Raw genomic sequence first — 288,358 nt, forward strand, 5'->3', positions numbered from 1 at the left:
GTTGGCCACCTCTAAAGACACTTGTTGTGTCACTGTTGGCCACCTCTAAAGACAATTGTTGTGTCACTGTTGGCCACATCTAAAGACACTTGTTGTGTCACTGTTGGTCACATCTAAAGACACTTGTTGTGTCACTGTTGGCCACCTCTAAAGACACTTGTTGTGTCAATGTTGGCCACCTCTAAAGACACTTGTTGTGTCACTGTTGGCCACCTCTAAAGACACTTGTTGTGTCACTGTTGGCCACCTATAAAGACACTTGTTGTGTCACTGTTGGCCACATCTAAAGACACTTGTTGTGTCACTGTTAGCCACATCTAAAGACACTTGTTGTGTCACTGTTAGCCACATCTAAAGACACTTGTTGTGTCACTGTTGGCCACATCTAAAGACACTTGTTGTGTCACTGTTAGCCACATCTAAAGACACTTGTTGTGTCACTGTTGGCCACCTCTAAAGACACTTGTTGTGTAACTGTTAGCCACATCTAAAGACACTTGTTGTGTCACTGTTGGCCACATCTAAAGACACTTGTTGTGTCACTGTTAGCCACATCTAAAGACACTTGTTGTGTCACTGTTAGCCACATCTAAAGACACTTGTTGTGTCACTGTTAGCCACATCTAAAGACACTTGTTGTGTCACTGTTAGCCACATCTAAAGACACTTGTTGTGTCACTGTTGGCCACCTCTAAAGACAATTGTTGTGTCACTGTTGGCCACATCTAAAGACACTTGTTGTGTCACTGTTGGTCACATCTAAAGACACTTGTTTGTCACTGTTGGCCACCTCTAAAGACACTTGTTGTGTCAATGTTGGCCACCTCTAAAGACACTTGTTGTGTCACTGTTGGCCACCTCTAAAGACACTTGTTGTGTCACTGTTGGCCACCTATAAAGACACTTGTTGTGTCACTGTTGGCCACATCTAAAGACACTTGTTGTGTCACTGTTAGCCACATCTAAAGACACTTGTTGTGTCACTGTTAGCCACATCTAAAGACACTTGTTGTGTCACTGTTGGCCACATCTAAAGACACTTGTTGTGTCACTGTTAGCCACATCTAAAGACACTTGTTGTGTCACTGTTAGCCACATCTAAAGACACTTGTTGTGTCACTGTTAGCCACATCTAAAGACACTTGTTGTGTCACTGTTGGCCACATCTAAAGACACTTGTTGTGTCACTGTTAGCCACATCTAAAGACACTTGTTGTGTCACTGTTAGCCACATCTAAAGACACTCCTCACTGGTCGGGCTCTCCACCATTTTGATTGTTGTCAGCATGACAATTTTAAATTTAGACTGTTACATCAGGAGACACGTGGTATCGATGTAGGCATTTCCACGTGGTATCGATGTAGACATTTCCACGAGGTATCGATGAAGCTGGTTTAAAACAAACAAATTTGCTGCTCGATTCTGCTTGTCACGATTCCCACCCGACACGTCATTGTTTTTTGCGTAATTTCAGTCACGTGCTGGTACTGTGATCACGTGGGGTAGGTCACGTGCTATTTTTGTGTAGTACGTCACGAGCCCTGTCGACATTTCAGCAATTTAAAAGTTTTTTCGCTAGACATTGAAAAGTGACAGCGCAATTAAAATCAATTTTTAAATTTAAAATGACAACATTTCTAAATTATTTCAGCGTTAACAATTAATTTAATACAGGAATAAAGTAACAGAGTTGTACCACGCGGATAAGAAATAAATGTTCATGCTAAGAACTAAGGCCTTGATAGGAGCTTTTGGTAAAGTGTAGGGTGAATTTGAGGCGAGATGGGGGGGGGGGGGGACGACGGGACATATGTATATAATTGTATTCAACCCAATTCTGCGGCCCAACTCAACACGAACATGGATATGAGCACCCCCCCCCCACACACACACCACACACCCCACATCACACTCACACACCATGCCCCCACATGATCTAACAAGCATGACGTCACACAACTTAGCCCTGGTCGTCTGCTAAAAACTTAATTACTAATTCAGTGGGACCCATGCGATTGTCCCCCCCCCCCCCCGGCCCAGCTTCAGGCCTGCCCCACTCACGCCCCTGGCTCACCTGTCTATGCAGACCCCGGGAGGGGCAGGTATGAAAATTTGATACCTGCGAGCCCGAGTCGTCTGACACTCAGGTGTGGGAGCTCACGATGGAGATTAGCCGTACCGTGACGTCGTCTGGTCAATGATCCGAGCCCGGGAAGCGACGAGACAACTTTTGGCTGATCAATTTAAAAAAAGCCCTCAGCACGGTTCAGGGACTGCTCACTCATGCACGCCATCGACTCGATCACGTGATGCAGTATTGAACGCTTAGACTAGCTGCTCACTTTAGCGCTTAGACTAGCTGCTCACTTTAGCGGTTGGAAAACGGCAGATTTCTTGAGACTCAAATACTAACGAGCTCACTAAATGAGTCACCGGCCTACTGTGTCACCACAGACTGAATGTTCCAACAATACCAATAATACATTGCTAGAGTCATACTGTATCACCACTAGCTAAAAATACTGGTCACCATCTGTACTGCCACATGTTCAAACATAAATAAGCATCAGCCCATTTGCATGTCACCCTCGCGCCCCGCCCCACCCACCGATTAAAAAAAAAACAAGTGACTCAACCCCTCCCCACCCCCTCCCCCAACTTCTATCATCTCAGATTGTTTTATTGATTTGAAATTTCAAGTTTACATTCAACTTCCGGTTTATCTAATAGCACGTGACTGCACGAGAAGTTCTTGTTATTGGACAAGTCCTCGCCACGGGTCAACATTTTCTTTTCATGCCCGGACCGTCTACACGGCTCTAGTCTGTGGGTGAGGTGGGGGCGGGGGGGGGGTCAGCCCCTAATCATGCCAACCAAATTAAAACCTGAAGGCTTCGGATTGATATAACACAGAACTACCAACAATTGTTGGTGTTGCGTCCGTGACAACAAATGTTGGATGTTGAATCCGATTAGCGTAGTTGTATAGCCGCCCCGAAAGTTGTGAATAATTGGAATAAAATTCAATCTTGTATGTCAGCGCACATTCCGGAAATGACGCTGAAATAATACGCAAACAAGGGGAGAGAAACAGACAGGAAGCCACGGAGTAGCGTCCTCCTTCCGTTAGTCAAAACATAATCTGGAAACTATGATTCCTCTCATGGCCGCTGTCTGTCTGCGTTATGTGATACTTAGTCATCACCCCAGTTACCGACTGACGCTAACTTCTACTCAAACAGTCCGTAGTTCAGGTTTCAATTAGAATGGGGAAATCCAATTTAGCTGCAGTCATAGTGTTATAGTAGCTGAGGTTTCTGACGTCATAGTTCAGAGGTCGTGACACCTCTGCCACGTAGTGTGATGGGTGTGGGTATAGAGTGGGTGTTGTACGGATTCAATCGGGTTGAGTTCAGATCCAGTCCATGATGGTCGGGCGTGTTATCGATTCCACCAGCAGGTCGACTGCTAGAGGCCTACAAACACAATTTGAAGGGAGGCACCAAGAGCCGGCACCAAGAGCCGGCACCAAGAGCCGGCAGCGCTGATGGCTCGTCTTGGGGGCCGGCAGAAGTGAGGTCACATTCTATTAGATTCCAGTCTAATGGAGGACGACCCCGTCCCCGGGCTGGTCAAACACGACTTCTCATGGCCGGGCCGTTATTCAATTTGTTTCCTCATTTCTGCTTCTAGAACCGTCTCTAACTGGCCGGTTTGTAGTCGTCATGTTATCCTGGGCCTAGGCATATCCAGTAGTGCTGATTCAAGGTTTCACATTTGCTGGCTAATTATTGGTGGACTCGCAGGGGAGATAATCTGTTTAACACCACTAAAGCGTTATTTACCCTTGTTTATTTTCTGTCGGTCAATTGCATGATGTGGGCTTGTGTCCAGATGTATGATGTAGGCTTGTGTGTAGATGTGGGCTTGTGTGTAGATGTGGGCTTGTGTGCAGATGTGGGCTTGTGTGCAGATGTGGGCTTGTGTGCAGATGTGGGCTCGTGTGCAGATGTGGGCTCGTGTGCAGATGTGGGCTTGTGTGCAGATGTGGGCTCGTGTGCAGATGTGGGCTTGTGTGCAGATGTGGGCTTGTGTGCAGATGTGGGCTTGTGTGCAGATGTGGGCTTGTGTGCAGATGTGGGCTTGTGTGCAGATGTGGGCTTGTGTCTAGATGTAGGCGTGTGGCCAGATGTATGTTTATGTCCACGTGGTTTAAGTTGCTACCTTGAGGTTCTTTTCAGTATTGAAGCGTACGTCTTGCACCTGACGTCAACAAGAACTGAGAACGCCAGCCTCTACCTTGACGGACATTTTAAACCCAGAATGGTGTTAGAAAAAAATCACGAGCCCCTACACTGAAGTTCGATTCAATGAAATTAACAAATGCTATAAATAGTTTAACTTGCACTAAATGACCTTGTATCAGCGATGCCCGTGACATAATCCAATTGCATAACGATCTCGTACTGTGGCGAGGCACTAATGAGGAAAATATGCTAACAAATATAATGAAACGGTCGCATCAATCATCGGGGGACATAACTGGACGTTTGTAATCAATGGGGTCCGTGCTGAGGTATCAGTCGAGATGGTGATGGTAGGCAGCTCCAGCATAGCGATGGTAGGCAGCCCCAGTATAGTGATTGTAGGCAGCTCCAGTATAGTGATGGTAAGCAGCTCCAATATAGCGATGGTAGGCAGCCCCAGCATAGCGATGGTAGACAGGCTGTCCCAATACAACAATAGTAGGCAGACTGTCCCAATACAGAAATGGTGGACAGGCTGTCCCAATACAGAATAGTAGGCAGACTAGCACCATCTAGCGGCCTAACATACACACAGTGCCATCTAGCGGCTGGCCTAAAATACATATAGTGCCATCTAGCGGCTTAATATACATATAGTGCCATCTAGCGGCTTAATGTACATGTAGTGCCACCTAGCGGCTGGCCTAACATACACGAAGCGCCATCTAGCGAGGGCCCACTCTCCATTAATATCACATTCTATGCTGGCTGCCCGTCGGACAGGCAATAAAACCCATCACCACTGACACAATACAAAATGGAAGCCGCCCCATCACAGGCCCCGGGGACAGCAATATACGAATGCATGATTGAAATCCTATGGTTGGGGGGTGGGGCGGTCTAGGACAATACCCCCGGGGTACGTTTGCTCAGGCTTTTTGACTTTTGGATAATATCTTCCGTTTCCGGGTCGGTCGTACTGTTTCTATGGAAACCATGTTAACAGCATGTGTCTACACTTGCCAACAAATATGGCGGTTTAATAAAGCCAGCTGGCCGTGAAATATCTCGGCATCATTTCCATATTTATCCCGACTGACCGGGTCCGGACTCCACGGTTCTCACTGGAATCTAATTTAGCCCCATACACGCGCTGACCTTTACAGCTGACCATCTGAAGGACGGACAAAGATCCCGAGGATAAGACCAAGCACCGGATCACATCTCATCCGCCTTTGATCCTGGAGCCGGCGCGCCGAGCACGGTACCAACATGTTTGCGCACCAACCCTGAGACTATTGACAGAAGCCTTACCCTGACCTGCGCGCCAGACTCCTGCGCACCACTCCTTCAATATTTAACGCGCCCAAACGCACACATGGACTTAGAATATTTACTCCCCTATATAGACCTATGTCGTCCATTACTGCAGCAAATTGTTGTTGAGCCCTTTTCCGTTTGAAGCTTCATCCTTGGGCATCAATATTTGAGCGAGTGCGCCCTCTACTGGACATATCTAAGGCCCAACCTGACACAGTACCAAGGGCGCCCTCTAGATCTCCCTCCCCATCGATACCCCACACAAAGACCGCCTTTGAATATTTCACAAAGCGCGATGAAAGAGTTAAGAAAAGCTTTCCCGGCCGTTTATCGCCGAGTCCTTGCGGCGAGAAATGAATGGAAAGCAACATAGAACAGTTTGAAAACTTTTTACAATATTAATTAATGTTTTTAAAAACGTTTAGTAAAAATAGATCGATCGATGAGAAACAAATTATTACAATCGTAAACAATTTTTTTTTTTCGCTTAGCAACAGCGGTAAATAGACGAGCCTGAAGTGGTGTACGGAGTGTACACAGTCTGAAGTAGTGTACAGAATTTATACAGGCTGAAGTAGTGTACAGAAAATACATCTAAAATGGCCGGAACATGATGGTATCTTAAATAGACACGGAAACAAAATGGCTGAAATTGTACACAAAAGCTACATTTAAAGGGAATGGTCAAATTAAAATGTACACACTCTAAAAATGTGTACAAAGTCGTGGAAATGAAAAAAAAATTGTCTGAACTACCGTCTGCTAAATCTCATTTGGCGCGGTGTGTTGAACTCACTGTTTAACATTTCAATTCATCAATGGATCAGGTTTAACTTTCTGTTTGTTTGGGTGATCGCATGCATTGTTTTCTAGATTCTCTCTTTTCGTGGGCCAATAAACTCTGCTGTGAGTTACAACATGAATGTCACTCGATATAATGTCCACCCCCCTCCCCCTTCATTCGTGTACTACGTCATCACTAAACGTCACACATCTCCAAACCCCTGATCTTACATACACATACGCCTGCAACATATGCCCCTACACCTGCCACCTTACACACACATACGCCTGCACCATATGCCCCTAAACCTGCCATCTTACACACACACATATGCCTGCACCATATGCCCCTAAACCTGCCACCTTACACACACATACGCCTGCACCATATGCCCCTAAACCTGCCATCTTACATACACATACGCCTGCACCATATGCCCCTACACCTGCCACCTTACCCACACATACACCTGCACCATATGCCCCTAAACCAGCCATCTTACACACACATATGCCTGCACCATATGCCCCTACACCTGCCACCTTACACACACATATGCCTGCACCATATGCCCCTAAACCTGCCATCTTACATACACATACGCCTGCACCATATGCCCCTAAACCTGCCATCTTACACACACATACGCCTGCACCATATGCCCCTAAACCTGCCATCTTACACACACATATGCCTGCACCATATGCCCCTAAACCTGCCATCTTACACACACATATGCCTGCACCATATGCCCCTAAACCTGCCATCTTACACACACATACACCTGCACCATATGCCCCTAAACCTGCCATCTTACACACACATACGCCTGCACCATATGCCCCTAAACCTGCCATCTTACACACACATATGCCTGCACCATATGCCCCTAAACCTGCCATCTTACACACACATACGCCTTCACCATATGCCCCTACACCTGCAATCTTACACACACATACGCCTGCACCATATGCCCCTACACCTGCCATCTTACACACACATACGCCTGCACCATATGCCCCTAAACCTGCCATCTTACACACACATACGCCTTCACCATATGCCCCTACACCTGCAATCTTACACACACATACGCCTGCACCATATGCCCCTAAACCTGCCATCTTACATACACATACGCCTGCACCATATGCCCCTAAACCTGCCATCTTACACACACATACGCCTGCACCATATGCCCCTAAACCTGCCACCTTATAACGTGTTGTCGTGCAGGTTTCGGCTGCTCAGTGGATGAATCCACTTATCCACAACAGCATTAATGGATCCATTATCGCTACAGCTATGTCTATTTTTACATTTTAGTGAAGCGCCATTAAGCAGAAAACTTCCGGCGAACGCGGGCTCCGAAACCCGAACCCGGCCACTGGATACAACCCCCCCCCCCCCCCCACCACTGGATACCTCAGCGCTGTATAAAAAAACTACCCCCCAAAGAAAACAGCCCGGTGACGCGCATGGTTTCCGGATTTTCCCGCACGTTCGCGGCACGGCACCGGTGACGTCACGGATGTAGTTTGTTCTTTACCAACCTTCTAGAGGGGAAGTAATCGGGGCAATTAACGCTTGCACCGGAAATGATTCCAGAACGGAAAGGGCAAGACGGAAACTTCTTCAGCGGCACGGAGTTTGGTTCTTGGCATGTCCTATTCTCGCCTCTTCTCTCGGCCCCTTCAGCTTTTATGCCCCGTCCTGCCTTTTATGCCCTGTCCTGCCTTTTATGCCCCGTCCTGCCTTTTGTTCACACCCATCCTGGCACCGTTTCCCTGGCCACACGCCAGTTGCCAGTGTGTACACGGTCAGATTCAGCCCAAAACAAAACACCAGAGGACCCCACTATCAAGTCAGGCAGTTTCAACAAACAGCAATTTTCACGTCACGTTTCAAATACATTACTTTTCCGTTATAAGGAACACTACGTGCCCTGGTCGTCCTAAGGTCCACCGGTTTATATCCCTGACCAAATACTGACATTAAAATGACGCAGCTATTAGCGACTATTCCATACAATGCTAGCAGTAGCCGCGTGGTACCTTATAACGGAATTGTACCCAGCGTGCTGTGTCATGGTGAACTGTTTGATAAATGGCCTCAACGAGAACCAAACTGTTTCAGACTTGTTTGAAAGAAATAGACACGCAGATAGAAGGGTAGATAATATAATCGATAGATACAGATCTAGCTAGAGTTTAAGAAAGATGTAAGGCCTATTTCACGCATTCCATCCCCCCCCCCCCCCCCCTCGGAATTTCTCATTCTCTGGCCTGTTGTCATCCCGATCCTTCCTGTGGCCAGGGAAGCGAACGCGTCTGATTGAAGAGAGAAAAATGGCCTGTCAATCTCAGAACGAGACTTCTATCAGGCCCGGGGTGACGGGCGCCCAATGAGAAAGGTACGGTCAGCCCGGCCATGTCCAGTGGAAATGAAACGAGATGTCAAGTAGGTACACGAGCAATTGTCGTGTCCATCTCGCCCCGCTCGCCCCGTGATGAAATCACTCGCTTTTGTCTCGGCTCGCCATGTTTTCCGCTGGACAAAGCCGGCCTGACACGAGAGCGTGTAATCTCGCGTCACGTGCTTGTCGGCCCTTCGTCTTCGCGCCAAAAGTTGGCCGCGTGGTGTCGCCACTTGTGTTGTTGTGCAGCCGTTGTCTGTGAGTTATTTATGGTGTTTGGGCGCGAGTGACGAGTTTTGGCTGCATAACCTGATTAACATACAGCACGAGCGATGTTTTTTCTGACCTGCCCGACTCGGTGATGCCTCTCGTCCGTGGGGCGGGCTGCGTCGATGTTCCCTCGGTCCTGTTTAATTTCGTACATGTTCCCTCGTTCCTGTTTAATTTCTTACATGTTCCCTCGGTCCTGTTTAATTTCGTACATGTTCCCTCGTTCCTGTTTAATTTCTTACATGTTCCCTCGTTCCTGTTTAATTTCTTACATGTTCCCTCGGTCCTGTTTAATTTCTTACATGTTCCCTCGGTCCTGTTTAATTTCTTACATGTTCCCTCGTTCCTGTTTAATTTCTTACATGTTCCCTCAGATCTTGAAAACAATTTACAAGTTCCCTTAGAGCTTTTTTACTTATTACATGTTTTCTCGGAACAAAGAATCGTTAATTTTTTCTAAGACCTTCCCTTAAAACGTTTCATCTTTTTTTACATTAAATGTCAGTGTGCTGGTTGATTAATGGGTTGTCAGTTGGGTTGTCGGCAGGATGGTTGGTTTACGGGGTTGTCGTTGGAATAGTTGGTTAATAGGACTGTTAGTGGGCTGGTAGTTTGATGGGGTTATAAGTTGGGTTATCGGCTGGTAGGTTGATTGGGTTGTAGGTGGGCTGGTTGGTGGATTGGGTTTTAGGTGGGCTGGTTAGCTGGACCTAGACAATCCAGCGAGTCACACAAACTATATTATGTAATCCCCCATCTCCTCTGACCCTGCAGTTATTTACGGAAATCTTCTCTAGCTGTTGGCCGTTGGACGACTCAAGGTATCGTTTACTGAAGTTGGTTGTGTACTCACCCCGGTCACACGGCGCGAGATTTGCATTTAAATAGTAAGTCGTGTGTCCTGTCACAGTCGGCATCTGCTGCGGGCCTGTCACAGTCACTTCTGTCAACGTGGTTGTCACGTGACTAAACCCCCTCCACCCCCCCCCCCCCAGATAACGATGGTATCTCTTGGCCTGTTGGCTCACTCTACCCCCCCCCCCCACTCCCACCCCTGGTGACGTTCCAACGAGAGCTCAAATTTAGCGCTTATCAAACCAGAAACTAAACTCATTAAGCTCCCCCTGATAGCCTCCCCCCCCCCCTTACGACACCAATCGGCTGCTTGAAGTCAGTCAGAAGTCACTGGGCATTCGGCTACTAATGCCCTATCTGATGCCCTGCTGATTCACGCCTTTGCTTGAATGACCTTAGAAACAGTGCTAATGTTTCTAGTGAGGGGGTGGGGGATTTCTATCAAATTTACCCCCGGGGTAAGATGACCATGCAAGTGTAAATAACACGAGACACAGATGACTAAAAAGGCGTCCGGTCATTTAAAAAGAACAAGTTCCTGTAACGAACAAAAGACGAACAAACCAACGATTCTGATTGGCTGGTGATTTGTTTATTTTCGTATCCAATGGTGATTGGAGAAGGCTAATGAACCCAGATCTCGCACAATGTTTCTCCTTTAAATCATCTTAAGTTAGAAGCTACAAACAAATAAATTGTGTACGTCTATTCTCTAGGTTAAAAAAATATTATTGATATTATATATTTAAAATATACTTCAAGGCTACTTTATATGTACGTCACAAACAAAGATTCCGTGATTTCCATTATCAGACAAAAAGACATTCGCTATTCAATTGGTCCGCAGGGAATGTGCAGATAACTCGATATATTAGAAAGTGCTTTACATGGAGTTGTGTGACCATACACACATTAATTATTAATTTATACTTTTGCTTGTTAGCAAGTTGAAAACGAGGGCACAGCAACGAAAGAGTACAATTAAAATTCTATTTTTATGACACGTCGGAGTTGGCTTATCAGGGGAGACTACTTAAGTAAGAAACTACCTCACACCATATAATCAGGGGAGACGACTTTGACATGAAACTAACCCTGAACTAGATGTTCGCTGTTTGATGCCTTGAGGGTTATTGTTGATGATTAGTCGAACACAAGATGCCGATATAACAGTGTTATAAAAATACTAGATCACCTAATACCTGCCAGTGCAAGTGTTTAGAAACAGATGACGTACAACTTGGTCAACTCATCGTCTGAAGTTGTTGTCCTCACATTGTGTGGGTGGTCACACAAGATCAAGTTTACTCCACATATGACTCGCCGTACATGATACTGGTTTCATGTAAGGACGGGTAATTACAGTGTGGTAATTACAGAAAGAGGACGTGTGTGTGTGTGTGTTTGAAAATATGCAAAAGAAAAATATTTTAAATTATTTGGATCCGAAGTTTTTTTTCCATTAAGGAAAGACAACTCTTACCCCAACGGCCGGAGTTGCCGTCCGCGTCACCCGTTGATCAATCACGTGACCACTGGCGTAGAACCAGGTCACCCGGACGTGAGCACGCTCTAGATGTCACGTGCCGCGGCCTCTGGGGTCGTTACACAAGCCGGAAGTTGGCCATCTGATCAGCCGGAAGTGTCAGTCTACAGTTGGCCATCTGGTCAGCCGGAAGTGTCAGTCTACAGTTGGCCATCTGGTCAGACGACGGAAGTGTCAGTCTACAGTTGGCCATCTGGTCAGACGACGGAAGTGTCAGTCTACAGTTGGCCATCTGGTCAGCCGGAAGTGTCAGTCTACAGTTGGCCATCTGGTCAGTCGGAAGTGTCAGTCTACAGTTGGCCATCTGGTCAGCCGGGCTATTATTCAAATGACATCAGCGATTATAGATACTATGACACCAAATAGTTTGATCTTTACAAATTGCCACAAAACTTGATTAAAAACGAATGTCAAATTCTTTAAAAAAATCAATAGCTGTTTCAAATGTTAAGGTATTTTTTGCTTATGGCTAGGATTGGTGTTAAGAGTGTTTTAAAGGTTACCGTATTTGTTGGTTATGGCTAGGATTAGGGTTGTTTAACGATCTTACAAAAATTTAGTTATGACTAGGATTAATGTTGTTGAACGATCTTACAAAATGTTAGTTTTGACTAGGATTAGGGTTGTAGAACTAACTTACAAAATAAATACCCATTAATTATAGTCATCCACCTAGTTCACGCAACATTTCTCGTGAGTATAGCAGAAAGCTTCCACACAAGAGAATCACACTTTGACCAACAGACACGCTGAGGGTTTGAGGGAATCTGTGAGTGAACACACCTCACACCACGTGACCCAAAGTCCTTGGTGCCCAGCCTACAGCCGGCCATGCTGGTTCCCATCACGTGACGTCCTGCTTGTGGAGCTGCAGAAAACAAAGACAACATTCTTGTACACAATTCACGGTGACAGCTGTCAGGTTTAGTCAACTCCAACTCAAGTCTCGCTGTTGCCGTGATGAGACGAGATTTGATACTAACAGAGCTACAGTAGCTTCCGTTTTATACACTGACCATTCAACGAAAAGTTGCATGGCAAGTTGACGTCACGTGTCACGATTGACCCAACCTGCGGACATCATGCGATTGTCATGTGACCCGCGCCTTAGAACACCAGCTATTTCTTATTGTTGACAGTGTGATTTTAAACTTATCAAGCTTTTAAGGAAACAACTTTGTTCATTTATATTTAGACTGTGACTTAGTGCAATCTTACCGGGAGATAAGAACATCTTGTGACTATTTAGTATGTTGAAATGTGTGTTGTGTGTAATATTGATTGGTATTTTTAGAACTAAGTTCTCTCACCCCGCCTCCCTTCCCCCACCCCAACCCTTACCAATCTCCTCAATGAGTCTCAAGTAATCGCAGTGAGCGCAGACACGAGCAACACTGATTACTCTCGAGTAATTAAATTTAGCTTTATCTCCCCTGCCCGCCGTAACGAGGCCCCGGGTTTATGCCCCCCCCCACCCTACGCTCCTCCAGAGGCGCGTAAATTCTCCCAAATCAGCCCCCCATCGGGGGGTGCCCCGTCTATAATCCCGTCCTGCAATCTGGTTAAAGCACGCGCCACTTGTGATGCAATCAAGGCTGGACCCTCCTGACGTCATCGCGCGACACGAGTTCCGACAAATTGATTGGTTGATTTAAACAAAGGCAAAAGCCACTTAAGATAATGGCAAAGAAATTAAAAATGTATTTCTTTTTTTTTTTTCGCAAGAGGTTCAAAAACGTTTTAGCATCAAAGTAAAATATTGAATAGACGCGAAGACCTTGTAAAACAAGATTTTATTAACTCAAATGAAGCTAAAACGTGAAATTTTTCTTCACATTCGGTTTGAACTTGTTTGATATCAAGAAAACGTGCTTCAACAAATATTCCACGTGATATGACGTCATCGATTTAAAAATTACCACGGAAGCATGTTAAACTAAAACATATTGGGAGGTGGGGGGTGGGGGTGGGGATGGAAGATGTGAGAGGGTGGGTATGGATATTGTATCCAATGGCGGGCGAATAGGTGGCCGAGTCATGTCTTGCAAGCAGTGATTTAATCCTTGAAACCCGTGCGGAGCAAATGGCTGTGGCTACACCCATCCAACGGACAGTTCTCTTCAGTTGGGTCTATGTAGGTGGTAGTTAGCTGGGTTGTACCTGGTCGACATCTTCAGTTGGGTCAGGTGGTGTGGTAGTTAGCTGGGTTGTACCTGGTCGACATCTTCAGTTGGGTAAGGTGGTGTGGTAGTTAGCTGGGTTGTACCTGGTCGACATCTTCAGTTGGGTAAGGTGGTGTGGTAGTTAGCCGAGTGTACCAGGTGGTGTGGTAGTTAGCCGGGTTGTACCTGGTCGACATCTTCAGTTGGGTAAGGTGGTGTGGTAGTTAGCCTGGTGTACCTGGTCGACATCTTCAGTTGGGTCAGGTGGTATGGTAGTTAGCTGGGTTGTACCTGGTCGACTTCTTCAGTTGGGTAAGGTGGTGTGGTAGTTAGCTGGGTTGTACCTGGTCGACATCTTCAGTTGGGTCAGGTGGTGTGGTAGTTAGCCTGGTGTACCTGGTCGACATCTTCAGTTGGGTAAGGTGGTGTGGTAGTTAGCCGGGTGTACAAGGTCGTGGTTTATTCTTAGTTCCGTGAACTGAACATATAATAAAAAACTGTTCATTCACATGGCAGGTCCGTATATTAAAACGCAGACATTGTGTAATAAATAGAACCGTAGAATCGTAGATCCGGTTAAATGTCTAAAACCGTAGTGCCGGTTAAATGTCTAAAACCGTAGTGCTGGTTAAATGTATAAAACCGTAGTGCCGGTTAAATGTTTAAAACCGTAGTGCCGGTTAAATGTATAAAACTGTAGTGCTGGTTAAATGTCTAAAACCGTAGTGCCGGTTAAATGTCTAAAACCGTAGTGCCGGTTAAATGTATAAAACCGTTGATCCGGTTAAGCCGAAACTCCCGCTTCAAAGTTCCGGAATTAATGGGGAAATAAATCATATTAGTCGAATTTAGTATTTCAAATTATTTCCCTTTCCCAGCGATGATCACTTTTAAAATTGATGTATTATTTTAACGGCTGGCAATATTTTGATGTTCGCCGGCATAAAGAGTTGAACAAGTCTGGAATTAAAGTCCTGATCCCCCGGATACGTCGTGGGAGGGGGAGGGGGAGGGGGAGGGGGAGGGGGAGACTACAATAAAGGGAAGACAACTGAGGCTGGCTTAGAAAACATGACTTTTTGATTGAATCCTTAGCGAAATGGGAATAGTGGATTATGGGAGTTGGGAGAGGAACGACTCAGAGTGATACGTGATTGGAGTGATGATTGGAGCGATGATTGTAGTCATGATTGGGGCGATGACTGAAGATATTTCAATACCACGCTTGTCCGTCATGTAATTGAAAACGGAGTTTTGTAAAACTTTATGAGACTTCTCCCTCATTACCTCAGTACTGATCGTTGCCAGGAATTATTCAAAAAGCCGACTGCGCTGAGTTAAAAAAAAAAAACATTTATGAAAGTACGTTCTGTTTTCAAATACATTGCTAGCTTTTCGTTTTGATAGAAATCCAGACGGCAATTTTCTCCAGGTAAATGATACAATGTTGCCAGTCACAACGTTGGGAAAAAAAAATTATTTCGTAAATTTGAAAATATCTCGTATAAATAGAAGCATATTTTTTTTACTTGATTTAAAAAAAAAATCGTATTGCAGATTAGAAAGTTGATTGGCATTTTATTTTTTGTGTGTGGAGAAATGTCGAGTAGGTTTTAATCTGCTCTTTGGGTGAACTTTTTGTACTGGCTAGGGGGAAATAAAGTTCATGTTTTGTTAATGCTGTACTCGTGACGTCACTACTGACGCTGTTTTAGTCATGGGTACAATGGACACACTGGTCAATACCAAACCTACGTCACTAGACGTCCTGTCCAAGATAGGACCAAGGTCAAGGAGTGTGTGAATTTTTTATATTTTTTTATTTTACGAACAGTCAAATAAATACTGAAGTAAAATTTTTTTAACTTCCAGATGGTATTGAACGTTAAGTGTTGGGGCTACCTCCTCAGAAAAGAGAAAAATAAAATTTTGCTTAAAAAAAGTTGATTGCATAAAACTCCGCCCCCCCCCCCCCCCCCCCCCCAAACCTACCCCGCTCTGCAGAAACATCCTAACCTTACCAAAACAGCAAAACTTGACCAGCCAATTTAACAGGTGAGAAATACAGAAACGTTGGGCAAAAGGTGTGTGTTTGTGAGTGTGTGTGCGTGTATGTGTGTGTGAGTGGTAAAGATAGGGAATGTATATTTCTTTCATGGCTTCCATTATTTAATTGGTAGCTGCTAATGTAATTAAAATCATTTATTTATTTCCTTCTTTCTCTACAAAAGACGACAGCGTATAGCCCCCGCCCCCCTCGCCCCACCCCCGGGCGAGTGAATACCAGTCGTGACAAAAGTTATTTTGAAGCTGTGCACACTTAGGTCATCAAATTATCTTTTAGAAACAGCGGGTCTATAATACACCACTTTCAGAACTCAATTAACGGGTACTTCTTGATTGGGGAGATACATCTTCTAATCGTTATTTAATTACCTAATAAGCAAAAAAGTCAAAATCTATGGGACTTTTCTTTAACATACAAGATGAAAAGTTGAAAAATCAGGGGAGAGAATGTGAACATTCGATAACATAACTCGGGGCCACAACAGAACAAGGGCCATAACTGACAGACGACGACTTTACTAGAGGGCAGTCACAGCGCTTACCAGGGGGAAACTTTTGTCCTACTGCTGATTCCATTTGTCCTAATTAATGTGGCAGAGATTCGTTAAGACCTGGTATGATGACTGTAAACAATGTCCCGAGAATATGGCCACCAGACAACAGGTTGGATGTGGAGCTTCAGGCAGATGTCCCAACGTCTCTCTTGTAGCTTACCTGGTCTAAATCGTCTGGTCACCACAGGTTGGATGGGGAGCTTCAGGCAGACGTCCCAACGTCTCTCTTGTAGTTTACCTGGTCTAAATCGTCTGGCCACCAGACAACAGGTTGGATGGGGAGCTTCAGGCAGATGTCCCAACGTCTCTCTTGTAGCTTACCTGGTCTAAATCGTCTGGCCACCACAGGTTGGATGGGCAGCTTCAGGCAGATGTCCCAACGTCTCTCTTGTAGCTTACCTGGTCTAAATCGTCTGGTCACCAGACAACAGGTGGGATGGGGAGCTTCAGGCAGATGTCCCAACGTGTCTCTTGTAGCTTACCTGGTCTAAATCGTCTGGTCACCAGACAACAGGTTGGATGGGGAGCTTCAGGCAGACGTCCCAACGTCTCTCTTGTAGTTTACCTGGTCTAAATCGTCTGGCCACCAGACAACAGGTTGGATGGGGAGCTTCAGGCAGATGTCCCAACGTCTCTCTTGTAGCTTACCTGGTCTAAATCGTCTGGCCACCAGACAACAGGTAGGATGGGCAGCTTCAGGCAGATGTCCCAACGTCTCTCTTGTAGGTTACCTGGTCTAAATCGTCTGGTCACCACAGGTTGGATGGGGAGCTTCAGGCAGATGTCCCAACGTCTCTCTTGTAGCTTACCTGGTCTAAATCGTCTGGCCACCAGACAACAGGTTGGATGGGGAGCTTCAGGCAGATGTCCCAACGTCTCTCTTGTAGCTTACCTGGTCTAAATCGTCTGGTCACCACAGGTGGGATGGGGAGCTTCAGGCAGATGTCCCCCCCCCCCCAACGTCTCTCTTGTAGCTGACCTGGTCTAAATCGTCTGGCCACCAGACAACAGGTTGGATGGGGAGCTTCAGGCAGATGTCCCAACGTGTCTCTTGTAGCTTACCTGGTCTAAATCGTCTGGCCACAAGACAACAGGTTGGGTGGGGAGCTGTCCCAACGTCTCTCTTGTAGCTTACCTGGTCTAAATCGTCTGGCCACCAGACAACAGGTAGGATGGGCAGCTTCAGGCAGATGTCCCAACGTCTCTCTTGTAGCTTACCTGGTCTAAATCGTTACACTCGTCATGTATTGGTCTGGATAGACAGAACGAGCGACAGTTGTTATGACCGTATGTTATGGTGAGGACATAGACTGATTATACTTGGACTATTAAACGGTATTTTTTTAACATTGCTAAAAACCGTGTTGAGATTGAATGAAATAAAGTCACGTATACACAATATTTTAACCCAGGTTAAATAACATGACAAATACAATATATTTATAATCAGGTTAAATAAAATCACGTAAATACAATATATTTTAACGCAGCTAGAAATAAATTTAAAAAAAAATCAAATTCTAAATGTGGAAGTCACGTCCGAACGTAGGAGTCTGAAGTTTTTGCCAAGACAAAAAACAAATCTCATTTAGAAGTGACGATGAAAGGAGCTAGATACAGGAACGGCCGTCGAGTTTTGTCGGAACCTCTCCTTCACGTCAAACCTTGGCCCGCCTTTGCTTTCAGACGTCAGAACGATCTTTCAGACGTCAGAACGATCTTGCAGACGACAGAAGGATCCGTCAGACCATACCTGGCTTCTTCAGCTTGTCCTTAACTTCCTCACATGAAAGGCCGACCGCGGAAGTCATCTTTTGCCCAGGTTTTTCAACCTACGTTTGCGATTAGAGATCAATACTGGCCGGAAATACAATCAGGTTTATTTCTCTCGTCAGGTCCTCGTGGAATCAGGGACTCTGTACAAACACCGGGCCATCCGCTGAGCGAGTTTGTATCATTGCGCGCGGCCACTTCAGGCTTGGATTCAATTAGAGAAAAACTTAACCGTTTCTCCTGCCGGCAAATACTCAACAAATAACATTGCAATCAATATTTACTTGATTATATTGCAATCAATATTTACTTGATTCTATTGCAATCAAACATTACGTTATAAACGTGAGGAGAAAAAAAATCCCGAACGGGATGTTGCGCAGTTGTCTCCGCCTGTCAGATCTGACGTGGTGTTTAGCCGCGAGTAAAAACCCCACGGTCGCCATTGACTTTGCGTTGATTGGCTGCTATATTTACCATCACGCGCTTAGGGCCAACTCGGCCAAAACTGAATACTAAGCTACTGTTTACGGTCTGATCTTGATTATATTGACCTTTGAACTTAGACATCAATCTTTCTCTCCGTGACACGTTACGACACGAGGTCAGAAATTTTTTTGCATCCAAAAATATTTTGCGGGAAATTATTTTTATGATTCACCAAAAAATAGCAATTTCCATTTCCTTAATTGGCGAAACAAAATATGTAATGTATTTTTAGATTAAAATTTCCATCTAAAACCAGAGGTGTATTGCTCCTGGATTTTTCCATCTAGTTTCACAAAAACTTTACCGGCTCAAACATAACCACGGAACAAAAAATAATTTGAATTAGTTTTTACCAACTACCCAAGTAGGAGGATGGCGTGATGATTTTCTAACAGATGAAAAGATATCATTTTTTTTTCTAGCAGATTTGAGTTGAGGGTGAATCAGCTACAGCAGTGGTGAAATAATCTCCAACACAAAAAGCGGTAATTCACGCGAAGTTTAATGCGCATGCCCCACGATCATACGTCATGATATGGCTGGAAACTTGTGACTCGGTCTCACGTCATGATATGGCTGGAAACTTGTGACTCGGTCTCACGTCATGATTGATATGGCTGGAGACTTGTGACTCGGTCTCGTTATTCCAGCCTGTTTTTCTGCGAGCCTTTTTGACCATTTATTTTCTAATTTGTAGCATTATAGGATGACGCGGTCCGCAGGGCCGGATGACATCACTCGGCCACGCCCCTGAAGAATAAGACCCTCGCGCTGGCTTCAAATATTGAGATTAATTTCTTATTTCGCACCATTGAGCATCAGAAACGGTGCCACTTTTGAGGCCGGGTCTTGTAGAAGACGTTAAAACTGCCTGACGTCCATATCGACGCCTGTCCACATGGGCTTGTGGGATGGATTACAATTTGTGGCTTTTTGTCTCGGCAAACAAAATGACAGGTCGTACTCACTGTGGCGCAGGGTTAGGGTTGGTTCAGTGAGGGTTAGGGTTAGGGTTAGTTCAGTGAGGGTTAGGGTTAGTTCAGTGAGGGTTAGGGTTAGGGTTAGTTCAGTGAGGGTTAGGGTTAGTTCAGTGAGGGTTAGGGTTAGTTCAGTGAGGGTTAGGGTTGGTTCAGTGAGGGTTAGGGTTAGGGTTAGTTCAGTGAGGGTTAGGGTTAGTTCAGTGAGGGTTACGGTTAGGGTTAGTTCATTGAGGTTTAGGGTTAGTTCAGTGAGGGTTAGGGTTAGGGTTAGTTCAGTGAGGGTTAGAGTTAGGGTTAGTTCAGTGAGGGTGGCCATTGCAGGCCTAATGCCGGATGTGGCATTGGTGGGATTGGGGGTAATCTTTTAGACCAAGAAAATAGTTCGTGCTTGGACTACATACGATACGTTATTAGAACAGATGTCAATGTAGATGTTAGGATAGATGACAGGACAAAACAAATGCTATGTAAATCTTAGGTTAGATGTCAGGATAAGCTTCAGGATAGTTCTTAGGATAAGCTTTAGGATAAATGAGAGGATAAGCTTCAGGATAGGTGTGAGATTTTAAGTAAATAGACACACTAATGTGTGGACTTTAGGTGAAACTGCGGGGGTGCAAGGTTTTAAATATGGAACAAAAGAAGACTTAAGTAACTAGAGGCATGTAATTAGGATTAAGTAATTAGACTATGCTTGTTATCATTATTCAGGTTGTGCAAGGTTTTATAACTCTTCAATATTATACGATTAGCTAAGTCACGATGAGATTATACCATCTTCCGCATTGTCCACCACGACTGGCCTGCAGTGAAAAATGTCCTGTCAATAGGTTTAGAACACGCACCCATTTAACAGAGTTATCGTATACTTACCCCACCCTCTCCCTTATATAATGCCCTCGCCACCACGCTCACAACATGTCACACAGCAATTGATGTATCTGAGCCCGACCTCCGTGGAGATGTTCTATAAAAAATTTCACAATTCCATCTTTCTTTTATTTATTTTGTCAAACTCTCAAACGAAGACGGCATATTGGAAGATTTGTATTTTGTTTTTAACTTCCCTGCACGATCCCACATCACGACCCCCTCCCTCTACACCCCACCCCACCGTTCTGCGCATGCCCAAATATCAACGCCACAAACACCTAACTGGTGTGTTTTTGTGTGGACGATCTATAACACCCATTGGCCGAGGCGCATTAGGATCGGGCCGGTTGTCACCCCTTGGTAATAGATAATTAGGAGTTACCTCCCGGTTTTTGGGGGCTGGCGCCATACAAGGAAATGCATTTATGTGCAGTGTATGCCGAGGGCTGGGAGACGCCAATGAGTAATATGGACGGGGGTTTTTGGGTAAGCTGCTTTCTCGGACGTTCGTCACACGTTGAGGCAGTAAATATTTGTTGAATTCTGGGAGAATTCAGCCATCGGTCACGTGATGAAGGATTGATGTTGAAAAGGTGTTGATATGTTTTGATGTTGAAAGGGTGTTGATATGTTGCTATGTTGTTATGTTGCCATGGTCTGGTGTTGATATGTTCTGGCGTAGATTTGTGCTAATGTTAACTGAACACGGCCAAAGTTCATTAAATTGTAATTGCGACTAGCCAAAGCATATATCATTTAAAAACATTCAATGTTTTTTTTTTTACATAATTTTTTAAAGTTTAAAAACAAAACACTTAACATAAAAACAAATACAAAACATGTGATGTGATGTAACAGCTTCAGATATAATCTCTCCCCCCCCCCCCCCCATCCCCACTTTTTTTCTCTCTTACATTTTTTGACATTGAACAAAAACTGTTTAGCCACATAGCCCCTGGGGTGGGGCGTTGGGTCGCCCACCCACACGTTCCCTCACTTTTGATCATCAGCCAGTAAAAAATGTGTGGAGACTTAATGAGCCGGTGAGTAATGCATGATAATTAAATTTTTGCTCCAGACCTTTGATTAAGGAACTGCATAATCACAGTGACACACCAACATCGACGGTGGAAATAATTAACTTCCATTGTAAATTGTTAGTTAAATCAATTGTACTTTAATTGCGAACATTTTAATATAACTGGACCCAGTGGATTCAAAAGGCGGGGAGAAACTGGACATCGTCTGCTGGTCTTTGGTTGATGCTGGTCTAAGAACTAGCTAAACAACAACTACCTACTGCAAGTAAGTGACCACTACCTGACCACTACCCAGGCGGTAGGGCTGGGTTTTTTTATCTAAAAAATAAATAATGTAAAGCACGTTTTAGAACCTGATGGTACATGGAGCAGGTGAAGTAGAGCTCAAGTGTTTTGGTGACCTCGACATATGATTCTATAAATGTATAATGTAGTCAGCACTACGCGATGCCGCTTTAACTTTCCGTATCGAGAGTCAGGTACCCATCAAAGCTGGGTAGACTCAGGGTCGTTATAAGAACCGGGGTTCGAACTCGAGATGGTTGTATTTATTTTTTTTTAAATCTTGAATGGACAAAATAATTCTCTCATAGAACCGCCGTGTTTTTAAAAGTAAAAATAACTGAGATCGTGGAATCAATTCAAATAATGGCAGTCAAAAAGTAAAATCTCTGTTTTTTATGTAAAGCACTCAACTCTACTTCCAGTCTATCTTCGTATGTATAGAACTGATGAACAATTGTGTCTGGTCGACTCGAGCTCTAGAGTTTGAAAACATACTGAGTTGTGTTGAACTATAACAGACCAGACTTCGACTGAAGTTAGGTTCAACTATAACAGTTCAGACTGAGACAAGTGTTATCACAATAACATTCCAAACTAAGACAGAGGTTTGATTGTAACGGCCCAGACGTTAACTTTACAATCAACGTTCGATTAGACTATAACAGTAATAACAGTCTGTACTCAACGTCTAGTTCTCGTCCTTTGTCGGCTGTTACAAAGTCGGTGTGACCTTTGACCCAAGTGGATAGCTTTGTTAGGTCGCTAGAGGTTCGTGTTTTCAATGGGAGAAATTTTAAACAGTATTTTCTGTGAACTTACTTTAGGAGACTACACACAATAACATTTAAAACTTGATCACTCTAATGTGTATTATATGACAGTAGGTCACTGCCATTGACCACTCTACTGTGTATTATATGACAGTAGGTCACTGCCATTGACCACTCTACTGTGTATTATATGACAGTAGGTCACTGCCATTGACCACTCTACTGTGTATTATATGACAGTAGGTCACTGCCATTGACCACTCTACTGTGTATTATATGACAGTAGGTCACTGCCATTGACCACTCTACTGTGTATTATATGACAGTAGGTCACTGCCATTGACCACTCTACTGTGTATTATATGACAGTAGGTCACTGCCATTGACCACTCTACTGTGTATTATATGACAGTAGGTCACTGCCATTGACCACTCTACTGTGTATTATATGACAATAGGTCACTGCCATTGACCACTCTACTGTGTATTATATGACAGTAGGTCACTGCCATTGACCACTCTACTGTGTATTATATGACAGTAGGTCACTGCCATTGACCACTCTACTGTGTATTATATGACAGTAGGTCACTGCGATTGACCACTCTACTGTGTATTATATGACAGTAGGTCACTGCGATTGACCACTCTATTGTGTATTATATGACAGTAGGTCACTGTGATTGACCACTCCACTGTGTATTATTTGACAGTAGGTCACTGCGATTGACCACTCTACTGTGTATTATATGACAGTAGGTCACTGCCATTGACCTGTGTCATTACTCCATGTCAATGTTTATGGATGACGGGGGGAGCGGGGTGGAGTTGTTTAAAAATAGATCAAAAGATACGTCAGCCACAGACAACCGCGAGTGATCTATTGAGGGGAGATAACTGTTTAAAGGCGGCAATGTTTGGCTATGTATTCATGTATTCCACGAGACTTGACTAGACAAACGGCGAGTATTGTAGAAGGCTGAATCTTTGTATACTTTCATCTGTTGTTATTTTTATTTATTTTTTTTAAATCTTAACACTGACCTATTATTTTCAATATTATAAACAAATATGTATTTAAATGAAATATTCTATTCTATTATGAAGTTCACCAACATGACCCATGTTACAAGAACATATAGCTAGCTGACGAGTGATGTCGCGTGATTTATACCATAAGGACCTAGTAGGGCCGGATGTTTGGGGGGGGGGGGGGGTGTCATCACTAGTAGTATGTTCTTGTCGGATTGTAGATCGCGCTACTGCTAACCTGAGTGCCCAAAGCTCGGATCCAGGTCTCGTCCATGCAACGTCCCTGAGTCCACTCTGCTCTATTGGGAACCGACTCACTTGATGTTCATACAGCATCATGCAGAGGTCACACACACTGATGAACTCTACTTCATCTGCCCTATTGACCGTCAGGTCCCAAGCTATCGCTAGCACTGGATATCGGAAATTACATGTATGATTAGGTTGGGTTGGTCAGGTGATGTGTTCCGCCATTACACTAGCGGGCGCTAATTTCTTGTCACATAGTTTTCTTTATTCACCAAAACAGTCAGCTTTTGACATGAGGACAGTAGATTTCTTTAGACCTGTTGGTTTGAGAGGACAGTAGATTTCATTAGACTTGTTGGTTTGAGAGGACAGTAGATTTCCTGAGATCTACCAGCATTGACGGCTTCATCGGTCAATTTCTTCGACCGTGGTCCTGTCTACGAGGGGAGGGAATCTAACAAGCAATTTGCTGCCCGAAATTGGGAGTATAGGTCAAATATAATGGAGTTCCTGCATTCTCCGCGCCGTTCCACTACGACCATCCGGGGCGAAAGGTCCAAACGTTCCCTCGGTGAGGCGGGTACACACACCCCGACACCGCGAGCCCCCATCTTTCACGGCCCGCTAGCGTGACGCGCCGTCACCGACCGCGGGAGGAGGCGAGGGGCGAATCATTGTCCGGGTGTTGGTGTTGTTATCGTCAGCTGATTTACCTTTGGATAATTCGTTTGAAACTGGCGTGGAACTATATCAGAGTGGAAGCTTCGGTAAGTTCAGCTTTCATTGTTCACTTTGTCAAGTGTCAACTCCAATTGTTAACATTCAGAACTTGATGTCTAGATCTCACGTTTCTAACCTGCCTGCTGAACTATATTTTCAAGAAAGCGACTTTAAACGCAAACATTTTATTTTTATCCCTCTACAAGAAATTAAAGGTTAAATTAGTAAAATAAACTACTAAAAATTAATTAGTAGATTCTACATTATGTTTAATATATGGGCCTACTTATTTTAACCTTTCAGTTAATTATTAGGCCTAATTATAATACTTAATTAGAATGGTAAGATACGTTTGAATGATATAGATCCTCTACTTTTGCTTTCAATACCTTAATAAACTGTATTGTATCGGATTTCATCCTTTTATTAATTTGACTTAAACATTGTTTAAAAATTCGGCTTTATCTATTGCTAAGGTTTCTTTCAGAATGTTTATTACATGCTTCAAATTGGGCTATTTGTGTTGTCTGATTTGACGGATTTGTGTTCGGCTCTGCATAGGATAGACGCCATAATATCAAATATAAGATAGACTATGGAGGCTTTTACGATCTAATGTAACAGACTTTAGTCTCAGGTTCTAGGTGATTGTCGTCTAGTGTCTTAAAACAGTTGTATTGCTTGATTTATCCACGAGCCACCTAAGTTTGAAGTGTACCAGACCAATCACACAGAAAACCTCCCCTGGCCACTTACTTCCTGTCAGATCATCCATCTTAGATAGCGAGAGGGTGTCTTGTCTTCAGTAGAGTTAGTGTAGTTAGACCCTAGGGGTGTCTTGTCTTCAGTAGAGCTAGTGTAGTCAGACCCTAGGGGTGTCTTGTCTTCAGTACAGCTAGTGTAGTCAGACCCTAGGGGTGTCTTGTCTTCAGTAGAGCTAGTGTAGTTAGACCCTAGGGTGTCTTAGTCTCAAGTAGAGCTAGTCTAGTTAGAAACTAGAGGTGTCTTGTCTTAATAGAGTTAGTCTCGTTAGAAACTAGAGGTTAAGTAGAGTTAGTGTAGTTAAAAACTAGAGGTGCCTTGTGTAGTATCAAATAGAGCTAATCTAGCTAGACCTGAAATATCTAAACTTCAGGATCACTGTGTAAGGGAGCTGTTGTTACTTATTTCTGCTCTGAACTTGTAATTTATTATGTTTTTTTTCTTCATAAGTTTAAAATGTTACGTTTTAGAGACGTAGACCTTTACTAATATATGCAAATTGCTAAATCAAGAATATACATTGTCAGACATGTTATACTATAATGTCATTGCGTAACTGGGTTTGTCGTCTGTACATTTCTGTATCAAACGTTTGTAAAGGTGTAAACTCTACGACCTACGTTACTGACTACTGCCCGTAGTACTTACTACAGATTAGTGCTGACTACTGCCCTTAGTGCTGACTACGGCATATAGTACTGACTACAGCCTACTATACCGACTACGGCCTTCACTAAAGACTACGGCCTACCGTCCATTAGCTGGCAGGGATGTTCCTGCTCTAAAACCTGGCATTGTCTCAACGGTCACGTGGTTCCCATTAGTCAAGGTCGTCTGTAATGATTGTTGTTCTGTCTCCCGGTCTGGTCAGCCCCATCAAATGAACGTTAGCTGGCCAATCGCTGCGCTCAGCTCTTTGTTTACACCGTCGTGGGCCAATGGAGCGTGCTGGCCCGTGGGTGGAGGTCTGGGCCACATCAACACGGATCATTGCACACCGTTGGCATCCCCGCCCACCCCTTCCAAGCTGATTGTTTTGTTTTAGCGGCTAGAGTAGAATACCTCACGTCATGAGCTGTGGTCATTCAGTTGAAGGGTGACCCACAGTGAGGAGGTTTAATTACAACGAGCCGACCCGCAGCGTATCATACGCCGCTATTTTTTAGTTGTTTTATTTTCTACTTTTCAGTAATTCATAATTTGTGAATTCGACAGTACCAATGCTGCCACTGACAATATTTGCTTTAAAACACTAATCCCCCCCCCTTTCCCCTAACCCCGACCTTACACCACCCCCCCCCCCGTGAAAGCAGCCTCCTCTTAGTTATTTCTTAGTTACCTCCTGTAACTACGGCTCTACGATTCGTAAACATTTAGCTTTGTATACATTTAGCGTGACAACAACTCACCAGACAATGTGGGGGTGGGGTGGGGGTGGTAGTGATAGTGATAGAGAGAAAGAGAGGGGACTGCAAGGAGGCGCTTGCAGCTTGTTTTCAAACGGCTCCCAGAAGAGAATTATATATATAGATTAGCAGTTAACCCAGTCTAGAGTTAACGGTTGACCCATAGTGAACATTTACCAGCTAACCCAGTGTAGAGTTAAGGGTTAAGCCACAGTCTAGAGTTACGGGTTAAGCCACAGTGTAGACTTACCGGTTAACCCAGTGTAGAGTTAAACCAAAGTGTAGAGTTAACGGCTAACCTACAGTGAAGAGTTAACGGTTAACCCAGTGTAGAGTTAACCCACAGTGTAGAGTTAACGGTTAACCCAGTGTAGAGTTAACCCCAGTGTAGAGTTAACGGTTAACCCAGTGTAGAGTTAACCCCAGTGTAGAGTTAACGGTTAACCCAGTGTAGAGTTAACCCCAGTGTAGAGTTAACGGTTAACCCAGTGTAGAGTTAACCCCAGTGTAGAGTTAACGGTTAACCCAGTGTAGAGTTAACGGTAAAACCAGCCACAGATGACGCGTTACACCGTCCAGACGTGACCGAACAAAGACAGACAGACGCCACATCTGGTCGTCTGGTGCTAGCCTTGTGTGGCCGCGCTCATTAGGGGTCTGGTGGGTGTGGTCGGTGTCTACTGGGTCGGTGTCTACTGGGTCGGTGTCTACTGGGTCGGGGTCTGGTGGGTGTGGTCGGTGTCTACTGGGTCGGGGTCTGGTGGGTCGGAGTCTGGGTCTGGTGGGTCGGGGTCTGGTGGGTCGGTGTCTGGTGGGTCGGTGTCTGGTGGGTCTGGGTCTGGTGGGTGTGGTCGGTGTCTACTGGGTCTGGGTCTGGTGGGTCGGGTCTAGACACTCGTCTGGGTCTCTTCATTCGCTTGGGCCTGGGTCTCTACACTTACCTGGGTCTGGGTCTTTACATCTGCCTTATCCCCTTCACCTAACCTCACACAATAATACACCTCACCTAACCACACACAACACACCTCACCTAACCACACACAATATACCTCACATAACCTCCCACAATATACCTCACATAACCTCCCACAATATACCTCACCTAACCTCACACAATATACCTCACCTAACCACACACAATAATACACCTCACCTAACCTCACACAATATACCTCACCTAACCTCACACAATATACCTCACCTAACCTCACACAATAATACACCTCATCTAACCTCACACAACCTCCCACAATATACCTCATCTAACCTCACACAATATACCTCACCTAACCTCACACATACACCTCACCTAACCACACACAATATACCTCATCTAACCTCACACAATATACCTCACCTAACCTCACACATACACCTCACCTTGCCTCACACAATATACCTCACCTAACCTCACACATACCCCTCACATAACCTCACACATACACCTCACCTAGCCTCACACAATACACCTCACCTAACCACACACATACCCCTCACATAACCTCACACATACACATACACCTCACATGACCTCACTCATACACCTCACCTAGCCTCACACAATACACCTCACCTAACCTCACACAATATACCTCACCTAACCTCACACATACACCTCACCTAGCCTCACACATACACCTCACCTAGCCTCACACATACACCTCACCTAACCTCACACAATATACCTCACCTAACCTCACACATACACCTCACCTAACCTCACACATACACCTCACCTAACCTCACACAATATACCTCACCTAACCTCACACATACACCTCACCTAACCTCACACATACACCTCACCTAACCTCACACAATATACCTCACCTAGCCTCACACAATACACCTCACCTAACCTCACACAATATACCTCACATAACCTCACACATACCCCTCACATAACCTCCCACATACACCTCACCTAACCTCACACATACCCCTCACATAACCTCACACATACACCTCACCTTGCCTCACCTTTCCGTTACTTCATCTCGGCCTCATCACCGTCCCAAGAGTCACATGACACAAATTGAGCCAATCAGACGATCCCGATTTTTCTCAGTATCTTGTTAGCGGTTCAAACTACCCACACAGTTTATTATTCTTCATTGTGGGGGGGGGGGGGGGGGGGGGTCGGTCACGTGTTATTATGGCTTAGATTTCTACACAAAATAATTCATTTTGTTACTGCCAAAACTTGTTTTTAGATTTGTATTTGGATTCAAGTTTTAAGTTTTTTATAGGATTCGAGTTTTTAGATTTGCAAAGGGTTCAAGTTTTTTGATTTGTATAGGATTCAAGTTTTTAGATTTGTATACGATTTAAGTTTTTAGTTTTATATAGGATTCAAGTTTTTAGATCGCTAAACAAATGTTATTTCCCTACGAATAGGACGCTGTTTTTGTTATTTATTTTTTTATTTTGTAAAACAAGTTTGTTATTAGAAAGCATGGATAAAAAACGCGTCGCTTGTTTTGGAAAACTCGCTTGTTTTTTTTTTTTTTAAAACGTCTCCGAAATTCCTAAATTTTAATTTTAGGAATCGAAAGCAAAAAAGAAATCTTCAGTGTGTTTGTTTAAAGAAACGTTAACTTCCTCACGAGTTTCGTAACTCTGTACAAAAATTGGCTTAATTACTCGACACAGAAATAATGCAAATACCCCCCGTAACTCGACATAAAAATATCTGCTACAATAGAATACTTTTTTTAAAGGCATGGACATTTCTTTCCTCCAGGAATTAAATTAAAACATCGCCAAAAGAAATGTTGAAATATTTATCATCTCCCCTGTGCGGTTTAAATTTTATTGTTCTGCTACAACGGTAGTTCTGTTGTTTAGACAATAGTTGTGTTTTTAGACCGAATTGTGTGGCCAGACAGACGCTATTGTCACGAGGATGAAACATCATATTGTGCTAATTACTATGTTGCTTATGGCCTGGCGCTTGGTCAATATTGTCATCGACCGGATAGACCAAGGATGGCGTCGTTAGCCGCGGATGGCGTCGATAGTCAGTCGCCGCGGATGGCGTCGGTAGAGTCAGGAGCCGTGGTCGGCGTCGTTAGAGTCAGGAGCCGTGGTCGGCGTCGTTAGAGTCAGGAGCGGTGGACGGCGTCGGTAGAGTCAGGAGTCGTGGACGGCGTCGGCAGAGTCAGGAGCGGTGGACGGCGTCGTTAGAGTCAGGAGCGGTGGACGGCGTCGGTAGAGTCAGGAGCGGTGGACGGCGTCGGTAGAGTCAGGAGCGGTGGACGGCGTCGGTAGAGTCAGGAGTCGCGGGTGGCGTCGGTAGATTCAGGAGCCGTAGACGGCGTCGTTAGCCGCGGATGGCGTCGGTAGAGTCAGGAGCCCCAGTCGTTAGAGTCAGGAGCCGGACGGGCGTTGAAAGAGCCATGAGCCGCTAAAAACACTCGGCTCAAGCTCGTTACTGATGCCAGAATATTTTCCTAGCACTTAACGTAGTCTGGACCCAGGTCAACGCTTGGTTCATTATTGATGAAGTCTTTGGTCAGCTGGTCAGTGCCACTCTATTTCGTCCCCTGGTTTATGTAAGGGCTGGGGTCAGGGAGGAGGGGGCTGTACGTCACTGACTAAGAAATTAGTTCAGCTCTTGTTTTTTTTTTCCTGGGCCGTGGATGAGGTTCGTGATGTGGGCGGGGATAAAGTGGCATCACGGGGTAGGCATTTACAGCAGCAATAACCGTTACTGGTGGCTGGGGTAGGGTGTAAGGGGGGAGGGGATAATCTAGGTAAGTATTTAGGTTGAAGAGTGGCTGAGAAGGCCACAAACCACACACCACAAGTGGTATTATTAAATTTCCACTTCATACATTTTTTGACTAGAGTACTGTATAATAAATTGGCTGCTTATACATACGCCGAATTTTATTTCTCTATTTTATATCAACCTTACAACCCCACTCTCCCCAATATAAAGAGACTGAAATCAAAATCCGATGCCATACCACTCCAAGGTTAAAAAGTATAAAATGTCATATTTTTTTGCTCACTTTGAGGCTAATTCCCGCACGTGCAGTGTGTGTATCGGCAGTAGGTGAGTGTTTTTCTAATGAGACAGTTTGGATGTATGTAAATAAAGCAACGCTGGAGGCTTGTCTCCCTTGGCGCGCGCACCTAGTCTTTAACCCGTCAACATCGCTAGTGGTGTTAGCCCGCGCCGCTGGGGAGGTTTTCAGATCTCGGCACACTGCTCGTCAGGTGAAGCCGTGGTACGTCTAACCCATTTGACTGTCAGCGGCGTTTAAACTGTTATAACTCTAACCCTTGCCGGTTAAGTCTCGCTTTAAAAGTGATAATTATGCGAGCAATTGATTGAAGAATATACTGACAGAAAGAATTTTATAACGTGGACTGGATCATTAGCTGACGTGTTGGTAAAGAAAAACGACGTGTGTTAAACAGCTGTTAAAGTTTTGAACAAATGGCCTTAACATATGTGACGGTTTAAAGCTAAATAATTCAAGCAACGTTTACATAAAAAATGTTTTATCTCTTCGAAAAGTGATTTAGATGATTTTAAACACTTGAGGTCTTCCATAAACAAACTGCAGTTAACTGCGCAAGAGATGTTTTCTATCAACAAAGTCTACAAGTGATTTAGATGATTTTAAACACTTGAGGTCTTCCATAAACAAACTGCAGTTAACTGCGCAAGAGATGTTTTCTATCAACAAAGTCTACTGAACCATTCAAGAATTACGTAACAAAAGACAATCTATCAACAGAGTCTACTGAACCATTCAAGAATTACGTAACAAAAGACAATCTATCAACAGAGTCTACTGAACCATTCAAGAATTACGTAACAAAAGACAAAAGTTCCAATAACTCACTAAAAAAAGTTTCCAGAGTTCCCTCCCCTAGTAGCTGATCTATCCCTTTAGCTAACCTACCTGTGGCCCAACCTACCTGTATCCCAACCTACCTGTATCCCAACCTACCTTTACCTAAGTTTCACTTAAGTCTGTCATTGATACCCCCTCCTCCATACAACCAGACCCTGCCTCCTGCCAACATCACAGCTATCAATGAACTCGCTTACGTGTGATGGAAGGTCTGATGAGGGTGGAGGGGGGAGGGTGCAGGGATGGGGTGGGGGTGCTAAAAACGTAGGTATGGTTTTTATGATGTAATTTGTTGTGAGAGACGTGTTCTCATGTAAAGGACCCGTCAGTTTTTATGTTTTCTTATAACATATTTTAAATGGCAGAAATTATATGGAGCGCCAATTCCCCACCTTTTATGACATATTTTCATGGTGCTCATCTGTTTTTAGTGTTGGGTGACGTCAGTATTGTTCACAGTTGTTGAGTGTCCCACTCCCTGTGTGTCCACCACAATCTTCACCAACCGACGCTGATTTCCTACCCGGTACATCGTGTTCTGTGACCCCCTCCCTCACCACCCCTCCCTCACCACCCCCCCCCTCACCACCCCAGCACGTAACCTTCTTACAATTTTAAATGAGATTGTCCCACCGTTAGCCCAGGCACCAGGCGGGTCGCGCTGCGTGCACCCAACGACCCCGCGATTTGTGGCCACATTGGCCACCGGCGCCATCTTGTTCCGGCCACTGACGAGGGCAGCGCCTGGCCCTAGACGAGTGGCCTGGCCTGTCTCACGAGACGGCGTCGTGGCATCAATCAGACATGCCTTAACTGCAGGAAGCGAAGCCTTGGTCTAGCATCCGACTGCTACACCCTGACACTACCCGCCCCTCCCCACATCTCTAGCACCCACAGCTACACCAGCTCCCTGACTCGACCCCCCCCTCCCTAAACCAACGCTAGTATTTCATTCAATGTTTCCAGTTTTTAAAAAATCTCCGACCAGACAGTGACACGGTCTTCCCCGAGGGTGTTTTAGCGAGCTGTGTTTAATCGCACGAGTGTCTGATGCATTTGACCTTGACTTTAGTGGCATCTTGACACTCTGACACACCGGAAGTTCTCATTGTCGCTCGTCATTGACAGTTGACACATTGACAGGAAACAGGAAATTGTGTTCTGGTCAAGACAAGACGCACCAGTACTGGGATCTGGAGTGTCGCCACCTCTGTATGAAGTGTCGCCCACCTCTACCTGTAGTTCTGGAGTGTCGCCCTGTATCCTAGGAGTGTCGCCCCCTCTATCTGGAGTGTCCACAAACCATCCCCCCCCCCCCGAAGAGATGCCTGGAAGAAACTCTGCCACCAACTCTATTTGTAGCTCTGGAATTACACCGCCGACTCTAACTGGTAACATTGTAACGACATACCAACCTAGATCGTTAATTTATGCACGTATTAAGGATAAAAATGTGCATCTAATGGGCCGGAACAAAATTTATTTTTCATTTTTTTTTATGCCGATGTAAGCTGATTGATGGCGGAAAATTAAATCAGTCCCGCCATTTTAAACATTAATACTTTCACATGATGATCCTGAAGGTTATTTCCTCTGTATGTTGAAAAATATGTCAACATGACATGTACAACTGTGGGTTAACCGTTGTTGTATTGGCCTGTTGTATGTGGGCCAGTTATCGTGTCACAGCTGTCACTTCATTGGACTGTTACAATACAACACAGGACCGGCCTTATAATACCAGGTCCTCTCAAGGCTGAGCCATGTCCTCCTCGGGTCCTCTAGTACCCGTGTCATGTCCCCCTCCCCCAGCCCGTCCCCCAGCCCCTCCCCACAGGACATGTACACTAAAGAATTCCTCACATTCCCGACCCGTCGACCACACAAACATCTCCCCCAGTCGATCAACCCCCCCTCTCCATCCCCACCCTTACACACCCCTGGTACCGGTCAAGACAAATTTCGGCAACGAAGCGTGACGCGTGTTAATCAATTCCCCTCTCGCCTGGATGGCCGTCTTTGTTCGTGGGTTATTCGCGCCCGGCCCAATATCTTATGCTAACATCTGGCAATAGGGGCAGTCGAGCGAAGTGGGGGGGGGGGGGGGGGGGGGGGGGGGCGGGGGGTAGGGAAAGTGTGGACCGTTGAGGGATGGGGTGCCAATGGTGGGTGGTTGGGAGGGTAGCAGTGGTATACCTGACAAGTCTATTATTGGTTTTGAAAGAATCTAATCACATTCTGCCCTCGGCGCTCCTCGGTGCCCGGCACCGCTGGCATCCTGGGTCGTCATCACTCGTGCCCGCCACACACCCGCCCGTGTGGGTCAACTCTTGCTCTCAGGAAAAGATAATCACAATTTCCTTGAGATCAAAGGGAGGCAACCCGTCATTAGATTAACTAGTAGAGAAATGAGACGAGGCATCTTTAATAGACTGTAATAACAATACCGCTTGTGTGTGAGGGTGAGGGTATGTGTGGGAGAAGGGGGAGGGGGGGGAGGGGGGGATACACCACATTTGATGCTGGAATATGTAACCTCCCCACACCATCAGTACTAGAAACAAAATGTCTGCGTGACACAGGAAACTTGGGTAGCACCACAGGACCACACACACACACACACAAACACACAATCTGATGGTAGCCCCACACACACAATCTGATGGTAGCCCCACACACACAATCTGATGGTAGCCCCACACACACAATCTGATGGTAGCCCCACACACACAATCTGATGGTAGCCCCACACACACAATCTGATGGTAGCCCCACACACACAATCTGATGGTAGCCCCACTCACACAATCTGATGGTAGCCCCACACACACAATCTGATGGTAGCCCCACACACACAATCTGATGGTAGCCCCACACACACAATCTGATGGTAGCCCCACACACACAATCTGATGGTAGCCCCACACACACAATCTGATGGTAGCCCCACACACACAATCTGATGGTAGCCCCACACACACAATCTGATGGTAGCCCCACACACACAATCTGATGGTAGCCCCACACACACAATCTGATGGTAGCCCCACACACACAATCTGATGGTAGCCCCACACACACAATCTGATGGTAGCCCCACACACACAATCTGATGGTAGCCCCACACACACAATCTGATGGTAGCCCCACACACACAATCTGATGGTAGCACCACAGGACCACACACACACACACACAATCTGATGGTAGCCCCACACACACAATCTGATGGTAGCCACACAGGACCACACACAAAGGCTGATGGTAGCACCACATGACCACACACAAATGCTGATGGTAGCACCACAGGACCACACAATCTGATGGTAGCACCACAGGACCACACAATCTGATGGTAGCACCACAGGACCACACACAAATGCTGCTAAAACATTTGGTTCACGGCGAGATGAAATATTGTTTGGCATGTTTCTAGTTTCGTCCTCGCGAGAAAATCAAACAAAAGTTTCGGACAGTCCTGCAACTGTTTGTTTAAAAAAGAAATATATAATTGTTACCATAGGGTAGTTGGTGCTCGAGAGGTTGTACACAACTAAGTTGCGGAAATCTTAGAAGCTTATGTTATGGAATATGATATGAACGGATCTGCATGTACAATAACGAGTTAGTTGAGACGGCATATTAAAACAGCAACAGTTCAGGTAAAGCCAACAGCTAAATGAATGTGTTTACGTATTGTTGGATGTTGTTCCAACGCTAGTCGAATATTGGACAACCAACTTGCTGTATTTGTTGTACAACATTCATGTTGTAATGACAACAATTAGCGCATCGTTTGGTCGAGGACGCTGCGATAACTAGGGCTATAATTAGATCACACTGTGTGTGTGATGGGGGAGGGGGGGGTAGGAGGGGTAACTTAAGCTTGAGGATGGGGATGGGTTTAACCTAGTTTAAATCCCCAACAAATTAACCGTCTCACATTCCCTGCCTAATTATTACCATGGTTTCCAGGTGTAGTTGAATTTGTTTTCAATCCGGTTTTTTTCTGTTTACACATTTGTTGCCTTGGCAACGGAAACCTAGAAGAAATACAGATACGTTTTCTGACGTTTGGTGTTCACGTGAAGATTACACTGAAACCCATTAGCGTTCATCTGCAGTACGGAGCTCGCACGCGGGAACATCATCCAACATTAACGATATTCTTGTATGATTGGTTTTAGACACCAACAGAAGCTGACCATTGGTCGAATTGTTAGTTTCAACACTTTTAATGACCCCCCCCCCCCCACCCACACACAAACACGCCCCCCCCCCCCCCAACTATGTTGTAGCCAGGCCCTCGTTAGAGGGACAAAAACAAATACATCGATACACGTAATCCAACGGACAGCCGCCTCTGTTGTTGTCGAGCATGTCACGTGATCGTTAACCTAAGCTTCTCACACCTCTGGGAGCCGTTAGCCGGCCCACTGCTCTGGGAGCCGTGAGCCGCCCCACAGCTGTCTCCTACCTGCTCGCGGGGCGCTTATTGTGCTTTGTCACGGCCGAGAGGGGCGAAGTGGCGCAGAAAACATTAGCGCCATTTCTTCTGCATTAAGGCGGGACAGGAGCAGACGATTTGCTCAGGTAATGGCTGCAGCAGACGCGAGCATACCTGTGTGAGTAGGCAACATTTTAATGGCGACCGGATTTGACGGGGTTTGGCTTCTAGTATTTAATGGCTATTTGGTTGTGGTCGTCTGCTAGTATTTGATGGATTTTTGTTGTGGTCATCTGCTAGTATTTGATGGATTTTTGTAATGGTCGTCTGCCAGTATTTGATGGATTTTTGTTGTGGTCGTCTGCTAATATTAATTAAAGACCTCTACTCCGGGAAGCTGCTAGCGTCTGGTTTTCTCGAGATAAGGTCGTCTGCTAGCATTTGTTGGGTAGCCTGCTAGCATCTGTTGGGTAGCCTGCTAGCATTTGTTGGGTAGCCTGCTGTCAACAAGCTGACGACATTGATATTGTTACGTCACAGAAGCCAAACAAGACTGGGAAGAAAAAAACGTCACGGATTTGATCATATTGAGGCCACGAGTTTTCTCTGGACATTAAAACCGTTGGTCGTCTGCCCACTCTCACGTGCACTGTTTTACTCGCAGTTTTGTTTGACGTGAGATGGCTCTCTAGCTGACAGCCCTGCTACCTCATCTACAGTAAACCACCGCCACCTACCTCATGTCCAGTGCTACTACAGACCACCTACGTCATGTCCAGTGCTACTACAGACCACCTACGTCATGTCCAGTGCTACTACACACTACAGTCCATCTACGTCATGTCCAGTGCTACTACACACTACAGACCATCTACGTCATGTCCAGTGCTACTACACACTACAGACCATCTACGACATGTCCAGTGCTACTACACACTACAGTCCAACTAAGTCATGTCCAGTGCTACTACAGACCACCTACGTCGTGTCCAGTGCTACTACAGACAACCTACGTCGTGTCCAGTGCTACTACAGACCACGGTCCACCTACGTCCAGCGACAAACATAAAACAAAAGTGCGACGTCAAATATAAGACACCTAAATTGGATATAACGTCAATACCAGCTTATCACGTAATCCTAATCCCCTAATCATGCGTGATGGCTAATCCAGCGAGGGAGATGATGGCCGGTGCTGGACAGAATGCATTCAATCACTCACCAGCTGACCGGCAAACGGCCATATTTGGGAGCCTACAAACGAGAGGATCTAATTCCTGTGACAGGTATCATTGCGCGAGGACGTCCCGAGGGGTTTCTCGTCATATCGGGTTCTCCAAGATGGAAACCTTGAGAATGTTGACGTGAAAAGACCGGTTGATCGCGAGTTTTCACTTCCTGTCACGTGGGAGGCAGCACACCGACTCATTGATTTCTTGGGTTCAGTCGAAGGTAAAGTTATAGCGAGAACAGTACTCACATCACGGGAGCAAAGTTATAACGAGAAAAGTACTCACCCACATCATGGGGGCAAAGTTATAGCGAGAACAGTACTCACCCACATCACAGGGGCAAAGTTATAGCGAGAACAGTACTCACCCACATCACAGGGGCAAAGTTATAAAGTAGCCTTGTATGTTTTTGATGAATGTTTGCCACGATATAAAGTAAACTTGTATGTTTTTGACGAATGTTTGCCACGATATAAAGTAACCTTGTATGTTTTTGACGAATGTTTGCCACGATATAAAGTAACCTTGTATGTTTTTGACGAATGTTTGCCACGATATAAAGTAAACTTGTATGTTTTTGACGAATGTTTGCCACGATATAAAGTAGCCTTGTATGTTTTTGACGAATGTTTGCCACGATATAAAGTAAACTTGTATGTTTTTGACGAATGTTTGCCACGATATAAAGTAAACTTGTATGTTTTTGACGAATGTTCGCCACGATATAAAGTAGCCTTGTATGTTTGTAGCCTATTAAAGCCATAATTTTACCCCCGGTAAAAACCACAATAAATACAAAATAATATGATGAAAGGACGCCATTGATTATTTAAATGCAGGACGCAAAAAAATGTGTTTACATGATTAATGCGATAGAAAACCAATTCGCTTCTGCAGCAAATTCTTGCGGGGCCAGAACCGACCCAGGTTTAGCGATTTTTTTCGCCTGCAATTTTTTCATCATGCCTTACATCATTTTTTCATCATGCCTTACATCATTTTTTTTCTCCCGGCAGATCTGCCCATCCACTCGTTACCTCACCCACTCTGGGGCGATTCTTCCTCCCCTCCCCCCTCTTTCCCTCATTGCCTCTGTAGTGCTAGTCTATTCACCCCTTGCTATAATTACTATTGATCAACCCAAGCTCCCCTAGCCTACAGTATTTTTTCCGGAGATTCCCGATGCGAGAGAGAGGGGGAGTATCATTTATTCATAGTCAGCGCCGTGCGGAATCTGTTTCTCATCTCCACACGAATCACGTGATTACCGTAGCCGTAACCCCACCTTATATTTGCCGAATTAACCGTCCGATGCACAATAGCCCCACAACTTAAACTACTTCCGTCAACACCCTCGGCTTCCCCTCGGTGTTGTGGGAGACTCGTGTGGGACTAGTGTTTGAAGGAGCCGAGCCGGCAAATATTGACTCACACCATACACGTTTTGGTGGCCTTCATAGGCCGATACCACATTGACTGACTCAAACCATACACGTTTTGGTGGCCTTCATAGGCCGATACCACATTGACTGACTCAAACCATACACGTTTTGGTGGCCTTCATAGCCCGATACTAGCATGACTGACTCAAACCATACACGTTTTGGTAGATACTAGCATAACTGACTCAAACCATACACGTTTTGGTGACATTCAGAGTCCGATACTAGCATGACTGACTCAAACCATACACGTTTTGGGGGCCTTCAGAGGCCGATACCGCATTGACTGACTCAAACCATACACGTTTTGGTGGCCTTCTTAGGCCGATACGGCCACAATTAAATCAAATCGTTTGCTAGATGTTTGTTGGTCTTCAGATAAAGGCCTATACGGGCATAATTGGACTTCAGATGAAAGCCGGTATGAAGATGTAGAATCGCTGAATACTAATTTAGATGCACGGTATGACGCGGAATTATGTAGGCTTGTTTGCCCTGTTCCTTATTAGTCTCTGGTGGATGGACCTAGTGGTAGCCAGTAAGTAGCTGGACCAAGTGGTAGCCAGTAAGTAGCTGGATCTAGTGGTAGCCAGTAAGTAGCTGGACCAAGTGGTAGCCAGTAAGTAGCTGGATCTAGTGGTAGCCAGTAAGTAGCTGGACCTAGTGCCAGCCAGTAAATAGTTGTCGAACCACACAGCAAACTTCGTCACTCTTGGATTTTCTTCAGTAGAATTCTCCAATATTTCAAGACACTGGGTACATCATTGAAGTCGTTAAAATTTTCACGTTTGCTGGACAGTATTGCCAAGTCGTTTAACTTGTCCACTAAACACAGACTTGTCCCGTCTAAACACAGACTTGTCCCGTCTAAACACAGACTTGTCCAACTTAAACACATCAATGCCTAATCCCACAGCAAAAAACTGAGCAATATTGCAAAAAACTGGGTCGATATTGAATTTGCAACCCGTGCAAATGGATTTTTGTTCAATCAGGATATGTATGGGCCGGTGCCGTGGTAAAAAACACCCCCGACAGATTTATAGTGGTAAGAGCCTGTATTTAAATGTTTGACTGATGTGTGAGGCCAATAAACCGTGTTTATGGGGCGGGCACCGTGAGCAGCACAAGATCTATTCCCGGGGTGGGGGTGGAGGGGGGGGGGGAGAATGTCTCCCTCCCCCTCCTTAACCCAACCAATATCTTGAGCAATCGATGTCAGGGTTTGTGGGAGGGGTAATGTTCTAATTCGTCTATATCTAGGTTAGAACGTATATATACACAAACACATACACACACACCCACACACACACACACACACACACACACACACATATATATATATATATATATATATATATATATATATATATATATATATATATATATATATATATATATATATATATATGATTAGCCAGGCAATGTGAATATCGTCTGATGTTGTTAAGATCGTAAAAGTGGGTCAACTCCCCCCCCCCCACCCCCCTCTATCTCTTAAAATCGGGCCATCGATCTCAGGTCAGAACCTCGGACGGTGTCAATCTTGGTCAATCTTGGCGTCAAATTTTCTTGGACAGCTCTTGACTCTTGGTCAACCTCCGCCCCCACCCCATCGCTCCCCGCCCCCACCCCATCGCTCCCCACCCCATCCCTCCCCGCCACGGAGCCAACAACTGGAGCTGATGTGGGAAGAGCCGGTCATCACGTGGTACGTGAACTCACGAGATGACCGTGCGGCGTCTTACGTGTAGTGGACATGACTGGACATATCGGTCAGGTGAATTGATGATTTCTGGTATAAGGATGTAACGTTAAAACCTTCTAAGTCATATGACTGCTCATGTTTTAGTATATAAAATGGAATGTCTTCAGTCAACTTGTTTAAACAGTTACGCGTAATGTGTTGCAAGTACAATCTCATCAAAACAATCGGACAGTGACTCCAGGTCAGTGACCCCGTGGGTATTGATGATAACAGGCAGGTGACTAGTGTAGATGCGGATATCAAACTTCATTTGTCTAGCCTTCTAACGGTAGTTCGCTGTATACACTGGTGCTGACATCATGCATGATTTTACTCACAACACACTTGACTTTACTGACACCACACTTGACTTTACTGACACCACACTTGACTTTACTGACACCGCACTTGACTTTACTGACACCGCACTTGACTTTACTGACACCACACTTGACTTTACTGACACCGCACTTGACTTTACTGACACCGCACTTGACTTTACTGACAGCACACTTGACTTCTTCTAAAAATACTTGTTGACTGACACTAGACATGAGTTCTACCGACACAAGCCAAAAACCACAGCCTCTCATTAATCAAAGTCCCCCCCCCCCCCGTCAGCACTTTGTTGTTCGTATCGATCTCAGTGATTTGAGTTGACAAATCAATATATCAATTTATTCCTTCTTGCTGTAAACTACACCTTTTTGCTGTAAACTACACCTTGGTGCTGTAAACTACACCTTGGTGCTGTAAACTACACATTTTTGCTGTAAACTACACCTTGTTGCTGTAAACTACACCTTGGTGCTGTAAACTACACCTTGTTGCTGTAAACTACACATTGTAGCTGTAAATTACACCTTGGTGCTGTAAACTACACCTTGGTGCTGTAAACTACACCTCGTTGCTGTAAACTACACCTTGTAGCTGTAAATTACACCTTGGTGCTGTAAACTACACCTTGGTGCAGTAAACTACACCTTGGTACTGTAAACTACACCTTGTTGCTGTAAACTACACCTTGGTGCTGTAAACTACACCTTGTTGCTGTAAACTACACCTCGTTGCTGTAAATTACACCTTGGTGCTGTAAACTACACCTTGTTGCTGTAAACTACACCTTGGTGCTGTAAACTACACCTTTTTGCTGTAAACTACACCTTGTTGCTGTAAACTACACCTTGGTGCTGTAAACTACACCTTATTGCTGTAAACTACACCTTGTTGCTGTAAATTACACCTTGGTGCTGTAAACTACACCTTGGTGCTGTAAACTACACCTTGGTGCTGTAAACTACACCTTGTTGAGCTATGGGAGGTCCGTGGTACCTGGACAACACGGCCACTGGACAACACGGCCACTGGACAACACGGCCACTGGACAACACGGCCACTGGACAACACGGCCACTGGACAACACGGCCACTGGACAACACGGCCACTGGACAACACGGCCACTGGACAACACGGCCACTGGACAACACGGCCACTGGACAACACGGCCACTGACAACACGGCCACTGGACAACACGGCCACTGGACAACACGGCCACTGGACAACACGGCCACTGGACAACACGGCCACTGGACAACACGGCCACTGACAACACGGCCACTGGACAACACGGCCACTGGACAACACGGCCACTGGACAACACGGCCACTGACAACACGGCCACTGGACAACACGGCCATTACTGGACATTCGTTCTGCTTCTCCATGGTACCTACTGTTTTAATTATAGAACTAGGTCTAGTGGGTAGTCTATTCCCTAATAGGATCCCTAGCACCAGGTCTATTGGCCAGCCTGTCTATGATAGCACCAGGTCTAGTGGCCAGCCTGTCCCTGATAGCACCATGTCTGGCATCAAGCACCGGTAGCTCAGACGAGACATTGATCACAGAGATAAGACACGATTTGCCTCCCTTCGGCCCTGATGTTATCGCTCACCCTTTCAAAGCTTACGTCCCTTTGTTCTCCGGGGATACGAGATCATGACGTAACTCTATCCTTAGGATGTAACTCTATCCTTGGGATGTAACGCTATCCCTCTCTCGACGTCTCAACAGCTTTGTCAACCATCCGGCCCGCCCTCCCCACCTCAACTCACAAACCGTTCGATCACATGACTTGATGCCTTAATTGAACGGCTTGGATGTTTCACGTTAAACCTGGTGGCGTTACCTGAATCTTGCTGACGTCGAAACCCGAGCCCAACCCAACCCCTGGGGCTTGTAAGCAGCACCACTGCACATGCTGGCCAGTGATATTTCGCATCCCCCTCCCTCCCCGGCCTCCATATTTAATGTGCTAGAATCATTTCCTGTTTTACAAGCAGTCACGTGATATAGGTCTGGGGTGTGCTCTCTTTTGGGTCGTAAAAATATTTTTTATTTAATGGTGCCCGGGGGGAGGGATTTGATACACTTATATTGTTGTCATTACAAACTAGTCCGTCAGATCAAAGAGTGCTCCTAACCAGCCTTGATAGTTTACATGCACTGAAATATTTCCTTTCTCCGTGAAGTCACTTAACACAGTACCACAATCATCCCTCCATGAATCATTCATGTCTACGCGCGAAGATTGTGTCAACAGTCTTGATAGCCCGCGGCTATAGCCACAAGAAAAATTGTGCAAATAGCATCTGCACGTCGCATCCCGCGGGCGGGCCTCCCCCCCCCCCCCCCCTTAAACTTCTTGATGTGGGAAACATTTAACGTGGTAATCCCAGGTGAACCACTGAATTAATGTCCCCAATTTTTGTTTAACCACACCCCAGGCATCTTTTTGTCGAGAGGTGGGGGGTGAGGGAGTTGAGCAGGAAATTGAGCTTTGTTGTTCCAACGTTGCCAGGATTCTCCCCAACTTCTTCCAAACCGCCGGAATGTTTTCCTGTCGTATTGACTTTTCCGCCTTTTGCCTGTGTAGCGCACCTCTCACAAACCCAAACACCATGCGCACCAAACCGCATCTATGCCTACATCTCTCGCAAACAAAAAATATGGTGCGCATCAAACTGTTCCAATGCCTACACTTCCTCTCAAAAACAACAAGGTGCGCACCAAACCGCACTCATGCCTACCGGTGCTTTCGACCAAGCCTTATGTTAGTGTTCTGAAAGCGCGATAAATATGAGCTTGCCCATGTGAATAGTTCCTGGACACCGTTTTCCCCCTGGCCATGTCATTAAGTAGATTCAGTTACAAGCCCGACTCCTTCCCTTAATGCTAGCTGTCAGGCCGCCATTTTTTTCTTGACCTCCAGGAGTCGTGGCCTGACGGAGAAACCAATTGTCGTCTTCTCAAGTCTCACCATTTAATGATAGTCCGTCGGCCGCTAGAACATCGGCCATGCGCCAACCGGATGAACGGCGACCTACCTACTTAACACGCCCATACAATTTTCTCTTGTATTTAAATCTAACAATGGAGAAGGGGGCGGCGGCGGAGACGAAAAAAGAAAATTTGATACTTATGTCTTGTTAGCTATTACATGTATGTCAGACACATGTATGAGTGTCAGACACTTAGCAAGATGTGTCTGACAGTTGTGTCAAACAGACGACATCCATAACTTAAAGAAAAAAACTTAAAGAAATCGCCACCCATTTTGTCGATCAGCTTGTGAAAAGGAAAAGTGTTCTAAAAATAGCCGAGCATGTGTATCGGGCTTACAGTATCAGCTAGGTCACGCATCACTGGTGGCTTTCACGCCTCGCCGGTAACACTCACGTTTCAACGATCTAGCCGTGTAGCCTACTTGGTAGCACTCACGTTTCAACGACCTAGCTATGTAGCAGCACTCACGTTTCGACGATCTAGCTATGTAGCAGCACTCACGTTTCAACGATCTAGCTGTGTAGCCTACTTGGTAGCACTCACGTTTCAACGACCTAGCTATGTAGCAGCACTCACGTTTCGACGATCTAGCTATGTAGCAGCACTCACGTTTCGACGATCTAGCTATGTAGCAGCACTCACGTTTCAACGATCTAGCTGTGTAGCCTACTTGGTAGCACTCACGTTTCAACGATGTAGCTGTGTAGCCTACCTTGTAGCGTCAAGTACACACTATGCTACGGCTCTTTACCACGCTACTGCTACTCCTGTTCATTCTTAGTTGTAATGTTCGACGGGATTTCCGCCAACATAACTAGGTACTACGTGTCAACTTGTGATATGCCATATGGACCGTTGGCTCCAATTTGGGTTTGGTTGAATAACAGGTAAACGGAAAAAAAGTCACAGGAAAAAAAAACACAGAAAAAAAGTCACAGTTTTTGCTAGGAAAAAAAGTCACGGAAAAAAAGTCACAGTGGAAAAAATTTTTTGGAAAAAAAGTCACAGAAATAAAGTCACAGAAAAAAAGTCACAAAAATATTTTTAGAAATATTTTTTTTATTTGTTTAGAATTGTAAAATTGTGTATGTTTATTGTTTTGGGTTGTATTTTTTTATAGCATAAATTATTTATAGACGTTAAAAGCATTATGGTTTATAACAATTGTAAGTAAAAATACTCTAATATAATTTACACAACAATCTCAACTTTTGTTACGTATTTAGTTAAATACGCGGTAGAAAAGTTAATTATAAAAGAAATTTAGGCACATTTTGCCGTAGGCTATTCTCTGGTCGGCCTCTCCTCAGTAGGCATTGTCCGAACATATTTTGTGTCGTTGACGTCATGCGTCAATGACAGCATTTGAACCTTGTCGGCTTTCTTTTTTTATCCTAAGTGTTGTTATGTAATGAGCGTGATAAATGTGGGCAGTAAAGGTGGTTGAACTAAACATCTAAACATAACTATTGTGGCCATGAGTTGAGGGCAGCAAGTCAGGCGAACTTACCATTTCACGGTAATTTAATGTTGGACTTTAAAAAACAAAAACAGGATTAAAACCGTGGACTTTGGAGCATTCTATTAAACGCTACTAATCTTAAGTTTAAAATAATTACAATCTACATACTTCATACTTCATACTAAATATTTTTAGATGAATTATAAAAATTCCTATGCGTATACAGCCTAATCCTAAGTTAATTTGCACTCTCTGAATATTTAATACATAAAAGTATTAACAAGTATCATGCAAATATATATTTGTGACTTTTTTTCCTGTGACTTTTTTTCCTGTGACTTTTTTTCCTGTGACTTTTTTTCTGTGTTTTTTTTTTCCTGTGTTTTTTTTTCCTGTGACTTTTTTTCCTACAATCGAATAACACATGCCCACCCAAGAACCAACTACAAGGCAGTAATTGTGTAATTTGGAATTTTCTTTCCCAGATGGGTTGCTGTCCCCAGCTGTCATACCTTACCTAGCCGAACTCCAAAGTTTTCGGCTTCGCAGTCATGAGCTTTACCGACCCGACCATGCCGACTTATCAGCACATCCCAGCTTATCTAATGCTAGAGCACATCCCAGCTTATCTAGTGCTAGAGCACATGAAAGCTTAATTAGATAATTCCTTATAGTACAACAACTGTAGTGTGCTACATGGTACCAATGGCTACCTTAGAACAAGAAGCTGCACATTTGACTAGCAACCCATGACAACCCTACTACGTGGCTACCCGTAACTACACTGTGACTAGCTTCAGCTACTTAAGTATACACTCTTTCCTGGCTACAATCCTATCAGGCTACCATTGGCTACCCTACCCCGTTAGCTAGCCCTACTATCAGGCTACCATTGGCTACCCTACCCCGTTAGCTAGCCCTACTATAAAGAAAGCACAGAGCGAGGCTATGAGTGAATTATTCACGCGTGTTCACTCATGCGAGAAATAACCGTTGTCCCACGAATGAGGGCGACCAACGCTTGACGTCCCATGCCTGATGTATGGTATTTCAATTAACAAAAACTGCAAGACCGCAGCCAATCAATATTTGCGTTACATCCACACTGGGTTTCTCTGTCTACTGCTCTCCCTTTAAAAACGTGAGGATGTATAAATGATTAGGACTTCTTGTCCAGAACCATTTCATATTTTATGTCGGTTTTTTTTCTCTACTGGAAAGTTTTTTTTTCTTTAGATTTCGTTTTTTGTTGTTGTTGAGTTTAAGCTGACGAGATGGTTTTTAAAAAAAAATCAATCTTGATTTTTATAAATTTATTTTATTTCATCGATGTGAGAAAATTATCTCCCCTTATTTCTTTGCCCAACCGTCAAATTAACAGCACGTATCCCCTACAGACCTAATGGTGTGGAGAGTTACATCCCCTACTTTAGTCTACACAAATGGCCGCCCGTCAAACTCTAGCCGGAAATTTCCGACTCATTTCTCCTACCTAGAGCTTACACGCGCCCCTGGCGTCTGGCCCAGCTCACGTCATCACCGCACTTCTGTTCATTGCAGACGACGACAGATCCAGATTTACTGGGTCTACTTGCATTCTGGGAGGAGAAATTCCTGACCCCCTCCCCTCCCTGTTTCCATGGGCCATTACTCTGCTCTGAAGGCTGCCACCAAAGCGACACATTTCCCCAGTAAATTGTCTGGAAACTCGCGAGTTCCCTGAGCGGCATCTTAGACAATTCAATCGGCGCAGTTTGGACGCACTTCGTCGTGCTCGGCTCACAGTCGCATTCAGACGTGACTCAGACGACTGTTGGAGTCACACAACTGTGTCGTGAGAGTCAGTCACACAACGGCGAGAGTCAGTCACACACCAGCTAGAGTCACACAACTGTGTCGTTAGGGTCAGTCACCCAATAACACGGGCAACTGTCTTGGAGAACAAACACACCGCCCATAACATCTAGAGGGTAACTAACACAACACCTCTACCATTTTGACATAACTAACACAACACCTACCATTTTGACATAACTAACACAACACCTACCATTTTGACATAACTAACACAACACCTACCATTTTGACATAACAAACACAACACCTACCATTTTGACATAACTAACACAACACCTACCATTTTGACATAACAAACACAACACCTACCATTTTGACATAACTAACACAACACCTACCATTTTGACATAACTAACACAACACCTCTACCATTTTCACATAACTAACACAACATCTCTACCATTTTGACATAACTAACACAACACCTCTACCATTTTGACATAACAACAACAGCTACCATTTTGACATAACTAACACAACACCTACCATTTTGACATAACTAACACAACACCTACCATTTTGACATAACTAACACAACACCTCTACCATTTTGACATAACGAACACAACACCTCTACCATTTTGACATAACAAACACAACACCTCTACCATTTTGACATAACTAACTCAACACCTCTACCTTTTTGACATAATAAACACAACACCTCTACCTTTTTGACAGTAATTAACACCCCATCAATTTATTTATCTGAACTAGTTGTTAATTAATCACCGAGTAGGCCTTACACAAAAAGCTAAGAAAATAAAATACACTTTGTGTACAATTATAGACCATAAACATTAATTATTCAAGATATAAGCATATAGAAAACATTTAAATAATTACAATGCGTGTTATAAACGATTAAACATAAAAAGAGTAATAAAAAATGTTAAAGTCGCGAGAAATTAGCTGGCAGTTATCTCCGCTTGCTTGTGACAATTGGCTCCATGTTGAATCAGCATCCAATACAAGCAGAGAGGAGCTAATTTACAGGAGCTAATTTACAGGAGCTAATTTACAGGAGCTAAGTTACAGGAGCTAAGTTACAGGAGCTAATTTACAGGAGCTAAGTTACAGGAGCTAAGTTACAGGAGCTAAGTTACAGGAGCTAAGTTACGGGAGCTAAAGGTTGTACCAACTTGGGTGTATCACTTGGTACAACAGTATTGTATGGCCTACAACCACTGTTATCCTAACACAACAGCAGTCAACAGCCAACAGTTCTATCAGAGAGCAGCCACATAGTACATGATTAAATCAGAATCTTTCTTTCAAATCGACCGAGTCGATGGTTTTTAGTTGTTTTAATGACGTTGCTCATGTGTTGATGACTTGTACCACTCGCCCCTAGTCTGTATCCTTTGGTTACCTGTATCTTTTGGTTACCTGTATCTTTTGGTTACCTGTATCTTTTGGTTACCTGTATCCTTTGGTTACCTGTATCCTTTGGTTACCTGTATCCTTTGGTTACCTGTATCTTTTGGTTACCTGTATCTTTTGGTTACCTGTATCTTTTGGTTACCTGTATCTTTTGGTTACCTGTATCTTTTGGTTACCTGTATCTTTTGGTTACCTGTATCTTTTGGTTACCTGTATCTTTTGGTTACCTGTATCTTTTGGTTACCTGTATCTTTTGGTTACCTGTATCTTTTGGTTACCTGTATCTTTTGGTTACCTGTATCTTTTGGTTACCTGTATCTTTTGGTTACCTGTATCTTTTGGTTACCTGTATCTTTTGGTTACCTGTATCTTTTGGTTACCTGTATCTTTTGGTTACCTGTATCTTTTGGTTACCTGTATCTTTTGGTTACCTGTATCTTTTGGTTACCTGTATCTTTTGGTTACCTGTATCTTTTGGTTACCTGTATCTTTTGGTTACCTGTATCTTTTGGTTACCTGTATCTTTTGGTTACCTGTATCTTTTGGTTACCTGTATCTTTTGGTTACCTGTATCTTTTAGTTACCTGTATCTTTTGGTTACCTGTATCCTTTGGTTACCTGTACCTGTGTTTAAGGTCTCACGTCATGACCTAATGACCTAATCAGCACGTACTCAGCTACATTTCACTTAACACGTCAGATTCTAGTCCACGTCCTCTGCTTGCCACTGCCAGCTCATATTTCTTCTTCTGTTACACCAGTGTCGAGTGGCGTAACGAGGATCCGATGCTCACGATAAGGCGCGGCTAGAGGAATGTCGAGCATCCACAGCTCGCCAGGTAATCGACGGGCTGCTCGCATCTGCTGCCTCCCCCCTCCACGTGTGTGAATGGGGGCTCCCCCCGCCCGACAACAGCCCGTCCCTGACGTACTCACTCCGTGCCCAGACAATGCAGAGATTGCGAGTTATCGTTCCTGTCTTCTCATTTGTTTACCATAGTGATGTTTCCTTTGATTGGAAGAGACGGGCAACAGAGACAGAAGGCGGCAATATTTGTGGCCACACAATTCGCACACTTCTAGGGCGTTGGCTTGCGTTTGATTTTCCTTGAATAGACTCGTCTCTTTCAGCTCTAGATTTTTATTGCGGCTACTTAGGTATTTTGTATTATGTGTTTTTTGTTTCCATTGAACAATAATGACCAAACTTATCCCTTCCCCCAAACCACCGTGGGAGAGGAAGCCTCGCTGAAAAACCACAAGTCTGGCAACATTGGGGGGAGGGGGGGCGGCTGGGAGATATCTCGATTCTTCACTCTGTTTCCTTACGTCGCTTCTCACCTTGTGGGTAGAAATGTAGAGGTGTTGGAATTAACACTGCGTCTTCATCTGTCCCCTTGGCTGGTGTAAAGTCTATTTCACCTAGACCAGCTGGAGACACCCTATGTGGTTCGGCTGTTAGTGACCACTTCCTGCCCTGCGGCTGTCTCAAGGTGTGACCCTGATGGACATTTGACTGGTCGGACGAGGAAATGACCCCTGGCGTCCATTCCCTGTGGTCACTCTGGTCACTTCTAATGGTTTCCTGAACTTGTCTCCATCAGGCTGTCAAACGGCCTTCGGTGTTAAGCTGTTGTCACGTGATCGGCGTCTATGAGTACCCCCCCCTCCCCCCTCCTCCCACATTTTAGATTCTACTTATTTACAGGAACTTCTGATCTTCTAATATAGCACACATGCAACTTATGGTTACATTAATATGTCTGTCTTGTTTAACTGAAGATTTTGCTAGGCTATGGATATTGTTAAAATGTCTGTCTCGTTATACTATGTCAAATCTAGTTTAACTAAAGATATTTTCAGACTATGTCAAGTGCAATAAGTCTGGTTTAACTAAAGATATTGTCAGACTATGTCAAGTCAATTTGTCTGGTTTAACTAAAGACAGACGCACTTTTAGATGTTAAAATCAACGTAAGGTCGTCTCGTCTAACGAGACTGCACTGAAGCCCCCCGTCCCCCTCCCCGAGGCGATATTGTGGGCCGATAATTTGTCATCAAACTTTGAGTACGGATCAATATCTGCATATTAGGGCACACAGGAGGGCAGGAAATTAAAAAAGCCGAGGGTCTTGTTTCAAAGGGCATTAAGCCATCCGGCCACTAGAGACATGAACTCGCGGAGAACCGTTTCAAGCGATGACGTTCATATTTTCTCATGTCCACGAGGTTCATATTTTCTCATGTTCACCAGGTTCATATTTTCTCATGTTTCGAATGATGAGTTTTACATTTGCTCATATACCAGGCACTGCACATGTTTTAAATGTCCAGGTAATCAACAAAAACAACCCAACCGTAAGCTCCTTACCTGCATCAACACATGGGAAACTAAATATTCGGGCAAATATTTTCTAAGCCACAAATTAGTTTCTCTGTAGTTTAAGTGTGAAATATTTAATTAACCCAAACGGCAACTGGTCCCGTTCTCTGAAGTCGTTGACCTCCCGGGTTCAAGTGTACGACGACCTAACCAACTAGTTCACCATGAAAACGGTACGTGTAGTTTAAGTCGATGTTTTCAGCTCATGTGAATTACAACTGGTTTAGTTTTTTTTCAGTTTACGCTTAATTTTTTTCTTCACTTTTTAGTCTTTAACAACGTCGACGCTTCTTTGACGACATTATAAGATTTGTCGGTAACAACAAATTAAATAAGTCAATTTTTAAAATAACTATCTGGTGTTGTGTAAGTACGGGAGATTAGGATATTTTTATGGGTTTTCGTACGCCGCGATTTATGATGTACTATATACATTGTTTAAAACTAGTTGTACTTAAGGGTGTGGTTTTAGATCACCAATCATGTGTTTTGCAAGTCACTAAACATCTGGTTTTAGAATCACCAAATGTGGTTTTTAGAGTCACCAAATGTGGTTTTTAGAGTCACCACATGTGGTTTTTAGAGTCACCACTTGTGGTTTTTAGAGTCACCACGTGTGGTGTGCGAGTAGTGTGAGCTACAAGTGCTGCTGGTTGCCTACAGTTGTTCCAGCCACACGTGCACACATTTACCGAGCTTGTAGACGAGGGCTGTAGAGAAATTGGACTCACGAGGGTGAGGCTAGAACAATATTTAACAGCCTATTCCAATATCCGTCTGCTCACCAAATGTGTTCGTCTGCCGGAGGTTCTTGAACGGCCGACTGTGTTTAAAGGCCGCAAGCTCGGGACTGTTTTCACTTGCACATTTTCCAATGAACTGGTTGAAACAGGCTTGTTAAAACGGCCTGGTATTAAGGCTGTATTGGGCCTGGTGTTAAGGCTTGCTCCCTCCAATGTCTGCATTGATCCCCCTGCGCGTGTTTGTTCAAGTGTTAAACTGTCAGCCGGTTAACCCTTTTTCACCTGACAACCCTTAATTAACCCTCTCTGGCCCGAAAACGAGCATCTCGAGATTTGTGAGGATGTTTTCTGGCCAATTAATGCAGCTCATCCGTTGGCCATCGTGTGTCACGTGGTATCGATACATATATAATAAGTGACAGTTTGGCCATCTCCGCTAACTGACCATTCCTCTACTGACCATTCCTCTACTGACCACCACGTCCAAGAAGATTGACCATTCCTCTACTGACCACCACGTCCAAAAAGATTGACCGTTCCTCTACTGACCATCACGTCCAAGAAGATTGACCGTTCCTCTACTGACCATCACGTCCAAGAAGATTGACCATTCCTCTACTGACCACCACGTCCAAAAAGATTGACCGTTCCTCTACTGACCATCACGTCCAAGAAGATTGACCATTCCTCTACTGACCACCACGTCCAAGAAGATTGACCGTTCCTCTACTGACCATCACGTCCAAGAAGATTGACCGTTCCTCTACTGACCATCACGTCCAAGAAGATTGACCGTTCCTCTACTGACCATCACGTCCAAGAAGATTGACCGCTTCCTGCACTGGTCATCATGTCCGAGGAGATGTCTACCATAATTACAGCAGGACGGACGGGCGCCTCTGGACAAAGCCCTGGCCACTATTCATCATTAAACCATTAGCCCTTCCCCCTCTTTAAGTGCGACTCTTTGGCCAGCACGCGCCCCCCATGATGGCCGCTTTAGAGTCCAAGATGTGCGCTCTTTGTCAGCGTCCCGCGCCCAGAGCGTGCCGGCCACGGCCTTGTAATTAGCAAATGGCACCGGGTTGACGCGGAGGGCGCGAGTCCTTTCTCCCAGACCACAACTGTGTCAGAGCGTGTGTTTTATCGAGGGCCGCTGGCCACTCGGGCACACAGCATCTCCTGACAAAGACGCGGCCCAGCAACGAGGGGTGAGAGCACAAATATTGAACAATCTTTAGGACAATGGGGCGCTCAAGCCTCCCCCTCAGCCGGGGCGTGCCCTTGTCTTTACCCACCCCATCTGTCCCGACAGCTCACTAACGAGTCTGTCCAATCAACCAGCTGCTAATTAAACTGTAACAGACCAGTCGGTTCACATGGTGTGTGGACTTAAGTTGGCCTCTTTTAACTTCTGCTTCCAGACGACTCCTGGAGAATTTTATTTGAACGCTGTCTGTGGTTACACTATACACGACAAACCAGGCACGTTTCTAATCACATTTTAAAAATTGAAAGTTTTTTTTTCTCCGCTGAAATTAGTTGTATTGTCTCCCTTGCCGGGTTCTCCTAGCGCTGTCCTAAAGAATTGTCGTGTATCGGGGAGTCGGGTGACCTCCCCTGCTTGATGTCCGCATTCTCTCCCTTCTTCCCACAGTTCCTGTCTTCTAGCGTTACGTCATCCCTCGTCTCTCTCTCTCTACCCCATCCTCCGCTGTCCTTTGGGATTCTCACATCCACACGATTCTAATTTCACCTATACTTATCCTTAACCCCACCCTCTTTGCATATAACCCTACCTCACCCTCCATGCCTAAATCCGGACCCCCCCCCACACACAAATGTGTACAGACCCCTTGTACACCCCAACCCTCCCCCACCACACGCAGTCATACCTCAACAAATGTGTACAGACCCCTTGTAACCCCCCCCCCCCCCCACAGCTATACCTCAACAAATGTTTACAGACCCCTTGTAACCCCCCCCCCCCCCACAGCTATACCTCAACAAATGTTTACAGACCCCTTGTAACCCCCCCCCCCCCCACAGCTATACCTCAACAAATGTGTACAGACCCCTTGTACACCCCAACCCTCCCCCACCACACGCAGTCATACCTCAACAAATGTGTACAGACCCCTTGTAACCCCCCCCCCCCCCCCACAGCTATACCTCAACAAATGTTTACAGACCCCTTGTACCCCCCCCCCCTCCCCCAGCCCCGCCCGCCCCACATCTTGTCTGAACCAGCCAATCTCCACTTACCGCCCAGGTTTGAAAATTTGGTCAGAATTGTAATTTCCGGTACGTTTGAATCTATCTTTCATCTCCCCGGGATGTCTAGGGTTGTCATAGGGTTGTCCTATGGCTACACAACCCGCGTATTGTGAGCTGAGCTAGCCAGGGATTTCCTCAGATCAAATTTTGTTTTTTATTACAATTTTATTTTATATAATTTAAATTCATGCTTTTTCTCCATTTCAATATCGAACTTTTTTTTTTGGCTTACAACTTATTTCCACTCTCTCTCTCTCTTCTCTCATCTCTCTTTCTCTCTCTCTTTCTCCACTCTTTCCTTCTCTCTCCCTCTCTGTTGCTGTCTGGCGTTAGGTTTTATCCTCATGTATCCTCATGTTTGACAGTTTTTATAGGATAATGGATCCAAAAGACAATTTACAAGGGTGTTTTTGTTTCCGTGTGTCTTTGAATATAAAGGTCACCTCAACTAAATCTGCTTTATATGTGTATCTTTGTGTAGTACTTTTGTTTACTTTTCTGTGACTATCCTGTACTTGTCTATGCCCATCTTTAATTTAGAATCTGTAAGTCTACAGTCTATGCCCATCTTAACGTTGATGCCTGTAAGTCTACTGTCTATGCCCATTTTAACGTTGATGCCTGTAAGTCTACAGTCTATGCCCATCTTAACGTTGATGCCTGTAAGTCTACAGTCTATGCCCATCTTAACGTTGATGTCCTTAAGTCCACTCTCCAGACCCAGAGTCCCAAAGGTTATCAACCGTTGACCAATCAGCGCCTTGGCCCCTGACAAAGTGTGACGTATCGCTCTCGCCAGGCGGGCGAAAGTCGCCCTGTAAAGTGCTCTCATATTTATTGTGGTCACAGTTTTCCGCGGACGGCCATTAATAATTCACGCTGTTTGATGGCGTGAGTTGGGGACCCGCCCCTTCACAACTTCCTGTTTATGTTTCATATATAAAACAGGGCCGTCGTCCTCCCGGGACGCGAGACATAAAACACAGGGCCGTTGTCAGGGGGTAGTAGGTTTGTGTGTGCTGGGCTATCACAGACATAAAACACAGGGCCGTTGTCAGTGGTTTGTGTGTGCTGGGCTATCACAGACATAAAACACAGGGCCGTTGTCAGTGGTTTGTGTGTGCTGGGCTATCACAGACATAAAACACAGGGCCGTTGTCAGTGGTTTGTGTGTGCTGGGCTATCACAGACATAAAACACAGGGCCGTTGTCTGGTGGGTAGTAGGTTTGTGTGTGCTGGGCTATCACAGACATAAAACACAGGGCCGTTGTCAGTGGTTTGTGTGTGCTGGGCTATCACAGACATAAAACACAGGGCCGTTGTCAGTGGTTTGTGTGTGCTGGGCTATCACAGACATAAAACACAGGGCCGTTGTCAGTGGTTTGTGTGTGCTGGGCTATCACAGACATAAAACACAGGGCCGTTGTCAGTGGTTTGTGTGTGCTGGGCTATCACACGGTCACGTGACAACCGTGTCATCAAACGGACAAAAGACACGCCAGATGTAACACAGCTAAACAATGGGGTGACCGTCAACTACTGAGTCGCGTCTCGTCACATATGACGTGTGACCAATACCTTGTTGTGTGGAATCAGACATTACAAGAATTTTTTTCTTTTTTGTGTCAGACTCTTAAAATATTTCAGCATAGTATTTTATTAAGTATAATTGGTCCATCCCGCTATTGCCACCCCCCCCTATCCACACCGATTCCCCCCCCCCCCATAGTTTTAATGCAGAACTTGTTTTCCTCGCACTCTAAGCTAGCAACCAGTGTGATACCGGCATGCATTAGTTCCAGCGTGAAAGGTACTGTAGCAGATACGTTGGTATATCATTGAGACCCAAACCCTTTAGGAAGGATCTATAATTATCTTTTAATTATCTTTTAATTAAACACAAGGGAAAACAAAGTACACATCGGCCTAATTAAAGAGCATGTTTAGGCCGAGATAATTTCGCGACTGGTCAGACCACTGACCTCTAGCGAAATTTGCTCATCTCTAATTAGTTTACTTAGTTTTTTATACCTCTAATTAGAAGCGTAATTACGTTCCGTTTTTCATTTCTGCAACTTTAGGGGGTAGATAATCGATGGCGGATTACTGAAACTGGACATTTGTAACAGGTGTGATGTGTGTGTGAGGGGGGGGGGGGGGGGGGGGGCGAGGGGTGTGGTGGCATCACTTACTTTCTGGAGGTGTGTGTAAGCTGGGGGGGGGGGGGGCATCACAGACTTCCGGAAAGAGAATGGGCATCGTGTGATCAAGGGGAAACGAGAGAAAAAAAGGGAAGGAAGGAAGGAAGGAATATATAGCTCTAATATTTAGCCAGATAAATGAGAGCCTGTTTTTCCCGAGGGTAGAGGAAAAGGTCATGGCCGTGACCTTTAGGATGATTGCCTGGTGTACTGAGATGTGTTTACCGTACGACTACCATCTCACCATCCCATGTACCATCACGGCCCAACCATCATGGCACAACCATCACGGCCCCACCATCACGACCCAACCATCACGGCCCCACCATCACGGCTCAACCATCACGACCCAACCATCACGACCCAACCATCACGACCCAACCATCACGGCCCAACCATCATGGCTCAACCATCACGGCCCAACCATCATGGCTCAACCATCACGGCCCCACCATCACGACCCAACCATCACGGCCCAACCATCATGGCCCCACCATCACCACCGCTCCATCACCACTGTACCGACGTGACAGACTTGCACTCAACGACCAAGATTTCTTCACATCCTTAATGACCTCTTGAAGAATATTCCAGAAGATTCTGGACACCACGCTGGGGTCAATCTAAGGTCAATCACTCCAGGTCTCTTGAACAGCCTCTAGAAGATTCCGCCGTGTGTGTTTGGACTTTGAGAGTCGAGAACTTAGCCCGGGGGGCGGGACGGTGTTTGTTTGATAGACATGAACAGGTACATGGAACAATCCGGAGACTTCACACGGGGCGGGGGTGTAGCTGCGGCCGTCTGACGGTACCTCACAGGTGAGCCGTGTGATCATGGAACTCTTCGACAACCGTTTGTTACCTGTGTCTAGTCGGTTACCTGAGTCGTGTGTGATACTTAGGGCCAGTCAAGTCTTGTTTACGTCTTTGTAACATGGGGCTATCAACAATAAACAATGGGTAGCGTTGAGATAGAGAACCAATGAATGAAGTAGCGAATGTAGTGGAGACATTCACACAACGATGCTGGTCTTAGGAATGTCATGGGTGCTGGTATGGTGGATGTCGTGGGTGCTGGTATGGCGGATGTCGTGGGTGCTGGTATGGTGAATGTCGTGGGGGCTGGTATGGTGGATGTCGTGTGTGCTGGTATGATGATTGTCGTGGGTGCTGGTATGGCGGATGTCGTGGGTGCTGGTATGGTGGATGTCGTGGGTGCTGGTATGGTGGATGTCGTGGGTGCTGGTATGGTGAATGTCGTGGGGGCTGGTATGGTGGATGTCGTGGGTGCTGGTATGGTGAATGTCGTGGGGGCTGGTATGGTGGATGTCGTGGGTGCTGGTCTTGTGGATGTTGTGGGTGCTGGTATGGTGGATGTCGTGGATGCAGGTATGGTGGATGTCGTGGGTGCTGGTCTTAGGAATGTCGTGGATGCTGGTATGGTGGATGTCGTGGGTGCTGGTATGGTGGATGTCGTGGGTGCTGGTATGGTGGATGTCGTGGATGCTGGTATGGTGGATGTCGTGGGTGCTGGTATGGCGGATGTCGTGGGTGCTGGTATGGTGAATGTCGTGGGGGCTGGTATGGTGGATGTCGTGTGTGCTGGTATGATGATTGTCGTGGGTGCTGGTATGGCGGATGTCGTGGGTGCTGGTATGGTGGATGTCGTGGGGGCTGGTATGGTGGATGTCGTGGGTGCTGGTATGGTGAATGTCGTGGGGGCTGGTATGGTGGATGTCGTGGGTGCTGGTCTTGTGGATGTTGTGGGTGCTGGTATGGTGGATGTCGTGGATGCAGGTATGGTGGATGTCGTGGGTGCTGGTCTTAGGAATGTCGTGGATGCTGGTATGGTGGATGTCGTGGGTGCTGGTATGGTGGATGTCGTGGGTGCTGGTATGGTGGATGTCGTGGATGCTGGTATGGTGGATGTCGTGGGTGCTGGTATGGTGGATGTCGTGGATGCTGGTATGGTGGATGTCGTGGGTGCTGGTATGGTGGATGTCGTGGGTGCTGGTATGGTGAATGTCGTGGGTGCTGGTCTTGTGGATGTTGTGGGTGCGGGTATGGTGGATGTAGTGGGTGCGGGTATGGTGGATGTCGTGGATGCTGGTATGGCGGATGTCGTGGGTGCGGGTATGGTGGATGTCGTGGGTGCTGGTATGGTGGATGTCGTGGGGGCTGGTATGGTGGATGTCGTGGGTGCTGGTATGGTGGATGTCGTGGGTGCTGGTATGGCGGATGTCGTGGGTGCTGGTCTTAGGAATGTCGTGGGTGCTGGTATGGCGGATGTCGTGGGTGCTGGTATGGTGGATGTCGTGGGTGCTGGTATGGTGGATGTCGTGGATGCTGGTATGGTGGATGTCGTGGGTGCGGGTATGGTGGATGTAGTGGGTGCGGGTATGGTGGATGTCGTGGATGCTGGTATGGCGGATGTCGTGGGTGCGGGTATGGTGGATGTCGTGGGTGCTGGTATGGTGGATGTAGTGGGTGCGGGTATGGTGGATGTCGTGGATGCTGGTATGGCGGATGTCGTGGGTGCGGGTATGGTGGATGTCGTGGGTGCTGGTCTGGTGGATGTCGTGGGTGCTGGTATGGTGGATGTAGTGGGTGCGGGTATGGTGGATGTCGTGGGTGCTGGTATGGTGGATGTAGTGGGTGCGGGTATGGTGGATGTCGTGGATGCTGGTATGGCGGATGTCGTGGGTGCGGGTATGGTGGATGTCGTGGGTGCTGGTATGGTGGATGTCGTGGATGCTGGTATGGTGGATGTCGTGGGTGCTGGTATGGTGAATGTCGTGGGTGCTGGTCTTGTGGATGTTGTGGGTGCGGGTATGGTGGATGTAGTGGGTGCGGGTATGGTGGATGTAGTGGGTGCGGGTATGGTGGATGTCGTGGATGCTGGTATGGCGGATGTCGTGGGTGCGGGTATGGTGGATGTCGTGGGTGCTGGTATGGTGGATGTAGTGGGTGCGGGTATGGTGGATGTCGTGGATGCTGGTATGGCGGATGTCGTGGGTGCGGGTATGGTGGATGTCGTGGGTGCTGGTCTGGTGGATGTCGTGGGTGCTGGTATGGTGGATGTAGTGGGTGCGGGTATGGTGGATGTCGTGGGTGCTGGTATGGTGGATGTAGTGGGTGCGGGTATGGTGGATGTCGTGGATGCTGGTATGGCGGATGTCGTGGGTGCGGGTATGGTGGATGTCGTGGGTGCTGGTATGGTGGATGTAGTGGGTGCGGGTATGGTGGATGTCGTGGATGCTGGTATGGCGGATGTCGTGGGTGCGGGTATGGTGGATGTCGTGGATGCTGGTATGGCGGATGTCGTGGGTGCTGGTATGGTGGATGTCGTGGGTGCTGGTATGGCGGATGTCGTGGGTGCTGGTATGGCGGATGTCGTGGGTGCGGGTATGGTGGGTGTCGTGGATGCTGGTATGGCGGATGTCGTGGGTGCTGGTATGGTGGATGTCGTGGGTGCTGGTATGGCGGATGTCGTGGGTGCTGGTATGGTGGATGTCGTGGATGCTGGTATGGCGGATGTCGTGGGTGCTGGTATGGTGGATGTCGTGGGTGCTGGTATGGCGGATGTCGTTGGTGCTGGTATGGTGGATGTCGTGGGTGCTGGTATGGCGGATGTCGTGGGTGCTGGTATGGTGGATGTCGTGGATGCTGGTATGGCGGATGTCGTGGGTGCGGGTATGGTGGATGTAGTGGGTGCGGGTATGGTGGATGTCGTGGATGCTGGTATGGCGGATGTCGTGGGTGCGGGTATGGTGGATGTCGTGGATGCTGGTATGGCGGATGTCGTGGGTGCTGGTATGGCGGATGTCGTGGATGCTGGTATGGTGGATGTCGTGGATGCTGGTATGGCGGATGTCGTTGGTGCTGGTATGGTGGATGTAGTGGGTGCTGGTATGGTGGATGTAGTGGGTGCTGGTATGGTGGATGTCGTGGATGCTGGTATGGCGGATGTCGTTGGTGCTGGTATGGTGGATGTAGTGGGTGCTGGTATGGTGGATGTCGTGGATGCTGGTATGGTGGATGTCGTGGATGCTGGTCTTAGGAATGTCGTGGGTGCTGGTATGGTGGATGTCGTGGATGCTGGTCTGGTGGATGCCGTGGGTGCTGGATTTATTCAGTGTACGTATAGTGAGATGTACGTGTCTACTGGCAAGTGAACCCCAAGAGTGAGGTATATGCTGCCGTTTTAAAACATGTACTACAGTGTATCTTTGATATGTCAGCATTGTTTGTTCTGTCAGCATTATTTGTTCTGATAGTATTATTTGTTCTGTCAGCATTATTTGTTCTGTCAGTACTATTTGTTGTCAGTATTATTTGTTCTGTCAGCATTATTTGTTCTGTTAGTATTATTTGTTCTGCCGCATTATTTGTTCTGTCAGTATTATTTGTTCTGCCGCATTATTTGTTCTGTCAGTATTATTTGTTCTGTCAGTATTATTTGTTCTGTCAGTATTAGTTGTTCTATACGCTGACCATGACCTCACGCGACCTGCATTCAACACCTGATATACTTCAGTGCTCCTGTGAATCGTTCAACTGCGGGTAGGTAGTCGCCCTTTTCAGCACGTCCGTGTTTAACACAGACCTGTATCTGTTGACGTTCCCCGTACGTCTGATACTAACTAGACCCCCGGAGGCGTCAAATGTTGACACTAACCTATGCCACTACCGTTCTTTTGTTATGCCACTAATCATATGTGAGAAAATGTCTTCACGTACGGCAGCTAATTCGCGTGTTACACAGGTGTTAGTTCACAAAGGCCAGGGCCAAATTTCCACTTAGACTGTACACATATGGGATATTTCACGTCCATGATTTTGTTTGTGTCACATAATGGGACAAAAGCCTTGATGAAAACGCCGTGATTTTACTGGTTAGATCCATTAGAAGCCTTGCCATTGACAGGTTAGGTCCATTAGAAGACCTTGACATACAGTGACTGGTTAGGTCCATTAGAAGCCCTTGACATACAGTGACTGGTTAGGTCCATTAGAAGCCCTCGCCATCGACTGGTTAGGTCCATTAGAAGCCCTTGACATACAGTGACTGGTTAGGTCCATTAGAAGACCTTGACATACAGTGACTGGTTAGGTCCATTAGAAGCCCTTGACATACAGTGACTGGTTAGGTCCATTAAAAGCCATCGACTGGTTAGGTCCATTAGAAGCCCTCGCCACCGACTGGTAAGGTCCATTAGAAGCCATCGACTGGTTAGGTCCATTAAAAGCCATCGACTGGTTAGGTCCATTAGAAGCCCTCGCCACCGACTGGTAAGGTCCATTAGAAGCCATCGACTGGTTAGGTCCATTAGAAGACCTCGCCATCGACTGGTTAGGTCCATTAGAAGACCTCGCCATCGACTGGTTAGGTCCATTAGAAGCCCTCGCCATCGACTGGTTAGGTCCATTAGAAGCCCTCGCCATCGAGTGATGAATGCCACACATCAAGGCCTGGCCAGCCTAGAAAAGAACAATATTTGTAGCAACTCGCGTCATTAACAACCAAAACGACACATCTGCTATCAATTTTTCCGACCAGCCCCGCCGCTAGATGGCACAAAATCGGTTCCATCATCTTAATAGCCCTGGTCTTACAGCCGTCCGGCCGTGCCAGATTTGATTACCGGCTTCTGCCAGTGGTAAATCTTCTGCTACCAGATAGCACGTGCTACCATAGGGGCTACAGATTTTAGGGGGGGGGGAGAGACTTATGGAAAACACAGGAATTTATTTGATAAAGCTTGGCTTAAAGATGTGGCATTTTCCATAATTTGGGTGAAGTTTTTAGGGGCTCAAATTTTGACCTAATGTACAACAGCAACAAGATTGTTGTTATATCTGACGAATTGACATTTTGTATCTGACGTAGTGACACTTTTAAATCGACAAAATAACATTTTTGTATCTGACAAAATGACATTTGACTTAGTGACACTAATTTTGTATCTGACGGAGTGACACTTAGTATCTGAGAAATAGACTATTTTGTTTCTGACGTAGTGAAACTTTTGAATCGACAAAATGACATTTTGTATCTGACGAAGTGACATTTTGTATCTGACGAAGTGACATTTAGTTTTTGCATCCGATGAAACAGTTGCACGAACGAATGTAACTACGCCTAAAGCCAACTTGGCTGACTCAATCAATATTGTTTATTGATCTCATCTCTGTCCCGCTTGTATACGTCTTTTATAATTAATCGGCCCACGCGATTTATCTTCTGCTCTAATAGTTTGCTTGTTGTACGTCTACTCTACTGCCTCTCCCTCCTGTCGGTCTGATAGTTTGCTTGTTGTACGTCTACTCTACTCCCTCTCTCTCATGCCGGTCTGATAGTTTGCTTGTTGCCTCTATGCCATTACCTCTCACTGTCAAAATGGAAAAAAAATTAATTAAAGTTTGGTTCGTAGAGTCAATTTTTGATCTGCTTTAGCATTCTACTAACACACACCATCCAGAGTCAACAAATACCACCCACCACTCCCCATATCTATACCAAAACTTTAAAAACCGACGGTAAGGTGATTTGAATCTAATTTTCTAGTTCAACTAACTTTTAGCGTCTTAACCCTGGCTATTACTATAATCCAGATATTAGCTCAAATCCTAATAGTAATCATAGCCAAAAGAATAAAAAAATTAATGACAAAATACCGTATTTCCCTCACATTAGAAAAAACCACGATACGATTCATGATGCCCTTACAAAAGTATCCAATATACGTTATTGCCGTTCCGGTGTTTACCAAACCAAAGTACCAGAGTGTCTACATGGATCCATACTCTCTAGACACCAATCACCTCCATACACCACCAAACACCACCATACACCGCCATACTTAAAACACCTAATGTAGATCATGCTTTCATACAACGTTTTACTGTCATAAGTTTCTCATTTGTCTTGGTACCGCGACCGTTACGAGATTACCAACCTTTCTGCGATGGCTTTCATCCACCTCTTTGTTGGACGCCTCCCTCGGGGGGAGCTGGACGCCTCCCAGGGGGGAGCTCAGTTTAGCCGACTTGACTTTATGTGCGGCTTCAGACACCCGGCTTAAATAAATATCTGCCGATGTATCTCTAACGACCCACCCATCTATAACAGTCCAATTTTTACCCTCTGTGAATGTTTTATTGCGCTGTTTGAAACCTTATCGAAACGTATTCAATTCACCCAGCCTCGGTTTGACTAGAGGAGGGGGGGGGGGATATTGCGTCGTGCCTGGCAACAGTAGCAAGTAATCAAATAAAGCGACGTGATCGCCCCCTGGTGACTATGATCGACATCTTGAACCTTCGGTCTGTTCTGTATCGCAATTTGTTGCTGATTTTCACGAGAAGGATTTTCTTGTCACAGTTGTGATATGTCTGAGGACCGAGGCTTAGAGCGGTTCTAGGGTATCTACGAGCTGTGATTACACCTCGTCGTGGGGGCGTGTTGCTTCCTAGAGGGATTGGGATAGCTCGGGGCGATTTTTGGAGATTCCATTTTCTGCAAGTTAATTTGTTTAAAGAAGATCTGTCGTTTGCAGGCATTCTGAGGTTGAAAGAAACAGCATGGATATTTGCCTTGATATAGATGGGGGGAGGGGGTCCTAGTGTACGGGGGGGGGAGCGTCTGTGTGGGTCCTAGTATAAGGGAGGGGGGCGTCTGTGTAGGTCCTAGTATAAGGGAGGGGGGGGAGCGTCTGTGTAGGTCCTAGTATAAGGGAGGGGGGGGCGTCTGTGTGGGTCCTAGTATAAGGGAGGGGGGGGGGGGGGCGTCTGTGTGGGTCCTAGTATAAGGGAGGGGGGGGGGGGCGTCTGTGTGGGTCCTAGTATAAGGGAGGGGGCGTCTGTGTAGGTCCTAGTATAAGGGAGGGGGGGCGTCTGTGTGGGTCCTAGTATAAGGGAGGGGGGAGGCGTCTGTGTAGGTCATCGTGTAAGGGAGGGAGTGATTTGTGTAGGTCCCGGTGTACACGGATAGGGGCTGGGTTGGTGGCCTGCTTCTTGTGAATCTCTGCTAAAACGTACATCATATGTTGGCTTGAAGTCTTGTCTTGTAAATAACACGGGTGTGTTTCGATCGTGTCTGTCACGTGACATAAAGCACGCCATTGATTGGTTGGTGCCATCAAGACAAGAACAAAGAAAGACAGCATCGCCGCCCAAAAGTATTCTCCTGTTTGGTCCATTTTAAACTGAGAAACGCTAGCTTACCAAACCTGTCTGAATTAAGCTGTCACACATACTTGTGTAAACTTTAAACCTGCCTGATTTGAGCCCAAACCTGTCTAGTTAAAGCTTCAAACTTGCCTGATTTAAACCCAAACCTGTCTAGTTAAAACCTCGAGCCTGGCAGACTTCAACCTGTGTTTTCAACTCCCAACTCGCCTGCTACAAGCCCTCCACTGAGCTCGAGCTTTGCCCAAACGAAATCAGTTTTTCCCTCACACATGAGGAGATTTGACGAGTGCTCACTCGGGCCGCAGGTCAGCGGGGAGAATCAAATGTCAGCCAGATGTCAGGCAGATGTCAACTTGTTAGTGTCAAGATTTCAGACCGTCGCGTCATTAGCGCCGAAAACGTTATTTTGTAAGTGGACTCGATGGTGTGGGAACGGAACACTCCTGGACGGCGGCGACACTGACAGTTTGAACTCTTTCTTGTCACAACAGCTTCAACTTTTTGGACAAACAATGGCAGACTTTGTGCCGTGAAACGAGACCGATTTGTGTCCATTAAAGTTTAGTGGTCAATTTATTGTAATTCTAGACAGATGAGGATAATTATTAGTTTTTTCCTAATGTTAAAAAAAAAAATTATATTGACAAAGTTCAATGTTTTTTCTACTAATAATAAGGTGTGTATGTCGAGTCACGTGATGTTTTTACAGGCGGCTTCACGACGTATATCAGTCTACAAGTCTTGTACTTGACAGCCATGTTGTAGCCCCAGGTTTCAATAATTATCTCCCTTGTCCTTATCTGTTCAATTCTCTCCCCTGATAAAGTGTATAGAGACGCGAGTATCGTATGTCCCACCCATTGAGGCGCGCTCTCCATCAGACCCGACCCAGGGGTCCTGACGTTTAGATAAGGAAACGACGGCCCCGGGGGGTGGGCATTCAACGGTCTGGGCTGCTGAAACTAGCCGTGTGATGTCTGGTGTGGGTTATCTTCCCCTGTTTCAAATGGCTTGGCTAGTTTATCTCCCCTGGGTCGGTGAGCTCATCATTGAGGTTAATCCCTGATTATGATGATACGTCTAAGACACCCGTCCTCCCCAACCACCCCCTCCCCCCACACACCACATGCACCAGTGGCATGGAGTGACCAGTCTGAGATCTGATAGACGTGGTCAAGTCTAGCACTGCCAGGGGATTTGGGGGATTTCCCTGGTTTCTCCGGCTTGTCCGGTGCGTGGGTGGGGGAAGGGGGTGGGGAGGTAGGTCTGGAATCTGGTTTACATTGATACATCTCAGCTATAACCTTGACCTTCTCGTGTGTACTTGAAGATATAAAACATATACAACATAATATTGAAGATATACAACATATACAACACAATATTGAAGATATAGAACATATACAACATAATATTGAAGATATACAACATAATATTGAAGATATACAACTCAATATTGAAGATATACAACACAATATTGAAGATATAAAACATATACAACATAATATTGAACATATACAACATACAGGCTAATATTGAGGACCTAACTGGTATAAGGAACAAGCACCGTGCAAGGATCTACACAATGAATTCAAACACCTCACAACACATTAACACACACACACACACACTTCTTACAGCACATTAACACACACACATCTTACAACACAATAAACACACACGTACCTTATAACACAATGAACATACGCACACCTTACAAAACTTATAAAACTAATTATGAAAGTTATAGAAAAAGAAATTAAAATATTTGATTAAAAACATAATCAAGATTTTAAAAATGTCATAATTAAATCCGCGCTTAATAATCATTAATTGTGGCTAATGCCCCTTATTTTTGTCTACTCTGTTTGTCTATGCATTACCGTATTTTTATATTTTCTTTTTTACCAGACAGCTGTAACTCTAGACATGCAATCAAATGGTATTGTAGAACAAACGAGCTTTTTGGCCGTCCAAATGTTTTAACTCAATGTTGCATGGCCGTCTAAAGTTGCCAGACCGTCTATAGTTTCCTATACATTTTTTTGCCTTCTGGATTGGCGAATTTTTTATTTTAAATTTTTAAAAAATAAAATATATTTTTTTTACATTTTTTTTAACAATCTTCTCTGGTACTAACGAACCGAGGCAACTTTTTGTCTGTGCCGAGGCCAGATCGAGTTTCTGTAGAGCGTGAGGGTGGGATCTGGCACCACAGACACCCGAACATCATTTGCTGAGGAAACTTTGGGTCCCAGGGTTTTATTGATCAGCCGGCGTAAAATTGTTGAGATGAATATTTAAATTTGATGTGCTGTTTTCTCGACATTCCAGACGGCACAAGGGCGGCCGTTGGTGCGACTTAATGGGACGTGTAGCTGCACCAGTAACTACTTCTAACAGGGGAGAGCAGTCTGAGAAAAAAAGGGGAGAAAATCGAAACTCAACGCATTCAATCCCTGTATTGAGCAGGGAACGCTTGCAAAAATTTAAATTTTTTTTTAGCTTTTAATTTTAGCCGTCTAAACTTTTTAGCCGTCTAAAATTTTCATGACGTATAAAATTCAGCCGATTTTTAAAATGTAAATTTTTCTCCTTAAATCTTGGCCACGCACGTGCTTGGCGCGTCCATCGACCGCGCGCACTTATCCAGTTCCACGCCACTAGAATGGAGGATGCGCAATTAGCGGGCAGCTCGCTAATCCGCTCCAAGAAATTTCAGACCACTTTAATACCCACTATCTTATTTTAACTCGGCTCAGATGGGCACATCATGTTTTATTCCCGGCTGCTCAAGCCAAATTCCCGGCACCAGTGCCGCGCGATTATCTGTATCGTGTTGCTCTCGCTCCAAGAGGACACTCGATGCGTCCCCGTGACTTGGGCAACCAAATGCTTGCTATAATTACGGAACCTAATTCAGTTGACAATTGCTAAATTATTATAATTTAACGATATAAAATTACTTGAAAAATTTCTCGAAGCGCGAGGGTTCTCAAAACAAAAAGAAAAAGTCCCGTGGACATCCAAAACGTTACTCACAGTTGGCCAGAAGTTTTCACCAGTTTCGACCAAAACAAAATCTCAGTAAACAACAAAGAGTATACACTTGTTCAATGTTCGAACTACCAATTTGTGCCAGTTCTATCTTCAGCATTCTCCTAAGCTGTGAGGGTCTGGGTGTACAAACACCATCGCTACCCCTACCCCGTCTTACAATTATCAACAAGTAAAAAAACATTTGCTTAAAAATGTGCTTTTTTAATTTCCGTGACATAATTTCTGTGACTTTTTTCTGTTTTTTTTTTTTTTTTTGTCTCTCTGATTTTTTTTTACTTGCAAAAACGGTGACGTTTTTCCTGCGACTTTTTCCTGTGACTTTTTTCCAGTGACTTTTTCCCTGTGACTTTTTTTCCTGTGACTTTTTTTCCTGTGACTTTTTTCCTGTGACTTTTTTCCTGTGACTTTTTTTCCTGTGACTTTTTCCCTGTGACTTTTTTCCTGTGACTTTTTTCCTGTGACTTTTTTCCTGTGACTTTTTTCCTGTGACTTTTTTCCTGTGACTTTTCCCGCTCACTGTTTGAGAAACGGCCGTGAAAGCCCACCACCAACCAAACAAGTGAAATTGCCCGTCATTTCGTTCAACAATTTCTTGCCGTATACATAAGCTTGTTAGCGAAACGTCTTAGTCGCGAAATATCGAGTAGGACGAAGTGTCTTGAAACAATTTAAAGATAATGGACGCGAAGTGGCGTTAAATAATGAGAAATAATAGCTGAATTCTGGAGATTTTCAACATTTGAGTATCGCTGAATACGTTAAGTCGCCATGATGTGACGTCACACCGGATGCTGCGAGGCGAGAATTGATTTGCAACGGGTTGCCATGGTGATATTATTTAATGTTGTCATAGGGCTTATTAAATTTTTGATGTTTATATGATTGTGAGGTGCTGCATTGTTTGTTTTGTTTGTTCGTTTGTTTGTGTGATGCAGAACTGTGCTTTTGTGTGATACAACACTAGATGTGAACCATTGTAGTTTTGGTGGGTGTGCCCCAGTTGGCAAGTGTATGATGGTGGTTGTCAGATGTTTGACAGATGTGTGTTGGTGTTGGCGCGATGTTTGAGTTATTTAGATGACGGTTGTGCGATGTTTGTCAGATGTAGAATGGTGGTCAGGTTTTTGACAGATGTAGAATGGTGGTGATGTTTGACAGATGTTTGACGTGGCACCACAACAGTTGACGTGACGCCACCACGGTGGGTGTACATCAGTACTTGCCGTTGCCTGCTCTCGATAAAGCCTCAGTTGTTGTACCGGCACACAAGGCTGGGGGAGGGTGAACAATTTCAATTAGGCTCTAATGGTCATCAGTGTCGTCACTATGTAACAGGCCAGCGCGACACGGGTTCCTGTGTGATTCATGTGTTTATCGGTTGATGTGTAATTCACGTGTCAATCAATTGACACATCTTCATCGTTAAAAGATGTGTTGTGTCACCCCCCCCCTACCCTACTCAGCAACTTCGGACTGTATATATACCGATGATGTTTGTATGACGTCTTCAACTAGCCCCAGGCTAACCCTTTCAAAACGTCAAAAACTATTGGCAAGAATAAACATTAATTATACCAACGTTGATGGAAGCTGGATTACGATTTCCTAATTGCTCGTTAATGATGTATTACGACTTAGACAACACGTCATTTCAAACATTACCTCAGATACTGTTAGTACGTGTACACATGTAACTTAAGGCTGTATTTCTGTACACATCTCCTCTACACTACTGTACACATCTGTACACTGCACACGTCTCCCGTACACCAACGTCTCCTGTACGCTGATGTACACCTCATCTACTTAACTAAGCACACGTCATCAGCGTTGGTTTTAAATTAAATTGTTTGCTCTTGTAGCGATTAGACTAGCAATCAATATTTGAAAACGTCTCATTACATTTTTAATGAAAACTTATTTCATCGCTTACTCTAACATGATACGTCAAATCTTAAGGGAGGAGTGTAGTTGTACGTGGGTATGGTAGCTAGACAAGTGAGCTCATCGGCTGCAGCTATTCGGATTGTCGTCTGCTGGGTTGAGCTCCATGTGTGGAGGAGTCATGTGACAGTAGGAGTTGCCTATCCTTGAGTTGCGTCTTTATCGAGAGTTATCTGCTCCTGTATGTATTTGTCTAGAGTTATCTGCTCCTGTATGTATTTGTCTAGTTATCTGTTCATGTAAGTATTTGTCTAGAGTTATCTGTTTCTGTTAGTATTTGTCTAGAGTTATCTGTTTCTGTATGTCTTTGTCTGGATTTGTCCGACAAGAAATCGTCTTAAAAGTTCCAAGATCAGACGGGAAAAAACCGGAAACAAATAGATGTTAGAAATAGGTCACCAAAACAGACCCAGCATTTCTTGAGGATCCAAGACAGGTCAAGCTCTCTGACGAGATTCTGGCCACTAAGCACATGGGCCATTCAGCGTTACGTTATTTGGATGGCCCGGGGTCAGGCAAGAAAGGTCTCCGGCAGCAGGGCAGTGATCTCTGGGCTAATTTGGACAAAAAGCTCACAAAGTTTGGTCCCCACTTCTGGCGCTTTATTCAATTTCTGCCTGGCCGCCCGTCCCCGGGTCTAAAGACCGTTCTCTAATGTCAATACACGGGGGATCGATTCCACATCTAACCCAGGGCCACCCATCCCCCACCCTCCCTATCCTTATCAGCGGCATCGATGGGTTTTCATATTGGCCAACCCGGAAAGGGAGATAAGCAAAAAAGCGAGGAAATCTTTGAAAGCGGCTGAAAGCTGGGGAAAAAATCGTGTAAACACGGGGACGTAGGCGACTTTTATTTGGGGAGCAAAACACGTTAGTTTCATTAGGAATTAGAAAGGTCGAGAAAATGTCGTTTTACGACTCGTGTTTATCGTTTGATTCAGTTTGCTGTGCCAAAACCTTCCATGCTTGTTTCCCTTTAGGAAGCTTTATATTTCATCAACATCCGGTTTCGTTTTTACTTTTTTTTTTAAACTTTTATTTTCCTCAGGGCTATCGAGCATAATAAATTCTATTTTTAGTTAAAACACAATTAAACCCGAGCGGAGCAATACAGCGCGGACTGCTGGTAGGCACCGAACTCCGTCTAGCAGAATAAGCTAATTAGAGCATGGGAGCGCGTCAGATTAGCACCAACCTGCTAGGCGCCCACTAACGTAATTACCTGTCCACATTTGTTCTGCTCTATCTATCGGTTACCTTGCTAATGCAATTGTTGCATTCATTCTCGGCCCAGCGGGGATTTGAACCCACGTAACTCCGATTCCGTGGTCAGACTTTATGGAGACATGCACCGTAAACAAGTTGCTACTAATTAAATCTTAGTCAATAAAACATGACGTCATCACATTTAACTGCCGTAACCAATTTAGCTTAAATCGCCCATAAATCGACGTCATTTAATTGTTTGATTTTAGTTCACTAAACCAGATATTTATAAGTTGTACATCACTCACCTAATGGATCAAATCGTGTTTAAATGGTCAATATTCATGTTTAGACAGCCAATTAGCAGGTCAACAATAAGATTCCAATTAGCCGCCATGTTTAAACAACCCCCTCCAGGGAGGGGGAGGGAGGGGGTCTCTCTAGACGGTAATTCTCGCAAAAAATTATAATTTCGATTTCTTCAAATTGCCTTGCTGTGGTTATTACCCAATTATTTTGAGAAGATTTCCTTTAATTAACCGTGGTTTCATTGTTAGTTCCGTTACCGCTAGCATTTCGTGGCTCAAACTTCGATCTCCAGGATAACCTCCCTTCGTTTAGATCGATTGGATTTCAGGATCACCGTCTTGCAGGGTTCTCATGTTTGTTTTCAGTGTTGTAGTTGTGTTGTCCTGTTTGTAGTGGTACTGTCCTGTTTATAGTGGTACTGTCTTGTTTGTTAGTGTTGTAGTGGTACTGTTCTGTTTGTAATGTAGTAGTGTTTTCCTGTTTGTGTTGTAGTGGTGCTGTCTTGTTTGTAGTGGTACTATTCTGTTTGTGTTGTAGTGGTACTATTTTGATTGTGTTGTAGTGGTACTGTCCTGTTTGTGTTGTAGTGGTACTGTCCTGTTTGTGTTGTAGTGGTACTGTCCTGTTTGTGTTGTAGTGGTACTGTCCTGTTTGTGGTGTAGTGGTACTGTTCTGTTTGTGTTGTAGTGGTACTGTCCTGTTTATAGTGTGTAGTAGTAGTGCTGTCCTGTATGTGTTGTAGTGGTACTGTCCTGTTGGTGTTGTAGTGGTACTGTCCTGTTTGTAGTGATACTATCCTGTTTGTGTTGTAGTGGCACTGTTCTGTTTGTTAGTTTTGTAGTGGTGTTGTCCTGTATGTGTTGTAGTGCTTTTGTCCTGTTTGTTTGTGCTATAGTGTCAACGCCCTATGTGTTTTTGTGTAGCAAGACAGAATTTTCTAGGATTTTGTTTTTTACCATTTCAGTGACGGAATTTTGTGAAATGGTGTTTGCTATCCTACATTATCTCCCCCTACGTTTTTTGGTTAAAGATCGTCTGCTAGGCAGAATTAGCAAAAGTTAATAAAAATCAATTGAAACATGTGGGTATGTCATGACAACCGTTTGTCACGCTGACCTTTTGTTTGTTAACATTTTTTTTTCTCCAAGAGAGAAGACTCGCAGACGCTAAATGCAGTTAAAAAATGTTTCCTTTTTGAATCTCGACGTGAATGAAGTAAATGTTAAGTGACTGGGGTTGTTGACTCGTGCAACTGTCGCTAAAATCTGGCACAACCGGAAGTAGCTGCTCATTCGTTGTTTTTTTTTCACCTAGGCGGAAGTTACGTCACGCAGTGTTTGCTGGGCGGTGGCTCTCGTCACGAGTTCTTCCTGCTAATCTGCGCGAGCTGTAATCATTTGATCGTCACGTCCATCCTAATCCTCACGTTAATCCAAAGGTTAAACATTTGAAATATGAGAACATCTAAGACCCCGTTCTTGTGTGGGGTGGTGTGTTGGGGTGGGGCGGGGTGTTGGGGTGGGGGTGGGGAGCGATATGATATCAGAGTCCGTAGTGATATACAACTTCGATTACACTAGCTACACAACTAGCTGGACCAGCCATACAGTTAGATGGACCAGCCATACAGCTAGATGGACCAGCCATACGGCTAGCTGGACCAGCCATACGGCTAGCTGGACCAGCCATACGGCTAGCTGGACCAGCCATACGGCTAGCTGGACCAGCCATACGGCTAGCTGGACCAGCCATACGGCTAGCTGGACCAGCCATACGGCTAGCTGGACCAGCTATACAGCTAGCCAACTCAGACGCGGACGTGCTAAACACTCATTGAACCCACAACCCTCGTTTAGCGCTCGACACAGTCGACAAATATTGACCGTCACCAAACTACGAATATTTTGTCGTCTTCAACATTCTGGGAGATTGTGGGGGAGGGGGTTGTGTGTTTGGTAAAACTCGGGGGCGGGAGGCACCTGGGGATGGGGGGGGAGGTCTCACGGGACCTGGGAGAAAATTGTTAACTAAATGAATAGTTAATAGGGTGAAAACAACAGTGTAATCTGGTAGAAGCCTTGAGCGCTAGGGGACTGGGCCCAACTGTCGCTCTACGTCATACTGGCTAAAATGTGATTTAAAGTATTGATTTCAAATTATGCTTGTGGTACTAAAGTGTACTCAAGTACTGTACTAATGTATGGGGCTAGCTACAGGGGTACATCATGTTGTAAGCTTGAGGCTAACTTCGATTGGGTACAGCTCTGTTGGAGGAACAGCACTGGCGGTAGAAGAGCCCAGTACAGCTGAGTTCAAGTATAACAACACTGGCATTTTGGTCAGTGATGTGGGTAGTCATGTGGGCAGTCCGGTCGTCAGTCCTATAGTCCGTTTTGTGGCCACTTCTGTGGGCAGTCCTGTGGTCAGTGTTGTGGTCACTTCTGTGGTCAGTATTGACATTCCTACACTAAAGCCCCTCTTGACCCCAATACACCGACATTGCGTCCATCATTGACCTAGATACGACAGCTGACTTGTTAGCTGCGTCCATTTAATTATTGTGAAAGTCTTCGTCCAGATTGCAACGTAAAATATTTATTTCCTACATTACGCTCATGATGGTTAACATTTGTTGCGGTCTTCTTTATCTCTTAGTGCCTTCCATCTCGAAATATCTAGACTCGAAGTACTTATGACGTAATTGTGACGTGCCCTGTGAATTATTCATGTTCATTGCGTCATGCAGAGAGAATAGTTTTGCTCGTTGATGTAGCTCAAGACGTCATCGTAATGCTGTCCGGCCCTGCATCTTGTGAAGTCCGTAGTGCTACCATTTCGTGTAAAAAATCTTATAAGATCTAACGTTGCTGCCATCGAGATGTGCTGTTGGTGGAGTGATGCGGCCTAGAGAGGGCTGTAGTGCTATGCTTCAAGTGGCGGTGATCACCACCAGTACAGATATAAGCCAGTGGTGCTGCTGTCGTACACGTCACACCTCTCGTCATGGAGTCAATTCTTTTCTCAACTTTATCATTCATCTCCCAGAACTAATCTGAATGCGTTAATCCAGTTGACAGTTACATATGACTAAAATCACCCATAATTTTATAATGACATACATTTAAAAATCAATGGCTCAAAATGAATCATGACTTTCTAAATTTCCGACGACTTTAACATTACCTATGACATTTACGTATGACTAGAGTAAAATATCCAACAATGTTAAGCTGTAATCATGTGACTTCTCCACTCGCCTGGTGTTGACCGAACACGCTGTGTCATCATACTAGAACGTCCCTGTTACCTGCCTGTACACGTCACTGTTACCTGCCTGTACACGTCCCTGTTACCTGCCTGTACACGACCCTGTTACCTGCCTGTACACGTCCCTGTTACCCGCCTGTACACGTCACTGTTACCTGCCTGTACACGTCACTGTTACCTGCCTGTACACGTCACTGTTACCTGCCTGTACACGTCACTGTTACCCTGCTGAAGACGTCTTGGCACACTGCCGTAGACGTCCGACCACCCCTTACCAATTACATCATATCCCCTTAAAAAAAGACGTTCTTTCCCCCTACAACAGACTCCCCAAACACCCTGCCGTAGACTTCCTGCCACCCTGCAGGAGCCCCTGTGGTTGTGGCGCTAGAACCGCCTGAATTAGCCCCACCTGAATTAGCCCCACCTGAATTAGCCCCACCTGAATTAGCCCCACCTGACTGTAGCCCTGTACTTACCATCTTATCATCCCTGTAATTTGCTGCCGGCGTAACTTGTAAGCACAGGAAGACTGGAGACAATTACATGGCCAATTACAAGATTTCACGTTTTTTATTCTAATAGTCGGGGGGGGGGCAGAGGGACGGTGGAGGGGAGATTATAGATTTAAAACTAGAATTACAACATAAATGTGCTGCATTTATGTTTTCGAGAATTTCTGTATAAAGAATTCCTGTATTTATATTTTCTAGTTTGTCAAGATCTAGCTACATTTAGAGAGTACTAGTTTAGATTGCGTCTAAACGTTGCCAGTATAAAGGATCTAAATTAATCTATTGTAAATCGCGCCTAAATTTCACACGTGTATATAGTGTAAATTTGTTGTGTAAATGGTGCCTCACTCTAAGTTGTTATAAAGCGCATGTAAATCCAGTCAAGAAAAAAAAAGACTTCTGACGTTACGAAGTTTGTTGTATTCCTCCCACGCTATTTTCTTTTCTGACTTCCTTTCCGCTCGTATTTTTACACGTCATACTTTTTTTTTTTATCCAATGAACGGGCTGGTTTAAATTCTCCTCAGCCTAGTGACTCGCACAAATCGCTGTGTAATGATGTTGTTTATTTAATGCAGAAATCTTCTTCGCCCGCTCACTGTGGTGCTTATTTCCTTGCAGATTGCACGTGAGGACCTGTTGGACGATCGACGCTCACGGCGCGCGTGCTGGCGGTAAGTGGACTCACGTTTATCTCTACGGGCGACTCAAGATAGATGTCCTCCCCTGGGGGTGGGGAAATAATTGAGGTCAGGGGTCGGTGGTCATCATTTTTCTGCCATGACAGGCGGGAGACCCCTGGATGTTAATGGGACTTTAAGAAAAAATCTCAGCGCAATAATTACTGTAATACCGGTCTTTTTTAAGGCGGTAAGAATTGGTGTGTACATTCATCAAGGCCGCGGTATTGACCACTTCTGATCTGCGGCCCTATGGGTAGCAAAGGGGGATAACTAGAGAAATGGGAGATAACCATGCATAGGGGAAATAACCAAGTAAAGAGGAAGATACATGACAATATACCATGTACAGGGGAAAACTAGTTGAGGGAGGGAAAATAACAAGAAAAATATCCATACTAAGGGGAAATAACCTGACAAAAGAGTCAAGTAAATTTAAGTTTTGAAAAGTAGTTGACTGAAATAATGCCATAAAATGTATCTGCTATGAAAGTGTGTGATTTACAAATATTGTTATCCTATGCCATGAGACACGAGGCTACCAAAAACGAATCTCACCGACTGGTTAAATAGCAGGGCAAGGCTCCACCCAATAGCAAGGCTCCACCCACAGCTCGTATTTCTACACAAAATTCCCCGGTGTTATATGTAACGTGCTGTAATTAACTGGCCTGTCTGTAATTAAATTTTACCTCAGCTTTAATTAGAGTGTAGAGTTCACGAATACACGCCATAGCTGCGTGTGTTAAAGTGGAAAAATCACTCCCTAGCTGCGTGTATAGAGTGGAGAGATCACTCACTAGCTGCGTGTATAGAGTGGAAAGATCACGCCCGGCTGCGTGTATATAGAATGGAAAGATCACTCCCTGCGTGTATAGAGTGTAGAGATCACGAGTACACGCTATGGCTGCGTGTATAGAGTGGATGGATCGCTCCCTAGCTGCGTGTATAGAGGGGAGAGATCACGAGTACACGCCTTGGCTGCGTGTAGTTCTGTTTTCTGATATTTAAAACCTGCAGTTGGTGAGAAACCTGGCCAATGGCGGGGTCAATATCCGGTAATATTTCACACACGTGGAAACAGATATGTAATGTGATTTTTGTTGGGGAGGGGGGGGGGTTCAAAGCAGGAAGGGGAGGGGCTGACAGTTCATCGACTTTTTTTTTGTTAAGTGTTAGACGTGTTGAAACAGGAAATCACGTGACTTATTATTCAGGTCATGTGACCATCAATCTAGCGTTTAAAAAGGTGACAAAAACAGGACAAAAGTAGGACAACATTAGGACAACAATAGGACAAAAATAGGACAAAAAAAGGACTATAATAGGACAACAACCGAACAACAATATGACCACACCACTTGAACAACTCTAGCTTTTGAGTTTTTCGCGAACCTTAACGTCTTTAAATTTACTATTTGATCTGTTAATTTTGGCGCCGCTTACTATTTGATCTTACTATTTTGGTGCTTCTACTGTTGTATCGGTGGTGGGTAAGTTAAATGTAGGCAAGTTGTAGTTCCTTCGTTGTCTGAATGTTGCCGCTCAGAAGGTTCCAGCTGTCCTAACTAGACTGGTGATAAAACATTTGCAGACCTACAGGAGCACCAAAAAGCTACAGTTTACTGCTGTGATTAAAGCTAAACTTGCGGTATAAACGTGTGACTGTCCGACTAACGAGCCAATATAAATATTTAAAAACAAACCAATTGTTAAGATATCAACAAAAAACAGTCTATGGTGAGATAATACCTTGAGTCACAGCCTATGGTGAGATAATACCTTGAGTCACAGCCTATGGTGAGATAATACCTTGAGTCACAGCCTATGGTGAGATAATACCTTGAGTCACAGCCTATGGTGAGATAATACCTTGAGTCACAGCCTATGGTGAGATAATACCTTGAGTCACAGCCTATGGTGAGATAATACCTTGAGTCACAGCCTATGGTGAGATAATACCTTGAGTCACAGCCTATGGTGAGATAATACCTTGAGTCACAACTTGTGGTGAGATAATAGATTGAGTCACAACTTGTGGTGAGATAATAGCTTGAGTCACAACTTGTGGTGAGATAATAGCTTGAGTCACAGCCTATGGTGAGATAATAGCTTGAGTCACAACTTGTGGTGAGATAATAGATTGAGTCACAACTTGTGGTGAGATAATAGCTTGAGTCACAACTTGTGGTGAGATAATAGCTTGAGTCACAGCCTATGGTGAGATAATACCTTGAGTCACAACTTGTGGTGAGATAATAGATTGAGTCACAACTTGTGGTGAGATAATAGCTTGAGTCACAACTTGTGGTGAGATAATAGCTTGAGTCACAACTTGTGGTGAGATAATAGCTTGAGTCACAACTTGTGGTGAGATAATAGCTTGAGTCACAACTTGTGGTGAGATAATAGCTTGAGTCACAACTTGTGGTGAGATAATAGCTTGAGTCACAACTTGTGGTGAGATAATACCTTGAGTCACAAATTATGGTGAGATAATAGCTTGAGTCACAACTTGTGGTGAGGTAATAGCTTGAGTCACAACTTGTGGTGAGATAATACTTTAAGTCACAACATGTGGTGAGATAATACCTTGAGTCACAGTGTATGACGAGATAATACCGTGAATTACGCCTTCTTGTTGTCTTGCCGTGTTTCTCCCATCCACCATCGCAGCCCATGAATTATTTACCGATATTTTCTATAAAACTCTTCGTTACATCTGTCTGTTCATTAGTTTAATGTCTGGTGTTACACACAATTACACAAACACACATAAACGCACACTCACACAAACATACACTCACACAAACAAACACACACAATCTCGCACACTCACACAGTCAAACACATTCACACATTAAATTATGTTGGCTAGTCCTCTAATTGCCTGATATTTTGTGTTTGTTTTGTCACTACATTAGTCGCTACTCCACCCACGTCTAGGCTAAACCGTGTCATACAGGTGTACCACACATCCAACAAATGACCAGCTCTGTCGTCACACATCCAACAAATGAACCAGCTCTGACGTCACACATCCAACAAATCAACCAACTTTGTCGTCACACATCCAACAAATCAACCAGCTCTGACGTCACATTTCCAATAAATGAACCAGCTCTGACGTCACACATCCAACAAATGAACCAGCTCTGTCGTCACACATCCAACAAATCAACCAGCTCTGACGTCACACATCCAACAAATGAACCAGCTCTGACGTCACACATCCAACAAATGAACCAGCTCTGTCGTCACACATCCAACAAATCAACTAGCTCTGACGTCACACATCTAACAAATCAACCAGCTCTGACGTCACTTTTCCAATAAATGAACCAGCTCTGACGTCACACATCCAACAAATCAACCAACTTTGTCGTCACACATCCAACAAATCAACCAGCTCTGACGTCACACATCCAACAAATGAACCAGCTCTGACGTCACACATCCAACAAATGAACCAGCTCTGTCGTCACACATCCAACAAATCAACTAGCTCTGACGTCACACATCTAACAAATCAACCAGCTCTGACGTCACTTTTCCAACAAATCAACCAGCTCTGACGTCACAATCCAACAAATCAGTTGCCTAACGACCACGTGTAATTAAGATGAAAGGAGCGCGCGCCAGGAGTGAGTCACGCTCTTTGTCTGCATGAGAAACTTGTCGTCTGCACAGTGTCGTCTGCACAGTGTCGTCTGCAGTGTCCTCTTACGCTCTCGGCGTAAATCTTAGATTACATCCGGGCTAGTTGCGTAAATCTGAACATACATCCGGGCTAGTAACGTAAATCTGGACATACATCCGATTAGTTGCGTAAATCTTGACATAGTACTAGATAACTACCACTAAATATTCACACCTGACACATATTTTGTTTGTTTTCCTAGTGAATATAGTGTATAACATTTCGATGCCACCTTCGCCGTTGGAAAAAAATTAAGTTAATTCAGCCCAACTATGACATAAGCTAGTGACATAATAAATGTGACATGCGTGAGAAGGGTTCTTGTGATACTGTCACAAAGTGATAGAACTAGCAGGTAAAATCTGCCAAGAATATGGGTCAGACACGACTTCCGGTTTGACTTTCTGTATTCACCTTCCGGTGCCTGCGTGCTATCGATTCCGCCACCCGCTTGCAGTTTAGTTACGATTCTCTGATTAGTTTCTAATCTCTGAACTGTGAACATAAATGTTCTGAAATTTAAACAATCAACATTTTCTGATTATTGAAATTGTATTTTCTGATCTCTGAACTATCAATATTTTCTTAACTGTAAGCTAAAGACATTTCCTGTAAATTATCAATATTTTCTGACATTTAAGTCACCCAACCATGTATTATTTCTATTGGTTGGTCACGTGTTCTGGTTTATAGAAACTTGGGCGCCCTCTGGTGGCGTATCTCTGTATGTTGGTATGTAACAATGTCTTCCCCGCGAGTGGCCTCCATTTCTACTTTTCCGTTTCTGCATGTGTATTCATATTTTAATTGCATTGCGCCATCCCCACCCCAGCTTACCCCCCCCCCCCCCAACACAACCCAGCATACACGTGTATCTTGTCACAAATTGCACCCCCAGCTAGAGAAGATCGAATGTACCAACTGTGTGAAGCTTGTCACAAATTGCACCCCCAGCTAGAGAAGATGGAATGTACCAACTGTGTGAAGCTTGTCACAAATTGCACCCCCAGCTAGAGAAGATCGAATGTACCAACTGTGTGAAGCTTGTCACAAATTGCACCCCCAGCTAGAGAAGATGGAATGTACCAACTGTGTGAAGCTTGTCACAAATTGCACCCTCAGCTAGAGAAGATCGAATGTACCAACTGTGTGAAGCTTGTCACAAATTGCACCCCCAGCTAGAGAAGATGGAATGTACCAACTGTGTGAAGCTTGTCACAAATTGCACCCCCAGCTAGAGAAGATGGAATGTACCAACTGTGTGAAGCTTGACACAAATTGCACCCCCAGCTAGAGAAGATCGAATGTACCAACTGTGTGAAGCTTGTCACAAATTGCACCCCCAGCTAGAGAAGATCGAATGTTTCAACTGTGTGAAGCTTGTCACAAATTGCACCCCCAACTAGAGAAGATCGAATGTACCAACTGTGTGAAGCTTGTCACGGTGCTACTAGATAAGGACACGTTCAGCCACCAGCTGTAAAGGATCCTGTCACATGACCAGGCGCATATCTCCCGCTCAGTGAACCGTGTCGGCATTGATACATGTCTACTCGTCGCTCACCACTCGCGTTTTAAGTCGGCCACGCTTGAGCGAACCCGGCTTACCCAACAATAACAGCCCGCCGGTCCCCGAGTCTAATCTTATTGGGTTTGTGGAGATCCAAACGTCGCTCATCAGTGACGAAATTCGCGCGTCGCTTTCAGCAATTGTTTAGCTGTGGCCTCAGGACAAAGAGTTCCACATTGGATGTCCAGGGGATTATTGGGTTCCGATATGGGAACATTTGAAGTGATCAAAGATGGTTTGTGTGGAGGGGAGTTAGACAATGGCACAGTAGTGATGTACTACACATATGGCTTCAATACACCCTGAAACTCACCAAGGTGGATTTTTATTTCTACAGATAAGGCAGACACAACAACCGTAATTGCCAAAACGTTTTAAATGCACTGAAATAAGAAAATAAACTTACTCTAGGTTAAAACAAGCGTTGGTTGCTCCTGAAAAGTCTTCAATACATATGCGCCTACGTATTTATTTTGCTATTAATATTAAGCCAAAACAAACGTAACTTTTTCTTATTTTCAGTTCATTTAAAAAGCTTGTTATTGGAAATGTTTTTATGCTGGGTCTATTTTATGCCTTTTTATTATTTGAATATTGTAAAATGTATGAGTAAGTCGATCCTCCAGTTTTAAAGTCAGATATTGTACTGTATTTATTTTAGCTAGTCACTTCGATACTTCACATTACGAGAAATATTTGCTTCAAGCTTGTCACGAAACGGGAGTAAGGTTGTAAGGTTTGTGATGGTTGTCTAGTTGTAAGGTTTGTGATGGTAGTCTAGTTGTAAGGTTTGTGATGGTAGTCTAGTTGTAAGGTTTGTGATGGTAGTCTAGTTGTAAGGTTTGTGATGGTAGTCTAGTTGTAAGGTTTGTGATGGTTGTCTAGTTGTAAGGTTTGTGATGGTAGTCTAGTTGTAAGGTTTGTGATGGTTGTCTAGTTGTAAGGTTTGTGATGGTAGTCTAGTTGTAAGGTTTGTGATGGTAGTCTAGTTGTAAGGTTTGTGATGGTAGTCTAGTTGTAAGGTTTGTGATGGTTGTCTAGTTGTAAGGTTTGTGATGGTAGTCTAGTTGTAAGGTTTGTGATGGTAGTCTAGTTGTAAGGTTTGTGATGGTAGTCTAGTTGTGAGGTTTGTGATGGTAGTCTAGTTGTAAGGTTTGTGATGGTTGTCTAGTTGTGAGGTTTGTGATGGTAGTCTAGTTGTAAGGTTTATGATGGTAGTCTACTTATAATTGTGTGATGGTAGTCTAGTTGTAAGGTTTATGATGGTAGTCTAGTTGTAAGGTTTATAATGGTAGTCTACTTATAATTGTGTGATGGTAGTCTAGTTGTAAGGTTTGTGATGGTAGTCTAGTTGTAAGGTTTGTGATGGTAGTCTAGTTGTAAGGTTTGTGATGGTAGTCTAGTTGTAAGGTTTGTGATGGTAGTCTAGTTGTAAGGTTTGTGATGGTAGTCTAGTTGTGAGGTTTGTGATGGTAGTCTAGTTGTAAGGTTTGTGATGGTTGTCTAGTTGTGAGGTTTGTGATGGTAGTCTAGTTGTAAGGTTTGTGATGGTAGTCTAGTTGTAAGGTTTATGATGGTAGTCTACTTATAATTGTGTGATGGTAGTCTAGTTGTAAGGTTTATGATGGTAGTCTAGTTGTAAGGTTTATAATGGTAGTCTACTTATAATTGTGTGATGGTAGTCTAGTTGTAAGGTTTGTGATGGTAGTCTAGTTGTAAGGTTTGTGATGGTAGTCTAGTTGTAAGGTTTGTGATGGTAGTCTAGTTGTAAGGTTTGTGAAGGTAGTCTAGTTGTAAGGTTTGTGATGGTAGTCTAGTTGTAAGGTTTGTGATGGTAGTCTAAGGTTTGTGATTGTAGTCTAATTGTAAGGTTTGTGATGGTAGTCTAGTTGTAAGGTTTGTGATGGTAGTCTAGTTGTAAGGTTTGTGATGGTAGTCTAGTTGTACTTGTGTGATGGTAGTCCAGCTGTTTAAGATGTGTAAATTGTTAGATGTTGTTCTAATGACCATCTACGTTTAAAATGTTTGTGTGTAAAAATTTTAATCAATTTTCTGCCAACTCTTGACCTAGTCATGTCTACTTGAGTTACCTGGCGATGGATTGGGGAAAAAGTTAATTACTGATGACAGTTACCCCCTCCCCCATCCCCTCCTCGGCTCTCACGTAACTGATAAGCTGTCAGCTGTATCTAAATAAGAGTTTCAAATATCCCAGCAGCCTTCAATTCTCCCTGCCTCCACTTCCGGCCGTCGTATCCCTCGATGGCTTTTTAAATAGTTCAGAAAGAACGTCAAGCACCAAGATGGCGGACAGAGAGAACAAGATGGCGGACAGAGAGAACAAGATGGCGGACAGACAGAACAAGATGGCGGACAGAACAAGATGGCGGACAGAACTAACAAAATGGCGGATAGAACCAACAAAATGGCGGACAGGACCATCAAAATGGCGGATGGAACCAACAAAATGGCGGACAGAAAAAATAAAATGGCGGATGGAACCAACAAAATGGCGGACCGAACAAAAAGATGACCAATTTACCCTATTAGAACCAGGAAAGAGCTCTAGCGTGTCTTATCTAGGATAACAAACATTGTTCTGTCTCAGTCTGGAACATTCGAGATGTACTTGAAGCCGACTCGAACAATACCAGCCCGCTCGATGACGAGTGTGCGCCATCTATGGAGCACTCACCACCATAATCGCTCAATCGATGCACGCCGAGAGGACTTAGTCCTTCAGGACAATTTGTCCTCAATCGTTTACTCTTATGGTAGAATTTAGCGTTCATGTTTGTAGTTCTTCAGCTTCACTTGATGTATGGATTAAATCATGAAGTGGTTCGTGTACGTGCACGTTCGTAGTAGGATTAACGATAATTTTTTAATCCTCGTAAACGTCTTTTATAGCTCATCAAACAGACGTGATGACGTATCAAGATAAAAAACGCCTTAAAACAATATTTCATTAAATTAGGGTTAAAATTTGTAATAATAAATCAATTAAAGAAGCGCATCAGTCATAATTGACGTCACACTACGTCAGCGGAAGTGACGCTGCACGTCAACATGATTAATGTGTGAGATCACATCCGGGTCAAATATTTATGGAACAAAATTATTTTATTTTAATGTGCTGTTTTTGTTCACGTTATCTCCGCCCATACGGCCGTGGGCTGATGGGGTTTTAATACTTACAGAACGATGAGCTACCAGCCCGTGGACCCTGCCCGTGGGTCGCGCGTGCCCCCCGGGGGTGGCTCGGTCTTTGATCTCAGCTGAGCCGCGGCGTTTAAAAGCTCGGGTAAATAATGTTAAACTAGGTCACGTGACCGGCCGGGGTTGAGTCACGTGACACGATGCGTCGTGACGTGACCGGATGCGGTTGTATAATGTGACAGGTCCCCCGGGGAGGGGCCTGTGACGGGGGCCGGAAGTCGACGGTACAAGACCACGTGGTTTAACATGGAGGTGTAAAATCAGCAAATTCGTTTCGACTCCGATCGCGTGATGTCATTGGCTCTCAAACAGACGTCAAACCAATTGTGGTCAGTTCAGCTGAGCTTACCCAGCTGTATTGGGTACCTGACTACGGTTCAGATATGGGCAATGCGCAGTTGACCATTGGGCCTATATCTTTATTAGTTGACAACTATCATATGACATACCCCGCTCTAATCGTTAAAGATTTCATTTGATCTTTAAAAAAAAATAATGTCTAATTATCAAACCACTCTACAAAAAATAAAATATCGACCCTGTTACGTTTTTGTATTGATATTTCGTGCGTGTCCATAGTATTGGTATTCGAATGTTCAACTAATCGAATACTAGAAATTAATACACATCGATTCCAATTAATTGTCCGTCACACTTTGGTAATTATTGGTGAGGCTTAGTGTAGTGGTGAGACATTGTGTAGTGAGTGGTGACATAGTAGTGACGCATTGATTAGTTTTGAAACGTGATATAGTGGTGACACACTGTGTAGTGGTGAGACACTGTGTAGTGGTGAGATGCTAATGGTGTGACGTGGCGTACGACTTAACCTGCTGCAGTCACGTCTGCATTGGTCACACACGTTAGTGGGTCTCATGTCCGTGGACGTGTCTTGTCAATATGTTGTCTGTCAATGTCATGTTTATCCGACACGACATTTTGATGCACCCCACCGGCCGCTTGAATCCCCCCCCCCCTGATTGTTGAGTGGTTGCAGGAAGCCGCGTGCATGACGGGAGGTTGTTCCTTGCAATCATCTCCCCCCCTCCCCCCCCCCCCCCCCAATGATGACGTCAAGAAAAACTCAGCGACGTGTCGATTAGAGAAAACCTCCCAGTGCGAGACTGCTCCTGCATACAAATACCCCAAAACATTTTTCCCCGTCAAAAGCTGACATTTAAACTCTATTACACGAACTGAAAGGTTCTCAAATCTCTGGAAACTTGGGGCACACATGAGCATTCGGCTCAGCGAATCTTAGTTTTCACGCCTCGAATGTCTTGGATTTTTTCTCAAAAAATAAAATAAAAGGGAGGGTAAAATAATTTGTTATTCTTAGGATCGTATGTTATGGTCAATACCACAGTGATGACGTAGTTTAACCTACGCATCACGTGACGTGCTGACCAATGTGCTGGTATGCACCCCGTGTCGCCCCCCCCCCCTCCCTCAAGTTGTATACTTAACGGTCGACCTTTAGAGAACATAAAGCACTCACTTCTGCTTGATTAGGCTTTAACTTGGTCTAAAATACTTTCTGAATGAGCAGGCATTGAGCGTGTTGGCTAGCCAATACATCGATCTGACAAGTGCCTGCAGGCGATGATTGTGAAATGTATCGAACGTTATAAACTCTCTCGCCCGTCTTTGTTCAGCTTTCTCAAGTGTTGTGTCAGGCCGGCTAAACGCGGGTTGGTTAGAGAGACCCCCACCCCACACACAGTCCCCCACCACACACACACAGCCCCACCCCCACCACACACACACATCCACCCAGCCAGTCGATTGGTAGCCCACCAATTGCTCTACCCGCCCTGAAAGTTGTGTGCACTCGGTGAACTTCAGTACTAGCTCAACCGTGTGGACCTTCACACAGGCCTGACAACCACACCATGACAACCACACTATGACAACCACACCATGACAACCACACTATGACAACCACACCATGACAACCACACCATTATAGCCACACCATGACAAACACACCATGACAGCCACTCATTGTCAACTACCTCACTACTAAACATCAGAAGACAACCACAAATTCGACATCACAGCTGCAGGTTGTTCTAACCAACCTGTATGTCAGACCACATGTGAGATGACTGAATGACAGAACATATGTCAGATGACTGAATGACAGAACATATGTCAGATGACTGAATGACAGACGACATGTCAGATGCCTGAATGACAGACCACATGTCAGATGACTGAATGACAGACCACATGTCAGATGCCTGAATGACAGACCACATGTCAGATGACTGAATGACAGACCACATGTCAGATGACTGAATGACAGACCACATGTCAGATGACTGAATGACAGACCACATGTCAGTATGATTGGAACACCTAGAGCTCTCTAACCAAGACCAGCGTGGGGACTGTCACAAATAAAACACATCCCAAACTATGCTAGATAACCAAAGTGGCTGGATAGGCTCAGGGACACCTACATCTGAGCCTAGAGATAGAGAACGTAGGGAATTGCAGAAAGAAATATATTTATTTTAAAATTTGATTACATCCTGATTGAAAGAAAAGATTGTTTACCTTCAATGTACCTGATCAAAGAGCTCTGTCCATACACGGTCTATGGTCTGGGCCAATTAATTCGCTGATGTTTCTTCACAGAGAGTTATCCACCTTTAATGTCAGTAGCTATTTACTTTTAACGGTACAGTTATTTACGTTTTATGGCCTGCATGTTTAGCCATCTGCAAGTTGCCGGCTCACATCTTTGATGTACACCTTTTACATCAGTCTATGGGAGTTGTTCACTTTCTGATGTCATTTTTACTTCAGTCTAGGGGAGTTGTTCACTTTCTGATGTCATTTTTACTTCAGTCTAGGGGAGTTTTTCACTTTCTGATGTCATTTTTATATCAGTCTAGGGGAGTTGTTCACTTTCTGATGTCATTTTTACTTCAGTCTAGGGGAGTTGTTCTTTTTCTGATGTCATTTTTACATCAGTCTAGGGGAGTTGTTCTTTTTCTGATGTCATTTTTACATCAGTCTAGGAGAGTTGTTCACTTTCTGATGTCATTTTTACATCAGTCTAGGGGAGATGTTCATGATTTGGTTCCTGCATACATGAACCAAGTTTCTCTTTTCTTTTGTTCAAGTTCTTATGGCTGGTGTCTTTGTCTAATGGAGGCCGAGGTAAGTTTGTACCAATCGAGGGCAGGTTGTCACATTGTACCTGATATTCCACAGGACTTTAGAGCGCACCACCTCACCCCAACCCCCACACCCCACACTGTTCACACACAGAGCCACACAAAACAGCCACACAGGGGACGTAAACATACAAGGCCTCAGTCACGTGATCTTTGTTGTACCTGCTCCATGCCTCTTAGTCGCCGGAGGATTAAAGTTACCGGCGGATTAAAGATACCCGCGGATTAAGGATACCGGCGGATTATCTCTTACGCTCTAGAACTGCCGTTGCCGCTAATTCCCCGTGTTTGAAACGGGCTGGTGCCAACCGCCTTGGTGCGAACGTTTTGTTTATCTTGGGGGGGGGGGGGGGGGCATTCATACCTGCTCAGGTGGTTGTCTCAGGTGGGTGGCTGGGACTAATGATTGGCTGCTTCAATTAAGCCTAATTATTCACGGCACTCACTACTTGCCGGAACAAATGTACAGCTGCTTCTGTTCGTCGAAAATGTCTTAAGCTTCTGATGATTACATTCATCTATATTTATTGTTGTTTTGTGTTTTACATTGGGTCCAAGCTCAGGTACTAGCCGTATGACCTAACGGTCGGGGATCTACTAGCCGTATGACCTAACGGTCGGGGATCTACTAGCCGTATGACCTAACGGTGTGGATCTACTAGCCGTATGACCTAACGGTGTGGATCCACTAGCCGTATGACCTAACGGCGTGGATTTACTAGCCGTATGACCTAACGGTGTGGATCTACTAGCCGTATGACCTAACGGTGTGGATTTACTAGCCGTATGACCTAACGGTGTGGATTTACTAGCCGTATGACCTAACGGTGTGGATTTACTAGCCGTATGACCTAACTGTGTGGACCTACTAGCCGTATGACCTAACTGAGTGGATCTACTAGCCGTATGACCTTTCGATGTGGATCCACTAGCCGTATGACCTAACGGCGTGGATTTACTAGCCGTATGACCTAACTGTGTGGATCTACTAGCCGTATGACCTAACGGTGTGGATTTACTAGCCGTATGACCTAACGGTGTGGATTTACTAGCCGTATGACCTAACTGTGTGGATCTACTAGCCGTATGACCTAACGGTGTGGATCTACTAGCCGTATGACCTGTGTGGATTTACTAGCCGTATGACCTAACGGCGTGGATCTACTAGCCGTATGACCTAACTGTGTTGATCTACTAGCCGTATGACCTAACGGTCATGGATCTACAAGCTAACTCAAGATGTTACTGCGACCCCTTCCCGTGTCCCAGTTTATTCCAGAAACTTCGTACGTTGACCTGATCTTGTCTGGAGCTTGACTTAAATCACGACGTCCCAGAAACAATCGACATAAGCCCCCCCCCCCCACCCTCCTTCCCCACCCCCCGTCTGACCGTAAACCACCAGCCCGTGCATCTAATTAGCCGCATCACGTGACTGTCCGAAACTTCATGTGTTTTTGATGAGTTGGTCGAGTTCATTTAGTCGTTAGTCGTAGGCCCAGGACTAATAGAGTCCATTTCTTATTGGCCATCATCTCCATAATGTACCTGGTGTCCCCTCGCTGGACTAATAAACCACTCTACTCCACCCACATAACCCCACCATCTCAACCCCCACCCTTGATGGTGTTATTATCTACTGTCTTTACCCCTAGGTGCCGGTGTCCAATAAACCATCAAACACACCCACAGCAACATCCACATCAACACCTACATCACCCACATCAACACCCACACCACCCACATCAACACCCACGCCACCCACATCAACACCCACACCACCCACATCAACACCCACACCATCCACATCAACACCACCCACACCAACATCCACACCACCCACAGCAGGATCCACACCACCCACATCAACACCCACACCACCCACAGCAACACCCACACCACCCACATCAAACCCACACCATCCACATCAACACCCACACCACCCACACCACCCACATCAACACCCACATCACGACAGCAACAACCACACCACCCAACACAGCAGGATCCACACCACCCACAGCAGTACCCACACCACCCACATCAACACCCACAACACCTAAAACCATTTGGTAAGTCTGTGGCAATACACAAACACCACCACCCTCCCATCTAACATTTCCCACAAACATCAACACCCCCACCCACACCCCCACCCACACAAACAGCCACACAAATGTGAGGTTTGATCCCTGTGTCACGACCTCCCCCGCCACCTAACCTGGTTTCTCTGAACTTTTGGCATGGGGAAATTAATCTTCCAGTTGGCGTTCTATCACACCCCTCCCCACCCTCCCTCCCCACCCTCCCTCCATCTCGTGACCCCAGAACATGCTTCTGTGGATATTTTTCTCCCCGGAATGAAAGACGTCGGCCCCCTCCCCCCCCCCCCCTCCCTTACATGCTTTATTCATGCTATAGCAGGCTGATGCGCTTCTTTTAGATTTCATTACGCAACATAATCTAGACTGGGGACAGCTTTTATAGGGAGAAAGCAAAGATGAATTGTTACATTAGCGAACAAAGATGAATTGTGTAAATAACAAAACAAACAAAGAGGAATGTGACAATAGCAAACAAAGATGAATTGTTACAGTAATTATCAAAGATGAATGGTTACAATATGGAACAAAAAAGATAATGTTTGTTGGTTCTATTAATAGACTTTACATCATTTAGTTATCTTAACAACATCCGCAAGTAACCGTATATAATAACTGAAGTGCCATTCCAAAATGACGGTCCACGTGGCAGGTGGAATAGAGTTCGCTTATATAATCGCCTAATCTTACTAATGTGAAAAATAGCTGGAACATATTGTTGTGAAATAGCCTACCTATCAACATTAGTCGACTTGGTGTACTATCACCGATACTTGCTAGATGAAGCCTAATTTACCTTTACCAGGCCATCCATCTTAGCCCCGTCTTTCTGCCATCATTACGTATTAAATATACATTTTACTGCAACACAACTCAGTCTAACACAACAATCAACCATCTTTATTGAGGCGGAGAGAATAGAAGAAGACAAACTGTTGTCTTATCTCCGTACAGATCACGTGATTAGTCATCTCCAACCGTTTCTTGACAGCACGGCTCAGATCTGTCCAGATTACGTCAGTTCCTGTTGCGATGTTCCCGGAACTTTGACAACTCACTGGATGTGATACGGGCTTTGTGTAGCGGGTACAGGTTCCATCCTCTCTCATGGGGTACAGATGGTAAACATTTACTGCACACAGACACCCTCCCCCGACCCTTGACCCTTGACCCCAAGATGGGGCTGCTCTTTGACCCCATTAAGGACCTGATTACAATGTCAAGCAGCAAGGACAAAAGTACTTGAGAAATTATTAAATTAAAAGGTCCCATCAAGGTCACATCAAGCAAACACGGTTTATGTTAATGAGCTCGAGCCGGCCCTGCGGTGATATCTTTGATGAGCTTTGTGATTACATCATGGGGTAGGGGGGGGGTCATGAGGGAACAAACTTCACTGGGTTGTCGCTTCCTTTAACATGGTTGTCGCATCCTTCTATTTGGTTGTCGCATCCTTCAACATGGTTGTCGCATCCTTCTATTTGGTTGTCGCAACCTGTCACATGGTTGTCGCATCCTGCCATTTGGTTGTCTCTTCCTTCAACATGGTTGTCGCATCCTGCCATTTGGTTGTCGCTTCCTTCAACATGGTTGTCGCATCCTTCTATTTGGTTGTCGCAACCTGTCACATGGTTGTCGCATCCTGCCATTTGGTTGTCTCTTCCTTCAACATGGTTGTCGCATCCTTCTATTTGGTTGTCGCTTCCTTCAGTATGGTCGACAATTACCTCACTACGGCTGGCCTTTACGCGATGAAGAAACTTGGATGTGTTCGGCTCTAGACAACCCGCTTACAGTAAACGGAGTTGTGACTTAGAAACGACAAACGATTCCCCTGGACAACCCCACCCCTCTAGACAACCTCCACCCCTGTAGACCCACCCCACCGTGTAACGAATATCCTGACCACGGCCTGATCAACTTGGACTCAGCTGTCGCCAGTACGTGCTGTGGTCCGGCCTAACTAAATGAAGTGCCGGTCACCTTGCCGGATAACTGCCGGCTCTACGTGAGTAGGTCAAGGAAGCCTTGAGACCAGACACAGCCACGTCCCTGCAAATGGTTGAGTCCGGCTTTTGTGGGGATTAGACCGGCAGATGAGACCGGCAGATCTCCTTACACGGCAAACCGCGCCATCTATTTCCTCGGGGAGTGCCAGGGGAAATAATCTCACAGATCGGAGATGTAGGACCGGAAGTCCTTCCGATCACGTCAGGGCGCAGTGATACAGCGGCTTGCGACACCAGGGGGAGCGGTTGTGGATACTTAGGTCATGTAAGGATGATCACGTGACATGGAGTTTGGTGGACGGCCGTCGTACGGACACGGCTGTTAACGCGTCGGCGTCAAGGGACGGTAGCCGCCGGCTGATGGGGTGTTCATGCTGCCGGACAAATAAGGAATGTTGGATGAAACATCGTGATGTGTGGGGGTAGGAGAGAAACATCGTGATGTGTGTGTGGGGGGATCAAGAGAGTATAGAACACTTGCCACTCGTGTCACCACGCTGTTCTACACCATGTGAATGTCACGGTTGTACTTGGTTCTTATGTACAAAATATCCGTGTACTCACATGCCCAACTAAATATTACACGTGTACACACCGTTACCCATGTATACACCAACGTTACACATTTACACACCAACGTTACACTTACACACCAACGTGACACACCAAGATCCCAAGCCAAAAGACTGTTTATCTGACAGTTTCTCCTGTGTCGGGGTTGAGAAAAAAAAATTGGACGGTTAAATTACCGGTGTCGTCTGGTTCAGGTGACACCTGCCGTGTTAGAATTCAGTTTTCAAATGTTGCTTCTGTTGGTGCTCTGAGCACCACGTGACAAATGTAGCCCCGGGGGGGGGGGAGAGAGAGAGAGAGAGAGTTGTATTTTGACAACAGAAACAATGTGTGTTGAAACAATGCATTAAAGTTTTGTGTTACCATCTAAATAGGGACTCGAAATCAGACAAATTTTACCCGTCTTAAAATCTAGCTAAATTTGTCTAAAACTTCTGACTAGTTATTTTAAAACCTGATGTAATGTCGCGCGCTGTTTTTGTGGTGCACCAGCTGTATGTGGCGCACATTTGTTGTGCGTATTATAATGGAAGCATTGTTTGACAGTGGGAACTTGCAATATGGGATGATCATGCTGTTATTTACAAATACTAAATCAACAACAGGAATTGTGTACCTGTATACAAATAGTGTTAAGTGTCTAGACTTTAGTTGATTCTATACCTAAGCTCTTTATATTTCTAAGCTCTGCGAAAAAGCTCAATATGTTATTTCTAAGCTCTGTGAATAGCTCAATATTTATGTTCTATGTCTAAGCCCCTTGGCCTTGTCTGCGCTCTTCATACTGTAAGCTCTACTGAGCTGAGCTCTATGTCTAAGCTCCATGCTGAGCTCTATGTCTAAGCTCCATGCAGCACATGAAGGCCTACTGAACGTGTTGGCGGGTGTGACAACATTGCCCCAATTACTTTTCCCATCTCCCTGCCCGCCATTGTTGATGACGTGCCCGGGGGGCGGGCCGACCAATCTCAGATGCATTACCCCACCAAAAGCAATTGACGAAACGGCTCAGGCCAAAAACTGACAAACTTGCCTAGAACAGGGCCGAGTGGCTCAGCTTTGTACAGTTGTGTAGCTTCATGTGTAGCTTCATACCGTGTTGTTTAGCTTCTTATTTAGCTTCATACCATGTTCTTTAGCTTCTTACCGTTTTGTTTAGCTTCATACCGTGCTGTTTAGCTTCATGTTTAGCTTCATACCACGATGTTTCCTTCATTTGGTACAGACTTTTTGCTGAAGAAAACATTTCCCCTCCCTCCCCGTAACTAGAACACCGAGTACCAATATGGCCGACACACTGTCGTCCAAATATGTTAGTGTGCTTAAGTTTGTTAAGGCAGTAGGTAAAAGCTCGCGAATTTTTATTTCCTTGTCTTCTCTGTATATAACATGCAGGTAATTGTAAACTATACAGATGTATATTTTAAAAATCACGTGGTTTTAACTGAGCTTGTCATTCGTGGACAAAATTCTAACAAAATGCTAACAAAATGCTAACAAAATTCTAACAAAATTCTAACAAAATGCTAACAAAATTCTAACAAAATTCTAACAAAATTCTAACAAAATGCTAACAAAATTCTAACAAAATTCTAACAAAATTCTAACAAAATGCTAACAAAATGCTAACAAAATGCTAAGCAGTTTGCTGTGTGAACCTTAACCCTAGCCTGAACAAAAATGGACACGGGTTAACGTCCCTCTTGTGATACATTATCCATCACGTGACCTGCCCTGGCTACAATGATTGGTTGACTTCATGCACATTCTACCTGCATTGATTATACCCCCCCTCCCCCCTCCCCCTCCCCCTCTTTTCCTCCCTGAATGAGAAAACCGTATTTACTGATCTTCTTAATTTTCTCGGGAAAACTTTCTGAAGGGGCCACAACTAGCAGAGGGCAGGGGGGATTATCTATTAAGCTCTTTTATTTCCTCTCTGCAGTGTTACGAGAAAGAGAAAGAGAAGTGCACAAATATATTAAGCTGTTTTTTCCCGGCATGCTCGAGCCCTAAAGCTTGCTCAAACAGTGCCGGCAGGCCGACCCAGCTTCAGATGAAATAGAACTAATTCTGTTTTTTTTTATATTGGTCGGCCATCTTGCAGGCATAAATAGTATGGGGGTGAGGAAAAATTCGTTTAGTAATTTTTAAAAATTGTGATAAAGTGACCCTGGGGGTGGGGTTGGGGGGGGGGGGGGGGGTTGGAGTGATCGAAAAAACATGTTATAACACTTTCGGTGAAGAATCGGGTAGAATATACTTTATGGATTTTTTTTTGTGTCAGTCGAAGGGGGGGGGGGGGGGAGGGGGGGGGGGTAAAATGTATGCCAGAAAACTGGGAGAGGCGGGGTATGGTAGAAAAGCACTCAATGGGATGTGACGTAGAAAACATTTAATAAAGTCAGAAATCCTTTTATGAAACAGATCAATCAATGGCTTGTGATCAGCAATCGATCATAGCTGCAGACAACGATCCCCGCTTAAATACTTGACCAAAAATTTGGGGGTGGGTGGGAGGGGTGGTATGTATCTGTAAATTGGTAAAAAAAAAATGGTAACTTTTTAGCGAAGATTGAAATGAAACTTTTTTTTTTATACTCTGTTGTTGTGTTGGTGGTGGTTATTTGGTGACGTCTGCTGGTGTCTGCTGGTGTCTACTGGTGTCTGCTGGGCGCCTGCATCATAAGCCCGGGACCTCATAGATAAAATCCGCCAGGGAGCGCCCTGTCTCCGCGTCCATTTAAATACCCTCTATCACGTGACGGCTCGACCGTGGGGATCTCAGATGTAGTCACGTGGGCGCATCATTTTGTCAGTCTGTGAGTCGAATCATTTTGTCAGTCTGTGCTAGAATCATTTTGTCAGTCTGTGAGTCGAATCATTTTGTCAGTCTATGAGTCGAATCATTTTGCCAGTCTGTGAGTCGAATTATTTTGCCAGTCTGTGCTAGAATCATTTTGCCAGTCTGTGACTCGAATCATTTTGTCCACGATCCCCCCCCCCCCCCCCTTCCCTTGGCTGGTAAGTGATGTTTAATCACGGCGATTATTACCAGTTGAATGAGTTATTTATAACTATTAGAAGTCTGTCGCCCGCCGGTCACGGAGCCGTGCCGGACCGGTATTGATCAGTGCCGGCTATTAAGTGCAGTCACGGCCATTGTTGGATGAAAAAAGCCGGTGCCGGAAGTCATAAAAACATGGCGCCTTGTTCACGTGTAATTAGATACGTTGATGGGCGCGGGGCTCGGGGGGGGGGGGGGGAGATTCATTGCCGAAACCTGCAGGTCAGGGGTGAGAGGTCAGGTGATAGGGATGTAAAGGTCAGCCAAACCTGCAGGAGTAGGTGTAACGTTAACCTATCTATCAGCCAAATAGAAGGAGAACGTCCCCGGATTCTTTTTTCGGGGTCATATGCAAATGCCTTACGGCCTAAGTGGATGAACACTTAACACAACGACCACTAGGGCTCGAAATTAATGTCTAGGGGAGCTAGTGATACTATTGTAATTAACACTCATCCAATCTACATACGACCATTTAATCAGCGAACTCAGATGTGGCAAAACACAAAGATGAACTAGATAAAATATTTAATGTATAAAATATCAAAAACCCAACTTACACAATGTAGGAAAAAACACTATCACAGATTTCTACACTGTCTAAAGAACAGCTACAGGCCACACAACACTGCTGTAGTTTCTAGAATTACTTAGCGACAAGTAATATTAAACTAGAAGACTAAATCAACTGAAGAAAGCAAGGCACACACAGGTCTTAAGTACTCTCACGTTCAAATGGTCAGAGTCTATAGCCGGACAATGTGGACGGCTGCCTGACCAAGGTAAAACGGCCTCGTAGACTGCCAGGTCAAGATAAAACTGCCTCGTGTTGCGAGTGTGCGGGGCAATTAAAGACTTCTGTGACAGGGGAGGTTATCCTCAACTCATGTCGCCATTGGTTGGGATAATCATCTGATCAGAATCATTCAATCAGATTTTAATGGAAATTTTCTATGTCTCAAACACCTTAATAGTCAATGGAAAAACCCCAGGTGTTACACAATCATTCCATATAAGGAATTATACAATGTCAAAATAAAAATGACTCGACCTAAGTAGGTCACATCCCCTCCCTTTTTGGAAGTGACAGATAGGTTCCACAAAAACATACATAAGGAACCAATCTGGCAATGAAATAACAAAAATGTTTTACAAATGTAGGCAATCAAAATCATAATACCATATGAAAATATCCCTGAACATAAAAGGGAAGTAACTCCAACTTTTACAATTGGTGAAAGGAGAGTAACCCTTCAAAAAGTAATTATACATCAAAATCCCTCAAAAAAGGGTATTACAATTTTTCCATGAGAATATTAAAAGTGGTAAACCCGCCAGGGTAAGACCTTTATTTCTATGACTAGCTACAATATCAATTGAGTCATATGAGACATATTATTATAAAAGATTACATATAATCAAAAACCACCTTTAATTAAGGTTCACCTGAAAATAAACAAAATATTCAACAGGATTGGAATTTTGAAAAAAATTCAAAACTCACACCACTCATTTTCATATGAGTGACACTCAAACAAAACCTGTTTATGGTCCTAATGAACCACAAAGCATGTCACATGATCAATGTGTGTAACAAGATTTTACATCCTTGACAAACAATCAGCCACAACATTATCACTACCCTTAATGTGTGAAATTTCCAGATTAAAATTTTGGAAATATAAGCACCATCTCAATATTCTTTGATTTGTCTGTCCTAACTTAGAGGTAAATTTCAGGGGATCATGGTCAGAAAACACTCTGACTGGATTGGTTGAAGAAGAGACATAGACTTCAAAATGTTGTAATGATAAAACCAAAGCTAAAGCTTCTTTTTCAATAGTAGAATAATTCTTTTGGTTCTCATTTAACTTCCTGGAAAAAAAGGCAATGGGATGGTCAATTCCCATGTTGTCTTCTTGAAATAGGACTGAGCCAATGGCTAAGTTGCTAGCATCAATGGCAAGTTTAAAGGGCTTGCTAAAATTTGGTGCAGCCATAACAGGAGCATTTGATAAAAATGACTTAATGGTTAAAAAAGCTTCTTGACATTTAATGGACCATTCAAATTCAACACCCTTTTTCAATAATGCAGTAAGAGGTTCAGCAATAGCTGAAAAGTTTTGACAGAACCGCCTATAGTAACCAGCCATCCCAAGGAACTTTTTGATCTCTTTACAATTTTTGGGAGGTGGTAACCTTACAATAGCATCTACTTTAGCTTCAATGGGCCGAACTTGGTTCGTTCCCACTTGATAACCCAAATAGGTAATTGAAGCTTTACAGAAATCACTTTTATGTAAGTTTACAGTAAAATTAACTTCAGACAATTTTCTAAAAAGGTTAGTCAATTGAACAATATGTTCTTCAAAAGTATTAGAAAATACAACTATATCATCTATGTAGGCCTCACATTGGTCTATGTCAGCAATGACAGAGTTAATGACCCTCTGGAAAGTTTGACCAGCATTTCGCATACTAAAGGGCATGCGTTTGTATCTATAAAAACCATTAGGGGTTACAAAAGCAGATATTTCTTTTGCACGGTCAGATAAGGGGATTTGCCAGTATCCTGAAAGTAAATCAATTTTGGAAATTATCTTAGCTTGACCAACTTTATCAATAACGTCCTCTATCCGAGGTAATGGATAGGAATCAGCTTTGGTGAGCGCATTCACCTTCCTAAAGTCGGTCACAAACCTGAAAGATCCACCGTCTTTCGGGACTAGGAGACATGGGGAACTCCAGCTGCTGAAACTGGGCTCAATGATATCATTCTTAAGCATATAATCAATTTCATCTTTTATCAAAGCAGCTTTTTCCGGGTTAACTCTATAGGGGTGTTGTTTAATGGGTTTTGCGTCACCAACGTCTACATCATGAGGTGGAACCTTCGCTTCTTTGGGGACATCCCCAAAAATAGAGGGAAATGTCTCAAATAACTGAGACAATCTATGGCTTTCCTCTGTGGACAAATGCATAAGGTGGACATTCAAATTATCTAAAAAGGAAGAATTTACCAATTTTGGGGGTTTCAATTTATCATGTATCACATCATCAGAAACATTTGAACATACAGGTAAAGTAATTTTAGCTGTGGATTGAAAATTGTTACAATTATCATAATACTTTTTCAGTGAGTTGACATGATACACTGTCTGTTTCTTTCTTCTGTCGGGCGTATTGACCACATAGTTCAAATCACTTAATTTTGAATGCACAGTAAAGGGTCCACAATATCTCAAGGATAACGCATTGTTCAGATTAGGTACTAGCACAAGAACTTTGTCGCCTGGATTGAATGTTCGTTTACAAGAACTCTTATCATACAGTTCTTTCATTCTCACTTGGGCCTTTCTTAAGTTCTTGTGAGCCATTTCGCACACGGCTTTCAGTCGAACGTGAAAATCGTCGAAGTTTTCCACTGGATGATCACTGGTACCTGTCCAACGTTCGTGTATCAGCTTCAGGGGGCCACGGACAGAATGTCCAAACACAAGTTGAAAAGGCGAGTAGCCTAAAGAGTCCTGGACACAGTCCCTCGCGGCGAAAATAATCCAAGGAACAGACTCATCCCATTGGGTGTTACTATTAGCGAATGTCCTTAGCATGGTTTTGAGGGTTTGGTGGAACCTCTCAAGTACGCCTTGAGACTGAGGGTGGTAGGCTGAGCTGGTGATGTGGGTAACGCCTAGCTTGGCTAGTGCTTCCTGAAAATGGTGACTGGTGAAGTTGCTGCCTTGGTCTGTTTGCACAATTCTAGGTAATCCAAAGGTAGTGAAGAACCGAGTCATGGCTCTGACTACAGTCTTTGCCTTAATGTTCCGTAAGGGAATCGCCTCGGGAAAACGGGTACTTGAACACATAAAGGTAAGTAGGTACTCGTTGCCCGCCTTGGTTTTAGGCAAGGGACCTACACAGTCCATGACGATTTTAGAAAAAGGTTCTTCTAACACAGGAATCGGACTCAAAGGGGCCTTAGGAATTGTCTGGTTTGGCTTTCCGGCCAACTGACAGTTCGTGCAACTTCTACAGTAACGCGACACATCTTTTCTCATTTTGGGCCAAAAGAACAGTTCTTTGATCTTCGCCGTCGTTTTAGTGACACCTGGGTGCGCTGACATTGGATGGTCATGTGCCAGCTTAAGTATTTCATGCCGATAAGGTGGAGGGACCCACAGCTGGTTTTTACCCAACCATGGTTCGGCTGGTGAGGCAATCACTGGTGTAGCGCGACGAAAGAAGAGGCCGTTCTCGGAGAAATATTCTCCATCGTCAGATGATAGAGATTTTTCGACCGTTGCTTTGAGTTCCGCGTCGACTTGTTGAGCTTTAATGATGTCTTCCTGAGATATCCTCAGGGGTAAGCCCAAGCTTGTGTTTTCTGGAAGCATAGACTCCAGTTTGGGAGTCGAATTTCTTGACGATGATGGCGGGTGTGGTTCAGACGTTGTGTCAGCCAATTGTTTGGTCTGGCTTCTTGTCACCGCACATGCAGGATACAGTTCATAATCATTATCTGGAACTGTTGACAAAGGGTCTGAAACCGTACAGGGGTATACTTTGCTTCCCGCAAGGTCATTCCCTAGAAGTAGGTGTACTCCTGGGACAGGAATACTATCTATCACACCTAAAATGACCTCACCTTCGACGAGATGATGTTTCAGGGCAAACTTGTGTAGAGGGACGACAGTAGATTTTGTCCCCACTCCCTGGATAATGGAAATCTTTCCGGTGTTCGTCTCTGGTGTAATGTCCATTGAACTTTTCAAAAGGAGTGATTGTGACGCTCCTGTGTCTCTTAGGACGGTGATATTCCGCTGAGACAACGGATCACCTGGTTTGCTAATGATGGCTTCAGCAATAAAAGATGAAAAGTCAACTTTTCTCGATCCCTCGAGATCGGTAGACTCGGAAGAAACTGGATGGTGGCGAGAACAGTCAAAATGTGACTGCACATAATGTGTGGAGACTTGACTACCTTCTTGCGGACACTTAGGGTTAGAGTCCTTTAGAATTCTAGAGTTCATAGTTGAACTGGCTGCTTGAGGGGATAGAGCATAGTGCGCAGAAGTACGCACCACCTCTCTGTTATATTGACGACGTTTGTAACAGTCCTTGACAAGATGACCAGGCCTTTTGCAGAACTGGCATACTGCTCGACGATTGAGAGTTGATCTTGGTTTCTCTCTGGACTGTAATGCCTTCACGTGTTGGCCAACAGGAGGATTGCTGCCAAAAAGGGGAAGCACGGGGTTGAGGCGGTTTCCTGACACTGGTGGTTTCTTATGCACCAACATATATGTGTCAGCCGACTCAGCAGCCTTCTGGATGTCAGTTATCTTGTTATCCAGTATGTGTAGTCGTATCTCTTCAGGTAGGGACGATAGGAATTCTTCCCTTAGGATAAGTGACCTGAGTTTCTCAAACTCAGAAACTTCCTCAGAGTGTAGCCACCTTGAGAATATTTTCTCCTTTTCAAAGAGAAATTCCACATATGATTGTGTGGGTAACTTGCGGAGTGTTCGGAATTTTGTCCGATAGGCCTCGGGCGTCAGTGCGTAGGCCTTTAAAATGGCAGTTTTGACCAAACTATAGTTATTCTGAACGTCGTGAGAGAGTGCCTGGTATGTTTTTGCAGCTTTCCCAGTAAGGACAGAGCTCAATAAAGCAGTAATGGAAGTTTCGGGCCATTCACATGTCTTCGCTAAACTCTCAAACGAGTTAAAGAAAACGACCAAATCTGTTTCATCAAATTTAGGAACTAATTTCCCAAATTTGGCAATCACTTGCCCTACCGACAACATTTTTGGATCTACCAGAGAAGTGACATCACTAACTTGACCAAACTCTAATTCCAACCTCCTCTTATCTAAAGCAATTTTAGCCTCTAACTCCTGTTTCTCTAGAGCACTTTTAGTTTCAAACTCCTTTTCTTTTAATAGAAGCTCCCTCTCTTCTATAGATTTCTCCTCGCGGAGCAACACACTAGCTAACAAACTTTCGTCAAATACTCCTTCATTAATGAAATGAACAACAATTTTATCTCTCAACACCTCTGACTTCTGCGTAACAGAATAATCCAATTTCAATTCCTTAACAACACTAACCAAAACTTTTCTACTCAACTTTTCTACATCTTCAACAGTAGGATTAGCCAAAAAAGACTCCATAACTCTAACTTGAAAATCACAACAAGCCTAGATTCTTTAAATTAACACACCGTGTTGGGCCGTGTACTTGACCTCTAAATGTAGGACGTGACACGTCTGCTTATTTGACCTAGATACTCTAGCCTGAGCGCGCGTTGTAAGAACACTGCGCTACTGGATATAAAAACAACTAAATCCAACTAACCTTAATATTCAACTGATATAACCAACAACTGGAACGACAGATTAAATCTCGGCGAGCTCCCACTTTGTAACGTTAACCTATCTATCAGCCAAATAGAAGGAGAACGTCCCCGGATTCTTTTTTCGGGGTCATATGCAAATGCCTTACGGCCTAAGTGGATGAACACTTAACACAACGACCACTAGGGCTCGAAATTAATGTCTAGGGGAGCTAGTGATACTATTGTAATTAACACTCATCCAATCTACATACGACCATTTAATCAGCGAACTCAGATGTGGCAAAACACAAAGATGAACTAGATAAAATATTTAATGTATAAAATATCAAAAACCCAACTTACACAATGTAGGAAAAAACACTATCACAGATTTCTACACTGTCTAAAGAACAGCTACAGGCCACACAACACTGCTGTAGTTTCTAGAATTACTTAGCGACAAGTAATATTAAACTAGAAGACTAAATCAACTGAAGAAAGCAAGGCACACACAGGTCTTAAGTACTCTCACGTTCAAATGGTCAGAGTCTATAGCCGGACAATGTGGACGGCTGCCTGACCAAGGTAAAACGGCCTCGTAGACTGCCAGGTCAAGATAAAACTGCCTCGTGTTGCGAGTGTGCGGGGCAATTAAAGACTTCTGTGACAGGGGAGGTTATCCTCAACTCATGTCGCCATTGGTTGGGATAATCATCTGATCAGAATCATTCAATCAGATTTTAATGGAAATTTTCTATGTCTCAAACACCTTAATAGTCAATGGAAAAACCCCAGGTGTTACACAATCATTCCATATAAGGAATTATACAATGTCAAAATAAAAATGACTCGACCTAAGTAGGTCACATAGGTCAGTGGTCAAGTGGTGCTCAAGGTCAGAAACCCTACAGGTAAGGAACCTGAGGTCAATGCTAGGGGTCAGCCAAATCCTGCAGGCCATGAGCCTGTTGCCAGATACCAGTGGTCAACTGTTGCCAGGTACCAGCGGTCAACTGTTGCCAGATACCAGTGGTCAACTGTTGCCAGATACCAGTGGTCAACTGTTGCCAGGTACCAGCGGTCAACTGTTGCCAGATACCAGTGGTCAACTGTTGCCAGGTACCAGTGGTCAACTGTTGCCAGGTACCAGCGGTCAACTGTTGCCAGATACCAGTGGTCAACTGTTGCCAGATACCAGTGGTCAACTGTTGCCAGATACCAGCGGTCAACTGTTGCCAGATACCAGTGGTCAACTGTTGCCAGGTACCAGCGGTCAACTGTTGCCAGATACCAGTGGTCAACTGTTGCCAGATACCAGTGGTCAACTGTTGCCAGGTACCAGTGGTCAACTGTTGCCAGATACCAGCGGTCAACTGTTGCCAGGTACCAGCGGTCAACTGTTGCCAGGTACCAGTGGTCAACTGTTGCCAGATACCAGTGGTCAACTGTTGCCAGGTACCAGCGGTCAACTGTTGCCAGGTACCAGTGGTCAACTTGCCAGGTACCAGTGGTCAACTTGCCAGGTACCAGTGGTCAACTGTTGCCAGGTACCAGCGGTCAACTGTTGCCAGGTACCAGTGGTCAACTGTTGCCAGGTACCAGCGGTCAACTGTTGCCAGGTACCAGCGGTCAACTGTTGCCAGGTACCAGCGGTCAACTTGCCAGGTACCAGTTGTCAACCAGCAGATTGATGTATCGTTAAAATCTGTAGTCGTTTTAAAGCAGTAAATGTTTCAATCGAGCAATCAAGTATCTTGAATCTGTTTGGACGCCATGTTTGCTTAAAGACAACTGTTTCTTGTCAAGTTTGAAAAATAACCATTAGTTTTTTCAGCTGCAAAATTAAATGTGTGTTTCTACATTCGAATGTGTATTTTTTTTTTAAATTAATCTGTTTTAATAACATTACCTTTATACATTCAATACAATTGGCACATTTTTCTTAACAAAAGTTCGTATCTTTAAAGTCTAAACTTATTGCTAAAGAATCGGATCTCGAAACTGGGCTTTTTATACAGTGGGATTATGTAGATCTAGATAAGTTAATCATACTTTGGTTAAACGGAATATATATCTTCTCAAAGCACTAAAAAACATCAAAAGTCCAACACATCAACTCTGTCCTTAATGTCTTGTTGCTTCAGACATTTTCCGGTGTTAAAGTACACTTTAGTTTACATCTACATAGTTACTCTCACATTTTATAAACCCGTTCGTGTCATTATAAATAAAGGTCTCTAATGTTTCAAGTTTATTTAAAAACGAACTGAAAAAGTTAATCAAGGTCTAGCCTAATGACTAATTAACTGCCTCGGTCTTTAATCGCTTCACGTAAAACTACATTAGACTTCCGGTGAACGCTAATGTTGCTAAGACACGTTGCCATGGCCACCAGTTTATAAACAAACACTTGACAGAACACGTACTGAATCTTGACCGTGACCTTTCTGTGAGTGACATCCGTCTGGAACTACCTACGTCATCGGTGGTTGAGCAGTTCATTGGCTGTCCCTCTCACTAAGTAAAATACATGCTGACCAAAGGTTGAGCAGTCCATTGGCTGTCCCTCAAACTAAGTGAAATACATGCTGACCAAAGGTTGAGCAGTTCATTGGCTGTCTCTCACACTAAGTGAAATACATGCTGACCAAAGGTTGAGCAGTTCATTGGCTGTCCCTCACACTAAGTGAAATACATGCTGACCAAAGGTTGAGCAGTTCATTGGCTGTCCCTCACACTAAGTGAAATACATGCTGACCAAAGGTTGAGCAGTTCATTGGCTGTCTCTCACACTAAGTGAAATACATGCTGACCAAAGGTTGAGCAGTTCATTGGCTGTCCCTCACACTAAGTGAAATACATGCTGACCAAAGGTTGAGCAGTTCATTGGCTGTCTCTCACACTAAGTGAAATACATGCTGACCAAAGGTTGAGCAGTTCATTGGCTGTCTCTCACACTAAGTGAAATACATGCTGACCAAAGGTTGAGCAGTTCATTGGCTGTCCCTCACACTAAGTGAAATACATGCTGACCAAAGGTTGAGCAGTTCATTGGCTGTCTCTCACACTAAGTGAAATACATGCTGACCAAAGGTTGAGCAGTTCATTGGCTGTCTCTCTCACTAAGTGAAATACCTGGTGACCAAAGTATGGGGTCTCGGGATGCGAGACACCTCGGTGACAGTCTGACATCACGATATCCGTCTGACATCGCGATGTATGACATCACGCCAGTCCAACATCAGTCTGACATCACGATATCCGTCTGACATCGCGATGTACGACATCATCACGCCAGTCCAACATCATGGTTTCAGTCTGACATCACGATGCCAGTCTCCGAGCCACAAAGCAAACATCCATCCGTCTGCTGCAGTCCCCCCCCCCCCCCCCCCCCCCCGTGCGATAAGTGATCCCGCCCTAAGACGCTATACGGAGGCCATTAGCGCCAATCTAGCTTAAGTTTCTCTCAAACTTGCCCGTTAGAATATCCGCCGCGGTTACCGCTCTTGCTGGATTACTCTGATCTTCACATCAACTTAAGTAAGTAGTTTATCTCCCTCTAATGGACCCCCCCCCCCCCCCCCGGGCTCGTCTAACTATACATCATGTTCAGGTTAGTTTTCTCCGTGAGGGCCCACACTGTAGGTATGTGAGCACTCGTCCATCACCGTCAGCTAGTTTCTAAGACAGACTATTGAGACCTAAGACAGACCTTTGAGACCTAAGACAGACCATTGAGACGGTCAGCTATCTAAGACAGACCATTGAGACCTGAGACAGACCATGGATACCTAATATTAAGTCTACACTCTACCTCAACTTGAAGTCTTACAAAGTCTACATCCTACCCCACCTTGTCTTACAAAGTCTACACTACCTCACCTTGAAGTCTTACAAAGTCTACACCCTACCTCACTTTGTCTTACAAAGTCTACACTCTACCCCACCTTGAAGTCTTACAAAGTCTACACCCTACCTCACCTTGTCTTACAAAGTCTACACTCTACCCCACCTTGAAGTCTTACAAAGTCTACACTCTACCTCACCTTGTCTTACAAAGTCCACACTCTTACATCCACCACTGCAAACACTTTCACGTCATTAAAAAAAAAAGGTTGGCATTGCCACATCAACAATAGAATGTAAAGTCCGCGATCGATCTACGATCAAGTCCTCCAGTCATCGATGTTCTTTAAACTCACGTGCATTTTCTTCCCTCATTGTGGAGCGGCGCCATTGTGTGTGAGCAAAATGATGTTGATTCACCCCCCCCCCCCCTTGCTGACAAGACTAATGGCACCACCGTAGGTCTATAGTTACACGAAGCTAGGATGGTGGAAATCAATGGCCCCTGCCTACATAAGAACCGGGTAATATCAAGTTTCACAGAAAATCGTTTGAGATATCTTTAACCACAGTTCTGTTCGCGTCCTGCCCGACCTAACAGGCTACCAAAAATAGCGTCAATATGGCTGTAAGTATGGAGGGACAAATGTAGGTAGCGGCTTAGTTTTGATATTTTGTAGCACCAGCAGCACTGCTATGGTCAGTCCTGGAAATTTTTAAAAAACCGGACTCAAAGAACAGATAATCTACATATCACGTGAGACAGAGTGACTGTACGAATGTTTTTAGTGTTAAACAGCAATGTGTTCATGAAACCGTTCGACAACTTTAAAAATCGATCTCTAATCAGCGATGTCTAATTTCTGGCCAATCACTTGCGGCGCGGTGACAGTCACGTGACAGGTGTTTGTGTGCGCATGCGCATGATCATGTGATCGTTAGCGGAGCGTGGCTCGTGTTTAACCGACTGTGACCAAACGTCGTTTAACTTTACATTGCGTGATTTTTAACGGGTTTCGAGTGGAGTGGAGTGGAAGGGCTTGACTGGACGAGTGTATGTTGCAGTGGTTGGTGAGTTGGCTGTTGCTAAAAGCGCGTCGTAGCTCAAACCATCAAGCGAAAAAATTACGTTTAGCTCATTACACCAGGTCGGTGGTAATTTAGCTGAGCCAATTACACAAGCTCGCTGGTAATTAACTGTGTATTTTTACCACTAGTTCACCCTTGTTGAGCGGTTTGGTTTGTCATAGATACTCTGTTAAACTTTCATGGTTGTCATGGATACGTTGGGCGTCATGTCTACTTTATTTAAACGTTTATGATGGTCGTAGCTTCTACGATGAGTGGGTATGCGTTGTCTCATCAAGTTTTCAAATGGCCATTTTAGTCATGTCTACTTCTCTACGGCCATAGTATCATAGCTGTTTTGTAATGCCCCTCATCTTAACATACCAATAGTTTTTTAGAACATCCCCCCTCCCGAAGCACAACATCAGCTTATCATAGCGCTACCCCCCCCATGCAGCAACAGCTTATAAAAAAAAAGCTGCAAGTATCAAGTTTTAGAAAATTTGTTTTTGGTTTTTGGCGCCCATCGATTTTTACAAACCATGCGAATTGTGTTTTATTTTTGACAAAATGATCACTGGGTTATGTCCCTTTATAGGACTGTTCACATGTTGTTGGAGTTTATCAGTTTGTTACATTTTGTGGAAGATCTACAAGTTTGCTTAAAATCAACTAATGTATCAGAGCTGATTTGCTGTGTTGCTGTCTTTATTATCTCACCACGTCACCACCTCATCACCTCATTACCTCATCACCTTACCACCTCATCACCTCACCACCTCATTACCTCATTACCTCACCACCTCATCACCTCACCGCCTCACCACCTCATCACCACACCACCCCATCACCTCACCACATCGTCACCTCACCACCTCACTACCTCACCACCTCACTACCTCACCACCTCACTACCTCACCACCTCACTACCTCACCACCTCACCACCTCATTACCTCATCACCTCATCACCTCACAACATCGTTACCTCACCACCTCACCACATCATCACCTCACCACCTCACTACCTCATCACCTCACCACATCGTTACCTCACCACCTCACTACCTCATCACCTCACCACCTCATCACCTCACCACCTCATTACCTCACCACCTAACCACCTCATTACCTCATCACCTCATCACCACACCACCTCATTACCTCACCACCTCATCACCTCACCACCTTGCCACCTCACCACCTCATCACCTTACCACCTTACCACCTCATCACCTCATCACCTTACCACATCACCACATTACCACCTCATCACCTCACCACATCACTACCTCACCACATCACCACCTCACCACCTCACAAACTCACCACATCACTACCTCACCACCTCACCACCTCATCACCTCACCACATCGTCACCTCATCACCTCACCGCCTCACCACCTCATCACCACAACACCCCATCACCTCACCACATCGTCACCTCACCACCTCACTACCTCATCACCTCACTACCTCATCACCTCACCACCTCATCACCACACCACGTCATTACCTCATCACCTCATTACCTCATCACCTCACCACCTCATCACCTCACCACCTCATCACCTCACCACCTCACCACATCACTACCTCACCACATCACTACCTCACCACCTCATCACCTCATCACCTCACCACTTCACCACATCACTACCTCACCACCTCACCACCTCATCACCTCATCACCTCACCACATCGTCACCTCACCACCTCATCACCTCACCGCCTCACCACCTCATCACCACACCACCTCATCACCTCACCACATCGTCACCTCACCACGTCACTACCTCATCACCTCACTACCTCATCATCTCACCACATTACCACCTCATCACCTCATTACCTCATCACCTCACCACCTCATCACCTCACCACCTCATCACCTCACCACCTCATCACCTCACTACCTCATCACCTCACCACCTCATCACCTCACCACCTTACCACCTCACCACCTCATCACCTCACCACCTCACCACCTCGTCACCTCACCACATCGTCACCTCACCACCTCTTGCACGATTAGTTCGGCCACTGACGACCAAGCCAACAGCGAGGGTCAATATTCCAGCTCCAGATTCTAGAAGTCTCTTGTACAGAGGCTAGTCGGGGTCAGCACGTACTGGGGTCAGCTTTGGTCCTAGTCACGTGGTCATTCGTACAATTGTCATGTGACCATGTCGTCTGTAGAGTGCGGCCTCGCACGTGACCGGATTGACAAAGCGAGGGGAGATAACTCGGTAGTCCGGTCTGGAATTGTTGACCCCTCACAGAATCGATACTGTCCACCATATCCTAGCAAACATGGAATGTGAGATGTTCATGTTGACCTCGGACAGTATCGATACTGTTCACTGTACCTGAACAAATAAGGAACTGTGAGGTACTCAAATTGACCTATGTCAATCCAGATACTGCCCTAGTGTATATAAGCAAGTATGGAATGTGAGATTACTAATTTCTACTCTAAAACCTTATTTTTTACACAGAGATAGAAAATTAGACCGATTGATAAACTAGACCGACGTATGTATAAAGACTAAATTGTGATCTTAATTTCCTCTTTAAAAAAAATAAAAGCTTTTTCTTTTTTTTTTTTTAGAAAGCCAAATTGAGATCAAACTTAGGGGTCGGCGTGGTCAAGTCGGTAAAACTCATGGTTGCTAAACCGGGAAGTCTCGGGTTCGAACCCTCGGGCAGATGAGGCTCGTTAGCTGGGGACAGCCATTCTTCTAGGAGAGACCTCCAAAATCAAACAACTGCTGCCTTGTAGTTTGTTCTTGGTTGGACAAAGGCTATGGAAGCAAATCCAAAAAGAAAAGCAGGCTGAAATCGGAGTCAATGGCCTCAATGGCGCATAACCAATTGACAAGTAACGCTTAATTGTGTTGAAGGCGTGGTCGAGTCGGCAAAAGCTCATGGTTGAGACATTCAAAAAAGTCTCTGGCAGATAATTCTCGATGCCTTCCAACACTAAAAATTAAGAACGAAGAAGAAGAAGAAGATCAAACTTCAATTCTTTCTTTGTTACGAGTCTCCCAGGGTCTGTTTTAATAACGTGGGAACCTTTGAGTCTGGTGACATTTGTGACGTTCATCTATCTCATTAAAAGTTTATTGACCTCGTCAAATTCAGCCGACAGCCAGCTAAATGCCAGAAAAACTAACACGATGCCTCCACCTTGAAAACAGCTCCCGAAATTTTTTTAAAATTATTCTTTAATCAACTCTCTTTTTCTCTTTCAGATCAACTCTGCTTCACCTGTGATTGCAGTTGGTGAGTTCTACTTTGTCAATACTTAAAATGTCTCCACTGTTACCGGTTTAAAGTCACGTGAGATTACCGCATAGTTTGGCCTTGACCTGAATAATGCCAAATCGTAATAAAAACACAGCGATTTTATTTGTTTACTTAATATTTTATCCTACTAGGAAATTGCCCCTTTTATTTTTAAACAGTTTAATGACGTCATCACTTTATGTGTAACTACAATGAATGGAGGGAAACGGATGGTATAAAGTAGTGCAATATTTTCCTAGACTGAGTTGAAGTAAACTAATTTAAATCCGTGGACTAGGGCGAGCGTGGGGCGGGATCTCGGTAAATAATAGATCAAAAACTAATACCCCGCCCGCGGTTTGATGCCCGCCTGACGTGGGGGGCTGATTCCGAGAAAGTTTTACGGCTGCCGTTGCCGTAAAAAAACTATTGATTAGGCAATAAAATTTTATTTAACGGCCAGTTAACTATTGTGCGTGAGTTAAACGTATGGCCGATGCTTTGATTTTTTTAAACGGTTTGTTTCGGCTCAGCCGGGCGGAGAATCGCTGCTGTCTAGTTAAGGAGAATCTAGTTAACTTGTTTTATAGGTCTTTTCGTTCAGGAGAATCTACTTTTTTCGTTTACTTGTTTTATAGGTCTTTTCGTTCAGGAGAATCTAGTTAACTTGTTTTATAGGTCTTTTCGTTAAGGAGAATATAGTTTTTCGTTAACTTGTTTTATAGGTCGTTTCGTTATGGAGAATCTAGTTTGTGTAGTTTTTTTTTACTAGGTTAGGAATGAAACTATATTTTTGTCACTATAATGTCCTTGAATTGGAAACGTTCATTTCAACATGTTATTTATCTAAAAATCATATTTTAAAAAATCCCAGTAACTTTTAATAACTGTGAAATATAATTTCTCGTGATTTGGAGTAGTTCATAATTTACACAAGTATCGACACAATCTCCTCATTGGAAGTAGCTATGGAGAAGTATCGATACTATGTTCACACGTTCGATTCCGTGTTTTATTGTTGTGTGAATCATTGATCCTAGGCTTGAGGGTAATCCACCGTCCTCCTCACCCCCCCCCCCCACCCCAGCCCCACCACTCGCTGATAACCAGTATTTGCCCTGGACATAGCCTGGCTTATCGGCCGGCCTGTCGGACATTACAGCCGGCAGATTGTTGCCGGGTCCCCCACGTCCCGGCTTAAGCTCATCTATAATTCATATTAAGTTGTAAAATTCATCTCTGTTTTCATTCTTTTTGTCACGGCCCGTAGTCACCCGCTGACCCGGACCTAATCCCGCCCGCCCTGGTGGCGACCCACATCTCACGTGGTTCCCGTCATATCAAACAAGCTCCGACATGAATTTTTAAAGTCCAATTTCGTTTCTAAGATAAATGATAAAACTGAATTGAATTCTACCAAAAATTGTACAATTCCAATTGTCTTGTTACTAGGCACGAACCTGGACAAAAATCAATCGAATTTTGACATTAGCGATGCTTAAAAAATATTGCAACATAAAATAAAAAAAGTTCTCGACATCGCTAGCTGTGGGAGGAGTTTTTTTTGTTCACGTAACGCCACGAGTTCCATGCCGATTATATGCCAGAAAAGAACACGAAGGCCAAGAATAAAAGGCCAAATGTTTAAAAACGTACAGGAAAAACTAAATGTCGTGGAGGAGAGCTACAAGGCCAATCGTTACGCACGGAAAGGACGACTGCTCCTCTGCCGGCTTAAACTTGATAGTTTATTGATAAACTGTCGTTAGTTGATCATTTGTTGATGAAATTTCTTAGGGTCGGTGCTAATTTAGAATCGGGTCTGTCTGAAAGATGATTTAGCCGATGGTTTATGGGACTGGGGCGCCCCTGACTTAGCCTGTGGTTTATGGGTCTGAAAGTCTTTGATGGCCGCACAGGGTGCCGTTAATTTCAAGGGAATCAGGGCGGAGCATAAGTCAGGGGGAAGAACTCGAGTCATATCTGGGGTCGCGAGTTGTGCCGGCTGTTGGCTCAGGGTAAACAAGCAATTTTCGAGAATGTGTCACGTGATGGGGGTAATACAGCCCGGCGGTGCGGCTTTTGGTAATGTCAACACGTCACAGATCCACGGGAAATTCTTTGGTTCAATTCTACACGATTTATTGATTGACAGTAAGCCAAGGCTTATGATTATCCAGTTATCTCCCTCTACCCTCGACTCTTCTGTGTGAGCAAGTATAAAAAAACACGCGTAAAAGCTGAATTTTACATTTAAAATCAGCGTATGAAATAGTATGTGGTATACAATTATCTGAATTGTGTGTAGCCAACCTACATCCACCTACCCTGAACCTACCCACGTGACCTACATCCAGTTACCCTTAACCTACCCACGTGACCTACACCATCCTCCACCCCAACACACAATTTACCAATGTATACAAGCTTCCATTCAACTGTTCTAGCCCCCCCCCCCCCCCCCCCACACTGTACACACAACAAGTGGTGACCTATTCAGCACCGCCACCGTACCCAGCAACATGTACACACCAGTCAATGAGTTCGCACCAACAGATCCTGCCCCGTCCATTTTGTCGAGTTATTTACTCCCCAACCCTCAATTAACCTGCTTGTTGCCCCACAATGGGGATTAATTAAAAGCCCACATCAAAGACAGGCTGTGGATTTCAAAAATAAACTTTTTATCTTTCCCAATTTAAAACCGTGACAAATTGAATAGAAGCTGTACGCAACCTTGTACACAACCTCGCTACAAGGGCTATAATCTATCTAGCAGCGGTGATTTCCCCCCCCCCCCCCCCACCCCCACCCCCTAGCACCAACTATTTCATAAGTTCCAATCATCGATTCCCCCGCGCGTGCTTCTGCGTACACAATTATTTTTCTAAACATACCTCTCTTCACACCGAGTACCCAACCCACTCACATCAGCGAGTACCCCCCCCCCCCTCACCAGTACCCAACCGCCCTCACATTAACGAGTACCCCCCCCCCCCTCACCAGTACCCAAGAATTAACGCCCCCCCCCCCTCACCAGTACCCAAGAATTAACGCCCCCCCCCTCACCAGTACCCAAGAATTAACGCCCCCCCCTCACCAGTACCCAACCGCCCTCACATTAACGAGTACCCCCCCCCTCACCAGTACCCAAGAATTAACGCCCCCCCCCCCCCTCACCAGTACCCAAGAATTAACGCCCCCCCCCTCACCAGTACCCAAGAATTAACGCCCCCCCCCCCCCCTCACCAGTACCCAAGAATTAACGCCCCCCCCCCTCACCAGTACCCAAGAATTAACGCCCCCCCCTCACCAGTACCCAAGAATTAACGCCCCCCCCCTCACCAGTACCCAAGAATTAACGCCCCCCCCCCCTCACCAGTACCCAAGAATTAACGCCCCCCCCCCCTCACCAGTACCCAAGAATTAACGCCCCCCCCCCCCACTAAATGAGACCATCATACCCCACAGGCCACCCCGTGTAAACAGATCCAATGGACCGGCGGGAGCTTAGCGTGGCCTCTATAGAGTTTAGCTCCGATGTGAGCTTAGCGCCGGAGCTGTATCCAAACACCTTAATGGAGTTTACATGTCTCTCTCGAGCAGACGGCTATTTCTGGGGGTTGAAAAGATTTCAGGACAAAGGGGGGAGTTCAGGGGTGGGGCGGGTTGTAAGCTCCAGAAATATTGCTCTGTTGTTTTTTCAAAGAATAATTTAGTTTCTACGAGTCTGATGGCAAGTTTACTTACTGTAGCTGGCCCGTCTGCTGAATCGCGCCAAAATAGGATTTAATAGCGTCTACGTGTTCTCAAAAACTAACCGTCTCTTCAAAATGGGCTGACAGTTATTTGACGTATGTCTCACTTTGTATGTGTATGTGGGAAAATTGGGCGTTATGTTTGGTTATCTCCCCTGTTAATAACAGACCATGTTGGTTAACTTCAACCGTCATTTAGGTTAAAACTATAGGCTAAGTTTGATTCAGGTTAAAACGACAGGCTAAGTTTGATTCAGGTTAAAACTACTAGGCTGTTTGATTCAGGTTACGACTTATCAAATTATTGTTTTTGCTAAACTTACGTGCTAATTGTCGTGTATGTTAAAACCCATAGGTTATCTGTAATTACTTACTGTCATTAACGCCTAGCAATACGCCATCAAATAACGTCTCCATCCCACATCATCCAATGTTCGCCTGTCATCGCTCGCTGCACATCACCCATGATAGAACGTGCTACCACTGTATAACGTCTCGCCCAAAAACTGGAACTTTCACACTTTTTAAAAGCTTAAGCATTTGTCTTTGTTAATTACTCCACTCATTATCCCCCCCTAATTAACCAAAAATTCCTCCCAAATCTCCCAAGCAGTTAAACACTTCCGGTCCAGAGTTTGAGCTCGGAGCTAATTACACGTACAGTCTCGCGCCATTGGTAAGCTGAGCGCGAGACTGAGCCGGAACCAGCGCGAGGGTCGTCTCCCCTGGGTCGTCTCCCCTAGGTGTTGAAGCAGCCGAGTCTACAGTAGTAGACGGCTGATGGAAGCGGTGCTAGTTAGGTCTCGCTGGAGTTCTCTCAGTTCTGCTACAGTCCGGATTTAGGGCAATTAAACGGAAAGTCAAAGGACTGAAAAAAACGAGGCTGAATAAGTCATCGAGTTCATGACTTGTCATCTTGACTTAGACTTGACTTGACAAATAGCAGAGGGCACCCAGCGTAAGAAAGTCTTTACTCAAGGAAATTAGCAGGACTAGCAGACGTGGCAACTCTCTTACCCTTCTCCTCAATGGTTGGCTATTTTTAGAACTCGGCCTGCGTGCTAGATACAGCCTCGTTTGCGTTTCAGTCTACGATTCTAAAACGTTGAAGTTGGATAAGGGCACTGGAGGTCTGGGTTAAAGGGCTAAAAGGGCTAAAAAGGGCTAAGGGGGCAATTAAATGTAAGCCCTGGGTCGGGTGTCCGGGTAATTACATTAGCATAATTTTCTTAAACCTGCTGGGTTTGGTTAAGGCTAGTGTTCATTGTGTTTGTCGTCTGGTGTCTGGGGTGGGGTAGTGGCTGTCAGGGGTGGGGTAGTGATTGTCAGGGGTAGGGTAGTGACTGTCAGGGGTGGGGTAGTGACTGTCAGGGGTGGGTAAGTGACTGTCAGGGGTAGGGTAGTGACTGTCAGGGGTGGGGTAGTGACTGTGGGTGGGGTAGTGACTGTCAGGGGTGGGGTAGTGACTGTCAGGGGTGGGTAAGTGACTGTCAGGGGTGTGGTAGTGACTGTGGGTTGGGTAGTTACTGTGGATGGGGTAGTGACTGTCAGGGGTGGGGTAGTGACTGTCAGGGGTGGGGTAGTGACTGTGGGTGGGGTAGTGACTGTCAGGGGTGGGTAAGTGACTGTCAGGGGTGTGGTAGTGACTGTGGGTTGGGTAGTTACTGTGGATGGGGTAGTGACTGTCAGGGGTGGGGTAGTGACTGTCAGGGGTGTGGTAGTGACTGTCAGGGGTGGGGTAGTGACTGTCAGGGGTGGGTAAGTGACTGTCAGGGGTGGGGTAGTGACTGTCAGGGGTGGGGTAGTGACTGTCAGGGGTGGGGTAGTGACTGTCAGGGGTGGGGTAGTGACTGTCAGGGGTGGGGTAGTGACTGTCAGGGGTGGGGTAGTGACTGTCAGGGGTGGGGTAGTGACTGTCAGGGGTGGGGTAGTGACTGTCAGGGGTGGGGTAGTGACTGTCAGGGGTGGGGAAGTGACTGTCAGGGGTGGGGTAGTGACTGTCAGGGGTAGTGACTGTCAGGGGTGGGGTAGTGACTGTCAGGGGTAGGGTAATGACTTAGTTGTAAATTACATCACCGAATGTCACACCATCTGCAGTAGATCTGGGCTGTTTATGACACGTCTGTTTCTCGGCTGTCTGGGTCGGATCCGAACCCTGGCCTTCTAACAGTGAGTGGTCGACGAGATGTAATAGACTACAGTCATGCTTGTATGTTGTCTGTTGTGCTAAAGTCACGTGGGACATATACTGACAGTTGCTACAGTCACGTGGAACATATACTGACAGTTGCTACACTACAACACTCATGTTGGACGAATGCAAATGAGGTTTTGTGACACGAATAGTGTCGGCCAAATCTGGGCCTAATCAGGCCACGGGCGGGAGTCCATCAATGTCCAGTTGTAATGGTCGTGATTCAAGTCTCTGATGGGAATTGGGATCTGACTGGGTTCGAATGGGGGGGGGGGGGGGGGGGGTGGGGCGAAGTTGGGGGGTGGCTTTTTGTTTAATCAAAGTTTTTCAAGTGATAGACAGTTTATTGGTATCGATACTGTTAATCATGAGAGTGGATCACGTTTGTTGCTGTCTGCTCGTGGTCACGTTGATTTTTGTCTGTCTGTGTCACGTTACTTGCTGTCTGTGGTCACGTTGATTGCTGTCTGTCTGTGTCACGTTACTTGCTGTCTGTGATCACGTTGATTGCTGTCTGTGATCACGTTGATTGCTGTCTGTGATCACGTTGATTGCTGTCTGTGATCACGTTGATTGCTGTCTGTGATCACGTTGATTGCTGTCTGTGGTCACGTTGATTGCTGTCTGTGATCACGTTGATTGCTGTCTGTGGTCACGTTGATTGCTGTCTGTGGTCACGTTGATTGCTGTTTGTGATCACGTTGATTGCTGTCTATGGTCACGTTGATTGCTGTCTGTGGTCACGTTGATTGCTGTCTGTGATCACGTTGATTGCTGTCTGTGGTCACGTTGATTGCTGTCTGTGATCACGTTGATTGCTGTCTGTGATCACGTTGATTGCTGTCTGCCGCTCATCGCCAATGTGTTATACTGGTGTACACCAATTATAGTTATAGGCTATCCAGAGTTGTATGCGCATGCGCGTCAACGAAACGATGTCAACTGTGGTTAGGGAATCGTGTTTCTCCATGCCCCACCCAGCCCCTGTGATCCTGAATCGAGATGGACATATTTAAATGCAGATTTATGCAAGATGTTTTTATTGATATGTAAATTTCCCAAATATCTTGAACCTTTCTGAAGGTAGACTGAATGACGTCCCTTTGGACGTGCCTGCCACACAAATAACAACTGTAAATAAAACTTTCCAGTTCGGGTATTCCCGCAAACAAATCAGCCCTGCTCGGGTATTCCCGCAAACCAATCAGCTCTGTTCGGGCACTCCCGTGCTCATGATCTTTTTTCGGGAATTCCCTTTATAATACCAGTTGTCGCCGTATGTACATTCGCGTGCACCGAATCATCATCTCCCCAGACTGAGAATTGGTTTACGTGAGTTCATAAACCTTGCGCTCGTGTCACTGACCTGTTTAAATTATTTATTGGAACCTAAATGTATCCCTTCCTCCCCCTGACTAGCTTGAAACTGAGCCTTCCTACGGGGAGGGAGGGGAGCAAGGGGGGGGGGGGTAGGATTAGCCGCAGGACCTGACAAAGATGAATGAAATAAAAAATTCTAAGCGAAAAATAGCGGCTTCAAAACACATTGCTTGTTTAAAAAAAATATGGATTTTAAAAACAGCGGGATTTAGAGAGAGAAAAAATGTAAGAGAAGGGAAGAATAGATCTTAATAATACATGTCAGGTCGGCGGTTCTCGGTGATCAGTTTGCCGTGATCGTTTACTTTTTACCTTTCATTTTTCGATTACATTTTTCTACCTTTTGTGGTGACTCATGGATGAAAACCACGTGCCCGGTTTCAAGGTAAAGCGATGCGGCGTATCTTAATGAGGTTTTCTTGGGGGGCGCGGGGTGCCGGGTGTACGGCCACCAGGGCGTCTGTCAGAAAATGAGTAGTCAAGGGCGAGCACTAGGATAAAAAAAAATTCCAATTTCATAGAGTGCTGTGACGTGGCATGTATCCCCGCCATATTGTCTCACTAAATCACGTGACAGGGTGGAAGTGAGACGAAAACATCCGCCATTTTGTCTCACTATTGTTCAGCTACTGCAGGTAACATACCAAGGGAAGAAACTCAAGCCGCGGTTTTTATCGTTCTTGTGCGTCTAATATCTCGCGCCTGCCCGTCATTTGCTTCACTTCATTAACGGCATGCATAGGGGGCGTCTCCCTCTCATCAGGGGCGGCGCCCCCTCTCGTGACATGTGGTTTATCCAGCATGTCTAGCAGACGTCGCTGATCCCCTCTGCTCACATCGAGTAACGGATTATCCTGTCACAGAGTGAGTTCCCTCCCTTGGTTTCTGTGGACAGGATGAGCCTCGTTATGGTTTCTCCCGGCTAAATATAGATGACGGATTAGCATGTCCGTGTATATGCTACAGGTGCTCACTCGATGGATCAGCTTTGATGTCTGACACACCCAGAGGATGTGGGGATTACAGCAAGTCGAGACTTGACAAGGGTTAAAACAAGGCGAGGGTTTAACTAGGGTTAAACAAGGCGAGGGTTTAACTAGGGTTAAAACAAGGCGAGGGTTTAACTAGGGTTAAAACAAGGCGAGGGTTTAACTAGGGTTAAAACAAGGCGAGGGTTTAACTAGGGTTAAAACAAGGCGAGGGTTTAACTAGGGTTAAAACAAGGCGATGGTTTAACTAGGGTTAAAACAAGGCGAGGGTTTAACTAGGGTTAAAACAAGGCGAGGGTTTAACTAGGGTTAAAACAAGGCGAGGGTTTAACTAGGGTTAAAACAAGGCGATGGTTTAACTAGGGTTAAAACAAGGCGAGGGTTTAACTAGGGTTAAAACAAGGCGAGGGTTTAACTAGGGTTAAAACAAGGCGAGGGTTTAACTAGGGTTAAAACAAGGCGAGGGTTTAACTAGGGTTAAAACAAGGCGATGGTTTAACTAGGGTTAAAACAAGACGAGGGCTTGACTAGGGTTAAAACAAGGCGAGGGTTAACTTTAAACAAGATGGGGCTTGACTAGAGTTAAAACAAGGCGAGGGTTAACTTTAAACAAGATGGGGCTTGACTAGAGTTAAAACAAGGCGAGGGTTTAACTAGGGTTAAAACAAGGCGAGGGTTAACTTTAAACAAGATGGGGCTTGACTAGGGTTAAAACAATTCGAGGGTTTAACTAGGGCTAAAACAAGGCGAGGGTTTAACTAGGGCTAAAACAAGATGGGGCTTGGTCAAGGGTTAAAACATTGCTGTGGTTGGGCTAGGTTTTAAAAAATACCTGATTTAGACCGGGATTCCACATTTTTGCGTTCTACAGAATCTGACTTGTTATAAAACCACAGTTTTTAATTGAAATCTTTTATTATTGGATGTTGCGACATCCTTGTCAGTGACATCCCTAACAATGATGTTGCGTATAACTGACATCCTTATGGATGATGTTACAACATGCTGACATAGACGTGACATGATAGCATGCTGGTGACTCATGTATAATGACCCTCGTCACATTCATAGCGTCCGTCTACCGACCAGTACAATGGGTCATGTCAATAACAGACTTAGTCACAATTAGTCACACCACGTCACAGTTTTAGCACGGAGTGTCTCAAGTTTTATAGCCCGCCTGTACCGGCCATAAAACAATAGAGGCTCATGGGATACAGCAGTCATACCTTGTAACACGCCGATCCTGGTCATGTGACATCTGTGTTGTCATCTCGTCACATTCTTGCAGGGGAAATTTCGCGAGCTCCCTCGATAAGACACGGTCATATATCTTCCCTCGCCCTCGCCTGTCAAGGTAGGCGAGCCCTGGTCATTAGCCAGTCATTCCCTGCCCGGACCGTCGTGATCTAGGACACGTCTCACTACCGGTCATTTGGCTAGTAGACCTACATCAGACAGGTGGTCAGTGCTAGATCTACTCGTCAATTCCTCTGGACTTAACTTGGACTAATTCATTCAGCACGTGAGTAATGATATGAGTGAGGTCACTGTGTAAGACGAGAGAAAGATTGTTTAAGTTCTGTGTTGGGCTCGAACTCACGATGGCAAATGCTTTTAGAAAGTTCTAGAAATGCCACGTGATGAGGTACTCCGTGTTTACTGTGCTCACGTTCGCCGTAGCAACAGCCAGATAAGTATAAGGTGAGCAGATGTTGATCTACGCTGTTCGATACGTCACGTGCTCCCGTGTGCGGGTCTTCTATTTTTAGATAATTAGGTGGAGCAATCAAGTCAAGGTGTACCTCGTAACATTCAACATTTGTCATGTTGGACACATATTTATGATGCCAAAATACAACATTTGTTGTTTTTGGACATTCAATAATTGTCTTGCTGAACATACATGTGTTGTGGTTGGTGGCCTGAGTTGCTGCTGACGGCCATCACGCCCCACTGCCCACACAAAGCACGAGCTAATTGCTTGATTGGTTAAGAGAAAACTGATGTTAGTTTTCCCGTGGTCCCCCGTGGACTTAATGACCATGTCCTGGACTTAATGACCACGTCCTGGACTTAATGACCATGTCCTGGACTTAATGACCACGTCCTGGACTTAATGACCATGTCCTGGACTTAATGACCATGTCCTGGACTTAATGACCATGTCCTGGATCAGCGACAACTGCAACACCGTCCGTTGTTTGCTACATGATTACCGCGTCATGTCCACACGTTGATTGTAGACATTAAAGACATTATAATCAATACACGATCAAACTGATATAAATCAATACACGATAAAAGTGTGAAGTGTGATATCGTTAATACACGATAAAAGTGTGATATAATCCATACATTATAAAAGTGTGATATAATCAATACATCACACCTCCTAACGTTTGATATGTTCTGTTAAATACCCTCAAATTTGACTGTGATTCGTGTCTCCGTCTTGTGACTGCTACAATGTGATATGAGAACAGAATTGTAACTAGTTCAGTATTTAGAGGGTGATTCCATTCAACAAATACACTTGTGTCCAAATGTAACTGTTATTAAAAATATCACCATGTAACTGTCCGTAAACTGATCTCTAATTAACTGTGCCATTAATGTGTACGGCTATTCCCCCGTTAAATTGGCTCAAGATTTTGTGTGCTAACACAACTTGAGCTGCTTTACCTAGTGCTCTTGTTTAATGGGTCACGTGATTACCGTACTTAGAACAGCCCCTTGGGTCCAGTCACCTGCGTCCGTTCATCTTCCCGCCACTTGCCCGGGTCTCAGGTGTGGGTCCGTGCTACACGTCTGCTTCCAATCGTCCCCTGGATACACAAACACTCGTGTTTCACTCACACCCTGGGAGGGGGGGGGGAGGGGATAAAGACACAAACACTCGTGTTTCACTCACACCCTGGGAGGGAAAAGACACACGCGCGCAATGTTCTGTACTCCACCATCTTCCCTCAATTTACACAGGCCCGCCATTTTGTTTGATGTCGTCTGCTCCAGGTATACACGTGCTCCCGCGTGCTACACAAGGAACGACAACACACTTTATGTGATTGTTTTCCTCCCTCGCTTAATACAAACCGCCTGTTACGCTTCGTCGCGTTTTGTAATCAATCTAACATCGGCCCTGAAGGTGGGGGGTGGGGATTTTTTCATTAACGGATTTGTATCCTATCTGACCCTAGCAAGTTGCCGGGAGTGTTCGCTGTCGGCCGCCGATGTTATCACTTACACCTTATATTCACGAGTAGCGAGGGCAAGATGCTCAGGTGAAACAAAGGTGTTTGTAGTTGTGAAGGCAGGCGGTGTGTCCCGTCCCCCCTCCATACCATGGACACCTAAAAGGACACCTGCCTTAGGGTAAGGTACGTTAATGGACATCTTTGATGTACTCGTGCTCTTATTGAATGTAAAACTTTTTTTTAAATAAGAAGAAACGTTTTGTAAACACCAGCCCACACCAAAAGTCTGCCTACTCCACTGTATGTTTGTCAGATGGGACCAAGGTGTCGACAGGTGAGACGAAGGTGTAGCGTGTACAAGCTCTAGCTTCAACTTCCGGTACCTTGTCCCGCTTCAGCCCCTACCCGTGGTGATCTGCCCCTTACCCCTTGAGTTATGCCTCGTACCTCCGGAGTTCTGCCCCCTACCCCTAGTGTTCTGCCCTTACCCCTAGTGTTTTGCCCTTACCCCTAGTGTTCTGCCCTTACCCCTAGTGTTCTGCCCCCTACCCCTTGAGTTCTGCCTCGTACCTCTGGAGTTCTCTCCCCTACCCCTGGTGTTCTGCCCTTACCCCTAGTGTTCTGCCCTTACCCCTAGTGTTCAGCCCCCTAACCCCTAGTTCTGCACCCTACCCCTGGAGGACTGCCCCCAGCCCTAGTGTCCTGTCTTCTACCCGAGTTCTGTCCCCTACCCCATGGAGTCCTGCCTTTATCTCTAGTGTTCTACCCTGGAGTTCTGCCCCCTACCCCATGTTCTGCCCCCTACCCCATGTTCTGCCCCCTACCCGATGTTCTGCCTCCTACCCCTAATGTTCTGCCCCCACCCTGGTACCGCCGATGCCAGAAGACAGCCCCCACCCCGAGCGTGCTGTAACGGTGCCAAGAACCAAAAACAGAACGTCAGCCCAGCTCTGGCATAGAGATCACCATCCTAAACCGTGCTTAATGATGCGGAACGAATTGATACCCGCTAGGTTAAGTGTTGGAATTTCTCAACAATTTTTTTTAGAGTTACTGCACTTGCTTGTGATAAAGCGTATCGATGAAAGCTCCACGGTGTAGACTTGTACAACTTCCGGTAATTTCCTGGGGTTAGAGGTCATCAGCTGCAGCAGACAGGGAATACTTTATGTTATCGTCTTGTTTCTTGTGGCACTTAAGGCCTGGCTTGCTCGGGGCTGGCAACACACACAACTCTCTCTCTCTCTCACACACACACACACACTCACACACACACACACACTGTACACCCACATTCACATATACATGCATACTAACAATATACCCAGCAAATACATCTCTCCCCCCCACCTTAACACACACCTTAACACACACAAATCCCATTACAATTTACCCTCATTAATCTCCCACCGCAATCAGTCACGCCTCACTGACTCCAGTGCTACCAAAAACCACTCATGACTTTTTCACTGCCATTTTTTAGCACTTTGTTCTACTCGCGACTTTCTGTAGATTGTGTACTTGCAACTACACAGAATGTGTACATGCTCCCACACTCCTCAAACATTCTAAACACAACACCCACTCGACTATACAAACTCACACCAAACCCACACACACTCTTAAAAATATAACCCCCTCACCTCATCCACACACACATTCATCTCACACACCAACCTCCCCCTTATCGCGGAGCTATTAAGGATTAACCTCACACCAACCCCACAACAACACATGTGTTCAACTCAGACACACACAACTTCAATGTACTTCTTCCATCTTCTACTCAGGTATCTATCTATATCACACACAACCATACCATCCCTACCCCCCCCCCCCACACACACACAACTTCAATGTACTCCTTCCATCTTCTACTCAAATATCTATATATACCACACACAACCACACCATCCCTATCCCCCCCCCCTCCCCCCACCCACACCCCATGTACTCCTTCCATCTTCTACTCACGTATCTATCTATATCACACAACCACACCATCCCTACCCCCCCCCCCACACACACACAACATCAATGTACTTCTTCCATCTCCTGTATCTATCTATATCACACAACCACACCATCCCTACCCCCCCCCCCCCACACACACAACATCAATGTACTTCTTCCATCTCCTGTATCTATCTATATCACACAACAACACCATCCCTATCTCCCCCCCCCCCCCCCCACCCAATGTTTTCTTGTGCGAGCCTGAATCCTTTAGACGTCCATCCTACATCCTCATCTTATCCCATTATCCCAGTCTGAAAATAAAAACATCGGAAAAACGTCACACACAAAAATCTATAGGTCAGATAAAAAGAGACCCAATGACGTCAGTCAACACTGTCCGCCAGTTTTGATGGACGTATTCTGACGACAGAAGATAGCCATTAAGTCGAGTTGTGCCCCATCTGTAGGCGCCGTGGAAAACCGTGTATGCATTTCATTTTAATGGCATCAACTTGACGTCAATTTCCAGGAGAAGTTCCTCAAAAACCTCGGCCCGTGTTTACCACCAGCCACTCAGTGGCTCGCACAATGGGAGCTGTGTTTTCATTGGCTAATCACTTGTCCAATTATTTAATGGACGATATTTGAAACTGCGGTATCGATCTCCGCGGTATCGTTAATTGTGGTGCGGCGAGTACGTCCGCGATACTGTAGTGGGTACCAGTGGCTGGCCCACTAGAGGCCTTTAGTGGCCAATAATTAGGATGTAGTTTGCCCGACAGCACGCGGATCTATCAATCAATAACCCAGCTCTATGGATCATCTACTTTTTAAATCTCTCTTTGATAACCAGTCCACCCACCCCCTCCCTCCCACACCCCCCTCTCCCTTAGACATGGGGGCAATTAATGTCGTCTGAATCTTGCGAGTAGACCACGTGACGCTGATGGGACGCCATGATGAAAAACGCATTTCTTATGACCGTTGTGTAGACCAAGTTGGGCTACGTAGTCGGGCTCGACAGGACCATCAGACGATGACGTTTAGTATAGACAGACTTATCGTGTAGACAGACTTATCATGTAGACAGACTTAGTGTAGACAGACTTATCGTGTAGACAGACTTATCATGTAGACAGACTTATCATGTAGACAGACTTATCATGTAGACAGACTTATCATGTAGACAGATTCGTAGTTGACGTGGGCATACGACTCGTATTTGGAGTGCTGCGATCAGGGGCGTAGCGAGGGGGGGGGGGCGGGGGTGCGGACCGCACCGGGTGACGCCATTTAGGGGGTTGACACCAAGGCAAAAAATAGCAAAATATATAGAGAAAAACTCGACGGGGGGGGGTGCAAATCGAAAATTTGAGGGGGGGGGGGTGCAAATCGAAAACTTGAGAGGAAGTGCAAATCGAAAGTTTGAGGGGGGGGGGGGGTGCAAATCGAAAGTTTGAGGGGGGGGGGGGGTGCAAATCGAAAATTTAAAAGTTTGTCCCTGGGAATGGTCGCTAAGCCTCTGGGGGGTGACACCATTAAGTGCCGCACCGGGTGACACCCGACCTCGCTACGCCACTGGCTGCGATTGCTGGCGAAATTATAGCAGCACCAACCTGTGGACCATAGCACCAATTACCTGTGAAACATAGCAGCACCAACCTGTGAAACCTACATTTGTAGACTTGGTTTACTCGAGTATGTTGTGTGTCCACGACTGTCCATCTGCACCTCATTAGAATACAAAATTGAGGTCATAGATTGACCTAGCCACGATAGGTGCCAACGCTTTTACCTTTAGTGTATTTGGTATGTTGATGTTGGTTAGGGGAAACACTAGACTAACCACTTGATCCCTAGTGGCTGGCTACGCGTGTGAGGGTAGCAGTCTAGTGAAGGTAGCAGTCTAGCACCCACACATGCCCGCTAGCTACGTGTGTGGAGACAGAATGCCATTACCCCATCTCAAAACATGCCTCCTGAAGCGAGTACTTCTAATAGTGACAACATCCTGCACCTTGCTCACCGTCTAAACCATTTCAGCAGGTCACCCAGAGTTCACAGCCGTATATCCCAGCATGCCACGGGATGCACCCAAACAATTTAACTGTGCCGGTCACGTGGCAACCCCTCTGCGCCCACACCTTAAATTTCACCTGTAGAATGCGACAACCACCCCACGTCTAATGCGATGTAGCCCCTCCTGTAGCTCTCTACCGGGTGACCTCGAAGATACAGAAAACCTTGCTGTTTGTTTAATGTTGTTTTCTTGGTTTCTCCTGGGACTGGTGGATGCAAATATCTCACTGATGGGAGGGTAGGGGTTTGTGTATTGATGTACCACTTGGAAATGGTTATAAATGACCGGCTGGCTTTTGGAGCGATACTGACTCGCTGTAAAACAGAAATGACCGGCTGGTTGTAAAACAGAAATGACCGGCTCGCTATAAAACAGAAATGACCGGCTCGCTGTAAAACAGAAATGACCGGCTGGTTGTAAAACAGAAATGACCGGCTCGCTATAAAACAGAAATGACCGGCTAGCTGTAAAACAGAAATGACCGGCTGGATGTGTAACAGAAATGACCCTCCCGCCTATCAGTCCTTTAACCCGTCACCTACTTCAGAAACGCACAGCTTGTCGTGGGTGAGTATAGGAGCGCGTGCTTTCATGGGCCAGTGCTTTCAACACTACATCAAGTTGTTGGTCTACAACTGGGCGATCAATTGTTTGTCAACGTGTGGGCTGTGCAAACAAGAGGTGCGCAAAGTGCGGCGTGTCTCAAACAAGAGGTGCGCAAAGTGCGGCGTGTTTCAAACAAGAGGTGCGCAAAGTGCGTGCTTTTAGTTCTGGATTCCAATTTCATTGATTGCTTGGAAGGGTCTATTCTACGCGTATGCTCCAATCATTAGACGCCTTTCATCCGACGCGGTCTGGTTGGCAGGGAATTCATTGATCCGTATTATATTCAGGTTTTGCTTATTTCTGATCGCTTTTGTTGCTAAATTATATACAAATACCGAACCTTGCTCGGTCGATTTGCCTTAATGTATAGGTCCTCTGGTCAATAGCATCAAAATGACGGCGGGCAAAATTTTAAAATACATTTTTCATTGGGTAAAATATAATGTAAATACAGAATAAATACAAATTCTTGAATGATAATACATAATTTGATGCCAGATTTATTAGAGTGTGTTAATAATGAAAGACACGAAATCTATTCTGATACCAGCACGTGTTTGATTCTGATTCTAATGATTGCACTGCGCGGCTGTCGCTGATAAATCACGTGATGTGTGTTGCACGTGGCATACGTAAACACATATGGTTCAGTTGTGTGAAGCATATGTTGTTAACCCCAATGTGTAGCACAACTGTTTGTCTTTTACTCACTCTAAAATCAGCACGAATCACGCTCCCCCCACAAGCAAGCTACACGCTACATAATGTAGCCATTCTTAATGACACTCGCGTCATCAGTGTTTCCCCTGCTACCGTTTGGCTACAAGCGTCTTCAGACGTCTCTAGCCTCGGACAATGGAGACACATTAAGACGTGACGTCATCGAGTGACGTTCCTTGTTCCTCAGGTTTTCACATCGGGACTTCCCGCACAGTTCCCTCCCAACAATGGCGGAGACTGAGCCTAGAATGGATGATTTTTTTTTCTTACAATCAACACTGAGGACGCCGCCTAGGTCTTTTAATTGCACGCTGGGAATGTGGGGTGAATAATGCAGCCGGTGTCTTGTGGGGAGGTGTGGGGGTGTGGGGGTCTTATCTCGGCATTGGTTGTGGGGGGTCTTATCTTTGCATTGGTTTATGTGTTGGGGATTGGGATAATTAGATGGCCAAAGAAATACGATAGATGGCCAGATAAACAAAATAGATAGCCATAGAAACATAATGGCCAGAGAAACACAATGGATGGCCAGAGAAACATAATAGATGGCCAGATAAACACAATAGATGGCCAGAGAAACGACGAATGAATTACACTGGCCAATGTCGTTATGTTCTGTTGTCTGAAAAATAAAATACAACATCCTGCAGCATTCCACACATGTAATGGGGCTATGGCTACTTCATAATATAGGACCACGACTACGTCATAATATAGGACCACGTCTACGTCATCACGTAGCTTTACTGTTGTAATGACAAAGTCTAAATGTCCACCTTAGCTATGAAAACTAGAACAAGATATGACATAACTCAGACATAGTGTCCAGAAAATCGTTTTACATAGCAATGCTCCGGTTTTACAAACAAATCTACCAGGGATGGAGATAGTGAAGGATGGAGAGAGTGAGAGAGATAGGAAGATATGGTGGGCCAGGCAGATTGTGGACAGTTATAGATTTTCTTCTTCAATACACTTGTAGGTCGTCCTGTCAGTTGAGTCGCATTGGCCGGGCTCCACAAGATGCCATACGACAGTTCCAGACCATTAGACTTCTCTCTCTGACTCGCAAGGGGGGGGGGGGGGGGTCCTGCCACCGTGGGGATAGGTTCCCCTGGTCTCAGGTCAGGATTAAAACTACATTTCGGGTCTCAAGATTTCAGGGGGGGGGGGGTCAACTCTTTTGTGGACCGTAGGCTTTTGGACAGCTTAGCAAACTCCAATTTTCTCTCACCCCCCCCCCCCCTCCCCCACCTATCTCCCACACCCCCTCTTGTGTTGACCTGGGAGAGTTTAACCACCGCCAGTTTGACATACTTTAGACGACACGTGGAAACTTGTGAGGCTGTCTGATCTAGCTGTTTGAGGACCATCGGATCAATAGGTTTTGTTTTGTTAGGGGCACCCCTAGAGGTTCGCTTGACGAGTCTATTTAAGGTACTTTGGTACCGTCAGTAGAACGGAGGGTGGGGGGTGAACTCGGGCTAGCATTGAACTTTAAGATACGCCATTTTAGTCCAGATGTATCTTCTAGTGCACGGGTTCCCAACCTGGGGGTCGCGACCCCCCTGGGGGTCGCGAAGGTCTTTCTGGGGGGTCGCCAACTGGTATACTAAACCTTAGTAATTTGAAACAAAACATGAATATTTAGAAGAATTTTTTTTTTTAAATTCGGCTTCATTAACATCACTGGAAATGTAATAGAGAAGAAACAAAGCGCACTGTACAAAGTTGTTCTCAGTCACGAATCTATGAAATCTTCAAAACTAAAACGTCATTTGAGACGAGTCATTCGGAACACACACGAAAATATATGGAGTTCTTTCGTCGGTAAGAAGCTAGTTGCAAACGCCAGAGACTTGATCGAACAGGAAGTTTTCACCAGCATTAGTGCAAGCATCAAATGAAGTCGCGATAGAAAATGCCAAGCAAAAAAAAAAATAAAAATCAATAGGAGAAAATCTCATCAAACGCTGCATGCAGGCTACGTAAATGTTAAATAACACATTTTTATTGAAATTAAGCTTTCACCATTGTTTGCTTTTCAAGTTGATAAATCAACAGACATGAGTTCGTGTTCGCAGTTGCTGGTCTGTGTCTATATTCATGCGGATGATAGCAAAGAAGAGTTGCTCTTTTGTGAAGATAGCATGGAGAAAATAAATACCTTTTTTGAAACTGGATGATTAAAATGGGTTAGAACGGCTGTGGGGTTTGTACGGATGGCGCGCCATCTATGTTTAGCTCAAAATCGGGCTTTCAGAAAACAGAAAAGATTTAGCTCTCTAACCACTGCCCTAACCAATCGACATCAAGAGTCCATTGCTAGTATAAGTCGTAAATTATATAAAATCTGGAGCCTGGAAAAAACAAATTGTGTTTTTGAAGTGAAATCTGAAATCAAATTGTTCTTGGAAGTGCAAAGGAAACAAGACTTTTTGGTATACTTAAAACGACATTGAGTGGTTGGAGAGAGTACCATACCTAGCAGATGTGTTCGAACATCAAGATAAGCTTAACCTGAAGCTTCAGGGAAAATGAACGGATATTATAACTTTCCATGATAATCTCGGGGCATTTTTATCAAAACTGCAAAATCGGTAAAGAAAATAAATCTTGGAAATATTGTAAATTTGAGATAATTAAAGTTTTGAAAGAAGCGATTTCTGGGCATCTTGAATCTCTTGAAAACGAACTGCATCGCTATTTCTCTGAGCTGAAAAAAAGAAGAATCTGCATTTACGCATTACCCATTCTCTTCTTCCCTTGATGTTGCCAGCATTCCCGATGAATTACAAGATGAATTCTTTGATTTGCAGAATGATTCCGAGTAAGATGAAAAACTGCAGACACAATTTTGGTGTAGTATTCACCATTCGTACCCAAACGTAAAATTGATTGACTTTTCGAGAATATATTTTCAACACTATTCTTCGATCAAAAACAAAATTAAGATAATTATAATGACATAGGTTGGCGTTAACAAAAAAACAATGATTAAAAAGTTAACCACGAAGGTTTAGTGAAAAGTAGGCAATTTTACTCATGCTATTAAAACAGTTATCAAGAGTAGTTCATATTGAAAGTCTACTAGAAAATCTTATTTTAGTGCTTATTAATTTCCATACTAATTTCGGCTTTTTAATTCTATGGGGGTCGCGGGTCACTTACTTTTTGTAAAAGGGGGTCGCCACTCGAAAAAGGTTGGGAACCACTGTTCTAGTGGCACTTGTTACAGCTTCTCTAGTTAGATTTTAAAATGTTCAACCAAGGTTTGAACTTATTTTTAGAAATACACCAGAGAGAGAGAGAGAGAGAGAGAGAGTTTGGATCAAGCAGATTCTATGATTTGTTTATGCGTATCAGTTAAGGTAAAAAAAATATTGAAAGCTCGTTGCTCTGTTGTCGAGTCAGCAGCTTTTTAACCAAACGGTCATTGAGCTGTCGGTCCCTGGTCAGATCTATCACTAGTCTCACGATAGACAACACCGACACCGACCGTACAAACACCACCCACAAACACCGACACCGACCGTACAAACACCACCCACAGACACAGACACCGACCGTACAAACACCAACCACAAACACAGACACCGACCGTACACACACCACCCACAAACACAGACCGTACAAACACCACCCACAAACACAGACCGTACAAACACCACCCACAAACACAGACCGTTCAAACACCACCCACAGACACAGACACCGACCGTACAAACACCACCCACACCATCCCTACTCTATTGATCCCAACACCGCCGCATGACAAAATCACCTCCGACTTTCGTTTCGTTAAAGCCCAAACAAAAGCGGAAACTGATCCATGTTTTGATGGTACCAGGAGGAACAAAACATGTCAATATTTTCATCTGGCTATAAGGCGGTCACGTGATGCTGATTTCTAATTGGAGGCTGCGAGAAGCGAGAGATCGATTGCTATCTAATTGATAAGCGACGGAAAGGTCAGCTAAAGTTCAACAATTTCATAGTGTGATGTCACTCCAATGGACAGATAACTCTTGTCGTTTTGATCAACGCGGTAGCGGCCCTTGACTGTGCCAGTAAACAAGACAGCCGCGGCTCCCGTCAGTACTAACTGCGGTAATTGTATTGTAATTTATTTATTGGAGCAGATACCAACGGCAAATCTATGCAGAATGTTCACTGGCTGGAACTTCACATGAATCTCGTATTTTAGTGATTCAAACATTACGTGAATCTCGTAATGTGGTGACTAAAATTGTAGACTTATTATAATGTCGTGTATTTTATCATTTCAAATCCAATAAGAATCTCGTATACATGTTCATACATAGTTATGATGTAATACAAGACCAATACCACTTGATTTAGTCTACAAATCGCTACTCGCTGATTGGCTAATAAATCGCTCTCCATCGGTCCGGCTTGTAGTTTTTGCTATCGAAGTTCTCTCAAGACTAAAAGATTGTGTGTTCACAATCCCAAAGATTGCTAGTCATTAAAGCTGCCGTTTGTGTTGTGGCCGTACCGAGCCTTGACTTGCAAGTTCACGCTTGCGAGAGGTTTGTCAGTAATTTTAGTTAAACGGACTTAGGGAGATTCTGCTTGAATGTCAAGATACAGAATGTCAAGATACAGAATGTCAAGATACAGAATGTCAAGATACAGAATGTCAAGACACAGAATGTCAAGGTGCCAGAATGTCAAGATATCTGCAAATGTCAACAAGCAACCAAAAGTAGTGTCTCTCAACGTCAATAGCCACCCATCCGACTTGCACTATTAACATGGGCGATGTACGGGGCTTTAGCCGCTTCTTGTGTGCTGGGTTTTAGATGCTTCTTGGTGGGCTTTAGCTGCTTCTTGGTGGGCTTTAGCTGCTTCTTGATGGGCTTTAGCCGCTTCTTGGTGGGCTTTAGCTGCTTCTTGGTGGGCTTTAGCTGCTTCTTGGTGGGCTTTAGCTGCTTCTTGGTGGGCTTTAGCTGCTTCTTGGTGGGCTTTAGCTGCTTCTTGGTGGGCTTTAGCAGCTTCTTGGTGGGCTTTAGCAGCTTCTTGGTGGGCTTTAGCTGCTTCTTGGTGGGCTTTAGCAGCTTCTTGGTGGGCTTTAGCAGCTTCTTGGTGGGCTTTAGCTGCTTCTTGATGGGCTTTAGCTGCTTCTTGATGGGCTTTAGCAGCTTCTTGATGGGCTTTAGCTGCTTCTTGATGGGCTTTAGCTGCTTCTTGATGGGCTTTAGCTGCTTCTTGATGGGCTTTAGCTGCTTCTTGATGGGCTTTAGCAGCTTCTTGATGGGCTTTAGCAGCTTCTTGATGGGCTTTAGCAGCTTCTTGATGGGTTTTAGCTGCTTCTTGATGGGCTTTAGCTGCTTCTTGATGGGCTTTAGCTGCTTCTTGATGGGCTTTAGCTGCTTCTTGATGGGCTTTAGCTGCTTCTTGATGGGCTTTAGCTGCTTCTTGATGGGCTTTAGCTGCTTCTTGATGGGCTTTTGCAGCTTCTACGGATATACCGTCTCATGAGTATCCCTCCCATTAGCCAGGCAGGCCTTACTGACCAGTGGCCTTGCTTGTATCGCCTTTTTTTGGACGACTGGGTTAATGGACCAGAGGTCTTGCTTATAGCAATTGTTTGTTTTTGGAAAGTTAGTGCCTAATGCAAAACATTCCGTTTAACTGGTCTTTTGGTCTCCACTGTGTCTTTGTCTAGTTTGTATCATCTGTACTGGATACTGTCTAGTTTGTATCATTTACTAGCTGTACTTGGTACTGTCTAGTTTATATCATTTACTAGCCTGTACTGGATACTGTCTAGTTTATATCCTCTACTAGCTGTACTTGGTACTGTCTAGTTTATATCATTTACTAGCCTGTACTGGATACTGTCTAGTTTGTATCATTTACTAGCTGTACTTGGTACTGTCTAGTTTATAACATTTACTAGCCTGTACTGGATACTGTCTAGTTTGTATCATTTACTAGCTGTACTTGGTACTGTCTAGTTTATATCATTTACTAGCCTGTACTGGATACTGTCTAGTTTGTATCATTTACTAGCTGTACTTGGTACTGTCTAGTTTATATCATTTACTAGCCTGTACTGGATACTGTCTAGTTTGTATCATTTACTAGCTGTACTTGGTACTGTCTCATTTACTAGCTATACTGGATACCCCATAGACACTCTAATGCACCGGTGCATGAAAGAAAATAATGGGAAGTGATATGTATTATACCAGTAAATTATTGCTTTTAGGTGGGGGGGTGCATTTAGTTACAACATTAATGCTCCGGGCACATATTTACAACATCAATGTTACAATATTAATGTTCTAACATAATGCTCCAACATTAATAAAAGCACAAAAGGACATCGAGGTTTCAGTATCGCTAATAATTTGTTTAGTAATCGAATATTTATTTATTCGGTTGTTCGATATGTTCCCATTATTTCTTTTCGAAATGTGTTTTTAACAATTATTCCTGCATTAGTGATGTGATTTTTGTGCTTCTAATTCTATAGCATCAGGGAATCGCAGAAACGGTTTTCTTAACAGCTCCACTAATGATGCCTCGTTAATGTGTGCTATTATAGTATCGGCGAAGGTAAATAGACCTTCAGGTATCGTCACCAAGGTGTGTCAATGGCTCTAGCCCCGGGGCATCACGTAGGAATACACAGAGGGGGTGGGGAGGGAGGGGGTTCTTGTTTGTTTTGTAGGCCTCCTCTTGCCTGCAATGGAATCGGTCGGAACTGGATTTTTTGTTCGCGGCTGATATTCCACTTCTGGCATTCCATGTGAACTCTGAGGGTGGGTGGGGGTGTGAGGAGGGGGAGGGGGATGAAAGATCAAAGTACTCGCATTGAGTCGCCTGATACTTATTACAAGATCCGAGTGAGTTTAAGAAATCGATGCCAATTGTGAGTAGACTACAAGATCGAACCTCGGTCTTTCAGCGTGCTTCCACTGGGCGCGTGGGGTGGACGTTCAATGGATGATCGACACTCACTCTCCCCCACCCCCTCGATATTCCCCCCACCTCTCCACACCCAACCCACCAGCTCCCACCATCAACTCATATAGGAGAGGACGTGATTGGATGTATAAACGTACCAGGTGGTAAGCCGGCACTGAGTGCACGATTAGTGTCAGCAGCTGGTGCTGGTCCGGCTCCTGGGTTATGTGACCGGCTCCTGGAATCTGAGACCGGCTCCTGTGTATGTGACCGGCTTCAAGGTTATGTGACCGGCTTCAAGGTTATGTGACCGGCTCCTGGATTCTGAGACCGGCTCCTGTGTATGTGGCCAGCTCTTGTGTATGTGGCCAGCTCCTGTGTATGTGACCGGCTCCTGGATTCAGAGACCGGCTCCTGGGTTATGTGACCGGCTCGTGGGTTATGTGACCGGCTCCTGGATTATATCGCCGGCTCCTAGAATCTGAGACCGGCTCCTGTGTATGTGGCCAGCTCTTGGCACTGAGATCGGCTTCTGGTATCGTGACCGGCTCCTGCATTATTTCACCGACTCCTGCATTCTTTCACTGACTCCTTCATTCTTTCACTGACTACTGCATTCTTTCACTGACTCCATGTTCCCAGACAATGTGATGGTTTACTGGTCAGCTTGTTTCATGGGTCAAGTTCAGTACTAGTTCAGGATGTTCTAGTTTAGGATAGTGTGATGTTCTTGTTAGGAAAGTGTAATGTTCTTGTTAAAATAGCGTGATGTCCTAAATTCTAAATCACGATAGTGTGATGTTCTAGTTCAGGATAGAGTGACGGTCAATAAACCTTAGACTCTTCTATTTACTTCTATAGCCACTAACTACATCGTTTGTTGATAAACGCGTCGCTAGTGGTTCCCAACTCACATGTTAAAAACGGTTTTTATTCGTGCGTTTTGATCATGTGACACTTATAAAAATAGGTCAAGAGCATCCTAATTTTTAAAAATTCTTTCTTTTAATTAAGTTAAATTACAAAAATTAATTTAGCATTAAATATGATTTAACAAAGCAAACATTGTATTTTTGCCGTCAAACCAGCAGGCCAGAGCCGGCGTTAGGGGGTGGCAAACGGGGCGGTCGCCCCAGGCCCCGCGCTTGAAGGGGCCCCGCGCTTCAGCAACGCCATTGTTGCCTGAATTAGTTTGTAACCTTAAATAATCTTTGCTGAATTAAATTTAAAAAAACCCAACTAAAGGCCGAATTGTTGGATGTTAAAACTGAGGCCAAGGCTGATGTTAATGAGTTATCCTCTACATGGACTAGGACAGACCGTTATTCTAAAGAAAGACATTAGTGTCACACATCGCTGGCACGGTCGACTCGCTATTGTCCTGAGGTGACTAGAGATGGCGGTCGCGAATTAGCCCCCGACCTGACATGGGAATTAAAATCGGGAAAAACGTAAAAAGATACCCTATTGTTTGCGGACCGTTGAAGACGTTTTTTTTTAGTGAGCAGGCGGGGGTGCCTGTAGTAAACAGTCAGTGACCTGATGATGGCTTGCAGAGGATGAGGGGGGGGGGGGAGAGCGGATGGGGATATGCCCCGGAAATCCAAAGTATTTATCCCTAAAATCATAATTTATACACTGTATGGGCATCGTTTGTGTAATTATGCATATTCACCACGATACGTTTGATAGGCATCCATACAGTAATTATGTTCATATTTATTTTATATATTGCCAGGTCATCTTTAAATACATTATACTTGTAATTATTTTTATATTTTTGAAGGGCATTTATACAGTAATTATGTCCATTTTCATTTTGGTAAACTTTAACGGTATTCGTAAAGTGATTAAGCACATGTTTATTTTAATTAATTGTAGGGACAGTGGCGTAGCGAGGTCGGGTGTCACCCGGTGCGGCACTTAATGGTGTCAACCCCCCCCCCTATCCCGAGGCGTAGCGACCCGTCCCGGGAAAATTTTTTCAAATTTTCGATTTGTACCCCCCCCCCCCTCCTCAAACTTTTGATTTGCACCCCCCTCAAGTTTTCGATTTGCGCCCCCCCCCCCCCCCACACCTCAAACTTTCGATTTGCACCCCCCTCAAGTTTTTCTCTATATATTTTGCTATTTTTGCCTTGGTATCACCCCTCTAAAAGGTGTCACCCGGTGCGATCCGCAACCCCCCTCCCCCGCCCCCGCTACGCCTCTGTGTAGGGATATTCAGTATAATAGTTAAGGCCATAGTGATTCTTGTTTTAAAATAGTGTAGGCACACTAAACAAATTATAAAGTCTATACTGATTGATACATCGGGCCGAGACTTTTTTATGGTAAAGTTCTCCTGATTTCTAAAACGTCTAAATTACCGGCAGTCCGAGCATGCCATCGCGAAACTCACAAATAACATGAAGCTGGCTGTCACATGGTTCACTTTCTAATTATAGACACGGACCTTCTCTTGTGAGAACGCGGTCTTAACCTGTAATGTAATACGTGGACGCTCTATACACACGCACTTTCTCTTGATTGGCTGCGGTCAGAGATCCAGTAACGTAGTACCCGAACTGATTTTTTTTTTAGGGTTTGGCATCCCATAAATTTAAATGTACAGTTATCCTTCACGGGCTTCACCTCACCCCACCAACTGTCACCCCCCCCCCCCCCCCCAGTGTTCCACCTTACTGAGCGTCCGTGATTACATTTGAGAGTCATTTCCTTTGGATATCTATAGCTGTAAACAGTGTTTTTCACGATTCGAGCTTATTCCGAAATCTATCAATGTTTTGCTATTTTCCCCGGCATCCACACACTTTGAATACCACTGTTAACTGTTGAATATCACCTGCCACTGTGGACCGATTTAACGTTGCTTCAAAGTGCCCGAAGGTATTAAGTCAGCCAAACAGTGCCTTCAGTACATTTGGAGTATTCGGGATTCCTTTCCCAATACGGCGATCGCCTACAGAATCTTGCTAACAGTTTCAGTCACGAAAGGCAAGAAAAGTAGATCTTCGTTTGTGAACGTACTGGTAAGATTTTCTTAAATAAACATTAACGTAAAAAAAATCAGGTTTGAAGCTGACGTTCATCGTCTCTTTAATGCGTGTATCAAACTTATATCTGTTTCATTTTTTTACTTTTCAAACAAAAAGCCTTAACAGAAACAAGCAACGTTTCAAAAGCACTTCTAAGTAAACAAATTATTTGTTAATCAGTGTCTTAATGTTAATACGACATTAATAAACAGCTTAAAAATACCATATATATCGTTATAAATATTAATTCGCGTTGAGAAGAAAAAAAAAACGCCTCACTGTACATGTTTTATTTAATTATACACCAATGAAAAAAATATAAGGCCCCGCGCGGATGGTTGGCCATAGGCCCCGCGTACCTCTAACGCCGGCTCTGCAGCAGGCATTAAGGCTGCCGTCATTATCTGTCAGGGGAAGCTACCCTGACGAACAGAGTTCGTTCCCTTGCACCATACAAGCTAACCGCTGCAACTAGACGGTGTAACGGGAAACTGGCAATGTTTTATAACACTTGCAGTTCACCGGGAAATCGGCAGCCGAGTGACTCTAGACTAAACCTGAGCAGACGGTAACTCTAGTCTTAACGTTCAGTATTGATTGTGCGGCGTGCCCCAGGGAACAATAGACCGTTGTGTCCAGGTTTCTCTTGAAATGGGAGGTAAACCCTCTACAAGATTGGTTTCTTTTAACTAGAGTTGTCGGACTTTACAACCATTGATGAATCGGTCTTGCTTCATTTGAAATTTAGTTTCATTCTTTCAGTCAATTGATCTTTTTTATTTGTAGGTTTTTTTTTAATGAACAACTGTATAGTAATAGGTAATGCACTACTTTTTGTTCATGTACTTGCTGATGGGATCTGCTTTATGCCTGCTCCTTAAGGGGGGGGGGGAAGAGCATTTGTTATACCTGATAGCTAGAACTTGCAGTCAGTTGTTCTATATACCCTCACTGGTAGCTGTGTTAATGTAAATCCCTTAGAGACAGCAGCTTTTTAATACCTGCTCCTTAAATATTGCAGCTCTAATACCTGGTCCTTAAATGTAGCAGCTGTAATACCTGCTCCTTAAATGTAGCAGCTGTAATACCTGCTCCTTAAATGTAGCAGCTGTAATACCTGCTCCTTAAATGTAACAGCTGTAATACCTGCTCCTACAAGGTAGCAGCTGTAATACCAGCTCCTTAAATGTAGCAGCTGTAATACCTGCTCCTTAAATGTAGCAGCTGTAATACCTGCTCCTTAAATATTGCAGCTGTAATACCAGCTCCTTAAATGTAGCAGCTGTAATACCTGCACCTTAAATGTAGCAGCTGTAATACCTGCTCCTTAAATGTAGCAGCTGTAATACCTGCTCCTTAAATGTAGCAGTTGTAATACCTGCTCCTTAAATGTAGCAGCTGTAATACCTGGTCCTTAAATGTAGCAGCTGTAATACCTGCTCCTACAAGGCCGCGGCTGTGGCCTAGTCAGCCCCAGCCCCCAACAAAAGCCCCATTAAGCCCCAGATCTTGAACGTCTAATGACCCTACGGTGAGGAAAGCACAACTCACCAGCACATCTCCGCATGTTGTCTAATTGTCCGCTCAGCCGCCTTTGTGCGCATGAGTTCACCTGAGCAAGGTTTAAACAGAGCATGCTTTGTTTGTTTTGTCGAGGGCTTTTTTCATCCTCATTTCTTTGTCGTCGTGTTTTCCAGTGGTCGTTGGTGATGTTTAGTTGTTTATTTCCCCACAGATGATCCGGTGTGTCAATGTACATGGTAAATACACTAGCAAAACTAATTTTCTAAACTGGACTATTAGCGGCAGTCTATTCATGCGTTGTGTTCCGTTCGAAACGGTGGCATCAAATAACTTCAAGATTTATATTATTGTGAAATCTGTAGCGGTCTTATTCTATCATGTGGATATAGTTTTACTTGTAGTTTCTGATAACTAAATATTGGTTCCTTATCCTAGTACAGAGTTTGTGGATATCATTCTACATGTAGTTTCTGCTAGCTAAATATTGGTTCAATATCCTACGGAGGTTTATTTTCATTGTTACCCTCCCGAAAACGTTTTTCTTTGAACTCAACCAACGACGTCAGTACGTGTGTAAATGTATGCTCGAAGCTTACGTAACATATTTTCTGGTCAAACACGCACCTGCCGGCACAACATCACACCTGCTAACCACAACATCACACCTGCTAACCACCACATCACACCTGCTAACCACAACATCACACCTGCTAACCACAACATCACACCTGCTAACCACAACATCACACCTGCTAACCACAACATCACACCTGCTAACCACCACATCACACCCGCTAACCACCACATCACACCCGCTAACTACCACATCACACCACATCACACCCGCTAACCACAACATCACACCCGCTAACCACTACATCACACCCGCTAACCACAACATCACACCCGCTAACCACTACATCACACCCGCTAACCACCTCATCACACCACATCACACCCGCTAACCACCACATCACACTCGCTAACCACCACATCACACCCGCTAACCACCTCATCACACCACATCACACCCGCTAACCACCACATCACACTCGCTAACCACCACATCACACTCGCTAACCACCACATCACACTAGCTAACCACCACATCACACCCGCAACCACCACATCACACTCGCTAACCACCACATCCCACCCGCTAACCACCACATCACACCCGCTAACCACCTCATCACATCCGCTAACCACAACATCACACTCGCTAACCACAATATCATACTCGCTAACCACCACATCACACCCGCTAACCACCACATCACACCCGCTAACCACCTCATCACACTCGCTAACCACCACATCACACCCGCTAACCACCACATCACACCCGCTAACCACCTCATCACACCCGCTAACCACAACATCACACTCGCTAACCACAATATCATACTCGCTAACCACCACATCACACCCGCTAACCACCACATCACACCCGCTAACCACCACATCACACCCGCTAACCACCACATCACACCCGCTAACCACCACATCACACCCGCTAACCACCACATCACACCCGCTAACCACCACATCACACCCGCTAACCACCACATCACACCCGCTAACCACCACATCACACCCGCTAACATCAGAATCTACATTCTGTTCCACATTCATTCAATAAATTCTCTCTCAAATTTGATTTCCAGGAATCCACTTGATTATATCCCCTGATCTTGTCGAGCGGGAACCTGCAGGCACAACGTCAAATATCAACTTGGATTTTTTTTTTACCGCCAAGTTTAGCCCATTTTGGACAGAAGACAGACCCATTACATCGATGTGTTGATTTATTGCGTCAAGCACTAGACGAGCACGACGGTGCAAATCTTCAAACCGTGTAGTTGAGGAGTTGCATCTACACCTTCAACTTTCTCGTCTGAGTCAGAACTACTTTAATAAACTGCTCCAGTCAACGCACTCAGAAGCTACAAAAAGTTACCATGGAAACATTGGTGTGACGTGGAGTTCTGTGAAGGTCCGTGACGTCATCAATGGTCCATGACGTCAGCCCCGTCTAAAGGTCCGGTCCGTGCCAGCCGTCAGGTGACCTGACCCATGTTGACAAGCACGCCGCTGTCGCTACTTACTTTCATCATGGAGAGCGTTCAGCAGCTAGACCCCAGTCTGCTCAAGTTCTGGGAGGGCTTCCCGTGCCCCCCGCCCTGGAAGGAGGAGCTCCTCTTTAGGTGAGTCCCGGCTTACATCATTGGTCCCCAGTCCCTGCTTACATATCTAGTCTACAGTCCCTACTTATATCATTGGTCCCCAGTCTCTGCTTCCATATCTAGTCTACAGTCCCTGCTTCTATATCTAGTCTTCAGTCCCTGCTTCTATATCTAGTCTTCAGTCCCTACTTCTACATCTAGTCTTCAATCCCTACTTCTATATCAAGTCTTCAGTCCCTACTTCTATATCTAGTCTTCAGTCCCTACTTCTATATCTAGTCTTCAGTCCCTACTTCTATATCTAGTCTTCAGTCCCTACTTCTATATCTAGTCTTCAGTCCCTGCTTATATCATTGGTCCCCAGTCCCTTCTTCTATATCTAGTCTTCAGTCCCGGCTTACATCATTGGTCCCCAGTCCCGGCTTCCATATCTAGTCTTCAGTCCCTACTTCTATATCTAGTCTTCCGTCCCTACTTCTATATCCAGTCTTTAGTGCCGGCTCCTGTTGGAGGTCAACATTAGTCCCAGCTTTTTAAAATATCTATTTAAAAAAACATTAATTTCAAAATAAATATATGAAATTTTAATCTGTGAAGTAATATGTGGAAAAAAATCTCCAGTCGATGTTCAATGAAGTGACATACATATGGTTAAAAGGTCTGAGTATCAAGTAAAGTGACATGTTTAAAACTATAAGTTTAGTGACATACATATGTGTAAAAAAATCTATCAAGTTTAGTGACATACATATGTGTAAAAAAAAATCTGATTCTATCAAGTTTAGTGACATACATATGTGTAAAAAAAAATCTATCAAGTTTAGTGACATACATATGTGTAAAAAAAATCTATCAAGTTTAGTGACATACATATGTGTAAAAAAAATCTATCAAGTTTAGTGACATACATATGTGTAAAAAAATCTATCAAGTTTAGTGACATACATATGTGTAAAAAAAAATCTGATTCTATCAAGTTTAGTGACATACATATGTGTAAAAAAATCTATCAAGTTTAGTGACATACATATGTGTAAAAAAATCTATCAAGTTTAGTGACATACATATGTGTAAAAAAATCTATCAAGTTTAGTGACATACATATGTGTAAAAAAAATCTATCAAGTTTAGTGACATACATATGTGTAAAAAAATCTATCAAGTTTAGTGACATACATATGTGTAAAAAAATCTATCAAGTTTAGTGACATACATATGTGTAAAAAAAATCTATCAAGTTTAGTGACATACATATGTGTAAAAAAATCTATCAAGTTTAGTGACATACATATGTGTAAAAAAAAATCTATCAAGTTTAGTGACATACATATGTGTAAAAAATCTGAGTCTATAAGTTTAGTGACATACATATGTGTAAAAAAATCTATCAAGTTTAGTGACATACATATGTGTAAAAAAAATCTATCAAGTTTAGTGACATACATATGTGTAAAAAATCTATCAAGTTTAGTGACATACATATGTGTAAAAAAATCTATCAAGTTTAGTGACATACATATGTGTAAAAAAATCTATCAAGTTTAGTGACATACATATGTGTAAAAAGAAAAAGCGGAAGTGGCCACGCCTCTCAGACATTCAAATGAAACCAAAGTGGGCCAAATTGTATCTCGTTGATTGAATATCCCGGGCCACGGGCCGGCCAGTCAGGACGGTTAAGCTGATTTTCCTCTTCAGACGCAATTCACATCCTGTCTTTAGGGCTAACGGTCACAATCATGCCTGGAGAGATCTTAGGTCAAGCTCAAATAACTGGTCAGCTGCCCCGTCCCACTCTTCAAATGGTCATCAGCCCAGACACTTTATCACTTGGTTTGGTAGACAACTACGTCATATAGTGGTCTTATGCTTAGATGCTTAGAGTCAAGTTTAGTGTAGGCAGCTACCTAAAGTATAGTCAAGTTTAGTGTAGGCAGCTACTCTAAGTATATACTATTCATATATATATATATATATATATATATATATATATATATATATATATATATATATATATATATATATATATATATATATAATGTTGCGATAAGGCAACTGAGTTAGATTGTATGCACTATGTCCGCAGACTCAACTGGACAGGCTGTGTGGGGGTGGATGTGGGTGAGAGGGTCAAGCTGTATATGGCAGACAAGTGCAACATCCGGCACGACGGCAAGAAGATCCTGCTGGAGCCCGGCGACGACAAGGAGGCGGGGGGCGTCATGGTGGAGGAGGACTGTGCCCTCGCTTGCCAGCTCATCATTGGTGTCGTCTGCGTCCTGTTCCTCGTCTTGCTACTGGTGGTCGTCGTCTTCTGTGTGCGCAGGTGAGTCGATGGTGGGTGGTGGTAGGTCGATGACAGGTGAGTCGATGGTGGGGTGGTGGTAGGTCGTGTGGATGACAGGTGAGTCGTGGTGGGGTGGTGGTAGGTCGTGTGGATGGCAGGTGGGTCGTGGTGGGTGGTGTGGATGGCAGGTGAGTCGCTGGTGGGGTCGTGGTAGGTCGTGTGGATGACAGGTGAGTCGCTCGTGGGTTGGTGGTAGGTGAGTCCTGGTAGGTCGAGTGGATGGCAGGTGGGTCGTGGTGGGTGGTGGTAGGTCGTGTGGATGACAGGTGAGTCGTGGTGGGGTGGTGGTAGGTCGTGTGGATGACAGGTGAGTCGCTCGTGGGGTGGTGGTAGGTCGTCTGGAGGACAGGTGGGTCTTGTGGATGACAGGTAGGTAGTGTGGATGACACGTGGGTAGTGTGGATGACAGGTGGGTTTTGGAGATGACATGTGGGTTTATGTTATTGTGGGATGTGGGTCATACAACTAGAGACGTATTTAGCCTACACACACGTTCTCAACCTTATCAATGTAAAGTAAACGTTTTTTAATTATCATTAAGTAGGACAAATTGTAGTTAATTATTAAAGGCTTAAAGTATATTGCCAGAAGCGACTAACGAAGATTAATTAAATGATGTGAAGTAATCCTCTCTTCATACTGAGAATCTGTTTCTGTACTGTATCATCCAAACTTGGATCGGCGCAATGGCCGTTTTAGCCTCGAGCACACACGTGACTCCAATATATATATATATATATATATAAAAGCGCCAGAAGCCGTATGTGTAGAGTGATGCGCTCCAATATTAATGAAGCAATATAAATGTTCTGTTCTCGAGTGTCTCATTACCAAATAAATGATGCCCATTGCTGGGGCTAATGGAATTTGTGTAAGAAGCCATCCCATAGCTTGCAGGTAGGCGATTAACTATTCAGAGAACGGTGCCGTGTCGCCAGCATCCTTAACGTCAGCATTAGGATTCACGCAGACACTCGAGGAGTGCAGTCCCTGATTGCGCTCCCCTGCCGCCCGTGAATGGGTGCCCGGCCTGTCTCTGGCGTCGTGTAGCCGGGGCTCGTGCAGGGGCATAACTCATGCTGGTCACAGTGACGGTGTTGTCTGTCCGTGTTTGTCCAGAGCGTCCTAAAATTCGCCCGTCCTTTGAACGTGGTGGGTGCCGTCACCCCGGCCCCATCGATCGGACGCTCCTCTATTGACTCGGGTAATGCAGCTCTCAGCTGGCACACACATTCTGGTGACGTATTCAGCACGTCACGTGGCACGTACAGCAATGTTTGTCTGCCCATCAAGGCATCTGTCCACGCTTGGTCATCTGTATGCGGCTGTATCATGTATGTCCCATGGACATTTTCATGTATGTCCCATGGACATTTTCATGTATGTCCCATGGACATTTTCATGTATGTCCCATAGACATACGACTGTAGGCTGCCTACAACGATAACGAAGACATACCTCCACATAAGCTTGATAAAAGATTCTAGAAGTTTTTGTAACTGCTAAGCGATCATAGGATAATGATTTACCCATTTTACTGTTATTTTTGCGGAAGAAAAAAATAAGCCTAAGATTTTATTACGATTTACGAGTTAAAACTTGATTTATGGTTTGTCAAACGTGTGCATTGATATCCTAGCTTAGAGTTATGCCATCGTAAATTTCAATTTTTCTGCGAGCAAATTATTTTTGTACCCCACCTTCCCACACCACCCCCCAGATAAAATATTAGCGTCATTAACCCCATGCTTTCTCATTCAAAAAAACTAATTAACGTTCAGTCTTAAGGTGATTAAGCTGCAAGCTATTGCGTCCATTAGAAAGATATCACTGTACTGATGAGAAGGACATTACTGCGCCGACTAGAGGACATTGCTATCGAATTGAGGACAAAATAGATTTGAGGGTATCATTGTATAAACCTGAGGACACAACTACCGAAATGAGGAAACTATCGATTTGAAGACTTGTTGAATTGATTTTAAGACCTCACTGACCAGAAATACTAGGGCATTTAGTCAACGTATCGTTTGATTCATTGATGTCATATTTACCTTTATCATACATTTCATCAACATTCATTTTTTTTTTGCTTTCTCGTATACAAAGTATAGAGAAAGTATTGTAATCGTGCCAAAAAAAATCGGGATTTTTGCAAATCTCGACGTTTTAGGGCTCCCTGAGTCGGAAAAACAGAGTGTTGCAATCTTGTCCGTATGTCTGTGTGTGTGTGTCTGTCTGTCTGTCTGTAAACACGATAACTTGAGTACCGTTACGGCTAGGTTGATGAAATTTCATATATAAGTATTATGTTAAATTTGTATCAACTTTTCAGCGATTTCCGGTAACCCGAAGTGGAACTTTTTCTACTTTCAATTTTTCAAAAGCCTATAACTTGAATACTATTTCAGATAGACAAATGAAATTTCACCTATAAGTAAAAGATCTAATTCTCTGCCTTCTTTCAAATTTTGATTAATTTTCGTTGACCGGAAGTATTAATTTACGCTATTTCCGATTTCTCAAAAATGCATGTGAATTTATAAAGTACTAATAATATTCTGCACTGTTATACACATTTTGTTTGGCGTTCACATGGTGCGCAATTCTTTTTTTCTACGCGATTCTATTCTATTTTTAAAAGTTTAGGTAATTAATAATGGATTTTACATCATGTCTATATCCCGAGTTGTCATCCCCCGTAGTGTTATATAAGAATATTCGAGAAAGTTTAGGGGAGATCACTCCCGTTTTTTTAAATAAATTATCTACGCTGCACCCCCTCCCCCACCCAATTCCTAGTTTTATACAGTATACTGTATACGTCCTCATCAGCCCATTTAGGAAAGCCAATTCAAATCCTTCTTTAACACACGACTATTTTTAAAATGCCCACACATTCCAGTTACCTTTTATTTTTAGCGTCAAATGTATTTAAAGCTCACACGACATAATGATCTCCCCGCCTTGTGAGGCATTGCTCGCATAGCACGGCCATTATGGCGATAATCGTATGATAATCTTTCTTTGTCTTCTCATCCTGTGTCGCTCAATTATCGCCCGTTAATATCGCTTTATCACCGGCGTGTGAGTGATCTCCCTTCAATTTCCTGTCTTGGTTTCTGTGCTGGGCAGATGGCGCCCCCTACGTTCACGTCCTGTGTTGTTAGATGGCGCCCCCTACGTTCACGTTCTGTGCTAGGCAGATGGCGCCCCCTACGTTCACGTCCTGTGTTGTTAGATGGCGCCCCCTACGTTCACGTTCTGTGCTGGGCAGATGGCGCCCCTACGTTCACGTCTTGCGCTGTTTAGATGGCGCCCCCTACGTTCACGTCTTTTGCTAGACATATGGCGCCCCCTACGTTCACGTTCTGTGCTAGGCAGATGGCGCCCCCTACGTTCACGTCTTTTGCTAGACATATGGCGCCCCCTATGTTCACGTCTTGTGCTAGACATATGGCGCCCCCTACGTTCACGTCCTGTGTTGTTAGATGGCGCCCCCTACGTTCACGTTCTGTGCTGGGCAGATGGCGCCCCCTACGTTCACGTCCTGTGTTGTTAGATGGCGCCCCCTACGTTCACGTCCTGTGTTGTTAGATGGCGCCCCCTACGTTCACGTTCTGTGCTGGGCAGATGGCGCCCCTACGTTCACGTCTTGCGCTGTTTAGATGGCGCCCCCTACGTTCACGTCTTTTGCTAGACATATGGCGCCCCCTACGTTCACGTTCTGTGCTAGGCAGATGGCGCCCCCTACGTTCACGTCTTTTGCTAGACATATGGCGCCCCCTATGTTCACGTCTTGTGCTAGACATATGGCGCCCCCTATGTTCACGTCTTGTGCTAGACATATGGCGCCCCCTACGTTCACGTCTTTTGCTAGACATATGGCGCCCCCTACGTTCACGTTCTGTGCTAGGCAGATGGCGCCCCCTACGTTCACGTCTTTTGCTAGACATATGGCGCCCCCTATGTTCACGTCTTGTGCTAGACATATGGCGCCCCCTACGTTCACGTCCTGTGTTGTTAGATGGCGCCCCCTACGTTCACGTTCTGTGCTGGGCAGATGGCGCCCCCTACGTTCACGTCCTGTGTTGTTAGATGGCGCCCCCTATGTTCACGTTCTGTGCTAGGCAGATGGCGCCTCCTACGTTCACGTCCTGTGCTGGGCAGATGGTGCCCCCTAAGTTTGGGTGTTGTGCTGGGCAGATGGTGCCCCCTACGTTCACGTCCCGTGCAAGGCAGATGGCGGCCCCTACGTTCACGTCCTGTCGTATTGTGGATACACGGGAGATAACCCAATTGTCAGACTCTTCTGTCTCCCAACAATTGCTTCTGTTGAGCGCTCAGTGCTGGCCTAGATTGTGATGAAAACTTTGGCTCGCCGGCTATTTAATTAACCAAATGAATTCAGCCCGTTAATATTATTTTGTTGTAAAAAAATTGTTTCTCAAACATTTCATTCTAAAAATATGGCGCAAACTATTTTATTCTCTACAAAAACAGGTCGCAAATGGATGAGGACGGTCCGTCCCGTGAATAAAGTTATTTTTATTCAGCATGTGTGTGTGTGTGGGGGGGGGGGGGGTTGGAATTGATGCAGTTTTGATAACTATCACATATAGGCTAATGTTCGAACTGTTTATCTTAAATACGTTAAAGTTTTAATGTCCGACCGTCTGGACTGTAAGGCCCCCCTATGACCCCGGCTGTCCGACTATGACCCTGACAATGACCCCGACTGTCCTAAGACACCGACTGTCCTGACTATGACCCCGACTGTCCTAAAATCCTGCCTGTCCTGACTATGACCCTGACCATGACCCCTACTGTCCTGACTATGACCCCGACTGTCCTAAAACCCCGACTGTCCTGACTATGACCCCTACTGTCCAACCCCCCCCCCCCCAGTCCCCCGTATAACGCCAATGTTCTCTCCCTACCCCAGACACAGGGCCAAGCCGTCCAGTCCCAGCCACCAGTCCTCACTGACCGCTCACCCCGACAACGCCAAGTACTACACCAGCTGTCACTACGCTTGTGCCCCCGTCGTCGGTCGGCAGTTACAGGTAGGTACACGTCATGGTACACGTCACCGTACACATGGTACACGTCACCGTACACGTCACTGTACACATCATGGTACACATGGTACACATCATGGTACATGTCACTGTACACATTACCGTACACATGGTACACGTCACCGTACACGTCACTGTACACATCATGGTACACATGGTACACATCATGGTACACGTCACTGTACACATCACCGTACACATGGTACACGTCACTGTACACATCATGGTACACGTCACTGTACACATCACCGTACACATGGTACACGTCACTGTACGCATCATGGTACACATCATGGTACACGTCACTGTACACATCATGGTACACATCATGGTACACATCATGGTACACACCATGGTACACGTCACTGTACACGTCATGGTACACATCATGGTACACGTCACTGTACACGTCATGGTACACATCACGATATACGTCATGGTACACGTCACCGTACACGTCATGATACACATCACCATACACATCATGGTACACGTCACCGTACACATAATTGTACACATCATGGTACCCGTCACTGTACACATCATAATACACATCATGATATTCATCATGGTACATATCACATTTCACATCACCGTACACATCACTGTACACATCATGGTACATATCACATTTCACATCACCGTACACATCACTGTACACATCATGGTACACATCATGGTACACGTCACCGTACACATCATGGTACACACCACTGTACACATCACCGTACACATGGTACACATCACATTTCACGTCACCGTACACATGGTACACGTCACCATACACATCATTGAATACATCACATATACGTTCTTGTAAACCACTCAAAACATCATGGTATACATCCCTCTCATCACTGCAAACATCACCTTACATTGTACTTATCCTACTTGAATTTTCTAAATATAAATATTTATGCAAAAAAAATGTGTCGCGGTTATTCCGCCTGAATTCATATTCTACACGGCTGAATTATCTAATATTTTACACGAATTAATTATTAAATATTGTACACGGCTGAATGATTCCCACTGTTGACCTTTCAGACGAGCCTAAATGGTGACCGGCTAGAGACCAGCATCCTGCCACCTGGTGCCAACAACGGCCACTACCAGCCCGGCATGTACCCCCAGCACAACTGCCAGCAGAACTACCACCTAGCCCGACACCAGCCCCCGCGCATGATCAACACCCCCTACGGCCAGGTCCCCGCCCACACCTCCTCCCTGGTCGTCCCCCACCACCTCCGCTACTACCGCAAGCTGGACGGCGCCTACAGCTCCTCTAGCATCTCCAACAGCGACCGCTCCCCCGTCTACGAGTCTATCGGTGACGCCGACTCCGTCAGGGAGAGAGCCCGGGGACGGGATGCGTCCATGTCGGAGTGCGAGTTCTGCGACTGTGGCGGTGACCACGCCAGCGACCAGAGCGGGTACGTGGGCTACCAGGACCCTATCATCCTGGGGGATAACGTGGGCCACAGGGCCGTCTACATCGACAAGCAGGGCCGGGCCTACCACGACTCGGGCTCGCTCATCTCCCCCCAGCCAGCGGAGGACCCCCCCGGGCCGTGTCCCCCCATGTACATGGACGGTTACTATGGTGATAAATGCCCGCAGACGCTGCCCCTGAGGCCACTCCGAGGTCAAGGAAAGAGAGACGAGGCTGGACTGAAGGAATACCCCGACATTGAACACGATGAAATCTCTCCCTTGAAGAACCAACCGGAGGGGGAGGGCAAGTCTGATGGCCCGACCAGACGCCGCCCCTCCTCGGGGAGCTGCTACAGCAACAACAGCTCCATCTACAGGGAAGGTAACTACGGCGGGCAGAGGCGAGCCATTCCAGCGCTACATCCACACTACTTTGTTGCTTCCCCTGATGAAATTAGTTGACACGGTGTAGGGCGGGCGCTGAACAAGGGGGTGTTGCCACTGGCAGTGTGACACTGTGTCACTGGCAGTGTGACAGTCGGACACTTGTCACTGGGACATTGGATGAATCCGTGGACAGTCTTGGAGAGAATATGGAAGGTCAATATGACCCAGGCATCCTGTCACAAACGTTGAGACAGTCAGAATTTCAGAAGGAGACAATCAAATGTAGAATATCTCGAGTTGTAACCTTTTTTTAATACAGCAATTTAATTACGTCAGTGTACGAATAATTATCTTAATTATGTGAACTTATTCCATACTGTGTAATTATAGTCACATGAGTTAGTTGCTTCATTGAATTTCGGCCACACCGACCTCCTTGTACCAATCAAATCAAGGGACATAACTTGAATAAAACTAAAATTCTCAAATTTCTGAGTAACCTAACCTGATTATTGTTTCTGTAAAGTTAATTATTTTTAAAAATAAAACTAGGTAGATACTGATAGATTTTGAAGATATTGGCCATTTAATTGTTTGTAAATTTTACTGGATTGTAAATATTAAAATGTAAATCTCAAATTATTATCCAATAAAAAATAGTTTGCTGTTCAACTGTTTAAAATGTTAACTACTAAAATATGATAAGCATATCAGTTGTTTTTTTTAAATAATATTAAATAAGAATTTGACTAATTTAATTGTGTACAACATTATGTCTTAAATTCTTTCATGTTAATGCCAATTTCTAAGCCAAGAATTGTAATGTGCCAAAATTTTGCAATGCTGCAGGTAATAGAAGCAACACTGTTCTGTGGTGTTCAAACTTATCTACACTAGCTAAATATAGGACATTATTTTACTCTTTTCAAACATGGGATGTGAAATGAACTACAGTAGTGATACTTGTGGCGGCATCAGTCAATTGTTCACATTTAGTTTGACGTGTGACACTTCACTATTTAGGTGTCCTTGTTTTTATACACATTTTTTGTTTACATTTGATCACATGACCACCAAAGCTCTTAACATTTTTTTCTGCATTGTAAACTGAATGATGCAATGGTGTAAAAACTAATGCTTTGCCTTATAATTTCAATTCCAGTTCATGCAATATTGTATATTTTATGTGACAGTTCTGTATTTGAGTAGAGAAATCATGTTTTAGTTTTTTAAATCACATTACATTAAGTATCTAGATGAATTGTGTATGTCCTTTCCCATAGCCTACAAGATTAATACTGTGTAAACCTATCTTATAGGCTACAACTATAATGTTGTGTAAACCTATCTTATAGGCTACAACTATAATGTTGTGGAAACCTGTCTTATAAGAATGTGACAAAAGTTGTAAGTGTAGTTGCGTGTGTCAGCGCACAACATGAAAAACATTCCTAGATCAGCTTCATCCAACATGCTGGTCTGTGCTGTGTGGAGATTTTGTTTGACACTTTCCATGTCAGACATCTCGTCTCTCATCTGAGATTAGTGATCACCTCATCTGTCTGTCTGTGTGGCCAGTTCTTTGTGGCCCAACCATTGTGAGTGGCCAGTTGTTGTTGGCCCAACCATTGTGTGGGGCCATTCATGTTGGCCCAACCATTGTGTGGGGTCAGATGTTGTTGGCCCAACCTTTGTGTGGGGCCAGATGTTGTTGGCCCAACCATTGTGTGGGGCCAGATGTTGTTGGCCCAACCATTGTGTGGGGCCATTCATGTTGGCCCAACCATTGTGTGGGGTCAGATGTTGTTGGCCCAACCATTGTGTGTGGCCAGATGTTGTTGGCCCAACCACTGTGTGTGGCCAGATGTTGTTGGCCCAACCATTGTGTGGGGCCAGATGTTGTTGGCCCAACCACTGTGTGGGGCCAGATGTTGTTGGCCCAACCATTGTGTGGGGCCAAATGTTGTTGGCCCAACCATTGTGTGGGGCCATATGTTGGCCCACCCACCGTGTGGGGCCAGATGTTGTTGGCCCACCCACTGTGTGTGGCCAAATGTTGGCCCAACCACTGTGGGGCCAGATGTTGTTGGCCCAGCCATTGTGTGGGGCCAGTCCTTGTTGGCCCAACCATTGTGTGGAGCCAGATGTTGTTGGCCCAACCATTGTGTGGGGCCAGATGTTGTTGGCCCAACCATTGTGTGGGGCCATTCATGTTGGCCCAACCATTGTGTGGGGTCAGATGTTGTTGGCCCAACCATTGTGTGTGGCCAGATGTTGTTGGCCCAACCACTGTGTGTGGCCAGATGTTGTTGGCCCAACCATTGTGTGGGGCCAGATGTTGTTGGCCCAACCACTGTGTGGGGCCAGATGTTGTTGGCCCAACCATTGTGTGGGGCCAAATGTTGTTGGCCCAACCATTGTGTGGGGCCATATGTTGGCCCACCCACCGTGTGGGGCCAGATGTTGTTGGCCCACCCACTGTGTGTGGCCAAATGTTGGCCCAACCACTGTGGGGCCAGATGTTGTTGGCCCAGCCATTGTGTGGGGCCAGTCCTTGTTGGCCCAACCATTGTGTGGAGCCAGATGTTGTTGGCCCAGCCATTGTGTGGGGCCAGATGTTGTTGGCCCCACCATTGTGTAGTGTGTGAGCCAGTTGTTGCTGTGTTTTTGTTCTGTAACCTTGTAAAGTGAGTTCACATTTTTAAAATTCTCTTGTATTCACTTTGCAGTCTGCCTCATGTTTTCAACATTTGAATGTTTTAAGCTGGCCCATCTCAATGCTGTGAATGCTATGTTTCAAACCACACAAAATATATGTATGACAATCATAGCAGTAAAAAAATACCTTTGACTTGTACATATTGATATCTTGTATATGTACACTGATCGAACATCTCTTTTATTCTTATTTGTTTTGTATAATTTTATAATGTGAATGAATTGTTTTGTAAAAAATATGTTCTTTTTCAAATTAATTGTGTTTCTAATTAAGCTCTGATTGTTGAATAATTAAATAAAAGTACTAGAAGAATGGAAAATGACAACTAAATATTAGCTATTTAAGTGTTAAAAAATAATCAAAGATGACTAAATTAATTAATTAATTAGAAATAAGTGATTAAGTGTCAACAGGCCAGAATTCAATTGGGCAGACTTATTGCAGATGGAAATAATAATTACAATTTGGTTTTTGTTTTCAAAGACTTGCCTACTCAAGTGTTTTGGTCTGGACGGTTACTATCACGTGATCAGTCTTGTTGCTATCACGTGACCAGTCTTGTTGTTATCACGTGACCAGGCTTGTTGCTATCACGTGACCAGGTTTGTTAAATATTACCATCATTGCTAAATTGTGGACTAAATTATAACTTCATTACAGTGATTCCTCTGGTACAAAAATCACTGGCGTGGTTTGAAGGAAGATTTGTAGTTGGTTTTTTTTTCTTTTAAACCTTTCCATGCACTGAAGGAAGGAAAAAAATTCTTCATGGAAAAAAAATGTCTTGTTTTTGACAATCTTCAAGGGACATGACATGTTTAACTTGTCCAAATATTTAACATGTCCAAATTTTAAACTCGTTGTCCAAATGTTTAACTGGTTGTCCTAATGTTTAACATGTTGTCCTACTGTTTAACTGGTTGTCCTAATGTTTAACATGTCTTACTGTTTAACATGTTGTCCTACTGTTTAACTGGTTGTCCTAATGTTTAACATGTCCTAATGTTTAACTGGTTGTCCGTTCTGAATGTTTACCACTGGACCTACGTCATCACATCACATGACCCACTTTAAAATAAACACTGATTGGTTAACTCATTCTTGTTTGTTTTCATTTGATAAATAGCCTAGATAGAGTTTGCCCAGTGTGGTGCTTAACAGAGTTTCTTCCAGGCATCTCTTCGGGGGGGGGGGGGGCGGGGGCGAAGCCATTTCCCCCCCCCCCCCCCGAACGAAATGAAATTTATATAATTTATATAGAAAATATATACTTTTAACAGTGTCCGCCCCCCCCCCCCCGGAGAAAAAAGTCTGGAAGAAACACTGGTGCTTAATACAACACAAGATTGCCTGACCACGATTTTAGGACTCAAAAAAGTTTGTAAAACGTCGAGGCATGACGTAGCGTGCTAGAGGAGGCCGAGAGATTAGGAAAGAATTGGGAACAGCTGAAGAGAGTGTCACAAGGGGGGGGGGGGAGTGCGGACCGCACCGGGTGATACCATAGCGAAAGTTGCAAAATATAGGCCTATAGAAGTAATATACTTTTTGTCAGCTGAATTGATGATTAATTAGAGTTAATCCAGCTATATTAATAACTGACTATAGATAAGCATCTTTACTATTAACTGTATAACTGTACACACTTTAATACTATCACCCGAGGGGGGGGGGGGTGAAGAGTGTAATACCAACCACAAACTTTACAGAGGAAAAAAGGTTTGTTGAGTATTTTTGAATAGCTGATCAATCAACGACCGGGGAGGGGATGACACCGAAATCTAATAATTTACGATAAAAACAATGTTTTTTCTACGTGAATTAATATAATGTTCGCAACAAATTGACGCCATTCGGCAAAATGGGAGGGGGTGAAACCAATTGTAGAAATCTGTAATGTTTCAAAGAAAATAAATGTAGAAATCTGTAATGTTTCAAAGAAAATAATTGTAGAAATCTGTAATGTTTCAAAGAAAATAAATGTAGAAATCTTATGTTTCAAAGAAAATAAATGTAGAAATCTGTAATGTTTCAAAGAAAATAAATGTAGAAATCTTATGTTTCAAAGAAAATAAATATAGAAATCTGTAATGTTTCAAGGAAAATAAATGTAGAAATATGTAATGTTTCAAAGAAAATAAATGTAGAAATCTGTAATGTTTCAAAGAAAATAAATGTAGAAATCTGTAATGTTTCAAAGAAAATAAATGTAGAAATCTTATGTTTCAAAGAAAATAAATGTAGAAATCTGTAATGTTTCAAAGAAAATAAATGTAGAAATCTGTAATGTTTCAAAGAAAATAAATGTAGAAATCTGTAATGTTTCAAAGAAAATAAATGTAGAAATCTGTAATGTTTCAAAGAAAATAAATGTAGAAATCTGTAATGTTTCAAAGAAAATAAATGTAGAAATCTGTAATGTTTCAAAGAAAATAAATGTAGAAATATGTAATGTTTCAAGGAAAATAATTGTAGAAATCTGTAATGTTTCAAAGAAAATAAATGTAGAAATCTGTAATGTTTCAAAGAAAATAAATGTAGAAATCTGTAATGTTTCAAAGAAAATAAATGTAGAAATCTGTAATGTTTCAAAGAAAATAAATGTAGAAATCTGTAATGTTTCAAAGAAAATAAATGTAGAAATATGTAATGTTTCAAGGAAAATAATTGTAGAAATCTGTAATGTTTCAAAGAAAATAAATGTAGAAATCTTATGTTTCAAAGAAAATAAATGTAGAAATCTGTAATGTTTCAAAGAAAATAAATGTAGAAATCTTATGTTTCAAAGAAAATAAATATAGAAATCTGTAATGTTTCAAGGAAAATAAATGTAGAAATATGTAATGTTTCAAAGAAAATAAATGTAGAAATCTGTAATGTTTCAAAGAAAATAAATGTAGAAATCTGTAATGTTTCAAAGAAAATAAATGTAGAAATCTTATGTTTCAAAGAAAATAAATGTAGAAATCTGTAATGTTTCAAAGAAAATAAATGTAGAAATCTGTAATGTTTCAAAGAAAATAAATGTAGAAATCTGTAATGTTTCAAAGAAAATAAATGTAGAAATCTGTAATGTTTCAAAGAAAATAAATGTAGAAATCTGTAATGTTTCAAAGAAAATAAATGTAGAAATCTGTAATGTTTCAAAGAAAATAAATGTAGAAATATGTAATGTTTCAAGGAAAATAATTGTAGAAATCTGTAATGTTTCAAAGAAAATAAATGTAGAAATCTGTAATGTTTCAAAGAAAATAAATGTAGAAATCTGTAATGTTTCAAAGAAAATAAATGTAGAAATCTGTAATGTTTCAAAGAAAATAAATGTAGAAATCTGTAATGTTTCAAAGAAAATAAATGTAGAAATATGTAATGTTTCAAGGAAAATAATTGTAGAAATCTGTAATGTTTCAAAGAAAATAAATGTAGAAATCTGTAATGTTTCAAAGAAAATAAATGTAGAAATCTGTAATGTTTCAAAGAAAATAAATGTAGAAATCTGTAATGTTTCAAAGAAAATAATTGTAGAAATCTGTAATGTTTCAAGGAAAATAATTGTAGAAATATGTAATGTTTCAAAGAAAATAATTGTAGAAATCTGTAATGTTTCAAAGAAAATAAATGTAGAAATCTGTAATGTTTCAAAGAAAATAATTGTAGAAATCTGTAATGTTTCAAGGAAAATAATTGTAGAAATATGTAATGTTTCAAAGAAAATAATTGTAGAAATCTGTAATGTTTCAAAGAAAATAAATGTAGAAATCTGTAATGTTTCAAAGAAAATAATTGTAGAAATATGTAATGTTTCAAGGAAAATAATTGTAGAAATATGTAATGTTTCAAAGAAAATAATTGTAGAAATATGTTATGTTTCAAAGAAAATAATTGTAGAAATATGTAATGTTTCAAAGAAAATAATTGTAGAAATATGTAATGTTTCAAAGAAAATAATTGTAGAAATATGTAATTATGTTTCAACGAAAATAGTTATAAACAATATTTGTCACTTTGAAAATAGCAATAGAAATTCTACATTGATATAGAACTATAGAGCATTATGGCGTGGTTGAATGGTAGAGTTTACGACTGCTAACCCGAAAGTCTCGAGTTCAGATCACGGGCTCAAGTCTGTAGGAAGTCCCTGGGTACCCGATTCTAGTCCACCCAGAGGCGTAGCGAGGGGGGGGCGGGGGGGGGACATATGTCCCCGGGCGCCGACCTTAGGGGGGGGCGCCAAATTGACAGTTTGAGGGGGGGTGCAAATGAAAAGTTCGAGGGGGGGGGGTGCAAATCGAAAGTTTGAGGGGGGGGGGGGTGCAAATGAAAAGTTCGAGGGGGGGTGCAAATCGAAAATTTGCTCCCGAGGGGGGCGCCAAATTGAAAGTATGTCCCCGGGCGCCGGGAAGGGTCGCTACGCCTCTGAGTCCACCCAGCTCTGATGGGTACCTGACTCTAGTCCACCCAGCTCTGTACCTGACTCTAGTCCACCCAGCTCTGATGGGTACCTGACTAGTCCATCCAGCTCTAATGGGTACCTGAACCCGACTCTAGTCCACCCAGCTCTGATGGGTACCTGACTCTAGTCCACCCAGCTCTGATGGGTACCTGACTCTAGTCGACCCAGCTCACCAGCTCTTATGGGTACCTGACTAACGTTAGAGAAACTATGGAGGCTAAGCATAGCACTGGCTACACTATTCCCGTGTATGTCCAGGTAATTAGAACAGATAAACTCTACTTCGTCTACCCCTTATGTCTTGGGCACGAACGAGAAAATTAAAATATGCTATGCACATAGAGTAAACCTAGAGGGTGCTGACACTATGCACATAGAGTAAACCTAGAGGGTGCTGGCACTATGCACATAGAGTAAACCTAGAGGGTGCTGACACTATGCACACAGAGTAAACCTAGAGGGTGTTGGCACTATGCACATAGAGTAAACCTAGAGGGTGTTGGCACTATGCACATAGAGTAAACCTAGAGGGTGCTGACACTATGCACATAGAGTAAACCTAGACGGTGCTGACACTATGCACATAGAGTAAACCTAAAGGGATCTGGCACTATGCACAAAGAGTATGTAATATATTGAGCTTAATATTGAGGGGAACTCACTATTCTTGTATTAGTCTTATAATGTTTGAGTGATGTCCCTTGTATGTCATGTGTCTTCCGGTAGCTAAATAAAGTCTAGATACATCAACGTGGCTCTATCGTCCAGTGTATCATTATAAAAACTACAATCTATTACAGAGTAAACCTAGAGGGTGCTGGCACTATGCACATAGAGCAAACCTAGAGGGTGCTGGCACTATGCACATAGAGTAAACCTAGAGGGTGCTGGCACTATGCACATAGAGTAAACCTAGAGGGTGTTGGCACTATGCTCATAGAGTAAACCTAGAGGGTGCTGGCACTATGCACATAGAGTAAACCTAGAGGGTGTTGGCACTATGCTCATAGAGTAAACCTAGAGGCTGCTGGCACTATGCACATAGAGTAAACCTAGAGGGTGCTGGCACTATGCACATAGAGTAAACCTAGAGGGTGTTGGCACTATGCTCATAGAGTAAACCTAGAGGCTGCTGGCACTATGCACATAGAGTAAACCTAGAGGGTGCTGGCACTATGCACATAGAGTAAACCTAGAGGGTGTTGGCACTATGCTCATAGAGTAAACCTAGAGGGTGCTGGCACTATGCACATAGAGTAAACCTAGAAGGTGCTGGCACTATGCACATAGAGTAAACCTAGAGGGTGCTGGCACTATGCACATAGAGCAAACCTAGAGGGTGCTGGCACTATGCACATAGAGTAAACCTAGACGGTGCTGACACTATGCACATAGAGTAAACCTAGAGGGTGTTGGCACTATGCTCATAGAGTAAACCTAGAGGGTGCTGGCACTATGCACATAGAGTAAACCTAGAGGGTGCTGGCACTATGCACATAGAGTAAACCTAGAGGGTGCTGCACATAGAGTAAACCTAGAGGGTGCTGGCACTATGCACATAGAGTAAACCTAGAGGGTGCTGCACATAGAGTAAACCTAGAGGGTGCTGGCACTATGCACATAGAGTAAACCTAGAGGGTGCTGGCACTATGCACATAGAGTAAACCTAGAGGGTGCTGGCACTATGCACATAGAGTAAACCTAGAGGGTGCTGCACATAGAGTAAACCTAGAGGGTGCTGGCACTATGCACATAGAGTAAACCTAGAGGGTGCTGGCACTATGCACATAGAGTAAACCTAGAGGGTGCTGGCACTATGCACATAGAGTAAACCTAGAGGGTGCTGCACATAGAGTAAACCTAGAGGGTGCTGGCACTATGCACATAGAGTAAACCTAGAGGGTGCTGGCACTATGCACATAGAGTAAACCTAGAGGGTGCTGGCACTATGCACATAGAGTAAACCTAGAGGGTGCTGGCACTATGCACATAGAGTAAACCTAGAGGGTGCTGGCACTATGCACATAGAGTAAACCTAGAGGGTGCTGCACATAGAGTAAACCTAGAGGGTGCTGGCACTATGCACATAGAGTAAACCTAGAGGGTGCTGGCACTATGCACATAGAGTAAACCTAGAAGGTGCTGGCACTATGCACATAGAGTAAACCTAGAGGGTGCTGGCACTATGCACATAGAGTAAACCTAGAGGGTGCTGGCACTATGCACATAGAGTAAACCTAGAGGGTGTTGGCACTATGCACATAGAGTAAACCTAGAGGGTGCTGGCACTATGCACATAGAGTAAACCTAGAGGGTGCTGGCACTATGCACATAGAGTAAACCTAGAAGGTGCTGGCACTATGCACATAGAGTAAACCTAGAGGGTGCTGGCACTATGCACATAGAGTAAACCTAGAGGCTGCTGGCACTATGCACATAGAGTAAACCTAGAAGGTGCTGGCACTATGCACATAGAGTAAACCTAGAGGGTGCTGGCACTATGCACATAGAGTAAACCTAGAGGGTGCTGGCACTATGCACATAGAGTAAACCTAGAGGGTGCTGCACATAGAGTAAACCTAGAGGGTGCTGGCACTATGCACATAGAGTAAACCTAGAGGGTGCTGGCACTATGCACATAGAGTAAACTTTGGGCCATGCACTAAAGAATATTTTAACATAATAATATTAAAATCACCATCCCCACATTTTAGACTGTTCTATCGAACAATACAATCGACCATATCAAGCCTACATTCTAGACTACTATCACAAGTTTGACGACACATTTTTGCATTACAAAAAGTAATGTTAGAAACTGGATTGTAGCCGTAGTTTCACATTTTTTTTTATCAGCATGCTCAATATTGATCGAGCCCAATTGATATTTTAGGCAGTTGTGACGTCATTTTTAAGGCCGGAGTGCGGAACTGGCTTTTTGTAACTAAATGTGTAACAATGGGGATCAGTGTTTCGGATATTTTCTTATTTATAACTCCAGTGGTGGTGGACACTGGTTACAGTACATGATTTCTATATAAACATTTTTTTCTTCTATTTCTTTAAGGGGGGGGGGGGGGGCGAAAATATGCCTAAAAGAAAAACTGATGGGGATGGTGGGGTGGCGATTAAAATTATTTTCTTTTTTTTTCTTTTACTTGTTTTTTTTTATCATGTCCACCCCCTCACCCTCGAGGAAATAGAGAAAATAAGCCTATATGATATGACTAGTATCTGCCCGCCCCTCCCCACCCCCTCCCGGAAAAAAAATTGAAAGAAACCCTATATAAAAACTGAGGTCACTTGTACTCGCTAGACGATGATTTAGTTACCGTCGTTACGGTTCCTGGTGGTTTGAGTATGGGAACGAGATTTTAAATTTATTTTAGTGTTAATTGAGTAGTGATATAAAGGGGAATGGCTAGCCACAACAAAACCAGCTCCAATGAATGTATGAACGTTGATAAAGGGTAAGTGACGCGTCCACGGTGTTTGAACATTTTCGTGATCTTTCGGCTACAGATTGGTATTTTGCGTCGCTAAAGGTTAAAGGTTGTGGCCTGCCACAATGGCGGCCTTCGTTTGGCATCTTATGGTTTTGTTCGGATTTTTAGCTACAAAATCGTGTTTGTCATTTGGCTCTGAAAATGACATACACAATGTAATTTCTTCTTTGCATAAACTGATAAATTACTTTCGTGAGAACTACAAAGACCTCAACCTTGATGGATTTTTTGGGCTTCGAGTTCTTGAAGGTTTGTGTCTCTCAGACTCGTCAGAGTCGACTCGTAGATTTTCTAGATGTAGAACTAGAATCTAGACATCTAGATCTAGAAATCTAGAGATCTAGAATCTAGATTTAGATTTAATCTAGATATAGATCTTTTCTAGAGTAGAGTTGAGCGTGTGTAAATTCTAGATTCTAGCAGGCCTATTGTTACACTATTAGTATTGACTACTATTGACTGTTGTAGAAACTAAGAAAGTCACACAGTTGTTGTATTGGTGAGTGAACACAAGAGTAATCTACTCTAACTCTGGCTAGACTCAACTCTCACTCAAGTTACTTGAAGTAGACTGTACTACAGTACTAGCTACTAGTTAGTTTAGAATAATAAATCTAGATCTAGATCTTATATCTAGTTTCACTGTACAAAAAATTGGGTAATCTATAGTTTTAGGTAGATCTAGATCTAGACGTAAAATCGGACGAGACAAGATATAGATCTAGATAGATTCTAGAATCTAGATCTAGTAATGTGAAAAAAAGATGACTGAGCTCATATAAATTTTTTTTATTTTAGTAATTATTTCACATTTTTAGGAGGATTTATGTTTTGAAAGTTACAAAAATGTTTCAAAGTTTCATTAATGTACCTGTTTTTAAACAATTGTATTAAAATTATTGGGTAATAAATATAGACTAGTGATCTTTTCATCAGATGCTACCAAGTTCATTTACTTCAGCAGCCATCTTTTTAAAGTTGTTTTTTTCGGTAAAATTATAGTTAGAGATTCAGGGGAAACCACAGGCGTTTCTTCCAGACTTCCAGGGGGGCACTTGATATTGGGGGGGGGGGGGGGGGGGGGTGTTAACAGACAGTGGTAAAAGTATGTTTTATATATAAATTCCATTTAGTTTGGGAAGAAACTCCGGAAACCACTCTAACTTAAGATGGCAGCTGTTTATATAGCAAATCTTGCTCGCAAACACTGCTGTTTAAAGTTAATTTCTGGCCTATATTGATATATATTGCCATTGATTTTGGTATATTATTCAGTTATCTATAATATTTGACACAAATATATCATAATATACTTCTATTAAAGCCTTAACAATGGCGCAACTTTTTCGCACATTACATTACTAGCCTCAGCCAATTTTACGCACCTAAAACGATAGATTACCAACAAAATGTACTTTTTAAGTTATTTTTACTAGATCTAAGTAGATGTAGTAAATCTAGATCTACTAACTGTACTCACCACTCAGTTATTTGTTACTGTTAGTTACGTGTAATGTAATGTAGTCACAGTGTAGTGAGAGTGAAGTGTAGACTGTAGATCCATTCTAGATCCATCTATTTTCTAGGACTCAAGCCTCCACTATATCTGAGTTACGTGTAGTGTACTGTGTAGATTCCTACTAAACTTAGATCTAGAATACATCTACTTAGCACTTATTATATTAATTTAGTTGTTTAGTGTAGTGTACTGAACTGAAATTTGACTGTGTAGTCAAAAGTACTAGACTTTTTGGCAGAAATTTATTTTGTAACTGAAATATTCAGTAACAAAAATTTTTAGGACCTGAGTTTTTCATTTTATGGCAGACTAATAATATTCTATCAATTTTAAATGACTGTTTGTGCAAATATTTACAAAATTTCAAACGATTTCTAAAAAAAAATGCTTACTTATTAATAATATAACTAAGTGGGACTATGCTTAATGTACAAAACATGCTAATGGCAATAGCTTAGGTTTGTTTTTTTCTAAGTAAAAAATGTAACATTGAAACACTCCCCTTAAAGCATATTTTTTCTACAGGACAGCTGGAAGTGCTCATAGCTGAACATCAAGAGGGTCAGCACAAGAATTTGTCCACAGCCATTTGGAATGAGATCAAACTTTTGAAAAATTTCGCCCAAAATATCACAGCTCTTGGTCTTGAGTATGTCCAGAAAGATGACTTCAATTATTTTAAAGACTTCAGTCTGGTCATCAAAACCCCATGGCATATAAAAAAACCAGAAAGAAAGATTGATCCTTCCTTGCGCTGGGAGATCCCACAGTATAAAGCCAAACTAGCAGGTAATTCCCAAAACTATAAATAGATGTTCTTATAATCCATCTTTGTGTCTTGTCAATGATGAACTTTAACGCATTGAGTTTATACACTGGCTTTTCTGTGTTGCAGTGAAGCTATCAGAGAAACTCAGTGACAAATGTATGACAGAACTTATGAAGGAGGGATGTGTCATTTCACAAGAGTGTGCCACTGTCATGACAAGCAGGGGTCTCACCGGCTATGGCATCACACACCAGCTTCTCTGGACAACAATTGCGGAACTCATGGTACAACTTTTTTTTTTATGGCTGACTGCTAAACTCTTCCTCTTTACAATATTAATAGTTTATATAATTAGAAAAGAAAACATTTATAGCTGTCTAAATCATTTAAATATTAATTGTTATCAATGTTACATTTTTGTAAAGAAATGAAATGTACTACAACTATGTGTATAAATCTCGACAAATATCCTGGAAAAACTTTTCATGATTGTATGAGCTTGTTTCTTGTAAGTAAGGTTTAAGTAAATACACTGATTAAATAGTAGATGACCCCAGTGAAATCTCAGGTAAATTAGAAACACCAGAGGTAAATAGTAGTTTAATTTTTATCATTCATGTTTCCTAAAGCCACATTGCAACCAGTCCATCAACAAAGTAGCTGCAGAACAAGGTTTTGGGAACTTGAGCCAGTTCCGGCTTGAATTCTGCAGTAATAACTTCTACGAAATGATTGCAGTGGTGCACGTTCTAATGCATGGCAAGGTGCATGAGAGTCATCAGGATCTATTTCTAGAACAGCGTAGGTTTTCCAAATGTTTTGTTTTCTTCTCTTTGATTTCCAGCTCTTTCTATTCATAATTCATACACAAAAAAATTTTCCATATCCATATAGGCTACAACCAAAAAGTGTTATTTTGAAAAACAGTTGTGTGCCTTTTTATAAGCTTTTATTTAGTTCACATTTGTTTTTCTGTTTGTGGGATGTGGCAAATATTGTAACTTAATTTTGAACTACTTCTATTGAGGAAATTTCGTTCAAGAATATCCATTTTTAAATCTGAATACAGATTGGGTTAATGATAATCACTAAATTTTAATTTAAAAATTACTAAATTAAATAATAAAAGGGGAGATAACAAGATAAAATACAAGCGATCACTGTCAATTAACTGAACAAAGAAGTAGCAGATAATTATCTTTAGAGATTGCAAGCTACTGACAGGGCTGTAACGCAAATAATTAGTAGTCATATCCTATATGGTGTTAACTTCATTATGAGTTAATATTTTCAGAATTTGTCTGTCCTGAGCTGGGATTCTATGAGTTTCTGAAAAAAGACTACCTGGATCAGATTATATCCTGGCAATTTCCCAGCGGCTGCTATGGTGACAGTCCAACACAGAAGGACTTGCAGGACACCCTAGAGGTTGGGCAGCTCCTGGAGGGTTACCATCAGAGCCCAGGGAAACTTTTACCTGCTGCCCACTCAGGTCATCAAGTCAGAAACATGAGAGTCAGAACAGCTGAGATGGAACCTAATGCACAAAACTCACAGATAAAAGTGTCAGCTGCAGCAAATACTATTCAGCACATAGAAAATCACATATCACGCACAATTTCACCGGTGCTAAAGGCTGGACCTCCAGGAAGTATTTTAAAATTTGTTGCTAATGATACAAAGCGAGAGAAACATTTGGGTAACCAGGCAAAAATAGGAAGAAAATTACTTGTTGAGAAGGATATGGGAGGTGAGTATTTTTCAATCAGATAAAATATTACAGGAAACCAATCATTTGTTACAATTTTTTAACTATTATTAAGTTTATGCCTTCTTGAAACTCTTTGTTTACAGGTGGATGTCTCTCTCATAAAACTGGAGTAGCCTCAGGAGCCCTGGTGGTGTACCTGCGATACCTCATTGCTCCAGGCAGCATTCAGTGGACAAGTCAACACGACCTCTTTCTGTCAGACAGCCGCACATTGTTGCAGGCCAAGGGAGAGAAGCAAGCTAATGCGTTGAACCAGGAGGTAGAGGAGGGGGCCAACAATGAGGAGGAGGGTGCTGCTGAGGAGGATGATGCTAATTACAATGGAGCAGAGGAGGGAGATGAGGACGGAGATGAATACAACCAAGGCGAGGAGGACTACAAAGCTGGGAATGAAGATGCTGCTGACCACACCATCCAGTTTGGTGCCAACCGCAACCACGACCAAGTCATTATTAATGAAGACAGTGAGAAAGATGGGGCAGACTATGCAAACAACAAAGGTATCCTGCGGCAACAAATTGACTTCCCCGCTAATGCTGCTGTCAATGTTGAAGACACGGAAGACCAACAGGAGGATCAGAACTATTACGACGATGAGGGGGAGACAGAGAAAGGAATCATCAGACATAGAAAACCACCCACACCCCGTCCTCACCCTCCAGTCAAAACTCGCAAAAAGCACTCTGGTGCTGTAACTCCAGATGTGCTCTATGGAATAGAACGCTTGGAGCTGTCAAGTGACCAGCCAAACTATTTTGTTATTCTTCTGGTTTCTATAGCACCTTTCTTTGTTCTCATCTTATTTTTATACAAGTTCATCAGGAAACGAAGGATCCATATAAGGTATCATTTTTAAAGAATCATATTCCAGTGTAATTGTGTGCATTTCCTTGAGTGCAATAATGTGGGGCCGTCAGTCAACAGGGTTTATTTAACATGTGCGGTTTTAATTTATTATTATTGTGCTGTGGTGAATTGTATAAAAGATTTGAAATGCTAAAAGTGAATGTGTGTGTGATTTATTGATAGAATGCACATGCTTATATATATATTTATGTATATATATACACCTCGGAAATAAATAGTCATGGTTAGTTCTGTATGATACATTGTAGTCTACTTTAAAATCTAGTTACGTCTTGCCAGTACTTTGATTTGTTTATCTATCTTACTTTGCCAAAAGCAGTAAACAATTTTGTTTATTGCAGATTAACGAGTCCTAATTTTTTATGACTGTTATTTACATTTATCAGAAGAAAAATTTCCGATGTTATATTTTGATACAAAACCACCTTTACTTAAAAAAACTTATTAAAAATATTATTAGGTGTGAATGTAATTGTTTAAATAAAATACTCATTTTTTTTAAAAATTGTTTTTTTACAAGTAGCATTATCTTTTGTTACATAAACCAAACAAGGCAGTTGTTACTGTTAGTGGCTGGTAAACCAATGGGATGATGTACATAATTTACTTTTTTTAATGAGAATCTCTGTCTTACTATTTTTTGCGTGGGGAAAAAAAACTTGTATATATATTTTATTGAATTCAAGTGATGGATTCAGTCAATGCATATTTTATTTTATTTTTATGTATTATTAAAAAAAAAGCTTTAAACTAATAAGACTGTCTGTAGGAGAAACATGTATTGTTCATGTTAATCATGAACTGTTGTAAGCCACAAGGTATGTATTTACCGCTCCCACCCCCAAGTCTTTTTCCATTTATGTACCCTCACTTTCTGAGTCCTAGTTCTGTGATTTCTCTTTTGTTTGTTAGAGCTGCTGCATAAATGTATATCTTAACTAAGAGTGCAGCACTTTGTGTTCATTGTAATGTATAACAATTTTTCTACTGTTTGCCATGATTACTACATGTTAGCTTGAGCTCTATTTTTATGCATCTTATTGATTCACTAATAATAATTCTAGAGTCACTAGAAATATAATTTTATGGTTTCTTTGAGTCGATGGCATATAGCCACTTTTACAAGTTTTTGTGATACCAATCACCTTTTATATTATGATATTAATTTGATTACTTGTTTTAACATTATTTTCCATCATTTCCATTTAATCCTTTAAAACATCAATGTCAGTATGATTAATTAAATTTGTTTTAGTAAGAGGCCTAAGATCACTTTCAATAATTTCTTTATTAAACTAATGGGTTTTACATGTATCTTCATAATGCTTGTTCCTTTTTTTTTGTTTAATGTATTAACAATACATACAATGAAAAAAAAAACAAGAAATTTCTTCATTGTAACAAACAATAATCATTAGAACAATTTCAGTACCTCTGGCTGTTGACATGATTAAATTTGGTTCTTATGGCCTCCTGGGCTATAAAAACACTTAATACTTGGAATGTGTTATTTCTAACACCTTTTTAAAAATGATAACAAAAAAAATTTACAAGAAATAAGTTTCAACATAGTCATCAATTACTACAAAAAATAAATGATGTTATATTGCAAAATGGCAGTGAATGTATGAGTCACAGCAAAAATGAGATCATTCAGTCATCTTGTCTACCATACCATCGTCATTTACTCCATTGTAGAAGAAAAAATTATTCAGTGGTGCGTCTTTCTGTGAGACAGCCTGAAAATGTTTAAAAAAAAACCTTGAAAATTTAAAAATTAATAAAACTATAAAAACAAAGCATTTTAAAAAATCTTTTTAAAGAGAAAAAAATTTGATTAAAAGCTTAGAACAACTCAAAAATCTTTTTTTTTTACTTTTGTCTAACTAATGTTTCTACAAACCACAATGCTGAATAAATATTTACACAAGTCTCATTAGCTAGACGACTAGATAATTTTACCTTGATTATTTCCTGCCCTAAGACACCTCCAACAATAGCACAAACGGGACTGAGCTCTCCAAACCCATATCTTTAAAAAACACATAAAAATTATTTTAATTAACTAATTCTTTCTTTATAAATAAAAACTGTATACCAAATGGTCAATGATCCCAGATACACATTCAATGCTTACAGATAAAAATCTTCAGGTATAGATTTAGCAGGTACTCCCAACTTATTTAACACTTGAACACGAAGATTTTGTAGCTCTTTGGTGTCTGCTTCAAGAGTGGAGGTAGAAGGAAATCTGCCATGAATTTCAAGGAACTCTTCAAAAACTGAAAAAAAAAATTTAATGTACTTTTGAACAGCATCGCTTCGTTATAAAAATGAAAAATATTATACATTTTAGCGAGACAAATAACCAAATTTTACCTCTGGTGATGAAAAATGCTGAAGGTGTTTGGCGAATTTTCCTTTTCATTTGGGGTGTATCAGATGTGAAATCAAATTTCAGCTCCTCTTCTAATCTTGTAAATTCAACTTTCTAAAATTAGTAAACGTGATATTGATGAACAAAAGATAGCAGATTTTTAGTACAAAATAGAATATAATATAAAAAAATGGCAAGCCCATGCCATAAAGACTGAAGCTTTGTGACCTCACTAAGCCTGACTTGATGTGTTAATATCTTTTAACTATTGAAAACCCATTATTAAACCATGATAGTTCAAAATGTGTACCAATGACAAAATTCACAGCACCTCTTTAGTAATGTGTACTTCCTCTGTTGTCTTAGCTTTATCTTCCCCTGGTTTGGCATGCTTTTTCTTTATCTCCCTTTGTATAAAATAAAAAGATGATCGTGATAAAATTAAAGAATAATAAATTTCTTTTTTAAAGATAATTCTACAATTAGGCTTAAAAAATTTGACAAAAATGAGCACTTGTAAATGACAATGAATGTTTACTAAAGTCCTTTGTACACATAACGAAATTCAAAAAAAAAAGCTTACTCATGCAAGTACTCATGGACACCCAGGTCTGAGAAAATGTATCCGTAAAATCCAAAAACATTTCCAGAAAAAAATTGTATTTTGTTTTCAAAGCAAAGTTTGTCTAGTCGACACTGCAATGAAGGGGGACAGCATGTGGCAACAATGACATTGAATTGCAGAAAGTAATTGTCATCTTTATCACTGGGGTTACTGGTGTCAGAGCTTACTGCCACCATTGGGTTCAGCAGCTGAGCAGGAGATGTAGAGGCTTGTGCTCTCTGAAAATACAAGAGGTTTCACCTTTGGCTTAAGAAACTTATGACAATTTTGTATTCACATGATGGAAGTCGCAGTACAAAAGAGATGGCTGACAATATAGACTGACTGATAATGATATTGTACTAATGTAGTGTAGACTACAGTGAACACTGATTATTGCTTCGAGTAATAAATAAGCTAAAAAATCTTATGTAAACCATAAGATATATTTGATGTAAAGATGGTTTGATTTGAATCGGAATTTGTTAAAATGTCAAAATGGCTTAAATGTATTTTATTCTTACGTTTTGTCCAAGTGCAGCACTAGAAACAAAAAACTGTGACATGCTGTCTTCCACTTCAACCTTATGAGAAAAAAAGTGATGTAACTGTACTACTAGTACATACTACTAGACCTACAAATGGTTAGAATCTGATCTAAAATTTTATTTGATGAAGTATATTAAACTGTGTATTATTTCATGATAATAATTAATTAATTAAATGGAGAAATAAATAGTCAATTCAAAGAAAAATTATCTATAATTTTAAAATTTTAACTTGTACAGTAGCCTATACTTACAGCATGAGAGTCCATAAATGTGATTGACTTTATTCCAGCAAGAATGATATTCTTTGCTACCTCAGCACCAAGGCCCTTCAAGCCAATCAAAAGTACAGTTGATGCTCTCAGTCTACATGATTTTTAAAAATAAGAAATTAAATTAGTTATAGGTTCCAGGGCTTTTTTTCAATTTTAGTTAACAAACAATGGATGGCATTTGCTATGTTGATATAATCATATAGGTTATACCCCGATGTTTCACCTTTGTAAGAAAACCATTGATTGGAACTCAGTGATCGATTTCTGACAGCCCCACATCATAGTTTTTTTGTTTACAAAACTTTGCAAATAAAGTTTTTAAATAACAATGCAAATTTAAACCCCATGACCTAGTTTTCCTTTTTTTTCACTTACAATGTGTACAATAAAATTTATGGTAGCCTATCAAATAGCAGGATGCCATTGTTTATGTCGCAAATACATGTGAAAAGCAAATTGTTTTTGCTTTTTTTATATATTTGTATTTAGTTACCGAAAATATTAAAAGCATCAAATACATCTTATCCTTAGTAAAGTCCAAAAAAACCCAGACAGACAGGATTTTATAACCATATTAATTGACGCAGTATGTATATGATTTTAAAAATATTTAATGGGCCTCTCGAATACCTTTGAATTGAAACTACTGAAACTTCACTCGCTCGCGTCCATCACATGAATTGGTTAAGGCCAGTTAAAGGTAGAATTGGTTAAGGCCAGTTAAGGGTAAACAGAGACAAAAATTTCACATGAAAGGTCATAATTTACTTGTTTACGTACCATTCTAGCATTTTACTTACTAACAGACTAACACTTACTCTCTCAAACTAGTCTCAAACTGACTCACCTTCGCTGCGCGTCAAGACCCCAGAGACGAATCTGTCGATCATACTGCTCGGCTTCTTCTTGTGTTATAGTCTCTGAATCCATATGTGATATTTTTAGAATGATATATTATAAAAATCTGTAGGTTGATATGCTCTAGATTCTAAGTAACTTTAACAAAGGCAGACTGATAGTCTACTAAAAATAAATTGTGGTTCTACCGGCAGCTTTTTCTACGAAATTCAAAGCTTTGATTTTTGCTCTCGTACGTGGGAGTTTACTTTTCACTGCATAGCATGACTGTCATATTGAAAATATGTAGGCTAGGTTTAAATATTTCTTACGTTTTTTTTAAATATTTGTATATATAGGCCTAAATTACGTTTTTCGAAAGAAATAAAAAACATTACTGTATATTTTCTAATGTGAGTTTAATAGCGCTTTTTATCCGTGCAAACATAATTATTTTCCAATACTATAGTGGTGCCTAAATTACTGCAATTTATTAGTAATTTTATCTGGCAGTGTGTGGTCTGCACGCAAAATACCAAATGCCAAACATAATACAAAATGCCACTAGATCTAGAACTATTTTAGAAGTAAGTTAACTTGTTTCTTTGACCTCATCATATGATTCATTATGAAGGTATAGTGTTCTCATCACCACGTCAGGTGCCTATACTAGATTTAGTACAGTATCACTTAAAACGTGAGTCAGATACTCATCACAGCTGGGTGAGCTCAGGGACAACTTCAACTTTTTTACTCATTCATTACTCGGGTGTTATGGATTCGGCCCGGTAATCGAACTTGTTGAGTGAGACTTTTCTGAAGTTTTTTTTAGTCCATGAGTCCTACGCTATACTGGCTGAACGGCTGAACAAATCGCCTCATGGCATCTAGTAGATCTAGATTAGATAATAGATACTATACAAATACGCTATATCTAGTACTCTAGTAACTCTAGTAGTAGTCTAGTATAATTGATATACATGGTAAAAAAAACCAGAGTGATAGTGATAGCTAACAATGACAATATTTACCTAGTTTAGGCAATTCAATTCACAGCTTCCAGGTTTGTTTGTTTTCATGCCATCTCACTGCCCATGAGCTTACTAAAATAGCAATCAGTTTCGCTTTCACTATACTATGTGTTAGTTAGAAGGATAAAACTGATTATGAAGCCTTCGTCAATTTTAAAAAAAGAAAATGCTTCTATTTAATTAAGTCTGTTATTTAAGAATTGTCAGGTGTACTTTTGACCTAATTTCTTTGTCTCGCAAGCTGCGCCTAAGTGAAAGTGAAAGTAGCTCTATGTATGTATTCTTGTCTTTCAAATGAAATAATGAAAACAACAACACATAATCTTCAGACTTAGAACAGGCCACAATAGACTAAAAGAGCACATGTATAAAAAACTAAAAGTTGGATATGGTGAAACTTGCCCTTGTGGTATGGCCCCGGAGAATGCAGAGCACATCCTTCAGGACTGTTCCTTATTAAGCCAGGTGCAATCCAAACACTGGCCCCTATACACCCCACTCAAGGAAAGACTATAATGGTCACCTGCAGATCTGGAGACCACAGTCCAGTTCATTCATGAAGTTGGACTTGTTGTTTAAATCCTCTTACCATAAACTTAATTAAGAACGCAGAAGAAGAATGAAGTAACTCTAAAATACCACTTTGATACCAAACCAGCCTATGTGAATACTAAACTTGAAAGCATAAATTTTACAAACATTACAATTAACTGGTAATAATTTATGGTGTTTATGAGATGTGTTACATGTAAATGATCACCACTCAATAATGCCATTATTATAATCTTTTTGGTGAAAACAAGGCGCGGGAAAAATTGTGCAGTGCAAGAATCCAATAGTTTGGCTAGATTTGTGACAATTTATTTTATGTCTTACCTAAAAATAGAATGTGTACGCTTTCTTCATTGATGATCATTTTATTAATTTTTAAACTGAATATTAGTTAGATTGCAGGTTTTGTAACTTGGTATACTTACCGTTTACCAATTTAAAAAGCATAGCATGCTGATTGTGTAATATATAGTCATAAAAACACAGAAATATAAAATTCCAGTTGCAATGTGCCACACCCTGGTCACTCCCCCTCAAAAAGCATGTGTTTTCTAAGCTGTTTATCTCACTTTACAACAGTAATTAAAATTAATTTTCAAATTTGTATTACTAATTTGGTTGAGATTAAGCTCATTTTTACTTATAATAAAGATTTTTAAAAAGTAAATGCTTTATTAATGAAGGTCACAGGTCAAGTATTTTTTTCCTTTAGTGGAGGGTGCCACAGGCTGACCTTACTTTAGAATTTTTTTCAGTAATGATGACTGCACGGAAAGTTAATATATATTATATATGCTAAATTGGCTTAGTTTACTAGTGTGCTAGCTATTATTGATACTTTTTTTTATAAAAAATAATTTTGAAATAATTATCAAAATGCCTACTCCTTGTCCTCCCCTTAGCTTCAACTCACATCATTTTATTTTTTTATTTAATATTTAGTCCCAATTAATTAAAATAATTACTTGGCCTATCCATTAAATCCATATCTACACTCATTTTTTGTAGCATTAAATAAAATTGTACTTGCTGTAAGCCTACTTTATTCACATAAGTTTATCCTATCATTTGGAGTTCAAAGTTTGATTTCCTTGATCCTTATTATACTAAAATACTTATCTAGTAGTTGGCCTATAGTCTACAAATATATTAAAAACTTGATCAAGAGATGCCTTCAATATGTTGCTTAGTGGTGATAATAGTGACCATGTAGTAAGAAAGAAGAAAGATCATTTGAGAAATTCATTTAATCATTTATTTCAGTTGAACCTTTTTTCACATCAAATCAACAGCCTTTATTAAGCAAAGTGCTACTATTTAATTTTAATACTAATGGTAACACAATGTGTTAACACCAAACAACCTCAGGCCTTTCATGTCCATCTGCTAAACCAGTCATGTTCCATTGTTATACTTTCCAGATTTGAAGTCAGTCTGCTGTTTACAGGAACGTTTTCTGGGTTGTTTTTTTCTGACACAGCTGTGCTTTGGTGTAAAATACAAGGAAATGGACAAAGAATATTGTGAAAAATTGGTTTGTATTTTTTAAATATATCTTTTTAAAATGTAAAACAATAATTAAAAAAAGCAACTAAAGTCTCAGTATTTTTCATAAAATATATTTGTTCTGTTATTGTAAGATAGCTTTTCTTAACATAAATTGCTTGATAACATCTAATTTTTATTGATTAAAGAAAGACCTGTTTCTACTAATGGATATTAGAAACAAACCAACTCTCTCTGCTGAAGAAGAACAGAGAAAGAAAGAACTTGAGGATTTATTTAATTACTATTCTTTTTGCTCTAGACAGTTATCAGGTTAGTAGATTTTCACTAGACTTCAGATGGTACTTTTTATTTACGAAGTGTCTATTGCCAGCCGGTTGGAAGTAGCTATATTAGGTCTTTTCACTGCAGACTCAGAATAGCCCCTATATGGCTATTCACAGTCGTGACCGTATATCCACTTTTCTCCCTTTAAAAGAAAGTGTAATTCAAAATTTAATCACTTGCCTAATTTACGTCGTAGCACACGTGTTCTCTAGCCTCGCAATCTTGTCCTCATTCAAAATCTATTTTTTAACATGGATGGCCTTTCATTTGACACCTATGATCAATTCCATGTTTTTGTTGAGCTGCTTGAGGAGGAGCACCATGTCCTTTTTGTTACTGGTAGTTCAAGAAAGGTATGTATTGAAATCTATAGTTTTTAATTTAGATCGATATAGACTAGACTCCACCTAATGCTGATTAAACGGCTGAAATAATATGAAATATTTTTAAGATCTAGATCTACTTAGAAATATAGATTTATAGATCTAGTGGTTCCAAATATAGGTCTAGAATATAGATTGTGATGTGGTGGATTTATGATACCAGTCTTAAACCTACCATAAAATTAGGCCTATAGTTTCTAAATCACAGTAGCACAACATAATTAGTACAGAGCTAACCTAGATCTAACAAAATCTTTTGTTTTACAGTGAAAATTTTTATTATAAATCCACGGTAGCACTAGATTAAACCGATATGACTGTAATACATTTTCTTTCCCCACTGCAGGGCATCCAGCTTTGGGGACCATAAAGAACCAGTGGATAAAGCTGGTATGCAAACAAGGGGAGACAATAAAAAAAAAGCTAGCCCAATCAGAGGTAGATCTAGAATCTATAATCTTTTTCAGTTTAGCCATTTTAATTTTTGCTTGTTGGGTTATTCTTTAAAGATGTGAAAAATATTTTTGTTTTTAGTTCATAGAAAAATGACTGTGAAGCCATGATCTGTACTAGTTTAAGTATATAGCCTATTGTGGCCAGCTATTGATAACAAAGACCATGTTGGACCATAGTAACCACCCACAGATCATCTGGTAAGATTTGTGATTGTCTTAACCATTCATTCAACCATTTGAAAGTGCCATCTTAATTAAATTAGGTTATGCATTATGGAACATAAGTAATAAAGATCAGCCCAACCTTGTTTGATTTTTCAATACTATTTTCAATAAATGTTCCATTTAGAACAATGCATGTTCCCATTAAACAGTACCATGGATTAGTTGGGAACAAACTAATTTCATATATTTAAAAAGAACCCACTTTGAAGTGTACTTTTTATTTATATATTCTTTAACATTTACAGTACTTAATATATGTTTAATGATGTTTTTTTTTTAACTTTCTCTTCACATACCAGACTGCCCTTGTGTATCCTGGAAACAGGAAGATACAGTCTGCAGATACTGTGGGCACCATGGTCAATACCAAAATACCAGCCACAGAACTAAACAGATCATTGGGCTCAAGTAGATGTTTCCTGCCCAATACATTGCTAACTACAGAAAAAATGCATTGTAAGCTGCAGAGATGTGAAACCATGGACATGATTTTGCAGGACCTTAAAGCAGCTGCAACAGTGGTAAAATATGGTGCAACAGACCAGAGCAAGTTTGTGTTGGTCTCTTTAGTGACTTGTGATATGGTGAATGTTTTTAAAGACAATTTAATTGTTGATTTTATATATTAAGTGAATGAGTATTTCTATACTTTGTTGAATGTCATGGGTATTTATTTGAATGGTAATGGCCACTGGCGTAGCTAGGGGAGGATTGGGTTGCTACGCCTCTGGTAACGAAGTGCCCTTTTTGCATGCTTTTGTGAGGAGTTAGTCTGTGGAAATTTTGTCTGAGTGTTTTGTGTGATGTGTGTGAGTACTGATATCTAGACAAAGACTTTTGTGAGATTGGGTCTGTCTGTAATGCACTTTCCATACAATGTCTGCTGTCCAAAAATATTTATTTACCAATTCAACTGTTGTTAAGGATGCTGCCACCAAACTTCTTGCCCTTTTTAAACAACAAATACACGCCCACTCAGTGAACACACCTTTAATTCATTTAAAACAGACATGATTTCTGCATGCCTCAATGTTCAAGCCTATGTTGAGACCAAGTGGTGGTCCATATCTGAAATCTGGGCGGCATGCAGAAACACAGAACTAGCAACACTACACATGACAACAACTAACCATGTAGAATCATACCATTCCAGGATTAAACACAGAACTAGCTACACTACACGTGACAACAACTAACCATGTAGAATCATACCATTCCAGGATTAAACACAGAACTAGCAACACTTCACATGACAACAACTAACCACGTAGAATCACTAGCAACACTACACATGACAACAACAAACCACATAGAATCATACCATTCCAGGATTCAACAACACCTTGATAGTCACATTTTCCTTTCAACCTGGCTGTCTAAACTTTTGTCACATGATGCTGATCTCTTTAAAACAAAACTTGCACAGCAGCACATTCATACCATCAGTACACACTATTCAACACTGCTATATGCACATTTACTTTCTTTATAAAAAAAAAAACATACAACTTGTACTGTTTAATGTGATAATTTTAGTGATTGTATGTCATAAACTGTTCTCCTGCTATTTGTGACTGGTTTTTTTCTCTCACTTGTTCATTTGTTGCCATGTTGGCAGGTCTTTGCACAGTTTTTAATCTTTAAATATGGTTTTTGTTCCTGATGCTTTCATTTTAAATGTAAGCTTCTATTTCATTCTCATGAGCATCAATCATCTGAAATTGTAAACTGTATAATAAATTTTAAACACAATGTCAAAACTGCAGAAGGTAGATACAACAAGGTAAAATCTGCTTCAAGTGCACTTAATAAGGAGAGAAGCAGTTTTTAATTATTATTGGTTTGTTGCAAGGTTTTATTAGCAATCTTAAGTCAGGGAAAAGTTTTACTATTGTTAACAGTGATAAAGCATTGTCTGTTGGTGATGCTAATGCTGTTATTCTGTTGATGTTAGCACCACTGTTGTTATGTTTATGTTAATGCTGTTGTTGGTCAAGCTAATGTTGTCGATGATGCAGAATATATTGGTACTTCAAAATTCAGGAATCACTTGATAAGCTCAGCAAATGGGCCAAAAACTGGTTTTTATCTATTAATACCAAGAAAACAACCTATTTAGTCTTCACTCTGTCAACAAAACACCCAACAATGAAGTTGACAACTCAATGCTAGAAAAACAATGACCCACTTTTGATATTCAACTCACCAGAGAAACCACACAAAGTAAAGGAATCAAAAGACTTGCACTAATGAGATCACTGGCAGCAACAGACTGGGGAGCAAAACATCACATCCTGAAAAAAACCTACACCAGCTATGTGAGACCTAGGTTAGAATTTGGTGCTTCAGCTTGGGGCTTAGCAGCTAAAACAAAATTTAGCAAAATTGACAAAGTCCAGAACACTGGACTGAGAATAATGACAGGAGCTATAAAAACAACGCCGATAAAAGCAATGGAGGAAACAGCTGCTCTAAGCTCAATGGAAGTTAAAGAGAATAAAAAAATCCTCACTCAATACACAAAGCTGGAGGCACTGGATAACCATAATCTAAAGCAAAAACTCCAGAAGCCCAGCTCATCAGACTTCAAAGAACAAGTTTTATCAAAGAATCCAAAAGTCTAAAAAAGAAATATGAAATAGAAAACATCATTCCTGAAACAATCAAAACTCAAAACCTCTCCCCGCCATGGATCTCTCACCTTACATTAACCATCAGTGACTCAATAAATACCAAAGAAAAAAATTGACTACAATCAAGAAGAATTAAAGACTAACATACAAGCACATTAAAGAACAGTACCCCTGCTATACATGGATTAGAGTATACACAGATGGCTCAGCTGAAGACTCCACAAAAAATGACGGGGCTGGGGTCCTTATTGAATGGTAAAACACAAAGCTTGAATAAGTCAATAGCCACAGTCAGGGAAAGAAGCTCTAGAGCATGCAGCAAACATCCTGTCATATCACCCTGAATCTCTCAAATAGACAGACAGTCTTACAGAATCCAATGGTTGTGCTGCAGTGGATCCCAGGCTACTCTCAGATACAAGGAAATGAGATTGTGGACCATCTGGCAAAAAATGGCAGAATCTTGCTACACTCAAGAGAAATCAAAAGAATCATAAAAAACAATCTCAAATGTGGCCTGAGATGCACCCAAACTACACAAAAGAAGACGAATTTTACTAATAAACACGCAAAGAACAACAGGCCACAACAGACTGAAACAGCACACGTATAAAAAACAAGGTCTGGCGGAACTTGCCTTTGTGGCATGGCCCTGGAGAATGCAGAACACGTCCTACAGGACCTGCTCCTTGTACAACCCGGCGCAATCCAAACACTGGCCCCTATACAACCCGGCGCAATCCAAACACTGGCCCCTATACAACCAGGCACAATCCAAACACTGGCCCCTATACAACCAGGCACAATCCAAACACTGGCCCCTATACAACCCGGCGCAATCCAAACACTGGCCCCTATACAACCAGGCACAATCCAAACACTGGCCCCTATACAACCAGGCACAATCCAAACACTGGCCCCTATACAACCCGGCGCAATCCAAACACTGGCCCCTATACAACCAGGCACAATCCAAACACTGGCCCCTATACAACCAGGCGCAATCCAAACACTGGCCCCTATACAACCAGGCGCAATCCAAACACTGGCCCCTATACAACCAGGCACAATCCAAACACTGGCCCCTATACAACCAGGCGCAATCCAAACACTGGCCCCTATACAACCAGGCACAATCCAAACACTGGCCCCTATACAACCAGGCACAATCCAAACACTGGCCCCTATACAACCAGGCACAATCCAAACACTGGCCCCTATACAACCAGGCACAATCCAAACACTGGCCCCTATACAACCAGGCACAATCCAAACACTGGCCCCTATACAACCAGGCACAATCCAAACACTGGCCCCTATACAACCAGGCACAATCCAAACACTGGCCCCTATACAACCAGGCACAATCCAAACACTGGCCCCTATACAACCAGGCACAATCCAAACACTGGCCCCTATACAACCAGGCACAATCCAAACACTGGCCCCTATACAACCAGGCACAATCCAAACACTGGCCCCTATACAACCAGGCACAATCCAAACACTGGCCCCTATACAACCAGGCACAATCCAAACACTGGCCCCTATACAACCAGGCACAATCCAAACACTGGCCCCTATACAACCAGGCACAATCCAAACACTGGCCCCTATACAACCAGGCACAATCCAAACACTGGCCCCTATACAACCAGGCACAATCCAAACACTGGCCCCTATACACCCCACTCAAGGAAAAACTATAATGGTCACCTGCAGATCTGGAGACCACAGTCCAGTTCATTCATGAAGTTGGACTTGTTGTTTAAATCCTCCAACATAAACTCCAATTAAGTACACAGAAGAAGTTGATGATGCTGTTGGTGAAGTTAATATAGTTGTGAATACCATTGATCCTGTTAATGTGGTTGCAGATGCTGTTATTACTGTTGAAATGAATGATGTCTGTTGGTGGCCTTCCTAATGTTTAATTTAATGTTATTTTTAAAAAACACAATTTTACCAGAAGGAAAAGGATGGGCCTCTCTTTATCATCAAAATGTAAAGAGAAAGTTTGATGAAAAAATCTCTGTTGCAAGGATGTATAATCTGGAGGTTGATAGTTCTGAAATTGAATTGTGATGAATGTGGAATGGAAGAAGTTTCAAAAGTAAAGTGTGTGGATGGTACATTATGAATTGGGTGAGTTGTTCAGTATGTGATTGTGGTACCACAAGGCTTGTTTATCAAACACTGCAGCTCATTTTGTTGTAAACTTTGTTCATAAATCATTTGGATAATTTATTTCATTGGCTTGATTTTTGTTTTTTAAAACTTTACATTTTTTGGCAGCTTTTTGTACATACTTTATTTTAATTTTATTCATTAATAAAATTGATTCTCTGACATGATTAGCCATTGGTGTTTTTTTATCAGCTATTATTTAAAATAATGGTAGATAGCTTTTATAAACACCTGAACCTACACGGTATAAATTTCAATTTATAAAGTTTTTAACAAGCTAAATGTAACATGCCTGAACCTCTTCCCCCCTTTCACATCTACACTATGCAATCCTCGCGGAGTATTATAAATTATACGTTTTTCACATTACGGAAAACTTGCTAACAGCTACTTTGCTGTCCTTTTACGTTTATATTTCAAATAGACCTATTTGTAATTGATGGTATCTTAAATATTTAATGAAAAGTTTACCAATATACAAACCCACTTGAACTGCCTCTCACTGATGACATAAAGGTAATATCAAAGCCGACTGAGAATAGTCATATTAGGGTATTCCCAATCGACTGTGAATAGCCCTAATACAGCCACTCCTAACCTACTGTGAATAGCCTTGGCTTTTTATTTATTACATAGCTTAAATTGCCAATAACCAATGTTTATCTTAAATTGAGTCCTAATGCTGTGTATTTTTCTTCAGATTACTATCATCTACAGAAACCTAGCCAGATCAAATTCAACTTTAGTAACATTGTGCCCAGATTTATGCAGCTTTTAAGAGAAAGTGTGCTGACACATCAGTGGCATCATGCTCTAAGAATTGTTCTGGCACTCACCAGAGAAGCGAAGGGAACAGAGAATACTGAAAGCACACTATGGAAGGCATGTGATTCTTACAGAAAACCTCAGTAGTATTTATTTTTCAATTAAATAACTCATTTTTAGGATAGTTCTCTGTTAGCTGTACCCATGTAATTAATTTTTGAGTATTTGTGATAGATTTTTAAGATTTTTAGCACTGAATGTTGCTGTTACCTTACTGGTCTACTAGAAATGTTATTCTCAAGTACAGCTGACAGTCCATGAAAGTCTTCAACATTTGGCTGTCAGTCATACAATTATTTCTTTTTAACCTAGATTGGACTTTCCTGTTTATATCAACATGGTGAAAAGAGTAGTCGGTTAGTGGAACAGTTTGTTAAGTAAGTATATCATTCACTGCTTTAAAAGTCACCGTAAAGTTTTTTTTTTAAAAACATTTCATGTCATCATAATGGTTTATTAAATTAAATGCAGTTAAATTAGTCTGCACTATCTCTGATAAACTATTCCATACACTGTAAACTCAAAAGACAGGTGGTGTTGTTAAAGAAACTTGCTGTGGTTGAAGTTATGCTGGATTATCTTTTGTATCTGCTCATGCAGTCCAACTATGAAGATGCCAAAAATCTTATTTTGGTGTGTATACAAATATTATTAATATTAATGATTCTATCTGGTTTTGGTGTATAATAATTTAGTGAATTTAATACCTGCTTCATTTTTTTAACCCATGGATTTTTTTGTACTCTGTTGTTAGTTTCTGTATGTAATACAATGTTTAGGAATTTAGTCCAGTATCTTTTGTCAACAGGGAATAATTTATTTGATAGTTTTATTAATATTATATGTTAAAGGCTAAGAAGTAAGAACTGTTTATGTTGGCATATTTTAAATCATTATTGAATATCTTAAAATTTCATTTTTTCAAAGGATTTAAAGCAGAGTACAATGTTTCCTAGCCAGTTAACAAATGACCGTAGATGTATGGCACATACACTTTTCTTCGCATACGAAGGTATTGTTTTGTATGCTGAATGGAAGCTGGCAACTTACAAACTGGATGAAGAAGATAACGATTCAGGTAAATATTCCCAAAAAAGTTTTGACTTCACAAATAGACTTTCAGGGCTTTCCTTTGACCAGATGAAAGGTTGAATGTCTGAATGTTTTATTGAAAGGAAAAACAAGCTTGGCATTCACTTACAAGCAAACAAGAATGAAAAGGAGATAATGATTCTTGTTAGAACTTATTTTATTTTTTGTAAACTCTTTTCCTTTAGACATATTTTACCAAAAGATGTCACAAGGAGCATCTGTTAAAATAGCTGAAACCCTTGCTGAAAGTGCCACAGAGCTTTTGATCAAAATAAAAGACAAGCCAGGTGTTTGGGATATATGTATCACAAAACTAGTTGAGGTAAGTTGGGCCATTGTTTATAAGTAAGGATATACAACATTTTTCTTAGTATTAACTTCTCTCATTGTATTTCAGATATATGAATATTATGGGAATATTGAAGAAGCTCGCACATTATTACACTCCTATCGAGATAGGAATGTAACCAATCCAAACGCACATCGATATTTATATCAGTTTGAAAACAAATTGGGGGAAAATGAAGAGATACAGCTTGCTTGCTTGAAGGTTGGTTAAGCGCTGATTTAACCTCTGTTATTAATACTTTCTTATGTAGTTGTCAGATATTCCTTAAAAAAAGAGTTTTGTTTGCACTGAAAAACTGATCACTAATTTTCAGAAAATTGTGCAACTGGATCCATGCAATCCTATGTGTCTAGAACTGTATACATTGACTAGTATGTATATCATTACTTAATACTGTTAATTTTTCTAAACATCACTAACAGATAACAGAAATGAACATAAAAAAAATTAAAAATAAGACTTCAGAAGTTAAAATATTACTGTGAATGGATTCTAACACTATTAAATAGAATATGTTACTCATCGCCAGAAAATGATCCAGAGTCTGTTGTTTATTTGTTTGATTACTTGGACTATGATCACTGTTGTGAAAATGAAACGGTATGGGAGTTGCTATCACTTAGACTTCAAGAGATGAACCAGTAAGTTTAACATGATTGTAGTTAGTATTATGCAAGATTTGCTTTAAAGTAAACAAATATCTATGGTATAGGTGTTTTTCCAAAAAAAAAAAGTTTTCATGTTACCTTTTTTTTTACTTGGTTAGCTTTAATTAATTTGGAGATGAGATTTTACTTTCCCAATACATATCTTACCTATACCATTGAAGTGGAATTGAAGTTAAACCGGGCTATTTTGTAGTATTGTACTTGTTACCTTTTTAACACACCTTCAACATTATGAGCTCAGATTTCTTTATGTAATCAAGGGTATTTAAGAAGAAATTAGTTTAATTAATATTATAATTATTTTGTAAACTAATTTTGACTTCTGAAATGAAAACATCTAGCAGTCAGTTGAATGTGGTCAGGGATTGTTGGTCAACTCGCAGTGATTGGTGGCCAGTTGTAAGATTGAGCAAAAGAAAGAAAACTCAGTCATTTTCTCACAGCTTGAAGCGGCATAAAAAAATTGTATTCAAAATATTATCAAATTTGGGCAAGTATTACTTCAGGCTCATATTCTAAAATTTATTACTTGTAGCTATGAATTTATTTGTATATATATACAATTTAAATTTTGTTTTTTACCATTTATATATCCTAATTTCTTAAGGCAGGTTTAGAGGAGTTAATGATTATATTGTTTCATTAGCGTTCCTGAAAATTTAAAGTTTATTGATAATACTTTTTGTTTTGCAGATTGTGATCTTGACAACTCAGCTAGGGACCCAGATTTGGAAGGTAAAAAATCCTAATTTCAGGAAATTAAAATCAGCAATTTTTTTAATATCTACATTATATATTTAAAAATTCTTCTCAATTCAGAAGAGACACTAAACTACAGATCAAGCATTGAACATAAAAAAAGAAAATTCTCTCACATTGATGCCCATTTTGACGGTAAGTTACTTACTCCCTTCTAATTTCTAAATGTATGTAATTAGATTTAAGGATACCTTTTAAACAATGGACGCGAGCGAGAAGATATTTGAGAGGCCCTTAATTAATTTAAAAATCATGCATGGCGTAGTTACAATTAATATGGTTATAAAAATCCTGTCTGTCTGGTTTTATTCAGAGTTTACTAAAGATTGAATGTATTTGATGTTTATAATAATTTTGGTAACTAAATTTTAAAAAAAAGCAAAGACAATTTGATTTTCACTTGTAATGGCGACATAAACAATGTCATCCTGCTATTTGATAGGCTGCCATAAATTTTATTGTACACATGTAAGGCATTGTTATTTAAAATTAAAAACTTCATCTGCAAAGTTTTGTTAACAAATAGTTATCGATCAGTTTCTGTACAGCCAATCAATAATTGTCTTACGAAAGTGAAACATCTGGTTATAACTTAGGCATTGATACTAAAAATATAAAATTTCTGAATTAATTTTAGGCTTAAGTTTTTATTATTTTACGGTTGCTTTGTTATGTCAACAACATGATGGAAGGATTCTTGTCAACTCGGTCGCCTCCATTGAAACTCATATGTTCTATTTTTCCAGGTTTCTCCCCATCAAAAAGAGCAAAGACTTGAGGTCTGAAATCCCTCAATATTATTGACTGGTACCACACAGAGGTACATCAGAAATGGATAGTTGCCAATCTATTTGCCTCATCCTGCAGGTTACATGTACAAATTGAAAGTTGATTGCCTTCAACAAAACATGCTCCGCCATTCAAATGAACAAAACAAGAACAGTTATTGAAGGCTTTTATTAAAAATGCCAACTTGTATGTGGGTTTTATAATTAGCTGTAAATCATCGTCCTGATGCCATGATTGCAGCGACACCTGGGGTGGAAAAGAATTAAATTTAGTTTTGAATCATTTTTAAAATTTTCAAATCTATTAACAAGAAAAGAAATAAAGCTTACTGTCAAAAGATATTTTCTCTGTGATATTCTTAGTTTTGATGTTCTCGTCTTGGTTTGTTATAAATACATATCCATCCAGTTGTTCTGTCCATCCATATTTGCTAATCCACACACTTGAATGAGCATCTGACATTTTTGTAAATACAATAAACATTAGGATTCTGTATTCAATATGAATGCACAAATGACAAGCATAGAACAGTACTTAGTGATCATAACTGATTAATCTTGTTCTATATCATAACAATATTACTGTAATAATTTCCCACTTCAAGTAGGATTCATAAAATGTGTTCAAATTTAAGATGGGTACAGTGTTGATAAACTGAATTTTGATTGTGTTGTAGAATTTACGTTAAAAATGGGGATCTTTATATTACTGGTATTCCTACTTTGGTTGAGAGAATGACAAGACTGACTCTTGAATAAATGAGTCACTTTAAATAACTGTATGGGGCCATCTATTTATCTCATCCACAAGAAGTTATAATGTGTATTCATGATCTACACAATCATTGTAATGGCCACACTAACAAAATGTTTCTCTGAAACTTGCTTCCAATATTGGCTTACTAATTCAATAGCCAGTACTGTCTGGTGCAACACCAACAATGTACAAGTTTACTCTTTACTGAAATGTCTGTGGATGGTCAACACCAATCCTACTTGTCTCTCATATGAATGGCAGACAATACAACTTCAGAAAAAATGAGTTTTAAAAATACAATATTAATCTTGTAAGCAAATAGAGATAATTTGTTATCAAACCTGATATATTCCCAAGAAGCTGGCGTAATTTGTCTTTCCTGATTGTTTGGTATGTAGATGCAACAACATGGCAAACAACTGAAATATATTTTCATTTCACTTTTAAAAAAAAATCTTTGATAGTACTTAAACTTTAGACAGTGAAGGACAATTTCTTGTAATGTAACATAATTTTACATGTTTGAATGATCCAATTTTACTTACATTTACGAATTGAGTCCTCAAACCCCACAATTCCAATTAGAAGACTTGGATCATACTCCAAAGTAGCCTGCAAAGGTTAATTGAAAAAAAATATATATGTATATAATTTCATATACATACTATATTTTATATATCCTTTTGTATATATTATTCAGACACATAACCATAGATGGGGAGAAAAGAAAAACATTTGCTAATGTCTCCTCTATTCAACCTACCCAAAATTCCTGGAAATTTGCTGTTTCTAAAAAGGTTGCCAATTTCAATACTTTAGCTACTGGTTCTTCCAATAACTGAAATTGAAATGTTTCATTAATGTTTTTCATCATACTAAATTTACTATGATAGTCCATAAGCTTAATTCTCATATTATTCTAATCATATAACAGTAGTTTTCAACCAATTTGAATAGATAGGGTTTAGTTACAATTACTTTATTGTTTAAATGAAGACTTTTTGATTTTAATACGAACATTCTCTTATTTTTTAAAACATTGTATTATAACATGAAGGGGGCAATTAATGGAAAAGAGAGAACAGAAATGTTAGGGATGTCAGTTTTCAACCAGTAAAAAAGTTCCATTAGTGTACATTATTTCAAGCAACTTACCCTTCCAGTTTCAATGAGACATTTACACAGAATAAAGTCTGAATGTGGCAGGTTGGTTAAGGCCTTTAGGAGAATAATGGCTGTCACACCAGCTTGATACATGTGAGGGTTAAACTGATACCTACATGGTTTAAAAAATTTAAATGTAAGCGCTAACAAATTAGTGGGAAAATAAAGAAAACATTAAATCACAAAACTTTTAAAATAATTTATTGGCATTGTCAGATTAGTAAAGATCATGGTTGCTAAACCAAAAAGATGTGGCTTGACAGCTGGGGACAGCAATCCATCCAGGACAGAACTCTAGAATTTAAAACTGTTGCCTTGTAGTTTGATCTTGGATGGTCAAAAGCCATGGAATCAAAGTCCAAAAGCAGGCTGAAATCGGAGTCAACTGCCTATTTGGCACATAACAGGATGACACAATACTAGATTGTGTTGGAGGAATTCACATCTGACATCACAAAATACAAATAAAGAACGAAGATGTTCATAAAATATGTTAATGAAATAATACTTACAGCTTTAAAATAGCCAAATTTGCTTCAAGGTCATAAGTATTTTCATTTGCTTGCATATCAACATATCGCTCAAGAGTTTGAAGATTTTCAGGATTGTATCTATTACAATAAAATAATAATAAAGAATTAATAGAAGAAGATATTAATTAAAGATTTCAAAACAATAAGTACATTTTTTTTCTTTCGACCAGACATACTAAGATTTTAGCAGCTCTAACTATCACAATAAAGTATTCTCAAGCCATCATTGTACTGATTAATTTCTTAATACAGCTAATATTTTAAATAAAGAAGTTTCTGTTATTCTAAAATATAACTGAAAATCCTTTATAATCCTGGCTAGAGTCCTAGCATGTCCCAACTCTTATAGGTACCTGACCTATGTTAGGAAAAGTAAAGGCGGCTGGACATAGTGTTGACCAAACTATCCCTTCATAGGACGAGGTCATTGAAATGAGTGAACTCTACTTCACCTGAAAACTGTTCTTAATTGTAATTCTAACAGTTTTCTATTAAATTATTAATGAAATATCTATAAGCTTGTTAATCAAATTAATAAAATAATAATTATTAATTTAGGCCTACACAATTTACTGAATAGCCTAGACACATTTGACCTATTAACAGGTTTGTACAGTTTTTAAATTTTTTTTTACAGAAAACGTGGTTTTCAAATTTCAATGGTGACGCAATTGTCAAGGATTTTATTTTGGGATTACTGTGTGTGATGTGTATATTCAAAACTAATTCGTAAATAGTATGCTTTTTACAATAATCCAATTTAACAGTTTGCTGGCAATCTGCATCCGTACAGGTGAATTTATATTTTTCCGAATACTACACACTATGTGGCAACTTAAGGCCGTTGTTTCAACATGCCCTTACTAGGTAAATTACTCTAGAAAACTATAGCATCAACACATGAATCAAATGCACCCATTTTATTTAATAATAATCTTCAAAAGCCATTCCGCTAGGGTTGTTTTTTTTCCCACTAATTTGTCTTCTTTAAATTTTGTTGTCAAGAAACTGATATTTATTTCACGAGAACGTACGAAAACCACTCATGTGCACGATCGGGTGCCGTTAGGTGGTTTGACACGTGCTGGGTTGTTGTTTATATCAAAACATCACATAAAACAGCCCTTTTTTGAAAAAGTTCTTTGACAAAAAAGGGGTCATTGTGAAAAAATGTAAAAAAAACAAATCCGAACTACACTGAGAAAAAAAAATGGCATTTTGGCACCTTGTTAGCTCCAAAAACGTATCGTGTGGCGTCAAACGCCTATCAAAGCGAAATCGCGTCTTTGATTGGTAGGTGGCTGATGCTATGAAATCCTTTAGGGACGGTTCAAAATGTAGTTAGTCTAAGTCTAATAAAAATTAAAATTATAAAAAGAATAGCATATAATTGTAGAGCTTTAAAAATGCAATCCAACAGTACCAATTTTATTAATCTAGCATAATTGGTTGATTAAATATAATTTTTTAAAGTGTCGCAAATAAAATATAAAGAAACGCGACCAAAAACCAGGTAAAAAGTCAAATTTGCTTGTTTTAAAGCTAGTAAGCAAGAAATGACACGATTCTTCCTTACTATCGAAATCAGTTTGCTCATACCTACATTTTTTTTACACCAAGGTGAAAGTAAATAGTTTATATAAATTTATAAAATGACAATTATATAATTTATTATATGTTTTAAGATGAATTTTCAATTGTAAAATACTGCATTTGGAAGCAGAAAGGTAGATTCTACAGATCAGATGTTGTTTGGAATGTTATAGATCAATATCAAAATGTTTGTTTAATAAAATTCAATTAGAGTCCACCCATTTCTGATGGGTACCTGATATTCGTTGGGGAAATTAAAGGTAAAAAGTAAAGGCGGCTGATTATAGTGCTGACCACACGGACAATCACTTCATATGCCGAGGTCAAGAAACATGAACTCTACTTCATCTGCCCAATAGATTGCTTGGCCTACAGAGGAATCTTAATTAATGTTTACAGGGGCCTAATAAAATTGAGTCATGTTTGATGTTTGTAAAAACATTAAGCCTAAGCTTTAAAAACTTATCTTGGTCAATATAGGAAAAAAACAAAAATCTTTTCGACTCAATGGGTTGAAAAAAGCTTTGAATTTGTTTCATTGTTTATTTGTTATTATATCTTGTAGTATTTAGAATTGAAGCTTTCTTTCTTAATTATAAGTTGTATTAATTTCAAGCCTTAATGTAATTTCTTTTTAATTCAGTATTAGCCTAAATGTAAGGTAGGCTACAGAATTCAGATATTACCTATGGTTTTGTGATTTTTATATGTTTATAACATTTGTATTTATGAAATGACCTGATGAAGTTATCAAGCAAACTGTTTTATTATATTATTTTAATAGGCCTGCAAGTTATAAGTACAAAATATATTTGGCTTAGATCTGATCACTAGATCTAGAGTAAAGTGGCGTCTGCGGACAGACGTAGCAAAAAAAATCGGAACTCCCGATTTCCATTGAACGCCATTCAGTAACCGCTTTACATAGAAACAAATCGAAAGTACTGCGTTACTCCGCATTCTTTCTAGTTTAATCACGTATGATTCATTTTGTATTCATATGCATAGCATTGGACGTATTAACATTTTTAGTGGTGAGACTCCGTCCGGACACTAAGCGCACTTTTTAAAAATATTTTATTTTCTGTGCGGACACGTGCTCCTTATGCGGACAAAACAAATTTTGTTCGTTTAGTTTCTATTTTAATAATTGAAATAAATATGTTACACATGTAAAAAGTGTTGTTGATAGTTTTATAAATTAATATACTGAAAAAAAACAAAAATACGAAGAGACATACACAAGTTTTAATCAAATGTAGTAACATCAAGATTAGATTTTTTCTGAATCGAGATGTAGAAATAGAATATCAATTAACAGTAATTAAACTAAAGAAAAGTAGAGAATATAAAATGAATTTATATTATATACACAAATTACACATTATACACATCAAAGTACACCATAACATGCATTTATATTGCATTATATATACACAAAAAATTGCCTAAAAATTAAAAAACATGTAATGCATCTTTAAATCAGTATGGTGATGAGTGATTGGGGCAACACATGTCGCACACAAAGTGAAAATTCTGCAGCTGTTCTGCAGTTAAATCCTTTGCTGTTTGCGTGCAACACGTGTGCCACCAGGAATCACAGAGATCGCACTGCACCTAAAGATTGCGTCTGAAACCAATAGATGTCATGAGACACCCAGAACAACATTCTGTTGGGCCATCACCCACATCTAGCATGACATCATTAATACACACGTTGTCATCACTATCAAGCTCCATTGGCGTATTATTTAGCTTCATTCTTTTAGCCCTTCTTTGCTTGTCCCCCCCCCCCCCCCATTCTTCTTCTTTGCCTCTTCTTCTTTCTTCTGCATTCGTTCTTTTTTTCCCTTTCTTTAATCAACTTTTGGCATTCTTTACTCTTTTGCCTCCTCGCGTATCATCTTTGTACACACTTTTTGTCTTTCTATCTCTTCTTTTTGACTTTATTTTTTTTTTCAAAGCATCCCTAAATTGAAGGCCACTCACCAGATGAGGCATTGTTGGCATACCTTTTTTTTTCCCTTTGCCCTTTCCTTTCTTACTAAATGAAGGGATCTTCAGAATGTCGTCGACTGTCATAGCCACCTTTGCTTGGGGGAGCTCTGGTGTCATTTCCCCTGTTCTTATCAGTGATTTTGACAGATTGATAAATTTGTTAAAGTCCTCCTCTTCTTGGGGATAGGCAAAAGGCGATTTTTGTGTCCCCGCAAGACGTGTGAAAAACGCCACCAGTTGTCTTTTTGAGTGGTCATCTTTCAAAAAGAAGACGAATTCCTTCAAAATCTTCAACTGCTCCGCGCTGAACTCAGCATCATCTTGATTTGAGCTGTTGTCCAGAATGTGAGACCATGTTGATGGTCCTGTATAGTCGATATCGGTACTGTCCAGAATGTGAGTTGATGGTCCTGTGTAGATTTAGTCGCAGCTGTCCGAAATTTGAGTGTATGCAGATGATCCTGTATTGATGTTGTTGAATATTTGTGTACATGTTTCAATGGTGTGTGGTGTTTGCTTGTCAAAATCAATGGGGGGCAAAATTGTTATTTGTTGGTCGCATTGGTTGTCAGGGCTAGTTAGGGGCAGTTCAGGTGTGGGTAAGTTTTGATGGGTTGTTGCAGCAGTAGCATCACCTGCTGGCGTGGAAACGTACACCATACTAGGTGCCAACTTGCCGGAATTCAGCACCTTGTCTGGGTTAAATGGGTATATACCCGCAGCCTTGAAACTCTTGGTAGCAATATCAGGCAATGCTGCTTTTGCCCAAACAGGTTTCAGTACTTTGGCGAACGACTCAAGGTTAACTCCACCCCGTCTCTGCCACATGGGCATGTATAGCATCAGCCCATGCAGGCTTGATCACGCCAAAGAAAGCCTGATCTAATGGTTGCATTAGGTGACTGGCGTGAGCTAGCAGACAGTATAGAATTATACCGTTTTCTGAGCATAGTTCGGATGTCTCCACAAGTGATGTGTGGCTGGTGTGACCATCCACCAGAAGAAGGACTGGTTTTTTGAGGTGGTCTACACTTGGGATAAAGCAGTCCCTAATCCAAGAGTGAAAAATTGCAGCGTCAATCCACCCATTGTCAGACAGCTGTAGGTTCGCCTCAGGGAAAGCATCTAATAAATTTCTGTTTGGGATGCGTTTATATGGATAAATCAGCATGGGCGGTGTGTACTGCCCAGCAGCACTAGCACACGCCAAAACTGTAACCTGGTGTTTGACGTGACATTGTAGACGTGTTTTGAGCCTTTGCAAGCTACAACTTTTCTGCTTTTAACGTCAAAACCGAAACCGGTTTCATCGGCATTAAATACCCTCTCAGCAGATTCCAAAATTGTCGGGTCAAAGCCATCGACACAGGTTTTGTATGTGGTGAACCATTTTGCCACAGCTGCTGGGGTTACAGTTGCTCACTCTCTGCCGAGGGGCATCTGGGTTCTCGCAGACAGAAACGGGTGGCGCTTCAAAAAATTATAAAGCCAATTCTGTTTTGCTTTTGCAAGCAGCGTTTCTCGTTGCCATGATGGCTTTTGCCGTTTCTTTAACATCTTCGTGGGTCTTTCCAAACCCGCGCTGGGCCGACTCCATCAACCACTTGGCCAACCGGTTCTCCTCTTCTGGTGTTAGAAGAGTACGTTCAGTGACCACGACTGGCCGTCTCCCCTTCATTTTATCGTGCAGTGTGGAGCTAGGAATTCCAAATTTGGAAGCTGCCTCCCTTACAGAGAATTGTTTAGATTGGATGGCTGCTATAGCAGTTTTAACAATTTCAGGGTCATGTGAGACCAGACTGTTTTTTTTTTTCACTTTTTGATTAGTAGACATGTTTGTAGAGATTGATGATCTAAAAAAATTAAAAAAAGCTATTAACATTTCTAAAAAAACCTTTAGATTTAGACTTAAGATTTAAATATAGATATTTTTACTTAAAGTGTAAGTAGGCCCTAATATAGTCGGATTTTTTTTTTGGTGTCCGCAAAAGGTTAACCCTCCAGACACCCCAATTTTTCCTTTAAGATAGCATAAACAACCTTAATTATGATATTTATAGTGTTCTATATATATATATATATATATATATATATATATATATATATATATATATATATATATATATATATAAGCTATTTATAGTTAACCCAGTTAAATAAACTATGATTGGCTCGTTTTATTCCACTAATCCGGGGCCTAGTGCTCTTCATCCGGGGATGTTGCCTAAAGAAAACATCTTACCTTAAGACTTTGAAAAATTCCAATTCGTCTTCCACTAGGAGTGAAAAAAAAGGACTTGACCCGGATGTGTTTAAAAATGGACATGCGTAGTGTTGTTTGCGGTAATTCCGTATAAAACATTAATACCATTTTTATATTAAGCGAAAAGCAGCAAAGTGTCCACACGGGGGAAACTGTCCCCAGACAGCACTTTATTCTAGGCCTAAGTTTTTAAAAAAATACCAAAAGGGTTTGAAATACTTAAATATAGTAATAAAAGGTAGCTATGTTTTGAAAAAAAAAAAATCTTAAAACTGGAGACATTCAATTTAAAAGTCATTATAAAAATTCCACGATCTAGATTTATTTCTAGATCTCTAGTAGGAATATAGATTTAGAGGCTTTCCCATCAGTATCAATGTACTATCTTATCTATGTGGGAGGTCAGTACGAGTTCACTGGGAAAATAATCGGATCTGCCGTACTTGGGTGGGTTTAGTAAGCAAATGCTCCTGACTGATTGCCAAAAAGTACAGAAATTCTAAAGATACATTTTAAAAGATAAATGGATGGCTGAACTGCAGGTATCAAAATATATGTGTAAGTTTAAGTAGGCCTAGGAAATAATATTTTACACAAATATAGCTGTCTTTTGCTAAATCTAGCTCAGCTTCAACGTAAATCGCATCCGGTCACAATAATTTTTATATCAGCTTGTCGGCCATTCAACGATCGATCACGTGTAGCAGACGCAAACAGAGCTACCTTATGGGATTGCGCGAATGCTATTTTTAGCAACAATGCCGAGACACGGTTGAAAAAAACGAACTAAAAAGTGGTCATAAAAAAGCGGGTCAGGGGAGGTAATTCAACTCGCGTTATGAGACTAGCTACATGTATTGGCCTACCAACATGCCAAATTAAATTAAATCCCATAGCCTAATTCATGACCGGTCGTAGTCGTAAGCCTTGTCAATACTAAATACAGCGTAGCCTACACATCTATATAATTTATATGAAAGAAAATTTAGTACCGTAGTAGATCTAAGTATTTGTATTTTAAACAATGCGTATTTCCGTGGTGTATGTTGAGGACCGTGGAAGATTAACAAATGTTCGATAGGCCTAAGCAATATTTTTAAAATTTAGTGAGAAAATCTAAGATATAGAATTAGGAGGATTCCAATGTGTAGATCTAAGTAATCGTTTGAACAAATAACATTAACTTATTCGTAAATCATATTAATTACTAAATCCAATTACCGGTCGATTCCTTTCAATAAGGAGGCCACGGTTGCTCTCATAGCTTCAGCCATGTTGAAATTTAAAGGAAAGATGGACAGATTTTAGATCTGTAAGCAACTAAAAATAGAATCTACGTGGTTAAAGATATTTATAACACCGTAGTATTGCTTTAAGTCCTAATTACATTAAAATATGTTATTAATAAGCTATGTAATTATTTTATAAAGTACTTTCCAAAAGATAATATAAATAATAAATATATATGATATCACAGTATTTGTATGTTTTGTTTTATATTAGTAAATGCTATCTGGCCGTTTTTAATCTCTTTATTTCTTATGCACATCCGCTAAGTCTACTTTTACTTTCGTTTTTACACAACGACTAACTCTAATATTTGCCTGAAAAAAAAAATCTGTTGTCGTTATATATATTAGTTCTAGCTAGCTAGTTAGTTAGTTTACTTACTACTAGTTTACTGAGCATTAGTAATTAGTTAGTTAATAGTTTAATAGTTAGTCTTCTTAAGTTTAGCCTACTACTTTAACTTTATTTTTATTATTTTAGTTAAATTTACTATTTATTTATATTAATTTAGTATTGTATAGTATAGGTCTAGTATATGTTATGTATAGCTAGTTGTGTAGTTAATAACTTAATAGTACTAATAACGGTGACTGATATAATTTTAACAGATGTTTGTTATTTTGTTTCAGAAATTTAGATTCACGATTGTTCATTTTCATCGTTATCTGACAAGACATAATTAATTTAACTCTATCAGTAGTAGTCTACTTCTGAAAGTAATACATGTAGCCTATATAGATCTAGTACTAGATCTATATACTATACTTGAATAATCCATACCTTGTAAAATTTTAATTTCTTGCAATATCTTGAAGAAAATAATTTAAGATGAACTTTGAAGGAAAAATGAGTGACTCTGATAAGTTGTCTAAAGCTAGAGAATTCAAAGAGAAAGGTAATGCTGCTCATAAGGAAGGCAATTTTAAACAGGCAGCTGGTAATTATCATAGAGCGATTCTATACCTCAAAGGTCTTAGTATCAACTGCCCTGATGTGATGGCCGGTTTAACTGGCGTCCCTAGTGAGGAAATTCCAAAAATGACAGCAAATATGGGGGAAGATGCAAGACTCCTAACTTGTGATTGCTATAATAATTTGGCAGGTATTTCCATTATTTTAGTATTTGCTTTTGTATATTTACTTTTTTTTGGTATTAGAAAATCTAGTTGACAATAAAAGGTGTCCTATTTATTAATTTAATCACTTTCAATTAAAACAGCCTGTATGCTAAAAGATCCAGAACCGAAGTACAGAAGAATTATTGAACATTGTGACAAAGCTCTGGAAGTTTCACCAAATAATACAAAAGCGCTTTATCGTAAAGGAACGTCATTGTATGCATTAGGAGATTTTGAAGAAGCTCTTAGTACTTTTGAAAAAGCACAGCCAGGTATGTTCTATAAGTCTGTTGTCTGAAAAGTAGAGAAAGTTTTGAGTTTGGTCCCCAGATCTTAGTCCACAAATGTCTCTGAGTCCACCCAACTCTTATGGGTACCTGACTTAATGTCGAAAAGAAAACTGAGTTCCATAATATGCCACGGTCAGTGTAACTAGTGAACTCTACTTTATCTGTACTTAAGACCATTTGGTCAGAAGGAACTTAACTGCACACTTTTATATATACTGCCTACAGGAAACTTTTTAATATCAACTCTATATCAAGTAAATATAATTATTCTCAAATTAAATTTTCAACGACACAATCAAGTATTTATTAAATCTGAATTAAATTGCTTTATTGATAAATTGTAAGTTTGTTTGAACTGTTTAGGACTGTCTAAAATTCTTTTTTTCTTTTCTTTATATATCTCTACCTGTCATTCAATCTCAAGTAGAAATATCTTTGTTTCACTACTTTATTACTTGTTTATTAATTGTTTTATGTTTACAATTTTTTGTAATGCTTCTGCAGATGCAAACATCAAAAAGTTCATTGACCTTTGTAAGAAAGGCATCAAGAAACAGGATAAAGAAATGGCAGAAAAATTCAAAGGAATGTTTCAGTCCAGATAATCCAGATTTTTGTACATATTTCAGTTTTTACTTTTAAAATATCTAAAACAATATTTTTAATACCAATCTATTAATGGCGTCCATTTTTGTTGTTCTGAACTGCCTGTATTGAAGAATTTTTACGTTTTTGGTGTATTTTAAAGTATAAAATTGGTAAGATAAACAGCCAATGAAATTATAGGTCAATGTTCTCTAAAAAGCTAATCATGATCCTATTCTGTAATGTTGCTACAAAAAGTTATTTGAACATGTTTTAATTCTCAAAAAAGTTTCATTTCATTTCCTGAAGGGTTGTATTTAAATTGTATTTATTTTTTACTTAAATAAAATATTTTTTTACTCATATGTTACTCCTGATTTCTTCATTGTGATAGTATTTCTACAGTGTACATATAAAAGTAATATACAGTGGTCTATATCTATCTATTTATCTATCTATCTATCTATATATATATATATATATATATATATATATATATATGAACATAGTGCTCACCGCACTACCTCTTCATGACGAGGTCATTGAAATGGGTTACAGAAACAGGTTAACTCTACTTCACCTGCCCCCGTGGGCTGACAGATTTCAAAAGGAAATTTTATTTACATACATATGCAGGCCCTTTAGGTATGTCACACTCTGTGTGACATGTCCTGCTAGTGAGTCATGTCCTGCAGGTGTGTCATGTTCTGCAAGTGTGTCATACCCTGCTAGTGAGTCATATATTTGACATTGTATGCCCAATTTTGTATGTGGTCAGGTGGGTAAGCACGTGGATACTAACTCTGTAAGTTCCAAGGTTGAATGCCCAGATAGATGAGGCTTGTTAGCTAGGGACAGCATCCCATCTAGGAGAGACAACTCTAGTTAGCTGGGGACATCTACCCATCTCGGAGAGACAACTCTAGTTAGCTAGGGACAGCAACCCATCTAGGAGAGACAACTCGATAGCTGGGGACAGCCACCCATCTAGGAGAGACAACTCTAGTTAGCTGGGGACATCTACCCATCTCGGAGAGACAACTCTAGTTAGCTGTGGACAGCAACCCATCTAGGAGAGACAACTCTAGTTAGCTGGGGACATCTACCCATCTCGGAGAGACAACTCTAGTTAGCTGTGGACAGCAACCCATCTAGGAGAGACAACTCTAGTTAGCTGGGGACATCTACCCATCTCGGAGAGACAACTCTAGTTAGCTGGGGACAGCAACCCATCTAGGAGAGACAACTCTAGTTAGCTGGGGACATCTACCCATCTCGGAGAGAAAACTCAAAAAACACTTCAAACAGGAGTGGAGCCCCTTGGGCGATGGTAATCCCGCGACCGTAGTTTGTTTCAGGCATCTCTTCGGGTAGGAGGGGGGGGGGGGGGGTGAGCGGAAGTGGATGTATATAATTTATATTGAAAATATATGCCTTAACCCCAGCCGAAATGTCTGAAAGAAACCCTGCCTTAGACACTCTTGAATGCAAAGTTGTGTAGGTAAAGCCCTGTCCCATGTGTACATCAGCTGTGTAGAGAGAGGGGGCCTGAAACAACTGACTCATCTTACTGCCGTGGTTTGGTGCTTGGATTTCCAAGTCGCTATCATCCAATAGTCTTAGACTAAGGAGGCGTATTATTATTTTATGTCTATATTTCAAAATATATTAAACAATTAGACGAAATATGCTAATATTTGAGTCTGTTTTAATAATATTCAAGTTCATTGTTAAATATCACACTTTGTACCTTGCTGAATGCTGTATATCAATCTTTAAACATTAGTAACCTAGTAGAAAAGGTAATTCGTTATACTGCTTACAAAAATATTTGTCCAAATACAAAATCTTAAAGGCCCAACAACTGATAAAGTAGTTCATATGAAAGAATGATTCAAGCCAAAGGTTTCAACTGAAAGCCGATAGCAGCGTGCAGATGATGCAATACGGCCCACGTCGGTTGAGTCACATTACGTAAGCAAACACGACATACTGACCCAAACACCAGTTGCGTACACCGGACGATCGATGCGTTTATCAAAGCACGAGCTGCGTCACATTCTTTAACCAATTAAAGTCTTTGTTCTGTGGTCACGTGCTCGCTCGGACGTCATCGTGTTAATGGTTGTGGGACTAGCGATCTTTTTTATGGTTAGGTTTAATTAGCTGACGTTGGCTTTTGGTTAAAGCTGTTTTGCTTATAATTACGTACTTTAAGACCACGCTTAAATTGTTTTCCTCCAGAAACGTGAAAGGTTGAGTGAAAGAAATGTAAAATCTAACTTGGCTCCAAAAGCCAATCATCACAAGGAATGTGACGTAGGCCTACTCACCTACATAGCATTTGACCAGATTCTAGTCTACACTCATAATACCAGCTGTCTATTTAAAATCACATGTAATCAACGGTGTAATTAAATAATTCTGGACAAATGGCCGCAACTAAATATTGGTGTTCTCTGGCCACCCAGTACAGTACAGGTTGGTGTTCTCTGGCCACCCAGTACAGGTTGGTGTTCTCTGGCCACCTAGTACAGTACAGGTTGGTGTTCTCTGGCCACCCAGTACAGTACAGGTTGGTGTTCTCTGGCCACCCAGTACAGTACAGGTTGTTGTTCTCTGGCCACCCAGTACAGTACAGGTTGGTGTTCTCTGGCCACCCAGTACAGTACAGGTTGGTGTTCTCTGGCCACCCAGTACAGTACAGGTTGGTGTTCTCTGGCCACCCAATACAGGTTGGTGTTCTCTGGCCACCCAGTACAGTACAGGTTGGTGTTCTCTGGCCACCCAGTACAGTACAGGTTGGTGTTCTCTGGCCACCCAGTACAGTACAGGTTGGTGTTCTCTGGCCACCCAGTACAGGTTGGTGTTCTCTGGCCACCCAGTACAGGTTGGTGTTCTCTGGCCACCCAGTACAGTACAGGTTGGTGTTCTCTGGCCACCATGAACAGGTTGGTGTTCTCTGGCCACCCAGTACAGTACAGGTTGGTGTTCTCTGGCCACCATGAACAGGTTGGTGTTCTCTGGCCACCCAGTACAGTACAGGTTGGTGTTCTCTGGCCACCCAGTACAGGTTGGTGTTCTCTGGCCACCCAGTACAGGTTGGTGTTCTCTGGCCACCCAGTACAGGTTGGTGTTCTCTGGCCACCCAATACAGTACAGGTTGGTGTTCTCTGGCCACCCAGTACAGGTTGGTGTTCTCTGGCCACCCAGTACAGTACAGGTTGGTGTTCTCTGGCCACCTAATACAGTACAGGTTGGTGTTCTCTGGCCACCCAGTACAGTACAGGTTGGTGTTCTCTGGCCACCCAGTACAGTACAGGTTGGTGTTCTCTGGCCACCCAGTACAGTACAGGTTGGTGTTCTCTGGCCACCATGAACAGGTTGGTGTTCTCTGGCCACCCAGTACAGTACAGGTTGGTGTTCTCTGGCCACCCAATACAGTACAGGTTGGTGTTCTCTGGCCACCCAGTACAGTACAGGTTGGTGTTCTCTGGCCACCATGAACAGGTTGGTGTTCTCTGGCCACCCAGTACAGGTTGGTGTTCTCTGGCCACCCAGTACAGGTTGGTGTTCTCTGGCCACCCAGTACAGTACAGGTTGGTGTTCTCTGGCCACCCAGTACAGTACAGGTTGGTGTTCTCTGGCCACCCAGTACAGGTTGGTGTTGTCTGGCCACCCAGTACAGTACAGGTTGGTGTTCTCTGGCCACCCAGTACAGGTTGGTGTTCTCTGGCCACCCAGTACAGGTTGGTGTTCTCTGGCCACCCAGTACAGTACAGGTTGGTGTTCTCTGGCCACCCAGTACAGGTTGGTGTTGTCTGGCCACCCAGTACAGTACAGGTTGGTGTTCTCTGGCCACCCAGTACAGTACAGGTTGGTGTTCTCTGGCCACCCAGTACAGGTTGGTGTTCTCTGGCCACCCAGTACAGGTTGGTGTTGTCTGGCCACCCAGTACAGTACAGGTTGGTGTTCTCTGGCCACCCAGTACAGTACAGGTTGGTGTTCTCTGGCCACCCAGTACAGTACAGGTTGGTGTTCTCTGGCCACCCAGTACAGTACAGGTTGGTGTTCTCTGGCCACCCAGTACAGTACAGGTTGTTGTTCTCTGGCCACCCAGTACAGTACAGGTTGGTGTTCTCTGGCCACCCAGTACAGTACAGGTTGGTGTTCTCTGGCCACCCAGTACAGTACAGGTTGGTGTTCTCTGGCCACCCAATACAGTACAGGTTGGTGTTCTCTGGCCACCCAGTACAGTACAGGTTGGTGTTCTCTGGCCACCCAGTACAGGTTGGTGTTCTCTGGCCACCCAGTACAGGTTGATGACGTAAGTAGCTCCCTCATGAAACAGCTAGTGATGACGTAACGGACCACGTTTAAATGAAATAGAATAGAGTCTGTTCTAACCCTTAAGTGACTACGTGTAGGTACGAAGCTGCTGGTCCATCTCTTTGCTGGTAGAATGAAAACTACGGGACACAGGTTGATGGCCTACGGATAATGCGAGACAGGTTGATGGCCTACGGATAATGCGAGACACAGGTTGATGGCCTACGGATAAAAACCTGCCACTAGTACTAGTATAGTACAATAAAGTTTTCAGCGCAAGTTGGGGTCGTGCCCTCAATGTGGCCAGATGGTGTTGCTATTGTTGGTGTTTTGTTGTATGGGCTGTGGTATTGTGTTCGTGTGGATCTATCACAACAAATTTGGCCCAGTTTATGTTGGATCAACAACATTCACACGTACTAAAGACATTCATCATACGGTATGTGTAGAAAGGACATTCATCATACTGTATATGTTTCACAGAGTCACAATGCAGGTTAAGTTATATTTAGACTGCAGGAAATAATACAAGGAGAAATAATCACCGAAGAAGTTCACTAAAAAAGAACTTGATTCTTTGTTTATTGAGTTGGGCTATTTGCTTTAGACTTTAGATCTAGCAGCGGCCGAAAGAAAATTGTGATTTCATAATACTAGCATAAGAAAATATTTCATGATACCAGGATAAGTATAAGTAAAGATTTCATGATACTAGGATAAGTATAAGTAAAGATTTCATGATACTAGGATAAGTATAAGTAAAGATTTCAAGATACTAGAATAAGTAAAAATTTCATAATACTAGAATAAGTAAAAATGTCATGGTACTAGGATAAGTAAAGATTTCATTATACTAGGATAAGTAAAGATATCACATATTTTATTATACTATGATAAATAAGGATTGCACAAACTTCATGATACTAGGATAAGTAAAAAAAGCAAAGATTTCATGATACAAGATAAGTAAAGATTTCATGATACTAGGATAAATAAAGATATCAGATTTCATGATACTAGGATAAGTAAAGATAGCACAGATTTCATGATACTAGGATAAGTAATTATTTAATGATACTAGGATAAGTAAAGAAAGCACAGGTTTCATGATACTAGGATAAGTAATTATTTCATGATACTAGAATAAGTAGAGTTTTCGTGATACTATGATACATAAAGATAGCACAGATTTCATGACTTTAGGATAAGTAAAGATATCACAGATTTCATGATACTTGGATAAGTAAATATTTAATGATACTAGGATAAGTAAATATTTCATGATACTAGGATAAGTAAAGATATCACAGATTTTATTATACTATGATAAATAAGGATAGCACAAACTTCATGATACTAGGATAAGTAAAGATAGCACAAATTTTATAATACTAGGAAAAATAAAGATAGCACAGATTTCATGATACTAGGATAAGTAAATATTTCATGATACTAGGATAAGTAGAGATTTTGTGATACTAGGATAAGTAAAGATCGCACAAATTTCAGTAGCGTTTATACGAAGATCCATCCCAGCAGGTGGGAGGTGGGGGGGAGGGGACGGAGGGGTCGTGAGTTGGCACATTGCTCAGAGTTCAGAGGATTGTGCTGCATCTCTTTACAGCTGATTGGCTTGTCCAGTCTCCAACTCTGTCTCAACACTAGGATGCTAGTAGCAAACAGAAAGACAACAATTCATCCTGTCAACACTAGGATGCTAGTAGCAAACAAAATCTGGTTCATTCATCGTGTCAACACTAGTATGCTAGTAGCAAACAAAAACTGGTTAATTCATCGTGTCAACACTAGTATGCTTGTAGCAAACAAAAGTTTGTTAATTCATTGTGTCAACACTAGTATGCTAGTAGCAAACACAAAAACCCATCACCTCAACAAGCTGACTTGGCAATGTGGAAGCAACAGGTCCAGTCATATAAGACCCGGCACACGCCCACTCTGCTATCCATTTCTCCATTGGATTTGATCCCATCTGTCGACCCCACACCTCCACACCTTGCGTTCTTCACTTGCAGACGACCACTAATCAAAATGGCCGGGATGTTCTTAAATTACACGTGCGTATATTTTTTTTTGTCTCATCTACATGACAAAACTTGTATGTGTGTCGTGACTCGTGTTCATGTACCTAACTAACACCTTACTCCGTGGACACGTCCGCCATCTTGATGACGTCTGCTGACCTCGGTCACCGGTAACCCAAATATCGACCCAACAGCTGATCGAAACGAAAACAAAACAAAAACAAGGAAAAACGCGTCCATTTGCGTCATCACCGGCTGAAAAAAATCGAGTTCCCATAACTGAGCTCAAGTCAGATTGGACGGTATAAATAGCCGGGAGGTTTCTCCGACGTGGGCGAGTTATGAATGAAAGTTTTTGCTTGATCTCGTGAGGATCAGTCGTGGAAACAATACCGAGTGTGTTTACCCCGGCCGGAGGGTTTTCTTGACTAGCTTATTGTTCCACAACTTTCGTGGTTTCGTTATGGAAGATTAGCAGACGTAATCCAAACGTGCGGATAACGGATATCTTACCTAAATCTTTACCATATTAACGTGAGTTGTGTGTGCATTGATTGAAGAAGGTAAGATTTTTTCCCTTTCTATTCACTGTTGGAATATTGAATATGCATCAGGACTTTAAATCTACATATTTTCAAATAATATTTTAAAAACTGATTTATAGATAAAGCTTATATCTACAATTCAATGCAATGCCGTTTTTAGCTTATTACACAAGTTTGTCTCTAATGTAACAAATACTATCCACCAAAAGTAGGGTGCATCATCCACCGAAACTAACACTGTCCGCCAAAAATTTGACAACATCAACCAAAGCTTCACACTATCCACCAAACACCATCCACATCAGCTGACCCATCATCCACCATCCACCACCCACTATCCACCGCAGCTAACCTACCATCCACAACCCACCACACACCATCCACCACCCACCGCAGCTAACCTACCATCCACAACCCACCACCCACCACCCACGCCGCTGGGTGCACCAAGTACTATCTGATTGATCGTCACGTCTGTCTGTCTTTGGGCAGCGACATCCCGGAAGCAGCAGATGTCGTCTGGTTATTAAAATACCGCGCGGCTGTGGAAAGCAATAAGTATAGAGTGATTTCACTGTCACTTTAAAGCCGAGGGACGGTGTCCTAACCGACCCCGCCACACCGGTAGCTGATGTCGACACTAGCCAGGACATTCACTCTATCATACTTGTCTCTTCCTCCTGATATATATATATATATATATATATATATATATATATATATATATATATATATATATATATATATATATATATATATATATATATATATATATATATATATATATATAGTTATAGTAAATTAATCGTAGTACAAATGCATAGGGGTTTATATTTTTGAATATTTGGAACGTTAACTACATAATTAAATAATTTGGCAGCATGTATAAAATATGCGGGGTTTGTGAATGTTTGTGAGTTGTGCTGTCAGCGTCTATAGGCGCCGTTGAAAAGTTCACCAAAAATGTGCACCTAGGCAATATAATCTAGTCTTACTTTTATCTCGTCTATGCGACTTTACAATTTCTTGACCCTTTCAGATAACGATTTTTTGGACACCATGAGACGCCCCTGTCTGTAGTGCGACAAAGAGATCTGTGAGTCAAGTTTGCAAAGATCCCGTGTGTTTGATCTGGCACGGCCCAATGAAATACACGACCCTGTGAGTCAAGTTGGCAAAGATCCCGTGTGTTTGATCTGGCACGGCCCAATGAAATACACGACCCTGCCCGTCATGTTGATCCAGGCAAGCAAACATGCCAGCACGCACAAACCCAAGTCCAAGTGTCCTTACCTCTCCCTGCACATCAACGACCTGCCCGACGAGGTCCTGGTCAGGATCTTCACCTTCTTCAGGCCCATCGAGGACGATCTGCCCGCGCTCGCCCTCGTCTGCCGGAAATGGCGCCGTATCCTGCAGACGACGAGCCAGTTGTGGCGGGAACTGCACATCAACCCGTCTGTGTACGAGTACTACCACTTCAGCATGGTGTGCTGTGTGTTCCGCGTGTACGGGTATCACGTGCACAGACTCACGTGGTACAAGAACTCTCCTGTGTACGAGAGCATGTTCGCGCTCATCCCCCGGCTCTACAACCTCCGCTACCTCCGTCTGCCCATCCTGTGGACCCGGGCCGTGGTTGAAAGCCTGCAGAACCTCAGCCATCTGGAACACATCCAAATCAACGGAGGGTTCGCCCTGACGGACGATGACCTGGAGCTGATCTCCGAGTCATTTCCTGGCCTGAGGGAGGTGTCCTTGAACGCCTGCTGGAGGGTCACGTCTGCAGGTGTTGACCAGTTCCTTTCGTCTTTGGACCGCCTGGAAACGTTCAAGTTAAAAATCAACTCCGGCCTGCCGCTCCATGACGTCAGGAGTGAGCACGCCATGAGGGAGGGGGGGCACATAGCCCACTCTGTGTCCGAGACCCTCCACTCCCACTGCCTGACCGTCCTGTGCATCCACTTCATCCCCATCGAGATGGACGAGCTGTGGACAGTGGTCAAGCGACTGACCAGTCTCAAGAAGCTCAGCATTAGCAACTGTGAGGTAGGCTTTCTTACTTACACTTACACACATCAGCTTTAGACTGACATCAGCTGTAAGCTTAGGTATAGACCCTAATTGTAAGGCAGCCTTCCAATGAGTACAAGCACAATTCCCAAATGTCAGGAGTTTAACAAAGAGACAGCTGTCTGGCGTGACGCTAGCACCAGCTGGACTCATCAAATGGCACCAACACTAGACGCCATCTAGTAGTCCGTTCTCCAGGTCTGAACATTGTCAAGTTGAGCCGACTGGTATACAAAATGCTAAGGTCCACTGATCATGTCCAACGGATCTACATACCAATCTGTCTGTCAGCTAATCCCTCCCCCCCCCCCCCCAATGCTGTCTGTCATCTCCACACCCCCTGTACAAAATGTCTGCACTTACCCCCCACCCCACACCCCACCCCCTGTACAAAATGTCTACACTCACCCCCCCACCCCACCCACCTGTACAAAATGTCTGCACTCACCCCCACCCCCCACCCCCACCTGTACAAAATGTCTACACTCACCCCCCACCCCACCCACCTGTACAAAATGTCTGCACTCACCCCCACCCCCCACCCCCACCTGTACAAAATGTCTGCACTCACCCCCACCCCCCACCCCCACCTGCCGACCCCCACAGGTTGTTGACTCCACGGTGAGAGCACAATTAGCACGTGCAGTGACGTGCACTTATGACGTCGGCTACTAGCGTGACTCACCCCTCCCCCTGCGACCATAGATTGTGAAACCTCCCCTACCCCACCCCGGTAAACCTATTGACCACTGATTAAACCTACCTAGCAACCTGCTGCGGGTGTGGCCCAGCCTATATTTGCTAGAACAAAGCAACAGCTGGGCCCCTGAATCCATACAGCACAACCCACAAGTTACATCTAGGCACGGGGGGGGGGGGGGGGGGGGGGGGGGGGGGGGGGGGGCGGGGGGGGGGGGGGACTGAGGCTTGGACCATATAGAAAACTATAACTTTACCCAGTGTATTAGAGTATTAGTTATTGGTTTTTTGTGTGTGCAAAACATTTTTTTTTATTGCGCACCTGTGGTAGTTATTTATTTTCATTGAAAAAATCAGGTTTTCTTAATTATATGACGCAATATGACGCAATATAAAATCAGCCTTTCAAAATTATATGACGCAATATGACGCAATACAAAATCAGCCTTTCAAAATTATATGACGCAATATGACGCAATACAAAATCAGCCTTTCAAAATTATATGACAGAATACAAAATCAGTCTTTCATAATTATATAATGCAATACAAAATCAGGTTTTCATAATTATATGACGCAATACCGTAGACGGAGCCAGAACAAAAATAATTACATTCCAACCAGTGTTTCTTCCAGGCATCTCCCCCCCTCCATCTCCCCCCCCCCCCCTCCAACGAAATGGAATTTATATAGAAACATACTTTTACCTGTGTCCGTTCCCCCCGGAAAATTTCAAGTCGTCGTCTTGAAGACACATTGATTCCAACTCCTTTATTGTACATCAATTGTTAGTCCATTGTCATAATATACAGTCAGTACACTTGTCATAGTATAGTCCCACATTCATTGAAGACAAATTCTCAGTGAGAGAGAGGAAAACTAAACGTAGTATTGAAGACAACTGTAAGAGACAGCTAGCTGCTGTCGAGACAGCATACTCGGACAGCCACGTCTGTCCACCGGACAGTTATGACGTCAGCATGGCTGATGACGTGGAGTTGCAGATGTTGGCGTGACTCACACGACGCGACAGGGGAGGGGGGGGCGTAATTAGAGGAGGTGGAGGTCGGAGAATAGATGGGGGAGGTGGGAAGGGAGAAGAGTGGGAGGATATCTGAGTAGGCCTACAGTACATTCTATTCCCGCCCCACCCCTGCACAGTGTGATGCAATATCCCCGTCCCCGGGCCTTGTCCCCTGGACAGCCAGATCAGCATCTGAGTACTTACATCGATTGGCGCGAATCAAAGCAAACGATGACGTCAATCAAGTCTGATCAGACATTTGTATTGTTAGGATAGAAGGATTCAAGCTCTCGGCATATGCTGAAGCTTACTTGATAGCTTACATCGAAGCTTACTGCATAGCTTACACATTCTAATTGTCACACAATCTCCCACATTCTGTCAACAATCCTACATCCGTCTGTGATGTAGCATAGCTTCACAAATTTTTGTCCTAAACCTTAAACGTTTTGTGAGGATGTGCAATCTACACAAACACATCAGGGCAACACACTTTACAACACAAACACATCAGGGCAACACACTTTACAACACATACAACATGCATTCGTGTGTGTATGTGGATTACACAATATCAAGTTCACATAAAGATACATAAAAAAACATTCATGTATCCATTAACACAGCCACACACACAACCACTTACACACACACACAGCCACACACACACACACACACACAAACACATTTCTTACACAATCACATTAATACAAATGTACTTAGTAAACCATAACCCCGCTTTAATCTGAAAGATAATCGCATTAATTCTCCGAAACTTCAAGCTAATCGTCCGCCCGGTGATCAAAGAAGGATAAAACAGCGACCGTCTGGGCGGATCGAAGATTCGAACCCACGGGGTTGGCTAATCTCTTTGGTACACACTGGGCCGCATCTAACAGCCAATGTTGATTCTCTGGCAGTAAAAAATACATTGACGTCATCAGCAACACACGGTCGTTCAGGTCGAGTGATCCGGATGTCCGGAAATAAATTTATCCAATGTTCCGGATATCCGGAAATAAGTTTGTCCAGTGATCCGGTTGCCATCACCCCCCCCCCCCCCCGCTGCAAACCTTACATTGACCCTGACCCTGAGGTTGCCATCACCCCCCCCCCCCCCCCCCCCCAGCTGTAAACCTGACCCTCGTGTTGCCCTCTCCCCCAGCACCTCCACGGTATCCGCCTGGTGTCCGACTCGCTGCTCAAGTTCTACCTGTTCAACCTGTGGAACGTCCTGTTCGTCAGCGTGGAGACACCTGAGCTACGTCACATCACCATAGACCCGGGCATGGAGTCCATGGAGCACCTGGAGCTCTTCGCCCCCAGGCTCCGGCGGGCGTGCATCAACGGGAGCAATGTCCTCAGGACGCTCAACATCAAGGTGAGTCGAATATGCCCTTAACATCAAGGTCAGTCGAATATGCCCTTAACATCAAGGTGAGTCGAATATGCCCTTAACATCAAGGTCAGTCGAATATGCCCTTAACATCAAGGTGAGTCGAATATGCCCTTAACATCAAGGTCAGTCGAATATGCCCTTAACATCAAGGTGAGTCGAATATGCCCTCAACATCAAGGTGAGTCGAATATGCCCTTAACATCACGGTGAGTCGAATATGCCCTCAACATCAAGGTGAGTCGAATATGCCCTTAACATCAAGTGAGTCGAATATGCCCTTAACATCAAGGTGAGTCGAATATGCCCTTAATATTAAGTTGAGTCGAATATGCCTTTAACATCAAGTTGAGTCGAATATGCCCTTAACATCAAGTTGAGTCAAATATGCCCTCAACATCAAGGTGAGTCTAGAACCAAGACCACCCTGGTGCCTTGAACAACACGTAAAGCCCAAACGCTTTGTGTGAGTGTGCTCAATCGTGTCCTGTCGTGTCCTGTCGTGTCCTGTCGTGTCCTGACATGTGAGTGTGTCTTGACGTGTCCTGTCGTGTCCTGTCGTGTCCTGTCGTGTCCTGTCGTGTCCTGTCGTGTCCTGTCGTGTCCTGTCGTGTGAGTGTGTCTTGCCGTGTCTGCTGTAATTCAGGCACTATTAAAATGATGAAATCACCCTGTGACTTCTCCCTTCCAGAGCGACAAGCTGAGTTTCCTGGAGCTGTCTAACTGTGAGGTGCTGGACATGAGAAACCTGCGGGATCAGCTCAAGAGGAACTCGAGCCTGCTGTGTCTAAGGGTGGGCTGTCTCAGTCAGGACAGCCTGCTGTTGGATGAGGACGTCATTCCCAACCTGCAGGTCAGGGGACTCTTTGGTTTGACCAGCAATCTGGACTTTAGACTTTTTGGTTTGACCAGCAATCTGGACTTTAGACTTTTTGGTTTGACCAGCAATCTGGACTTTAGAATTTTTGGTTTGACCAACAATCTGGACTTTAGACTTTTTGGTTTGACCAGCAATCTGGACTTTAGACTTTTTGGTTTGACCAGCAATCTGGACTTTAGAAGTTTTGGTTTGACCAGCAATCTGGACTTTAGAATTTTTGGTTTGATCAACAATCTGGACATTAGACTTTTTGATATTTGACCAGCAATCTGGACTTTAGATTTTGTGATGTTTGACCAGCAATCTGGACTTTAGACTTTTTGGTTTGACCAGCAATCTGGACTTTAGAATTTTTGGTTTGACCAGCAATCTGGACTTTAGAATTTTTGGTTTGACCAACAATCTGGACTTTAGAATTTTTGGTTTGACCAGCAATCTGGACTTTAGATTTTTTGGTTTGACCAGCAATCTGGACTTTAGAATTTTTGGTTTGACCAACAATCTGGACTTTAGACTTTTTGATGTTTGACCAGCAATCTGGACATTAGACTTTTTGATATTTGACCGACACTGAAATCAAGCCTTTAGCTCTACGTGTACAAGATTTAGTGTAGAAAGTTATGTGAGCACCACTGCTGTATGACAAGACATTGCTCACCCCATACTTTTCTCCCACCCAACAGGAGCTGTGCATGCTGGGAGACTTCTCGTGCGAGGCCGTGCACCTGCGCAGTCCGTGTCTCCGGCTGTTCCACACCGACTCGGACAACGACCTCATCACCCTCAACCACATCTACATCACGGCCAACCACCTGTGTAAGGTGGCACTCATAGGCATGCCGGCCCTCAAGACAATGACGATACAGGTAAGTAGCGAGCCACCCCAGGTAAATAGCGAGCCACCCCAGGTAAATAGCGAGCCACTCCAGGTAAATAGCGACCTACTCCAGGTAAATAGCGAGCCACTCCAGGTAAATAGCGAGCCACCCCAGGTAAATAGCGAGCCACCCCAGGTAAATAGCGAGCCACCCCAGGTAAATAGCGAGCCACCCCAGGTAATTAGCGAGCCACTACAGGTAAATAGCGAGCCACTACAGGTAAATAGCGAGCTACTCGAGGTAAATAGCGAGCCACTCCAGGTAAATAGCGAGCCACTACAGGTAAATAGCGAGCCACTACAGGTAAATAGCGAGCCACTACAGGTAAATAGCGAGCCACTCCAGAGGTTCAAAGTGACATTTGATATGGTGAACTTAATGACTTCTAGCATTAGGAACTCTAGCTTATAATAGGACCACTAGGAGTACTAGGACATAGCTAGGAACATTTTCACTTAGCTGTAGGACCTCTAGCACCTAGCTGTAGGACCTCTGTTAGTCCCGACAAGTTCCCCCATGTTTGCCTCTACCCCCAGTGTGTCATATTTGCCTCTACCCCCAGTGTGTCATATTTGCCTTTACCCCCAGTGTGTCATATTTGCCTCTACCCCCAGTGTGTCATGTTTGCCTCTACCCCCAGTGTGTCATACTTGCCTCTACCCCCAGTGTGTCATATTTGCCTCTACCCCCAGTGTGTCATGTTTGCCTCTACCCCCAGTGTGTCATACTTGCCTCTACCCCCAGTGTGTCATATTTGCCTCTACCCCCAGTGTGTCATGTTTGCCTCTACCCCCAGTGTGTCATGTTTGCCTCTACCCCCAGTGTGTCATGTTTGCCTCTACCCCCAATGTGTCATACTTGCCTCTACCCCCAGTGCGTCAGTGTCGACTCCATTGAGCTCAACCTGTGCAGTGATGACCAGCTCCAGCTCGACTCTTGCGTCATCCAGGCTCTCAGCTCCATCGGTTTCCTGCGACTCTTTGACTGTAAGGTGAGTTGTTCGGTGACTCTTTGACTGTAAGGTGAGTTGTTCGGTGACTCTTTGACTGTAAGGTGAGTTGTTCGGTGACTCTTTGACTGTAAGGTGAGTTGTTCGGTGACTCTTTGACTGTAAGGTGAGTTGTTCGGTGACTCTTTGACTGTAAGGTGAGTTGTTCGGTGACTCTTTGACTGTAAGGTGAGTTGTTCGGTGACTCTTTGACTGTAAGGTGAGTTGTTCGGTGACTCTTTGACTGTAAGGTGAGTTGTTCGGTGACTCTTTGACTGTAAGGTGAGTTGTTCGGTGACTCTTTGACTATAATGTGAGTATTGGCTGCCGGACTAGTTTCTCCAACAAAATATTACGTGTCATCTTGTTATGCGCCATATAACCCGTTAATTCCGACTTTCAGGATTTGCTTTCATAGCCTTTGCCCAACCAAGAACAAACTACAACACAGCAGTTGTTTGATGTTGTAGTTTTCCCTCCTGGATAGGTTGTGGTCCCCAGCTAACTGGCATTAAATGCCGTTCGTGTGTCAGTTTTCTATGTAGTTTTGACGGCAATAATTCTCTTATCGGTGTGCTAAAGTCTTTTGACGATTGGCTAAGCTCCCAATGATTTATTGAATGGCTCCTCACAGCTCCGCGGGGAGATGTTTATGAGAGTCATTTATCGCGGCTTAATGAGCGTGCATTAGAGTTTCTGAATTAATTAATAAAATTATCTTTTATTTGTGTGTTGGACACACAGAACAGATGTAACATCTGGGTCTTGAGATTTGTATCGTTGTGAGAAGGGGAGGGAATAAAGGGAAATCACTGTTATTTTCTATTCATTTTACGGCAATATGTTTGTCTACCCTTTCGGTTTTTTGCGGGGGTAGACTCCAGAAAAAACAACTTTTAAATTAAAACGTTTAATTGATTTATTTGTGTATGTAAAAGCTAGGGTACTTAAAGGAAAATATTTGCAAGCATCGGGGACTTTTTTGAAAATATGGTTGCCATGGTAACGGCGGACATCTTGAAAATAATAACCTTTTGTGGAGTTCTAAAATTTCATAAACAAACATATATATCTTCTTCTACTAACATTAATAGAGTCAGCTAGCTAGTTTTTGTAACAGAAAACACTCTAGAAATTATTTTTTTTTTAATCTTCAAAATTTGGTATCGTGAAATTTCATTGAAATCAATGCTAAATTTAATGGTTTTTTACCATAAAAAACGTTGAAAATTTGAAAAAAAATATTTCTAGCTGTTTTTCGGTTACAAAAACTAGCCAGCTCACTCTATTAGTGTTAGTACAAGAAGGATCAACGATTATATGGGCTGTTTATAAGCTACTTCTATGACATTTTAGAACTCCACAAAAGGTAGTTTTTTCCAAAATGGCTTCCATTGCCATGGCAACCATATTTTCAGAAGAGTCCCTGGTACATATAAATGTTTTCTCTTAAGTACTCTAACTTATACATACACAAATAAATAAAAAAGGCTTATTAATTAAAAAGTTTTTCCCCCATTTTTTTTACGGAGCCTATCGCCTTATAATTTATTGTAAGGGAGAGAATAAAGGTCGACGTGTGATGAATTGTAACGGGGGTAATGAAGGTAGACGTGTGATGACATGTAAGGGAGGTAATGAAGGTCGAAGTTTATTGAATTGTTGCAGGTCAACCTGCTGTCACTGTCCACCCCTCTGGTCAGGACGGTCGTGCTGTACAGGTGTCACGTGACCGACTACGCCCTACAGATGGCGCTCCACGGGTGTCCCAACATCAGCCATCTTAACCTGGAGAAGTGTCGCAACATCACCAGGGTGAGTCTGTTTACAGGGGTGGGGGAGGGTGGGGCACATTGTAACATCACCAGGGTAAGTCTGTTTACAGGGGTGGGGGAGGGTGGGGCATTCATCACCAGGGTGAGTCTGTTTACAGGGATGGGGGAGGGTGGGGCAAACATCACCAGGGTGAGTCTGTTTTAGAGGGCTGGGGGAGGGTGGGGCAGGAAAAGTCCTCTATCCTCAATGTATTTCTATATACATGGACATAGTCGTATATCCAATACTTATTCCCACGTTTTCTTTAAATTGCTTTCGTGTCTGTTTGTTTGTTTGTTTGTTTGTTTGTTTGTCTTTCCATCAAATCTTGCGATCGAAATTTCGGGTACTTCCCAGTTAGCTAGCGCGCAGAAATTTACAGGGAAGCTTTGTTTCCGATGACAATACAATATTCAATTATTATTATTACTAAATTGATCCATGGAAAATTTTTATTGATCATTTTAGACTCCTATTGATTTGTACAAAAAAGGGACATAACCTAGTAATTGTAATTTGATAAAAACAAGGTTCGGTACGTTCCCTCTTCTGGCTTCTACTTTTTAGTTCAATCAGAAAACGTGGGGGTTTTTTTTTTTAATTTTTTTAATGATAATTATTTTTCAGTCAGTCTTGATCTTTATAGGGGGGGGGGGGGACAACAGATATAATATTCCAGTCAAACTTTTGTAGTTACCTCCCTCTTCTGGTCTGATTTGTCCTTATTTTTATGTGTTAACTAAATACTTTTGTCCTGACCTCCATTGACCTCCGTTGACCGCATCCCTCCCCAGGTGTCGCTGGATGCCCCACCCCTCAAGTTTCTCAACATGTTTGGGTGCCGGGACATCCACCGGCTGCAGCTGGACTGTCCGCAGCTACTGGCCATCAACCTGGGTCAGTGTCCCAATGTCCGGCTCTTTCTGGCGGGGGTGGAGCAGGAAGTGACGTCAGTCAGCCCGGATATCCAGGTGGTCACGCCCTCCGAGAACATCCGGTGGAGTCACGACTACCCTCCCCAGCTCTACGTCTGTGGCTAGTGGGGGAGGGGGGTACAGAGTGGAGTGCTCACATTGGTATGTGGGGTTGACCCTTGCATCCATGTGTGTGTTGAGGCTAGCAAGTGTGTGTGTGTGTGTGTGAGTTGATGCTAGCAAGCGTGTGTGTGTGTTGATGCTAGCAAGTGTGTGTGTGTGTGTTTTGATGCTAGCAAGTGTGTGTGTTTGACGCTAGCAGTAATGTGTACGTGTGGCTAGTGTTGAATTGTGTGTGTGTGTGTGGGGGGGGGGGGGGTAACAGTGTGGTTGAATCTATGTGTGTGTGTGTGGCTAAACACTCTGTGGTTAACGATTTGTAAGCTCTTTGAGCTATTCGTGTAAGCTCTTTGAGCTAATGTATCAACTGTGTACAAGCCAGCAAGTCATAGCTGACGGACATGCGTAATCATAACACCATTTGATGATTTATATTCATGTTTGATATTTACACCATGAAGTGAATTATGACAACATTTGATGATTTATATTCATGTTTGATATTTACACCATGAAGTGAATTATGACAACATTCGATCATTTATATTCATGTTTGATATTTACACCATGAAGTGAATTATGACAACATTTGATGATTTATATTCATGTTTGATATTTACACCATGAAGTGAATTATGACAACATTTGATGATTTATATTCATGTTTGATATTTACACCATGAAGTGAATTATGACAACATTTGATGATTTATATTCATGTTTGATATTTACACCATGAAGTGAATTATGACAACATTCGATCATTTATATTCATGTTTGATATTTACACCATGAAGTGAATTATGACAACATTTGATGATTTATATTCATGTTTGATATTTACACCATGAAGTGAATTATGACAACATTTGATGGTTTATATTCATGTTTGATATTTACACCATGAAGTGAATTATGACAACATTTGATGGTTTATATTCATGTTTTGATATTCACACTATTGAAGTGAATTTTGACAACATTTGATGATTTATATTCATGTTTTGATATTCACACAATTGAAGTGAATTATGACAATATTTGATGATTTCTATTCATGCTTTAATATTCACACCACAAAGTGACCTTTTGCAACATGTTTCAAGTTGATTTATTGTGTGAAGTTTTGTGGCTGATGTTTGTGGTTAAGCTTTATGGTTAAGGTATGATTTGTTGAAGCTGTAAGTACTGCCTATGTGTAAACTCGACATTTTATAATGTGTTTTATAAAGCTGTGATTTATTTCTGTATTTTTCACATAACTTCTTGTCCAACACTTCTTGGTAGTGATGTTATTTCTTGATTTTATTTTAGCCTTAGGTACATTAATTACCATTGGGTCATTTAGCGACACACCCCCTGGGGCTTCCATGGGTCAACACATGGGTCACTGGGTCAGCTAATGGTCAATGGGTCAGTTCATGGGTCATAGTTTAATGCAGCTGTATATATTCAAGAAGTGACAATATCTAGTCCCTCTGCCTCCTGCACTCCCCCACCCCATGGGGGGGGGGGTGTCAAGGTCAGGTGCATACATTATATTTTTGTATTGTGTTGTAAACCTACAATGTTGAAACTCTCTCGGCTGTCACTCAGCGCACACTTTTATTTTGTTACTGACAGCAGTAACAATGTTACGGTAATAACAGTTATTGTTACTGTTATAATGTTATTCAAATTAAAAATATTGAAAAATAAACACTGTTTTCTTTTTTTGTAACTACTGTATTGTGCTTACATTTCTGAATGTCTTTAAAATATTGGAGCTAGAATTTTGAGTAATTTTACTTGCATTCCTAGAAAAGAATGGAAGCAAATTTGGGCGAGAAAAATAGCAAATAAAATTGTTACGGGAAATCCCTTTGTTGCCAAAAATAAACTGGAAAAGATTTTAATTGGACTCCATGCAAAACAAAAGAATATTATCACTGTGCTGTCTTTCTAAGACGTTCAGTTACGTTAGAGAGTTTCATCCTCGCATGGAACATGAAATATCTATATATATATATAATTCTCTTCTGGGATCAGTTAGAAAACAAGCTGCAAGCGCGCCTTTGCAGTCTCCTCTCTTCCTCTCTATCACTATCACTACCACCCCCACCTCACCCCCACATGATCTGGTGAGCGGTGTTCACTCTGTTTACATTTTACAATCATAGAGACGGGTTTGGTGACGGCTATTAGGGGCAGATAATTGAGTTTGAAACGATTTTAAACTTAGAGGAGGTAACTAATAGGAGGCTGCTTTCACGTGGGGGGGGGGGGGGGGTTAGTGTTTTTAAGCAAATATTTTCAATGGCAGCATTGGTACTGTCGAATTCACAAATTATAAATTACTGAAAAGTAGAAAAAAAAACAACTAAATAGCGGCGTATGATACGCAGCGGGTCGGCTCGTTTCAATTATTTTAAAAGTTAAACTGTTGTAGGACCAGGCGCATTCCCACTGCGCAAGTCACGTGACGTGTGACCAATCTGGACACAACAGATGCGCATCGATTAGACTGGTCGTTTTATCGATCTCCGTGTTGACTGATCTGGTTGAGATTTACAATCAACACCCCTAATCAATCCGTAAATCATATTGACGGCGCGAGATGCTGACGTCACCCAGCGCGAGCCAACACCCGCGCCCTGCATGTAACACCTTGGTTACTAACACAAACAACAAACCGACGCTTGGACCGGGGACAAAACATGGCGGCTATTTGATGCTACATCGGACAGAAATAGCTCGTCAAACTTGAGGGATATCGGTTTTAGAAAGGGGAAAAATGGTGACGGCTGTGGGGGCAAATATTGACGTTTTAAAATAGAATGTTGACTGTTTTAAATTAAAATGTTGACTGTTTTAAATTAAAATGTTGATTGTTTTAAATTAAAATGTTGACTGTTTTAAATTAAAACGTTGACTGTTTTAAATTAAAACGTTGACTGTTTTAAATTAAAATGTTGACAGTTTTAAATTAAAATGTTGACAGTTTTAAATTAAAATGTTGACTGTTTTAAATTAAAATGTTGACTGTTTTAAATTAAAATGTTGACTGTTTTAAATTAAAATGTTGACTGTTTTAAATTAAAATGTTGACAGTTTTAAATTAAAATGTTGACTGTTTTAAATTAAAATGTTGACTGTTTTAAATTAAAATGTTGACTGTTTTAAATTAAAATGTTGATAGTTTTAAATTAAAATGTTGACAGTTTTAAATTAAAATGTTGACTGTTTTAAATTAAAATGTTGACTGTTTTAAATTAAAATGTTGACTGTTTTAAATTAAAATGTTGACTGTTTTAAATTAAAACGTTGACTGTTTAAAATTAAAATGTTGACTGTTTAAAATTAAAATGTTGACTATTTTAAATTAAAATGTTGACTGTTTTAAATTAAAATGTTGACTGTTTTAAATTAAAATGTTGACTGTTTTAAATTAAAATGTTGACTGTTTTAAATTAAAATGTTGACTATTTTAAATTAAAATGTTGACTGTTTTAAATTAAAATGTTGACTATTTTAAATTAAAATGTTGACTGTTTAAATAAAACTATGACCTGTTTATGTCGTTGCTCGTGTACACGCGAATGTTTTCCTACCAACTCTAGACCCCCCACAGACCACCCCCACGCCCCCACACCCCCACCTCTGTAATCACTCTGACCTCGGCTCTACTGTCGCACACACCAACTGCTTCAGTGTAATCTAAAACCAAATCTCAATCACGTGACCCACCCCGTTCATATCTTGATCGATCTACAGTAATCGAACGTTTGTGGTCGGCCCACTTGTGTGTGTGTGTGGGGGGGGGGGGGGGGGGGGAAGAAATCAATAGAGGATTCAGCACTTAGAAGCTCTCCCCTAATGGCTCCACGGGTGTCGAATAAATGACTAGGAATAATTTTCTGTGAGGGCAAATATTTATCTCTGTTTTAACGTTCGAAAAATGAAAAAGATTACAAAAATGTCTTGTATATTTCTGAAGACAGTAATTGAACATATCCTCTACCTTTCAATCCCTGTCAAACTTGAGTGTAGGATTTATGACACCCCCCCCCCCCCCCGTGCATTGAGTTGTTCAAGATATAAAAATGTTTTGTAGTTGTAGACAATCACCGTTAGACGCTTGCCATGGGTTCCTGATCAACAGCTGGCCCTGTAGGGGGAGCTGTATATGGCTTGACCTATGTGGTGACCTGTCTATGGCTTGACCTATGTGGTGACCTGTCTATGGCTTGACCTATGTGGTGATCTGTCTATGGCTTGACCTATGTGGTGACCTGTCTATGGCTTGACCTATGTGGTGACCTGTCTATGGCTTGACCTATGTGGTGACCTGTCCATGGCTTGACCTATGTGGTGACCTGTCTATGACTTGACCTATGTGGTGACCTGTCTATGGCTTGACCTATGTGGTGACCTGTCTATGGCTTGACCTATGTGGTGACCTGTCTATGGCTTGACCTATGTGGTGACCTGTCTATGGCTTGACCTATGTGGTGACCTGTCTATGGCTTGACCTATGTGGTGACCTGTCTATGGCTTGACCTATGTGGTGACCTGTCTATGGCTTGACCTATGTGGTGACCTGTCTATGGCTTGACCTATGTGGTGACCTGTCTATGGCTTGACCTATGTGGTGACCTGTCTATGGCTTGACCTATGTGGTGACCTGTCTATGGCTTGACCTATGTGGTGACCTGTCTATGGCTTGACCTATGTGGTGACCTGTCTATGACTTGACCTATGTGGTGACCTGTCTATGGCTTGACCTATGTGGTGACCTGTCTATGACTTGACCTATGTGGTGACCTGTCTATGGCTTGACCTATGTGGTGACCTGTCTATGGCTTGAACTATGTGGTGACCTGTCTATGGCTTGACCTATGTGGTGACCTATCTATGGCTTGACCTATGTGGTGACCTGTCTATGGCTTGACCTATGTGGTGACCTGTCTATGGCTTGACCTATGTGGTGACCTGTCTATGGCTTGACCTATGTGGTGACCTGTCTATGGCTTGACCTATGTGGTGACCTGTCTATGGCTTGACCTATGTGGTGACCTATCTATGGCTTGACCTATGTGGTGACCTGTCTATGGCTTGACCTATGTGGTAACCTGTCTATGACTTGACCTATGTGGTGACCTGTCTATGGCTTGACCTATGTGGTGACCTGTCTATGGCTTGACCTATGTGGTGACCTGTCTATGGCTTGACCTATGTGGTGACCTGTCTATGGCTTGACCTATTTGGTGACCTGTCTATGGCTTGAACTATGTGGTGACCTGTCTATGGCTTGAACTATGTGGTGACCTGTCTATGGCTTGACCTATGTGGTGACCTGTCTATGGCTTGACCTATGTGGTGACCTGTCTATGACTTGACCTATCTGGTGACCTATCCACAGCTTGACCTATGTGGTGACCTGCCTATGGCTTGACCTATGTGGTGACCTATCCACAGCTTGACCTATGTGGTGACCTATCCACAGCTTGACCTATCTGGTGACCTGTCTATGACTTGACCAATGTGGTGACCTATCTATGGCTTGACCTATGTGGTGACCTATCCACAGCTTGACCTATGTGGTGACCTATCCACAGCTTGACCTATCTGGTGACCTGTCTATGACTTGACCAATGTGGTGACCTATCTATGGCTTGACCTATGTGGTGACCTATCCACAGCTTGACCTATGTGGTGACCTATCCACAGCTTGACCTATCTGGTGACCTGTCTATGACTTGACCTATGTGGTGACCTATCCACAGCTTGACCATTGTGGTGACCTGATGCCAGTCGTCTGTCTGCTAATTAGCATTTTAAAATTAGAGAGTTCTGTCACATTGCTTCTAAAGATGTTGATGTGGTGTTAATGGATGGCGTTGGTGCGTTCTACGGGTTGAACCAGTGGGTACGCTAGTCTGGCGCTTTAGCCTAGTACTGTACGCCAGTCTGGCGCTATAGCCTAGTACTGTCCGCAAATCTGGCGCTATAGCCTAGTACTGTACGCCAGTCTGGCGCTATAGCCTGGTACTGTACGCCAGTCTGGTACTGTACGCCAGTCTGGCGCTATAGCCTAGTACTGTACGTCAGTCTGGCGCTATAGCCTAGTACTGTACGCCAGTCCGGCGCTATAGCCTAGTACTGTACGTCAGTCTGGCGCTATAGCCTAGTACTGTACGCCAGTCTGGCGCTATAGCCTAGTACTGTACGTCAGTCTGGCGCTATAGCCTAGTACTGTACGCCAGTCTGGCGCTATAGCCTAGTACTGTACGTCAGTCCGGCGCTATAGCCTAGTACTGTACGCCACTCTGGCGCTATAGCCTAGTACTGTACGCCAGTCTGGTGCTATAGCCTAGTACTGTACGCCACTCTGGCGCTATAGCCTAGTACTGTACGCCAGTCTGGTGCTATAGCCTAGTACTGTACGCCAGTCTGGCGCTATAGCCTAGTACTGTACGCCAGTTTGGCGCTATAGCCTAGTACTGTACGCCAGTCTGGCGCTATAGCCTAGTACTGTACGCCAGTTTGGCGCTATAGCCTAGTACTGTACGCCAGTCTGGCGCTATAGCCTAGTACTGTACGCCAGTCTGGCGCTATAGTCTAGTACTGTACACAAGTCTGGCGCTATAGCCTAGTACTGTACGCCAGTCTGGCACTATAGCCTGTTACTGTACGCCAGTCTGGCGCTATAGTCTAGTACTGTACGCCAGTCTGGCGCTATAGCGTGGTACTGTACGCCAGTCTGGCGCTATAGTCTAGTACGTACGCCAGTCTGGCGCTATAGCGTGGTACTGTACGCCAGTCTGGCGCTATAGTCTAGTACTGTACGCCAGTCTGGCGCTATAGCGTGGTACTGTACGCCAGTCTGGCGCTATAGTCTAGTACTGTACGCCAGTCTGGCGCTATAGAGTGGTACTGTACGCCAGTCTGGCGCTATAGCCTAGTACTGTCCGCCAACCTAACCCCAAACGACCTAGCGTGCCACAGTAAAGACTTGAATAGAAACGGTTCCAGTCTATTAAAGTGTTGACGCTGGCTCTAATCACAGAGCCCTTCACGGTTTACTACAGGAGATTATGGGCTGGAATTTAGACGTGTGCTTTGTAAAATCAATACCTGAAGATATACTAGACTAGTAGGGGGGATAGACTGCTTCATGGTGTACGTGTGGGACTCGCATGATGAAAGGTTCAGTTTTCACTGATCGGTTTCATAGTTTTAAGGACAGTCCTTGATTCCTGGTCCTAGAGATGTATCGGCTTTAGTAAGAGGACATTTTTTACTTGCGTTAGATAGGACATTGTCTGTGTCATGTAAGGACCTTGTTACATGAGTCAGGTAAGGACCTTATTACCTGTGTCAAGTGAGGACCTTATTACCTGTGTCAGGTGAGGACCTTATTACCTGTGTCAAGTAAGGACCTTATTACCTGTATCAGACTAGGACCTTATTACCTGTGTCAAGTGAGGACCTTATTACCTGTGTCAAGTGAGGACCTTATTACCTGTGTCAAGTGAGGACCTTATTACCTGTGTCAAGTGAAGACCTTATTGTGTCAGGCAAGGACCTTATTACCTGTGTCAAGTGAGGACCTTATTGTGTCAGGCAAGGACCTTATTACCTGTGTCAAGTGAGGACCTTATTACCTGTGTCAGGTGAGGACCTTATTACCTGTGTCAGGTGAGGACCTTATTACCTATATCATGTGAGGACCTTATTACCTGTGTCAAGTGAGGACCTTATTACCTGTGTCAGGTGAGGACCTTATTACCTGTATCAGACTAGGACCTTATTACCTGTATCAGACTAGGACCTTATTACCTGTATCAGACTAGGACCTTGTCACCTGTGTCAGACTAGGACCTTATTACCTGTGTCAAGTGAGGACCTTATTACCTGTGTCAAGTGAGGACCTTATTACCTGTGTCAGACTAGGACCTTATTACCTGTGTCAAGTGAGGACCTTATTACCTGTATCAGACTAGGACCTTGTCACCTGTGTCAGACTAGGACCTTATTAGCTGTGTCAAGTGAGGACCTTATTACCTGTATCAGACTAGGACCTTGTACCTGTATCAGACTAGGACCTTGTCACCTGTGTCAGACTAGGACCTTATTACCTGTGTCAGGTGAGGACCTTATTACCTGTGTCAGGTGAGGACCTTGTCACCTGTGTCAGACTAGGACCTTATTACCTATGTCAAGTGAGGACGTTATTACCTGTGTCAAGTGAGGACCTTATTACCTGTGTCAGGTGAGGACCTTGTCACCTGTGTCAGACTAGGACCTTATTACCTGTGTCAGACTAGGACCTTATCACCTGTGTCAGGTGAGGACCTTTTCACCTGCACATACCTGCCAAGACCTGATGACCTGCAGTACCTCTAACCACCAGCATTCTGTGACCAACTGACGCCATCACTCGGACATGGAAACCACAGCAGACGACCACACACCTGCCAGTCAAGGTCACGTGGGTGAGGATGACACACAGGTGAGACAATGTTTTGATACACATTTCAACAATAGATTTTATCTAGTAGACGTTGATACACACGAACTACGTGCTTACACTTCTAATAACACGCGCACATAAAAACACATACACATAATAATACGCTATAAACTTATGCGGGGTATGTTCACATTTAAGATAGTGAAAGATCATAATGATTCCATTCTGAACTTGTGTAGGCCAATCGTGTAGAACATAAAAATGTCCAATCGTGTAGAACATAAAAATGTCCAATCGTGTAGAACATAAAAATGTCCAATCGTGTAGAACATAAAAATGTCCAATCGTGTAGAACATAAAAATGTCCAATCGTGTAGAACATAAAAATGTCCAATCGTGTAGAACATAAAAATGTCCAATCGTGTAGAACATAAAAATGTCCAATCGTGTAGAACATAAAAATGTCCAATCGTGTAGAACATAAAAATGTCCAATCGTGTAGAACATAAAAATGTCCAATCGTGTAGAACATAAAAATGTCCAATCGTGTAGAACATAAAAATGTCCAATCGTGTAGAACATAAAAATGTCCAATCGTGTAGAACATAAAAATGTCCAATCGTGTAGAACATAAAAATGTCCAATCGGGTAGAACATGAAAATGTCCAATCGTGTAGAACATAAAAATGTCCAATCGTGTAGAACATAAAAATGTCCAATCGTGTAGAACATAAAAATGTCCAATCGTGTAGAACATAAAAATGTCCAATCGTGTAGAACATAAAAATGTCCAATCGGGTAGAACATAAAAATGTCCAATCGTGTAGAACATAAAAATGTCCAATCGGGTAGAACATAAAAATGTCCAATCGGGTTCGACTGGAAAAGGTGGTAACACGCTCGTCGCCTTCCCTACAGCATTTTTTGGTCGGCTTTAATTAGTTTAATTGTCTCATTAAATTTAACTCATTTCACCGTCTGCTAGTGTCGTAATATGGAGGGAATTCGGTACAGCTTTAGCTGGTATACAGGGCTGTAGGTACAGCTTTAGTGGGGAACAGGGCTCTAAGTACAATATTAGCTGGGGTACAGGGTTGTATCAACCTAGGTCGTTTTAGACTAGATCGTGTAAGGGGTGTGTGTAAGAAGAGTGCGTTAGAGTAGTGTGAGTGTGTAAGAGGCGTGTATGAGAAGGGAGGCGATCTAGACAATTAACTACCAGACGCTAATGAGCCGTGTTTTAATCAGCATCAACCACAGGCCAGCGAAGCGAGCGGGCAGGTGGAGGTCCCAGACGGCGGACTGGACACGGCACACACTGCCACGGCTTTAGGTAAGTTTTTCTCGTACAACTTTTTATAATCTCTAACCATTCTTTCACATACAACTTTTTAAATAATCTCTGCCCCATTATACAACTTTTAAAAAATCTCTGGCCCATGCTTGTAGCTCTGCGCATAATCTTCGTTGCATTGTTTTTAAATGCCCCTAGTACAACACGTTTATTTCTACACAAACTCTCGACGCCAAAATGTTTTCTTTGTAAACAACTCTCTGGCCCATACAGTGTGTTTTATATCACATAGAATACTATAACTAGGGGGAGGGGGGTATACAACATTCTTATAATCCCAGTTGTTGCTGTGTAAACTCTCGTCACACACACACGAGTGAGCTAATGGATGCAAGCAGTTATAATGTAATGGGATCGATGAAGGCTTTGACGGAGAGAAATAGTATTTGTTGGGGGGGGGGGGGGGGAGGTTGAAGTACTCAACACGGGTAGAACAACCCGGTCAGCAAGCTGTTCACTGCGTGTATACCCACCCGTGTGGTAGTTGTGTTGGTTGTAGCTTTATACCATCTACACCCACACACATCTACACACACACATCTACACCCACACACATCTATGCTCATAAACAAAAAATACACACACATCTATAGTTCCAAAAATCCTTACACTTATACCCCGACATATATACCATCATATATATATATATATATATATATATATATATATATATATATATATATATATATATATATATATATATATATAATATATTCCAATTCCCATACACACGTATATCCCCGCACACCTATGCTTACAAACAGCAACACCACACATCTATAGTCCACACAAACAAGGGAAGCCAGGTACCCACTAGAACTGAGTAGACTCAGTAATGAACCCCAAGCCTGTAAACTGTTGTACACCCACGCTAACAACACTGTTTCAACCCACCCACACCCACACTAACAACCGTTTGAACCCACCAACACTAACAACCCCGTTTGAACCCACCCAGATGACCCAGATCCGGCCGCCACTCTGGGGATCAGTAGGTCAACGGGAATCTCCGTGAAGACATCGAGGGCAGCCTTGGCCAGGACCCCGAGAAGTATGCTCGCTGAGAACACAGACGTCCATGACGTCACGGCTAACGACCATGACGTCACGACAGACGACCATGACGTCATGTCACGAGAACCTACCCAGAATGTACTCATCACAGAGCTCCAGGTCAGCTTTGTCGTGAGGGGGTGGGAGGGGGGTACAATACAGCCAGTTAATGGCATTGGTTAAGTGGGAGGTCAAGGGTTAATTAGCGCATGCAAGTAATGAGATGGATTTAATTGAGCTAGGACGACGAGCCTGTGCAGCGTGACGTGGCAGGTGACGTCACTGGTGACGAGGATGACGTGCAGTATGACGATTACAACGGCATTGAAGACATCGATGACAGCCTGAACAACAGCCAAGGTCACGAGAGTCACGGTCAGCTCAGACGGGTGGAGCTGTTGCTGGTGGATGACCTTCGGGATGAGGACTACGACACTGACCTTGACACTGGGGGTAAGGTCATTCTCATTAACATAATTCATGCAATTAAATATTAGTTGTTTAATTGTTAATGTCAGATACCCCATGCTCCCTCAGGAGACGAAGAAGAAGATTTTGTCATCTCCTACTACAAGACGGTCTGCGAGGAGCTGGGTCTCGTGCCTGTCAAATATTTTCTGCACAGGATCAAAGAGCCGGTCATCAGGATGCGATACAGGGGGTTGGGTACTGACGCCACTAAAGCTATAGCGTTAGCCCTCAAGGTAAGACAACTGGGGGGGGGGTACTGACGCCACTAAAGCTATAGCGTTAGCCCTCAAGGTAAGACAACTGGGGGGGGGGGGTACTGACGCCACTAAAGCTATAGCGTTAGCCCTCAAGGTAAGAAAAATTGGGGGGGGGAGGGGGAGGCAATGACGCCACTAAAGCTATAGCGTTAGCCCTCAAGGTAAGAAAAATTGGGGGGGGAGGGGGAGGCACTGACGCCACTAAAGCTATAGCGTTAGCCCTCAAGGTAAGAAAAATTGGGGGGGGGGGGGGGAGGGGGAGGCAATGACGCCACTAAAGCTATAGCGTTAGCCCTCAAGGTAAGAAAAATTGGGGGGGGGGGAGGGGGAGGCAATGACGCCACTAAAGCTATAGCGTTAGCCCTCAAGGTAAGAAAATTTGGGGTGGGGGGGGGGGGGGGCACTGACGCCACTAAAGAAAGCTATAGCGTTAGCCTTCAAGGTAAGACAACTAGGGGTTAGGTACTGACGCTACTAAAGCTATAGCGTTAGCCCTCAAGGTAAGAAAATTTGGGGTGGGGGGGGGCACTGACGCCACTAAAGCTATAGCGTTAGCCTTCAAGGTAAGAAAATTTGGGGTGGGGGGGGGGGGGCATTGACGCCACTAAAGCTATAGCGTTAGCCTTCAAGGTAAGACAACGGGGGGGGGGAGGCACTGACGCCACTAAAGCTATAGCGTTAGCGCTAATCTAAAATGTTAAAGAGCTCTACTTTTGTTGTCTTACACGCAAAACCCAAGTTTTCCCTTAAATAGTTTATTTACAAATTGTTTTCTTGTGTGAGTTAACTTGAGGTTGAACACCTCTGACCTCCAGGAAAGTGTGACCTTGGATCGCCTTGACCTTTGCGGGAACTGGATCGGAGACGAGGGCGCCAAATACATGTCAAGGTTGCTGGAGGAGAACGATTACATCACAGACGTGGTAAGTTGATTACAGACGTGGTAAGTTGATTACAGACGTGGTAAGTTGATTACAGACGTGGTAAGTTGATTACAGACGTGGTAAGTTGATTGCAGACGTGGTAAGTTGATTATATCACAGACGTGGTAAGTTGATTACATCACAGACGTGGTAAGTTGATTACAGACGTGGTAAGTTGATTACAGACGTGGTAAGTTGATTATAGACGTGGTAAGTTGATTATATCACAGACGTGGTAAGTTGATTACAGACGTGGTAAGTTGATTACAGACGTGGTAAGTTGATTACATCACAGACATGGTAAGTTGATTACAGACGTGGTAAGTTGATTACAGACGTGGTAAGTTGATTACAGACGTGTTAAGTTGATTACAGACGTGGTAAGTTGATTACAGACGTGGTAAGTTGATTACAGACGTGGTGAGTTGATTACATCACAGACATGGTAAGTTGATTACAGACGTGGTGAGTTGATTACATCACAGACGTGGTGAGTTGATTACATCACAGACGTGGTGAGTTGATTACATGACATACACAGAGACGAGTTAAGTAACGTTCCCTTACATATCTAATAGTCTATAGGGCAGATGAAGTAGAGTTTATGTTTTTTACCCCGGCATTAAAGATATGGCGTGGTTAGCACTATACCCAACCACCCTTATTTTCCCAGAGGTGGGTGGAATCAGGGATATCCTGCAGACGAAGTACGGCCAGTGATTCGAACTCGAGACTTTCGGGTCGGTAGTCTCTACCACCCGACCACGGCGTTTTAAAGACGTTGTAATTTATACCGAAATTCCGGTCAATGATGAGCACACAGTTGATGAAGTTGAGTTCATGACAAGATATGGTTTAGTTTTATAGTACCACATGTCAGCTCATTCTTTGATTGACTAACTGCACGTGCTAGACATGTGTACTCACCAATCTGCATTTGTTATGCTTGTGTACTCACCAGACGCTGTCAGAAAACAAGATAGGGAGTGAGGGAGGGGCAGACCTGGCTCACATGCTCAGCTTTAATGGAGGACTCAGGAGGCTCGACTTGTCAGGTACTCGTTCTATACTCCTCCTCTCTTTAACAAATTCTTTAACAAAGACAGGTTTTTAACAAAGACAGACAGGTTTTTACTTACGACAGACAAAAGTTTTTACCGAGGAATGACGGGTCAGGTCACTAGACTTCAAGTAAACATCACACAGAGCGCCTGTACTGTACTAAACTGAAATGACATTGACAACTTTCTGTACTAAACTGAAATGACTTTGACAACTTTCTGTTCTAGGTAACGAGTTTGACGACAAATGTGCAGAGAACTTTGCCCAGGCCATTGAGGTGAGCTGATATGTAGATGTGTGAGCGACTGCGTGTTTGCGTACGTGAGTATGTTTTTAAGCGTGTGTGTGTGTGTGTGTGTCTTTGAATGTGTGTGTACGTGTCTTTAAGCGTGTGCGAATATGTGTCTTCTACTCACATCTATTTACGTGACCGTCTCAGTTAAGGAAAAATAAATGTAGATAAAAGATACAACTCTATCCTTTACTCGTGTTAAACATACAACTCTATCCTTACTTTACACGTGTTAAACACACAACCCTACCCTTTACACCTGGCCCCGTGTATTCCTGTTTTAGAACAACAAATACCTGAGAGAGCTCAACCTCAGCCGTAATAAGTTCTCAGACGTAGGGGCACAGCTGCTGGCTCAAGCCATAGGTGAGTGACCAGTGGTCAGTTGATTTTTTAATGTGGGTAGCCATGAGTCAAGCGTGTGGTTTTATGGGGGTACCCGTGGGTCACATGACACACAATACCACACCAGTTTACATACATGTAAATGTAACTATGACACACAGTACCACACCAGTCTACATCCATGTAAATGTAACTATGACACACAGTCCCATACCAGTTGTAAATGTAACTATGACACACAGTACCACACCAGTTGTAAATGTAACTTTGACACACAGTACCACACCAGTTGTAAATGTAACTATGACACACAGTACCACACCAGTTGTAAATGTAACTATGACATACAGTACCACACCAGTTGTAAATGTAACTATGACACAGTACCACACCCGTTGTAAATGTAACTATGACATACAGTACCACACCAGTTGTAAATGTAACTATGACATACAGTACCACACCAGTTGTAAATGTAACTATGACACAGTACCGCACCAGTTGTAAATGTAACTATGACATACAGTACCACACCAGTTGTAAATGTAACTATGACACAGTACCACACCAGTTGTAAATGTAACTATGACACAGTACCACACCAGTTGTAAATGTAACTATGACACACAGCACCACACCAGCCTCCATACATGTAAATGTAACTATGACCCTCCATGTTTCAGGCTCCAATGAAAACCTGGATATTTTGGACCTCAGCTGGAATCACTTTAGGGAAAGTGGAGGTGTCGCTATAGCTAAAGGTCTAAAGGTCAGTTGCTATAGCTAAAGGTCTAAAGGTCAGTGGCTATAGCTAGAGGTCTAAAGGTCAGTCTCTATGACTAAACATCTAAAGGTCAGTGGCTATAGCTAGAGGTCTAAAGGTCAGTCTCTATGGCTAGAGGTCTAAAGGTCAATCGCTATAGCTAAAGGTCTAAAGGTCAGTCTCTATGGCTATAGGTCTAAATGTCAGTCGCTATAGCTAGAGGTCTAAAGGTCAGTCGCTATAGCTAAAGGTCTAAAGGTCAGTCACTATGGCTAGAGGTCTAAAGGTCAGTGGCTATAGCTAAAGGTCTAAAGGTCAGTGGCTATAGCTAGAGGTCTAAAGGTCAGTCTCTATGACTAAACATCTAAAGGTCAGTCGCTAAAGCTAAAGGTCTAAGGTCAGTCGTTAAGGCTACAGGTCAGTCGATGTATTGTGCACCTTGATGGTATTGGGGTGGTGGGGCTAGGTAAATTATTTCCCTGTGTATTCTTCTTCAGTAAACGTGCTGTATAAACTTCAGCAAAATATGTGTTCTCTCCCCCCCCCCCCCCACTAACCACATTCAACTTGTTCTGGGACGTGTAGCTTTCAACTTGATATAGATTCAAATGATTCTTTCATTAAAATATAATTAATGAGGTTTTAACGTATCATTAACGGAACAGTTTCATCCATACTTGATTGGGTCAGGCATGAGCTCTGTCTAAACATACCCAGCTACACAAGCAGCTAGACACTCAACATTCAAACACCCGTAGGGGGTTGGGTGTCTTCGTTCATTTTCTACTTGAAATTTTTTTCAAATCACAAGTTTTAAAAATGTTGTGTTAACGTTGGATGGCATCATTCAATGTCCACCCCTTCATCCGGTGCTGTCGTTGTTGCAGGAAAACGTGCGCCTGAAAGTCTGCAACTTGTCCTGGAATGGCCTGGGGCCAGCCGGTGGCCTGGAAGTGGCCGAAGCTCTGGCCGTGAACCAAACTCTGCTGGAAGTGGACATCTCTGGCAACCGTCTGGGACAGGAAGTGGCCATAAAGATGGCCAAAGTCCTGACAACCAACGACACGCTGAGAATTCTTAAGGTAAGTGACACGGCGTTTAAACACAGGCGTGTTTATAAGACAGGTGTGTTTATAACCTATGTCTGCTTATAACACAGGTGTGTTTGAACACAGGTGTGTTTATATCACGTGCACGTGGTTGTACGATGTGAACCAATCAAAATGTGAACCAACAAAATGTGAACTAACCAAAAATGTGATTTGACATTGCAGATGGGCAACAACCTGATTACGTCCTCGGGAGCTCTCGCCCTCGCCTCGGCCATCAACAACACACAGAGCTGTGAGCTAGAGGAGCTAGACCTGACGGTAGGGGCGGCTAGTGCCAGATCATGTCACAAGATCATTGGTTCGTGATCTTTGTCACAAGATCATTGCCACAAGATCATTGTCGTAGAATCATTTTACTAAATCATTGTCACAATTAACAATGTAATTGTTACTAAATCATTGTCATAGAATCATTGTCGCAAGATCTTTGTCACAAGATCTAACGTCTCCTGTATCTTTATGCTGACCACACTTCCGGCACCACCCCACAGGATGTGCCTGTAGAGTACGAGTTTCTGCGGACTATGGAGGACGTGAAGTATCGCAGACCGGACTTCCGGGTGAAACACGGTCCCATCATGCGCTCCGGCAACACGGTACAAGACATCTCGAGTCCGGCTATAGACGTGGACCGGATCAAGAAACAGCCGGTCGTGCTTTTGAAGGTGGGACGGGAGGGGAGGGTGGTGTGAGGATGAGAGGTGTTTGATGTAGGGAGGGAAGGGTGGTGTGAGAAGGATAGGAAATTTATGTCCAGAGTGTAATACATGTGTAGGGAGTGTCACGTCCAGAGTGTAATACATGTGTAGGGAGTGTCACGTCCAGAGTGTAATACATGTGTAGGGAGTGTCCAGAGTGTAATACTTGTGTATGGAGTGTCCAGAGTGTAATGCATGAGTAGTGAGTGTCACGTCCAGAGTGTAATACATGAGTAGGGAATGTGATGTCTAGTATGTCACTGAAAACTTATTGCCCCACCCCCCCAGGAGCATATCGTCATCAACGACATGCGACTCCTAGACATCTTCAAGAGATACGACACAGACGACTCCATGAGCATTTCACCTGAGGATTTTATAGCAGCACTCGAGGTAAGGATTGACTTTTTAACACCTGGAGGTGAAGGGTTAACTTTTTAACTTTACAACTGGGGGTGAAGGGTTAACTTTTTAATATTACACCTGGGGCTGAAGGGTTAACTTTTTAATATTACACCTGGAGGTGAAGGGTTAACTTTTTAACACCTGGAGGTGAAGGGTCGACTTTTTAACTTTACACCTGGAGGTGAAGGGTTAATTTTTAAAAACTCTCGATGACATTGATCACATTTGTAACTTCACCATTCGAGGTCGACACGAACTTGCTGTATTATCTTAGGCTCGTAGCACAAGTCAAATGTTATTCACATACATTCACAAGGTAGGTAACAAAAATAAGAACATGTTTTAACCCGAAGCAGACGTCCACACAACACACGACTGTCAATACTGTCATGATTTACTGGCCTGTCTAATAACGACATTTCATGTCAGTATGTGCTAACTTCGTCCTTGAACTTGGTCCCCAGGAACTGGCGGTGCCGTACGACAAGAAAAGATTGGAAGAATCCATTAAAACTTTTACAACTAACTCTACGGGGAAAATCTTTTTTGGGTAAACAATCATTTTATTACTGGAGACAAGTGCGTGTATATGTTAATTTATGTTTGTGATAGTGTGTGTATGTGCGATTGCCTAGTACGCTTTAGATGCCTTGTGTATCACAAATATCCACATAAAAACATCGTGTTTGTTAATAATGATCGTGTTTCCCACAGAAAACCAAACGACAACACAAGAACAAGCACAGAAAGCCCGACGTAAAATCTTACTTGTATCATTTTAAATAATTAGCTGTATAGATTATTGAAAATAGATCTAATAGTACTATTGGTAATCTATCGTTTTAGCGTAATCAATTCGGTCGTCACTAGCAATGTAGGGATAAGGTAACTAATAAATATGGCTTAAATATGAATATATTTTTGCATATTCTACTAAAATACTAAAGATAATTGAATATTAAACCACATTTAAGGGTTAAATCAATAAAAATGTCATGAAATTAAGGTTTAACAACGATGTTCCAGATACTAAATTTGCTATTAAAAACAGCGGCCATCTTAAGAAAATATTATTTTGAGTCATTTCCCTTTCATTTCTATTTGTATGGAAATGTATTTATGTTTGCTATTAAATACGTTTGTCTTGTGTTTAAATACAAAGCATGCGTTTTTTTTTTTAAATTCTGCCCTTTAAACAATTTAATTGCCTGACAATAAACATCAGTTCTACAATTATTATTATGATATGCAATTTTTATGCATAAGAAACTCCCTATTTTTATAGAGCTACCACTACATATCTAATGTTTATTTAAATATTAGTTTGAGTTAATTGTTATTGCTTGTGTCATTGTTTGTTTGCTATTTTCATTTCATATTTTCCTGCTTTTTTCCTTTAATTAGTTATTAAATCATAAATGACGTCACGTTTTTTTACCTATCTTCACCTTAACCCCCCCCCCCCCCCCACTCCCCCCATTTTCGCCGTCACGAAATAGTCGTAATGTCGATAATTACCTTTTTGCCCTGCCTGTTAAAAAGTCAAGCCATTATTCAAACGAAAAAGAATTTTTTCAGCATTTTTGTATTAGGCGAAATACTTAACGTTTCACGTTTCTTACCCCTCCCCTTTCCCGCGTAAAACGTCGTCTCAAAATCAGTTACTCCATCCCTTAAGTGCGTGATGTCATTTATGATAAATGTCAAGTCCTAACCTCCAATACACATTTTGAACAACCTTTGTTGTCAAAATGTTGATACCAAATACCCAAAATGAGTTATATGGGGTTGTCCATAAACGATGTCACATATGCTATTCTAATGTGACGTCAAGTTACGTAGGACTGCAATTTATGACCTATAATGAAGGGGTGATCGGGGGGGGGGGGGGGGGGGGGAATGAGTGACGTCAATTATGGAAGACTTCTATAAAGCTGTGCTCAATGAAAATGAGGAACATAAAGCGTTCGTTTTCATGCATGCCTTTGCTCATAACGAATGATCATAACTATTGCAAGCCTGTTGTCCTAAGCGGTGTTAAAGTTAAACAACCTCAGCACATCATCCCCGCCAAAAAGGGCCTGCCACTAAATGCCTACCGACGAAAATAGGCCGCACTACATTGACTCCAAATGTAATAACTTCTGACAATAAGGCTCAAACCAACTAGCTCCTGGCAACGATATTCGACAAGAATCCAAGACAATTATTGGCTTGCAGGTAAAATTGGACAAAACAGCAAGTTTCGCGACATGGGGCATAACAAAAGATCAACCCTTAATACGACAGCAGCTAATGTAAAAAGCCAGAGCTCAGTATAGGCTTGAGTTTAATATAGAAATAGTGTTAGCAGTGGACGGTGCATTAGGAATACGGCCGTCGGCTAAACGCTCGAGTCCGACGATGTCTGAACATCAAGTTTGTCTTTTATGAAGTGCGGAGCATCTTTAAGAGCTGAGCTTGGGGAGGGGGGGGGGTCCCTTTTGACACCACCACTATCGCCGCTTATGTCCACATATCAATCTCAAGTTTTACGTGGAGCTTAATGGGCAGACGAAGTTTATAGGTGGGACTGGGAGCCTAAATGCATTTACGGAAGCCGCTGTGTCACGGGCATTTTACAGCCGAACGTCTCAGGGCAGCAGGTTGCAGAAATTAAAAGCACGTGAATTTGTATAGTAGAGGGAGCACCGCATGCCACTGTAATAAATTAAACACCAATATAATTCACCGAACTAAAGTCATTTAGATCTATTCGTCAGGCTAGAAGTCGCTAAAGTCTCAACTCCATAGTGCCTGTTTTGATTTTTTTTTTTAATTACGCGGTATCTCTTTCTTTAACATTAGCCTAATGACTAATGACGTCACGCGCGCCGAGAACTTGGTGACGTTGTGCTAAGTGGGGGATGAAACGGCGGGGTTGAGAAAAATGACGTGTTTCTTTTTTTAACAGACGAATAAGTGATAGATTCTAATTCTCCTACGAACTATAGGTTGATCTAGTTTTTTTTTCTAGAGGGAGATATCACCATATATTGAGTGTTTTTTGTTTTTGTAATAATGGATGGTGGGGAGGGGTAAACAACGACTATTGAACAAATAAAAAACCATGTGGTATTCAAATGTAACTAATTAAAATTTAAAACTATTTTTATAATTTATAAACACAATAATCTTAATTCAGAAAAAGTGTAGGCTTAAGACTAATGTCTACAGACAAAATAAACAACTAGGCTTAAATGGATCACACATAAACAGTGCCGGCGCCAGATTATTATAGGCAAAACTTATTAAAAGCGCCCCCCCCCCCCCGCAATTTTTTTCATGCCCCCGTATTATCAGAGGCGTAGCGACCCTTCCAGCGCCCGGGGACAAGCTTACGATTTGCACCCCCCCTCAAACTTTCAATTTGTTTTTCCAACCCATTTTGGCCCCCCCCCCCTACGAACAGCGCCCTAGGCGACAGCCTAGTTCGCCTTATAGGTAGCGCCGGCCCTGTCCATAAATGACATCATACTTTTCCCGACGAATTCCCTTTCCCCAAATCGTCACCAAAAGCGAGATGATGATTTAATATCATATCGCAGTTCTACTATACCCGAACGCGTAATCACAATTTCTAACGAAAACGAATATATTGTTCATCATTTTTAAAAAAAAAATATTTTACCCGTCCCATATTTTGAGTCCAACGTCATTTATGAAGAATATGGACGACCTAATAATTGACAAGTTCATCAGTACAAAAGGGTTTAATAAATGATGGACCTCCCAAAAGTTTTTGAGATCTTGGATGTACATACATACATACATAGTAGAGATACTCACTAATTTTAAATTTCGTTATTTTTCGATTTAAACATTACCAATGGAAACTAGAGATCAATCTCTAATCAATCAAATACTTAATTTGTTGAAAATAAACTCATTTGGAGCTTAATTACTGATTTTTATTAATTGGCCACTCCAAGCATTGCAAGCCAAATAATCCGTGACAACCAGATCGCCATTACTTTTCTGAAGAGACGAACTCTGCAGGTTTGACCTTGCAGCTGATTTGATTTTAGCAGAATATGCACAGTACATTTGATTTTATTACCACATTTCTATTCGTATGGACACTGTCTTCGTCAGAATAAAAAATCACATAATGGAATTAGATCTAGATCTAGAATTTTTAAATATTTTTGTTTAATTTTTTTTTAAATGGAAGGGTAATTAAAAAGGAAAACTAAATTCAAATTAATGAACAACATGTTCAAGAATATATAGTATAGATCTAATCTTTTTAAAGATATTCAATCCCATGCATGTTTTATTAACTAGTGTAAGTGTTTTAGCAATGCTTAATTAGGGCAATTCATAAAATATAGCGATGTCATTGTAAAATTAATCTACTTCTCTCACTTCACTTGGGACAGGTGTGTTATTTACAAAGTTTTGTCTATGCTCAGTTTAAAATGTAAAGATTTGTAAGTATTTGATTTATTTTAAAAAACACTGCAATAGCATTCAAATTCATCAAGTTAGCGAGAAATACATTCTAAACAGCGTCACGGGCAGTGCGCGTGACAGACATCTCGCTCGCTTAGTTTTGTCAACCAGAAAAGTTAGCCTATCAAATACAATTAATTAGGCCTATAAAATAAAAAGAGGCCAATCGCATTAAAATGATCGCCTGTGAGCGAAGATATATGCAAATTACAAACATCGCTAGCCCGCCTGCGTTCTTTTGTCAACCAGCGAGAGAAAACTCACAGCACAGTGTGCGCATGCGCTAAATCTAGTCCAAGTACTTTGTTATCCCAAGTTATAGGCCCTAATTAGTATTATAGGTCTAGATTAATATAAAGTTCAAATTAAATGTATTTAATTAAGATGTGTGTCTATTTGATTTTTCAAATGTCAGCGCATAAAAATTAATCACCCGAGAGCGAGAATTAGGCCTATGCCTATGCATTCCAAACATCGACACAGGCCAAGTGTGACACACGACTCGCTCGCTCGCGCTGGTTTGTCAGCAAGAGAGGCATCGCCCGCCACAACGCCGCCGGCACAGCACACACATGTCCTAGTCCATGCGTACTTGGTTTACTAAGTACTAATTAGTAATGTAAACCTAGACTCAACGCTAAAATCATTTAATTTATCAGGCCTCTAAAATCTTAATAATATACAATAAAATATATAAATATCAGTGGCGTAGCGAGGTCGGGTGTCACCCGGTGCGGCACTTAATGATGTCACCCCCCCAGAGGCGTAGCGACCCTTCCCGGGGACAAATTTTCGATTAGCACCCCCCCTCAAACTTTCGATTTGCATCCCCCCTCAAGTTTTTCTCTATATATTTTGCTATTTTTTGCCTTGGTGTCACCCCCCCCCCCCTAAATGGTGTCACCCGGTGCGGTCCGCACCCCCGCCCCCTCGCTACGCCCCTGATAAATATATTTATATAATATAAACATTACTAAGCCTAATAAATGTATCAACGAAGACCAGTGAAAATAATATTATAATTAACCTAATTAAAATTTATGAAATCAATAAGAATTAAGACAAATTAATTAAGCTATAACAAATTTGAAAACAAATAATTAGGCCTAAATAAGCACACAAAGACCAACGCTCACTACAAATTCCCCAGGGATCAACACAAAATTTAAAAAAACAAACAAACAGATCGTTGTGGTTTAAGGCTAAGGGCTTTTAGAGTCTTAGTATAATCCAAAAGCCAGGTGAAATATCCATAATTAGGCTTAATTAGTCTAATTACGCTAGCAAAATAAGCTGAAAAAGAGTGTCAAGTGAAAAGAATACAATTATATAATACGAGCCGGCCCGCGGCATAACATACGCCGCTATTTAGTTGTTTCTAATTTTCAATAATTCATAATTTGTGAATTCGACAGTACCAACGCTGACACTGAAAATATTTCTTTAAAACACTATAAGTAGCTCGTTAAGGACCATAACCCCCCCCCCCCCCTTCCTTCCCCCCCCCCCCCCTACGTTTAAAATCGTTGGCTCTGCTTGTAAACATTTAGAGTGAACACAGCTCACTAAAACCACGTAGGGGTGGGGAGGTAGGGAGAGCGTTTGCAGCTTGTTTTCTAACGGCTCGAAGAGGAGAATTATATATATAGATATAAGCAGCGAGAGGATACTACTGTACAGCTTCCGTAACAATAGCGATGACGTCACAATAAAAAATTACGTGCTTTCAGTGACCTTTTTTGGCTGCCGATTTCTTAAAATGGATTCAAAATAATTACAATATTTTTTCACTAAACGATCAATCTAATAATACTCTACCTTACAGTGCCATTTAGACACGTAACAGTCCTTTATTTAAAGTTTTTAAACAACTCAAACTATACCCATGTTTCCGCTTGACCTCCATGGTCGGAAGCAAATTTTTAAAAAAAAAATCTGCCAAAAATAGCTTTGTCATCTTCAGATAGCTTAAAATACGCGAAAAAAACGCCATTTTTCGCGTGATAATTATTTTTAAACTTAATGTTAAGGTGGTCTCTCGAACAAAGCAGTAAAAATTGCCCAATCGTAGGCCCAGGTGAGGTAGCCATGTTCTGGTTAGCAACCAAGGACGCTTTAAAGTTAGTGAGCCTCACTAATACATAGCCTTCATTTCAATTGAAATTAAAGATAAGGAGACGGCCCTCTGTACTACTTACATTAAACAAGACAGCTATGCATATTAAACAACAAAGTCAACACAATATACGTACGAATAGACATTTTTATCAAGGGAAACTACTCTAAATTTTATTTGGAAAGATGGCCGCTGTTTTTATCTACTAACATTTATCTCAAACACCTTGTTTAAAGTTAGTTTCATGGTATTTTAAATTTTTTTGGTCACTGATTGTTATTTTAAATCAATTATCTGTTTAATTTTGTAAAATTTGACTTAAATATACTTATTTAAACAAATATATTCATCAGTTACCTCTCCCGCACATTACTACTGCGGCCGAATTAATTACGCTAAAACGATAGATTACCGTACTATTTATCAGGGATAAAAAGAATGACAGTCCCTAAGACAAATAACATTCATAGTTAATTACATTAATTAGGATTCTAAATTCTAATGTCATGTCAAGGCGGTGCTGTTTTACGGAGCACATACTTGGAGAGTCCCCAAGACCCGCACAGACAAGATACAGACCTTCATTAAAAAATATCTTCCGTCAGATTCTGATTTTAATGTAACAGGGCAGAGTGCCTAGCGTAGACCTGTGGTGGAGGGCAAGGATACCCATTACAGTTACAGCACCCCCTACAGATAAGATGTAGCAATTCGTGTTAAAAACCGCAGGGATGTCTTGAGAGACAGCCAGGGATCGGACAATGGGGTTGTGACCCTATGCTACACAAGGAATAAAGAGGACTTAGTCAAGCCATTTTAGAAATTAAACGGCAGCTTTGGAGACACATTTATATACATTAAAACGTAATTTTATACTAATTTTGGTCACAAAAACGAAAGAAAATGTTTGTATTAATTTTTGAAGTAAAATACAAATACATCTAGATCTAGACCTTTTTTGTTTTTATGTTTATCTTTTCTGTAAAAAACAAAAACTTTTTAAGCTTTAAAATTTGAAATTATTACTTTGAAATTTTGGCAACAAATTTGCCAATTTGGAATCTGTGTTACAAAAATTTAGTTGTTCAGTAGGCCTAACAGTAGCATTTTTAAAAAAGTATGCTTTAATAAAAATAATAATCCAGCATTCAATCTTCTATGTTTAATTTAGATTTAAGAGCCTTAAATTTATTTAATGAAAGAATATTTACATTTTTATGAGTAAATCATTAAAAATAATGGGGTTCTTTTTAATCTAGATCTATTCTAGTAATAAACACACTTTTACGAATGTGTATAAATTACATAGATTTCACTAGACTATTTTAGACAAAACCTACGAAACAATTAAAACGCATAAACCAACTGGGGTGCTTCACTGCTTAGGCCTATTCATAAACTTCAAGGCATTGTATTGTAAGGTAAAACCAAAGCAATAAGTCCACAACTACATTCTCTAGCTCAAAATATTTTAAGTAATACTTCAAATAGACTAGATCTAGACCATCGCTTCTAGATTACTCTAGATTTCTGGTAATCTATCGTTTTAAATTTAGGTGCGTAAAATCGGCCGCGGCTAGTAGATCTAGATCTAGATTCTAGATCTAGATCTTCTAGAGAGATCTAGATCTAGAATCTAGATCTAGTAGTTCCCAGCTAAAGTTGCTAAAGTTAGTTGTTAGATTAGTTGTAGATCTAGTTAGTTTTAGTTTAGTAATGTAAAAAAATGTAGCCTCATTGCTAAGGCTTTATATTAAAGTTTAATAGAAATAGAATAGGCCTATATTGTGATATATTATTATTTGGGTCAAATATTAGGCTATAGATAACTGAATAATAAACCAAAATCAATAGCTAAATACCAGAGGCGTAGCGAGGGGGGGGGGATGGACATATGTCCCCGGGCGCTGACCTAAGGGGGGTGCCAAATTGAAAGTTTGAGGGGGGGGGGGGGGGTGCAAATGAAAAGTTTGTCCCCGGGAAGGGTCGCTATGCCTCTGCTAAATACTAAATAGGCCTATATCAATATATAGATCTAATATAGTATAAGTATACTGTATACTATAGGCCATAAATCAACTTTAACCATTAATGTCCCGTAACGCCCGCTGCCGCCCGACACCGTTAATGTCCCGTAACGCCCGCTGCCGCCCGCTTACAATACGCATAGAAAAATTAAATTTGTTTCATTAAAATTTGGCCTACAAATCCTAATTTTTAACTAAACAGGAAGTCGGATTGTTTCAGCATCCTTTTCCGGTCTTCTAATTTCAATGGCGCTTTTGAAAGATAAAAAATAATAGTTTCTTTCTATCTCGAAATTTTAGACTCATCTGTCCTATTTTTAGTAGATTTAATATTAAAAATAAAATAAAGTAATGCCTCTAAACGTATCTAGGCATGTATTTTATGAATTATATATCTTAAACATAACCAAATTGATATTTAACTGTTAAATTCGATGCATAGTTGTTTAGAAAAAAATAAATAAAGTTGACTACCGAAAATGACCTGTTTTGAATTTTCTCCGACATTTTTTATTTTTATACTGTACTTTTACCAAATATAATATATTCTATTTAATACTGTTGGAAAGCCAGGTTTATTCCCAACATTAAGCAATAGTTTTTATCTTAATTTTTAATTTCATTTAGACAAAAACAAATATTTTGTGAAACTATTCACGTGATCATACAGAGTTATGCTCCTTACATCGGGCCGTCATGGGTGGAGTTTTGGTAGAATGAATGGGACATTAATGGTTAAACAGCAGTGCTTGCGAGCAAGATTCGCTATCATATATTAGCAGCCATCTGTAAAATAGAGTGGCTTCCCCTGAATCTCCCAGTTTACCAAAAAAAAACATAAACAAGATGGCTGCTAAAGTAAATGAGCTTGGTTGTATCTGATGGAAAACATTGCTAGTCTTTATTTATTAGGCCTACAGAAAAGTAGACCGTCCCTGAGTCCACCCAACTCTGATGGGTACCTAACTCACGATAGGGAAAGTAAAGGCGGCTGGGCATAGTGCTGACTACACTATTTCTTTATATGCTGAGGTCACAGAAACAAGTAAACTCTACTTCACTTGCCCCATAGACCGTCTGGTTTGAAAAGGGAACTTTTACTTTTTTTTTTAAATGAAACATTTTTGTAAATTCTTAAAACATATTTCCTCTTAAAAATGTGAAATAACTACTAAAATTTACTACTATTCTTGGTCAATTTTACGTACCTAAAACGATAGATTACCAGATTTCTATTTAGATCTAGATCTATTTACTGTAGTTTACAGCTTGAAACTTCAAAAGTAAACTAAAAGTTTCTTTAAAAAAAAGGTAATCTATCGATTTAGGGTAGGCCTACGTAAAATCGGGTGAGACTAGATTCTAGATCTAGCTAGTAATTTAGAAATTTAGTTAATTTAGGCCTTAGGCTAATAGAATCTATTTCTAAATTTTAAATCATGTTTTTATGTTTATCTTGATTAAGCCTAAGCCTTATTAGTTCTAGAATTAAGAAGTGTTATATTTAATATACTAGGACCTATGGCCTATAATCTATATTATATTGAAGTGACTGCATAGAAGAAGTGCTAAACACAATGACTGTAATTATTTAATAGCTGCGCAATGGGCTCAAATTAAACAGTGTTTCTTCCAGGCATCTTGGAGCAATCCTCCCTGCCCCCCCCCCCCCCCCCCCTCCCCCACACCTCAAAACTTCTACTGCCCCCGAACGAAAAAGAATTTATATGGACAATATATATTTTTGCCAGTGTGTCTGACCCCAGGAAATTCCAGTCTCACCTTCCTCCTCCTCCCCCCCCCCCCCCCCCCCCCCCCCCCCCGTAGAAAAAAGTCGGGAAGAAACACTGAAATTAAATACTGATCACTACTGATCATCATCACTAAGTGAATATTACATAAAATTTTAAACCAAAAGACAGCCTTAATGTGAGAAATGGCTTTTACAAGTATACAAGCATGATTTCATGATAATGACATTTCCTGCTAACCTATTGGATTTAGCTAACTGTAAATTAAGATTAAACTATTTACACTAATGTAATCTCACAAAGCCCTGTAATTAAGTTACATTTTCACTCTATTTTGACACCAGTTTGGCTTATTTCAATATTTCTGTATTTCCAGTTGACTTGATCATGTCCATGGATTATGACAACTGGCAGCCCCCATCCGAAGCTGAAATGAAGTTGATTGAGGCACGGCGGGAGCGCTCGGATAAAATATCCAAGTTGATGTCTACTTATTTACTGAAGGGCTACAAAATGTTGGCCACAGTTTGTTCACAGTGTGAGGTAGTGAGAGCCAGTTGCTGATAAATTTCTGTTTTAGACAGTGTGAGGTAGTGAGAGCCAGTTGCTGATAAATTTCTGTTTTAGACAGTGTGAGGTAGTGAGAGCCAGTTGCTGATAAATTTCTGTTTTAGACAGTGTGAGGTAGTGAGAGCCAGTTGCTGATAAATTTCTGTTTTAGACAGTGTGAGGTAGTGAGAGCCAGTTTCTGATAAATTTCTGTTTTAGACAGTGTGAGGTAGTGAGAGCCAGTTGCTGATAAATTTCAGTTTTAGACAGTGTGAGGTAGTGAGAGCCAGTTGCTGATAAATTTCTGTTTTAGATTTGGCTGTCTTGAAGTTATTACCATCATAGCCTGAACACATAATAACATGCTTATTCTAACCTGCTATTGCTTTCAACAACTCTTATTTTTTAAACAACATGTCTCACAAAAAGTTCAGTAGTATAGAGTAAGTGCAAAGGATAAAATAAAAGCTGTTTATTAAACGATTAATGATTAACAATTCTGGGATGACAAGTCAATCATTTATTTAAAAATGAGTGAATCATCAGTGGAGTATATTTTGACAAGTTTTTTTTTTCTGTCCCATTAGACCATCCTGCTCCAGGACAGACAGGGTACTCAGTATTGTGTGGCCTGTTCTGAGCTGGACTCAGACACGGACAAAGACAATCCAGGTAGGTCACCTTTTTATTTATTTTTTCTGTTTAGTTTTATACATCTGTGTGAAACTTTTTTCTAACAATGTGTTTAAAGAAATTAAATTTCTCACCTGTCAGAAGAAATATCCCAAAGTTTTGTTGTCATGTGACCCCATGGTTTACTTTCAGTGTTGAACCAAGCAGCTGCCATCTCTATGGCTAGAGAGATTGAGTTGTCATCCAACCCCACATCAACCACGGCAGCCAGGGAAGGGGGCGGAGCAGCTAAAAAACTCCAGCAGTCAGGGGCAGGGCGGGTCACTGACCTGTGTGGGGGAGACTCTCAGGTCTACAGTTCCTTCCATGATGTCCAGACCTTGACCACACCCAGAGCCACAGGTTACCTGGGCGAGGTCATCAAGCCAGAGGTACCAGAGCCAGGCAGGCGAGTGGACGCGCATACTTCAACCTCCTGCCATCACAACCACTCGGAGAAGAGGACAGCTGAAACCCACAGTGACCAGGGACCTGGTGTAGGTCAGTTGTGTGATAAGATAGAGTGGGCTGGCAGAGAGCTAGGCAGAACAGAAAGTGTTGAGTACAGCATTCAGCTGTGTCAGCTCATCAAGGCTGCAGCTGAGGCAGTGGTTGCTGTTAGATCTGCCAGCATTTGACAGGGGACAGCACTCCATAGGTCTGCCAGCATTTGACAGGGGACAGCACTCCATAGGTCTGCCAGCATTTGACAGGGGACAGCACTCCAGTATGTGTACAGCCTTTCATTATTATCAAAGTTATAGGCCTTTACATTTGTCAGTAATGTTTCAGCTTCATACAGCTGTTGGAAATTCTGATTTTTATGCAATGTTCTAGCATTTAATATAGAAATCTTGTTAACAATTTAGAAAATTTGATGTGATAAATACTCATGACAACTGAGTGAAATTCTGTTTTTTTAGTAAATAAAAATGTTCTTTATACACGCAAATAGGAATTTTTAATGACAGTTTTAAATTTTAAAAAGTGAAATGCTTCTGTCTGTCTCTACCACCAATGAAACACAAGTTGTCTACCCTGCCACAGCTGTTATTAGGGTTAATAAGTCCACCATCAATTTTAGTTTCCGCTGCCCAGTGTCCAAAACCTTATCTTTGCTCATTGAGGATTTGTGGAAAACATGACTTTTTTTAATCCCTGCTTATAATTACGAACAAGCTAATGAATGTTTTTTTTTTAATGAATGTTTTTTTTTATGCAATTGGTTGAGTAAAAGATATATTTGATGTTGACTTTTTAAAACTGTCTTTGCATAAAATTACAATTATAAATTATTTAAAAAAAATTGTTTTGAATAAATGCACTGAAAATTGTATGCTTTAGATTTGAATAAATGCACTGAAAATTGTATGCTTTAGATTTGAATAAATGTGTTGTAATGTAGTGAGCAAAAAAAAATTGTTTTCTCTCCTTAAGATTTGTTTATTGTTGCTGTTTGCTGATAATAAAAAATAATTTATACTGCAGTTTTCCACATTTGATTTGTCTATTGTTTTGATCTTGTACTGTTTGGTCTGTTGATGTGGTTTCCCACTCAGAGAATGTGTATTGTTCATCCAAGGGTTCTGTGTGACTTGCCACATTTTGAACTACACCTTTAACACCTCCATCCAAATCCTACATGCACATTTTGGGTGCTGTTTCTGTACAACCTCACACCATGAACTTGTTACAAAGTTGTGTGTTGATGTGTTCCTCATGCTGTGTTATTTTACTAGTGTGTTGGTTGTTGTGTCAATTGTCATTTGATTTGTTGCTACATAATGTGGCGACATGTGTTTGTTGTAACTTCATCACTTATGTCGTTTGGTGAGTTGTTAGATATGTTGTGTTACACCGTGTGTTGTTAATCTTGTGTGTTACTAGTGAATTGTTAGTCGTGTTGTGTCATTTCATGTGTCTTGCTGATGTGTTGTGTTACCACCGTCTTATCATGGCTAGCCGTATGCAGCACACAGAACCAATGGTGTACACTCGGGTGACGTCATCAAGTCCGGACCCACACAGCCCACCCACTCCCGGGAGTAAACACCTGAAGCACACATTCGACTGACGCTAAAGTTATCAACGACTCTATCTTTTGGTTTTCAATATCTCTCTATTGTTTGGCATACAGTTTGCATGAAATAATTAGTTAATAGTTAACACTTTTATTGGTAGATGGAGGGGGGGAATGATGATATAATGCTTAAATACGAATTACATATTAGAGCATAATGGATGCACTGTTTCAGTCCATTGTCACATCTATATGTCATTGTCACTGACAATTTGTCAGATGTCTTTGATGACAGTCCATTGACACATGCAGTGTTTCTTCCAGACATTTTTCTCCTGGTGGGGGTCGGGGGGGCACTTGAAATTATCGGGGAGGGGAGGGGTGGCGGACACTGTTAAAAGTATATATTTTCTATATAAATTACATTTCGTTCGGGGGATGGGGGTAGACTTTCTTCGGGGGTGGGGGGGGGGGGGGCGAAGAGATGACTGGAAGAAACTCTGGACACATGTGTATGGTGACAGCGTAGGTTTGTGAAATTTGTTAGGGTGAAACCATGATCACAACACAGTTCGTGTTTCGTGTATTGAAAGAGAAATGAGCGTAGAACACAGCCGTGTAGAAGTTCACCTGATGTTGTGAGTTGTGTTTTGGGCACCCAGGGCCTATAAAACAGGTGAGATTTAGGGCCCAATAGTTATCAAATTGTTTCAACTTAAGTGAAAATGGTAATCTAAGACATTCGACTTTAAGATGTCCACGGATTTAAAAACATCTTTAATTTAAATGTTTGGATTTCGCGAAGGATTCTTACACTTTTTAAAATTTAACATTAACGCGTATTTTATTTTGTTTCATTAAATTAGTAAACAAAACTTAGCACACCCATGGCATTCAGCTAAAAATCCCTTGGCCGTATGTTATCTAGTGTGTTGATGTAGTTTGGTCAGTGTTTGATCCGGACATTTTTTTTTTCTTAGGCTACCTCAGGTGACAGTGATACAGTAAAAGGTAAGACATTTTGTAACCACCCACTGACCAGAAATAATTGTTGCAGTTAGACTTTACAGTCACCGACAATAGCCTTTCCAATGCTAGTTTCCCCAACTATCCCCAAATGTTACCAACCTTGTATTAATTTCTCCAACTGTCCCCAGTGGTAACCCATCTTTCTTGTGCTAGTTTCTACAGTAATCCCCAGTGGTAACCCATCTTACTTGTGCTAGTTTCTCCATCTGTCCCCAGTGGTAACCCATCTTTCTTGTGCTAGTTTCTCCAACTGTCCCCTGTGGTAACCCATCTTTCTTGTGCTAGTTTCTCCAACTGTCCCCAGTGGTAACCCATCTTTCTTGTGCTAAGTTTCTCCAACTGTCCCCAGTGGTAACCCATCGTTCTAGTGCTAGTTTCTCCAACTGTCCCCAGTGGTAACCCATCTTTCTTGTGCTAGTTCCTCCAACTGTCCCCAGTGGTAACCTATCTTTCTTGTACTAGTTTCTCCAACTGTCCCCAGTGATAACCTATCTTTCTTGTGCTAGTTTCTCCAACTGTCCCCAGTGGTAACCCATCTTTCTTGTGCTAGTTTCTCCAACTGTCCCCAGTGGTAACCCATCTTTCTTGTGCTAGTTTCTCCAACTGTCCCCTGTGGTAACCCATCTTTCTTGTGCTAGTTTCTCCAACTGTCCCCAGTGGTAACCCATCTTTCTTGTGCTAGTTTCTCCAACTGTCCCCAGTGGTAACCCATCTTTCTTGTGCTAGTTTCTCCAACTGTCCCCAGTGGTAACCCATCGTTCTAGTGCTAGTTTCTCCAACTGTCCCCAGTGGTAACCCATCTTTCTTGTGCTAGTTTCTCCAACTGTCCCCAGTGGTAACCCATCGTTCTAGTGCTAGTTTCTCCAACTGTCCCCAGTGGTAACCCATCTTTCTTGTGCTAGTTTCTCCAACTGTCCCCAGTGGTAACCCATCGTTCTAGTGCTAGTTTCTCCAACTGTCCCCAGTGGTAACCCATCTTTCTTGTGCTAGTTTCTCCAACTGTCCCCAGTGGTAACCCATCGTTCTAGTGCTAGTTTCTCCAACTGTCCCCAGTGGTAACCCATCGTTCTAGTGCTAGTTTCTCCTACTCTCCCCAGTGATAACCCATCGTTCTAGTGCTAGTTTCTCCAACTGTCCCCAGTGGTAACCCATCTTTCTTGTGCTAGTTTCTCCAACTGTCCCCTGTGGTAACCCATCTTTCTTGTGCTAGTTTCTCCAACTGTCCCCAGTGGTAACCCATCTTTCTTGTGCTAGTTTCTCCAACTGTCCCCAGTGGTAACCCATCGTTCTAGTGCTAGTTTCTCCAACTGTCCCCAGTGGTAACCCATCTTTCTTGTGCTAAGTTTCTCCAACTGTCCCCAGTGGTAACCCATCGTTCTAGTGCTAGTTTCTCCAACTGTCCCCAGTGGTAACCCATCTTTCTTGTGCTAGTTTCTCCAACTGTCCCCAGTGGTAACCCATCGTTCTAGTGCTAGTTTCTCCAACTGTCCCCAGTGGTAACCCATCTTTCTTGTGCTAGTTTCTCCAACTGTCCCCAGTGGTAACCCATCGTTCTAGTGCTAGTTTCTCCAACTGTCCCCAGTGGTAACCCATCGTTCTAGTGCTAGTTTCTCCAACTGTCCCCAGTGGTAACCCATCGTTCTAGTGCTAGTTTCTCCAACTGTCCCCAGTGGTAACCCATCTTTCTTGTGCTAGTTTCTCCAACTGTCCCCAGTGGTAACCCATCGTTCTAGTGCTAGTTTCTCCAACTGTCCCCAGTGGTAACCCATCTTTCTTGTGCTAGTTTCTCCAACTGTCCCCAGTGGTAACCCATCGTTCTAGTGCTAGTTTCTCCTACTCTCCCCAGTGATAACCCATCGTTCTAGTGCTAGTTTCTCCAACTGTCCCCAGTGGTAACCCATCGTTCTAGTGCTAGTTTCTCCAACTGTCCCCAGTGATAACCCATCGTTCTAGTGCTAGTTTCTCCAACTGTCCCCAGTGATAACCCATCGTTCTAGTGCTAGTTTCTCCTACTCTCCCCAAATGTTACCAACCTTGTTCTAATTTTTCCAACTGTCCCCAGCGGTGATCCATCACCTTGTTTAGCTGCCAAAGGTATATAAAGGTATATAATATAACTACAGTTGCCTTTCGAGTTAGCTGCTTTGTGACAACTTATATTTTTCCTAATGTTGACGTGACAACTTCTTTAGTTGTTGTGACACATCTGAACGAGGATGGCGTGACAGCTTTGATTTGACGTGACAGCTTTAATTTGATGTGACAGCTTTAATTTGACGTGACAGCTTTAATTTGACTTGACAGCTTTAATTTGACGTGACATCTTTAATTTGACGTGACATCTTTAATTTGACGTGACATCTTTAATTTGACGTGACATCTTTAATTTGACGTGACAGCTTTAATTTGACGTGACAGCTTTAATTTGACGTGACAGCTTTAATTTGACGTGACAGCTTTCATTTGACGTGACAGCTTTCATTTGACGTGACAGCTTTAATTTGACGTGACGACCATTACTCCTGCTATACAGGGCTGAGAGAAGTGTTCGCCATGTTTGATAAGGACGGAGACGGCTCCATCAGTGAGGCTGAGCTGGGCGCAATGATGAGGTCCGTGGGCAGGGACCCCACCAGCCAGGAGATCAAGGACATGATCCATGAGGTGGACATCAACGGTGGGTCAGCTCTTCGTCTGGGTACACGTATGTATGGGAATGTCATGTGTTAATGTGTATGGGCGTGTCTGTGTGTAAATGTGTGTCTGTGTCTACTTGCTTGTTTCTATTTTTTTCTAAAATTCAAATATGATAGGATTTCTAAGTAAATGCTTACATTGAGAAAATGCAAGATTTGATATGTAAACGTCTGCAGAAAACGGGCTGATTGATTTCTGTGAGTTCCAGGCTATGATGCAGCGGGAAGACACCGAGAGTGACAAGAAAGCTGAGCTGATGGAGGCTTTCAAGTAGGTGTTGTTGGTGGTCAGCTGACCGGGTCACTGGGTCGGTGGTCACTGGACACTGGGTCGGTGGTCTATTTGGTATATTTTAATGATCATCCAAAGTGTGGTCTTCTGACTGGTCAGTGTTCTTTTAATGGTCTGTTCTGTGTTGGCCTATCGTGGTCCAAATATAACGTTTCTCTCCCCCCACCCCCACCCAGGTTGTTTGACCAGGACGGGGACGGGAAGATCTCCTTCAATGAACTCCGTCACTTCATTGAGCTGCTGGGGGAGAACCTCACAGAGGTCGACTACCTCGTGCTGATGCGGGCTGCCGACAAGGACAAGGATGGGTTCATCAACCTCGATGGTAGGTTGGTTACATCAACCTCGATGGTAGGTTGGTTACATCAAGGATGGTTTCATTAACCTCGATGGTAGGTTGGTTACATAAACATCGATGGTAGGTTGGTTACATCAAGGATGGTTTCATCCACCTCGATGGTAGGTTGGTTACATCAAGGATGGTTTCATCAAATTCGATGGTAGGTTGGTTACATCAAGGATGGTTTCATCCACCTCGATGGTAGGTTGGTTACATCAAGGATGGTTTCATCAACCTTGATGGTAGGTTGGTTACATCAAGCTCGATGGTAGGTTGGTTACATCAATCGCGATAGTAGGTTGGTTACATCAAGGATGGTTGCATCAGCCTTGATGGTAGGTTGGTTACATCAGCCTCGATGGTAGGTTGGTTACATCAACTTGGATGGTAGGTTGGTTACATCAACTTGGATGGTAGGTTGGTTACATCAATCTGGATGGTAGGTTGGTTACATCAATCTGGATGGTAGGTTGGTTACATCAAGGATGGTTTCATCAACCTCGATGGTAAGTTGGTTACATAAGCCTCGATGGTAAGTTGGTTACATCAAGGATGGTTTCATCAACCTCGATAGTAGGTTGGTTACATCAAGGATGGTTTCATCAAATTCGATGGTAGGTTGGTTACATCAAGGATGGTTTCATCAAATTCGATGGTAGGTTGGTTACATCAAGGATGGTTTCATCAAATTCGATGGTAGGTTGGTTACATCAAGGATGGTTTCATCAACCTCGATAGTAGGTTGGTTACATCAAGGATGGTTTCATCAAATTCGATGGTAGGTTGGTTACATCAAGGATGGTTTCATCAAATTCGATGGTAGGTTGGTTACATTTAATCAATATACAAATATTTAAGTGGTCTCATTACACACAAGTTACACATTTAAAAAAACCCACACATGAGCACGAAGCCAAATAGCAGTTACAGTGTAGTGTTGCTTTGTTGCTAATTAATTTTTTAAAATGTGTATAAATGACTTTCTTTAAATGTATAATGTAGACATATTTGTTTTCCCAGAATTCCTCGTGATAATGGACTCCATGTGATGTAAGGAGATCCACCGGAAACGGAACTGGACCCAGGATTTTTGTGATTACAAATCCAAGATATTTATTTTCCAAGAGATATTTATTTTTTTCTATAATAAAATTAAACAAAAAGCTTTAGGAATAAAGATACTTTGCATTTTAATGCGATCTTCTGTTTTTTTTCTTTATTACTTAGTTTATATCATAGAATCACGGCATAGAGTATTTGCCAGACTGGAATTTGCATCTTCCCTATCCGCACAATTTTTGTACCTGGTACAAGTGCTGATCACGGTTCTGCACTAGAACTACACCAGTGTCCAGTTGTGCGATGACCTTCACGTAGTTATTGAAGGCATTAGTGATGTCAATGGGGCATTAGAAGATTCTAGAACAGGCTGAAGGAGGTAGTCTAAAGTTTTAAACTGCTAACGGGCCAGGCAATACACCGTGCAATGGTTTCGATAATCCCATTATATGCTGAACAATTGAACAAATTGAACTATTGTGAGTTATTGAAAAGATATTCAAAATGTGACAATACATGGACATAATCCACTGTACTCTTCAAGGGAGGCTATTGGATACATCCTTCTATTAATATGGTTATGTCCCTTGTGTCAATCACGAACTCTACTTAATCGACTTGAGTTCACAAGGGCCACCAGTAAAAATTAGCAATAGCGACGTCTTCGTTTTCTCAGGAATCTTATTTAAGGTGGGGGAATCTACAAACGGTGTTAATCACTGAACACGTTTGACCAAAACCACACTTAACACCTGAACCGTTAATTTTGAACACCTCATTAAGAAAACTTAACTCATATCTATCAAATCGTATCAACTGATAAATAACAAGATCAATTCTTGTCCTGGGCGCCTTCTCCAGCTACGCAAGACTGCTGATCAATGACCGGATGTGACGTCAGATATTGTCACACCTAACTACGGCCAGGTAAGCCCAGCCAAAGTTATCGACCGAGTTGCCGAGTTGTACAATTAATGCGGCCAAAATTCCGAGCAAATCTTTGCCTGTGACGTCAGACTTCCGGTGCATCTAAAAATAGCATTCTGTAGCGTGGTGACCCAAAAATTTTGGGTGATCCAAACTTAGGTCTCATTTGATGGCTGATATTTGCTCGCTTGGCACTGTAACCAATTCCACTCAGGCGTCGCTCCAGGGGGGGGGGTCTATGCCCCCCCTCCCCCGGGAAAAACAGAATAAAATGTATAATCTATATAGACACGTAATATTGTTGCCAATATCGCCCCCCCCCCCCCCGCCGGAAACTTGAATTGAGCCTCCCCCTACAGAAGTTTCAAGTGTCCACTGAGAAAAATGTTTGAAAGAAACCCCGACTAACCCTGCAGGCGTCAAATGTGGGCGTGTCTCTACGTCATACATTATTTCCAGTCCATGTTTACACCAATGGAGACTGGAACATTTCCGTAAGTTTTTTCTCCACTTCCTCCCACTCAGCTCTGTTGGTGAGATATGCGCAACAACAGCATTCGGAGAAAGATACGGAATCGGCGAATTTTTGGGGCATGTCGGAATTAGATGCAGCAACAATGGAGCCGTATGAATTCTTTAGGCGATCCGTTTTTTTCCACCGTGGGACTAGGTAGAGCTACGTGAAGAAAAAAACATTTTTATCCGGATTAAACTTTTTGCTTAGGTCGCACATTTGACAACAACCACCACTGATTTTCACATTTTGACAACAACCACCCCTGATTTTCAAAACTGCACCACAACTCATACTACCACTGTCACAATTTTATTTGTGTCACTGTTATAGCACCATCATAGCACCAGTGTGCTAGTACTGTACCACAAAGATATTTGTGATAATATTATACCACTGTTTTAACACCATAATACCACCATTGTGGTGTCTTTGTACCACTGTTGTGCCATTTTATATTGACATTATACCACCATTTTATCACCATTATTCTACCACCACGTGGTAAAGACGTACGGCCTTGGCGGGATCATTTCCTTCAAATTATTTATTTGCTAATTGTCCCGGCGTTGCCTTGGTTACCAGGCCAACAAAATAAACAAATGAACAAATTAAAACTTATTTTTAAAAATAATATATGTTTTATTGGATAGTGTGTATGTGTGTGTATGTGTATGTGTATGTATGTATGTGTGTATGTGTGTGTGTGTAAAGTGGGTGTGGCTGGTGCCAAACAATCCTGTAACCATGGTAACTAAAACATGGTCGGCAGCTCCCCTCAGTACAACCAACTGTAGACATTGTTGTATGTTGCACTTAGTGATGGTGACTGTTGAACACGGTGATACAGATGGTGAGTGTTGAACACGGTGATACAAATGGTGACTGTTGAACACGGTGATACAGATGGTGACTGTTGAACACGGTGATACAGATGGTGAGTGTTGAACACGGTGATACAGATGGTGACTGTTGAACACGGTGATACAGATGGTGACTGTTGAACACGGTGATACAAATGGTGTCAGTTTAACAAGGTGATACAGATGGTGAGTGTTGAACACGGTGATACAGATGGTGAGGGTTGAACACGGTGATACAGATGGTGAGGGTTGAACACGGTGATACAGATGGTGAGGGTTGAACACGGTGATACAGATGGTGAGGGTTGAACACGGTGATACAGATGGTGAGGGTTGAACACGGTGATACAGATGGTGAGGGTTGAACACGGTGATACAGATGGTGAGGGTTGAACACGGTGATACAGATGGTGAGTGTTGAACACGGTGATACAGATGGTGAGTGTTGAACACGGTGATACAGATGGTGAGGGTTGAACACGGTGATACAGATGGTGAGGGTTGAACACGGTGATACAGATGGTGAGGGTTGAACACGGTGATACAGATGGTGAGGGTTGAACACGGTGATACAGATGGTGAGGGTTGAACACGGTGATACAGATGGTGAGGGTTGAACACGGTGATACAGATGGTGAGGGTTGAACACGGTGATACAGATGGTGACTGTTGAACATGGTGATACAGATGGTGAGTATTGAACACGGTGATACAGATGGTGAGTATTGAACACGGTGATACAGATGGTGAGTATTGAACACGGTGATACAGATGGTGAGTGTTGAACACGGTGATACAGATGGTGACTGTTGAACACGGTGATACAGATGGTGACTGTTTAACAAGGTGATACAGATGGTGAGTGTTAAACACGGTGATACAGATCGTGACTGTTGAACACGGTGATACAAATGGTGACTGTTTAACACACTAGTAAAATGGTGACTGTTTAACAAGGTGATACAAATGGTGTCAGTTTAACACACTAGTACAAATGGTGACTGTTTAACAAGGTGATACAAATGGTGACTGTTTAACAAGGTGATACAAATGGTGACTGTTTAACAAGGTGATACAAATGGTGACTGTTTAACAAGGTGATACAAATGGTGACTGCTTAATAAGGTGATACAAATGGTGACTGTTATTGTTAACTTTTTACACCACAACTCCTGAGAAAGGAGAGGGGGGGGGCATTCTTGGGTCAATCGACAAGCTGGATAATTAGTTTTGTCATTAAAACTGCAGGATCCAATTTAATGAATAATTATATCATAGGATCTAATTAACTACATCTTTTTTCAATTCTGTTGATTAAATATTTTTCTCAATGCGAATTAATTAGCACCCAGGTAATTCTAGGGATGTCACGTGATTCAGCGTGGGCTTAGTTAGATAGGTAGGTGGGTAGGGAAGGGGCTGGTTTGGGGAGGGGGTGGATTGGTGAGGGGTGGATTGGTGAGGGTGGATAGGTGAGGGGGTGGATAGGTGAGGTTGGATAGGTGAGGGTGGATAGGTGAGAGGTTGATTGGTGAGGGTGGATAGGTGAGGGGGTGGATTGGTGAGGGTGGATAGGTGAGGGGGTGGATTGGTGAGGGTGGATAGGTGAGGGGGTGGATAGGTGAGGTTGGATAGGTGAGGGGGTGGATAGGTGAGGGGGTGGATAGGGGAGGGGTGGATAGGGATGGTCAAGAAGCGACAGAGAAAATATTCTTTGACTAAAATACATCTGTACACCAATGTGTAATTACATTGCTTTGGTACTGAGAGTGTGAGATCACTAAAACTGTTTTAGGTACTCATTACATCATTACATCTATCATAGGCGTCTCTACGAGATATTTTATACAAGACACAGGGGCGTGGAAGAGACACTGGGACATGGATGAGACATGGACAAGCCACTGGGACAAGACGCAAAAAACAAACAGATAACTGGGAAAACAACCTCGGTCACGGTACAATGATTTGCCAACAGTTCTGTGTTGCTGGGGGTGGGGGGGGGGGGGTGGGGGTGGGGGGGATGTAACTGACACCCTAGTTAGGATAATTTATGAAGATGTTTTCTTCCACCCACGGGTTAGCCTCAGTCATGTGTGACACAACACAGTTGACGTCACAGACACGGTACATCAGACGACAAACACCCGGGGCCTGAAACTGTCGTCTGCTGGGTCCTGTGGTGGGAGTGGAGGGGGGGGGGGGGGTGGGTGGGGGTGGAAGAGAAGAATTTACTGCTAGCTATGCGGTGGATTGAGGACAAAAATTGTTGACGTCATCTGGCCTGTAGGAATTTGTGTCATATACTTTATTACTACAGCACATGTAGAGACTGGTGCTACGGCACATGTAGACATTGGTGCTACAGCACAAGTAGACACTGGTGCTACAGCAGACACTGGTTCTACAGCACCTATAGACGGGTGCTACAACACCTGTAGACAAGGGTGCTACATCACCTGCAACTTTTATACCATCAACTGCAATTCTGTTGATGTTCCAGTGCAATAAACAATAAATATTGCTGCTACCCCCTCCCACCCCTCCCCTCCACGTGTAAGCTAGTCGGTATTTCCCCCTAGTTAGGTCTGTTGACGCGATGACCTGTTGCAAGCGTCTGTAGGTGAATAGTTTAACGCCACGTTTAACACTGGTCCATTGAAGGGCTGCTGTAGTGTGGTAGACGACGCCCCACAAAACAGGACATCTTGTATCGTCATCAATTTTAAATCTGTTTTTAACTTCTTCCTGTAAATGTTGAAGTCACGTGACCACTGCAGCAGATCCCAACTAGCGGGAGATAACCCGAGCACCCGTCACCAGACGACAGCCTGTCGCACTGCGGTAGGCTGTCTCGTCTCGCCGTGTCTCGTCCCGTCTCGCGAGACTCTCGCTCTGCAACGTCACCGGGTGTCACTCGTTCACTCACGGCTGTAGCGCGGGATTTGACGTCTGCTGAAGGATAGAGTTGATACGTTGCCGGGGTCACAGGTCACGCTACTAATTCACACTAACTATGGTAAGTGGCACTAATATTTTTGTTCAGTCTTTAAAAGTTGCAGATGTTTGTTTTTTTAAGATGTACATTAAAATTTAGTCAAAGTTTTCTGGAGAAAAAAATTAAGATGTTTCCAATTAGCCTAATTACCTAGGCTTGAGTATTGTATTTTAACAGCAAATGACCAGTTTAATTATTCACATCATATACAAGTAGAATGTGCTGAGTGATACCCTAGGGAAACACGGGATTTACGGTTTAGAAAAATGTGATACAAAACAAAGTCCCTGAAGATTCTAAAGTAGATGTAGATCTAGATCATGTTGTTTTCCTTCGAATGTTTTTACAACACAGAGCATTTAACTTTTATTTTCATCTTTGGGTTGAAGTGGGGAGGGGGGGGGGGGGGGTGGAGTGTCGTCGTTAATAAATGACAACACGCTTTTAATATAAAAAGTTGACATCACACCTTAGGAATATCCCCCCCCCCCCCACCTTCGTGTCACAAATCGCTACGCTTGTGGTGTGTGTGTGAGGTGGGGGGGTGTACATATTATGAACGGACTCTAAAATTCATTAGATTCCCGTTCTCTAATGAACTTCAAACTTTTTCTGCGATGTAGGATAAGCGGGGTGGGGGGTGTACTGTGACCTAATGATTGTACGGATACTCCAAGTATGTACCTGACACAGAACACACATGCAAATAGCTGACACAGAACACACATGCAAATAGCTGCCCCTGACACAGAACACACATGCAAATAGCTGCCCCTGACACAGAACACACATGCAAATAGCTGCCCCTGACACAGAACACACATGCAAATAGCTGACACAGAACACACATGCAAATAGCTGCCCCTGACACAGAACACACATGCAAATAGCTGCCCCTGACACAGAACACACATGCAAATAGCTGCCCCTGACACAGAACACACATGCAAATAGCTGCCCCTGACACAGAACACACATGCAAATAGCTGACACAGAACACACATGCAAATAGCGGCCCCTGACACAGAACACACATGCAAATAGCTGACACAGAACACACATGCAAATAGCTGACACACAACACACATGCAAATAGCTGACACAGAACACACATGCAAATAGCTGCCCCTGACACAGAACACACATGCAAATAGCTGCCCCTGACACAGAACACACATGCAAATAGCTGCCGCCTGACACAGAACACACATGCAAATAGCTGCCCCTGACACAGAACACACATGCAAATAGCTGACACAGAACACACATGCAAATAGCGGCCCCTGACACAGAACACACATGCAAATAGCTGACACAGAACACACATGCAAATAGCTGACACACAACACACATGCAAATAGCTGACACACAACACACATGCAAATAGCTGACACAGAACACACATGCAAATAGCTGACACCGAACACACATGCAAATAGCTGCCCCTCCCTTTGACCACGGGCCATTGCTGTAAACGCCTACATGACCTCCAACATTTGCATAGATCTATCACATCATTGTCGTGGGTCATTTCATACTTTGTCTTGTTATATGTTGTATTGTCTCGTTATACGTTGTATTGTCTCATTATACGTTGTATTGTCTCGTTATACGTTGTATTGTCTCGTTGACAAAGGGTTAGGTAACTTCTTGATTTTAAATCGGGTATGTCAATATGTTGTTAGACTTCCTGGAATTACATCAGGAGCGTTGATGTGAGGGTTGACTTTCTAGAATTACATCAGGAGCGTTGATACAAGGGTAGACTTTATAGATTTACATCAGGAGCGTTGATGTGAGATTTGACTCTCTAGAATTGCATCAGTAGCGTTGATGCAATGTTAGACTTTCTAGAATTACATCAGGAGCCAAGATCAAGACGTCACTTGTTAAATCGGTTGCCTGAATTGTCACACCAAACTTGAAGATCTTACATGCTAGAGCTCTTAAAGGAGTCTGGTAGATGTTGTGTAGATCTTTAGCACAAAGAAGCAACTAAAGACCTTTAGCACACACAAGCAACTCAAGATCTTTAGCAGTCATAATGTTAGTGATTTAGCACCGGTCAACATATGTTCGGTGCTGCGGCACTTACGACAGTTTCACGTTTTCAACTTACCTAACGTTCCGTCGTTCACGTCAACGAACATAAAAGTCTGACCCCCCACCCCCACCCCCACCCCCACTTTACCTGTTACTTTGAAGCCCGGCCGTCACCAGACCCCAGCTAAATGCCATTGTCTTGACGCTGTCACATGACAGACTGTCATGCCCATGCTAGTCTGTCAACACATGACATACGACACCAGTTTAGTCAGGTCCCATGAGACGTGTAACTAGAGCAGACAAAAGTATCAGACAATTGTCTTCATCAGCAGACAATTGTCTTCATCAGCAGACGAGTGTCCGTTTTCTGACGTCACCACAACCGATGTTTACATCTTGTGTACCAGACACGCCACTAGCCTACATCAGCTAATTACATTCTTTGGGACGAGTTATCGCTCCTGTTAGGGGTTATGTCCCTGCCTGGTCAAGTCAGCTTTAGGTATCTTACGACTATTAGACGAACGGTAGTCTTTCATGTACTGTTTGTGTTATCAGGGTAGGTCAATGGATGTCAATCTTGTGGTATGTACCACATTAAGTGTGTTATTTGTGTGGGTCAATGGATGTCAATCTTGTGGTATGTACCACATTAAGTGTGTTATTTGTGTGGGTCAATGGATGTCAATCTTGTGGTGTCTACCACATTTAGTGTGTTATTTGTGTGGGTCAATGGATGTCAATCTTGTGGTATGTACCACATTAAGTGTGTTATTTGTGTGGGTCAATGGATGTCAATCTTGTGGTATGTACCACATTAAGTGTGTTATTTGTGTGGGTCAATGGATGTCAATCTTGTGGTGTCTACCACATTTAGTGTGTTATTTGTGTGGGTCAATGGATGTCAATCTTGTGGTGTGTACCACATTTAGTGTGTTATTTGTGTGGGTCAATGGATGTCAATCTTGTGGTGTCTACCACATTTAGTGTGTTATTTGTGTGGGTCAATGGATGTCAATCTTGTGGTGTGTACCACATTTAGTGTGTTATTTGTGTGGGTCAATGGATGTCAATCTTGTGGTGTGTACCACATTTAGTGTGTTATATGTGTGGGTCAATGGATGTCAATCTTGTGGTGTGTACCACATTTAGTGTGTTATTTGTGTGGGTCAATGGATGTCAATCTTGTGGTGTGTACCACATTTAGTGTGTTATTTGTGTGGGTCAATGGATGTCAATCTTGTGGTGTGTACCACATTTAGTGTGTTATATGTGTGGGTCAATGGATGTCAATCTTGTGGTGTGTACCACATTTAGTGTGTTATATGTGTGGGTCAATGGATGTCAATCTTGTGGTGTGTACCACATTTAGTGTGTTATTTGTGTGGGTCAATGGATGTCAATCTTGTGGTGTGTACCACATTTAGTGTGTTATTTGTGTGGGTCAATGGATGTCAACATTGTGGTGTGTTGTGCCACATTTAGTGTGTTATTTGTGTGGGTCAATGGATGTCAATCTTGTGGTGTCTACCACATTTAGTGTGTTATTTGTGTGGGTCAATGGATGTCAATCTTGTGGTGTGTACCACATTTAGTGTGTTATTTGTGTGGGTCAATGGATGTCAATCTTGTGGTGTGTTGTGCCACATTTAGTGTGTTATTTGTGTGGGTCAATGGATGTCAATATTGTTGTGTGTACCACATTTAGTGTGTTATTTGTGTGGGTCAATGGATGTCAATCTTGTGGTATGTACCACATTAAGTGTGTTATTTGTGTGGGTCAATGGATGTCAATCTTGTGGTGTGTACCACATTTAGTGTGTTATATGTGTGGGTCAATGGATGTCAATCTTGTGGTGTGTACCACATTTAGTGTGTTATTTGTGTGGGTCAATGGATGTCAATCTTGTAGTGTGTACCACATTTAGTGTGTTATTTGTGTGGGTCAATGGATGTCAATCTTGTAGTGTGTACCACATTTAGTGTGTTATTTGTGTGGGTCAATGGATGTCAATCTTGTGGTGTGTACCACATTTAGTGTGTTATTTGTGTGGGTCAATGGATGTCAATCTTGTGGTGTGTACCACATTTAGTGTGTTATTTGTGTGGGTCAATGGATGTCAACATTGTGGTGTGTTGTGCCACATTTAGTGTGTTATTTGTGTGGGTCAATGGATGTCAATCTTGTGGTGTGTACCACATTTAGTGTGTTATTTGTGTGGGTCAATGGATGTCAATCTTGTAGTGTGTACCACATTTAGTGTGTTATTTGTGTGGGTCAATGGATGTCAATCTTGTGGTGTGTACCACATTTAGTGTGTTGTTTGTGTGGGTCAATGGATGTCAATCTTGTGGTGTATACCACATTTAGTGTGTTATTTGTGTGGGTCAATGGATGTCAATCTTGTGGTGTGTACCACATTTAGTGTGTTATTTGTGTGGGTCAATGGATGTCAATCTTGTGGTGTGTACCACATTTAGTGTGTTATTTGTGTGGGTCAATGGATGTCAACATTGTGGTGTGTTGTGCCACATTTAGTGTGTTATTTGTGTGGGTCAATGGATGTCAATCTTGTGGTGTGTACCACATTTAGTGTGTTATTTGTGTGGGTCAATGGATGTCAATCTTGTGGTGTGTACCATATTTAGTGTGCTATTTGTGTGGGTCAATGGATGTCAATATTGTTGTGTGTACCACATTTAGTGTGTTCTTTGTGTGGGTCAATGGATGTCAATCTTGTGGTGTGTACCACATTTAGTGTGTTATTTGTGTGGGTCAATGGATGTCAATCTTGTGGTGTGTACCATATTTAGTGTGTTATTTGTGTGGGTCAATGGATGTCAATATTGTTGTGTGTACCACATTTAGTGTGTTATTTGTGTGGGTCAATGGATGTCAATCTTGTGGTGTGTTGTGCCACATTTAGTGTGTTATTTGTGTGGGTCAATGGATGTCAATCTTGTGGTATGTACCACATTAAGTGTGTTATTTGTGTGGGTCAATGGATGTCAATCTTGTGGTGTGTACCACATTTAGTGTGTTATTTGTGTGGGTCAATGGATGTCAATCTTGTGGTGTGTACCACATTTAGTGTGTTATTTGTGTGGGTCAATCTTGTGGTGTGTACCACATTTAGTGTGCTATTTGTGTGGGTCAATGGATGTCAATCTTGTGGTGTGTACCATATTTAGTGTGCTATTTGTGTGGGTCAATGGATGTCAATCTTGTGGTGTGTACCACACTCGGCCACACGACAACGCTGACTTAGGTCAATCTTGTTGTGTGTACCACACTCGGCCACACGACAACGCTGACTTAATCTATTGATTCTAGCACAGCTGGGTGAGATGGGAGAGATACAAGATGTTTCGTGGTCAGAATTGGAGGGGGGAGGGGTCACTAAACTTGCAGCTTATCTCAGATTTGGGGGAGGGGTAGGGGGGCTGGGGGACAGAAAGGGGGTCACTGAAACTTGCAACTCATACCACATTGTTTTAGCCACTGACACGTCAAGAAGGTTGGGGGGGGGGGTCATTCCGTCTATAGCTCACTCCTAAATGTTACGGGTGGGGGAGAGGGGTCACTATAACCTACAGCTTACAGTGTAAGGTGTGGGGGAAGGGGTCATAGAAATTAGTAGCTCGAACCTTTGACCCCTTCACCCCCCCCCCTTCCCCGCCCCCTAGACGGGGTCAACAAAACAAACGGCCTTTGTAATGGCACCCCACCCCTACTATATGTGGAGCAAGCTTCACATAACACCTATGTATGATAGTTCAGATATTTGACGCGATGTTACGCCGTAGCTCAGATAGCAGGGCCTTGTGAAGTCGATAGACACCGCGCTTCTTAAGTAGGTTAACGAGTGTACAATAATCTCAGTCCTGCTGTGTTCTGTGTTACGTAAGATGGTGGTTTAAGCTGGTGTGAAGAAACACATCAGACGACATCTAGGGTGACACGTGTGTAGGCCAGTGACGTCATCCGTATGACGAGCTACCTACGTCATCAGGCGATACACGGTGTTGACCTACACGAGTGACGGAGATTCCTCTCATTCATAACAGACACGTCGACACAGGGGCTCTGACGAGAGCTTAATTAGCCACGATGTTAGCGGGAGGGGCCAGCTCTTGGGGAGGTTTTTTTTTTTTCTGGGGATGGGGAGGTTTTTTTTTTTTCTGGGGATCAAGCACAAGGGGAGGGGGAGGGGTGTTGAAAGAGGGACATTTGGAGACAAGCAGAGATCATTTCTAGCGAAATGAAAACCGTTTTTCTGTTTTTACGTTCTCAGACCACAAAACAAGCCAAATGATTGATTGTATGCTACATTCATAAATGATTGAGTGATTGTATGCTACTTTCATAAATGATTGGGTGATTGTATGCTACATTATATAAACCGTTTAGTTGTCCTATAGGTCGGTGGGGTTGTGGGTGTGGACGTTCGTGGCTCCTATATGTCGGTGTGGTTGTGTGGATGTTCGTGGCTCCTATATGTCGGTGTGGTTGTGTGGATGTTCGTGGCTCCTATATGTCGGTGTGGTTGTGTGGATGTTCGTGGCTCCTATAGGTCGGTGTGGTTGTGTGGATGTTCGTGGCTCCTATATGTCGGTGGGGTTGTGGGTGTGGACGTTCGTGGCTCCTATATGTCGGTGTGGTTGTGTGGATGTTCGTGGCTCCTATATGTCGGTGTGGTTGTGTGGATGTTCGTGGCTCCTATATGTCGGTGTGGTTGTGTGGATGTTCGTGGCTCCTATAGGTCGGTGTGGTTGTGTGGATGTTCGTGGCTCCTATATGTCGGTGTGGTTGTGTGGATGTTCGTGGCTCCTATATGTCGGTGTGGTTGTGTGGATGTTCGTGGCTCCTATAGGTCGGTGTGGTTGTGTGGATGTTCGTGGCTCCTATATGTCGGTGTGGTTGTGTGGATGTTCGTGGCTCCTATAGGTCGGTGTGGTTGTGTGGCAGTGTGGATGTTCGTGGCTCCTATAGGTCGGTGTGGTTGTGTGGATGTTCGTGGCTCCTATAGGTCGGTGGGGTTGTGTGGATGTTCGTGGCTCCTATAGGTCGGTGTGGTTGTGTGGATGTTCGTGGCTCCTATAGGTCGGTGTGGTTGTGTGGATGTTCGTGGCTCCTATAGGTTGGTGTGGATGTTCGTGGCTCCTATAGGTTGGTGTGGTTGTGTGGATGTTCGTGGCTCCTATAGGTCGGTGTGGTTGTGTGGATGTTCGTGGCTCCTATAGGTCGGTGTGGTTGTGTGGATGTTCGTGGCTCCTATAGGTTGGTGTGGATGTTCGTGGCTCCTATAGGTTGGTGTGGTTGTGTGGATGTTCGTGGCTCCTATAGGTCGGTGTGGTTGTGTGGATGTTCGTGGCTCCTATAGGTCGGTGTGGTTGTGTGGATGTTCGTGGCTCCTATATGTCGGTGTGGTTGTGTGGATGTTCGTGGCTCCTATAGGTCGGTGTGGTTGTGTGGATGTTCGTGGCTCCTATAGGTCGGTGTGGTTGTGTGGATGTTCGTGGCTCCTATATGTCGGTGTGGTTGTGTGGATGTTCGTGGCTCCTATAGGTCGGTGTGGTTGTGTGGATGTTCGTGGCTCCTATAGGTCGGTGTGGTTGTGTGGATGTTCGTGGCTCCTATAGGTCGGTGTGGTTGTGTGGATGTTCGTGGCTCCTATAGGTCGGTGTGGCAGTGTGGATGTTCGTGGCTCCTATAGGTCGGTGGGGTTGTGTGGATGTTCGTGGCTCCTATATGTCGGTGTGGTTGTGTGGATGTTCGTGGCTCCTATAGGTCGGTGTGGTTGTGTGGATGTTCGTGGCTCCTATAGGTCGGTGTGGATGTTCGTGGCTCCTATAGGTCGGTGTGGTTGTGTGGATGTTCGTGGCTCCTATAGGTCGGTGTGGCAGTGTGGATGTTCGTGGCTCCTATAGGTTGGTGTGGATGTTCGTGGCTCCTATAGGTTGGTGTGGATGTTCGTGGCTCCTATAGGTCGGTGTGGTTGTGTGGATGTTCGTGGCTCCTATAGGTCGGTGTGGTTGTGTGGATGTTCGTGGCTCCTATAGGTCGGTGTGGTTGTGTGGATGTTCGTGGCTCCTATAGGTCGGTGTGGCAGTGTGGATGTTCGTGGCTCCTATAGGTTGGTGTGGATGTTCGTGGCTCCTATAGGTCGGTGTGGTTGTGTGGATGTTCGTGGCTCCTATAGGTCGGTGTGGTTGTGTGGATGTTCGTGGCTCCTATAGGTCGGTGTGGCAGTGTGGATGTTCGTGGCTCCTATATGTCGGTGTGGTTGTGTGGATGTTCGTGGCTCCTATAGGTCGGTGTGGATGTTAGTGGCTCCTATACTCGTGTCCACAATGTCCTGGACAGATTGTCCCAAATACCTTGGAGAATATCAGCAAAGTCCTGGAAGTCTTGTCTTCTTTGCCATGGAGCTGGTCCTAAGTCTGCCCTTAAGCCCTGGACAGTCTGTATTAAATGCTCTGGACAGTCTGTATTTAATGCCCTGGGCAGTCTGTATTAAATGCCCTGGGGAATCTGTATTTAATGCCCTGGGGAATCTGTCCTCTATACCCCTGGTTAGTATGCCCACATGACACTGGTCTGCGTCGATACCACATTACAATTGATAATCCGGGAACAGATGAGAATCGATTCTGAAATTTTCTCAGACGTATTGTGAGTACAGTTGGATTGAGAAATGCTATTGCCCCATTATTCGATACTTGATTTAACATCGCTCAAAAAGCTGTATTCGATACTTGATATCACAAAGATCAAAAAGCTGTATACGATACTTGTTATCTCAACGACCAAAAAGCTGTATTGGATACTGATTTTACAAAGATCAAAAAGCTGTATTCGATAATTGATATCACAACGACCAAAAAACTGTATTGGATACTGATTTTACAAAGATCAAAAAGCTGTATTCGATACTTGATATCACAACGACCAAAAAGCTGTATTCGATACTTGATGTGACAAAGTTCCACTGACAGCTGTATTCGATACTTGATGTCACAAAGTTCCACTGATAGCTGAAATTTGAATCGGTCACGTGATCTTCTCTTTGTATTTTCTGTGGGCCAGGAATCTTTTCATGCAAGGGCTATTGTGTATGGATGGAATGGGGGGGGGGGCATTAACAATAGACGAGGAATATCGTGTGTGAGGGTGGAGGGGGGGGGGGGGAGACAAGGTTTTAACGACATCAGCACTTGAAGATATCGACCATCGTTTTAATGGCGTGTAATTAATATTTTTTAATCATATCATTCTCATCCAGTTGTTAAACGTTGTATTGTGGTTTACTTTATATTGTCTCGTTATACGTTGTATTGTCTCGTTATGCGTTGTATTGTCTCGTTATACGTTGTATTGTCTCGTTATGCGTTGTATTGTCTCGTTATACGTTTTATTGTCTCGTTATGCGTTGTATTGTCTCGTTATACGTTTTATTGTCTCGTTATACGCTGTATTCTCTCGTTATACATTTTATTGTCTTTTTATACGTTTTATTGTCTCATTATACGCTGTATTGTCTCGTTATACGTTGTATTGTCTCGTTATACGTTGTATTGCCTCATACGTTGTATTGTCTTGTAATACGTTGTATTGTCTCGTTATACGTTGTATTGTCTCATTATACGTTGTATTGTCTCGTTATACGTTGTATTGTCTTCCAACTTGAATGCTACCATCAGGGAAGAGAACGACTCTGAACGGCTGTCACGTGATTTCATCGGTCTTTTACACCTGGCTTTGGGTGTAACGTGAGTTACACACATGCACACGACTCACACACATACACCACACACACACACACACACACCGCAAATGTACCACACAAACACACGCGCGCGCACTCATACACCGCAAACCTTATATAAAATACCATTGACAGACACGCTGGGCATCATACTCAAGACATAATACACAAGACACAGGACACCATATACAAGACAGCATACATAAGAAAAAATACATAAAACAACACAAAAGAAACCATACATAAGACACAATGCATAAGACACAATACACAAGACAAGAAACATAAGACACCATAGACAAGACACCATACATAAGGCACCATACATAAGACACAAAACATAAGACACCTAGACTGTAACATGCCGGCTAGCTGTTAAAACCCCCGTCAGCATAATCTTACTTTTCTCTTGGCCGTTTCATCACAATGCGCAACTCATTTAGGCACGGACTAATTAGCGAGTGGTATACCTAGCGCCCATCTGATCAATATATGATTTGATCGATATCTTGGTTTATCAGGTGCTGATTGGCTTCTGGTCGATAGACATTATACCAGCAAACTATGGTGTTTTATGGGATAGTTGTGTTCGCTCGTTGCGTCACTGTTTCAAGTCAACAGCCCCCCCCCCCCCCACACACACACCCTTGACTGGCTTTCTTCGTCAGTTCAGTGGCTCTGTGCGAAGGGGCGTCAGTGGAGTCGGGCGTCAGGGTTGTCGGTGCTTGTGTGTGGGCAGTTGTATGTGTGTGACGTCACTAATAAGAGACATGCTTGACCGTAAGGGGGGGGGGGTGGCACCGGGTGACGAGACGCACCGGGAAACCCCGATTTTTGCCAATGTGGAGTAGCTGCTTCATACAGAATAAGATCTGTGGCGAACATTTCAAACTCCACCCAATAACCCTGTTTTTTGTGGCGAACATTTCAAACTCCACCCAATAACCCTGTTTTTTGTGGCGAACATTTCAAACTCCACCCAATAACCCTGTTTTTTGTGGCGAACATTTCAAACTCCACCCAATAACCCTGTTTTTTGTGGCGAACATTTCAAACTCCACCCAATAACCCTGTTTTTTGTGGCGAACATTTCAAACTCCACCCAATAACCCTGTTTTTTGTGGCGAACATTTCAAACTCCACCCAATAACCCTGTTTTTTGTGGCGAACATTTCAAACTCCACCCAATAACCCTATTGTTCAGAATTAGATATGTGGCGAACATTTCAAACTCCACTAATTGACCCTGTTGTTTGTGGCGAACATTTCAAACTCAACTAATTGACCCTATTGTTTGAATCACTTTAACGAACTTGAAGAAAAAGAAGAAGTTAAACCTGCCGGTTGTCATACATTGCTTTACTTATGTTAGAAATACACTGGTTAGGACGGGCTTGTACATAATGACTATCGCGAGGGCAGCTACTGGTGCAAGTGGTGACCAAGGCTAGGGCAGCTACTGGTGCAAGTGGTGACCAAGGCTAGGGTAGCTACTGGTGCAAGTGGTGACCAAGGTTAGGGCAGCTACTGGTGCAAGTGGTGACCAAGGCTAGGGCAGCTACTGGTGCAAGTGGTGACCAAGGCTAGGGTAGCTACTGGTGCAAGTGGTGACCAAGGCTAGGGCAGCTACTGGTGCAAGTGGTGACCAAGGCTAGGGCAGCTACTGGTGCAAGTGGTGACCAAGGTAGGGCAGCTACTGGTGCAAGTGGTGACCAAGGCTAGGGCAGCTACTGGTGCAAGTGGTGACCAAGGCTAGGGTAGCTACTGGTGCAAGTGGTGACCAAAGCTAGGGCAGCTACTGGTGCAAGTGGTGACTAAGAAGTGGTGACCAAGGCTAGGGCAGCTACTGGTTAAATGTGGTGACAAGGCTAGGGTAGCTACTGGTGCAAGTGGTGACCAAGGTTAGGGCAGCTACTGGTGCAAGTGGTGACCAAGGCTAGTGCAGCTAGTGGTGCAAGTGGTGATCAAGCAGTGGTGACCAAAGCTAGGGCAGCTACTGGTGCAAGTGGTGACCAAGACACTTAGCCAACAAGACGGACCACCACTACTCCCACTGTTTTGTCCCCCCCCCCCCCTCATCAAACAGTTGCAGCTAATTGTCTAGTGCTGACATTTGATCTCATGAATATTAGGTCAGGACACTCGGGGTGGGGCAAGGACCTGGTACTCGCCACCAGTCTCAGTCAAAGATCGATGGATCTCTATATAGGAGCTTCCAGACTTCCAGCACTAGATGGTACTGGGCTGGAACTGTCCAGCTCGTCACGTGGTTTGTCTAGAGGCGCCACCACTTTGGTGGGGTGGGGGGTGTAGAGTGCTCGGTGTAGGGTGCGGGGTGGGGTTTCATGTAGCAGGGGAGGTGCAGCATTTAGTGGGGCGGGGAAGGGCAATGGAGTTTTGGAGGAAGGTAAATAGTGCGCTGCTGTAGTGCTGTATGACCACACACACATCCACACACACAAACCACACGAACTGACACAGACATACCGAATAGTACAGCACACACACACAAACCACACGAACTGACATACAGACATAACACAGCACACACACATAAAACACCCGTACTTATACACACAAACCAAACGAATCGATACAAACACAAACGACAGGAACAGCCACACAAAAAACCCACTACCCGCACACACACACACACACACCGAGTGACCTTCAGCAAACATAAAAGCCGGCCACCTCAGCCATCAGTAGTCACTGACCTATAATTAGTCCACAAGTCATATCTCACAGTGGACACATTCTAGCACAGTGGGAAGGGTGGGGGAGGGGGGAATGCCCTCACGGGTAGATTAGAATAACCAGGGCTGAATATTACGAAAAAAACAAAACAATGTAAAATATTGAAATTATGGGATATCAGCTGTTGAAGACTTTATAAGCCCTACTTCAAGCCGATACCAGAAATCTACACACTAACCGTGTTAAGTATCTTATAGGTAGATCTACACACTGTGTTAAGTATCTTATAGATAGATCTACACACTATCCGTGTTAAGTATCTTATAGATAGATCTACACTGTGGGCCGTCATCTGTATATTCTATTTTGAGCGTTGTCACGTGATCGTTATCTTACAGCTGATTGAACGGTTGCTTGTTTATATTCATTACGTCCTTGTTTTGATTACGTATGTGTGTGTGTGCAGTGTGTGTGTGTTTTGGTTGTTTGTGTAGTGGAGTGGGGGCGGGGTGGGGGAAGTCAATTCTACACGTCAACTGTCTGGCTCTATGACAGGTCACGTGTCTGGCACTCTAATTAATTAATTAATAATCGCCTGATACACCTGTTTTACTTGGGTAGTATTTTTACTAGTGTATATTACTTTAACAATGTCCGGATGTGGAACTAACTGTATCAATGTCCGGATATGGAACTAACTGTAACAATGTCCGGATATGGAACTAACTGTAACAATGTCCGGATATGGAACTAACTGTAACAATGTCCGGATATGGAACTAACTGTAACAATGTCCGGATGTGGAACTAACTGTATCAATGTCCGGATATGGAACTAACTGTAACAATGTCCGGATATGGAACTAACTGTAACAATGTCCGGATATGGAACTAACTGTAACAATGTCCGGATATGGAACTAACTGTATCAATGTCCGGATATGGAACTAACTGTAACAATGTCCGGATATGGAACTAACTGTAACAATGTCCGGATATGGAATTGAGAGGAAGTTGCTGAGAACTGGCAAGAAAATTGAGGCCCTGGCATATTTTTGGGGCACTTTTTGCTACACGGAGTGTGAGTCGCCTGGGGTTCAATGCCAAGTCAAGTGGCACAAGATATGCCCTTATTGTGGGCAGCTATTTATATTGATGTGCACATAAAGTGGACGGTATAAACTAGCATTAGATTATTTGAGACAAAGTTTAGTTTACATCCCCCCTCCCTCCCAAAAAAAAAAAATTCCTATAAAAACTATATAGTGTAATGTTAACAAAACGTACGAGTTATTTTTAATTTCAAGCGAAGCCTAGTTCGCCTTGTCATAACGATTACTTGAAACATAATCCATGACTCCCAACACATTGTGATATTTGCCATCGTTTGAAACCAAATACCATCAATTCTAAATGGTACACATTTGAATCGTAATCTTACATGATGTAAGTTTTAAACAGATTGATTTCATTGAATAGATAGAATGACATCATCAATTCTTGCGTAAACGATGTGTGTAGTTTTTAAACTCAGTAGCGATGTGCTGCTTGTGACGTCACAAAGACAATGGTCGCGCTGGCTAAGAAAACCGGCTAAAGAAAAGTAAACGTCCAAACATGGGTTGTAAGTGTTCCTGTTTTTTTTTCAGGCTGACCAGCTAACAGAGGAACAGATAGCAGGTAATTACACCAGGTCATTGACCTTAGTCTTACCTAGAACCACTCATTATATAGTAAATAATAATAGTAATGGAGACCGCCGTCAATACTCTCGAAATGGTCTAGATCTAGATTTAGAATCTAGACTTCTAGATCTAGAATCTATAAAGTATTTTTTTAATATCTAGATCTAGAATCTAGATCTAAATCCGGTGCGATGTTATTGAAAGAAATTTGGTTAAAGAATGTTTGATTAAGATTGGATTTAGGTCTAGACTAGATCTTTATGATGTTTCGTTATTAAAAAAAAAAAGCCACAAACAATTTGGTTGTTTACATTTTATCACAGAAAAAGTCAACAAAAGTGACAGATCTAGATCTAGGAATCTAGATCTAGATCTGAATAATTAATAATTAGGTGTTTTAAAAAAAAAATTAAAAATTTTCGGCAAAGTTTTGGAACAAATCACTACAAAAAGTGGGGTTTCCAGATGATGACCCCTGAGTTCCTGTGAGTGTACAACCAATGTTTGTCTACCGAAAGTAAAACTTCGGATATAGCCTAGGCTTGATGAAAACAGATACAACTGTAACCTTATACTCAAAAAATTTGTTTCAAGTTCTAGGGATTTGCAACACTAATAACATTGATTCTAAAAATATTAATATCTGGACTGGATTATTTTCAAGCTTAGGCATTTTTTTTTTTGCTGAATTTTTGTTGCGGCCGCTTTGATGGCCATGTCAACAATAATGATCAAACCCAACTCGTCATATTCGGTCGCCTCCATTACATTAGGTCATTGACTTTATGCTAGCTTTAGTCATTACACTAGGTCATTAATGTTTGTGATAGCTTTAGTCATTACATGGTAATTACACTAGGTCATTAATGTAGGTGCTAGCTTTAGTCATTACATGGTAATTACTCCAGGTTAGTGCTAGCTTTAGTCATTACATGGTAATTACACCAGGCTGGTAGCTCTAGTCATTACATGTAAGCCGACATAACCGTCTTTAGAATCTACAAGTTTGGCCCACTACATCGTACATAGTACGTTAAACTAAAGTTCATCTCCCAGCATAGAGTCGGCAATTATCCCGTAATGTTTGTGAGTTTTGTAAACATTCGTTACTGTTAACCATAGTTTATTCGACCGAGGAAATATAATAATGTCGAGTGTACTTATTAATGTTTTAAGTTTGACACAAGGAAACAGAAAAAAAAACATTTGCAGAAAATTAGCAACGATAAGTAGATCTAATTATAAATAACAATAGCACAGTTGAGTTTAGCAATTAATTTTGTTTTAAGAAACAGAATTTTTTTTTTAATTCAGAAAATTGTTATCATTAAGATTTAGCTCTAGAAAAAAATGATTACTAAATGATTACTAAACACCCTTGTATTTTTTACCTATTTTTGTAAACAAAAACAATATTTTTCCACCCTTAATCTTCATAACAAACAGCCATACCAAACCTCCATTAGACACATTTGTTTCATTTAAAATCTATTTTTTTATGCTAAAAACTCAGGTTTTAATTTCATACACGCTGATTACATCTAGAACTGGGTCAAGGTCTATTTTTACGTAGTGTCGTTATTTTTATTTAATTAGATCTAAATCGAGATGGAGATAGAGTTTCTTAGACTCGAAATAATACGGTGTCGATACACGTTAATTATCAATCTTATCTATATTTAATATTAAAAAAAATGTCCTCGAAATAAAGCAATGTAATCGATACGTGATGTTAAAAAGTGACTTTGATATTCAATAAAAAACAGTGACATCGATACTCAATAAAAACAATGACATCGATACCTGTTATATCATGCTCATTGAATACAAGCTAGACTTTGCTATCTCCAGAGTTTAAAGAAGCCTTCAGTCTGTTCTTGCTATCTCCAGAGTTTAAAGAAGCCTTCAGTCTGTTTTTGCTATCTCCAGAGTTTAAAGAAGCCTTCAGTCTGTTCTTGCTATCTCCAGAGTTTAAAGAAGCCTTCAGTCTGTTTTTGCTATCTCCAGAGTTTAAAGAAGCCTTCAGTCTGTTCTTGCTATCCCCAGAGTTTAAAGAAGCCTTCAGTCTGTTCTTGCTATCTCCAGAGTTTAAAGAAGCCTTCAGTCTGTTCTTGCTATCCCCAGAGTTTAAAGAAGCCTTCAGTCTATTCTTGCTATAGCCTTCAGTCTGTTCTTGCTATCTCCAGAGTTTAAAGAAGCCTTCAGTCTGTTCTTGCTATCTCCAGAGTTTAAAGAAGCCTTCAGTCTGTTCTTGCTATCTCCAGAGTTTAAAGAAGCCTTCAGTCTGTTTTTGCTATCTCCAGAGTTTAAAGAAGCCTTCAGTCTATTCTTGCTATAGCCTTCAGTCTGTTCTTGCTATCTCCAGAGTTTAAAGAAGCCTTCAGTCTGTTTTTGCTATCTCCAGAGTTTAAAGAAGCCTTCAGTCTGTTCGACAAGGATGGTGACGGCACAATAACGACCAAAGAGCTTGGCACCGTCATGAGGTCCCTGGGCCAGAACCCTACAGAGTCGGAGCTACAGGACATGATCAACGAGGTGGATGCTGACGGTTAGTCGCTCAAAATGCTTTTATACGGCATATTCGCTCTAGTTGATTGGCCACTTGTTCACGAGCTAGTAGCTGATTGGTCACTTGTCCACGAGCTAGTAGCTGATTGGTCACTTGTCCACTAGCTAGCAGCTGATTGGCCACTTGTCCACGAGCTAGTAGCTGATTGGTCACTTGTCCACGAGCTAGCAGCTGATTGGCCACTTGTCCACGAGCTAGTAGCTGATTGGTCACTTGTCCACTAGCTAGTAGCTGATTGGTCACTTGTCCACTTGTATCAAGGCATATAAGTGGAATGGTTTGAGTCAAGGTTAAGGTGACAATGCTAGCTAAGATATGGCCTGGTATAGGACCTGATTCACCCCCCCTCCCTCACACACACTCCCACTGATAGTCTGCCATTGATTGTCTGCCATTGATTGTCTGCCATTGATTGTCTGCCATTGATTGTCTGCCATTGATTGTCTGCCATTGATTCCCCTTGACTCTAACACCCCCATGCATTGTCTACCACCAGGTAACCTCCCCATACATGTTCTCCCCACCAGGTAACCTCCCCATGCATGTTCTCCCCACCAGGTAACCTCCCCATGCATGTTCTCCCCACCAGGTAACCTCCCCATACATGTTCTCCCCACCAGGTAACCTCCCCATGCATGTTCTCACCACCAGGTAACCTCCCCATGCATGTTCTCCCCACCAGGTAACCTCCCTATACATGTTCTCCCCACCAGGTAACATCCCCATACATGTTCTCCCCACCAGGTAACCTCCCCATACATGTTCTCCCCACCAGGTAACCTCCCCATACATGTTCTCCCCACCAGGTAACCTCCCCATACATGTTCTCCCCACCAGGTAACCTCCCCATGCATGTTCTCCCCACCAGGTAACCTCCCCATACATGTTCTCCCCACCAGGTAACCTCCCCATGCATGTTCTCCCCACCAGGTAACCTCCCCATACATGTTCTCCCCACCAGGTAACCTCCCCATGCATGTTCTCCCCACCAGGTAACCTACCCATACATGTTCTCCCCACCAGGTAACCTCCCCATACATGTTCTCCCCACCAGGTAACCTCCCCATACATGTTCTCCCCACCAGGTAACCTCCCCATACATGTTCTCCCCACCAGGTAACCTCCCCATACATGTTCTCCCCACCAGGTAACCTCCCCATACATGTTCTCCCCACCAGGTAACCTCCCCATACATGTTCTCCCCACCAGGTAATCTCCCCATACATGTTCTCCCCACCAGGTAACCTCCCCATGCATGTTCTCCCCACCAGGTAACCTCCCCATGCATGTTCTCCCCACCAGGTAACCTCCCCATACATGTTCTCCCCACCAGGTAACCTCCCCATGCATGTTCTCCCCACCAGGTAACCTCCCCATACATGTTCTCCCCACCAGGTAACATCCCCATACATGTTCTCCCCACCAGGTAACCTCCCCATACATGTTCTCCCCACCAGGTAACCTCCCCATACATGTTCTCCCCACCAGGTAACCTCCCCATACATGTTCTCCCCACCAGGTAACCTCCCCATACATGTTCTCCCCACCAGGTAACCTCCCCATACATGTTCGTTCTCCCCACCAGGTAACCTCCCCATGCATGTTCTCCCCACCAGGTAACCTCCCCATACATGTTCTCCCCACCAGGTAACCTCCCCATGCATGTTCTCCCCACCAGGTAACCTCCCCATACATGTTCTCCCCACCAGGTAACCTCCCCATGCATGTTCTCCCCACCAGGTAACCTACCCATACATGTTCTCCCCACCAGGTAACCTCCCCATACATGTTCTCCCCACCAGGTAACCTCCCCATACATGTTCTCCCCACCAGGTAACCTCCCCATACATGTTCTCCCCACCAGGTAACCTCCCCATACATGTTCTCCCCACCAGGTAACCTCCCCATACATGTTCTCCCCACCAGGTAACCTCCCCATACATGTTCTCCCCACCAGGTAATCTCCCCATACATGTTCTCCCCACCAGGTAACCTCCCCATGTATGTTCTCCCCACCAGGTAACCTCCCCATGCATGTTCTCCCCACCAGGTAACCTCCCCATACATGTTCTCCCCACCAGGTAACCTCCCCATGCATGTTCTCCCCACCAGGTAACCTCCCCATGCATGTTCTCCCCACCAGGTAACCTCCCCATGCATGTTCTCCCCACCAGGTAATCTCCCCATACATGTTCTCCCCACCAGGTAACCTCCCCATGTATATTCTCCCCACCAGGTAACGGCACCATCGACTTCCCAGAGTTCCTGACAATGATGGCCAGAAAGATGAAAGACACAGACTCGGAGGAGGAGATTCGGGAGGCTTTCAGGTGAGGGTGGGGGGGCGTGTTTGGTGGGAGGCTTTCAGGTGAGTGGGGGGGGGAGGTTGTTTGATGGGAGGCTTTCAGGTGAGTGGGTGTGTTTGGTGGGAGGCTTTCAGGTGAGTGGGGGGGCGTGTTTGGTGGGAGGCTTTCAGGTGAGGGGGAGGCTTTCAGGTGAGTTTGGGGGGGGGGCGTGTTTGGTGGGAGGCTTTCAGGTGAGTGGGGGTGTTTGAAGGGAGGCTTTCAGGTGAGTGGGGGTGTTTGATGAGAGGCTTTCAGGTGAGTGGGGGTGTTTGATGAGAGGCTTTCAGGTGAGTGGGGGTGTTTGATGAGAGGCTTTCAGGTGAGTGGGGGTGTTTGGTGGGAGGCTTTCAGATGAGTGGGGGTGTTTGATGGGGGGGGGGCTTTCATGTGAGTGGGAGGCTTTCAGGTGAGTGGGCGTGTTTGAAGGGAGGCTTTCGGGTGAGTGGGGGTGTTTGATGTGAGGCTTTCAGGTGAGTGGGGGTGTTTGGTGGGTGGCTTTCAGATGAGTGGGCGTGTTTGGTGGGAGGCTAGCTGTACGGCAATGGTTTCAACTTGTTTCTGACCATTTGATCCAGGGTGTTTGACAAAGACGGCAATGGCTTCATCTTGTTTCTGACCATTTGATCCAGGGTGTTTGACAAAGACGGCAATGGCTTCATCTCGGCTGCCGAACTGAGGCACGTGATGACAAATTTAGGAGAGAAGTTGACCGACGAGGAGGTAGATGAGATGATAAGGGAGGCTGATGTTGATGGAGATGGTCAAGTCAATTATGAAGGTATTTGTTTTTATTTAGCGCAGTCGGTTCAAAATGTTCAATTTTAATTAAAACGAAATCGGTGCAATATTTAAAATAATATCCTGACTTGTCTCCCTTGGACTATAATTTCATGATTTCTCCAGAGTTCGTTACTATGATGTTAGGCAAAACTAGCGGCTGATGTCACTGATGTTCATCATATGCTGGAGTGATGTCTGGGATGTTCATCATATGCTGGAGTGATGTGGGGATGTTCATCATATGCTGGAGTGATCAGTTTGGTTGTATATGTAGATCTAATTAGTTGTTCTCATTAACACATTTGTACATTGTTTTCTGAGCTCCAATATATTTTTAATTCATGAAGTGACCCGTGTTCTTATTGTTACTTGTGTGAGATTCTTTGTGGTGTGTGTGTGTGTCTAGTTGACGTGTGTGTGTGTGTGTGGTTGACGTGTGTATGTGTGTGGTTGACGTGTGTGTGTGTGTGGTGTCTATTTGTATTTTCTTTTTTCTTTACTTTTTAACTAACAGTTTTTAATACATTTTCCTACCTTAAAATATTTTAGCATTGCAGATAGATAAGTTTGATCGATATTTCGTCAAAGTAAACTGTAGTGTACTATATTTATCTTTTCCACCGACCCTAACAAAATAAGGTTAGCTAATACTTGATCTCATACTGTCTTTAATATCCCCTCTCAAAATTGACACAAGCATAACTAGCGCTATTAGCGTTCATGTTGACACAAGTATAACTAGCGCTATTAGCGTTCATGTTGACACAAGTATAACTAACGCTATTAGCGTTCATGATGATACAAGTATAACTAACGCTATTAGCGTTCATGTGACACAAGTATAACTAGCGCTATTAAAGTTCATGGTGACACAAGTATAACTAGCGCTATTAAAGTTCATGTTGACACAAGTATAACTAGCGCTATTAGCGTTCATGTTGACACAAGTATAACTAACGCTATTAGCGTTCATGATGATACAAGTATAACTAACGCTATTAGCGTTCATGTGACACAAGTATAACTAACGCTATTAGCGTTCATGTTGACACAAGTATAACTAGCGCTATTAGCGTTCATGTAGACTTGCAGATTTGTAAACATCGCTCAACCCAAGTTCTGCTCACATAGAGTGGGGAAATTGTCTTGTTACCTCCCCTTCTCTTGGTGAATATTGTAATCAGCAGTTTTTAGCAACTCTAATTTTATATCTAACAAGACTAAAAATAAATTATCTTGTGATGTTAATGACAATGCACTTATCTGGCTGCTAAAACGACTCTTGTCTTTTCTAGGACTCTATTACTCATTGATATAATAGTTTATGTCTACAATACTATTTGCTTCAAGGGACACAATCTATTGATTTATGAACTCTAGATGATATTTCCTTATTACCGCCACGATTAGATCATTCAAGTCACTAGAATTTATTTCTTCACAATAAGATTTTTTATCATCAATAGATGTTACATCTGTAACGAAATGATTGTTACATTGTTTGTATGACATCTTTGATATAACAAGGTGGTTGTTGCTTCTTTAATATGACAAGGTGGTTGTTACACACAAAATATAAAATAAAACAACCCTACATATATGCCCGAGAGGTTTCCTTACGAGATGTATGTAGCTGTACATCCGCCATTTTAAATGTGTTATTCCTTTGATGAACATCTGCTGCTAAACTTGGCTAGTTCAACTGTGTCCGACATGTTTTGTTGGCTAGTTCAACTGTGTCCGACATGTTTTGTTGGCTAGTTCAACTGTGTCAGACATGTTCTGTTGGCTAGTTCAACTGTGTCAGACATGTTTTGTTGGCTAGTTCAACTGTGTCAGACATGTTTTGTTGGCTAGTTCAACTGTGTCCGACATGTTCTGTTGGCTAGTTCAACTGTGTCAGACATGTTTTGTTGGCTAGTTCAACTGTGTCCGACATGTTTTGTTGGCTAGTTCAACTGTGTCCGACATGTTTTGTTGGCTAGTTCAACTGTGTCCGACATGTTCTGTTGGCTAGTTCAACTGTGTCCGACATGTTCTATTGGCTAGTTCAACTGTGTCCGACATGTTTTGTTGGCTAGTTCAACTGTGTCAGACATGTTCTGTTGGCTAGTTCAACTGTGTCAGACATGTTTTGTTGGCTAGTTCAACTGTGTCAGACATGTTCTGTTGGCTAGTTCAACCGACATGTTCCCATGTGTTTTATGTCAAGACACATGTCATGACACATGTCACGGCACATGTCACGACACATGTCACGGCAATAAACAAAGCGCTAATTTATAAAGCTGGCATCGGTCACCGTCCGATGGTCTTGTACCAGATATGGGTTGGTGGTTGGTGGGGGTTGGTTGTGTTGGGGGTTGGTGTGGGTTGGTGTGGGTTGGGGGTTGGTTGTGTTGGGGGTTGGTGTGGGTTGGTGTGGGTTGGGGGTTGGTTGTGTTGGGGGTTGGTGTGGGTTGGTGTGGGTTGGGGGTTGGTTGTGTTGGGGGTTGGTGTGGGTTGGTGTGTGTTGGTGGTTGGTGTGGGTTGGGGTTGGTGTGTTGGTTGGTGTGGGTTGGTGGTTGGTGTGTGTTGGGGTTGGTGGGTGTTGGTGTAGGTTGGTGTAGGATGGTGGTTAGAGTGGGTTGGGTATGGTGTGGCTTGGTGTGTGTTGGGGTTGGTGTGTGTTGGGGGTTTGTGTGGGGAGTGGGGTGGTGGTCGGTGTGGGTTGGTGTGTCTTGTGGTTAGTGGGGGTTGGTGTAGGTTGGTGGTTGGTGTGCGTTAGGTTTGGTGTCGGTTAGTGGTTGGTGTGGGTTGGGGGTTGGTGTGTGTTGGGGTTGGTGTGGGTTGGTGGTTGGTGTGGGTTGGTGGTTGGTGTGGGTTGGGGGTTGGTGTGGGTGTGGGGTTGGTGTGGGTGTGGGTGTGGGGTTGGTGTGGGTGTGGGGTTGGTGTGGGTTAGTTTGATTTGGGGGGTTGGTATGTGTTGGTGGTTGGTGTGGGTTGGGGGTTGGTGTGGGTTGGTGTGGGGTTGGTGTGGGTGTGGGTTGGTGTGGGTTAGTTTGATTTGGGGGGTTGGTATGTGTTGGGGTTGGTGTGGGTTGGGGGTTGGTGTGGGTTGGGGGTCGGTGTGGGTGTGGGGTTGGTGTGGGTTAGTTTGATTTGGGGGGTTGGTATGTGTTGGGGTTGGTGTGGGTTGGGGGTTGGTGTGTGTTGGAGATTGGTGTGGGTTGGGGGTTGGTGTGGGTGTAGAAGTAAACCGGATCTCCCCACAATAAATAACTGCATGTCGAATCTAGAACATGCACGCTTGAAGATTTCTCAGAAGAATTGGGTGCCAGCCATGCGTGGCATGCAAACAAAACTTCGTGACGTCAACATACCTGCAGCTAAGTGCATTAAGGCAGCTCTAGACACAGGTGTTACATACAGGTAAACATGGGGTCACAGGTACCATAGCACGTGGGGACATACACACAGCACAGTTTTTGCTAGTTTTTGCCTTGGTGTCACCCCCTAAATGGTGTCACGGTGCGGTCCGCATGATTTTAAGTACAAAAAATATTCTCAAAGTAGACATTCACTCTCAAGCACCCAAAATAATAAAGACAACTTTACACTGGGAGGAAATTTTTTTAAAAATAAATGCCAGCTGGAATAAACATGTTCAATAGACAGTAAATGCAGTGGAGATTCAAAAAGGCTAAAATGTACGTACAAAAATGTAAACAAAAATATTTTTATTTATTAACAGCTAAAACTCATTCTTTTAAAAATTTTACTGCACTGAAACAGACCACTTGCATTTTCACTTTACACATGTACTGGTTTCCAGGTTACTCAAAAAGCCATTTGTACACTTTAAAAAAATCTCAGGTGATCTATCTTCTCCATTAGGCCCTTTTAGTGTCAATCCGGACTTCAACAAGTAGTGGAACGTGTACAAGACCCAGGCCTAACCATGAAACTACAGCAACTTGTTCTTTCCACGCTGCTCGTGGTTGTTTTAATGGTCGGTGAATGTGCATCTTTGAAATGTTACAGCTGTAACAGTTTCAATGAAACACAATCTTGTGTTACACCTGGGCCAACCACACCTATAGTAGAATGCGAGGCTAATCAAACTATGTGCAGGAAAATTGAGCAACAGATTTTCTACAACGGTGCTGATCACACAAGGGTCTTTCGTCAGTGTGCCACTCTTGGAAGTTTAGGAGATTGTCTGGAACGAACTGGAACATATCGTTATAAATCATGGTACTGCCACTGCAAAAGTGAAACTGATGAAGTATGCAACAAGGCAGACAGCTTGCCACTTTCTGTGTCCTTAACAGCTGCTATGCTTTTTAGTGTTTTTAGCCTTACCAAATTTTTGTGAACTTCTGTGGATGTTTGGTATTAGATTGTCTTAAAATGTACATTTGCACAAAACTAAACTTAATTTCTGTCAGATGTTAATTATAAGCTATCCTGTCCATTAAGACATCTAAAAATTTCTTTGAAAACTAGGGCTTAAACTTGTCTGTTCACCATTAGCTGCATCCTGCTAAAAGAATTCATGGTTTAATTTTTTACTATTTTCACAATAATTTACCAATTTTTCACTGAAATTTTTCTGATTGTTCATAAGAAATTGTGATTACTAATTTGTGCTTTCACCACATGGAGCATTCGGACAAGTTTTGCCTGTTGGGACTTTGTTTCCATGTTCTTAAATTTTTTAAATGAGCTCCAGATATACTCCTAATTTACAGAGCAGTCAGTGTATACCCGTATGATTTGTTTATTGTCAATGATTTATATTTGTCGACCTGCTCAGATTTTTCTTTCTAGCTATCATTATTCAAGCATAATTGAATCTCAAGTTTGTTTTCATTGTAAATTTCTATGGTCTAGTCATCTTTAGGTCTAAAATTATCCTGAACTACTACTCCCCCTTAAAAATTCTACAATTATTTTGGGTCAAAAGTTTGGTATAAGATGCATTGACATGCTCAGTGTTTTGGTCGGCATTGATTAGTGTAAAGTACTATCTAAAATAAAAGGCGACAGCTATGCAGGAAATACATCATAACCATCCTTTGTTGTAAAGTTAAAATTTCATTGCTGTTTTAATTTTATCCTACACTTGAAATTGTATACATGTAAGATTTTTGAAACATTCCCTTGTATAAATTGTAAGATAGCAAATGTTTATTTGCTACTTAGTCAGCCACTTTTAGGTCTATTTCTGCATATTTTATATACTTTTATAATGTTTACATTGTGTTGTTGCTTTAAATTGTAATTTTAATATGAAGCTTTCAATTAATTAATACAGATCAATACCATGCCCATGGGTACAATTCACAGTAGTATTATATTGAGAATATTTCTGATAATTTTTTTTAGAAGTAGACAATCAAACGTATTAAATTCTCAATAATAAAGTCACTGTTAACATTGAAAAACTAAAATATCCAAAAAAGGTGACATTTCTAAAATATATTCACGATCGGTAATGTGTTGGTGAAACGCTTATAAAAACTAGCACCAATATGCTGTGTATGTTAGATTTGGTGAGTCCGTACTTCTCATTTGGACAACGTTGTGTGGCCAGCTAACACGTCGGAGAACCTGGTTTCTTCGTGTACCAGACGGAAAAAACACAACACAAATCGTTGTCTTTTAGTCATTGTTACGTCCCTTGTATTGTAGGTATCGTAGTTACGTCCCTTGAAAGTTCAGCATCTGTTTACTTCTTGGTGTGTAGGCCTACCTAGTGTGTTGTCTGTGAGTTTACTAACATGTAGCTGGGGACAGACGTGTCGTCTGAGCGTCTGTTGTAAAGAATGTTATACTGAAGTTAAACTGATGACGGCCCCTATTTGTTGTGAATGATAGAAATCAAGAAATGTAAAATATACATGCGCTTGGATAAATTATTAATTGAAGTGAATTAAAATAAAATAAATAAAAAGTTTTACTAAATATGACACAATGAAAAAATGAAAATTGAACATGATTTGACTGTCGAGAGCCCTGGAATTTCGTAGCCTGTGAGATCTCTACAAGGTGCATCAAAAAAATTGATTTAATTATGATTTAGCATTATTGTATATTATGTCGATTCTATGTTTTTAATCAACCGAATTATATTGTTTGTTAGGTATTCTATGGGAGTTATCAACAGAATTACATTGTTGGTAGAGATTTTTTGGAATTTATCAGCAGAATTATGGGGTTTATTGTTGGTTAGGTAGGAATTGTACTTATCGCTGAAACCCTAGTAAAAACAGGGAGGTAGATTAAAAGGGACATAATCAACACCATGATTTAATTATGTTATTAAAATTGTTACTTCCCTTTGACCAATCCCTGACTCACTGACTCCATCAATATTGCTGCCTTGTACTAGGTAAGTGGCCATGTACTAGCTAAGTGGCCAGGCACTAGGTACGTGGCCAGGTACTATGTAAATGGCCAGGCACTAGGTGACTGGCCATGTACTTGCAAAAGGTAAGTGTACAGTTTACACACAGAAATTCTGTGTACACGTATATAATGCGGTAGTTACACAGTTTTGATGTGTGAGGTCTAAATGTTTTAATGAATATGAAATCCTCTCCGCTAGAGCTGGGGGTGTCTTTAGAGGTGGGGGGGGGTCTAAATGTTTTAATGATTATGTAATCCTCACCGCTGCGAAGAAATTCTTTAATTGATGACGTCACAGACTAAGTGTATGGAACAATTTAATTTAAAAGGTTTAAACATTTGAGGTAAATGCTGCTGACTAATGGATGACTTCAAACTACATCTATTTGATGTTTTCATATTAAACAAATATAAACCTATGTAGCATTTATAATACTTAACGTTAAAAAAAAATACCTATAAAAGTAAATGTTTTAGTCTAGAAATTTAAAAAAATTACAGCGATTTGCAAATAACGTTTTTCTATATTATATCTGAACAAAAATAGAATTACTTTTTTAAAAAAAACACATTTTTTTGCTCTAACTGTGTTTAGTATTTAGAAATTTAAAAAGAAATAAATTGAAATAGGTATTTCAGTTTTACGAGCAATTAGTTCTTTGTTTTTTCTTTACGTTATTTAGTAGACAAGAAATATTTGCTGTAAACCCGATTAATGACTTAAACATTATTGATTTCGCCGTTAAAAAATCTGTCTAGATTTCTTTATTACCGCCCTTCTCCGCTCTAAGATGTGTAAACAATACCAGCTCTCCTGAACAATCAAGTGATCGCTACCATCCTAGTTAGTTCCCCTTTTGTGCTGTATCGCGGTGTATGTCGTTATCTTCAGTTAATGTTTTAGGACTAATCAAGTGAGTAATGGCATTTAGAAGGAGCGTCCAAATATTTCATAAATTGGGCACAGGGTTATTAAATCGCATGTGACGATTAACCATTATTATATGTTATTTTGTATTTAATATTTCAAGCTAATAAACAATATTTAAAAAAGCTAAGACTATATTTTCTTGTCGCCACATTATAATGTGATTTATAAAACAAATATAGAAAAAAACTTTATAACAATAAGCTTTCAACACACTAGAAAAAATGAAATAAATCTAATTTGCTTTCTTTACTAAAAGCATTGATTGCTAGAATATGTACGTGATTTCATGAGCGACCAATGCTTTTATTAATGTAAGCAAGTTTGTTTTATTAGGTTTTTTTAAGTTTGCTATGCATTTAAAAGATTATTATTATATTTTTTTTTCTTTTTATATTACATTTATTTTCTACTTTTTAGTAATTAATTCTTGACGAAGTCGACCTACATACGACAAAAACATTTGCATTTAAATCAGTAGCTTGCGATCTCTAAACGACAATTATCTGCCCCTTGTTAGTCCGTGGTAGTGTCTCAGGCAGGAAACCAACCAACCGTGACCAAAAGTTCACCGCCGTCGTCAAGTCGATGGAGGGAATCGATGGTGCTTGATGTCTCCTCCATTGGGGAATGTAGCACTATTTTCATTATATTTCAATATATAGATATTCCTGCATTGTCATCGGAGACGCATATGTCCAGTGTTTTTCCACTTTTTTCTCCAGGGGGGGGGGGGGGGGGACAACTTGAAATTTCCGGGGGGGGGGGGGGGGGAGGGGAAGCTAACAGTGTTAAAAGTATATATTTTCTAAATAAATTCCATTTCGTTCGAGGAGATGCCTGGAAGAAACTCTGAATATGTCTGTAAAGTGAAAACGAAGCTACTGCATTAAAAGCGGGTTAAAAATTGAGTTACAAGATTGCCACAAACCTACAGTCAAACTGACGTTGTGAGCTAAATACAACCTGATCTCTAATTAGGCTTACAAGGTTATGCTGACCGAGTGGCCAATAAAACAAAGATACCTTTGATTAAACGACAGCCAATTCAAACTTCTTTTACAAATGTGATACATCAGTGTAACATCTAGTTGGCATTTATATAAAAAAAAAATTCTCTCGTTTTGCAAACTATATTAAAACTTTAAATTTGTAATTTTTTATAGCTATAACTTAATTCTTTTCAAATTTTAGGTCTGAGTTTGCCCAAAAAAGACAACAGTGAAGATCGGGTCCCACTTATCAAACCCGGCAGACGCCATTAGACTGATAGTTAGCGATTATTGTATTGTCAGCAGAGATGAACTGGCGTGCAAAGTTTGAAAGAAATCACTCTATTTATCTTCAATTGTTCTTCTACTTAAAATGTTAAATTAAACCATAAACACTGACATTTGCTGGATACCACCCCGCCCATCCCCACCCCCACATACCTCTTAATGGCACTCGTCATCCTTGAAATGTAAGAACCTTTGTTTCAGATACTAATTAAGTCAATTCTTTCTCTAATTAGTGTCTAGACAGTTTTTAGAATAGAAAGAAAACATTTCATTTGTGGTTCCATCCACCACCACTATCACTCCCCCCCCCCCCACCCTTCACCTAAACTTTCACAATCGACAGCATAGACAATAGACAATAGAGGATTGAATAGAATGATGACTTGCAAACCAAGTCTGTCTTTTGTCTGTCAGTCAGACATAAAGCAATAACCTCGTTCACATGTGTGTTATCCATCCACAATAAACGTGAGTTAGGTACCCATCAGAGCTGAGTGGACTCAGGTGTAGGGTGTGAGTGTAGGTGTGAGTGTAGGGTGTGAGTGTAGGTGTGAGTGTAGGTGTGAGTGTAGGTGTGAGTGTAGGTGTGAGTGTCGTGCTGGTGTAGGTATTAGTACAAACATGAGTGCAGGTGTACCGTGTTAATGTAGGTGATGGAGTGGATGCACCTCTACAGCCCCGTGTTTGACATCCGTCCAGGTATGTTCTCACGCGGCCAGCGACACCTGTTAATTACTGACAGCTTAAGACAGGCGACTCAAAATACTCGCGTTCACACGGGGGGGGGGGGGGGGCTGAGACGGTCTGAATCAACACAGGCCAGGGTGAAGGTCGGAGGACGGGTCATGTTTTTCTTACCACGTAATGCCAAGTGACAAGGCTTGGGACTTGATTGAATTATTATGACTGCGCTGATAGTTGAGGGGTCGGGGGGAGGGGTCGGGGGGGGGGGGGGGTGTTGTCTGCAGCTGCAGGAATAACCCGATCACGTGACACGTCGTTGGTGTTCTTTAACTGTCTGAGTCGCAGAGAACGACTTCCGGTGTTTAATTATAAACGAATTTTTTTTTTCGAGGCCAACAGATGTGTCTATGTTGATGAGTGGTGTGTAAAGATTGTCATATGTTGACGAGTGGTGTGCAAAGATTGTCATATGTTGACGAGTGATGTGCAAAGATTGTCATATGTTACCAAACTGGCAGGGTATTCTGAAACTTGGCGAGGAAAGAAACTGAAACACCATCGATACAATTCTGGAGCATTACAGACGTAGGCCAACGAAAGGTCATCGAAATTTCCCGCCCTTCACGTCGGCCGCATGTGTCCTGGACACAAAAGGGAAGAATATGACATCTACATTCCCCATCCAGATGACATGGACATTACTCTTTATGTCAGACGCCGGTGACATCTACATTCCCTGTCATTCCCTTGTCTATGGACATTCCTCTTCATTCCCTAGTCTGTGGATATTCCCCGTCATTCCCTAGTCTGTGGACATTCCCCGTCATTCCCTAGTCTGTGGATATTCCCCGTCATTCCCTAGCCATTTACATCCCACTGCAAAAGGATGTAATAAACAGGAACACTGTGCTTTGATTGGTCGATTAGAACACACAAAGGTCAGAGTTCACCATAACAAAGACCATAACGAGTCCGAGGCATGCCCACACAAACAGGGCTAATGAGAGATGACCCCTGACCCCTGGTAGATTGGGAATGTGGTCACTGGTCAGTAGTGTAAGAGTAAGTTGGGCTCAGTCAGTAGGGATCACAGGTCAACGGTCAGTGTTGTGGTGTAGTGGTCAGTAATCAGTAGCGGTGGTGGAGGTGGTGGTGCTGACGACCCTGATGACATAATTTTAAATCGACTATTTCAAACAGTGCAGGTTGTCTCATAACAGCCAATAGTGTTAAGTTTACCGGTCCGTACCGTCCAGAGTTTGTTCTATTTATCCCCCCCCCCACCCCCGACGAACGAAATAGAATCTGTGTAGGATATATATATATATATATATATATATATATATATATATATATATATATATATATATATACTTTTACCAGTGTCCGACTCCCCGAAAATTTCAAGTGCCCCCGGAGAAAAAGTCGGGAAGAAACACTGGTTACGCCATGGCCGCCTCGTGTTCTATCCATCATGACCGTTTCCTGTTCTACCATCATGGCCGTTTCCTGTTCTACCATCATGGCCGTTTCCTGTTCTACCATCATGGCCGTTTCCTGTTCTACCATCATGGCCGTTTCCTGTTCTACCATCATTACCGTTTCCTGTTCTACCATCATGGCCGTTTCCTGTTCTACCATCATAGCCGTTTCCTGTTCTACCATCATGGCCGTTTCCTGTTCTACCATCATGGCCGCCTGCTGTTCTACCATCACGGCACAAATTATGACCGTTGATACAAATGGCATAGTACAACACCTGTCTACGTGTAAGGGAGAGAAAGTTGGCGAACAACGTGTATTTTGTGTGCGGTGTTCTAAATGTGCGGTGTTCTAAATGTGCGGTGTTCTAAATGTGCGGTGTTCTTATACAAGGGTAGATCTATATGTATTTTACAGTTTACAGTGGTCCATTATTAGTCGTGGTCCACCAATGGTCGTGGTCCACCAATGGTCAGTGTCCACCAATGGTCGTGGTCCACCAATGGTCGTGGTCCACCAATGGTCAGTGTCCACCAATGGTCGTGGTCCACCAATGGTCGTGGTCCACCTAACGGTCAGTCTCCACCTAACGGTCAAGCAGATACGTGTGAACCAACTTCTACCACTACCAGTCCTCTACACCCCCATCTTGCTCTGTTGACTGTCAACTTTAGTCCGTGAGAAAATAAAATCTCAACCAACACTTAACTACTTTAGAAACATTAAGGCGTTAACACCCCCCTCCCACCCCACTCCCGTGTCATGCTTTGTCTCCACATCCACCTTTTCAATCTTAGACTTCCACCCCCCCCCCCCCCCCCCCCCATCTCTACCTGATCTCCCCCCACCTTAGAACCCCCTCCCCTGGTGTACGGCTAGCATCTCGTCTTTTGTCCCATGACGAGACTGAGATGGCAGTTCCGTGTTCTCCCGACTCGGGCCGCACGTGCAGGCCCGTCTTGGCACGCGAGCCGGTTGTCTTTCCCCGGTGCCAGAACTGCCGGCCTTTTAGTGGCCGGATATAGATGCATGCAAGCCCAGGAGGCATTGCGAGAGACGTTTGATGGGCCAGAGGTGTTTCCCTTCCGGTCGCATTATCAACCCACCCACCACCGTCGTACCCAGCCACCGCCCACCTATCAGCTTGGCCATCTTAAGCATGGCCATCTTAAGCATGGCCAGCTAATGTCCCTTTGACATGGCCAGCTACCTGGTCCTCTGGCCAGCTACATGGCCCATAAGTTGCCCGTGAGTAACCAGCCGCTTCCAATTGTTTGACCAGGCGAGTGGCCAACCACTTTTCTAATAACTAGACGTACCCCCGCCTGTGGTTGTATGGCAGTGACCAACCACTTTTCTAATAACTAGACGTATCCCCGCCTGTGGTTGTATGGCAGTGACCAACCACTTTTCTAATAACTAGACGTACCCCCGCCTGTGGTTGTATGGCAGTGACCAACCACTTTTCTAATAACTAGACGTATCCTCGCCTGTGGTTGTATGGCAGTGACCAACCACTTTTCTAATAACTAGACGTATCCCCGCCTGTGGTTGTATGGCAGTGACCAACCACTTTTCTAATAACTAGACGTATCCTCGCCTGTGGTTGTATGGCAGTGACCAACCACTTTTCTAATAACTAGACGTATCCTCGCCTGTGGTTGTATGGCAGTGACCAACCACTTTTCTAATAACTAGACGTATTCCCGCCTGTGGTTGTATGGCAGTGACCAACCACTTTTCTAATAACTAGACGTACCCCCGCCTGTGGTTGTATGGCAGTGACCAACCACTTTTCTAATAACTAGACGTAGTCCTGCCTGTGGTTATATGGCAGTGACCAACCACTTTTCTAATAACTAGACGTACCCCCGCCTGTGGTTGTATGGCAGTGACCAACCACTTTTCTAATAACTAGACGTATCCTCGCCTGTGGTTGTATGGCAGTGACCAACCACTTTTCTAATAACTAGACGTATCCTCGCCTGTGGTTGTATGGCAGTGACCAACCACTTTTCTAATAACTAGACGTACCCCCGCCTGTGGTTGTATGGCAGTGACCAACCACTTTTTAAATAACTAGACGTATCCCCGCCTGTGGTTGTATGGCAGTGACCAACCACTTTTCTAATAACTAGACGTATCCCCGCCTGTGGTTGTATGGCAGTGACCAACCACTTTTCTAATAACTAGACGTATCCCCGCCTGTGGTTGTATGGCAGTGACCAACCACTTTTCTAATAACTAGACGTATCCCCGCCTGTGGTTGTATGGCAGTGATCAACCACTTTTCTAATAACTAGACGTATCCCCGCCTGTGTTTGTATGGCAGTGACCAACCACTTTGCTAATAACTAGACGTATCCCCGTCTGTGGTTGTATGGCAGTGACCAACCACTTTTCTAATAGCTAGACGTATCCCCGCCTGTGGTTATATGGCAGTGACCAACCACTTTTCTAATAACTAGACGTATCCCCGTCTGTGGTTGTACGGACAGGTCGAACCAATGGATGTCACCCTGTGACTAATGACAGGTGGTGATACATGACGACAGGTGGTGATACCTGATGACGCCAGGGATGGGTAGTTGATAATAATTACAGGTGTTAATGACCGTTCACGATATTAAGGTGCAGCAAATATTTCTAATGAGTCTGATAACAATATCTGAGTGTTAAATAACTTAATATCAGTTCCATCATGTCTGCGGTGTTGAGTGGGGGAGGGGGGGGGGGGAATAGCACTGACACCTGGGTAATTAACGTCTTTAATGAGTGAAGCGACCTGGATCACGTGACTGGTTCTTGCAGGTGTTAAGTAAATAGGTGGCCGTGTTGATAAGCTGGTAGATTCGTTAGCAGACCAGTGTGGACCTCGCTCACAGGGGGGTGGGGGGGGGGGGGGGGAAGGGGGGGGGGGGGAGAGGCATATTTTACAATGTTCAGTTTTGTCAAGCACCATGATAAAGTATCAAGTATTACGCCATCTGATCTAACCTAAAGATAGTCACTATTATTTGAAATCAAGATTTAAAAAGAAAATAATCTAGTCCCACGGCCAACAAGTATTTTCATTAAAAAATTAATTCGGTTTTTATAATTTAAACAGGGGGGGGGGGGGTTCTTGAAATCATTTCTAAGTTTTAAAACCTGTTACAGTGTAGTTCGAGAGGGTGCGAGATGTATTTGAACCTCGACCTTTGGTCTGTACCCGCTATACACCCGCCTTACTAAAGAAGCTTTGACTTTGAAGGAGAATCTCAAGCGGTTATTCATATTCAAATTAATTAAAATGACGTGCTTGCTATTCAAATTAGTTCTTGAGGCGCATAGTTCCCAGCAGAATATTTAAATTTGTAAATGAGGTCCACTTGAAGTTTCCAAAAGTCAGAGTCAGGCATGAGAAGTCAAAGTCAAGTCAGGTATGTCCCAAGATTGCAGATTGCGCATCAAAGGGTCTGCTGGTTGGTTCTATCGATTTCCTCTTGGCCTTAGACAAGTTTCGATTTTCGTTCGTTTTGCTTTAAGTGTTTCTGTTCTTTGTGATGTATAAGCCGTGAGTTTATCTGGTGGGCCGTGGTGGGCCGTGAGTTTACCTGGTGGGCCGTGAGTTTACCTGGTGGGCCGGGCCGTGAGTTTACCTGGTGGGCCGTGAGTTTACCTGGTGGGCCGTGAGTTTACCTGGTGGGCCGTGAGTTTACCTGGTGGGCCGGGCCGTGAGTTTACCTGGTGGGCCGTGTGGTGGGCCGTGTGGTGGGCCGTGTGGTGGGCCGTGTGGTGGGCCGTGAGTTTACCTGGTGGGCCGTGAGTTTACATGATGGGTCGTGAGTTTACCTGATGGGCCGTGAGTTTACCTGGTGGGCCGTGAGTTTACCTGATGGGCCG

The 288,358-nt window shown here is 42.6% G+C and overlaps 12 protein-coding genes across 18 annotated transcripts; 10 read left to right on the forward strand and 2 right to left on the reverse strand.

The window, feature by feature from the left end:
• The first annotated feature begins 57,039 nt into the window (after positions 1–57,039).
• On the forward strand, positions 57,040–60,171 carry LOC131946074 (uncharacterized). Its single transcript, XM_059306718.1, has one exon. It carries the CDS (start codon positions 57,040–57,042, stop codon positions 60,169–60,171), a length of 3,132 nt encoding a protein of 1,043 aa, XP_059162701.1.
• Positions 60,172–75,121: 14,950 nt separating this feature from the next.
• Positions 75,122–150,217, forward strand: LOC131946144 (uncharacterized). Of its 2 annotated transcripts, XM_059306801.1 has the most exons (6): positions 75,122–75,166; positions 109,108–109,138; positions 139,193–139,732; positions 141,798–142,037; positions 147,004–147,124; positions 148,187–150,217. In XM_059306801.1, exons 3-6 carry the CDS (start codon positions 139,602–139,604, stop codon positions 149,033–149,035), a joined length of 1,341 nt encoding a protein of 446 aa, XP_059162784.1. In that variant the 5' UTR covers positions 75,122–75,166; positions 109,108–109,138; positions 139,193–139,601; the 3' UTR covers positions 149,036–150,217. The 2 variants fall into 2 exon arrangements, with proteins under 2 accessions (XP_059162784.1, XP_059162790.1); XM_059306807.1 differs by lacking the exons at positions 75,122–75,166; positions 109,108–109,138 and adding an exon at positions 118,762–118,987.
• Positions 150,218–159,690: 9,473 nt separating this feature from the next.
• LOC131946085 (uncharacterized) lies at positions 159,691–165,843 on the forward strand. The gene is made up of 6 exons (XM_059306730.1): positions 159,691–159,887; positions 161,683–161,946; positions 162,053–162,210; positions 162,556–162,727; positions 163,221–163,676; positions 163,781–165,843. Exons 1-6 carry the CDS (start codon positions 159,701–159,703, stop codon positions 164,551–164,553), a joined length of 2,010 nt encoding a protein of 669 aa, XP_059162713.1. The 5' UTR covers positions 159,691–159,700; the 3' UTR covers positions 164,554–165,843.
• On the reverse strand, positions 165,838–169,468 carry LOC131946163 (SUMO-activating enzyme subunit 1). The gene is made up of 9 exons (XM_059306816.1): positions 169,216–169,468; positions 168,348–168,459; positions 168,070–168,129; positions 167,525–167,784; positions 167,273–167,348; positions 166,944–167,055; positions 166,702–166,846; positions 166,527–166,596; positions 165,838–166,303 (listed from the first exon to the last, which is right to left on the reverse strand). The coding sequence occupies exons 1-9, from the start codon at positions 169,296–169,298 to the stop codon at positions 166,214–166,216; spliced, it is 1,008 nt and encodes a 335-aa protein (XP_059162799.1). The 5' UTR covers positions 169,299–169,468; the 3' UTR covers positions 165,838–166,213.
• A 254-nt stretch (positions 169,469–169,722) lies between these two features.
• Positions 169,723–183,344, forward strand: LOC131946122 (TATA box-binding protein-associated factor RNA polymerase I subunit A). The gene is made up of 15 exons (XM_059306772.1): positions 169,723–169,792; positions 172,210–172,322; positions 172,483–172,606; positions 179,205–179,386; positions 179,642–179,706; positions 179,857–179,962; positions 180,257–180,407; positions 180,607–180,743; positions 180,819–180,971; positions 181,084–181,141; positions 181,300–181,411; positions 181,780–181,928; positions 182,132–182,173; positions 182,258–182,332; positions 182,944–183,344. The coding sequence occupies exons 2-15, from the start codon at positions 172,296–172,298 to the stop codon at positions 182,973–182,975; spliced, it is 1,413 nt and encodes a 470-aa protein (XP_059162755.1). The 5' UTR covers positions 169,723–169,792; positions 172,210–172,295; the 3' UTR covers positions 182,976–183,344.
• Positions 183,140–192,619, reverse strand: LOC131946196 (eukaryotic translation initiation factor 3 subunit K). The gene is made up of 8 exons (XM_059306852.1): positions 192,515–192,619; positions 185,419–185,517; positions 184,898–185,018; positions 184,506–184,580; positions 184,288–184,354; positions 184,084–184,161; positions 183,316–183,441; positions 183,140–183,232 (listed from the first exon to the last, which is right to left on the reverse strand). The coding sequence occupies exons 1-8, from the start codon at positions 192,565–192,567 to the stop codon at positions 183,201–183,203; spliced, it is 651 nt and encodes a 216-aa protein (XP_059162835.1). The 5' UTR covers positions 192,568–192,619; the 3' UTR covers positions 183,140–183,200.
• Positions 192,620–193,217: 598 nt separating this feature from the next.
• LOC131946203 (tetratricopeptide repeat protein 9C) lies at positions 193,218–194,941 on the forward strand. Its single transcript, XM_059306864.1, has 3 exons — positions 193,218–193,685; positions 193,803–193,973; positions 194,496–194,941. Exons 1-3 carry the CDS (start codon positions 193,412–193,414, stop codon positions 194,594–194,596), a joined length of 546 nt encoding a protein of 181 aa, XP_059162847.1. The 5' UTR covers positions 193,218–193,411; the 3' UTR covers positions 194,597–194,941.
• Positions 194,942–201,300: 6,359 nt separating this feature from the next.
• LOC131946096 (uncharacterized) lies at positions 201,301–212,482 on the forward strand. The gene is made up of 8 exons (XM_059306741.1): positions 201,301–201,510; positions 202,532–203,541; positions 206,454–206,669; positions 207,376–207,537; positions 208,248–208,430; positions 209,317–209,433; positions 211,099–211,245; positions 212,040–212,482. Exons 2-8 carry the CDS (start codon positions 202,702–202,704, stop codon positions 212,283–212,285), a joined length of 1,911 nt encoding a protein of 636 aa, XP_059162724.1. The 5' UTR covers positions 201,301–201,510; positions 202,532–202,701; the 3' UTR covers positions 212,286–212,482.
• A 7,829-nt stretch (positions 212,483–220,311) lies between these two features.
• Positions 220,312–230,236, forward strand: LOC131946107 (leucine-rich repeat-containing protein 74B). Of its 2 annotated transcripts, none has more exons than XM_059306753.1 (17): positions 220,312–220,374; positions 220,625–220,773; positions 221,983–222,067; positions 223,047–223,261; positions 223,384–223,594; positions 223,679–223,845; positions 224,685–224,792; positions 225,754–225,847; positions 226,082–226,131; positions 226,431–226,512; positions 227,175–227,260; positions 228,142–228,336; positions 228,529–228,624; positions 228,858–229,031; positions 229,353–229,457; positions 229,934–230,019; positions 230,184–230,236. In XM_059306753.1, the coding sequence occupies exons 2-17, from the start codon at positions 220,708–220,710 to the stop codon at positions 230,227–230,229; spliced, it is 1,866 nt and encodes a 621-aa protein (XP_059162736.1). In that variant the 5' UTR covers positions 220,312–220,374; positions 220,625–220,707; the 3' UTR covers positions 230,230–230,236. The 2 variants fall into 2 exon arrangements, with proteins under 2 accessions (XP_059162736.1, XP_059162743.1); XM_059306760.1 differs by lacking the exon at positions 220,312–220,374 and adding an exon at positions 224,059–224,096 and having other exon boundaries at positions 220,591–220,773; positions 223,679–223,807.
• Positions 230,237–237,172: 6,936 nt separating this feature from the next.
• LOC131946172 (protein ZNRD2) lies at positions 237,173–241,974 on the forward strand. Of its 3 annotated transcripts, none has more exons than XM_059306841.1 (4): positions 237,173–237,196; positions 240,234–240,400; positions 240,994–241,078; positions 241,232–241,974. In XM_059306841.1, the coding sequence occupies exons 2-4, from the start codon at positions 240,245–240,247 to the stop codon at positions 241,714–241,716; spliced, it is 726 nt and encodes a 241-aa protein (XP_059162824.1). In that variant the 5' UTR covers positions 237,173–237,196; positions 240,234–240,244; the 3' UTR covers positions 241,717–241,974. The 3 variants fall into 3 exon arrangements, with proteins under 3 accessions (XP_059162824.1, XP_059162817.1, XP_059162809.1); XM_059306834.1 differs by lacking the exon at positions 237,173–237,196 and adding an exon at positions 237,382–237,500; XM_059306826.1 differs by lacking the exon at positions 237,173–237,196 and adding an exon at positions 237,513–237,612.
• A 2,062-nt stretch (positions 241,975–244,036) lies between these two features.
• Positions 244,037–248,649, forward strand: LOC131946227 (uncharacterized). Its single transcript, XM_059306905.1, has 5 exons — positions 244,037–244,109; positions 246,661–246,804; positions 247,001–247,094; positions 247,292–247,440; positions 248,476–248,649. The coding sequence occupies exons 2-5, from the start codon at positions 246,681–246,683 to the stop codon at positions 248,502–248,504; spliced, it is 396 nt and encodes a 131-aa protein (XP_059162888.1). The 5' UTR covers positions 244,037–244,109; positions 246,661–246,680; the 3' UTR covers positions 248,505–248,649.
• A 5,004-nt stretch (positions 248,650–253,653) lies between these two features.
• Positions 253,654–274,052, forward strand: LOC131946208 (calmodulin-alpha). Of its 3 annotated transcripts, XM_059306887.1 has the most exons (7): positions 253,660–253,837; positions 267,977–268,007; positions 270,417–270,560; positions 272,818–272,911; positions 273,556–273,704; positions 273,830–273,903; positions 273,934–274,052. In XM_059306887.1, the coding sequence occupies exons 1-6, from the start codon at positions 253,835–253,837 to the stop codon at positions 273,865–273,867; spliced, it is 459 nt and encodes a 152-aa protein (XP_059162870.1). In that variant the 5' UTR covers positions 253,660–253,834; the 3' UTR covers positions 273,868–273,903; positions 273,934–274,052. The 3 variants fall into 3 exon arrangements, with proteins under 3 accessions (XP_059162877.1, XP_059162870.1, XP_059162861.1); XM_059306878.1 differs by having other exon boundaries at positions 253,662–253,837; positions 273,830–274,052; XM_059306894.1 differs by lacking the exons at positions 273,830–273,903; positions 273,934–274,052 and having other exon boundaries at positions 253,654–253,837; positions 273,502–273,629.
• Positions 274,053–288,358: the final 14,306 nt, after the last annotated feature.

The sequence above is a fragment of the Physella acuta genome, unplaced genomic scaffold, assembly GCF_028476545.2.
Source record: "Physella acuta isolate Inbredline_101_S28 unplaced genomic scaffold, ASM2847654v3 ptg000051l, whole genome shotgun sequence".
Classification (NCBI taxonomy): Eukaryota; Metazoa; Mollusca; class Gastropoda; family Physidae; genus Physella; species Physella acuta.

Bases quoted from the DNA above. Each gene is read 5' to 3' on its own strand.
- LOC131946107 (XM_059306753.1), top strand. From the start codon at position 220,708: ATGGAAACCACAGCAGACGACCACACACCTGCCAGTCAAGGTCACGTG. The intron at 224,793-225,753 runs GTAAGTTGATTA...TGTACTCACCAG, and splicing joins ACGATTACATCACAGACGTG to ACGCTGTCAGAAAACAAGAT. The intron at 229,458-229,933 runs GTAAGGATTGAC...CTTGGTCCCCAG, and splicing joins ATTTTATAGCAGCACTCGAG to GAACTGGCGGTGCCGTACGA.
- LOC131946085 (XM_059306730.1), top strand. From the start codon at position 159,701: ATGGCGGCCTTCGTTTGGCATCTTATGGTTTTGTTCGGATTTTTAGCT. The intron at 162,728-163,220 runs GTAGGTTTTCCA...TAATATTTTCAG, and splicing joins GGATCTATTTCTAGAACAGC to AATTTGTCTGTCCTGAGCTG. The intron at 163,677-163,780 runs GTGAGTATTTTT...CTTTGTTTACAG, and splicing joins TGTTGAGAAGGATATGGGAG to GTGGATGTCTCTCTCATAAA.
- LOC131946208 (XM_059306887.1), top strand. The intron at 272,912-273,555 runs GTGAGGGTGGGG...CATTTGATCCAG, and splicing joins GAGATTCGGGAGGCTTTCAG to GGTGTTTGACAAAGACGGCA. The intron at 273,705-273,829 runs GTATTTGTTTTT...TGATTTCTCCAG, and splicing joins TGGTCAAGTCAATTATGAAG to AGTTCGTTACTATGATGTTA.
- LOC131946163 (XM_059306816.1), bottom strand. From the start codon at position 169,298: ATGGATTCAGAGACTATAACACAAGAAGAAGCCGAGCAGTATGATCGA. The intron at 167,056-167,272 runs GTGCTGTGAATT...TACTAATTTTAG, and splicing joins AAGTACACATTACTAAAGAG to AAAGTTGAATTTACAAGATT. The intron at 166,304-166,526 runs GTAAAATTATCT...AAACATTTTCAG, and splicing joins TAGGGCAGGAAATAATCAAG to GCTGTCTCACAGAAAGACGC.
- LOC131946203 (XM_059306864.1), top strand. From the start codon at position 193,412: ATGAACTTTGAAGGAAAAATGAGTGACTCTGATAAGTTGTCTAAAGCT. The intron at 193,686-193,802 runs GTATTTCCATTA...CAATTAAAACAG, and splicing joins TTGCTATAATAATTTGGCAG to CCTGTATGCTAAAAGATCCA. The intron at 193,974-194,495 runs GTATGTTCTATA...ATGCTTCTGCAG, and splicing joins TTTTGAAAAAGCACAGCCAG to ATGCAAACATCAAAAAGTTC.
- LOC131946172 (XM_059306841.1), top strand. From the start codon at position 240,245: ATGTCCATGGATTATGACAACTGGCAGCCCCCATCCGAAGCTGAAATG. The intron at 240,401-240,993 runs GTAGTGAGAGCC...CTGTCCCATTAG, and splicing joins CAGTTTGTTCACAGTGTGAG to ACCATCCTGCTCCAGGACAG. The intron at 241,079-241,231 runs GTAGGTCACCTT...GTTTACTTTCAG, and splicing joins CACGGACAAAGACAATCCAG to TGTTGAACCAAGCAGCTGCC.
- LOC131946122 (XM_059306772.1), top strand. From the start codon at position 172,296: ATGGACAAAGAATATTGTGAAAAATTG. The intron at 180,408-180,606 runs GTAAATATTCCC...CTTTTCCTTTAG, and splicing joins TGAAGAAGATAACGATTCAG to ACATATTTTACCAAAAGATG. The intron at 181,929-182,131 runs GCAAGTATTACT...TTTGTTTTGCAG, and splicing joins CAAAATATTATCAAATTTGG to ATTGTGATCTTGACAACTCA.
- LOC131946196 (XM_059306852.1), bottom strand. From the start codon at position 192,567: ATGGCTGAAGCTATGAGAGCAACCGTGGCCTCCTTATTGAAAGGAATC. The intron at 185,019-185,418 runs GTAAGTATTATT...TAAACCATGTAG, and splicing joins AATTTGGCTATTTTAAAGCT to GTATCAGTTTAACCCTCACA. The intron at 184,162-184,287 runs GTAAGTAAAATT...AATATATTTCAG, and splicing joins TGAGGACTCAATTCGTAAAT to TTGTTTGCCATGTTGTTGCA.
- LOC131946144 (XM_059306801.1), top strand. From the start codon at position 139,602: ATGTTGACAAGCACGCCGCTGTCGCTACTTACTTTCATCATGGAGAGC. The intron at 139,733-141,797 runs GTGAGTCCCGGC...CTATGTCCGCAG, and splicing joins AAGGAGGAGCTCCTCTTTAG to ACTCAACTGGACAGGCTGTG. The intron at 147,125-148,186 runs GTAGGTACACGT...TTGACCTTTCAG, and splicing joins TCGTCGGTCGGCAGTTACAG to ACGAGCCTAAATGGTGACCG.
- LOC131946227 (XM_059306905.1), top strand. From the start codon at position 246,681: ATGTTTGATAAGGACGGAGACGGCTCCATCAGTGAGGCTGAGCTGGGC. The intron at 246,805-247,000 runs GTGGGTCAGCTC...AAACGTCTGCAG, and splicing joins CCATGAGGTGGACATCAACG to AAAACGGGCTGATTGATTTC. The intron at 247,095-247,291 runs GTAGGTGTTGTT...ACCCCCACCCAG, and splicing joins GAGCTGATGGAGGCTTTCAA to GTTGTTTGACCAGGACGGGG.
- LOC131946074 (XM_059306718.1), top strand. From the start codon at position 57,040: ATGGGTGCTGGTATGGTGGATGTCGTGGGTGCTGGTATGGCGGATGTC.
- LOC131946096 (XM_059306741.1), top strand. From the start codon at position 202,702: ATGAAATACACGACCCTGCCCGTCATGTTGATCCAGGCAAGCAAACAT. The intron at 203,542-206,453 runs GTAGGCTTTCTT...CCTCTCCCCCAG, and splicing joins TCAGCATTAGCAACTGTGAG to CACCTCCACGGTATCCGCCT. The intron at 206,670-207,375 runs GTGAGTCGAATA...TCTCCCTTCCAG, and splicing joins TCAGGACGCTCAACATCAAG to AGCGACAAGCTGAGTTTCCT.